Source organism: Halichoeres trimaculatus, unplaced genomic scaffold (assembly GCF_033239565.1).
Source record: "Halichoeres trimaculatus isolate MK-OKI-2021-1 unplaced genomic scaffold, fHalTri1.1 fHalTri1_scaffold_13, whole genome shotgun sequence".
Classification (NCBI taxonomy): Eukaryota; Metazoa; Chordata; class Actinopteri; order Labriformes; family Labridae; genus Halichoeres; species Halichoeres trimaculatus.
In genome coordinates this window covers 5,448,824-5,689,141 of record NW_027437191.1, presented here as the reverse complement: position 1 = coordinate 5,689,141, position 240,318 = coordinate 5,448,824, and the positions used below count along the sequence as shown (strand labels likewise).

The 240,318-nt window shown below is 41.2% G+C and overlaps 12 protein-coding genes across 16 annotated transcripts; 7 read left to right on the top strand and 5 right to left on the bottom strand.

Annotated features, from left to right (window-relative positions):
- Positions 1–9,268: 9,268 nt before the first annotated feature.
- Positions 9,269–16,094, bottom strand: LOC141802421 (uncharacterized). Its single transcript, XM_074685974.1, has 5 exons — positions 15,719–16,094; positions 14,903–14,939; positions 14,422–14,581; positions 12,870–14,093; positions 9,269–11,993 (listed from the first exon to the last, which is right to left on the bottom strand). The coding sequence occupies exons 2-5, from the start codon at positions 14,903–14,905 to the stop codon at positions 9,652–9,654; spliced, it is 3,729 nt and encodes a 1,242-aa protein (XP_074542075.1). The 5' UTR covers positions 14,906–14,939; positions 15,719–16,094; the 3' UTR covers positions 9,269–9,651.
- A 5,930-nt stretch (positions 16,095–22,024) lies between these two features.
- Positions 22,025–25,031, bottom strand: gja10b (gap junction protein alpha 10 b). The gene is made up of 2 exons (XM_074686000.1): positions 23,649–25,031; positions 22,025–22,063 (listed from the first exon to the last, which is right to left on the bottom strand). The coding sequence occupies exons 1-2, from the start codon at positions 25,029–25,031 to the stop codon at positions 22,025–22,027; spliced, it is 1,422 nt and encodes a 473-aa protein (XP_074542101.1).
- Positions 25,032–27,423: 2,392 nt separating this feature from the next.
- casp8ap2 (caspase 8 associated protein 2) lies at positions 27,424–46,228 on the bottom strand. Its single transcript, XM_074685970.1, has 10 exons — positions 45,893–46,228; positions 42,815–42,882; positions 42,604–42,678; positions 42,382–42,482; positions 39,541–39,615; positions 39,290–39,405; positions 35,052–37,435; positions 30,349–32,932; positions 28,306–28,405; positions 27,424–28,203 (listed from the first exon to the last, which is right to left on the bottom strand). The coding sequence occupies exons 2-10, from the start codon at positions 42,846–42,848 to the stop codon at positions 28,141–28,143; spliced, it is 5,532 nt and encodes a 1,843-aa protein (XP_074542071.1). The 5' UTR covers positions 42,849–42,882; positions 45,893–46,228; the 3' UTR covers positions 27,424–28,140.
- A 1,129-nt stretch (positions 46,229–47,357) lies between these two features.
- Positions 47,358–144,941, top strand: mdn1 (midasin AAA ATPase 1). The gene is made up of 102 exons (XM_074686008.1): positions 47,358–47,649; positions 49,303–49,529; positions 49,693–49,917; positions 52,122–52,229; positions 52,473–52,665; positions 52,738–52,947; positions 53,115–53,246; positions 53,364–53,467; positions 55,495–55,609; positions 55,750–55,934; positions 60,920–61,001; positions 61,387–61,482; positions 62,322–62,434; positions 63,057–63,205; positions 63,331–63,391; positions 65,687–65,898; positions 65,984–66,087; positions 66,196–66,340; positions 68,090–68,186; positions 68,313–68,426; positions 69,524–69,671; positions 69,787–69,894; positions 70,846–70,997; positions 71,497–71,675; positions 71,761–71,969; positions 72,068–72,214; positions 74,395–74,536; positions 74,620–74,754; positions 76,395–76,533; positions 76,652–76,784; positions 77,032–77,162; positions 78,299–78,437; positions 78,603–78,717; positions 78,796–79,056; positions 79,143–79,340; positions 79,481–79,689; positions 79,777–79,899; positions 79,985–80,182; positions 84,167–84,274; positions 84,355–84,543; positions 84,772–84,861; positions 84,949–85,212; positions 85,294–85,558; positions 85,801–85,960; positions 89,824–89,940; positions 90,041–90,249; positions 90,325–90,473; positions 93,946–94,145; positions 94,245–94,468; positions 94,643–94,756; positions 94,896–95,025; positions 95,163–95,269; positions 95,353–95,486; positions 96,745–96,911; positions 97,006–97,126; positions 99,574–99,787; positions 100,352–100,592; positions 100,685–100,808; positions 100,938–101,102; positions 101,184–101,398; positions 101,477–101,864; positions 104,093–104,205; positions 106,105–106,783; positions 107,422–107,583; positions 108,882–109,179; positions 109,259–109,497; positions 109,584–109,679; positions 109,844–109,938; positions 110,833–110,957; positions 111,182–111,334; positions 113,217–113,326; positions 115,765–115,838; positions 116,256–116,442; positions 116,529–116,676; positions 116,949–117,095; positions 117,178–117,304; positions 118,165–118,270; positions 118,389–118,504; positions 119,237–119,644; positions 119,725–119,948; positions 120,166–120,315; positions 121,567–121,763; positions 121,986–122,147; positions 122,230–122,367; positions 124,593–124,728; positions 127,271–127,452; positions 127,537–127,668; positions 127,789–127,927; positions 128,038–128,345; positions 128,442–128,597; positions 131,332–131,433; positions 131,517–131,715; positions 132,229–132,402; positions 132,490–132,650; positions 134,444–134,533; positions 134,694–134,809; positions 134,893–135,067; positions 138,231–138,304; positions 138,460–138,574; positions 140,691–140,757; positions 141,636–141,778; positions 144,006–144,941. Exons 1-102 carry the CDS (start codon positions 47,554–47,556, stop codon positions 144,189–144,191), a joined length of 16,638 nt encoding a protein of 5,545 aa, XP_074542109.1. The 5' UTR covers positions 47,358–47,553; the 3' UTR covers positions 144,192–144,941.
- A 2,225-nt stretch (positions 144,942–147,166) lies between these two features.
- Positions 147,167–157,273, top strand: LOC141802425 (uncharacterized). Its single transcript, XM_074685980.1, has 2 exons — positions 147,167–147,492; positions 152,721–157,273. The coding sequence occupies exons 1-2, from the start codon at positions 147,324–147,326 to the stop codon at positions 155,147–155,149; spliced, it is 2,598 nt and encodes an 865-aa protein (XP_074542081.1). The 5' UTR covers positions 147,167–147,323; the 3' UTR covers positions 155,150–157,273.
- Positions 157,274–160,919: 3,646 nt separating this feature from the next.
- LOC141802430 (uncharacterized) lies at positions 160,920–169,597 on the top strand. The gene is made up of 2 exons (XM_074685989.1): positions 160,920–161,199; positions 167,406–169,597. The coding sequence occupies exons 1-2, from the start codon at positions 161,034–161,036 to the stop codon at positions 169,580–169,582; spliced, it is 2,343 nt and encodes a 780-aa protein (XP_074542090.1). The 5' UTR covers positions 160,920–161,033; the 3' UTR covers positions 169,583–169,597.
- Positions 169,598–175,195: 5,598 nt separating this feature from the next.
- Positions 175,196–181,072, top strand: LOC141802424 (uncharacterized). Of its 2 annotated transcripts, XM_074685979.1 has the most exons (3): positions 175,393–175,493; positions 175,947–176,106; positions 178,366–181,072. In XM_074685979.1, exon 3 carries the CDS (start codon positions 178,380–178,382, stop codon positions 180,792–180,794), a length of 2,415 nt encoding a protein of 804 aa, XP_074542080.1. In that variant the 5' UTR covers positions 175,393–175,493; positions 175,947–176,106; positions 178,366–178,379; the 3' UTR covers positions 180,795–181,072. The 2 variants fall into 2 exon arrangements, with proteins under 2 accessions (XP_074542079.1, XP_074542080.1); XM_074685978.1 differs by lacking the exon at positions 175,947–176,106 and having other exon boundaries at positions 175,196–175,493; positions 178,366–181,069.
- Positions 181,073–186,588: 5,516 nt separating this feature from the next.
- LOC141802429 (uncharacterized) lies at positions 186,589–193,212 on the top strand. Of its 3 annotated transcripts, XM_074685987.1 has the most exons (3): positions 186,785–186,885; positions 187,339–187,385; positions 189,864–193,212. In XM_074685987.1, the coding sequence occupies exon 3, from the start codon at positions 189,878–189,880 to the stop codon at positions 192,038–192,040; it is 2,163 nt and encodes a 720-aa protein (XP_074542088.1). In that variant the 5' UTR covers positions 186,785–186,885; positions 187,339–187,385; positions 189,864–189,877; the 3' UTR covers positions 192,041–193,212. The 3 variants fall into 3 exon arrangements, with proteins under 3 accessions (XP_074542087.1, XP_074542088.1, XP_074542089.1); XM_074685986.1 differs by lacking the exon at positions 187,339–187,385 and having other exon boundaries at positions 186,589–186,885; positions 189,864–193,210; XM_074685988.1 differs by lacking the exons at positions 186,785–186,885; positions 187,339–187,385 and adding an exon at positions 187,441–187,498.
- A 7,111-nt stretch (positions 193,213–200,323) lies between these two features.
- LOC141802440 (uncharacterized) lies at positions 200,324–202,727 on the top strand. Its single transcript, XM_074686002.1, has 2 exons — positions 200,324–200,616; positions 201,360–202,727. Exon 2 carries the CDS (start codon positions 201,360–201,362, stop codon positions 202,410–202,412), a length of 1,053 nt encoding a protein of 350 aa, XP_074542103.1. The 5' UTR covers positions 200,324–200,616; the 3' UTR covers positions 202,413–202,727.
- Positions 202,728–206,368: 3,641 nt separating this feature from the next.
- On the bottom strand, positions 206,369–216,637 carry LOC141802423 (uncharacterized). The gene is made up of 2 exons (XM_074685976.1): positions 216,093–216,637; positions 206,369–210,430 (listed from the first exon to the last, which is right to left on the bottom strand). Exons 1-2 carry the CDS (start codon positions 216,259–216,261, stop codon positions 207,258–207,260), a joined length of 3,342 nt encoding a protein of 1,113 aa, XP_074542077.1. The 5' UTR covers positions 216,262–216,637; the 3' UTR covers positions 206,369–207,257.
- A 4,025-nt stretch (positions 216,638–220,662) lies between these two features.
- On the bottom strand, positions 220,663–226,697 carry LOC141802442 (fibroblast growth factor receptor 1-A-like). Its single transcript, XM_074686004.1, has 5 exons — positions 226,548–226,697; positions 226,066–226,238; positions 224,493–224,616; positions 221,101–221,291; positions 220,663–221,009 (listed from the first exon to the last, which is right to left on the bottom strand). Exons 1-5 carry the CDS (start codon positions 226,645–226,647, stop codon positions 220,860–220,862), a joined length of 738 nt encoding a protein of 245 aa, XP_074542105.1. The 5' UTR covers positions 226,648–226,697; the 3' UTR covers positions 220,663–220,859.
- A 3,384-nt stretch (positions 226,698–230,081) lies between these two features.
- On the top strand, positions 230,082–237,969 carry LOC141802427 (uncharacterized). Of its 2 annotated transcripts, none has more exons than XM_074685982.1 (3): positions 230,082–230,160; positions 230,280–230,577; positions 235,328–237,969. In XM_074685982.1, the coding sequence occupies exons 2-3, from the start codon at positions 230,427–230,429 to the stop codon at positions 237,664–237,666; spliced, it is 2,490 nt and encodes an 829-aa protein (XP_074542083.1). In that variant the 5' UTR covers positions 230,082–230,160; positions 230,280–230,426; the 3' UTR covers positions 237,667–237,969. The 2 variants fall into 2 exon arrangements, with proteins under 2 accessions (XP_074542083.1, XP_074542084.1); XM_074685983.1 differs by having other exon boundaries at positions 230,094–230,160; positions 230,351–230,577.
- Positions 237,970–240,318: the final 2,349 nt, after the last annotated feature.

The following is a 240,318-nucleotide window of genomic DNA, read 5'->3' as shown; positions in this document are numbered from 1 at the left end:
ACCCAAGTTTAAAAAAAACGGGTTTGTGATGCTTGAGAGTTAATGTTTTCTTATAATTATTTGAGGTCTAAAAACACTTAATATTTTTGCATTTTGACTATTTCTTATTTTAGCAGATAAATGCCTGAAATCAAAATATTCGATTTGAAATTTGGGAGAAATGTTGTCAGCAGTTAATATAATAAAACAAAAATGTTCATTTTACTTCAACAGAGACCTATAAATAGTATTCAAGTTTGTTTGATCACATTGAGCAAAGAAAACAATGAGATCAAGGTACAGTATGTACCTTGCCAGAGTACCCCTGCCAGAGGTGAAGGCTGTTTTAAATCAGATGTCTTTAGCCCTTTATCATCTGAGCTCCATTGGAATGGTGCACGTAGACATCAAACCAGAAAATATCATGGTTGTCGACCACTACGAGAAGCCGATCAGAGTCCGGCTGGTCAACTTTGGCCTGTCACTCCTGGTGTCAGCCTGTGTTCGTGCGGGGGCCATGAGCTACATGGCACCAGAAATGAACCTCTGTTTCCCCTTTAATGAGGCCATCAACATGTGGTCTCATCAGAGATCATAATGGGAGCTCTAGTGAGACTGAGTATGATTTACTGAATTTCATTGTGGAGACTCAGGGCCAGCCAGAAGACCATGTGCTGGTTCAAGGACTGGCCACAGAGGATTTCTTCAGTCCACAGAGTGTTGGTCCACAGCGGTGGAGATTTAAAACACCAGAAGAATATGGTTAAGTACCTGTGGACGACAGGGTGAATGCTTTAAGGAGCTTTGATGACCAGGGGGACATGATGGCTTATCAAAGAGGACCCCACACAGATCACTGTCTGTTGGTGGACCTCATCAAGAAGATCCTGTCTCTTGACCAACAACGGATAAAACCCCGAGAGGTCCTGCAGCATCCCTTTTTATCTGAGAGCCTCCCTTAGAGCTCTTGTGCCAACGTTGGTAATGATACTAACAACATTAGAGAAATCATTTCTGAAGATCAGCAGCCCCCTCAGCCCTCTGAAACATCAGGTCCAGAGGAGAAAGACTTCAAGATCCAGACAAGAAACACTGAGGAACCTGAGGAACCAGAGGAAAATAACAACAGGATCAACACAGTAACCACCTCACAGCCAGAAGAACCTTTAAATCAAGACCTTATGATCCAGTCAGGAAACGTCCCCCTGGCTGAAGGAACTGAGAACCAAGAAGAGGTCCAGCCTGACATCAGAGAGGAGAGGGTCTTCTTGTTATGGAGAGTCTTAAAACTTTTTAGAAACACCTTAAAGTTTTAAGTCATGGTTTTGGGTTTACTCCGGGTTCTCTCAGGATAGTTGTTGTGATTTTAAATGTGTGCATTTTGTCCCTAAATTCCCCAAATAGCAAAGGAAGGATGTTTGTTTTTTCCCAGTTAAAGAAACCAAAGTAAAACTAATGAGAAAGGCCTAACCAATCCAATGAATAACACCAGAGATCTACAGCATAGCCCCTGATATGATGGACTTCACAGCGTGAGCACGTCCCACGCCTGTTGCTGAAGCCATGCAATCCGGTGCCATTTGAGTCCCCATCACATTAAACCTTTTATTTTGTTTAAAACCATAAAGCATTAAAATATGAAAGAAAAAAAATATTATTTTATAATAATGTATCTTTTTTTTTTTTTTGCAAACAGGCCAAACTCATGTGTCCCAACTCATGTTTGCATGACTACAGTTATAAATGTAAGTCATAAAAATCAAACAGTTTCTACATTTTTTGGTATTGTTATGTAATGTGAGTTGTCAGCTTTCTGAACAAATGTAATATTTCTGTATTGATAAACTTTTAGTACTTTAAAACTTGAAAATATGCTGTGTCTCTGTGTTGACTGTCCCCCCTGTTACTGTGATGAATATCCCTTCAAATACACCCAATGACCATTCCTCTAGTCACATGATATTCAGGAAGTAGCACAGATTTTTGGAAGGAAATGTTCTGCAAGAAGCAGAGTAAGTATCACTCTTCACTCTACTTCTTTTTAACCTTTAATTATGGCTCTCTGATGTGGTGAAGCATAACTCGTCCACTCTGTTACACTGTTTGATTGTTGAATTTGACCATTTTTTGCAAATTTTAAAACCTGGTTAATAAATAAGATGTAAATCTTCCTTTGTGGTCACCAGGTACTAGCATGCTACTCATGCCATGAGGAGAAGGGCTAACTTCAGCCAGAGATGTCCCCCCTGTTACTATTTTCCAAAGTAACAGGGGGACTCATAATAACAGGGCGGGGTTCATAGGGAGATGATCAACTATTTCCAGCATTTATTTCTAGTTTTTCTTCCACTCTGTAATTTTTCTTTACATATTGGGTTCTTTTTAAAGGAGTGATTTAAACGACATGCATGTATTTGTCAGGGAATGGCACCACTATCTGCAGCAGAAAAGCAGCGGCGCTACAGGGAACGACGTGATGCAGACCCTGAAAAACGGGCAGAATACCTCAATAAAGAGAAAGAAAGAAAGGTGGAGAAGAGACAGAAAAGAAGGAAGAAAAAGGAAAGTGTCAGACCTCAGTGAAAGAGAGAAGAGAGCACAGAGGAAGAAATGGTGAGAAAAGAAGAGAGAGCAGAGGGAAAGTGCAAAAGCCAGGACAGCCTGTCAGTTAACTCCTCCTTCAAGTCCTCAATGTCCCCCAGAGCCAGGAAACGCCCCTCATTCAGAGCCCTCAAGGTTAGAAGAAAGATGACAGCTTGATAATTAGAGAAGTAAAATACAAAGTTGAATTATCTGTTTTTACCCTGATGTGTGTGCTTGTCTGTGTGTGCATGTGTTCATGTGTGTGTGTGGCCTAACAAATGGATGCTAAGAATAACTTACTTTAATATGACTTATAACCTTCTATTCTAATATTGTTGTATACAGAATATTTAACCACTATAGTAATTATGAATGATGAAAATATTCTTGTGTTATAGGCAATACATTGTTGGGCAGAGAAATGCCAGACAGGGCAGAAGGAAGCTACAGAATGAAATGGAACAACTAAGCGCTCTGTTGAAGAGGGAAAAGAGAAAAAAAAAGAAAAATACAAGAAAAGGTGCCAGCGCTTGGTAGGGGAGAAGAAATCACCAGGCTCCACGGTGAATGCATTGCTCAGCCATCAAACAGTTAACAATACCATCAGAAGAAAGCTGTTGTTGCAAGAAACGATAATTGAAGACATCAGAAACAAATACAAAAACACAGAATGGGAGAGACAAATTACTGCAAGAATAACAAGTGGAAAATGTTTAAAGAAATACAGGATGCAGAGGGTTGCACATGCAACTCTAGACTTTTCTAAGAAGCGGAGTCAAAAACCAGCTGCAGGGCTCACGACCTTTGAACGAAAGAAAAGTAACAGATTACCTGCTGAATCCAAACAAAAAGTAAAGGGTTTCTTTTTAAGAGACGATGTAAGTCGTATGACAACAGGGCGCAAGCAAACTGTAGCTCAAAAACAAGATTAAAAAACAGAAACGTCTGCTAACTGACACAATGAAGAACCTGCACCAGAGGTTCCTCTCTGAACATGAAGATCAGATCTCATACTCTTGTTTCTGCACTTTGAGACCGTTTTGGGTTGTGGTTCCCACTGAGGCTGACCGTGAAACCTGTCAGTGTAGAACTCATGAAAACCTACAGTTCATGGCCAGCACCCTACACAGCCAAGGCATGACAGGAACAAAAAACATTGAGGACATGGTCAATGCAACTATGTGCAATCCAAATTCAAAACTCTGTGCATGTGGTGACTGCAAAAAGTGTGCCACCACAACACATATATGCTGAGACCTCCTACAAACAGAGAGATATCCTTAACCCAGTGGTCTGTGGAAGACAGTGGCAAAGTTAAAGATGAAGATGAGTCTGGGAAAAGGTCAGCAATCCCTGGCTGTTTCCCAAAGCCCAGGTACCTTGCCTTGCCTTGGAAGGCAGTGCCTCCAAAGCCACTTCTTTCCAATCCAAGGCAAGTGTCCTGCCTCTGCTCTAAAGGAGATGCTAATGAAACGGCCTACAAAGGCATATTTTTTACCATCAGATTCCTGTCACAAATGTTTATGTAATTGGAGTTACACTGTCTCACATAACATGTGTTGCACTGTGGACAGTGCTTGGAAAATTTATTGTGGGAAGAGACCGTATGCTCAAGCGGCAACAAATATTGTCATGGCCTTCCACTTTTGTACGCTTTTTGCTTTTTTATTGTCACATCATTGACACTCTGCAGGTGCAGCTTCTCAGTAATTATAGTTACGTGAGTGACACACAAAAGAGTTAAGTGGTGGACATGGTATAAGTTATTTTTTTAGAGGTGTATTTTGTTACTTACATTTGAATTGGAATTTACCGCGCGCCTCCGCTGGAGCGTCTTTCCCTGGTGCGTCTTTGCCTTCCATTTTTTCCCTTTTTTGTAGATTCACGCTTTGCATGTTGGGTATTTATAGCCATAGCAAGGCAATGAAGGATACACCTGTGTATCCTTGGTGAGTTAGCCACATGCTAACCAAACGGAGGACATATGCCTCCGGGGACATGAACATTGGAACAGCACTTGGGCAGCGACTGATGATGTGGATGCCCACCCTACGCCCACATCAGACCAAGGCAAAGCAAGGTACCTGGGCTTTGGGAAACAGCCACTGTGAAGAAAACTGTGTATATGACAGAAGATGCACTTGCAAGTGAATTCCATGATAGGCTGTTTAGATTTAGGCAACACATCTTCAATGTAAAATGGCAGTATGGGGCCTACCGACAGCTGAGGGAAAACTTAAAGACATATGAATGTCTTTTACATGTAGATTTCAGTGAGAACTACTCCTGTAAGTATTCCCAAGAAAATCAATCAGTCCATTTTGGAGGGTCACACCAACAAGCAACTTTACATATTGGAGTGCTGTACACTGCAGCTGAAGAGGCACCAGTGACTTTCTGCTCCATTTCACCCTCAAGGCGGCACGATCCTCCAGCTATTTGGGCCCACCTGGATCCTGTGTTGAATATGGTGAGAGAGAGATATCCAGAGATTGATCGTCTCCATGTATTCAACGATGGCCCAGCAACACAGCTGAAAAAATCAGGGACTTCAGTGGAACTTTTTTTTGTGAAGAAAGAAGATGTGGAGAGGAAAGTCCAAGAAATGAGAAATGTCCCCCCACTTGTGCCAGTCAAAGGAACAATGAAAATCCACCAGGTCATCTGTCTCTCTCCAGGGACAATTAAGTATCGAGACATAACTTGTCTTTTGCCAGGCAGACAAAGGTGTCCTTGACTGTAGGTGTTTTGAACTGAAGGAGGTGGGTCTAGGAGAAGAGACGAACCCGCACTGTGAAGACGAACCCTTACGGCCTGAGGTTATCAAGCGAGAAATATTGGGCAATGGTGCATTCTTAACTATGATGATGAAGCTTACCCTGGAATCATCTTAGATGTTGACACTGATGTCAAAGTGAAATGTATGCATAAGAATGGAGTCAATAAGTTCCACTGGCCAAGTCCAAGAGAGGACATTGGCAGGTACAGGGATGATCAAGTTGTGTGCCTAATGAGAGCACCACAACCTGTAAACAAAAGATCTGTCCAGTTAGACAAAAAAGTGTGGAAGTTAGTAGAAAATCAAATGGGTTAACCGTTCAAATATAAAACTGGGAACTGTTCCTAATGTGGATGTGGGGTGTGCATTATTTTGAGACAATGTGTGACAATGAAAATGACTTCACATTCTCTTTCTTTCTTTCTTTTTTTCTTTCTTTTTCTTTCTATAATTGAAATGAAATGTTATACAATGTTATACAATGTTATATGTCCACCCTGTTACATGTTGTCCACCCTATTATCTTTGTATTTTTTACATTAATTCAAGAATGTTCAATAATTGTCTTTGTAATTAACATGGCAAATGAATTGAGAAACTAAAAATAGTTAAAAACAGGGCACATGTCCCATGAACTTCCTTTTTATTGCAATGTTGAATGAATGTTGAGTGTTGGATGTATAATAATAAAACATGTTTTTTTCAAGATAATGGGTATATATGGATATTTTTTAAAAATACTTTTACTTATAAAATAGGGGACATTGAGGTCTTCTGAAAATGTAAAAAGCACAATGACTATACATTCAGAACACTTATCAATAAAGATGAAAATGTCCCATAACGGGGTGGACATTTGGACTGTCAAGAATTTGGTCAAAATTATTAGAGTTCGATATCCTGAGCTTGACAGATATCATTTTCTTGTAGTTTAATAAGCCCTCTTTCAGAGTATATCAAAGAAAGTCACAATGCTGAAACGGCACCGAATCGTGGAATGACCCGCATAAGTCCAAGTTAGACAAAAAAAAAAAAAAAACTGAACTAAAGTAGTTGAACCTGTTTTAACTTTGCATTTCAGCTTTTTGAGCAGTATTGTTGTTAAGGAATGACAGTTTAAGACCACATCCAGTATGAAGAGACAGAAGATTTTTTTTTGCCACTTTTCTTTGTCTTGCTTTCTGTCACTCTCTGTCTACAGATATTGTTAATAAAAACTATAATTGCCGCTCTCTTCATGCTGTCCTCCCATCTCAGTCTCTCAACAGCTGTTTTTGCACCTGAATGTAAAATAAAGGACTCTTTTCCAATGTGAGCCATAACTCTAAAATCCTAAACCCTAAATCACCACTGTAAGGGTACACTAAACTGACCCCCCCCCCCCCCCCCCCCCCCCCCCCCCCTTTGTCTGCATTATCTTTATAGCTGAGCACTATGTCCGGTGACAGCTTTGGAAAGATCAATGCTTTTTTTTTTTCTAGCAGTGAGAGATATGTGAATATGATTCACTGCTATAGTGACCATCACCAGCCCTCCCTGTAGGCTACTCCATCATTCTAAACTTTATTTAACCCCTGATGTGAGCTGAAGGGGAGAGTCGTGCAAGGCAAGGTAAGTTTTTTTATATAGCACATTTCATCATGGCAATTCAAAGTGCTTTACAGGCAGAACAAATTATAGAAAACAATTAAAATTCAATTAAAAAGGAGATTAATTAAAAGGTAAAATAAAGCAAAAAAAAAAAAGATTTTAAAACAGATTTTAAGATAAAAAAAATTGCAGTGCAGAATTAAAGACAAGATATTAAAATGAATTGTTAAAATGCTCTAATAAAAGGCAGCTGTAAAAAGGTGGGTCTTCAACCTGGATTTAAATGAACTAAGAGTTTCAGCAGACCTGATGTTTTCTGGCAGCTTGTTCCAGATATTTGGAGCATAGAAGCTGAATGCTGCCACTCCATGTTTGGTTCTGACTCTGGGGACTGAAAGCAGACCTGATCCAGAGGACCTAAGTGGTCTTTGTGGTTCATACAGGATCAAAAGATCATTGATGTATTTTGGCCCTAGTCCATTCAGAGCTTTGTAAACCAGCAGTAGTGTTTTAAACTCTATCCTCTTACAAACAGGAAGCCTGTGTAAAGACCTCAGAACTGGACTGATGTGACCCACTTTCTTGGTCTTCGTGAGGACTCGAGCAGCAGCGTTCTTAACCAGCTGCAGCTGTCTGACTGTTTTTTTAGGGAGACCTGTAAAGACGCTGCCACAGTAATCAAGCCTACTGAAGATAAAAGCATGGACCAGTTTTTCCAAGTCCTGCTGACACATCAGTCCTTTAATCCTGGACACATTCTTTAAGTGATAGAAGGCTGACTTTGTAACTGTCTTAGTTTGCTTGTGAAAATTCAATTGAGTCCATGATCACACCCAGGTTTCTGGCATGGTCAGTGGTTTTTAACTGTAACATCTGGAGCTGCTCACTGACTTTGACTCTCTCTGATTTGGCTCCTAAAACAACAACCTCAGTTTTATCTTTGTTTAGGAGGAAGTTTAGGCTCATCCAATCATTATTCTGTTCAATACATTTACCCAGAGCCTGTATGCTGCCATGATCACCTGGTGACACTGAAATGTATAACTGTGTGTCGTCAGCACAGTTATGGTAACTGACTTTGTTGTTTTTTATAATCTGAGCCAGTGGGAGCAAATAAATGTTAAACAGCAGGGGCCCCAGGATGGATCCTTGGGGGACTCCACATGTTATTTTTGTCCGCTCAGATGTACAGTTACCTATAAACACAAAATAGTCTCTGTCCTTCAGGTAAGATTTAAACCAATTGAGTGCTGTGCCAGAAAGTCCCATCCAGTTCTCTAGTTGGTTTAACAGTATGTCATGGTCTACTGTATCGAAAGCAGCACTGAGATCGAGCAGCACAACTACTGAAACTGTGCCACTGTCTGTGTTCAGGTGGATGGCATTACACACCTTAACCAGAGCAGTCTCAGTGCTGTGATGAGGCCGGAAACCTGACTGGAAGACATCAAAGCAGTCATTCAGAGTCATAAAGTTATGTAATTGCTGAAAAACTGCTCTCTCAATAATTTTACTTAAAAATGGTAAATTGGAATTGGAATATTGGAATATGGGCCTGTAGTTGTTTTTCACTGTCTTGCCTTAATTGTTCTTTTTTAACAGAGGACTGTGCCACACCACAGTGTGGAAGGAAGAGGAAACAGTGATAGACAGGACAAGACAAGACAAGACAACTGGGAGAAGGACAAACAGGAATTATAGTTAGTTAAAGATAGAGGTCCAAGTGCTGTGCTGATCGAAGTTCATACAGGAAGTCAAGGCTGTAAGAAACCAGGGACACCAGAGATGTGGCGCCTTGATAAAAGGGGGAGGGGGAGCCAAGTCAAACTAAGGCCCCGTTTACACGGAGACTCCCGCAACGATTCTTCCTTTGCGTTTTCAAAAGCCACCCGCGTTTACATGAGGACGGCGTGAAAACGATCCGCGTTCATACGACTCCAGGAGGAGAAGTCTCCTCTTCTGTTCTTTCTTTTTCTGCTGTTTTGTTGTGTGAGACGGTCGGCAATCCAACCATAACGTGCATTACCGCCACCTACTGGCTCAACTGGAAATGTGGCTGAACGCGGAGCCTTCACCTGAAACTGCGAGTGCGCATGCGGTGACGTCAGCGTTTCACCCTGAGACGCTCCGCTCTGTGTTTACACGAAGCTGGATGGAGGAGCGGATTCAGATCTTTCCACTCTGGGGAGCGTTTTTCAAAAGTTTGCGTTTTCACTGCAAACGCAACGTCTCGTCTAAACGGAAGGCCAAAACGCAACGAAATGTTTGCGGAATCGACCGTTTTCGGCGTCATGTAAACGGGGCCTAAACTGACTTATAAATGAAGACACTCATATGTATCGTACTGGCAGCCACACAAGTTTATTGAAATATCATATACACTTTTTACAAACTGTCAGTAACATGTACTTTATGACTCAGAACACAAGCATGAAACAGCGAGAGGAGAACCATGCACGAATGACATCCCGTCACGTAAATTAGATGAATAACATAAGGCTGTTTAGTCTGCTAAATAAAAAAAAACAAGGTAAAGACCTGATTTATGAGAGAGGGAACTCTCGATTACTTCTGCTGTGATCTGGCACTATATACAGCGATATGAAAATTGAAATTACCTCAACGCTCTGCCTCCATTTGGGGGGCAGGCTGCCCTTCCCATATATGTAATGGACGGGGAAACACTGCTACACTCAGAGCAGCGGAGTAGAGTCCTTCATTTATGAACAAACATGTGTTGTCAGACTTTTTTGGTGCTTAAATTCTTTCCCACATTCTGAGCAGCTGTAAGGTTTTTCGTTTGTGTGAACAAACTTGTGTCTGATCAGATTTGCTTTATGGTTAAATCCTTTACCACATATAGAGCAGTTATAAGGTTTTGCTTTTGAGTGAACTAACATATGCGAAGTCAGATTTGGTTTTTGGGTAAATTCTTTTCCACACACCGAGCATCTGAAGTGTTTTTTTTTCGAGTGAATCAACATATGTTCAGCCTGAGTTGATTTGCGGCGAAATTTTTTCCCACATTCAGGGCAGCTGAAAGGTTTTTCTTTTGAGTGAATCAACATATGTGGAGTCAGATTTCGTTTCTGTTTAAAACTTTGACCGCATATGGAACAGCAGAAAAGTTTTTCCTCACTGTGTACAAACTTGTGTTTGCCCAAATCTGATTTACGAGAAAATGCTTTTCCACACTGTGAGCAGCAGAAAGGTTTTTCTCCCGAGTGAAGAACCATATGTGTAGTCAGAGTTGATTTTAGATTAAAGCTTTTACTACATTCAGAGCAGCTGAATGGTTTTTCTTTGCTATGTACAAACATGTGATTACCCAAATCATATTCACGAGCAAATCCTTTACCACACTCTGAACAGCTGAACGGTGATTCTTTTGAATGAACAAACATATGCGTAGTAAGACCTAGTTTATAGTAAAATCCCTCTCCACATTCAGAGCAGCTGAAAGGTTTTTCTTTGCTGTGTAATAACATGTGTTTGGCCAAATCTGATTTTCGAGTATATCCTTTTCCGCAGTCTGCACAGCTGAAAGGTCGTTCTTTTGAGTGAAGGAACATATGTGCAGTCAGGCTTATTTTGTAGTAAAATCCTTTTCCACATTCAGAGCAGTTGAAAGGTTTCTCTTTGTTGTGGACAAACATGTGCTTGGTCAAATCTGCATTACGAATAAATCCTTTTCCACATTTAGAACAAGTGTACGGTTTTTTGTCTGAGTGAAGAAACATATGTCTAGTCAGAGTTGATTTTATGTTAAAACTTTTTCCACAATCAGAACAGCTAAAAGGTCTCTCTTTGCTGTGGACAAACATGTGTTTGTCTAAATCTGATTTATGAGGATATCCCTTTCCACACTCTGAGCAGTTGTAAGGTTTTACTCCTGAGTGAACAAACATATGTCTGATCAGAGAGGATTTTTGGCGATATTTTTCCCCACATTTTGAACAGCTAAAAGGTTTCTCTTTGTTGTGGACAAGCATGTGTCTGATTAACCCAGATTCACGAGTAAATCCTTTCCCACATTCTAAGCAGGTGTACGGTTTTTTGTCTGAGTGAAGAAACATATGTCTAGTCAGAGTTGATTTTATGTTAAAACTTTTTCCACAATCAGAACAGCTAAAGGGTCTCTCTTTGCTGTGGACAAACATGTGTTTGTCTAAATCTGATTTATGAGGATATCCCTTTCCACACTCTGAGCAGTTGTAAGGTTTTACTCCTGAGTGAACAAACATATGTCTAATCAGAGAGGATTTTTGGCGGTATTTTTCCCCACATTTTGAACAGCTAAAAGGTTTCTCTTTGCTATGGACAGACATGTGTTTGCTTAAACTCGATTTACGAGTAAATCCTTTTCCACATTCTGAGCAGATGTGAGGTCTCTCACTTGTTAGAGGAACCACATGATTGGTTTTACCAGGCTCAGGACAATTAAGGGACTTTACAGTCTCTGCTCTTTTGTTTGTGGCAGATTTTAATCTTTTAGGACAGTCTCTGGTCTCCTTCCAGTCGTCTGCCTCATCTTCAGTCCCTGATCCAGTATCTGAGGAGACTTCAGTCTCTGATTCAGAATCTGAGGAGGCTTCGATCTTAACCTCAATCTCTGGTTGTGAATTTCTTTCTGGATCTGAGCTCTTTGCTGGTTCTGGTCTTCCACAGTCCTCTCCACCAGCTGCTGTTTCCATATGGTCAGTGAGTCTCTGATGAAGCAGTGAGGACTGAGGTTCCTCTTCATCATTTTCACTCTTCATATGGACTGAAGGAAACAGGACCTTGGTATCAGCCTCCTCCAGTTCTTGAAGCTGCTCTCTGCCCTGACCGATCCACAGTTCCTCCTGTTCCTCTTTAATGAGTGGAGACTCATTATCCTCCTCTTCCTCTTTAATGAGTGGGGACTCATTATCCTCCTCTTCCTCTTTAATGAGTGGGGACTCATTATCCTCCTCTTCCTCTTTAATGAGTGGGGACTCATTCTCCTCCTGGTCTGGATAGGGGCTCCACTCCTGCTGCTCAGGGGGAAGCTCCTCTTTCTTCACCATTAGTAGCTGAACATCTGCAGGACACAGTGAACAGATATTAATGAGATATCAGATCATTTTCCTGATGGAAAAGAAAATCTGAAAGAAAAAACTCAGGATCTTTATTTTTAGCACTGCTGCTGAACTGTTATGACAATCTCATATACTGGACAAACGATTACAGGAGCCTCCTGCTTGTTGAGACATTGATCTGAAAGAAGAACTAAAGGTAGTGTTCACCTGTTTAAACACACCTGTTAATCAAAGATTATATGATCTGGTACAGTACTGTAAGTTTAGTCACCAAAGAGGAACAGACCAGAGACAGTCTGCAGTGCAGTGTTTGTTTCTCCCACAGCAGCTCAATTAGAGCAAGTTTATTAGATTCTGTGAGTCACATTTCTCCTTAGTTTGTTCGTCGGCTCCAGCTAATTACAGACGTTAAGAGCCTATCTGCCCACCATCTGCAGAGACTGGGCTCCGCCATATTGGCAGCGCATTCCGGAAAAGGCAAACCAGAAAGTGGTCTTTTTCGTGTTCTTTTTTATTTTTTCGGCGCTACAACGCCCTTACCAAACCGTAAGTTGGACTGAAACAAGATTTTTTTTCGCCGCTCCATAACAAAGTATCCATTTTTTATATAACTATGGTTAATAATGGATTCCTTGACTGCCACTTTACCCCTGGTTGTGTTTCTTAACTAATAATCTATTGTTGTACTTCTGGTTTAAATTTATGTTTTCTGGTTTGTTCCTTACATAAATAACTGTTTGTTCTTTGCACTGTATCAAACTGTAATCAGTATATATATATATATATATATATATATATATATATATATATTTACACACACACACATTAGTGCATCATTTTTTCTATACATGGTACAGTTAAAGATGTACTGAACTTACTTTGCAATACGCCTTCCATGCCAACTATTCTGGCCTTGTCAGTGATTTGCACAGCCTCCTCCAGTTTTGGACTTTGGGATTTGGTCTCTTCAGGGAGACTTGCAGGTATTTTTTCACACTCATTCTCATATCTCACAGTTCTTTCCATCTCTGCAGTAGGGAGACTGATAGGGTGAGTTATCACTTGTGGTGTTTTGGTTGGTGGTGCAGTTATGAAAAGGTTTTTATGAGTCTGGAAAAGGTGCCACTTTGCAATGTACTTGTGAGGGCAAGATATACGGCCTTTAATACAGGGACAATGCCAGGTGTTTTTTTTTAGGTCGTATGTCACCATGACTCTTCCTAATGTGCTGTAATGGTATAAATGGGGCTCAAAAATAGAAAGACAAAGATGATTTTTGGAGCCACCAAGGTCCACTAACACGGACAAGGGGACATGTGCTTCCACTGCATCCTGTTGCCTCTTCTTGCAGAGATCCACCTTAGAGTCACCAAAGACAAGGTTGTCAACCATTTCCTGGAGGACCTCATATTGCAGTGGCACCTCAGTGGCCGCAGTGCTACAATAGTCCAGTGAACGTAAATGGCTGCACATACTGTGACACAGCCCATTCCTTTTTGCAAGCAAGTGATACCGCTGGCATGCTTTCATTTCACATTTTGTGACATGTTGCTGGCCATGTGTTTTACGCTGCACATGTACTGGCACACTAAAACCCCGCTCTGTCTTTCTGACTACATACAGGCCATTATTCTGATCGACACATGTGCTTTTCAAGTGAGACTGGGTTGTTACATCTTTTGGCTGACCATGTTTTCTTTGTATGTGTAAAAGCAAATTCTGACGGTATAACACCATGGAGCAGTGAGGGCACTTCACATGGGAGGATGGCAAACTAAAATCTGTGGGGGTCTTGGGCGATGCTGCGAGAGAGTAGGGGTGGTCTGTAACCAGTGCAGACTCAGAAGGTGGAGTTGAATTTGATGTCGAAGGTGTTGGTGATAATGTTGGTGAAGCAGTAAAATCCTCCTGAAGGTCTCTCAATGTTGGGTTGGTCTCTGATGAGGACGGCTTTGATGTGCTTTGGTCCACATCAAATTTTTTTTTGCACTCAGTCAGATGTGCTACCATGTTGAGTTTCTGAACAATTGTCCCCGCACAAAATGGACAGTGGAAATGGCCATGATCTCTGCAGGACAGATTGCATCTGCATAGCAATTTTTCTGCAAAAAGGAGAGTAGAAAAAATACTCACCATGTTATAAAGACTGTACTTATAAAGAATAAACAATTGCATTCTTCCTTAACCAAAACAGTGTGTGTGGTTGTATGTGTGTGTATGTGTGTGTGTGTGTGTGTGTGTGTGTGTGTGTGTGTGTGTGTGTGTGTGTGTGTGTGTGTGTGTGTGTGTGTGTGTGTGTGTGTGTGTGTGTGTGTGTGTGTGTGTTTGTTTGCTGAGGGTTAGGTTTAGCACTGTTGCTGTTACTTGTGATATATATGTAACATAGAAGTATGTAATGTATAAGATCTTGGATTCTTTTCATCAACATACCTTGGAAATGCACTGCATTTTCGGTGTGGTTTGCCAGGTGCCTCTGGATTACGGTTTGGCTTCTTGATATAAATTTTGGACAGAGAGGACACCCAAACTCAGACGATGATACATCCGTCCACTCCAGACTGCCATCTTTTGTCAAAATAGACAGGTGTGTCTGGAAAATCAGAAGTCACAACACTGATATCAAGAAAACTTTACAGATCACTTATTAGTAACATGGTCCTCTCTTAAAAATGAACATAAAATAGATCATTCATAATAAACCTGGCTGGGTTTCAATCATACTAGTTTGCCATGATACGAAAGAAAAAACGTTGCCCCACTTTTCAGAGAGAGGGTGAAGGAGATGTCTCGTACCATTCAGTCTTCAACAATTCAATCTCCATATGTCAAATGCAGCATTAAAGCACTTGATAAGTAATCATGTACATGAAAAAGACCAGATAGTGGGTAACCAAAAGACTCTTTGTCTTACCATTCTTGCTTGATTCCTTGATGTGATGTTGTGGAGCCTAAAAAGTGATAAAATTTTAATTAAAACTCATTCTTTTTAGAAAATTTGGGGCCCCTTTATAGAACAGAACAGAAAAAATAGACGAAGAAGAACTTCCGGTTTGCCTTTTCCGGTATGCGTTGCCGATATGGCGACGCTCCGCCCCTTCGTTTGGGTGCCTTTCACCAAAAGAGGGAAAGACAAGCCGCCATCTTTTAGCATGTTAGCATGGAGGGTGTTCACCCTGTGCTGGTTTAAATCGTGATTTTTTTGCACTACAGGTGCATTTGTTGACCCTTGAGAGGAGACACACATGAGTGGCAAAGTCTTCACCGGTTGAAGCCGTTTCAAAAAGTCTAAGACCACTTCGACCGGAGAAACACTCGACCACGGTGCAGTCTAAAACAGAAAGACCACACGTGTCGGCCTTTGTTTAGGGCTTTTCATACACGCACACAACACGCATGGTGTAAAACTTAACTAGGTCGCATTCCTGAAGACTAATTCTGTATTTCAAAACACATAATTCTCAGGAAATAGTGTCGTCATCATTAATTGCCAATGGTTTGCATCTTATGTTAATACTCGACGCAAAACGGACAGTTATTTGTTGTTTTCAGTCCATTTTTCAATCAGAAAACTAGCATAAACCTGTTTCCCGCACGGAAAATCCACATTAGACTCTGCGTTCCCAGAAGTATAGTATTTTTTGCACGAATGAAATAGTATTACGTCAGAGTTTACGTTTTGAGCCGTACTGCCCCGAAAACATTATCACACACATGTTGAGAAACCAACCTGCTCCGTGCAGCTTTATCTCATTAGAGTTACAGCCAATAGTCTTCTTTGGCAATGGAGCTCCTCTTCGTATCCAGATGTTGTTCTATCCTCTCCCATGTCTCTGATAACCGCCGAGAGCAGCTGCCGCTCGGTGAAATCTTAAAAATCCTGAAATCTGGACATCTCCTCACATTCATGAGACAGGGGATGCGTCTCGAAGCGACAAGCTGCAGTCTCCACTCCCCTCTCTCCTCCGCCCGAAACACCGAGGTGAACTTGGTTTCACGTTGGATATTTAACAGACATTCAACTCCCAGACAAGGACTGATAGGCAATCCGAGCCTGGGAAGGGGTGCTCATACAGCGGAAGGTTTCCCACCGAACGACCGCTGAATACACGGTCTAGGGACCGTCGCAAAAGTTCAAGCTTTGTTTTAGCAGAAGACAACTAACCATTACATCATCAAGAGCTTTTTTACCCTGTGAGGAATAATCTTCCAAAAGATGGTATATTGTCAGAATGAAATTACTGTACTTGGCTCAAGCACTGGTTTATCTATTTGTGTCTCAATCAATTTAATATTAATTTTTAAATAACTTGATCGTCAATAACTTTTTGGTCATGTGACCTGGAGGCACCAAATCACTTTTATAATGTCCATCTCTTATTACTGTTCTTGGCTCAAGCACTGGTTTGTCTATTTGTGTCTTTTTAATATTAATTTTTAAATAACTTGATCATCAATAACTTTTTGGTCATGTGACCTAGAGGCAACAAATCACTTTTATAATGTCCATCTCAAGAAACAAATCGACAAACCAGTGCTTTTTCCAAGAACAGCAATAAGAGATGGACATTATAAAAGTGATTTGGTGCCTCTGGGTCACATGACTAGAAAGTTATTGATGATCAAGTTATTTAAACATTAATATAAAATGGATTAAGACACAAATTGACAAACCAGTGCTTGAGCGAAGTACAGCAATATCTTCTTGCAAAATTAACAGAGTTTTGGAATTTCAACCTTAAATTAAAAATCTATTTACAACGTGATGGTTATTTTTCCTCTGCTTTTACGCAGCATGTTCTTTTGCAACGGTCCCTAAACCGGGCTGCAATGGCCACACTGGGTCGCGACATCAACCAGCGACAGTTCTTGGGAAACTATCCGCTGTACGAGCGACACATGTCGGGCAGGAATTGCCAAACTGTCGTTGTGAATGTCTGTCGAATATCCAACGCGAAACTAAGTTCACCTCGGTGCCGGAAACTCTTTCTGAGTCTCAAAATGCGATCATTGTGCTCGGAGCATGGGAGGAGACTGCTCTGACGGAGGAGCTTTTGTTATTATTAAAATTTATTTATTTATTTATTTATCTATATTTATTTATTTTTTTCCAACACAAGGAGGTACAGAGTCTCTGAAAGTGATCATAAGAAATAACACAAAATGCAAACATCAACTTATTCAGATTACAGTGTAAACACAAAGAGTAACAAACCATTTTCATCCATATTGTGAGCAGAGGAGAATGAAATGACACAATAATAAATAGTTGTAAGTTTTAAATTTAATCAGGGGATTTTAAGTTTTTAATAAAGAAGTCTGATATTTTTATGGCTTCATTGCTCGATGATGTTGTTAACGTATTGAAGTATTGTTTGAGTTCATTTTCAAACTGTCTCTTAAGGTTGACGGAATTGACATAATGGATAGAAAATGTACAAACAAACATCTTAGGAAAGTTTTACAGAAAAGTAAAAAAAAATTCGCCCAGAGGTAAATTCATGTGGGACTCACAGTTGGTTGATATTAGATGGTGCAATGCCTGGTTATGTCCCTTTCAATTCTGTCTTTCAAATAAAATATAAGATGTTCATTTTTAAATTTCACATTGTATTTGTAACAAATCTATTTCCAGATTTACTGATGTGAATGACGTGTACTTTTTGCAAGCATGAGCCAGAGACAATTTTGCATTTATTTTGTATTTGCCCATCATCATCTGTGTTTTGGGGGGACCTAGAGAAATGTCTCTATAATAAAACTAAACAATACATAACAATCAGTCATGAAAGGTGCTGTAAGATATTTTTTTCAAAATTTGAATGCAATGACAAATCAATTTGCTTCATAGTAAATTTGATGATTCTCATGGGTAAGTTTCATATCCATAAAATGAAGTTCTCCAAGGCCCTACTTAATTTTTGTATTTTCATAAATAAATTCTATTTTTATGTAGACACCTTAAGAGTAATGACAAACAAGAAAAGTGAACACACACTGCTTTGCCTAAACAATTCATTTTCACTTACCCCAAATCAAGAGGTGCCTTAATTAATACATTAATTATGTTAAGTACATGTGCTTATTTATTTTATTTCAGTGTGTATATTTTATTTTTCTTAATTTATTTTCCTTTTATATCCCCCATTACGTCTTCTTTAATAGTCTGATTGTCTGTAATTTGTTATCTGTTAAATAAACACTGATATTAAAAAAAAGAGTTAATTCTAAAGTATTTTCCATTTGATTTTATCTTTGTCCATTTTGTTTTGTGAATGTGAAATATGTCCAGCATTATGATAGTCTGTAACAAAAGAGAGAGGTTGTGAGGTATGGAGGGGTTTTCAAAGTAATGTAAAAAAAAAAAAAAGAGGATGTGGAAACACATAAGCTTTTCACTGACAGACATGCCCACATTTGGGATATCACTCTCTGATTGGACATGAAACTTCACAAACACAATGGAGTTTAAAGACCGAAAATATGAGCTGAAAACAGCCACTAAGGATCCTTCAGAAACAGATATAAAGCTGGGATTGAAAAAAGGTTTGATGGGGGTTTGAAGCACAAAATACTGTGCACAACTGTCATCAAATCAATATAACGGAGGATCAACACCCAGTTTACAGAACAATTCAGGTTAGATTAATCACCCTTTAAAAATCATTAACATGTCGGTTCACAGCAAAGAAAAATATTTTACTGTTCTCAATGTGGGAACTAATTTAAACAGAAATCAATTCTGGCAAGACATGTGTTTGTTCAGTCAAAAGAAAAACCTTTTAGCTGCTCTGAATGTTGTAAAAGAAAAAAAAAACAAATTTGACAGCATGTATGGTTGTTCACTTTAGACTTGCAGCCCCAGGGGCAGACTGTACTACCTCTCAGGTCTGGAAACAGAGACCATGAGGGAGTGCATTACAGCACCTTTCATGACTGGTTTGATCCCTTCTTCATCTTCACCAGAGGGGGGCAGGATTCTTCTTTGTAAGAAAGGCAGATGCGCCTTGATCACAGCAATAGTTGACCTGTTTTTATTTCTTGCTGTTTCAGAGGTTTTTGGAGGTTAAATCTCAGACTGTTTCACTGCTCAGGTATGCCTCAGAGCTTTCTGCCTCCCGTTAGGGTCACCATGAAGTGTCCGAGGTCTTCTTTTTTTCTCCTTCTGTAGTCATGTTAAAAACTGATCCCTGTGCCATGTCTCTGAACCTTCATGTTAACTCCTCACAGCTCACATTGAGCTGTAGTTTTGATTTTATATGAAAAATAAAACATTACAGTTGTGTCTCTGTGAAGACTGGATTTCATGATTGACTGTATTTTATAGTGTGCGTGTTGTTTCTGTGATGATGCGGTTTGAGGCCCACTGACAATGAGGACCTTTTTGGAAATGTTAAACTCAGCTTAGCTTTGAGTTAGGATGAGTTAAAGAGGCGGGACTCTTCACAAACAGCTACAGGGTGTCCACTTGTCAGTCAAGACAGCCTTGCCCTTCTATGGGCTAAACCCAAGTTTAAAGGGGGCATATCATGCTTGTTTCTCCTTTTCACCATGCCAGACTAGGATGCCTCTAATACGTGGAAATATAGGCAGACTTCACCAATAAATTATTTCTATAATAGGGCTCCATCCTGCTCCTTCACTTTTCTCTGTCCGTTTTATCCGTCATGCTGAAAGTGTAGTCTAAAGATCGCCTCCACCGTCAGTTTGTCACTATGTTATTAGTGACATTATTATTGTGGTCCAGGTTCACAGTGCATGTCAGAACAAGCATGCAAATATCACAGTCTCACAAGTATTACGACGGCTGCTAAAACTACAGTGTTTTAACTGCTAATTCACCATGTAAAGCCGAGCTGCTCAGCAGAGCAGAGTCCCTGCATCCAGCACTCAGTCAAGTTAGCCAGAGCTAGTAGGGAGCTTTATTTATACTCGGCTCTTGGTGGGTGTATCCCTCGGTGGCGGTTGTGTGACTAACTGACATCACAGAGGAGGAGCTGCTTTATCAGATTACTCCAATAAAAAGAAAGGATCCTCGTGTCGTCACGACGGTCGAAATCTCGCGGCCAAACGGCAATGACCTATTTTCAGAGGCATCAAATCTTGTTCCAGGATATCTGAAAAAATACAATATCTCATTTTTTAAAAATTCAGGGGGTGCAAGGTCTTGTTTTCAAATTTATTATATTATATGTAAGAATTAAATCAGGGATCAGCATGATATGTCCCCTTTAATAAAGTTCAGGAGTTCAGGCTTAACAGTAGGGGTTAACAATTTTGGAAAATAATGTAATTGCAATTTTTTGGGACCAATATTGCGTTTGCAATTTAGCATGCAATTTTTTTATTTTTTATTTTATTTATTTATTTATTTATGTATTTATTTATTTATTTATTTATTTATTTTATTTTATTTTATTTTATTTTTTTTGGGGGGGGGGGTATCTTCTGCACTGTTCACTGAAAACAAGCTATAAGTCGTTTCATAGTGTGACCAACACGACAAAGGATACTGTCAACATTCAAACACGTCCTGCACTTTCTTTCAAAAAAAAAGTGGGACACTGAAATTTTACCGATCTCCGGTTGTTGGTAAGAGTAACAAACCTTACAGAGTAAAGTATACAAGGGGCACAGCTCTGCCAGCCACAATCACTCTACTGTATGGATCTCTGTAGCTCACAGGGTTTTTGACAGAAAACCAGCATATTGACTTTTGCTGGTTTTAAAGAAGAATAAGTACAAAATACTGTATTCCCTCCAGGTCTGTGTACATGAAACTTTTTTTTTTCTAATTGCAGCCTTTGTGATTTGGAAATTGCATTCAGTGAAATTGCAATGCCGGTTTCAAATCGATTAATTGTTTAGCCCTACTAAACAGGAGAGAGATAGAGCACGAACTAAAGGCTAAAACACAGGCTAAACTGTTTCTGCTAATGTTCATTCCAAAACACAGTCAATCAACAAAATGAAGAGTGAGGATGCGTTAGCTCTGATTGGTAGATGACTGACACGACATAACCAGGATTCACTAATGTTACACATTACAGACACGTCTTGGAGCACTGAGCTGTCAGCAGCACTAAACATAGCCAACTACTAAACTATGGCACAAACTGACAGCGTTTGCTTGTTGTCACATTGTCTACAATAACTGTTGATAAGCACCTTATCTTGTTGCATTTTATCCAAGAAAAAGTTGTCTTGAACAAACAGGAAAACAAGACCCCATCTTCATTCAATTCCAAAACAAACACACGCCTTGTTAAGAGTCACATCTTTACAACAGTGTGCTTGAGACTCAAGGCCAAAAGGTGGTGCTGTATTATAACGAAAACATATCCTCCTCACAGCATCTTTAAATCAACAGCTAAAGTATTTGTGAATTAAATGTTGAGGTTCTCCTGCTGGTGAATCTTAGTTTGAGCTGTTATATATTTTGAAACAGACTACTCAGGTAGATAGGTCAGTCCTGCTGAAGAGGGAATGAGTTTATTAAAAAAAAACACCAGTACATGTTGTTCATCTTCCACAGATATTTCTGAAACAAAAATTCCAAGCTTTATTCCCAGTCAAATGTTAAATTACAGAGCCCTTTACTCATTTTTCCAGCTTTTTCTGTGTAAAAAAAAAAAAAAAAAGAAAGACAGACAGACAGAAAAGAAAGGTTTACAGATCTCATATTTGTGTGCCAATCATCCTGGGATTGTTTAGTCCGATCTTCTTTGCTCTCATTAAATGAGTAGTCACATGTGCTTTTAGCCAAATTTGATTGAATTTCTGATTTCTGAAAACACCATCAAACCTCATTCGTGTGGAGCTCACAAGCTGTCTGGATGAAAGATTTAAAAAGCTGGAGATATCTTTATGAATTATCTTAGTTTTTTCCATGCAATGTCATGTTTACACAACTGAAGTTAATATATGTCAAAGTATAAACATAAATACAATATGTTAAAAACCACGAGAAACAGGATGAGATCTCTTTAGAAATCCAACACACCTCAGGCTCAGCTCTAAATCATCGTCATAGGGTTTACTTTTTCATGATTGAAGACAGCTCCAGGATCATGCTCTGAAGAAAAAAAAACATTCAACAATGAATGGTTATTGATCTCAACACAGAAAAGAGTGTGACTGAATATTTGTGCTGACTCTTTTTTTGCTTATTTTCGTTCATTTTCAAAGATGATAAAAGTGTTTAACAAATCTGATCATACTAATGCACTAATGCTCTACAACCCAGATATAAACAAGCACAGACACGCCCAGACAGATAATGTCTAATTACTCTTATCACCTAGCTTTCTTACCCATCTTCCCTTCTCTACAGTCACTAACATGAGCATCACCAGAAGCAGAGTGATCAGAAAAGAGTTCAGAGGGTTTAGCCTCTGCTTGTTGACACCAAGCATCTTAAAGTGGGGCTTTGTTGGCAACATATTGTTGAAGAATGTGGCTAGAAATTTAGTTTGGTTAGCATGCTCATTGTGGCAGCCTAAACAACAAGGGTATTTTCATTCTGGATCCTGTGCAGCAATCCAAGCAAAGGCAGCAGCGCAACAGACAGGTCAGCCATGCCCTTATATGGGCAAAACTTATTTAACAACTTCAAAACTAACAGGTTTTGACAGAAATTCATCCACTGTTAATTGTGCGTTATGTTTTATTTTGTTTCGTTTTTTTGTACCAGACTGTAAAAATGCTGGATGGAGCATATAGGAGTAATAAATTGACTTGATAAAGTGGAACCAGACAGGATTTTTTTTTTTCCTTTTTTTATACATATATTTGGAATCAATACAAAATATTAGAGTGCTGCAACTCATACAGTTCCACTCTTACATGCATTTATCAAACCAGAAATCTTCCTTTTCCATCAAAACAGGAAGGAAAGGTGTTTTTCAAAATTGCTGTTTCACTACTGCCCAGTAGATGGCAGCAAAGACATTCAGACATTCAGTCCACTGTTTTTATTGATTAATTATTTAATCTAGACGTCCTTTCCAAAACCGAAAGAATGAAGCTCTGATAGCAGAAAAAACACTTGATAATGTGTAATCCTATCTCTGTTACTTCTTCGTTTAAGTTGTTTGAGTATTATTGAGACACAGTGCCACTGTGCAGTATGAGAAATGAGAAATTAGTAAACAAATGGAATAATCTGCAGAGAATAAACAAGGATTATCTAAAAAAAAAAAGAACAGACAAAATGAAAATGGATAGCTTATATATTGTTGTGAAACAAATTCATATTTATCCAACAGAAGTTATCTAAGGTAAGAATATTTTAAATATTAATATTTTTCTTTAAAAAAATAAAAATTAATTAATTAATTAATTAATAAAAACCACCAAAAAAATGAAAATTTATGGGCACAAATTTTGAAATTAATGCAGGTTAAAAAAAATGCCAGAAAGGCACAATTTTCAAGTTACTCAGTAAACTTATCATCAAAAATGAAATATATAAAAACCTAAACTTAAAAAAAATAATAATGATTTGATTTTTTTATTCCTACACGTAACTTTTTAAAAGTTTTGATGTAATTAGAATTTTTTTTTTTTTGCCTAGTGATTAATTTGTTTTTCTATTTACTACTCTGTGAGTGAAGTGGTCTCCAGATAAAACATGAACACTGATCATTTTCAGCTCTCACCATGGACATCCTCCTCCCACTGGCTGGAGGTGGCGTCACCATGGGACTCTCCCCCTGGGTGAGGTGCTGGGCCTCCACGTCGGTCCCGCTCTGAGAGCCGGCGCTGTCAGACGGCGTGGCCAGCTTCCCTTCAGACAGCCCTCGAGACATGAAACTGCACTTCCTGGCGGTGGGGTAGTGGTCGCTCTCCGGAGAATCGCTCACGTCACTGAACTCCTTACAAACACTGACTCTGCTCTGCTTCCTCTGAGGGATCTTCAGGGACGCGGGGATTTCTATGTGGCCCCCCATGAGCGTGGGTCGAGGTCCTGCGTACTGTGGCTGCACCGAGCCATGAGGTCCGTTTGACTCTTCACTGCTGCATGACGGCTTCCTGTTCTCCAGAGTGAGGCGGCGGTCCAAAGCCCCCTGCTGCTGCTGCTGCTGCTGACCCTGGACGTCGGCTTGGCTGGGCTGCTGGTTGGGTGGCTGATTCTGAAGCACCACAGGAACAACACTCAGAGGCTCCACATGAGCATCAGGGACAGCAGAGTAGGCCCCCTGTGTGAGCAGCATCAGCCTCTGCGGTGAGGAGTTAGTGAGAGCTAAGACCTGCTGCACGGAGGAGTTCTTCTTGGACCTGTACACGCTGTCATCGTCCCCATATTTATACCCGTACAAGCTTTGTTTGATTTTCTTCACCCCCAGGTGGAAAATCTCCAACAGGTTGAGGAATAAAGACACTCCTGCGATGACCAACATGAAGACCATGAAAATGTTCTTCTCTGTCGGCCTTGAAACAAAGCAGTCAACACTGTTAGGGCAAGGCAGCCGCTCACATTTGTAAAGAGGAGACAGTCCGATCCCGTACAGTGCACACTGACCTATGATGAAGCCCACCTCCACCGCGGACCGCGTTAAGATATGAAAGACATATGTGCGCAACAAGGAGCCCCTCAACGGAGCTTTCCTCACTTTCTTCTGCTCGTCTAGTTTCCTGAGCTCTCGCTCGATTCTCTTATGATCCTCCTGGACTGGGTCTGTCCCCTCCAGCTCAGCTTTCAGGCAGGCTTTCTTTCTGTGCCTCTCCTTCTCCAGGGTCCTCAGTCGGTACAGTGCGTGGCCCATGTAGACCAGAGACGGAGAGGACACAAAGATGATCTGCAGGACCCAGTAGCGGATGAGTGAGATGGGGAAGGCCTGGTCGTAACAGACGTTCTTGCAGCCAGGCTGCTCTGTGTTACAAACAAACTCGCTCTGTTCATCGTCCCACACATCCTCAGCTGCAACACCCAGAACCAGCATCCGGAAAATGAAGAGGATGGTGAGCCAGATCTTCCCAACGATGGTTGAATGAATGTGGACCTCTTCTAGTATACTCCCCAGTAAGTTCCAATCCCCCATCTTCTGTCACATTATTATGATCTGCTGGAGGATAAAACAAGGAGTTTCTGAGTTTTTCATCTAATACAAAGCCGTGCAGTGAAGAAATTGCTTATCTTACGTGTTTCCTAGGATCCTCGTCTTGTTTTCTTCAGCAGGAGTCCGTCATAGAAGAGCAGATAGATTTGAGGAGACATGAGGGCTCATGAGTCGTCCCTCTGGAGACGGATGAGACCTACTGCCAGTGTAGCTGACACTGCTGTGATGCTGCTGCTAACTGGGACTCCAGTTTGAGGCCATTGATCCACCACATGGTCCTATAATGGCCTGAGGTCAGTTTCATCCTGACACTTTTAAGAGGACACTACACTGGAAATAGCACCGACTGTCAATAGTCCAACATGTACAGTGTGTACCAACTCCTTCTGTAAAAACAGTTTATAAAACAACCCCCGATCTCTGTTATTCTAGTTGTTCTTTCCCTTGTCCTGGTCGTCATACATCTAAAGAACCGACCCATGAAAGATCTGATTCCTCAGTTTGACCTGGAAACTGGAAAAGGGCCTGACCTCAATTCCATCAACACCTTTTGGGAACAACTTTCATCTCATTGGGAGCTCGGCCTTATCACCTCACTTTAGTACCAGATGTCCCTATTGGTAGACAGAAGGCGAGCCTCTCCAGCTGAACATTGATGTCCATTGTACTAAAATCAGCGATCAAGCGAGGGCAAAACAGATGTAGAAACAGATATAGTGCATTTACTGTAAGTGATATAATAAACAGTGGGAAACTGAAGTGTTATGCAGACGATTCCCAGTTCTCCGACCCCAATTTCAAAGAAGTTTGTATGTTGTGTGAAATGTGGTTAAAAAAAAACCCAGAATACATTGATTTCCAAATCTACTAGACCCAAATTGTGTCCTCAATTGAACAGTTCATGATTTAAGTGATTCTTAGCCCATGTTTAATTTGATAGAAGCAATATTTCTCTAAAAAAGAAAGAAAAGGAGCAGCAAAAGGCTGAAAAAGTTGTTGGTTCTGATAATCAATAGCTAGAGGAGCCGTTTGATACCAGTTGTGTAAAGTGGTAACTGGTCAGCAGGATGACTGGAGATAAAACAAGCGTCTTAGAGAGGCTGAGTCTCCCAGGAGTAAAGATGGGCAGATGTTTACCAGTCTGTGAATGTGTATGTTCTTCCATGGAAATCAACAATTCATGATATCGTCAAAAGATTTCAGCAATCTGGAGAAACCTCTGTGCACAGGGGACAAGGATGAATGTCAACAGATGGTCATGGTCTTCAGGCCCTCAGGCAGCACTGCATCAAAAACAGACATGACTGTCATGGAGCTCAGAGTTCACCATCCCGTCCACAAATGTAAATCAAAGCTATCAGGGAAAGAAGGAACCACTTGTGAACACGATCCTCAAACATAACCGTTACCTCTGTACCATAGCTCATCTGAAATGAACTGAGGCGAAGAAGAAAACAGTTCTGACGTCAGAGGTATCAACTTCTAAAATTCCTTTTTCTGAAACCGTGGATGCTGTGTCCTCGGCTCTAAAGAAGAGAGGAAGCACCTGGCCTGTAAGGCGTTTAAGCCATAGTCCTTAAAATAATGTACGTCATCTAGCTCGCCACGAAACTGCTCCCCCTAGTGACTGGCTTGAGTATAGGCCAAAAACTCTGTCTTCCCAGTCATTCTAAATGGGCTGTGGTCAAACTTCAAAAGTAAAAACACCTCATGGAAATGTTCCTCAAAGTGGTGAGCACAAAGGACCAATTTTTGAAAACTGTGGGCTTAAGTGCCCTCTTTAGAACCAAACTGGGCTAAATTTCTCCCTTAGGGCCAAAAATGTGGGCTAAACTGCCCTCTGAGGTGGCAAAAATGCTTGCCGTATGCACCCTTATCTTTTACTTTTTACCCTGGTCTGTGCACGCCACTGGTTTCTCTTCATATGCTGTGGTGAAATGAAGATATAATTGGGCTGAATTGTGTGGGTTTTTTTTTTTACTAGAGCTTAAGAAAAGGGGATAAGAAGAAATAGAGCGGACATATTGTCCATGATTTCCAAAAAGAGTGTCAGACTTAGATTTTGGACCACATTTTTCCTCTTCCCCTCAGTCCATCTTTTATCTTTTTTAAAAATTGGTTTTCATTTTCCCTCGTTTCATTCTCATCTGCTATTTCTGTTTCCATCCTGTCCTCCTCACATTTCTTTTCTTTCATCAGGTAGAGCACTTTGTAATCCTGTTATGAAAAATACAAATAAAGGTTATCATCTCAAACCTGGCACACAGGAGCGTGCATCTCCAATGAGTATTTTATACAAACTGCATCATTTTGTTGATAAAAACAAAAAAATAAGACACCAACATAAATAAATAAAACTTTATTTGCACAATATTCACATTACTTGTGATCCATGCTACTCAGAGCATTGGGAAGAGTCAAACCAAAGACCAGTGAGGCCAACAGATAAAATGTTTGATCATATTAACACATAAAGATTAATCCCTTACATGAATCAGTCATGTAAACATTATAACAACCTTCAGGAATATTAAGCACTGCGCCCGTTCACCAATACGTCCATTAAAACATCATCTCAGAGAATTATTCCAACTCTGTCACACTCGAGCTTTGACAAGAGATTCTCTGAACGTCTCCTCATTTCAGAAACTCATTTTTTAATCTGGATTTATTCAAGTCTGAGGGAGTTTTTCTCAAATGTGTCGAGAAAAACAAAAAATGGACCAAATCGCATGAAATCTGCAGCAGAGGATAAAACATATTTAGTGTATGCAGCATGAGAACAATGTTTCTATGAGGACCAGACATCAGCACAATCAGGCGCTGATGCTACAGTAGTGAGTGCAGAGTGGAATCCAGGAACATGGATGTGGATGAGGAACAATAATACTGATGTGTTACTGTGCAGATGATTCGTGTGTGTTAAGAAGAAACTGAATATCAAGCCTCCAGATCTTTGAGTGAAGACTCAGAGTGGATCCTGGATTCACCACCTCAGGACCACAAACACCATGTTAGTACCACAGTACAGGCGTGAAATGTCCCACAGAGAGGGTTACATTCATGAAACACAGCCCAGCTGTCTGAGTCGTCATGTGTCCATCTTCTCCTTCTTCTTAAAAAGCTTCAGGAGCTGGTTAAACCTCTGAGCAATCTGAGGGAAGAAGATAAATCTGTTATTTTTTCACAGCCTCAACACGCAGACATCACAAACGCTGCAGGTAAGACGATCATATGACAGTCAGGATTCACCCACCTGCCCAGACGGCTTCTGCAGTTTCTCTGACAGAGCAGAGAACGTCTCACGTGAAGCTCCTTTAGTCTTCACACCGACCAGAATGTCTCGATCTTCATCTCTGGAGGAAGCAGAATACAGAGTTCATTCAGGGTCTTCCTACATGACTTAAAGTGGACATATCATGCTTGTTTCTCTTTTTCACTATGCCAGACTAGGATGCCTGTAAAGCATTTCTGCCCTCAGTACAAGTCATTTAGTTCCTTCATTGCCCCACAATAACGTTCTCAATATCCTCATTTTAGGCGATTCTGAAGATCTTGTTGAAATGCTCCGTTTCCAGAATGACCTCAAGTAACCTCGCCACGTCACAGCCCTTTGTGCTCTGATTGGTCAGTTCTGTCAGAGGGGCAGAGGGGGTAGAGCCAGGGGGTGGTTTTTGCAGCATGGCAGTATTTACAAAATCGCCACATTGAATGGAGCAGACTGAGCCAGTTTGCTGTTTGCCAAAACTTCACCGTAAGGCATTGATAGCACTAATAAAATGGCAGAGTGGACCCCGGGTCAGACCCGGACGGTTCTGCAGCTCAGGAGGAAGAAAATCCACCTGGACACAGATCATCTCAGGACGCTTCAGTGTGGTGAGTCAAAGCGGTACTGTAACATGTATAGTTTATACGTGGAAATATAGGCAGACTTCACCAATAAACTCTTTCTATAACAGGGCTCCATCCTGCTCCTTCACTTTTCTCTGTCTGTTTTATCCATCATGCTGAAAGTGTAGTCTAAAGATCGCCTCTACCATCAGTTCCTCACTATGTTATTACCGCAGCATTATTGTGGTCCAGGTTCACAGTGCATGTCAGAACAAGCATGCAAATATCACAGTCTCACAAGTATTACGACGTCTGCTAAAACTACAGTGTTTTAACTGCTAATTCACCATGTAAAGCCGAGCTGCTCAGCAGAGCAGAGTCCCTGCATCCAGCACTCAGTCAAGTTAGCCAGAGCTAGTAGGGAGCTTAATTTATACTCGGCTCTTGGTGGGTGTATCCCTCGGTGGCGGTTGTGTGACTAACTGACATCACAGAGGAGGAGCTGCTTTATCAGATACTCCAATAAAAAGAAAGGATCCTCGTGTCGTCACGACGGTCGAAATCTCGCGGCAAACGGCAATGACCTATTTTCAGAGGCATCAAATCTTGTTCCAGGATATCAGAAAAAATACAATATCTCATTTTTTGAAAATTCAGGGGGTGAAAGGTCTTGTTTTCAAATTTATTATATTATATGTAAGTATTAAATCAGGGATCGGCATGATATGTCCCTTTTAATGCTGGATTCTGATGGATAAATCAACCGAATCAGGAAAGATATAAAACACCTAACAGGTGTTTTTTGTCAAGAACCAACCTAAGACCGTCCAGATACATGAAAGCAGGTGAAAATGATGAATGAGTAAAACTACTGAAGCAATGGAGGAGATGTAATTCCTAATTTTGAACAGAACAGATTCTTGAGATCTGTCTGTAAACTGTAAAAATTGGTTCTTTCTAAAAATAGCACATAAAACAAACAGTGAATAACAAACCTGGATGTCCAGACTAAGCATGTACAGATTTTCAACCTTCTACATGTTAGTTGTGGGAACCCCTGAATCTGTCTATGAACTGATCCAAACGGTCAGTTATTAAAACAGGACAACGATGTCATCATCACATTAGGATCTCCTGACTGGTTCATGACATGTTGGAGGAGTGGGCCTCAAACACCAAGGTCCGTCTACAGCTCTGCCCCTGACAGCCCTCCAAAGGGCTGGCCAATCAGGAGGAAGGGGGTTTGTGGAACAGGGAGCGTTAAAGAGACAGCAGCTAAAACAGTTTCAAACAGAGGCTGAAAGAAGAGTTTTCTAAAGCACCATGTCTACTACGGGAGTACCAGAGAGACAATATGAAGCCCTAAATTGAATCACACCACCCCCTCTAGAGAGGTGCTACCTTTTTTCAAGGATTGTGCGTTCCATCATTTTAAAACACCTCAAATATAGAGTTTGATAGGACTGACCTGGTCCAGGACATCACCACCTCGCCCTTCTTCCTGACCACGTTCTTGGCGCTGAGGCTGCTGGGGGACAGACACCCAGGGGAAGTTTTGGGTTCAGTCTCGTCTTTCTTGCTGTCAGACTCTTCCTCCTCACTCCTCATCTTCCTCTTCTTCCTGGGCTGCTTGTTTTTTGATTTCTCTTGCTGCTTCTTCCGCTTCCCATTCTTCCCTCGTTTCTCTGGCGAGCTGCTCATGTCCTCTGCGATGGTGAGGCTCCTGTCTGACCCTGACACCTCCACATCATCTCTGTCTGAGTCAGACACATGTGAGGCTGCCGACTGGCTGCTCTGGGTGGTCTCGGAGCTCTCTGTGAGGTGACGTGGACTGGTTTCGGATGAGGACGCTTTAGCTGGGCTTTGTTGAGTTGTCTCGTGCGTCTGCTTTGTGCCTGTTTCACTATCAGAGCTTTCTTTAACACACTTCAAACTGTCTTCTGGAGGAGGCAGGACTTTGTGAGGCCCTGAGTCTTCAGGGGAACAAACACTTGAGGTATTTTGTTGTGGTGATGAACTGTCTTTTTTAAGGGGTGGCTGCTCTGTCTCTTTGTGATCTGGAAGGATCTTCTCTGCAGCAGGAGCCTGACAGTTCTCTGAGCTTTCAGGAGGGTCTGATGCTTTGGTCTCTGATGGTTCAGGGATCAAAGGATCTCTCTGGGATTTATCCGTTGTCACAGGCTCAGTAAATGCCTCCATGTGATCGTCCTCTGTTAGTGTTCGACTCAGACTGTCATCAGCAGTGAGCGTGATGTCCGCCCCTGCTGCTGTCTGACGGATCTTCACGATGAAATGATCGTTGGACCGCTCCATCACCAGCGCCTGCATGGGCTGGTTGGGTTTGAACACGAAAGGGACGGCGAGGGGTTCGGAGACCGTGCTGCTGCCGGAGTCACAGCTGGAGATGTCGGTGTCCAGTGCGAGGTGAATGTCCTGCTCACTGGCATCTTCTCCGTCCATCAGAGCGTCCTCGCTGATGTGAGCGCTGATGACGCTGTCAGGTGTGGACATGACGTTCATGCTGGACGGCTGCAGGAAGCTGAGGTGGCTGTCTGATTTGAGAGGGGAGGGGATGGTGAGTGAGACGGCCAGATCTTCAGCCAGGATGGAAAACGACCTCTGTGAAGATGATCCAGCGTGCTGCGCCGCTCTGTTGGGGACTTCTAACAAGCAGCTTTCATCGAACAAAGCTGGATTCAGCTGATCTTTACATCGAGGGGACGCCAACTTGCGAGGGGAGATGCTGGACCACGGTGCGACAAGTTTGGAAGGAGAGTCAAACTTCAGCGGGGACAGCAGCTTAGACGGAGAGTCGAACTTGGTGGGAGTCGTGATGCTGAAGAGTCTCTCCCCGTCTTTCCGTGGAGTGCTAAGAGACCAGGTGGTGTTGTCACCAGGGATGCCGCTCGTCTCCAACAAGTCTGACCCTTGCAGGAGACACTTGAAGATCTCTCCCATCTGGGAGTCTCTGACCAGGTTGAAGGTTAAACTGGACGCCTGTTGCTCTGTGAGCAGCTCAAAGTCGGTTTTGTCGAGCACAGAGGCGTTCTGAGACGCGTAGTTGTTCTTTTCTGGGGTTGAGAAAATGATTTTTGGAGGAGGGAGCTGGGGAGCGGGTTGGGTTGGATGTGAATCTGCATTTTCTGCAGGTGGGATTCTGATGTCTTTGCCTCTGCTCCCAAGGCCGGTTCTGTACGGCACCACAGCGCTGAGCTTGCTTTGACTCAGGCTGGTTGGGGCAGGCGGCGCCTCCTTCAGTTCAGACTGGGTGGATACTTTCTCGTGTCCGCTGGGCTTTTTGTCCACACTCTTTACTCTGGTAGGTTTGCAGAAACTCTTCAGCGTCTCGTAGATGTCTTTGAACATGTAATCCACCTGTCCGTCCACAAAGTCCCACAACTTCTGCTTCAGATCGACGGCCTGTTGTTCAAAGATTCGCTTCACGATGCCATTGTTTGACACTTTGCTGAACACACACGTGATCAGTTTCTTCAGTTTGGATTTCAGCTCTTTCTCCTGGCTGCACACTTCACCAAACTGAGCTCCGTCCACAAACTCCAAAAAAGACACCTGGAAGTTGTCCATCACTCCGTAGAAGCTCTTCCTGGGAAAGGTTTTATGAAGCTTCATGTACTTTTTCCTGATCTCAGAGCGAACCAGCCTGAAGGTCCCCATCACATCCTCCACCGAGGCAAAAGCAGCTTTAGTTGCCGCAGGACACACCGTCTTAAACCGACTCTTAGGACTTCGTGCAGACCCACCAGCTGTCTCGATGATTTCCTTTGACCGTCTCTCTTCAGGCGGCCGGAGTTTATTCCTGACTGGTCGAGTTATCTTCGCCCTCTTGGTTGGAGGAGCGGGAGAATCTGTGGCGGTCTCATCTGTCTCACTTAAGATCTCTCCTTCCTCTAAGTCGGTGTCAGAGAGGCTGGAGGACGGGTCAGAGACCTTCTCCACGGGTGTGTCACGGTTTGCAGGAGAGCCTGGATATTTGTTTTCTTTGTTTACATCCAACTTCTTTGAGTTTGCATCAACAGGGGGGCTGGAAAACTCTGCAGGAGACAAAAAAAGAAGTTTATGTTGAGATCAATGTATTGTTTTGTAACTGATAGAAGATAGGCTGTCTAGTATCTAGTGTTCATGGCAATAACCATGAGCCGACTCACAACTTGTCTTTGCTCTTCCAGTTGAAAAACATTTAGTTAATATTTTAACATTGAGAGTTAGCAGTATTGTTCACAAAGAGTAACTGTGATGTTTTTATGATAAAAGCTGAAATTCTGGTTTAAAAATGTAGTTATACCAATGGATGCTAACTGCTAGCATATAAATGCAAATTCCCTTATGCGTTAGCTTCAAGCTAGCACTATTTTTCTATTTTGGTTTTGGTACATAAGGTGATGTATAACATGTTAAGTGGGAATATTGTATGAGAGAGCAACATTCTTCAAAACCTGAATCAGAATTTTCTTGGGAAATTGTTATCTATATGCTAAGCTAAGATAGCATGGGCAAAATATTCAATCTAAGGTCCAGCTGCTTCAGCTTAATGTAAATAATAGACCATGGAATCATTCAGCATAAAGGCTAATGGTGTCAATGGATTGAACCATTTCTAATCAATCCTCACCAGGACCCAGCTCTTGACACCCATCCCTGCGCAATCTCAGCACTTGTTAAAGTAGACTCCAATGAATTTAATCACTGCTATATATCATGAGTACAATATTGAAACAGTTAAAGGATAAGTTTGGTTTATACAACTTTTACATTGTTTATAGAATGAAGTAGAACAAAATACTCACCCAGAAGGTTTTCCTGATCCAAGCAGTGCTTCAGGAGATATTTAGATCAAAAATTGTGCAGCGGACGTCCGTATAATGGGATCCATCAGGGCACAGACAACGCCGCTCCTAAAACTGCATTAATCGTCCAAAAACTCGTGTTTTTCACCAATATTCCATCATGGTCCGCTCCGGGTTAGTGCTCTGCTGCAGTCTGTGTCACTCCAGACAGCGCTGTGTGGCTGTACTGACCTCTGAACTGACGAAGACTTTGTTTACGTTTGCCCCTTCGCATATGCACAGTACTCTCTGGAGAGCTGACTCCTTTCTTTGAGGGGCAAATGTAAACAAAGTCTTCATCAGTTCAGGGGTCAGTACACCCACACAGCGCTGTCTAGAGGGACACAGACTGCAGCAGAGGCTTAACCCTGAGCGGACCAGGATGGACGATTGGTGCAGTTTTAGGAGCGGCGCTGTCTATGCCCTGATGGATCCCATTGTACGGACGTCCGCTGCACGATTTTGGATCTAAATATTTCCTAAAGCACTGCTTGGATCAGGAAAGCCTTCTGGGTGAGTATTTTGTTCTACTTCATTCTATAAACAATGTAAAAGCTGTGGAAACCAAACTTATCCTTTAAGGAAAGAAAATGGTCGTGTTTCATACATTTCCTTTTTCAATGTAACACCAAATGCAGAAAAACTGGGAACTGAAACTTAACTTTAAGGCAACTTTTAATTTGAATATTTTACTTGATACCCTGACATCACTTCCTTCTGACAGTGTAGAAGTGGAGCCTCCAAGAGAGTCTGCAGTTCGTTTGTCTTGGGGGCAAGTTTTTTAGACTCACTGTGTCATATTCTCACAAAATATTTGTTTCTGATGTGCAGAATGTGAAAGTTTATTAACAAGTTACAAAAGAATCACTTCATATCATGGTGTGAATGTGGTTTCTGGTTTTTCTGCAGCTCCCCTCAAGTGGATGCTTGAAGGACTGCAGTGTTTGCATTTAACTGTAAAGACAAATCTAGTGGTAACAGTAATGTGTCTGTTCAGTTCAGGGAGTTAGTCCAATACCGTCTTATTCTATCCTCTCGTTTTTAACACCATAACACCTTGACGAGTTATTCTGGTGCTGTCAGGTGATGGTGACGATCATTTGTTTGGTTAGATAAAATCTCACATCATCAGCATATCGTTTAACTTTGAGCCCTGAGAATCTGGATTCCTCTTTAAAAAGTGAATCTGAATCAGTTTCAAAGTGAACAAAAGGACAACGTTTACCTGAAGGTTAATTTCCAAATCTAAATTATTTTCATCCAGACTGAACTTTTCAAGCAGCCTGACCCAGGATATTAACCAATGATGATTAGAAGCCATCTTTACCTTTCTGGAGGCTCTTGACGTGACCCGGCTTGCTGTGCACATGGAGGTGGCTTCTCTTGGCAATTCGTATCGGGCTCCTCAGAGGACTGATGGCGTCAGGGATCCTCTTTAGACTGCTCAGAGTGCGTATCATGGAGTCCTCGTCGTGGAGGAACGGCATCGAGCTGGAGGGCTCCGCGTTGTTCTCGCGGCTCTTCCCAGGACTGAAGCTCTTCTTAGGGGTGAAAGCCAGCTCCCGGTGCTTCTCCAGCTTCTCCTTCTGGACCACGTCCTCCGTCGTGCTGCTGACTTTGGACACGGCGATGCAACCTATGGATGAACTAGGCTCTGCTGGGGTTTTGTCTGTGTTGTCGTGGTCTTCGTTTGATTGCGTCAGCATGTAGATGGCTTCAGGAAGACTCAGACCTTCTTGTGGGAGGGACTCCAGGGTAATGGTGCTGGAAACAGAGTCTGCATCTTTAGGAGTGTCTTTCGTTATCTGGACATGTTTCTCCGCTCTGGGACTGCAGGTTGGAGGAGACACTTCTTGCTGAGGTTTGACAGATGGTGAAACTGTTGGACTTTTAGGACCAGGCTTGTCTGGAGCACCTACAGGAACAGAGCTGTCTCTTGAGGGGGCAGGAGTTTCTTTGGCTGAAGCTCCAGTTTTCTGGGTCTTACTGGGTTTTTCTACGTTGGAATCAAACAGATTGGGTTCTTTAGGACTACTTCTTTCTGCTTCATGTGTGGATTTGTTCCTGACTTCATCTTCAGCTGCCAAACGTCTTTCATTTCTTGCACTCTCTGATGCTACCTTGGTTGTGTCTACTCTTGAAACACCTTCTGTTTCCTCCAGAGTCACACTGCTTTGTGTATTTGTTGTGGGATGCTCGTCCGTCTTCTTCTCTACAGACTCAGGTTGTTCACCATAAGCTGAGGCAGTCTGACCGGAGCTCTTTGGGACTTGTTTGTCACTTCCTCCTCTAATTTCATTCCTGTCCTGCTCGTCTCTTGCATCCTCCGGCCTCTTTTCTGGACTCGCCTGTGTTTTGGGGTCGTCTGTTGGTATCTCTGCTTCTAACTCGCTGCTGTTGACTTCATCAATCACACACATGTCCTCAGCGTTGGGCTGGGAGTCCTCCTCCACCTCCTCCACCTCCTCCTCCTCCTCTAAGGTATTTATAAACGCTTGATCCACAGGTGTGAGGTCTTCGATGCGTAACACTGGCTTTTTGATTGGTGACAGGGTTAGATTCAGTGTTTCCATGAAACACAGTTTCCTGTTTGGGCTGTTTTCATCCACGGAGCCCTTCACGGTCTTATTCGGCTCCTCTGGGGGTCTTTTTAAGGCTTCTTGTGTCTTCCACTTACCGCAGACAGCAGGTTTACGTTGCTCTGGTTCTTTGGATGTGTCGTGTTTTCTGCTCGTCTCCAGTAGCGTCCTCCTCTTGTGCGTTCTGTTTACGTCTTCTTCATGTCGTTTCTTCTCCTCCTTCCTCTGGTAATCCTTCAACGTCCTTTCTTTTGAGGTATCTCTGTTTTGCTCAGAATGCCGGTTCGAGGAGGACTTTTTGCGATCTGGACTTTTGTTGTGTCTGTGATTGCTCTTGTTTTTCCTGTGATCTCTGCCATGCTCAGAGTCCGATGCCGCCGTTTTGGCTTTAGTTTGCTTCTGCTCTCTATTTCTTGACTGCTCGCTGCGTGAGGTCTCTGGTGCAGGGCTTCTGGTCCTCTCTGATCTGTGGTGCCCCTCACTGTCGAGGTGGTTTCTGCCTTTCCCTGACCTGGAGTCGTACCTTCGCTCTGTGTCTTTGTGAGATCTGCTGGGATCTGAACTACTTCTGTGTCTCCTGGTGGAGTCAGATTTCTCCTCTCTGTGCTTGGACTTGTGTTTGTCGGATGCTCCATGCTGGGGTGGAGGACAGGCGCTTGGTTTGTCGGGCGCTTCACCTTCTCCTCTTGAGGAAGCTTTCGAGTGAGATGAAGCTTTTGAAGCTCTTGTCTCGATGCTCGGCCCGCTGGGCTGAGAGCTGGAGCTGTCCTTCCTTGAGGGGTGAGGAGGATCTCTCCTGGGAGCAGGATTGTTCTCCCTCAGAGGCGAAGGCGGCCGAGGAGGTGGTGGTGGAGGGGGAGGGGGAGGGGGAGGCGGGGGGCAAGAGGGTGGAGGAGGTGGAGGTGGAGGATGACTGCAGGATGGCGGTGGAGGTTTGGAAGGTGGAGGAGGCGGCGGTGGAGGATGACCGTAGGATGGCGGTGGAGGTTTAGAAGGTGGAGGAGGCATGTTTCTACAGGAGCTCTCTGTGGAGATCTGACTGGATGCTTTCTCTTCCTGAAGACTGCTGATGTAAGGCTGATGATGATGATGGGGTCGGTGATGATGATGATGGTTAAAACCTTTCTGCGACCTGCAGAAAACAAAGTTTGAACAGGGGTCAGGTCATCTGAAACCATCATGCCAGCTCTTCCAACAAATTTAGAAATCATGTTCAAATTTTAACCTGTTTTTTTTTTTCATCATCGTATCATTGGGGTCCTCGGGCTTAGGGAGAGGGCACCTTGTAGCAGAGCTAATGCTATTGTTCCTGCTGTGTTCCTTTCTTATTATTCTGTACGTGCTTTGAGCTCTAATTAGACCCCCTTAACATGCTCAAAAACTTACCAAAATTGGCACACACTCCACAATTGTGAAAAATTTTACTATGACACCAAACATAATCCCCAACATCCCATAATAAGCTCCCTAGCGCCAGAAGGGCACTCAATAAAACACTATAAAATGGCTCTAACTGGGGCTAGGAACGTCATAGAGACATGAAACTAACGCCAAAATGTTCGTCTCATTGAGACGCACTAAACGGGTGTAGGTGTTTTGCACCAATTTTGCACAGGAAGCCAACGATTTGCCTTTCAAAATAAGACTCCGCTGTAGTTTTACCCTTTCTGCCAAAATTATCTCGTCCGAAACCACAAGTGGTATCAGCTTGAAATTTGCTCACACGACAGACTAGACCCTGCTCTACAAAAATGGTGTAGGACTTTGACGTTTCAAGCTCTGTTTTCAAATGGCGAGCCCTCAAAGTCGGTGAATGCTCTTAGCTCCCTCAATGTAAACAGATGGAAAAACACTTTTCAGGTTGGGCAAGCTGCCGCATTTGGGCCTCTACACAAAAAAGCAAAAGTCCTACAGCTTTAAAAATGACTTCGTTAGATTTCAGGCAAAATTTCCTACACAAATATCATATTTTTACAGGGATTAGGTCAAGATTCTGGCCTATATGACGAGTTGTTTGTAAACTTTCATGAATTTGATACTCCCTCTGCAGTTCTGTGATGATGTCACATGCTAATTAGGAGTTTAGTGCAGCTGGTCATGTGACTCAGCAGAGGAATTAATACCTGGTCTCAACTGTTATAGCACTAAGGGGCCAGAAAGAGATGAAACCCTGACCGTGGAGGGGAAACAGGTATGACACACCGGTGAGGGCATCAAGACTCATCCAACACTGCTTTCACCTTTTTGTAGACACACTTGGTGGATATTGTGCCTATCAGCACCTCTTTTTTAAAACTTTTCTTTGAATCTTTCAAGCTCTGCAGCAGTTGTGTGATCATATCACAAATTAATTTGGAGTTCAGTGCAGCTGCTCATGTGACTAACTTAAAGTGATACTCTGGGATGGAACAAGTTGGGTCCTATCACAAGGTTTAGGGCAGAAATTACCCCTACAGCAGTGTTTTTGTGCAGCAGAAGCCCAGGGTGCTCGCATCAAACACCCCCTCCCTGCTCCTCTGCCGGTTTCCTCTGCACTCAGACGGGGCCATTTTTACTTGACCAAAAACACAAATAAACGAACTCCCACCGAAAAAATCTGATATGGGTCTGCATTCACACTTTATTTAGAGAATTTTCAGTGTGTTACTTTCACACAAAAACACCGCTAAATAAGGCTCTAGTTCTCATCGTGTCATAAAACGGCGCTACCTCCGCTGCAGAGCCACAGCTGGCTACGAGGCGCTCGCCGCTTAGTGTATCAGTCCACATGCCGCGGACTGATATAAACAAACACAGGTAGTCTGCCAGGACGAATTATGCAATAACATTGTAAAGAAGAGTGACTATGAGCGAGGACGACCTGCCGTTCACTTTGAATAAAGTGAACCTTTTTTTTCATCTGGATTACTGGAATACCAGTAACTCAGAGCTTTTTAAAACAGAAGATTGAGCTCTGAGCTCCCAGTAAAAAAAAACACACACTTACATCAGATTGAGTCTCTGGATCTCAGCGTCCTTTCTCTTCACTTCCTGTTTGGCCGTGAGTAACAGAGCAGAGATGTTCTTCTTCAGACGGAAGTTCTCCGTGTTCAGGCCTGTGTTCTGTGCAAAGACAGAGAACGTGTGTGAATCATGCTTCTGATGCTGCTCAAACAAGAGACACTAACAAACAGATAAAAGGGGCTCTGGTAAGACTTAGAAACTTCATGACAAGGTGAAACGTTTCATTGAACCGACCTGCAGCTCCATCTGCTCCAGTCTTCTGCGCAGCTCTTTGATTTGATTCTGAGCTGCTTGGAATCTGGACTTCAACTGCAAACAAACAAACAAACAAATGGTAAGGGGTCATGAGACGGTTTTGAGCTGGCAGAAACATTTTGGGTTATATTTCTATTTCCTTTTATATCAAAATGTTTATTACGCTGAAATGGTTAAACACCCACTCTTCAGTTCACACCTTTTAGTAAAAGACAGTTTCACATTTAATTTACGAACATGTCTCTGGCAGACGTAACAATCCCACCCCACACAATGACCTTCATATTCAGGAAGCAGCCCTGATGGGTTCTTACACAGTCTGTGCTGATAGAGTTTTTATGACGACCATGTTGGCTCATAGATCGTCAGGACGTTACCTGACTGTTTCTGATACAGAGTAATGAGGCCGATCATCAACAGGGGTAGTGTTGGTATTGATGACTCAAGAGGCGGGCTTTTAAGCTGCGTTTCCCCCAAGCAGTCGGTTCGGATTAGAATGGTTTGGTACAGTTAAGCCTGATCCCGACTGCGTTTCCACAGCAGAGCGGATCGGTTCAGTCTGGCACCCATACAAAAGGGTTCCAAAAAGTGGGACGGCTCGTTTCAGTTATTTGGGGATCTGTCCTGGGATAAGTCAGTGGAAACGCCACAAAATGCGCTCCATACCAAGATGAACCGAACCGGTCTACTTGGTGGAAACACGGCTTTTGACTCCTCCCTGACCTATACAGGGTTCCAGACTAGGTAAGGGTACCAAATTAGGTACTTTTATAGGTTCTGACCCTGATTTGTGACAGCAGTACCTAGAACCAATTCATATAAAATCAAACAATACCATGTTTCGTTACATCCACACATCCCTGTGACTGTGAGGGTGTGGAAGAATAGGCCATTTCCCATACTGGACATGAACACAGCATTGCAAGTTTATAAATTGAAGAATAAATATGTTAAACTGAAAAACTATGAGAACTTATTGTTTAACAAATGAATATGTATTACCACAGAAACACACTAAAGTACCGAAAATTAGTACCGTTGAGTACCGATACCGACCACAAGGTACCAGTCATTAGTTTCAAATGTGAAAGGTACCCATCCCGAGTACAAGTACTCGGGTATTTTGTACTCAGCGTTGACCCCAGTATTCAAGTAACATTCTGTTGCTCAAGCAGCTGTGCAAGCACTGGCTTTGACTACAAAACTCAAACACATGCAGTGTAAAATGTGTGATCCAGCTTTTTGTTAAAGGTCCCATATTGTGCAAAAAATCACTTTATTAAGTCTTTTAGTGAAATTTGTGGGTCTTTAGTTTTCCTCCCAGTCCACAAAATGTGAAATTTAATGACAAAACCTGTACATAGTAGTGCTTGTGAATGTAAAATCCTGACCTAAAACGAGCTGTTTGGAATTTCTGGGGTTTGCCAATGTCAGTGAGTCTCTTTTTTGACCAATCAGGAGCGAGTCTGACCTGATTGGTCCACCGGAGCAGAAACCCCCCAACCCCCTTCCCACCCACTCCCCTCCCCGCATCTAGGGAGAAATCAATGGGCAGAGGAGTGTGGCTGTTTTTGGCTGTAAACAACCACAAAGTTCCATGCACAAGCTTCTCATCTCGGAAGAAGACAAGACTAAATGGCTAGAGTTCATTTATCAAGAAAATGTGCCAGCTACACTCAGTAAAACTGTGCATGTGTGTGCAAGTCACTACACGGCTGACTACATTTCCAACTTTGGACAGTACAACAGAGGGCTAGCGAATAGACTGGTCCTGAATCCAGGCGCATTACCGACCATCCAACAACAAACCTCGGACCCTGGAAATGGGAGTATTTTAAATGCTGTGTGCTGTGGAGCAGATGGAAGAGCTTTTCCTCAGTGTCCCCCCTGTCTCTGTGTTAGCTTCAGGATGCTAACTTTAGCTGCGGTTAGCCTGTTGTTTTAGCCTCTAATGTTAGGGTAAACGAGCTTTGCTGTTTTCTAAACATTGTGCACTCTGAGCTCATGGCGCCACTCTCAGTGATGCTGAGGAGCAGGGCGGTATCAGCGATGGCTCATTTACATATGAAGGTCACGCCCACTAAATCAGAGCGTTCTGAACAATGGGGCTACGAGAGCCTGGAAACAATGCTGCTGTGCTTGATTTATTGGCTTTTTGGACCAAAACATGTTACTACCATTTCATGAAGACATCAATGTTCCATATTAAACTGCAAAAAAGGAGCAGAATATGGGACCTTTAATGAACTGGGCCATATTTCAGCAAAAAAAACTGTTTTATGACAGCTACGGCAACTCTCTAGGAACATATTATTACACTGAAAGCAGAAACACAACAAATACACCTGAGACCTTTCGGTCAAGAAAAGTGTGTACTTTGACAAAAACAAGGAAGTTAAGGTGCAGTCAAAGAAATGTGGTGTTAAACTTTCATGCCATAGGATAACTAGTTCAGTGCTTAACCACATGTGCTAAAAGAAAATGGAAAAAGGAAAAAGACAGAAAACAGGCAGTCTTGCACCACGTCAGTTGCTAGCCCTGTTCACACATCATTTTGACTAAACCAGAGAGGAGAGGATTAGCTAATAACCACGATAGTAACTGGAGATACGCTCCCATTAAGGGTTGTGGAAGCTTCTTAAAAAGACAGCAGCTAGAACAAACTGTTTTAGACAGAGGCAAACACCAGAAAGAGAAAAATACGGATTTTTTAGCTGTAAATCATGTAAAGATACTAACAGGGAGAGTAAATGGACAGAAGTAAGCTCTCTTTGATTACGATGACAGAGAAGGGAAAGCATTAAGCTAAAGGCTCCTCACCTCAGTGTACGTCGACTCCTTGCTTTCCTGCTCCTCTGTCACGATTTCTTCGTACAGATCCATCGACTCTTTCAGCTTCAATGAATCAGTGGGGGACTTCGCTGCAATAAAGACAATATCAGACTGATATACTCCACTTTGACAGCACAACAGTTCAGTTCAGAAGTTTATGGTAGCATCACCAGTGAAGAGGACCAGGGGGACATCAAAGCTGACTTTTACCTGCAGAGCTGATGGCATTCATATCCAGACCGTCGTAGATATCCACAGAATCTTCACTGACCCCCGGGACAAAAACTGTGAACACAGAACTTGGGTTAGAAAGATGCGCCATCGAACATGTATGACACACAGCTTTTTGAAAAAAAACTGTGACAGAGACCATGACCTGAAAACCACACAGTCTATGCTCACAGGAAGAGCTGAAACGTACCATCGGAAACTCTGCTGGTGTCCATGTCCTCCATTGTTGATGCTGTTGCTCTGTATCTGCTGGAGTTCCTGTACAGAAAAACAACAGTTATAAGAAATTAACACAAACAGAACACAGCTGACAGTGTGAAGAACGACCTGACAGGTGGACACACTAAGTGTGACCCATTTTGTGGATCTGGATATACTGGTCTACATTATGGTTAGTTTTAATGTGAGTTCTTGGGTAACTAAAAAAAATCTGGGTAGTCTGATTTTTAGCTAAATTCATGATTGTAGTCCTTTTTTTTGTTTGTTTGAGGATTGGTGTGTTAGTGTATAGTCACGGCTGGAGGTCGTGGTCACCGGCACTGAGGGATGAAAAGTTTAGGAACTCCCGCTCTTGATGCTAAAGGTCTTGACATCTAAATTTGCAATTCGGAATGGAAAAGCTAGGATGCTCAGTTAGCATCTTAAAAGTTCAAATAAAAATCTTGAATATTAGCACGCTATTAGGGGATAGGTTCCAAATTAGATACTTTCATAGATGCCAACCAAATTCCGTCTGTAGTGTCAAGTACTGATTCACGTAAAATCAAACGGTACCATGTTTCAGTAAATACACTGAAAAAAGAAAACAGTTGGACCAACTTAAATTATTGCTTCAATTGGTCACACCTAAATAAATTAAGTTATTTGAAATGAAGTTAATAACTTCAATCAACACCATTGATGAAGTCAAATGAATTTCAAAATTTGATTCTTCTCAAATCAACATTTTGCATCAGTCCAACTTAAGGTTTTCAGTTGTTTCAACTCAATAATTTTCAAAACCTCCAAGTAAAATCTGATGAGGTGTTTATTGCATTATTGCACTGAAAAAATGTGACAGGTCGAGTTTACTTAAAAGAATCTTGGGAAACAATTGCACTAAAAAGGTAAGTAAAAATGACTAATAGTCTTAAGTTGAGTTTACTTTATGTCTACTTGTAAAGTTTACTTTACAGCCTGTTGAATTGACTAATTTCAAACCATGAGTGAGGAGGTCATGCAGTGGATATTAGACCCTGCTGTACATTAAGATGTTAACCTGCCAAGAGCACAGGCTTTCTGTGCTCCACATGGCATGGACCTGCTGTCCGTGCCCTGACGCATGGAGCATGTACGCTTACGTATGTGTAATGTTTAATGTGTTAATAAATGAGATGTGTTGATGGGCTAAAAATATGATCAGAAATGACAAACAGGGTTTTATCTTCAGTTATATTCAAATTACCATTACTGAGAGAGTATTTTAATTGGAGCCCTCACTGCCGTGGAGCACAGGCAGCTAGCCAGACAGACAGCTAGCCAGCGCAGTGGACCACAGACAGCCAGCTGGTCCATGCCATGGAGCACAGACACACTGTCCCCACATGGTATCTTAATGTGCATCAGGGTCTCATATGTACAGCGTTCCCTCCTCACCCATGGTTTTTCCTTTTGGGTTTTGCAGATTATTGAGTTGAAATAACTTAAAACTTTAAGTTGGATTGACGCAAAATGTTGATTTGAGAAGAATTAAAATATTTAGTTTATTTGACCTATTGAGTTGTGTTAATTAAACTTGTTAATTTCATTTCAAAGAACTTAGTTTATTTAGGTGTTACCAATTGAACCAATAATTTAAGTTGGTCCAACTACTTTCTTTTAGTTGTAGCAACACAGAATTTCAAGTTGATATGATCCACAAAACACATTGGAAACCTTGACTTCAAAATACTGAGTTGGATTGATTAAAAATATGACATCACTTCAACTGATTGAAGATTCACTTTTTACAGTGTAAACACATCCTTGCGACTGTGAGAGCACATTGCAAGTTTCTATATTTGTTTTCTATATTGAAAACATAAGTGTTGAAAAACTTTGTGAATTTGTTGTTGAACAAATTGATATTTATTACCCAATAAAGACACAAAAATACAAAAAAATTAGTATTGCTTACTGAGGTACCAGCATCTGTGCTGTATCATTTCAAATACAACAGGTACCCATCCATACATGCTAAAATGGGAATAATTATATTTATTTCCCCACTGTTTACTTTTAATTCAGATTTAGCTTTCAATATTTTTGCTAAAAAAAGACAAATTCAAGCTCCTGTGAGGAACTTTCGGTTTGTGTCAATTTTGACGCCCCTCTGTTTTACAAAGTGGTACTGCCTATTGTTTTACAGGTTTTATCCTGTACTTTTGTTGGCCATGTTTCATTCATTCTGCTTTTGTTTCAATGTCAAATGTACCACATTTTTTTTGTTGATTTGGTTTTATTTATTTGCTACAGACACAAAATAATAAAATACTTGTTTATTTTATTTTCTATCTAAAAAGAAAATCGCTGTAGACACTTGGTGGAAAAGCCAGATTCAGATTACCAAAGGGGCGACTGAGAGGGTCTGCTGGAGGTGTTACAAGTTGAGGCTCATCCTGTTGTTAGCATGAAAATAGAGGGGTACTTTGACCTATATTGTTAACATATGGTCCACAAAGACTGAGCACAGAACAAAGCCTGAGCAGGACACAGACACCCTTTAAATAAGAGATAGTCTGGCCCTTATGTGAACTACTTAGGAGGAATATTTCCCAGACATTGAATAAAAAGTACATTTGACAACCCAAGTTTGGGCTTTAGCTGAAAATAACCTTTTTAAAGCTTCCAGGGTATTCGTTTTAGATCTCTTCAGCTCTAAATGAGTTAGTTATCCTTAGTTCAATGCGTCTTTAATAGCATCTTAATGTAAGAGATGAAAAGTAGGTCATCAGTTATTTCTAATCATTTGGATAAAAAATTCTAAAAAGACGACTTATTGTCAACATAATCACACCTATTCCCTAACAACTTCCCCAAAACGTTAACAATCGATCTGTGGTTAGTGTGAAAGCCGTTTTCGGGATTTAAATAAACGCTTTATGCTACTACATGATAATATATGACCTAATGTAACGTTAACCTGAACAGGAGAGAAGTATACAGCCGGTAAGTTGGGGATACTGATGTTAAAACTAGAAGACATTCACAGAAATGTTGATAACAATAAGTTATTGATCTTTTCTTTTACCTTATTCGTTTTCTTGTTGTATCCTTCTGTTGTTTACAACTGTAATGTCGCGCCAAGACTTATTTCCACAGGAAGTAACGACATTTTCCCGCGGTCTGTCACTGCCCAGGGTGGATTGTTTTACCTCCTCGGTTTCGAAAATTACTCCTTTATCAACAGCGAAACACTACAGGAGAAAAACTATACCTCCTCTAACGCTCTTTAGCAGTTGCTTACATCATACGACGGATAACCGACTTAAATGCAGGCGTTAAATCGCAGTAAACTGCTCAGTTTGTTCGAGAGAAAGTTCTTTTACTCGCCGAGGAGGTTGCTTCTACTGACTGTGCCGGTGTTCTGACCAATCGTGTTTCCTGTCCCGATGTGTCAGTAAGCTGCTCTGCGCATGCGTATAGATGCAAGTCTGTGACGCTTTGATTCAGTAATGCTTTTGTGATCGTGTTACCACTCAAACGGAAAGGTTATCCGATGTAAGGAGTATTTGATTGTGATTTCCGCTCGTGAAAATACCTTGTCGTAAAATTAAATCAAAGGATTTAACTTATTTTTCTCTTCATGCGTTACCCCTGTGGTACCTCCTCCTAAATACTGGGATGAGATCGGTACACTGCATTTTCACGAGATTTTTAAGAAAGACGAATACATGCTGTTTTAGAAAGAATCAAGTGCAAGGGCTATCAATCCCTCATTTTGATTTTTACTTTCAGGCTACTTCACGTTATAAATTGGTTAAATTAAAAAAATGTCCATGCCATCGATTAAGGGACCTGGTAGATACAGCTTTATTAGCAGACACAACAGACGTTTTGTTTACTTAGCCATTGAATAGTAAATGCAGAACGAAGTATGATGAAATAAGTTGAAAAATCGTGAAAGTTAAAAAGTGATTTTCCCAATTTTTTATAATAATAATAATAATAATAGATACATAAATAAATAAATACATAATAATTATTATTATTATTATGTATTTATTTATTTCCAAATTGGTGGTATAAGACAGAAATACATTTCTGGGTGACACCATGGCCATTTTATTTATCAAACCCTTTAAAACGTATGGTTTACCAGAATGCATATTGATAGTTCCCAGGAACCACTGTATTGTTCTTTTCAAAAACTGCTCAAGCAGCCTATACCCTAACCCTTGTGTTATTTACGTCGTTATAACCACAATGAAATAGCCGTAGCTGAATTGTTACTAAATGAAGGTAAGGGCACCTGTAAAGGCTGCCAAGCTAAATAAATAGTTGCTCAAAAAATATATCTATGACAGGTGCAAAACATGCTCGCCTTCAAGCCACACAAGAACGGCGCCGATTGGTTAAATTTGCCTATGATTCTGGCGCTGCAGCGACATTTACGACACGGTAGCACAACTCGTCAAAACACCGAACCTGCGTCGCTGAACGAGCACGTTATCACTATGCGACAGGAGAGTCGAACCCCGACCCGGAAGGAAACTCGCTTCACTCACATGTGGGTTTTTAACAGCAGTGACGGGAACGTGCTGCCTGTGTGTTGTCATACAACACCAGCTACACACGCGCGTAATGAACCGAGCAGTTTGCTTTAAGAACAGTAAACTAGTGTATCTATCTGTATACAGCCCGAGCCTGTATCTGTTATAGAGCGATCATCCCGGGGAGACAAATGATACGATGGAAAATTTAGAACTGAGCCTGTCCTCTCTGGGCACCATATCCAGACATGTTGACAAAAGTCACAACCAACTCAGCCAATATCTGTCCAAACAGGTAAGAGATCCTGAGTCCTGCTTTGTATCTTTTATACTTTTGTCTTTTTAAGTGTTTTATTTTTACATTTTGAGCTTAAACGTGACCTCTCAGCATGGAATCTGTAACATGGCAGAAGTTGGAGTCCAAACGACAGGATGTAGTCTCATTAAGGTTGTTCAGCTTCTTTTTAAAACCTGAAGACATGAACATGTTGGAAAAAACATATCAGTTACTTGTGAGTCTCCTGTGAACCAGACAATCTATGGGGTAAAGTTTCATGAACTTACAGTCTTATAATGACTGAAACATAGTGACTCATTTCAGTGAAGGTTAGGAAACACAGGGTAATTCACGATACCTGATGTTTGATGTCTTCTTTCAGTGTGTGTTAACCTGTGTGATGTGTCTTATGATGTCTTGTGTGAAGCATTTTGAATCCCCTCGTTGCCCAAATTTGCTGCATAAATGCCTTCCATGATCACAACATGATACAATACATGAAACAGTATAATATCATGGGATATAAAACAATACACTATGATAGGATATTGTAGGGTCAGCCATAGTGCAGTGGTAGATTTGCTGGGTTTGATCTCAGCTCCTGCAGTCCCATAAAAACAGTACATCAAAGCGTCCCTGAGCGAGCCACCGAGCCCCAAATTGCTCTGGCTACCCAGCCACTGAGGGGGTCCCAAGTCAGTGTTCTCATTAGTGCTGGGCTGGAAAAATGGGGAGGGTTGTGTTTAGATCTGAAACGATTCCTCGAACGATTCGAGGTACTCGATTACAAAAAATACTCCAGTAATTTTCTTCGCCTCGAGGAATCGTTTAATTTTAAGATGAAGATCAAAGAGTGGTATTTCAAATGGAGCTGAGGCCATATTAAGAGAGTTTTCAGACCCCTCAAGCTACTTCTTATACAAAATAGCAACTAGCAACAAATGTAGCTTCTTTTCTGGAGTTTGGAGACTAATGGGTCATTCTACGAAACAGGTGCCATTTGGGTCCGCAACATTTGATGAGATGTACAAGGCACAAAAAATGTGTCAAAGTGTGTTTGCAGATTTTGGAGCTACCAAAGCAAGTGCTCTTATTGACATGCTGTATCAGAAAATTCTATTTCTTAAAGAGAAAAATTTTCATTTGAAAAAAAAAGATCTTTAACTAAACAAAAATGTATTTTATCCGATTACTCGATTAATCGATGGGATTTTCAGTAGAATACTCGAATACTAAAATAGTCGATAGCTGCAGCCCTAGTTGTGTTGTGCAGGCCATCGGATGTGAAGCTGTGTTGGAAAATATGTTATGATGCTATACAATACACTGCAGTATGTTATGATGTCAAAGATAGGGTACAAAATGCTATGAAGTTGTAGAAACAGTAGCATAAGTCGTGGTTGTATTAACTATTTTAGTAATGATACAGTTACCTGAGAACTGATCAACTGTAAGACAGTAAAATGATGATACATAACAACAAAATAGAAACACAGATGCATAACAATGTTTTTATTACTAAACTACGACAGATCTGACCTCATAAGTAGGAATGCACGATACCGATTCTGGTGTCAGGTTGTATCAGTGCCCCTTCATCCCAGAAAACACCCTAACATCAGTCAGTGTGTATGAATGGTATCATCTCACTCCCGTCTGATGTGTCCTCAGATTTGGAACCAGCAGGACCGGCAGTGTATTCTGGAGTGTTTGGCTCAGCTGCTGCTGGAGAAGGACTACACGCTGCTGATCGCTCGACACCTGCGCCCACTGGTTCTGGATCTGCTGGAGAGAAACGCAGAGAGGGTCAAAGCTGGAGGAAGGATTAACCATGACCTCCACGAGCGGCTGTGTGTGGCCCTCAGCAAAGTCCTTGCCATCAGTCCTGATGCTCAGGCGTAAGTAGAGTCTGTAGGGACTTGTCAAGAAACATGATGAAAGTTAGGCTGAAACCACCTGAATGTTAGTTCCTGTTGAACTCGTGAAATGGAACAAGCTTTAAGAGATAAGATTCAGCCGCCTCAACCAGCCTCACCTCTTTCTACTTCGTCTCCTTTTTAGTTTTGCAGCAAGGTATTTCAACGATGCCCCCCCAGTGTTCCAGAGACTCTTCTTTACCAGCGAGGAAGCTTCAGCCGTTCAGTATGGACCCCGAAGGATGAAGCTACGGGACCTTATGGGAGCAACGCTACGCTTCCTTCAGAGTGACTGCGCCAAGTTCAGGATGCTGTGGGACTGGAGCCCCTGCGTGTCCCAGCTGCTCACCAGTGATGTCATGGTTCGAGGGTATGTACCTACGTCTTCAGTCGACTCATGCTTTAGAAAAAGTAACAAGTCTTTCACCAGAGGTAGTTTTAAAAGGTTCCATATTCTGCTCCTTTTCTGCAGTTTAATATGGATCATTGATGTCTTCATGAAATGGTAGTAACATGTTTTGGTCCAAAAAGCCAATAAATCAAGCACAGCAGCATTGTTTCCAGGCTCTCATAGCCCCTCTGTTCAGAATGCTCTGATTTAGTGGGCGTGACCTTCATATGTAAATGAGCCACCGCTGATACCGCCCCGCTCTTAAGCGTCACTGAGAGCGGCGCCATGACTACTGAGCTCCGAGTGCACAATGTTTAGAAAACAGCGAAGCTTGTTTGCCGTAACATTACAGGCTAAAACAACAGGCTAACCGCAGCCACAGTTAGCATCCTGAAGCACTACTATGTACAGGTTTTGTCATTAAACATCACATTTTGTGGGCTGGGAGGAAAGCCAAAGACCCAAAAATTTAACTAAAAGACTTAATAAAGTGATTTTGGCATAATATGGGGCCTTTAACAACAGAGATCCTAAAATAGAACCGTAACATTTCCAGGTTCTCGTTTGTTCTTAAATGGAAGACTAGGTCAGCGTTTTAGCCCAGTGAATGCAGATTAGCATTCATGATGCTGTTCCTAACTTATTCACAACCCACTTTAACCTGTTTATGTCAAACACCTCTTCACTTTTCTTTATGTCATATGTTATTTTTAAAAAAAGGGTAGTTAAAGAAATTCATACATGCTTTATGTTTCAGAGTAATTGTTAAAGCTCTGTAAGGAACTTTTGGAAAAATAATTCATCTTTCTATCAGTTGTTCCTCTAAAACTGGAACAATTTTGAATCTCCTTTGTGGAGATTGGCTGGTTGTAAAACTGACTTTAATTAATACGGATGCTTTGACATGATCAAACAAGACCATAAGCATACAGATCATTTCCTTTTTTTTAGTATCCCAAAAAATGCAACAAAGGGTGTATGTGTTGGGGTAAAGGTGATATACTGTAAACTGCCAAAAAAAGCCTGATTTAAAGACATCACTCACTGCAAAGATTCTCAATATCAGGTTCATTACACTATTTAAGAAAGCAAAGACTTCCAGAGGTTTAGGAAAAATTATTGAGGGATGAGTCAACAGGGGGCGCCACAACTGACGCAAATTTAGAGTTTTTCACAGGAGCTTGAAATTTTAGCCTTGAAAATGACTATTTTTTATTCATCTTTGATCTGATAGTATATCTTAATATAAAGAGCAAGCAATCATTAACAGCTTGTTTTTAATGATAAACATGACTTTAGTTTTTATTTAAGTCAGATTTGTTAATATTTTACAGCTTGTTGCCTCTGTAAAGTAAACTTTCTTGGTGCTGTTTGTTTTTATGTTTAGGTTTATAGAATTAGACACTTTCTCACTGTTTTCTGTTATTTCTACAAATGTTACAGCCCTCTGCATTAAGCCTAGATGCCTGATTGTAATCCACATTTTGCAGCAATACAGGCTATACCTAAATACTACTTCTTAGCTTCCAGATCGGGTTGAGGACCAGACTGACTTACGGCACATCTTAGTCTCTATGACAACACCACTGTGATTAAATTTGTATTGATGGTAGCCTAACTGTCAGACAGAAAAAAGACAGAAGAGCAGAAGAAGGATAAACAGGAGAGAGATAGAGCGCAAGCTAAAGGCTAGCACAGGGGCTAAGCTGTTTGTGCTAATGTTTATCCCAACCCACAGTCAGCAGTTATTCTGCAGTGGTCTGTTCAAACTTGAGAGTCTATCAATAAAATGAAGAGTGAGGTTATGTTAGCTCTGATTGGTAGATGACTGGCAGGACGTAACCAGGATTTACTAACGTTACACATTACAGACATGTCTTAGAGCATAGGACTGTGAGTGGCGCTAAAATATCGCAAACTTATGTTTGCTTGTTGTCACGATTCAAACAACAATGCTATATCACTGTTAATTGTATCCAGTAAAAAGTTGTCTTAAACATATAAAGTAGAGTTAAAGATCTGAGCACTACTTATTTCCAAAACTAACATGCCTTTTTAAAAGTGACATCTTCAGGACAGTGTAAGTGAGACTCAAGGCCAAAAGGTGGCGCTGTAGTCTGATTAAAACAGATCCTCCTCACAGCATCTCTAAATATCTTTCATTTTCTCATTATTTTCCACAGACACACGGCCCACTGTCTGGCTCTGGTCTCTCACATGACTGATAATCAGAAAACCATCTTTCTAAGAAAGGTGCTCACTGGGGATGAGATCCTGCACATGAAAATCAGGTTAGTAGCTGTATTTTTGTTAAATCTCTTGTGTATTGATATTTGGGTTGTTATTTAGGTTGGGTTGTTATCTGTGATGGCGCTTAAAGCAACACATTGTTTACATTTTCTCAGGAGGACAGGATTACAAAGTGAATATGTTTTGTGAACCACACAAAAAGTTTTCTGATCCATTTCTGCAGGTTTGTGACCTTTAAGACTGAAAAAAGCTTTTATTGTGGCAAAAATGTGTTTTTTGTTTAGAGCTTTGGAGGAAACTCAGCAGCTGGAAGTAGAAAAGGCTCTAGTGTTAGCCAATCAGGGCTCTGTGATGTGGCGCCAGGAGAAGGCGAATAAGTTCACCAGAGGTCAGGTGGTGTCAGAGGACCTGTCCCAGAACGTTGTGGCTGTCTGCGGTGTCGTGCTCCCCCGGATATCTCCCAGAATCCCCGATCAGGTGTGTACGCTTCTGTCCTCTGTCATTAGTGACTCTACAGATCAGAAGGTGCTGATGTTGTTCTGTTTGCAGGTGAACCCAAAGGATCTGGTCCTGGTGGACTCTACCTGTCGTAATCTGAGGAGACTGGCGCTGGCTGTGGCGTCCCAGAAGCCCGTGCTGCTGGAGGGTCCGATCGGATGTGGTAAAACTGGTCTGGTGGAGTTCCTGGCTGCTGTCACAGGACACACAAAAGCTTCAGAGATCCTCAAGGTCCAGCTGGGTGATCAGACTGACAGCAAGGTGAGCGTGAGGGTTTGAACCATGAGGAGGATTAAGGCTCAGCCTGAAAACATGGCTGTTTAAGAAACTTCACAACTTTTTTAAACCTGTTGAAATTTCAACCATAAATCTTTTTTGACAGTTAATTGAGGCTGAAAATTAGAAACTGTTTTCTGATTGTGTCTCAGATGCTGCTGGGGATGTACCGCTGCACTGACATACCTGGAAAGTTCGTTTGGCAGCCAGGAACTTTAACACAAGCTGTAACTACGGGCCAGTGGATCCTTCTGGAGGACATCGACCACGCTCCTCTGGATGTGGTCAGTTCAAACTTAACATGCTCTGAACAGATTCTCCATTATCTGATGATTCTTCCTGTTGCCCAGGTTTGTAGTAAACAGATCTTCAGAGTTGGACTGAGATGTTGTTTGTTTCAGATATCTGTGCTGCTGCCTCTGATGGAAAATAAAAAGCTGATGATTCCAGGAAGAGAGGACTGCATCGATGTTGCTCCGGGATTTCAGTTCTTTGCAACAAGAAGGTGAGAACATTTTTGCACCGAAGGTTTTACTAATTTTAGTCTCTGGATTTATTATATTTTCCTTTTCATAAATACACAAGAGTAGACAGCAGCCATTGGCCGGGTGCAGTTATGTCATCTCATTAAATTGGGAGGTAAAGCAAGTATAAAAAAAGGTGCTCAAACATATCAAAGGGAAAAATGTTTCTTTGATGTTGGTATGAAACTATGACTCCATGTATCCTAAATGTATGTGTGGGTGCAAAGAAAGAAATAATGTTGTGGACCAAAGGTCATATAAGACAGGGTGTGGCGTGGGGGAAAGGAAAGTGACCAGAAGGAAAGGCTGCAGGTGAATTGTGGACGTGGGACAGAAGCTTCGGTGGGGATGGATATTGAAAACCGGTTCCCTTTGAGAATCAATAAAAAAAAAAAATAATAAAATAATAATAATGATTTTATTTATATAGCACCTTTCAAGAACAGCAAAGTCACAAAGTGCTTCACAAAGCAAATAAAAACAAATAAGAACAATACAAGCAATTATAAAAACAATACAAGCAATTATAAAAACAATACAAGCAATGTAGAATCCATCCATATCATTAGCCTTTATGCTTAGTGGTTTTGTTATAAGTTCTTTATGCTATGTCAGAGCTGATGGACCTTACGTTGAGTAGTCTGCGGCAGCTACCTCAGCTTAGCAGTTTCCAAAAAAAGTTTCCCAAGAAATCTCTGATTCTGGATTTTCAGCAAGAAGTTTTGTTAAGAAATGAACTCACTCACAAGATTCCTATTCACTACATTCAACATGGTATAAATCTCCTTATTTACCAAAAATGATGTAAACAAAAAAGCACTAGCTTGATGCTAATGTATATGGGAAATTGCATTGATATGCTAGCAGTTAGCATACATCGGTTTAACTTCTGCTTCAAAATAGAATTTCAAATTTTATCAAAGTTTTTCTTTACTGAAAACTCCAAAAGTCAAAATACTCCCAGGCAAATGAAAGTTAAGTTAGGTGCAGGCTCGTGGCCGACTTCAGAACTATGGTAAGGTCCCAAACAACTCAGAGTAGTGCTATAACCACCTCAAGACACTAGATGGCCTACTTTAGTCAATAAGGTATAACAAAACAGTGCATCAACGTCATGTGATTTGCAATATTCACTTGTTTTTATTTATTTCCACCCAGAGATATCCAGATCCAGTGACCAATTTTATATTTATTCTCTTATAAACTCAATAAAATGTTGTTGACCCAGAACACATGCAAAGCTACTTTTGTAAGGAGAAAATTCAGAGGAGGAATTGATAAAGATAAAAGATTTGATTTTGATAAAATCTTATCAATGCCTATCTCTAACCCTAATTGAAGTAAGAAAAACATTAATAAAGACAGAATGATACACCAAGGTTTCATTGTGGGACTGCTGTAATCCCTCTGTGGTTCGATATTATCCTGTTGCTGGGGGAGGACAAAAGAGCTGCATTCCCATTCCTAACCTTTTCCTTGGACCCTAGTGACATCACTTCAGTTTGCTTCTTGCTTTTTTGGGTAATTTTTGTTTTCCTTCAGAACTTTTTTCCCTCTCTTCCTTGTGGATTATTGGGACTTCTGTGCATGACTTTTCATAGCTGGAAGATTTCAAGTGCACCTCAGGACTTTGATTTAGTTTTAAAAGACTCTTTACCTTGGACTCTCATGGTTTATATTTGGTATTTCATTAAAGGGGCAATTTTAGTTTATTCAAAGATGATAAAAGTGCATTTTTGGTGAGAATTTGTTTTCATCCTTCAGCATCATATTAAATGACCCTTTTGATGGTTTTGTTTGAATTCTGTTTCCCTACAGTTGATCTGTAAATTATCATTCTTTTTATCTAACCTGAAGTTTTTTTTTTAAGTTTGGTTTCTTCCCTCAAAGAACCCCCCTCGAATGTTAACACATTTGAGAAAGTCTGAGTGTTACAAGAGTTAGAACTAAAGGAGATTGGTTTTATGTGAATGTAGATGAGTCGTCAGACGTTGATTGTGTGTTGCAGGATGTTCTACAGCGGCGGCAGCTGGCACAGACCACAGAACTCTCACGCAGCGCTGCTCGACAAATACTGGACCAAACTCCAGATGGGAAACATGACTCGAGATGAGCTGAAGAAGGTGACACCAACAGATTCAACCCCCATTACCCAGTTTCCCTGATGTTAAACTGCCCTTGACTGGTGGACCCTTTCAGATAGAGCTGGTTCAGTGGATTTGTTTCATGGGCAGACTTTAACACTATTAATGTGTTTTTGTAGGTTCTCATCAGCAAGTATCCTCGGCTGACTGTGGTGTCAGACCGTCTCCTGGACATCTTCTGTCAGCTGACCGGAGAGAGACACTCTGACGTGGACATGAGCAGCCTTCAGCACTCTGAAGACAGCCAGCAGCATAGGTCTGAGGACAAAACCACACTGCTGGAGGGGAGAGCTCTGTCCCTGAGGTGAGGCGCAGACTGTTATTGTCCTTACTCTGCCTTTACTTTCCACTGATCCCTGGATAGTAGCTTTAAATAATTTACAGCTAAAAAAAAACTTTTTTTCCTCTCACTGGTGTTTTAGAAAATTTTTATGAGTTTTCACAGCCAACTGTGCACCCTCTTGGTAGGGGGTGTGTGATCCAGATGCTGATAGCTGCATCAGCTATGTTCTACAATTCTACAGTTTCATTTAGCAGATGCTTTGGTCCAAAGCTATGTACAACACAAGCAAGAATTGAGACAGAAGCTATGTAATAGTGTGATGGCATAGGAACACGACACAGTGTATCCCGTTAATAAATCCAACGAAGAAGAAAAATGCAACAAGCATAAAAAAACAAAGAGCAGAAATGGAAGACATCCAACAATTCGTCTTCTCCATGATTAGCATGTGGCTCTTTGTTACAAAGAACAATCAGGCTTTACTTCAGAGAAGGTTGTGTCAGGAGGAGAAATACAGCTGCTGTCGCGCAGTAAGTGACAATTCTTTAAACCAGTCAACAGTCTGCAGTGTTTCTAGCTCCACCTTCTGGGGTTTGATTGATATGTCTGGTACCTCAACAGAAGGCCCCCAAAAATTGTGATAACTCGTCTTGGTTATTTGGGAATCTGTCCCAGGATAAGTCAATGAGAACACCACAAATTGCATGCCGTACCGAGATATACTGTTTTTATTCTACCAGGCTGTATTGGAAAGTGTGCTCAGATACGGCATGTCTGCATCATGGTTTGGGAACCTCACTGTGCAGTTGAAAACTAACGCTGGCCCATCTGGTTCACAGAGCAATAAAAGGTGATAGGGAGAAATGAAATACCAGCCCCTCCAGTCAGTCTATAAGCTGTCGGTTCTTCAGTAAGCTCAGAGAATTGTGACTGACCCATCACACATCCTGCACATGGAGTATGAGCTTTTGCCCTCTGGCAGATAAGTTCCCCATTGCAAACTAAACAGATTTAAAAACTCAGTTGTTCCTACTTCCATTAAGTTTTTAAATAGTGCTTTTTATGGCTATTGACTTGGTTTTCTTTCATTTATAGCTGGGTATGTGCAATATGTGTCTGTATGTGCAATACAGGCAAAGTGCAATTGTTTGTTGTTTGTTTTATCAGAATGTGGAGATTTGTAGGCAGCAGGGGAGTCCAGAACAAAGGTCCCTAGGGGGACAGTTAAGTATTACTTATCGTATCGTATCGTATCGTATCATACTGTATCGTACATATCAAACCGTACTGTACCGTATCGTGTCGTATTGTATCGTACCGCACTGTACCGTACTGTACCGTATCGTACCATATTGTAGCGTATCGTACCGTACAAATCGTGTCGTATTGTATTGTACCGCACTATACCGTACTGTACCATATTATATCCTCTCATATCGTAGCGTATCATACCATACCGTATCATATTGGTATGGTACCATACGTACCGTACCGTATCGTATCATATCATATCGTATCATACCGTAGCGTATCATACCGTAGCGTATCATACCGTAGGGTATCATACCATAGCGTATCATACCGTAGCGTATCATACCGTAGCGTATCATACCATATCATATTGTGTCATATTGTATCATACCGCACTATAGCGTACTGTACCGTATTGTACCGTATCATAGCGTATCGTACCGTACCGTATCATATCATGTCATATTATATTGTACCGTACTGTACCGTACCGTGCTGTACAGTACTGTATAGTATCATATCATATCGTAAACTGAACTGAACTGCTTGGTGGAAACAGGGCTTAAGGTCCCCCGCTCAACAGGCCTCCCTTCCCTCTGATTGGCCAGCCCTCTGGAGACCTGTCAGGGGAGGAGCTATGAGCATACCTTAGCGTTTGAGGGCCGTCTCTACGGCGTCTCATGAAACAGTCAGGAGATCTTTATGTGATGACATCATCATTTCAGCAAGTCTCGTGAAAATCACGTACTATTTGTTAAACGGACAGTTTTGATTGGTTTAGATAGATTTAGGGATTTCTAAAACATATGGATTAGTAGAAGTTTAAAAATCTGCACAGTCCATTAGATGTTGTATTTTGAAATATTAAAGTTAAAAATGACAGAATATTTTTTCTTTGCAAATTCTTTCTGTAGAAGACAATCAGGTGACATTTTTGTCTCTTTAATATCTTGAAATCAAACATTTCTTCCGGACTTGTATGTGGCTCATGTTAAACTTATGAAGATAATTTTTCACACTAAAAAGACATGAACTCTTGTTCAGAGTTCAGTTTTTGCAGTGAAATTTGTCAGCATCTCTGTCTTGCTTTCGTTTTTATATATTTATATGAGACAGTCATCTTTGAGATTCCTACAAACCAAAGCCACCCTCCCGTCTGCAACGACAGCCTTCATGATTTTAACGAGCTTTCCACTCACTGCCGCTGTGTTCGATAGGTTATTGATCACTGTCCTCTGCATAGGAAGCTGCAGTAACAGATGGTACTGGTCAGACTGGGACATCCCCATCAGATAACTGGTTACTAAACACCTCCTCATGTAGAGGCTTGTGTGCTGCAGCTTTTGAACTTTTGGGATGCTCTGTGTAGGATCGATAAGAGCAGAGTGTGATTCTTCTATAAAATCAATGTGTTATAGTTTCCATGCTGGTTTCATGGATCAATGTCATTAACTTTATAGCTCGGCCTGCGATGCTCATGTGCATTGATCAGGTTCACTGGGGTTCATCCTATAGGAAGGATACATTAACTTTTGGCTCATATACAGCAGGGTTCACTTTTTGAAACTACACAAGTTTCATAGCGTCGCTGATGAAACTGAGATTTCCATTTTAGAATCACTACATCTGCATGAAATTCAACTCTTTATTTGACGAGGTTTTGCATTAGTATTCATAGCCCCTGAACTCAAAAACCTCAAGTGTGGCATCCATGCACACCTGTTCGAAACTTTAAGACCAGCTGAAAAATTGCATCATTCAAACAACATTCAAACTGAAATAGTCTGTTCATCAGCTGTTCGAAAGTCTAAGAACACAGCTCCAAAAGAAAATGAGTGAGTGAGTGTTTCCAGGAGGCTGTGTGAACGTTGCTCCAAGTGTTGAAGATGTCTTCATGGAGGATCATCCACTGTCTGAACTGATTAATTTCTGTAAATGTCCCTCTCCATCCATCCCCAAATGTTCTCAGAGTGATTTAGGTCAGGGGAACATCAGGATGGTCCCAAATTTCAGTGGACAGCCAAGTGGTTCCTCCAGGTCGGCACTGGTGAAATTTTCTTGGGTCTACCTCTTGATGTTTTTGTATCATAACCCTCAGGATCTTTGAAGAAATTCAAAATGTCTGTCTGACTGCGTCCAACCTCAGCAGCGATGGTGCGTTCTGAGAGGCCTTGCTCATGCAGATCAACATAAATCAATCTTTATTTATAAGGCGCCAAATCATAAGAAACGTTATCTCAGGAAACTTTCTAAAACATCAACAGGTCTCGTTAATGTTAATAAAATGTTATTTGCAGAAACCAAACATCAAGACAAGATAAGGAGTCTGATCTCATTTTAACCCACCATGATGACAGACTTTTGCAGCATTTAACAAGTCAAAATAAAGTGGAACAACTTCCCTTTAACAGGCAGAAACCTTGGATGGAACCAGACTCATGTTAGACAGACATCTGAGGAGGCTGATCAATCAATCAATCAATCAAAATGTATTTATATAGCACTTTTCATACTAATAAAATGTAGCACAAAGTGCTTTACAAACAGACATGTGAATTAAATAAAAGATTTATACCCCAAACCCACTCCACCCAAACAGCAATCCATTCACAATGTTAATAAAAAGCAACATAGATAAAAGATAATAATAAAGCACACTGCTGTGCCCAGTACGTACTGAGGAAACGCTGTCTTAAAGGTTTAAAAATGAGAAAACACTGGAGGTTAGGTAAAAAGTATAAAATTATACATATCATAGTATGAAATAAGAAAATGATTTTTAACAATAAAGAATAAAAAATACTTGAAATTAAGTTAAAATATACATAAATATAAAATGATAAATAAATGAAGAATAAAACAGGAAAACTAGAGAATAAAATACGGAAAATATAACAGATTTTTGAAAAAAAAAAGATAAAATAAATAAATAAATAAATAAGACAAGATAAAATAATAAAAAGTGGTCTGTACTTAAAATAAATAAAACACTAAAAGGTAATTCAGGTAATAGCTCAGCTGAGCTTGTTTTTAAAGACATTAACATTAGATGCTGTCCTCAGGTCTTCAGGTAGGCTGTTCCATAAGTGGGGGCCATAGTGTTAAAAAGATGCCTCTCCATAAGTTTTTGTTTTAACTTTGGGAACTGTTCACAGAGAGCTTCCTGAGGGGGCTCATACGGTAAAAGCAAATCTGATAAATATGAAGGACTAAGACCATTAAGAGCTTTAAAAACCAGTAAGAGAATCTTAAAATCTATCCTAAAAGAAACGGGCAGCCAATGCAGAGACCTTAAAACCGCTGTAATATGGGCTCTCTTTCTGGTTCCCGTCAGCATCCGTGCAGCTGAGTTTTGCAGGAGCTGAAGAGGGTAATTTTTTTTTTTGTGGAAGACCAGATGGGGTTACAGAGAAATTAAAAGGAAATCTGACCATGTTTAAAGAGAAAAAAAACTTTTCAGCTTTTGCCATCAGGTGATGGAGTGAATACCTAACAGAAAATGATGTTTAATCAACATTTTCAGAAACAGTTTAATTATAAAATCAGACGTATTTCCGAAACCTCACAAGCCTAATCTTAACACAGTTCTTCCTGAGGGCCCTTCAGCCATAAATACCAGAGTTGATCTCTAGTATATGGAATTTGATGAACTCAAATGTCTCTTTTTCAGAGCAGACTTTGTTTAAATGCTGAGTGTAAGCCAGTCTAATCCAGATTTTTTCCTCCTTTGTGTCGCTGTTGTTGTGTTCCCACAGAGACTTATTGAAATGGTGTGAGCGGATCAGCGTTAACTTTGACAGCACGTCACCGGCCACAGCTCAGCGAGTCTTCCAGGAGGTCAGTGGGTTTGATCATTTTTCAGACAGCAGATCCACAGAAGTGTTTGATCCTCACACAGCTGTCAGAAACTTTAAGCTGCTGCCTCATATTTGACTCAAATGTTTTTTCTGGGTTTAAAGCTCCTGTAAGGATTTTTAAATTGATAGATGTCTTTTGAGACATGTATGACCTGCACAGCTAAACAGGACCATCAGAATCACAGTTTATAACTTAAAGATAAATACTAGATGAAAAGTTTGTTTGTCAACAGGGGGCGCCAAAATCAAAACCACCAGAATGTGCCTCACAGGAGCTTTAAAAGTCATTTTGTTTTTTTAAATCTCAGTCCATTTTATTTAAATTTGAGGTGGACATCCTGTGGTGTTTTTTTTCTTTCTATCAGGCTCTGGACTGCTTCACAGCCATGCTGTCTCGTCCTGAGAGTCGGCTTCGGATGGCAGAAATCATTGGAAGCAAGCTCAACATCTCTAAAGAAAAGGTTTGTAACATGCCTTTCATTTTTTACACCAGGGGTGTGAAGTTTAAAGCTTCCCCAGGCAGCGCTGAATGATTTGAAACAGTAAGTAAAATATGGGTTTTTACTGTTCTAAACCTTCACAGGGCTTCTGGTATTTTAAACTCAGCCTGAAAGGGGCCTGTTGTGTCCAGCACTCCATGAGATGATTATTTTTATTCTCTAAAAATTCTTTATCTTTGAATTAACGTACCAGCTAACCAGTGTTGATTTCGTTGACAAAGACTGACAAAAAATATTTGTCAACAAAGCTTTTTCACAGGCAAAAAAAATAAATAAATAAAAAAACTAAATAAAGAGTCTGTTATTACACTGTCTATGGTAAAAATACAATAATATACACAGTAAGAAGAGCAATAGTCTCTCTGAAAGGAGAGATATAACAAAACAAAAGCACCTGGTGGCACCATGTGCCAAAACTTTTTCATGAAGACGTGAAAATGAAAATGAGTAAAAATAAATATCCAAGCTCCTAAACAAACCTTAAAACACTGTTAGAAAGCTCTTCCCTCCCTTCACACTGGACCACTGGTACCTGGAGCTCTGGCTTTATTCCCACCACAAGCTAAAACTCTGAACTCTGAACTCTGTTCAGTGTCAGAGTTACATACACAGTAAAGAGGGGGTATTGTAATCATTTTTAGGCTTCATTCTGTCCCTGTGGTGTCCCAAAGTAGATTTTCATGACTTAAAGTTCAAAAAGGGAATCCCTTTTTTTCTTTCTCTCTCTGGCATTTTAGAAAACACTTATAGCAGCCTCTGCCTGGAACACCAAGTTTTAGTTCTTTTGTTTTCCTCTCCAGGCGCAGCATTTCTGTCAGCTGTACCAGCCGGGCATCGCACTGAGCGAGCTGGAGGCCTCGGTGGGCAGAGTGGTCCTGAGTCGAAAACAGACCGAAGCGGTGCAGCTGAGCGTGTAAGTGGGACACCCTGCCCATCCACCCGCACCCTTTGACCTCTGTCCAAACCATATACCATACATCAACTGTGCCATTACTGCTGTGCCAATTTTCACCCACTGATAGACGCAAACAGAGCCCTGCTGGGAAACAGCATCTACATAAATCTATGTTATACACACGCCACAGAAAACAAAATGCTCTCATGGTGAATGTGTGTGTGTGTGTGTGGGTAAGTTTACATCCTGATGAATAAACAGCTTCTTCAGAGAGTCTGTGTGACTGTGTTTGGCATGTCGTCTAAAACACTCTGTGTGGTCTAGACTCCTACAGAAGCTGTGTTAGTCAGTACGTTTGTTGTTTAAAGGCTCAGCCACCAGCTGAAATATCCACCTTGATTCTTTCTAAAGCTCACTATGAGTAAGTGACACAGACTAGGTCAGAAGAGGTCATATCTCATGACAGCAGCTAAACGTGTCAATAGATATCAAGTTAACAACAAGTGTTAACCAGCCCACAGAAATGCCTCCTAGTTTAGTTTTTCTATTTGCATGTTAAAATCTCCTTGTCAGTCTACAGGATCACTCTCGATCTCTGCCGTCTTCGTGCTTGATTGTGATCATGTTTTCCTGTGAACAGAGAAAACCAGACGTTTGCTGCCACTCGTCCCTCTGCGGTGCTGCTGGAGCAGCTGGCGGTCTGTGTGGCTAAAGGAGAGCCGGTTCTCCTGGTGGGAGAGACCGGGACTGGAAAAACCTCCACCGTCCAACACCTGGCTCGAGTCACAGGTGAGTTCAGAAACCTGTACCCTGTTGGATTTACTGGATGTAGTGCTTTATAACAAACAAAAATGATGACACCAGATTCAAGCCAGTGATGACTGAAGTGTTCTCTGTCATGTGTGTGAATCCAGGACACAGGCTGCGGGTTGTGAACATGAATCAGCAGAGTGACACGGCTGACCTGCTCGGAGGGTAAGTGACACACATTTAACTGTTAAAATCAACATAATGTTTTCCATTACTTACACATCTGTGTCTGTGTAATGTCAAACATCTAAAATCATGTGCACGTGATCAGCTGGTAGACCCTCAAACATTTTTCCCTCTGAAGTGGTCCTAGTGGTGGTTCAGAGTTGGTTCAACTTGAGAACTGTCTATGGACCAGTTTGTTTTTCCACAGAATAGAGCTGCATCTTTTGATGTCTCCACAACTCCAAAAACTCTCACCACATGTCACATTACATCTGAACCAGTATTTTCTGGTTTAGGTTCAGTTCTTTGGAGGTCGAAACACATAAAAAACTGGAGCTTGATTTGACACTGGTTCTGAACTAGTACTGGAACTGGTTTTGGTGAAAAAGGTCTATGGGTTTAGACCACAGGCTGTGTATAGAGTGGACAACATGGCTTCACCATTTACCATTGTGCGATTTTGAAGCCAAAATTCCCCTGTCATAGGCATCACCATTGGCAGCCGTTGTGCAGCCAGAGCCTGAACAGTAGAGACTGTAAGGGACTCAGAGAGAATCTTTCGAGAGTCTAATCACTTCTTGGCTCTCCCTCCATTTTACAAAAATACACAAGAACGTCAGCTGTCAATCATCATTAAACGTGATGCAAAACCTTGTTTTTAACCTTTTATAACTAATGAAAACAAACATTTTCAGAAAAAAAAGACTTAAATACAAGACAGCCATATAATATCTCGAAATCACTGCAAAAATCAGACGTGAGAAACATTTTTACGAGGTGTATTAATTTTTTAAAGTTTGATCACAGCCCATCTGGAATGACTGGAGAGATGGAGTTTTTGACTGATACTGCGGCCAGTCACTGGGGGAGCAGTTTTTGTGGCGACCTCTGTAAAAGCATTATTTTAAAAGGTTCACACCTTTGTACCAATGATATGAAATTACAACATTACTACCGAAAAAAGAATAAAAATTGCCAAACAAAATGAGCCGTCTGAGAGGAGGAGGTGAAAATGTCTGATGAATATCGCTTAATTGCATGCTTTCTCCTTTCTTGTCCACGACAATAAAGTTGCCCTCTAATCGTAAAACTCAGAAGCAAACCTCAGATCGGCCCTACGCACAGCTCTTCAAGTTGTTGCTGTTGGTAACACAAGGTCAACAATAATATGATAATGGGGGTGACAGTTTCATTCATTGCTGACAACATTGAAGACCCTCGTTATTAGACACGTCGACGTCAGATGGTTGCTGGCTGAATGACCAATCAGTGTTAACCACAGGGGTACGCAAAACACACAGTTGATGAAGATATCACGTGGGTCTTTTAGTCCGATTGAGACTGTAACAGACCGAACCAAATGTGTATACAAAAACACAAACCTTGGTCCAGACCATCAACAGTACTTTCAGGTGTGATAATGCCCTAAAGAGCCTAGAAGAACTACCAAACTACACATGTGTGTGTGACTTAACTGAGTCAGGAATTGTCTTTGTGTCAAGAGGACAGTCACTAGAGCCTTGATGTCCCAGAAATGGACTGTTGTGGAGGATGCAGACCAAGAAAAACTTCACCTCTACAGAAGAGAGATGGAGAGACTTCAAGCCAGCAGACTGCTGAGGACCATCTGGAGGTGGACTGCAGACTGGGAGCAGCTGTGGAAAGCTTCATTGCCCAGTCTGGAACTGGGGATCTCCTCAAGGTTGGGGGTTGAATCATGAAGAAAAAAGGACATTTGAAGATTTAGAAAGAAAACCTCAAACAGCTATTAGCAAAACTGGGTCTGGGTCTGGATCGGGACTGCGTTGTCTCTTTGTCTTCCAACATGACAACAAACCAAAACATACGTGTCTCCTGATGAAGAATGAGCAGCAGAAAACAAAATGAACCTTAGTGACTGGCTGCACGAAGCCCTGACTTGAATCCCACAAAAAACCTATTAAGGGGGGCTGAACTGAAGACCAGGGTCCAGGCCGGAAGAACACCAAACCTGGAGGAGCTTGAAGGATTAGCCAAAGGAAAATGGGCTGTGATTCCTCAGAAGATTTATCAGAGGCTACAAGGCTAATAATTCTGACCCCTGTAGTTTTTTTTGTGAAATAAATGTGTTTTTGTGTGAAAATAAAACTAGGATGTTTGGAAAAGCTTTGCTAAATATTCATTAGATAGTCCAGTGATTTAGGGGCCATGAGGTTTGCTCTGGAGTGACCTGGGTGTAATTCCAGCCTGTGGCCTGTTTCGCTCATGTCGTTCTAGACTCTCACTCTGTTTCCCACTCTGTCCACTGCCTCTCAGGTATAAGCCAGTGGACCATAAACAGATACTCCTCCCTCTTCGAGAGGCCTTTGAGGACCTTTTCTCCCAGACCTACTCCAGGAAGCAGAACCTGACCTTCCTGGGCCATGTGCAGACCTGTTTCCGGGGGAAGCGCTGGCAGGATCTGCTCAAACTCATGGACCACGTCTGCAAGTCTGCCCTCACCAAAGAGCTGCAGGACAAATCTGACGGTGAGTTTTTTTAAAAGAGAAAACCTTTAAACAGTTACGTGAAGTACGGGAGCAATGAAAGACTTGTGTCTGTGTGTCCGAGCAGCCGACCTGCTGCAGGAGAAGTGGGAGGCGCTGGCTCTCAGGCTGAGTCAGACCCAGCAGCAGATCCGAGTCTGTGAGACGGCCATGGTCTTCGCCTTTGTGGAGGTAATGCTTCCTGTAGACTTTAGTATCAGGTGTTTCTCCTCATGTTTGAGCTGAGCTTTCCTCCTGCCTCGGTGGATCAGCTCTGACCTCTGTGTGGCTCCTCTGTAGGGCACTCTGGCTCAGGCGGTGAAGAAGGGTCAGTGGATCCTGCTGGATGAGATCAACCTGGCAGCAGCAGAGACTCTGGAATGTCTGAGCGGGCTGTTGGAGGGGAGCGCTGGATCTCTGGTGCTCCTGGACCGTGGAGACACTGGTGAGGGCTGGTTTCACCTGTTCTAGATAACGTGTACCTTTAGTCACAACATTGTCAGAATCCTATTAAAAAACTATTGGGGAGTCCTTGCGTAGGCTCTTAGTGAGCACGATGGGTTAACCCTGTTGTCAGGCATTGCACTTTCCTCCAAAAGCTGAGATCATATCATCCTAAAAAGGATTGAAAATGCCCTTTTACTTCTTAGTTCCTCTGACTGCTTGTTTTCTGTCAACCCAACGCAGTTCACACCAGGGGCGGAGCCAGAATTTCAGTTTCGGGTGGGCTAGACAAATTTTGACTGGGCCTTAAGTTAAAAAAGATTTTAGATCATTAATTTAATAAATAAAAATGACTGACAATCTACTGATGTTACTACGTGTGGTTTTAAAAATAGAATTGGTTGCCTTTCTTTACCTTTAATTGCATTTTTATAACCCTTTTGTACATCAGACAAGTCTAGCTGTGATCGCTGTCCATGGTGAGTGGTGCCTTAATGCACCAGCAGGCTGCACTGCTATGGTGTTCTGTTTATTATAAGCTGTGAGAGTGGGACATTAACCACAGGAAAATAAAATAAATTAAAATCTACGGTCTTTCCAAAAATAATAATCTGATTCCACCCACATAAAGCTAAATGTTTTGTAACTTAGATATTTTTTTTTCAACAGGCTAAAAAACATGGCTTATTTTACAAAGACAGAGCATCTAACAAACACTAACAATCACTAATCACTAACAAAATGAACATGAAGTAACAAAATTTTACAATCATAAAACAAACAAATAAATAAGAATTTAAAAAAAGTTTAGGGTGGGCCTGGGACCTTTGGGCCAACCCAGAACGCTGCCCCTGGTTCACACCCTTTCTGTGAATCGGTAGTAGTTACTGATAACAGGCAGAGAGAGGATTTGACTTGAAATCAGGCACCAAATAAGCTGACTCATTAGCCTGATTTCATGTCAAAATCATCTCAGTATGTCCACTTTTATGAGAATAAAGTTGTAAATTTACAAGAATATACTTATTTTAGTCAATAGCTGGGGTGTCAGCAGAGCATCAGTCTTCTCTACAAAAATGAGGAACGTGGAGCACCTAGTGAAGTTAAACAAGATATGCCATATGGAATAGGAATAGGAATTACTTCATGTTTTGCCACACCAGCATGATATTTTTATAACTATAGTGACTCTGAAAAGTTTGCTAAGAAACTGTGGCGCTGTTAAAACCTCTGTAAGAGTCAGAAAGGTATTCACAGATTTGATCAGAGATCAAAAACTCATCAGAGGAACATTGCTTTAAAAAAAATTGACACCTCTCTATAATCACAGCAAAGTAGACTGAGAGCTACAGATGTATTTTCTTGGAAGCCATCCTCTCCTCAGCGCTGGGGAACTTGCATTGTCCTCTGAGCAGAGCCGGCTCTTGTTCCAATGAAACGTCTGCAAACTGCAAAACAGATAAAATATGTTTCAGAAATATCAAACAACTTCACCCAGGAGAGGTGTTGCTTCATCAAAGTTATTTTACACATATGATCTCATGGTCTTCATACTACATTCCTTAGATCTTCTGATAGCCTGTTTTTTATTGGCTAAAATAACTACTTAACTCGTAAATTAACAAGGTTTATCTTGTAACTTAACTTTTTTTATCTTTAAGATGGCAACAATCCTTGGTCATAGTTTTTTGCATTAGTGTATGAAATATTTATGCTAATCTATCTGGTATTTGTGGTTAATTGGACGCAGAGCCCCTGGTACGACACCCAGACTTCCGGCTCTTTGCCTGCATGAACCCAGCGACTGACGTGGGGAAGAGGAACCTTCCTCTGGGCCTCAGGAACAGGTGAGAGCTGAACTTTATCTCAGGGCTCTGTCAGTGCACTGAGCTGCTTCAGCATTTTCTGAATGTAAACACAACTTCATTTTCTTACTCTGTGTGTGTGTGTGTGTGTGTGTGTGTGTGCCTCAGGTTCACAGAGCTGTACATGGAGGAGCTTGAGAACGAGGGGGACCTGAGGATTCTGGTCTCAGACTACCTGAAAAGTTTGAACTCACCCAGGAACATAGTCAGCGGAATCATAAGGTCAGTCTCTTTGCAGCAGCCCAGGTCAAGTTACTGCTATGAAGCAGAGATGCTTATGTCTGTACACAGAAAAAAAAATGTTTATAAACTTAAAGCAGGAGAGTCCAAACTTATTCAGGAGGAAACCTTCAACTTTTAGAAAGTTACTGAGGGCTGGCAGCTCTTACTGTCAAATTTATTAATGGTGAGTGTAATATATAAATGCTCTATTAACTCTTACTTACAGTGAATTCTGTAAAAATCAGTCCCTCAGTGCTCAAACATTCTTGTTCCATCATCACAGACTGACAAAATCAAAGCTCACCTGTCCCTCAGGTGTGTCTTGATCCCTGATGATTAGTGGTCAGTTTTCTGCAGTGTTACGTGCTGCATAAACATCAGCAACCTCTGCTTCAGACCAAGGAACATGTTCTCCATTAGGGGGCGATACGGACAAAATATGTCAGGATGCTTTTATGGCGGGATCAGGATCTGGATTTTATCAGGATTATTTTTCTTATTCAGACTATTTTGACCTGAGAACAACATTCTTAGACTCAATTTTTTCTTATTTTAAGCACATTTTTGTCTTTTCTGCACCATTTCTTAACTTTAATCTAGTTTTGTGTGCTCTGATGTGTTTTTTTTAACTCTCACATTTTCACATCATAATAAATCCTTTGGTTTAAAGATGTCAGCTGTAAGAGTTGTTGAGTTTTGCAGAATGGACAGAGCTTTACCTTTAGACGGTTCAAAAGTAGTTTAGTGAGAAATTACTAGATAAACTTTGGTTTATTTAAGACCTTGACAAAAAAGTAAATGTAGACATAATTTAGAGCATGATTCATTTTGGTGTTACTATTAAAGGATTACAAGATAAAAGCTGGGCGCTGTATGAAAATAGACCTTAGGACACAATCAGCTCCCAGTGCTGACTTCGAATGTGTCTGGTCTAAAGCACGTTACTAAAGCCAGGTCAGTTTGTCAGCACAAACTACAAACATAGCAACAATAAGCAAAAACCTTGGCTCCATTTATATTTCAAAGCTTATAGTTAGTTATAAGACACAATTTTTTGGTTTTTCTGTTTTTGGCAACATGTGTGTGTGTCTTTGCAGTTTTTACCTGGCTGTACGAAAGGAAGCAAACTCCCACCTGGTGGACGGGACGGGCCACAGACCTCACTACAGTCTGCGCACTCTGTGCCGGGCTCTGAAGTATGTGGCAGCAAATCCCTGCAGCAGTGTGCAGCGCTCGCTCTATGAGGTACGGGGATAATTAGAAATCATGTACTCTTTTAAAGGGTCAGTTCACTAAAAACAAAGTCCCCTTTTTTTCTTTGAATGTGTTTTGAATGAAACGCTCTGATTGGTGGTTTCAGGGTTTCTGCCTGAGCTTCCTCACTCAGCTGGACAGAAGCTCCCATCCTCTGGTCCAGAAACTGGTGTGTCAGCACATCCTGATGGGGAACACAAAGTGTCTCAAACAAGTAAGAGTTTGTTTCTTTCTAAAATGTAGAGTCTGCAGGACTTTCCTAAGAATGAAAATGTCAACTTTTACACTTTTTATCCTGCTAAATCATCTCCTACGAGCCTCTATACATGTGTGTCATTGTCTGTGTCAGTCTCAACCCCCTCCTCAGCCTGTATGTTGATGTTTTTGTTTCTTTGGGATGTTTCTGGGCGGAGAGTATGCATGGTTACATCAGCCAAGCACAAGTGTGCGCCCAGTGTGCGTGTTGATTATCACAAGTGGAAGCTAATCAGAGCAGCTAAGATAGTGGACGTAGCATAGAGAAAGAAAAACACAACCAAAGTGAAACGAAATGTCAAACAGATAAAACTTTTTACCAAACGAGGGTGAAGCTTGGATCAACTTTTACTTGCATTCGAACACTTTGAGAGCAGCACAGGACAAAGAGCAACACAAGTTAGCTTTCTGCTAACCAGGTATGTGTCAAATACCCGTGGTTAGCTTGTGCTAACATGCCAAGTCAGGCGCACGGCTCTTGAGTCCCTGCCATGTAGAACCGTGATGCTACAGGTGGTTGCTGGGTTAGTGAGTGTGTTCACATAGCTCAGGTTTGAGGCAGTGGGTGTGGGCTGCTGCTGGCACTGATCCAAGGAGGAGGAGCCCAGTTTAAATGTTGTGTTTACTAACAAGTGTAGATCCTGCCTTAAAAGCACAGTCACTAACCCTAATCCTGAAGTAATCTGAGTTTATTGACGGTTTGAGCAGAAACAGCCAGTGGTAACATTTGCTTATGGAGTCTATAACTCTGGGTTTGTCTCTTTAAACTTCACAGAGCAGAATTGTTTGTATGTAAATTTACAAATGGGCTTAAAAGAGCTTAGGAAAGTGTCATTCAAGTAACAAAAAAACCTGTTGCATCTTAAAAACAGTGTTATTAGTAACATCACCCTCTGTCTGTCTCCTGCAGCCCATCCCGGCGCCCTCAGGCCAGCCGTGTGTGGACGTGGAGGGATACTGGGTCTCTCAGGGCGAGATGGAGCCAGCTCTGGACCCCAGCTACATTCTGACCGCCTCGGTCAAACTGAACCTCCGCGACCTCGCCAGGGTGGTGTCTGCAGGGTAGGAACAGAGCCTGACCCCCTGCCCGTGATTTCCAATCAATGGGTTCATCGATTCATGTCCAGACAAACATTTTGGCAGGGCCCGATCTGGCACTTTAGGAAAGTTGCATCAGAGTGCATGGGGACAAAAGCTTGGCGGGAGTGAGTGACCTGGCAGGCTGGTATCGATTCTTCAAACAGAGCATTAGTGAGGACTGGCTCTGGGGTCGGCTGGTCAGGTCTGGCTCACTGTCAAAGTTACATTTCATCCAAAAGGTATCGATAGAGCTCAGGTCTCTGCAGGTCAGTTAACTTCTTCAGCACCAGACTGGAGGATTTTTTTCTTCAGGGCTGCTGGGAGTTTGTGTAACTCAGTGCAGCATCAATACAGCTCCAGTCTTAAAGGGATATTCAGTATATTTTTACGTATAGAAACCTCAAAGTCCTGGGATAGTATCCAGTTTGCTTTTTTCCCTTAAGGAAACTTTCTTCCCCCTACTGATGTTTCTCCTCCACAGGACTCACCCTGTGCTGATCCAGGGAGAGACGTCTGTGGGAAAAACCAGTCTGATCCGCTGGCTGGCTGCAGCCACAGGAAACCAGTGTGTGAGGATCAACAACCACGAACACACCGACATCCAGGAGTACATCGGCTGCTACTCGTCTGACGACCGGGGAAAGCTGGTGTTCAAAGAAGGTATGAGCTCTGTCTTACTCTCCTCACTGTCAAACTGTGGATTCCCTCCAGGCTAACTTGTTTCTTGTTTGTGTTTCTGCCTCAGGAGTCCTGATCGATGCCATGAGGAAAGGCTACTGGATCATCCTGGACGAGCTGAACCTGGCCCCCACTGACGTCCTGGAGGCTCTGAACAGACTCCTGGATGATAACAGGGAGCTGTTTGTGGCAGAGACACAGGAAGTTATCAAAGCTCACCCCAGATTCATGTTGTTCGCTACCCAGAATCCCCCTGGTCTCTACGGTGGCAGAAAGGTAAACCAGTCAGAGGGATTTCATTTGATCTTTGCTGAAAAACAAACACAGTATCTAAAACTGCAGCCTGTAACTAACCTTCTCCACTTTTCCTCCAGGTTCTCTCTCGGGCTTTCAGGAACCGCTTCGTGGAGCTTCACTTTGACGAGCTGCCGAGCACAGAGCTGGAGACCATCCTCCACCAGAGGTGCAGCCTGCCCCCGTCCTACTGCACCAAGCTGGTCAAAGTCATGCAAGACCTGCAGGTAACCAATGTTCTCTACTGTGGGGGTGGAGCAGGTCAGTGACAAAGGAGGTGGCCAGGTTTTGAAGAGCAGGGATGATAGGAGTAAAGTGAATTCTGTGGGGGAATTCATGCAGAATGAACCTGCCGTGCTGTGACTGTAGTCAGTGTGAGATGTGATGAAGGCATGGATCAGGGTTTCAGCTGCAGGGAATGAGATTGAAAGGTGTAGATGAGGTGGAAGAAGGCTCTGATGATGTAAATGACTTGCTGTTCAAAGGTGAGGTTAGTGTCTTCAGTTATGCTGAGGTTGAGGATATGGGTTGATGAAGAGTGGTATCAGCAACAGTGTGGGAGAGCTTTTGGTTTCAGTGATTTGGGGCTTATTTGTTGCAGTTAAGCCGGAGAAAGTTCATTTGCTTCCAAGTTTTCATAGAGACAGTCGGGCAGTTCGTGAGGGTTGAAGGTAGGGCTTAACGATTTTGGAAAATAATTCTTTTTGGACCAATATTGCGATTTAGCATGCGACATTTTGGGGGGATGTTTATCTTCTACAATATTTATTTAACACAAGCAATAAATCGTTCTGATATGACCAACACCACAAAGAATGCTGTTAACATGTAAACAATTCTTTCCTGTAGGCCAGGTCTACATGTTATGATGAAATGAGATGAATTAATGCATGAATTGATACAAATAACATATCTTTAATTAGCTATTATAATCACAGCAGAATATTGACTGATTGATTTAACTTTGAGCCTTGTAGACGTGTAATAATATTATCATTAATTTCTTCAAATAAAATCAGAGAAAGGGACAAAGCACTGCAGAACAACGGGTCTGTTATGAACAATAATCTAAAAAATAAATATAAATCCTCTCATCTGTGAATCTCACACAAATAAAGAACAGAAATGTGAATAAGACTAAATCTCTGGCTCAACCACTAAAATATGTCAAGATGTGGAGTGCACTTTTTAATAAAATAAAAAAGAAACACTGCGTGAACATAAATATCAAATGTAGAAAATCTTACTGATCTCCTGTCAGTAACAAAACACAAATTAAAGTGCAGAAATGTAAATAAAAAAGTTTTGACTCAACCACTTAAATATGTAAATGTGGGGATTGCACTTTTTAAGTGCACCTTAAAACTTTTTTTTTAGATTGCATTGTATAACATTGTGATGCCGGTTTGAATTTGATTAATTGTTCAGCCCCAGTTGATGTCGTGATGGATTGGGTGAAAATGTAGATTCTGTTAAGCCGACATTATCGGCATAACCTCCAATTCACACATACAGCCTGAGCTACACGCAGCGCCACGTTTTTTTGGGCACGCACCAATTCATACTGGATGTGTCCCTGGAGTGTTGCACAGCACAGGGCAGAGCCCAGAGCAGCTGGACACCCAAGATCACAAGATCACAGGAGAACAACATGTTCCTGCAGGAATCGCACCCATGACAACATACTTACATGGTAATTAGTTAGCATGTCAAACTCACCTGGCCCTCCAAAACTTCAGCTCCTTCAGTCCATGTCTTCTCCTTTCTGTTGGTTCTTCATAGAAAAGGATATGTTGTGTCGTATAGAATTGTGAACTTTTTCACCTCCAAGATTAACTTTCTTTTGTCCAAAACATCAGATTTCCTCTGGATCTGATCTGCTGATGACTTCTGGCCATGTGTCAGTGATGTAGTTTTGATAAACAGGGAAGAGATTTACAATCAGGAGCCAGAGCATGGAGCTTTACTTTGGAAAGACTGGATACTCTGATCATTTTTGTGTCTGATTTCCTGTTTGGTACGATCTGCTCTGCCATGATTGATGCTTTTTTGCAGCACACTCTGGCAAAAATAGACTCGCAGCGTAACAGCGGCGAGCAGCCGTTGGTGATTGCAGCAGAGGCAGACCGCAGCACTTGCTGTGTGAATGCAATGATTGGCTCTAGTGGTTTCTAAGTATGGTGTAGTGCGTGGCGCTGCGCTCATGCTTTGTGTGTGAATTAGAGGTAACAGTGCAAGTGAAAACCCAGGGGGACCAAGTGAAGAATAAATAGGAGAGGACCAAGCATTGAACCCTGGGGGACGCCTTGTGACAGAGGAGCATGTAGTGTCATCTCACTTCTGTTCATTTCTATAATCCCAGATTTAGCTGATCCTAACCTCCTGTGTGGATGTGTTTCCCCTTCAGTCTCTGCGTAGGGGGTCATCTGTATTTGCAGGGAAACACGGCTTCATCACCCTCAGAGATCTGTTCCGCTGGGCAGACAGGTACCGGCTGGAGCAGCAGACAGAGGAAACTCAGGACTGGCTGCAGCACTTAGCCGATGACGGTGAGACCTCACAGATGTTTAAACCTTCAGCTGACTCCTCCTTTGTTCCCTGAGTCTTCGGATAAAGCTGCCTTCTTCTTCAGGGTACATGCTGCTGGCCGGACGCGTGAGGAAACCTGAGGAAGAATCCATCATCCTCTCTATCCTGGGAAAACACTTCAAACGGACGGTCAACCCTGAAAACCTGTTCTCTAAGAAGCAGGTCAACAGCCAGTTCAGTGAGTCCAACAACAAGACTTCAATCTACCACCCCCTAAACATGGCTGACGAAAGCTGGATGATGACAGAGAGCTTGTTAAGTGTAGAAACAGTCAAAGAACTTAAGGTAATTCAAAGCGAGCAGCTTAAAAATCTAAACCTGAAGACAAAAACTCTCTGCCATCGTCCAGTTTGACTCTGAAGCTGCTATCCTCTGTAAATGAAGAGGAGCCGTATGTCAGGAAGACAATAAGAGACAACATCAACGTGGGGAAACTTTCATTCTGATTGTTCAATGTGAAAATCTGAACTTTTATTAATGATTTTAGTATTATGCTTGAATTTAGTGCAGTAACTGTTTTTCATTAACACCTGCAGTATAATCTTCTACTTTTTTTTTTAACCATACACTAAAAACTGCAGATAGACCAAGCAGCAACCTCCAGTCTAAAACCATGAGGCAATGTAGAAGTACTTAAAGCTGCAGTTTTCAAATGTTTGCTTGTGGCTGGTTTAGAGTTACCTGAAACCACATCCACACAGAGCTCATTAAACAAAAAAAACACACACAGAGCAAAAATAATCATATTTACAGCCTGGTACAAAAAATGACATCAGTCTGAATATCTCATTTCTTTAACGGCAAGGATTAAAACAAAGTCAGCCAAAATGTCCGTGGCTGGCTAACCTGCTGGTTCAGAACAAAGTTTAAAGGATATGAAGATCCCAACAAGTTTATTCAGTCAGGCGGGCGCCGTGTAGCAGTTAGTGAGGAGGCGCAAAGCCCGCCCCATTACCAATATGGGTCTGCCAATGAGTTGCTGCAAAACTCAGTCACAGAAACAGATGGATGATGTCACAGAGACTACATTCATTTATTGTACAGTCTATGAGACAGACACACACCATCACACACTTCTTAATGATGATTTCTTCTGTTCCAGCTCTGTGTGATGGTCGTAAGACAAATCATAGTTTTAGTATTAGAATTCTACTTTGGGCTCTCAGGAGTTCATTTTATTGACTTTGAGTCAAAACAGGCATCATTACATGATTTTTACTGGAATTGAATCAAAGTAAAAAAACAAAAAAACTGGTGTCATCATGATGACTCTACAAATCTGTCTGTCTGTCTGTTATCAGCAGCCAAGTTAATCCTGTTTCTGATGGTACATCTGAGTCTATAAAGTAGCCGTCAAAGACATGAAGTATAAATCTCGCAAGTCTAAGGATGGGTACCTTTCACTTTTGAAACAGGTACCAATGCCAGGTACCTGGCAATCTGTGCTCAACGGTTCCAGTTTTCAGTATTTTTATGTGAGTTAATGAGGTCATGAATAATAATTTGTTTAATAATAAATTCTCAAAGTTTTCAATTTAACATATTTATTTCTCAATATATAAACTTCCAATGATGTGTTCATGTCCAGCATGAAAAATCACCTGCTCTTCCTCTTCCTCACAGTCACAGGGATGTGTTTAGGTACCTAAACATGCTACCACTTAATTTTACATGAATTGGTACTCAGTACTACAGACAGAATTTAGTTGGTAGCTATGAAAGTACCTAATTCAGTACCCATCCCTACACACATCAGAGTGGAAGAAATTTTCTTAAAACAAGCACAGACTCATGTCTGAATTTGACTTTGGTCGGCAGGTCCTTTCATCGACAGCATCGCCGGAGTGCCGGAGGAGTTTCGACATGTGGTGTGGACACACGGCATGAGGAGGCTCGCTGTGCTGGTGGGTCGAGCACTTCGGTTTGGAGAGTCTGTGCTGCTCGTAGGAGATACAGGGTGAGATTCAGTTTCACTGTTAGATCTTTGATCTTTATTTTTGATTTTTAAAAAGAGGAGTGTCTGCTCTGGGCTCAAATGTTGTTTTAACTAAACTAAACTTTTTTTCAATCACCAGATGTGGGAAAACAACGATTTGCCAGCTGTTTGCAGCTTTAGCAGGACAGAAGTTCTTCTCAGTGAACTGTCACCTCCACATGGAGACGTCTGACTTCCTGGGAGGTCTGCGACCAGTCAGACACACACATCAGGTACGAACTTATCTGTACTGAAATCATCAAAGAGGAAAGAAATCATTAAGATTCAGAGGTGGACTTCATGGAATACTTAAAATACTTCTCTCTCTGTGTGTGCGTGTGCGTGTGCGTGTGCGTGTGCGTGTGTGTGTGCGTGTGTGTGTGTGTGTGTGTGTGTGTGTGTTTGTGTGTGTGTGTGTGTGTGTGTGTGTGTGTGTGTGTGTGTGTGTGTGTGTGTGTGTGTGTGTGTGTGTGTGTGTAGACGAGTGCTGAGGACAGCAGGCTGTTTCAGTGGCATGATGGTCCCCTGGTTCTGGCCATGAAGGAGGGCGGAGTGTTTCTCATGGATGAGATCTCCCTCGCAGACGACTCAGTGCTGGAGAGACTCAACAGGTAAACACAGCAGAGATAAACCAGGTCACACCTGAGAGTCCGTCTAGAGCAGGGGTCTGCAACCTTTGCCTGAATAAAGGCTATTTTACCCTGTCTCACCTTTCATTTAGATAAATAATTATCTAAATGAAAGGTTTTTTGGAATTTATGAATTAATTCATGTGATGTGATGTACGTGTGATTTTAAAAAGATTTGCAAAAAAATCATTTTTTCATTCAATAGTTTGCTTAAGTTTTTTTTACAAAGGAAATTCAGAGAATTTGTAAAAAAATAAAAAATAAAAAAAAATAGCAATTTCAAAATATTTATGCATTTTTGAAATTGAAAAAATCAAGATATTAAGAAAATGCAAAAAGTTCCAAACATTGGAACTAAATAAATTTGTTTATTTTTAATGAACAATTTGCAAAAAAAAAATCAAAATTAAAATTAGTTAAAAAATATGCAGTAATTTAAAAAAAAGCAATTTGCAAAATAATCAAGAAATTAAGAAATTGCAAAAAAATTCCAAAACATTGAAACTAAAGAAATTTGTTTTTTGTTTTCTTAACAATTTGCAAAAAAATTGCAAAATAAAAAAGTAGTAATTTAAAAAAGCAATTTAAAAAGAATTAAGAAAAAATTACAAACATTTTAGAAATTATAAAAATTTGCATCAATTTCAAATTTTCATAAAAAGTAATTGAATTTGATAACATATATTGATAACTCATCATGTTAATTACGTACCATATCAAGCTGGCACTTTGAAAGTTGAATAAATGTATCCACACGGACTTAAAATCTGTATTTTCTTCCAGATTTGTCTTTTTGTAGATTTATTTTCTTACCAGTGCTATAAAACATGAGGAGGGGAAGTGGAGCTGTTGCAGGCTTTCTTGACAGATGTGGTGCATATTCAGTTAAAAAAAAATCATGCATTATTTTATTTAGAGACAATGTCTTTGATCATCAGCACCCTCTGTAAGAAAAACACATTTTTATTTCAATAATAATTTTTTAAAGCTACAAGGAGCCACAGCAAAGGAGTCAAAGAGCTGCATGAGGCTCCACTGCTGCAGGTTGAAGACTCTTGTTCTAGAGTCTATCAACAAACCTGGAGCAGCTCCTGACATTATGTTGCTTTTGTTTTCAGTGTTTTAGAAACAGAGAAGTCCCTCGTGCTGGCAGAAAAAGGCAGCGGTGACAATGACGATGTGGAGCTAATCAGAGCGGCTGAAGGTTTCCGTCTGGTGGCCACCATGAACCCCGGAGGAGACTTTGGCAAGAAGGAGGTAGAAATGACAAGATGTTTGAAATGCGTTGGATAAAATGACAAAAAGACTGAACATCTACCCTCAGAGACGCAGAGTTTATCTGCACAGATTGATTCTGGTTTATCTGGAGGAAGATCGCTGAAATGATACGTTTAACTTCTGCACCATTGTCTTTCATGACAGCTGTCCCCAGCCCTCAGGAACCGTTTCACAGAGATCTGGTGTCCTCAGAGTAACAGCCGCAGTGACCTGGTTCAGATCATCCAACATAACCTGCGTTCAGGCCTCTCATTAGACGGTAAGTTCTCCCACATGACAAGATTAAAATCCACTCTCTTGGCTCAGACTGATGTCGTGTGTTTGGTGTGAACCTCAGGCGGCGACATCGCTGAGCTGATGCTGGACTTCATCGAGTGGCTGACCCGGCAGGACTTTGGTCGCCGCTGCATTCTGAGCGTCAGGGACATCCTGTCCTGGGTGTACTTCATGAACGTGGTGTGTGAGCGGGATGAGGACGGCTTCATGACCATGGGAGCTCTGGAGGAGGAAGAGGAAGCAGAGTGGGACCTCAGATTGGACACAGTTACCGCCTTCATCCACGCTGCGTGTTTGGTGTACATAGACGGGCTGGGATCAGGTGAGCTGACGGATTGTTTTCAATCTGGAGACGGTTTCTGTCAAAGGAGGCTTAAAGGGTTCAAATAAGACTGTTTTATCCCTCAGGAACCACGGTGTCATGTGCAGACAGCGCCCTCCTGGCACGCCGGCTGTGTCTGGGCTTCCTGCAGCAGCGTCTGAGCAAAATGACCAAACTGGATCAGGAGGTGCTGGACGCCCTGAGAGTGTACGACTGCAGCCTGCAGAGGGAGCCGCAGTGGGGGGAAGACTTCTTTGGCATCGACCCGTTTTACATCGCTTTAGGTTTGAACTTACAGCTCCATTAGCTCTGAATGCTCAAATGTTCATCAGGTGCTTTTTGACAGAAGGAACTTTCCCCAGGAACTAGCCAAGCCCTGCGTGCTTGGACTAAACAGCTCATTGTCATCTCTCTGTCCTTCCAGGGCCTCAAACTGAGTCTCGTAACCTGTCAGACTACGCCATCGCAGCCGGCACCACCGCAGTGAACGCTCAGAGGCTGCTGCGAGCGCTGAAGCTGCAGAGGCCAGTCCTGCTGGAGGGATCACCTGGCGTGGGGAAGACCAGCCTGGTGTCAGCGCTGGCCAAAGCTTCAGGGAACCAGCTGGTCAGAATCAACCTGTCCGAGCAGACGGTAAGACTCAGAAGCTCTCTGCTGTGGTCCTAAATCAGCCTCAGATGCGTCGAAGCAGCTCTGATTCTGATGTTTCTTTTCAAACAGGATGTGACGGATCTGTTTGGGACAGATCTACCTGTGGAAGGAGGGAAGGGAGGAGAGTTTGCGTGGAGGGATGGCCCCCTGTTGGCTGCCTTGAAGGCGGGTCACTGGGTGGTCCTGGACGAGGTAATGACCCTGTGTTTCCAAACAGTGATCTGATGATGAACCTCCAATCAGCTGATTCTAAACCGACTGTTTCTCCTGCTGACAGCTGAACCTGGCCTCCCAGTCAGTGCTGGAGGGTCTGAACGCTTGTTTTGATCACCGAGCACAGATCTACATCCCTGAGCTGGGGATGAGCTTCCAGGTTCAGCATGAGAAGACAAAAATCTTCGGCTGTCAGAACCCTTTTACTCAAGGCGGGGGGCGGAAGGGGCTGCCCAAGTCCTTCCTCAACAGATTCACTCAGGTAAGACTCGATCCAGGTGTTTTTACACAAACTCTCATAATCAGAAGTCTGACTTAAGTTGTTCTCTGTACACCTGATGGAGATAGTGTGACCTCCTCAGAGTGAGTCACGGTGTTAAAAAATGGTCATGCATCCAGCATGCTTTGCACATTGCTTCTTTTACCGGGTAAAGTACACAATCTGCTACTTCTTTCTTTGAGTTCTGGTGTGTTGGTCTCACTGGTGTTTGGGTAGGGATGAGTATTGATCAAATTTTATTGATACCAATACCCTTATCGATTCTGCTTATCCATCCGATTCTTTTTTGATTCCCTCATCCATCTCTCCTCTGAATTTCCTCCGTACAAACTGTAGCTTCAAAGTTTTACTGTGTCAACAACATTTTATTGAGTTTAAAAGTGAATAAATATGAAACTGGTCGCTAGATCTGGATATCTCTGGGCATGAAAAAATAAAAACAAGTGAAAATCGCACGTCGCATGAAGTTGATGTACTGTTTTGTTATACATTATTGGCTGAAGTAGGCCATCTAGTGTCTTGAAGTGGTTATAGCAATATTTTAAGTTGTTTGGAACCTTACCATAGTTATGAACTCAGCCATGAGCCTGCACCTAACTTTTCTTTCACTTGCCTGTGAGTGTTTTGACGATTGGAGTTGTCAGTATCATTTACAAAGAGTAACTGTGATATGTTTCTGTGATGACAGTTAAAACTCTGAAATTATACTGTTGTATGATAACGACTAGCATATTCCAATTTCCAAGCAATTTCCCATATACATTAGCATCAAGCTAGCACTATTTTGTTTATATGGTTTGAGTTCTTTGTTGAATGTATTGGACAGGAATCTCCTGTGAGAGAGGAATTTACATTTCTTTGTAAGTTCAGTTCTTACGTAAAACTTCAAGTTAAAAATCTGAATCAGAGTTTTCTTGGGAAATGTTTTCTAACTACTAAGCTAAGATAGCAGTGGCAGACTAGTCAATGTAAGGTCCAGCTGCTCCGGCATAATGTTAAGAATAGGGATAGACCGATATGGATTTTTGGGGGGCCGATACTGGTTATTAGTAGGCAAGAAGATCGATAACAGTTATTTGAAGCCGATATTCATTTGCAGTCAAAGTGAAAATATTGGCGTAAAAAATGTTGAACTACCATATTTTCCACGCTATAAGGCGCTTCGGAGTATAAGGCACACCTTCAACGATTGGCCTATTTGAAAACTGTTTTCATATATGGGGCGCACCGCATTATCAGGCGCATAGAATAGAAGCTATAGTAGTGGCTGGGGTTGCGTTATGCATCCGCTAGATAGAGCTGCGCTAAAGGGAATGTCAACAAAACAGTCAGATAAGTCAGTCAAACTCAGGCTACATCCACAAGGAGCCGCACATTTTTCTATCCTACTGTTTTCTGTGCCATTTTCAAAAAAAGTGCGCTGTAAAGACGAAGCCGTTTCTGCCATCCACAAAAACAGTTTCCAGGGATCAGTTCAAATGCCAGACCTTTGGGGGGCGCTGTATTGCTCTAACAATAAACAAGAGAAGAAGTATATATATATATATATATATATATATATATATATATATATATATATATATATATATATATATATATATGTAGTGCAGAAAATACGGTATACAAACTCCAACACTTAACTGCATTCAAATGCTTTCAAGCATATGTTTATTAAACAGCTCCCAGGCTTAGCAGCATGTTTTTTAAAGTTGAATAAAAACTTCAAAAATAAATAGCTAAAGTTTTCTTCAGTAAATAAAGTTTTCCAAAATTTCCATGAAACTCCAATAAAACTGGACAGATTTGAGTTTGAGCTGCCTTTTACAGGCATGCAATGCAGTTGAAATAATTTTCTGTTTGGTTTTACATGACTGATTTTAAATGACCATTTAGGGCTTCCATAGTGTAGACAAATAGAAACTGTGCAGAGAAGCATCAGGGCCAAAACAACACCGTTTTGAAGTGGTTTTATTTCAGCTGTCGGATTAAATGCCTATATATATGCCCCAAAATGCCAAATATCTGCCTCGATAATCGGCCCGGCCGATAATCGGTCTATCCCTAATAAAGAATTAACAAGGGAATTGTGAACAGGGTGTCCGCGGGGTCTTAAAAAGTTTAAAGAGTTGATAAATCAATTTTGGGAAAATTAAGGGCCTTAAAAAGTATTAAAAAGTCTTAATTGTGGTTTTATGAGGTATTAAGTTTCATAGGTATTTAAGCTTTGACCCAAAAATTATCCATGAATATTTATTTTCCTTCTTGCAACTGTCCCTTGATTAAACATTCAGCCGATAAAGTTCTAAAATAGAATAGAAAAGAATAGAGTTACTTTATTGATCCCAAACTGGAAAATTGTTATGTTAACAGCAGAAATCGATGGAGTCAGTAGAAAAATACAAAATAAAAAAGAATAAAATAAAAAAATACAAAAAGACTGTAGTTACAATAAAATACAACAATCAGGATTGTGAGTGGTATAAACACCAGCTATAAATTAATGTCATTTCTGGTTTCATACAGTGAAATTGAATACAACATTAAAGCAAATCACACAATCTCCGGCACATGTCCTAAATTTTAAAAATGATTAAATAATTTCTCATTTTCTTCAGCAAGTTGGCCTTGAATAACTGCTGTTTCTTGTTGGGGGAGTGTCGATAAACCTGCCTTTAGTTTCATTTGTTCTTTCAAGCTTTATTCCTCCTGAGCTTATATCATTTCTGTAAAAATGTAAACTATAACTGTTAAAAAGTGGATGCCAACAACAACTGAAAGTTGCGATAAAGTCTTAAAACTTTTTTAAAGGTTTTTGAAAAAAGTCTTAAAAAGGTATTGAAATCAACCTCAGGATTTCAGCATATACCCTGGTTAAGCATAAAGGCTGATGGCATTGATGGATTTAAACTTTTCTTATCGATTCTCAACAGGAACCGGTTTTCAATACTCCCCCCATGTTTGGGTGACATGATTAAATGTATCACTGTATGGTTCATTGTTTACATCTCGTCTTTGTGCTTGGTTGTTCCGAAAAGAAGTGGGTCCTTTTGTTTCACAGACTCTAAAGCAGAATTATTCAAACTTTTTCTGAAGAGGGCCATATTTGATTTTGAGAGAGTGACCAAGCACCAGCAGCTCTTACTGAAATAGTATTAACCCTGACAGGAACACATTAACTCATTCGCTAAAGAAGACCAAAAGAAGAGTAGACTCTCCTCTGTCATGTCTCTCTTCCTGTTTTTTATCCAAAAAACAGGGAAAACACACTTTTTCAGATCGCGCTCCATCCTTTGATCCTCTCCATCATCGGTTACTCAGTTGAGTGTGAGCTACCTGAACGTTTATGACTTGTAACTTCTCACTATGACTGTCATCTTGCATCTTCTCCTCGTATTGATGCAGATCTCTTATTCAAAGAGAGCACCACTACCACCTGACCATCAGTGGTCAGTTTTCTGCAGTGTTACGTGCTGCATTAACTCCAAACTCTATCCACAGGGGGGCGGTATGGGCAAAATATGTCAGGATATTTATATGTCAGGAACAGGATCTGGATTTTACCAGGATTGCTTTTCACATTCAGATTATTTTGACCTGCGAACAACATTTTAGACCCAAATATTTCTGATCCTGTATTCTGATCTATTTTATGCACCACTTTTTGTCTTTTCTGCCCTTGTTTATGATTTTGATCTCATCTTGTGTCCTAATGTGGTTTTTGAACCATCACATTTTCACATCAAATTCATTAATTTAAAGAAGCTTAAAAAATTTTTGAATTTCTGAAGAATGTACAGAGCCTTAGCTTTATACAAGGAGCCAATGCACGGTCCAAATGTGGTTTACTTTAGTTAAGATGTTGTAAGATAAAAGCTGGGGGCAGAAACTGAACTTTGTTTGGTGACAGTCTCATCTCTTTAACGCCCATCTGTCCCTGCTCTCCTTGACTCTCTCCTGTGTCTCCAGGTCTTCGTCGACCAGCTCACAAGTAAAGACATGGAGTTCATCGGAGATTCAATTTTCCCCTCCATCGATGACAAAATCGTTGCTAAGATGGTGGAGTTCAGTAACAGGGTGAGTTCATCTTCCTGAACCAGTTTCTTTGAGATGGTCTGATGAACAAGTCAAGTTAAAGTCTCTCATTTCTCCACCAGCTCGTCCAGGACGTGTGTGTGGAGCGGCGCTGGGGTCAGAGAGGGAGCCCCTGGGAGTTCAACCTGCGTGACATGTTCCGCTGGTGTCAGCTGATGCAGGCCGACCAATCCCCAGGGTTCTACAACCCGGGTCAGCATGTGGCTTTAGTGTACGCCGACAGGATGAGGACGGAGGCTGACAAGGCTCAGGTTCACATTTTATTGCTCTTATTAAAAGGAAAATGTATTAAATAACTGATTTTATAAGCAGGCTTCGAGGGATGTGATTAAAATGTGCTGATGGTAATTCCTGGTCTTTTAAACTTTGGTTTCCTTTTACATTTTGATGTTTTCTTCTAGCAGTTTTAGTTTGAAGGTAATTAAAAATATAAAAAGAGGCACCAGCTGAGTCGTTGGCTCTGCTCCTCGTCCCTGCAGGTGCTGTCTGTGTTCAGGAAAGTGTTCGGGGAGGACTTTGAGCCTTACAGCGGCTCCAGAGAGTTCCACATCACCCCACTCAACCTGCAGGTTCGTAGAGATCCTGATGCTTTCCTTCTTTTCTAACTAATGTTTGAACTCGAGCATGAGAAGATAAGAGTCTCTTCTTTCCTTCAGGTGGGTTTCTCCGTCCTGCAGCGCAGCGGAGGAGCACCCGTGGCCCTCGACCCCCCTCTGTCCATCACCCACCAGTCCCTTCGGCCCCTGGAGTCCCTGATGAAGTGTGTGGAGATGGGCTGGATGAGCATACTGGTCGGCCCCACAGCCAGCGGGAAGACCAGCCTGGTGAGGCTGCTGGCTCTGCTGACGGGACACCGACTCCGTGTGATGGCGATGAACAGCGCCATGGACACCACCGAGCTGCTGGGCGGCTTCGAACAGGTAACAGGAGCTCGATCAGATTCCCTCACCATCTGCAGACGTCTTAGTGCGTCACTCAGCTCTTTGTCCCCCTCACTGCAGCTGGACATCATGCGGCCGTGGCAGCAGGTGCTGGAGAGTGTGGACTACATCGTCGCCATGGTGATAAGGCGTGGCTTGATGTCTCTGGATGTTGGCGTGCAGGACACAGAGTTCCTGCTGCAGACGTGGGGTCTGTTCTGCCGCTGGCTGAAAGAGGAGAGTCTGCAGAGGACTGGAGGAGCCGTGAACTCTGAGGCTCTGAACAAACTGGAGGTCATCATCCTGCTGCTGCAGAAACTCAACACCAAACTCAAAGTCTTCACTGGTGAGAAGATGTTCAAACTCCTTCATGGAGATCAACTGAGGGGCTCCCTCTAGGAAGTCTAATGATCTTTAAAAAGTTACTGTAACTAGACCGGTGGGATTTCTGTTTGATACTGACATGTTTCTACTACAACCTCCCTGCAGTCTTCCTAAGGAGTCACGTGATAAACACCTGTTGCCTCTTGCTCTAGTTTGTTTTGAAGAATACGTCCTGACTGTTTGATTGTGTCTCCTCTCCTGCAGACATGTCCAAACTACAGATGGACTTCACGCTGCTGAAGGAGCGTGTGGCTCAGCTTGAGGATGGCTGGACAAACGGCGGCTTCGAATGGTTGGATGGGATGCTGGTCCAGGCTCTGCAGGCTGGAGATTGGCTGCTCATGGACAACGTCAACTTCTGCAGGTCAGTGAGAGCATTTTCATCAGTGTGTTTTCAAAAAGCACACAGAACACAAAAACTGGAGGTGAGAGTGAAACTCTTTAACATTAGAAGAGAAATCTTTGGAGGACCTTTTTTTTTTTTAGCAATATCTATCTTGAAATGTGAATTGACCTATGGTTAAGCCACACCCCCTCCACTCGCTTAGACAGACAATGAATATTCAGTGACAGGAGCTTTAGCAGGTGTCACTGTAGGAGACATTTCACAGGATGCTGTTGATGATTTTTGGAGACAGAAAGATCACAAATCATCTTGAAGTCTCCAAAAGTCCCTAAAGTCCACATTGTAGGGACAAATGAATCATTTTATTGTTGAGAAGGTCGATAAAAAGCTTCAGTTACAGACTAAATTTACAGTCCCCAGTGCAAACCTGAACGCCAACACCACTATAGTTAATCCTTTAAACCCAGATGTCCTCCAATCAGGGGACTTAGGGGTCGTTCTGCAACAAAAAGGTTAAAAAAAAAAGCTCTTATCAGGTATAAATATAGTCATGTTGCACATTAAATCAAACAGGAAAAATTCAGCTACAAGCGCCTTCAAGTCATACTTCAACTGAACTTTATGGTCGACATGAAAAAGAGGCCGAGGCTTAGTGGGATTAAAGATTTTTGGCTCAGAATATGAAAACAATATAACCTCCTTTACCAAGAGTGTGTCTCTGTTAGTTTGGAGCTACAGTATTTACACTGAATCATTCGGCACAATGTTTTCCAACCTTTGTTATTTCAGCTATTACAGATTAGCTAATACAGCTAGCCCCAGAAGCTAACGTTAGTTTAACCGGAGCCCTTTGTTTTAAAACTAGAATAAAACAGGCCACTGAACTCATATCAAACAAAGAGACATGATGAACAACACAGCTAGGAGCCAACGTTAGGCTAACGTTAGGCTAACTTTAGCTAACGTTAGAGAAAATCCCAAAGCATCTGTCAGACTGCAGTGGTGGTTTTACTGTCAAAGATAAATATATATTTGCTTAGTTGTTTCCAATGGAATAGTTAACTGGGTAGAATATCGCAATGCACCACAATATTAAGATATCGTAATATTTTGTGACCCAAGTACTGTGATGCGCATTGTATCTTTAAGTTCTTGCCAATACTTACCACTAACTCATTATAGCAAAAACAGGAAGGTTTTGGGCAGAGCCTGTCAAAACCATCCCGGAACTTACAGAAAAAAGTGATTCTATTATTTACACAATGAAAATACTAAGGACAAAGAAGACAAGGCTAAAATACTTAGTAATTGCACTCTCTCATCCCCTGTCTTCCCCCAATCCTCTTCTCACTCTGCTGCAAATCCATAGGCTGTATAAAACATGGACGTCGTCCCCCTGATGTCACCAGTCTGGTTCTGACACAGAAAATAAAGCACCCTGGCTATCACAGCCATATTGGTAGTGGCAAGGGCTTTGCATACAGCTATAGGGTGCCTGTCGGTCACGTGACCCTGAGCTGCACCTCTGATTGGGCAAACTTGCAACCTTATTATCCTCTGGAGGGCTAAGTTAGAAGAAAAATTACCCTTTGTGCAGTGTGTGCAGATAATAAAATTAGTGACTCAGAGCATTTGTGAACCAGGCTGTTAATATGTTCATTTCTGCGTTGAAAATGGCTTTTTTTGGCTTGGTGTAAATGTGACTAAGCTACAAGCGCCTTCAAGTCATACTTCAGCTGAACTTTAGGTCCGTTTGAGTAATACATAAGATACTATTTCAAGGCAGTGACATTGATATTGATTCTGACATCTTTAATCATGTTTCACAAGTGTTTCCCTTATTACGATACTGGACTGATTCAGATAGACCCACTAGATGCAGTGATATTCTCAATTTGAGTATGTCATTTTTCATGTAGAGACACAAAAAAAGAGGCCAGGACTTAGGGGCTTTACCAAGAGTGTGTCTCTGTTAGTTTGGAGCTACAGTATTTACACTGAATCATTCAGTACAACGTATGAAAACCTTTGTTATCTCAGCTATTACAGATAAGCTAATGAAGCTAAGCTCCAGAAGCTAACGTTAGTGTAACTGGAGCCCTTTGGACAACAGCTAACAATGATGTAAGATCACCAAAGAACAAAAACTAGAATAAAACAGGCCAATGAACAACAAACAAAGAGACATGATGAACAATGCAGCTAGGCGCTAACATTAGGCTAACTTAAGCTAACGTTAGAGATGTTAAAGGTAACTCAATATTCCTTTCCAGCAAAATCACAATATGTTGCCTCTAATATAATATCAGCTGACATCCTCAGGGCTCTACACTACCTTTTTCACTGGTAGCACTGGTGCGACCAACTTTCTCAGTTGGTCACACCAGCACATGATTTGGTCGCACCATTTATTTATTTATTTTTTTTTTGTGTGTGTAGTTAGTCTAGCTATGATTTTGCTAAATATTTTACTGTAAATATGAAGTTTGTTTGCAACAAGCTCTGGCTGACAAAACAGGTTATTTCTTTTATGTAACTTAAAAAAAGACAATAAAACTGCTTCTTAAATAAAAGCAAATAATAACAAAAGACATGCATGTATGTACATATCAGGGTAATAATAGTTAGCAAAAACATTTTCATTGAAAAAATAAAATGTGAAATAAAAATTAGGCTTTAAATTAAGCAATGACTAAAATTCCTATGTGAGTTTAAAAAACTTACTTAAAATAACCTAAAATGATAGAGAAAATGTCTTTAGTTTTTATCTTTGTCAATCTGTGTCATACATAAACTTTTACCATTGGAGAGTGCTGGCAGACTGCTAACACTCCTGAATATGGAGGGAGTCTCCCATATGTTAAACCCCTTATTCTGGCTGTTCTCCTGGCTTGTGATTTCTCCTGATTGTCCCCCAATTTTAAGTTTGCTCCTGTGATCTCTAATATTTATCAAAGTCAATCAAGTCCCGTACTTGGGCGTCATATTGAAAACCCAAAAACCATCCACCCCCTCTCTCTTAGTTGGTTTGATCCAAAGACGCTGCAGGAGACCTCTCAGAGATGGAGGCGGGTAACTTTGCAGCACTTGTTGACGAAGAGATGATCAGAGCCTTAGCTGTTTTCTTTTTTTCTTTTTTGGTGTTGACATGACGTGTCGTGAGTTAAAATAACATGGCTCTGCTCTAACGCAGCATCCTCTTCAATCAGGAGAGTTTAGAGCAGCATGAATTTTATAGTGAGAAGGCTGACTCTAAAATAGTAAAACGCGTGCAAGTCCTGCCTGTGTGTGATGCACATACGCACTGCACGTGTACGCGACGGCACTCTCTCTTCAGAACAGGGAAGAGTTCAGGTGGAGGAGACTGACTGAGCCAGTGAAAGAGAGGGCGAACTCAATCCACACGTCTTGTTCTGTGTCCGTGATAGATGGAGTACTAAAACATATGCACTTGCACGAGCGTGACCGACTGTTTTTTTACTCGCACACGCTGAAAAAATGGTCGCAGTCTCGAGCCCTGAGATCCTTGTCTACCATTTATTCTTGTTGAATTGATGTGGTCTTTTGCACAACTTTATCTAAAGAAGACACTTTTCACAGTTGAGATGTATCTTAGGAAAGGGTAAAAATACATCCCGTCACTCAGCCTCTCAGGATATTTTGTGTAGGAGTTGTTTGTACCCTATGAACAGTGTTTGACCACTTTTAAACTTAAAATCTCAGAAAAAAAACCCTCATAAAACCAAATAAAAACTGACTTTCTTCAATGTATTTCAATGGACTCGTATTTGAGGTCAGGGCGTAGCCAGCCATCAATTGAATTGCAGAAATGTTTATCCAGTCTGAGCCGTAACCAGCCTGATATCACGTTTTGTTCTCAGTGCTTCTGTTCTGGATCGACTCAACGCTCTGCTGGAGCCCGGTGGATCTCTGACCATCAACGAACGCGGCGTCATAGACGGGAAGACTCCTAAAATCACTCCCCATCCTAACTTCAGGTAAAATAAGATCTGAATCCAGACAGGTTCTTCTTCACGCTGTGTTTGAGTCATTAAAGATGACAAAGCTCACCTGGTGTGTGTGTGTGTGTTTGTGCAGGTTGTTTCTGACCATGGACCCTGTGCACGGGGAGCTCTCCAGAGCCATGAGGAACCGAGGGGTGGAGGTCTACATCCCAGGAGAGCATGAGGGCGTCTGCTGGGACCCTCTGGACCTGAAGACACTGCTGCACACTGCAGGGGTGACGGGAGACTGTGTGTGTGACCTACTGATAGAGATACACAAGAGCATCAAATCTGCCATCTGGGGTGAGCAGCGATTAAAAAGCGCACAGTTGGTCTGTTAGTCAGACAGCAGAGTCACCAAACCTGTTTTCTTCCCAGATTCTCCGGCCTCGTCGATGTCCTCCCTCCTCCATGTTGCCACCCTGCTGTCCTGTCAGCTGCAGAGGGGTGTGGATTTACCCAGCGCCCTTCAGCACGCCTGTGGAGAGGCATACTCACTGTGTCAGCGTACTCCTGCCAGCCAAAAGGTACGACATCCCAAATACACCCAAGAACTGCCTCTCAGAACAAAATAACATCATTGTTTCACCCTTTAACCCCTATAATTCTAACAGTTAGCCTGGTCCTGTCCTTTTTTTAACCAATGAATGTGCCAAAAAATGTTTTTTTCCGGATAAACTTAACTTTCAAAAACTCTTAAGAATTTGTCATTTTTATATAGGGATGGAAATAGTAAATTTCTACGAGCAAACAAACCATCAGCATCACATTTTGTGCAATTTTTACCTGTTTCTGTATAATTATGCCCAGAAATCAGGGACCAATTACATTTTATTCACTTGCAGTATAAACTCAGTTAAATGTTATTGACACAGAAAACATGTAAAGCTACTTTTTGAACCAAGAATATTCACAACAGGAATTGATAAGGAATCCATAAGGAATCAGATGGATTAGCAGAACCGATATGGGCATCGGTATTGACAAAATCTCGATTCCCATCCCATTTTTATATGTTACAGATGCTTTAAACTGTGTGAAATAACAAAAAGAAATGGAAAACATATTTGAATTCTCTGTAAATTTTCTCTTTATAAAAACTGTAGATGTACAGGTTTAAAGGTTTTGAGTTGACAAAATTAAATACAGTTATAATGCAACAACACAAGCAGTTTTGCTTTAATATCATGGTTGGTTATGTAAAAAAAAATGATTTCACAAAACAGTAAAGTAATAAGCAATAACACATAAATATGAGGCAAATTAAATGAGAAAAAAATGCACTAGATATTAATTTTATAAACTCAAACACATATTAAAATTTAAATATCAATATTTCAACTCTTAATATCAATACTTTTGTTGAAAAATAAATCACATTTTAGCAGTCAGAAGTGCAATACATCTTCTGCACCTCCACTGTGGTAGATGGCGCTGAAGAGCTTCTCCGCTGTATGTTGCCCATAAACCACATAACGAATATGGTCTCTAAACATATTCAAAATATTTTATTTCTAAACTTGATGATGTGGGTTTTAATGCCATAAACATTAATGTTTCCTCTCTTTTCTTGAGTCTATCAAGAACCATTTTAGGTTTGATTTTTGCAGTGTAGTAGACTGATAAAACAAAATTCTGTCATGTTTGAGCAATTTTGGATTTTTTATGAGTAACATTGGTTACGCCAGTTACGACATTTATCAGTTTCACCAACTGACCACATCTTTAACCTCATCATTTCTTTGCAACATTAGGAAACATACTTGACACACTTTATGTATTTAAGGTAAGTGTTTTCGAACACTGTATCTGACTTTCATCATTTCTGTGAAGGAGCGTCTATGAGCGCTCCTCTTCCCCGCTCAGCGCGTGACTCTCTCTCTCTCTCCTGGCCGGAGAGCATGGGGACGGGAGCGCGCGGAGCATGATTCATCGCCCCAGTAAAGAACAAACAGAGCTCATAACTCTCAGCAGGACCGCATTTATGACCCGCGGTCCTGCTTCCACGCACAACTATCCTGTGGTAGGCTGCCGGGGGTGCACACTCGGCTCCTACATAACCCAGAAATGCACACACACACACACACACGAACGCTCACCTGTTGATGAGGATGCGTTCATTCCTGTTCAAGGGGTCAAACCGGGGCACTTCCTAGTAACCCCGTAAATAGTGCGTGTTGGCGCGCTTAACAGGATCAGGTGACCACGGACGATACCATTATGGGTTGATTTTTGTCGTTTTGTTAATTTATTTCAATTATATGAACACAGTAAACGCCATATGGAGGGCATTTTGGTTCCTTATTCTGTTGGGATAAAATTGTTTCTGATAAATTTATTTTGAAATTGTGAAATACTAAGTTATGTTTAAAAACTATCTAGATTGTTGTTTGGTTTGCCAGGGGAGGGGCTAAGGGGGGTATAAAAGGGGAGCTCTGCTCATTCAGGAGGGGGTGCTGCTTGACCTAGAAGCATGGTGGAAGGCCACCTGAGTAAGTGCTGGAGAGCCGTTGTAAATATTTGTACATACTGTAAATATTTTTTGTTTTGTTTTGTTTTTTTTTTTGTTTGGTTTTGGAAACACGGTGCGAATAAATTTCACTAGAACTGGAATATTCCGACTGAGCCATCATCTTTCCACAAATTTTTAAAACGAACCCGTGACAATTTCAAACACAATAAAATAGAAAAGTTGTTTTCAATCGAATAGTTAACTGGGTAGAATATCACAATACATCACACTATTGTGATATCGTGATGTTATCGTATCGTGACCCAGTATTGTGATGCATATTGTATGCCAATACTCGCCTCTAACTGACAATGGCAAAAACAGGTGGGCTTTGGCCAGAACACGACAAAAAAATGGAACTTACAGAAAAAAGTGATACTATTATTCACACAATGAAAATACTAAGGACAATGAAGACAAGGCTAAAACACTTAGTAATTGCACGCTCTCATCCCCTGTCTTCCCCCAATCCTCTTCTCTCCCTGCTGCAAATCCATAGGCTGTATAAAACATGGATGTAGCGTTTCTTACGTCACCCGTCTGTTTCTGAAACGGAAAATGAAGCAGATTGGCTATAGCGGCCATAATGGAAGCGGCAAGAGCTTCACAAACAGCTATAGGACGCCTGTCGGTCACGTGACCCTGAGCTGTGCCTCTGATTTGGCAAGCTCGTAATCTTAATCCTCTGACTGGCTGAGTTAGAAAAAAAATCACCCCCCATACAGAGTGTGCGGGGGTAAAAAGTAAAATTAGTGATTCAGACAGGAGACGTTTTTTGAACCAGGCTGTAAATTGGTTAATTTTTGCTTTGAAAACAGCTTTTTTTTGGCTTGGTGTGTATGTGACTTCCGCTACTTCCGGAGCCAGCCTCAAGTGGACACTCGAGAAACTGCAGATTTTTGCACTCTCATATTCTCAGACTGGAGGTTGCCGCTTGTGCAAAACTCAACACAGGGCAGGCACCTCTGCCACGACTGTTGCATGCAAAGCTGGGCTTCTCAGCTCTCAGACTCTGTTGGCATTATTTATAAACAGGTGAAGAGTTATGGTATTTTGAAGAATGTAGGTCATTTTCTGCTTTCTTATAACTGATGGCTATAAAGTCACAATGCTGGTCTAAACGCATATTTACGTATTTGTATGTCATAAAAATCCCTGAATCAAAACATTTTGTTTATGAAATAGCATGAGATCTTCAGGAGATCTTTGATATCCGCACAAGACTTGCTACTGGTTCATGACATATCAGGGATGGACCTCAAACACCAAGGCCTGCCTCCAGGGGGCCGGCCAATCAGAGGGAATGGGGTTTGTGGAGCAGGAAGCCTTAAAGAGACAGCAGCCAAAGCAGACAGGGGTCATCAGAGGGACAGAATAAAGACTGAGAGAAAAGCTCAATACAGCCTCTTTAATGTTTTCTAAAATGTGTGTTTAAATAAAGCCTTTCTCTGGATGATCTAACATCAGTGGATTGTTTCTCTCATCAGCAGGCCCAGCAGATCATTGAGCAGCATTTATCCATTCTGGACACAGAGGACTGGGGCAGCGGGCTGCTGTGTGCTGGAGTCTGGCCCAACGGCTTCCCCTCAGCCCTCCTCTCCACCGAGGACTCCTGCTTCTCCTCCATCCTGAGAGACGGACAGGTGCTGTCGTTCTGCCTGAACACGCTCAGCCTGCAGGGGAAACGGTGAGGACGGGTCAAACACCACACCACACATCACATCACGGCCTTATCTCTTTTAACATTTGTGTATTAGAAAAAGATTTACTTGTCACCAACCCACAGGAGTCGTCCGCTGAGCCTGAGTGACCTGCAGAGGGCGCTGCAGAGCAGTGCTGTCCATGAAGGCCAGGTGTTCTCAGGAGGGGTGGTGGATCTGGCTGATGGAGACGCTCTGAGGCTGATCCCCACTGCAGTCAGAGTCCTGACAGAGAGAGCGTCTCATGCAGACTGGATCCTCCGCAGCAGCTGGCTCTCACACCTGGGGAGGAGCTACAAACACATCCCGGGTCAGTCCCTCCACTTCACCACGAAAAAATCTTTGACCTCAAGGTGGATGGGTTCACTAACAGGATGCTGGTGTCACCCTGAGTGCATCCCATGCTGTCAGATTTTTCAGAAATGAATCATTTTCTTTGTCCTGGACTTTGGATCACTAACGTTGTGATTCTTGACTTTTGCAGACTCAGCTCTGGTCCAGGTGGAGGCAGGAAACAGAGCTTTAAAAGCCGTGTTTGGGGGTAAACTCGCTGCTAAGGGGAAGTCACTGGCTGAGCTGCTGCAGCCTCACAGCATCGGTGAGTTTCTAAATGTAAACTTAGTATTTAGTTTCTTTTTTCAGGATAAGGATCATAGATATTTGTCGTCTTGTCCGTGTTTTTTATTCTTGCTCCTGTTGCTGACTGTCACGAGTAAAAGTGTCTGTGGCGTTGTCAGATGAATACAGGATTCTGGTGGACATGCGGTGGAACAAGCAGTACTTGGATATTTTAGCCAACAAGTGCAACTTTGAGGATGAGGAGAGATACACAGAGTTCCTGGATGCACTGAATGCCGTCGCAAACAGGTAAAAACAAATCAGCGGCTCACTTGTTCTCACTGCAGGGTGGAGAAATTAAACCATTAGTAACATCTTTCAAACACAACAGATATTGATGATACAGATTAAGTTTACATTATAAGTGTTGTTCTGTGTTTTATTAGGATCGTCCTGATGATGGACAGAGAGGAGCGATCAGTCATCTGCACCTGTGCCATCAACCTGTCTGCTCAGAACTGTGCTCTGAGAATCGCCACAGCCTTCAGTAAAGGTATGAACGGCGGCCTTCAGGTGACTTTGTCCAAACACTCAGAGTATCGAGGTAATGTGTGAGTGTTTTCTCCACCCTGACAGGCACTGTGGACGTGGGTCACCTGCCTCATCCCGTGCTGATGCACCTGAGGACTTTCTTCGACCTGTGGGACTCGTTCACGCTGCAGGCAGTTCAGAGCGGACAGCCGTACATCTCAGACCACATCATGTTCGAGGTCAGAGCTCTGAACTTTACTTTAGTGCTGTGACGTCAAGCGTCTTTTATTGAGTTGTTAAGGTTGCAGGTCACATTTACGGTGACGATTTATCTCAGTCTCATTTATTAATGCCACAGAAGCTTTGTATCCTAACAGACTTTTATAATCACTGAACATTTATAAACCTGTTAAAATGATTCCTGTACCTGCCACCTTACTCTTTCTTTTTCAGTATTAATCTTTGACTGTCTGTGCATGTAGCTTAAAAATGTATTATTATTATTATTATTATTGTTATATTACTACTACTAGTATTACTTTTTTTAGTATTATTTGATTTATTTATAAAGGGACCGTGTACAATATTTAACATTAATGCCACTATTTGATGCATTGTACCAGAGTTAGCTTAAAGCTAACTTGAGTATCTTAGCAGATTTTTCAGTTTGGTTTTGAAGCTGTGAGGGAATCACAGTTGTTGATGTCATCTGGTGTTTCACTGAGTTGTGGCTTTCACAGAAAAAGCTGACTGCCCAAAGGCAGTACAGCGTAAGTGTACATAGCAATCTTTAAAAGAAGAAATCCTTGTGGATTCAATAGAGTCCACTGACGGTAAGTTGACAAACTGAGGCAGTGGAGGCAGGGCCGAACCATTTACAGTCTTATACAGAAGACATAAATTTGAAAATCTCAAACACTCGAAACTCAAAAGATGATGTTTCTCCAGTATCTTACAGTGGTGATTTTGCACAGATTTTTTTGTACAATATTTTTAAGGTCTGTTTAAAAAGAGACTTCAGCGGTTTAATGACCATCTCCACAGCCTGACCCCAGCATGAGATACAGTATGGCATGTGGGAAAGGATCATAGCACGCGTAAAAGTCTTGGCTGCATTCACTGAAAAACATGTTCAAATGATTGATGTTTTTGTTTAATTTTCTCGACACGTTTCTTCATATTGCGGTTTGAGTCTTAAGTTTAATAGGTACAGATTTAATAAGCAGGAAGCAGATTTAATCCTCTCAGGGCATAAACCTCACTCTGTCTCTCTTGTCTAACTCTCCTGTCTGACATTCCTGTCTGTCTCTTCTGTCTGACTCTCCTGTCTGTCTCTTCTGTCTGTCTCTGATGTCTGTCTCTTCTGTCTGTCTCTGATGTCTGTCTCTTCTGTCTGACTCTCCTGTCTGTCTCTCCTGTCTGACTCTCCTGTCTGACTCTCCTGTCTGACTCTCCTGTCTGACTCTCCTGTCTGTCTCTCCATGTCCGTGTTTTCAGATCCTGCAGCAGCTGCAGTGGCTCGACCGTTTCTGGGATGCCTGCAGCACCCTGCCCGCTGACTCTCAGGGCATCTCCGTGCTGTCTCTGCACTGGCAGTGGGTGCAGAAACACCTGATCCTACGCCTGCCCCAGCTGCTGCTGGGAGACAACGACACCTCCGTCGAGTAAACCTTTTCTTCTATTTATTAGAACAGTGGGTATAATCTAGCGTCTACGGATCAGGTATTTAGTCTTTTTAACTCTCGTGTTGTTCTGCAGAGGTCTTCAGGAGCTGCAGGCGGTCTCAGCAGCCATCCAGACGGTCCTGTCCACTCCCGTGTCTGTGGCCTCAGCTCTGAAAGGAATCCAGAAAACACTGGGGAAAGCTCTGCCATTCAAGGTCAGCACACACTCAATCAGCTTCTTCTGGAAGACCTCATGTGGTCGCACCAAAACAAGAACGATAAATTCATCAAACCGTAAACAGAGAAAACATTTCTGAAACAGTGTTTGGCTTTGTAGAGACCGTGAGCTAAAGACCCCCAAGACTTCTGACAAAATTTGAAGACGGGAAACAAACAGCTTGAATCATTCACTCTTTTTTCATCAAAAGTAGTCAGAGAACCTCTTTGTTTGTGTCACAGTAGTGACCCTTCAGTGCAAAAGTAAAATCTAAATGACATTTTTTTGTCTTATTTTGTCTATTGTATTATTATTATTATTATTATTATTATTATTATTATTATTATTATTATTATTATTATTATTATTATTATTATTATTATTTTATTTTTTAATTATTATTATTATTATTATTATTTATTTTTATTTTTTTTGTAAAAAGTTATTTGACAGAGTCACATTCACCTGAAAAGTCTGGACAAATGTGTGATTTTGAGATAAAGACCAAAGTGACACCAGACTTGCTGGGAAAAAGAGAAAAGATCCACCAATGGAGAAAGAAGAGTTTTCATGTAAAGTGTCTTTAAAGGGGCTGTGAGGATGTTATTAGTGATCCTGAAAAAGTCTCTCTTCCAGATATATGCCTGATTGTAATCCACAATTTAAAATAAGATTATCGGCCCAATATAGGTTATTCCTAAACTCCTCATTTGTTTAATGATAAAATCTCAAAGTTTTTCAATTTAACATATTTATGTCTCAATATATAAACTTGCATTGCTGTGTTCATGTCCAGAATGGAAAATCAGCTGCTCTGCCACTCTCACACAGTCACAAGGCAGCATTAAGGTACCTAAACATGGTACTGTTTGATTTTACTATAGATGAAATTTGGTCAGTACCTATAAAAATACCCAATTCGGTGCCCATCTCTATGTCAAGTCGTGAGAAGAGAGATCTGTGTTTTTCTCTGCTGAAACGATTTCTGTGATTAATTTTGTTGTGATGGTGGACACTGGAGCCTAACTGTCAGACAGAAAAAGGACAGACGAAAGGAAGAAAGATAAATAGGAGAGTGATAGAGCACAAGCTAAAGGCTAACACGGGAGCTAAACTGTTTGTGCTAATGTTCATTCCAACCCACAGTCAGCAGTTATTCTGCAGTGGTCTGTTCAAACTTGAGAGTCTATCAGTAAAATGAAGAGTGAGGTTACGTTAGCTCTGATTGGTAGATGACTGACAGGACATAACCAAGATTCACTAACGTTACACATTACAGACATGTCTCAGAGAGATGGACTGCCAACTGCGCTAAATATAAACAGCTACTAAACTACGGTACAAACTGACAAAGTTTGTTTGTTGTCATGTCTCAAACCACAGCGCTATGTAACTGCTGATAAATACCTTACCTCGTCTTGTTGCATAAAGTAAAAACTTACCTTTAACAAAGAAAAGAAGTGTTAAAGTGATCTGATCTCCATTTATTTCTAAAACAAACACACACACTAGGTTTACATGGACCCAAATATTCCGCTTGCATTCGGTTTATTTGCTCAAATGGAAAAGAATTTAACCTTTGTATACACCTCATCCCAAAGAAAAGTGCCAATCCGAATGGACATTTAATCGGTTTCACAGGGGTGGAATATTACTTTCCCCAATCCAATCGAGGTATCATGTATCCACTCAGACGGAGAGTTGTCAGGGTGCGTTCTTTCAGCGCATGCTCAGATATGACGTAAGACGCAACTAGAGACATTCCTCAACTTTAAAAATGGCGGCGAGCCGTCAGCACTGGACTGCTGCGGAAAGTTAGTTTTTGATCCAAACTTTGAAAGAAATGAACATAATTTCTAGACTGGACGGACGACAAACTCGCAATACGGAGTATTGCAACACCGTGATAAACAAACTGTCGTCCTCCAGCTTTGATAAATCTTGTGATGATTACGTTTTTCTGCGTATGCCCCATTGACTATTCTGTTTGATTACAGCGGCGCATTTAGACCAGAGATTGGAATATTCCTTTCCATGTATACTAGTGTTTTCTGAAAAGTCATCCCGAAAGATTCCACTCGGAAAGACGAAAAACTCCTCATGTAACTGTGGCTATTGTTAGGAGACACATCTTCACCGTGTGCATGAGACTCCAGGCCAAAAGGTATCCCTGCAGTCCAACCAAAACAGATCCTCCTCACAGGCTCTTTAAATAAGAAAAATGTTTTAATGAAAAAAAAAACTTAACAAGTTCATTCTTGACCCCATGACCCCATTGGCAGATTTTTATTCTTTATAATAAATTAAGGGAGGCTTACAGTTATAAGACATAAACACTTTAGTTTCAGTTTCACTAAAGTCCCAGCCAAACCAAACACACGTTAGTGAACTTTATTAACCTCAGTGCTCATAACAATCTGAAACACTGTCCTCTTTCTCCCTCAGCTGGAGTCGGTGGCTGAGTGTGCCGCTCGCCTCAGGCTCCTCAGTAAAGCTCTGGACGTGAGTGACCTGAGGCTGGACGGCTCCTCGGCTCCTCTGTGGCAGGAGCTGGTCCGACTTCAGGGAGCCGGACTGGGGCTGGAAGTCAAAGAGAGTCTGCTGGAGGCCTGGGGCCTGGTTCTGCTGGCCAACAACCAGCTGGACCCTCAGACTTCAGGTGGGCTTGTGTCAGAGACCTGCAGACTGTGGACTCTGGATTTAGTGGTTTTGGTCTTTGGGTACAAATCCTTTTTAATAACTCTGGCTTTCTTTCTTACGTCACTGTAAGACTGAGCATCGGTTGATTAGAATTTTTGCTCCTTTCACACAAGCACTGCTGCTGATTTCTGGATCATTTCTGGATGCTCAGGTCCTGATGTTTTTAAAGAGCTTATTGTTCACACATCCCCTACAGCAGAAAGTTGTTAGTGTCTGTTTTGCTTTCAAAACTTTATCTATTCTGATTGTTTCAGCGTAGCGTGGGAGGAAAAAGAAGTAGAAGGCATCATCCACTCATTCATTGCACACACTCCAGTGCAGAGATTTTTCCAGAGATGTTGACTTACACATACATGCACATTCAGAAATGTTCAGTATCAATCTTACAGTGATGTCAGAACCAAGGTGAAACACTTTTTGTTGATTTTCTAGGATTAAAAACCAGAGTGAATCTCACTGTTTGCACATTCATCCAGATTAATCGACAGAATAATCTCTGACTCTGACTCTGTCGTCCTCTCAGGAGTGTTGGAGAGGTTGTTGTCCAGTGTGGAGGAGCAGCAGCGTCAGATGACCTCCAGAGGCCTCCTAGAGGCGTGCTCACTTTCTGAGGGGGAGGAGCCTGCAGACAGAATCCACCTGGACCGACCGGAGCTGCAGCAGCTCAGCCGCAGGGCTCAGCTCTGGCCTCTCATGGAGCAGCTGGCTGTCCTGAACCAGCTCAGACTCAGCACCGACCTGCTGCTCCTCGCGCTCTCTCCTGGGTAACACACGTTTCTTGTTTTATCCTAGAAAAAAAAAACTATTTAAGAAGCCAATTAAGAACCAGTTTTTATTGTTTTCTGTTTGTTTTCAGGGACCAAGAGGCCGAGGAGAGTTTACGTCGAGAGCTCTCCAGACATCTGCGTTACTGCCTCCAGTCCACACCGATCAACGTCAGTCAGCTGCAGCCGCTCTGGTTCCTGCTCAGCAGCGACAGGGTCAGTACAGAGGCTTCCTTTGTTGTGTCTCTGTCAGAAATATGATCAAAAGGTCAAAGTGTCTGATCAGCTGACACACGTTTACATTCTCAGCATCAGGCGTTCATTTCATGTCGTTTCTGTCCTCAGCCGGCTGAGGAGCTGCAGTTTGTTTGGTGTGAGCTGCTCTCAGATGCTCTCTCTGCGCTGTGGACCAGCAGCGTGACCTCTGACCCTGATCTGTGGCTGAAGTGGGACCCACTGAGACCTGAGACCCCTCCACCTCCAAAGCTGCATCACGGAGCGGATGGCAAAGTACTGAGCGTCTCTTTCTCCTCTTTCTGTTTCTGTGTTTGACTCTCAAAGTCTTATAACTCTCTTCTGTGATGCTTTCAGGGGCCAGCCTTGCTAAGTAAAGCCGTGTGGTCCCACTGCATGCTGGGAGTTCTCAGCAGCAGTGAGACTGGAGGTCGGTGGGAGCCGTCAGGGGCTGCCCTCCTCTCCCTCTCCCACGTCACCCTGGGGGAGTGGAAGGAGCGTGTCCAGCAGCTGCAGGATGTCTCTGCGGTGCTGTGGGACAACATGGCGGCCCCCGCCCTGACTGACTTCAGGTAGGTCAAAACATCAAAGACGTCGTCCTCAAACCTTCATCATGTCTGTGTTTACTCATTGCCCTCACTCCTTCACAGGGGCACGGACTTCCGGCTGCAGGGCGCCGTCCTGCGCCGTCAGCTGCAGAGCATGGCCGACCTGCTACCCCCCAGCCTGCAGGAGGGCTACATGGAGAGCTGTGAGAGCCTGGTGGAGGACGCCGACCCTTTAATAGCTGCTCAGGAGATCCAGACGGTCTTCAGAGACTTCCTGCCTCCTAACCTGCTTCCTGCGGGGCTACTGGAGGCGTGCAACACCTGCCTGCAGCAGTACGTCCAGAGCAAAGTCCAGGGCTCCAATCCAGCAGCCCGCTCCGGAGTCTTCTGGGTCAACATGGGTCTGCTGCAGATCAAAGTGTGGACCCCTCAGACCATCTTTGACCCGGCTGTGAAGAGGGCCTACAAACTGAACTACGCTCAACAGGAGGTCAGCAGCTCTCTGTTCAGATTTCAACCTTAAAGCGATACTCCGGGATGGAACAAGTTGGGTCCTATCACAAGGTTTAGGCCAGAAATTACCCCTACAGCGGTGTTTTTGTTTTTGTGCAGCAGAAGCCCAGGGCGCACGCACCAAGCACCCCCTCCCTGCTCCTCTGCCAGTTTCCTTTGCACTCAGACGGGGCCATATTTTACTTGACCAAAAACACAAATAAACGAACTCCCACTGAAAAAATCTGATATGGGTCTGCATTCACGCTTTATTCAGAGGAATTTTCAGCGCGTTACTTTCACACAAAAACACCGCTAAATAAGCCTGTAGTTCTCATCGTGTCTCTTCGTCCTGGCAGACTACCTGCGTTTGTTTACATCTGGCACGCCGCGCATGCGGACTGATACACCAAGCGGCGAGTGTCTCGTATCCAGCTGTGGCTCTGCAGCGGAGGTAGCGCCGTTTTACAACACGATGAGAACTAGAGCCTTATTTAGCAGTATTTTTGTGTGAAAGTAACGCGCTGAAAATTCTCTAAATAAAGCGTGAATGCAGACCGATATCAGATTTTTTCAGTGGGAGTCCGTCTGTTTGTGTTTATGGTCAAGTAAAATATGGCCCCGTCTGCTGAGTGCAGAGGAAACCAGCAGAGGAGCAGGGAGGGGGTGTTTGGTGTGTGCGCTCTGGGCTTCTGCTGCACAAAAACACTGCTGTAGGGGTCATTTCTGCCCTAAACCTTGTGATAGGAACCAACTTGTTCCATCCTGGAGTATCACTTTAAGATGTTTGGGATTGGAAAAGAAACATGTGATAGCTGTTTGAAAATCTAACATTTGGTCACCAAAGAGATCCTTCCTGTAAAATCATCTGACCATTTTCTCAGAGAAGATACTCAATCAAGAGATTTCAAAACATTTTGCACTCATAAATTATTTCAAATCCTTAAGATTGTTTTCTCCTGAGCTGACGTCTGTTACATATTTAAAGTTTGATGTTATTTGCTGCTGTTAACTTTAAAAGCTCTGCGTCTTCAGCTCTATCTGTCCTCATTTAGTGATCTGTCAGACACATTTATTAAGACACTTGGAGATTTTGGATCAGCTCATCATCATGAGTTCAGTACACTCTCTGTCCAGTGGGTCTGTCACTGAAGGTGCATTTTGGGGACTGATGTCAAAGTAAAACACAGTGCGTCAACTGTGTCCACAGCGCATTTGGAGAAAATTGGAGATATAGTGTTTCCCACTAAGGATCATTCTTCTATAACTCCACTTTTATCAGTGTGTAATGACCTTTATTTACTCTGTAGATTAGCAGAGATAGCACCGCAGCTTTACACTGGGAGGAGAGCCCATGATCAGTTATTACTAGAGCCCGACCTATATTTGATTTTTTGGGCCGATGCCTTTACCGATACTGGGGGCAAAAAAAAGCCGCTATCAGATATATCGACTGATATCCAATATATCGGCTGATATATATAATAAATTCATTGATTTACACAGGGTAAATACTGTATATGAACACAAATTATTACTAGCTATTGAAAGTTCCATCTCCCATTTAATACATGGGACTAAACTAGATTATAAGTAACAATGTAGCTGCTTTCAAAACATGCATTAAATACATTTACAACAAAATACACTGAAACATTTTTTAAAATTATTTCAATGAAGACAATAACTTCCGAATTTATAAGCCCAGATTAATCCTGCATGGCATTATGAAGTGAGACGCTGTGTAGTAGCCTTATATTAATGGTGGACATGGGGGGTAACAGTTGCATAATTCATATATCGTTTCACAAAGATGTAACTTAAAGGACGTTAAAACGCCATATAATACTCTTATACTAGATAACTGTGGACGTGTGAATTAACAGTTGCATTTGTTTATTTTTAAAAAATGCAACTTTCGCTGGTTAATCGATGATAGGCTACAATCGGCCCGATTAATCAGGCAGGCTGATTAATCAGGCGGGCTCCAGTTATTACACTTGGATATTAAACAGTAAAAAAAAGAGTTCAGAGAGAGAGATGTTAAAGATTTAAACACTCAGTACAGCCTTAGTATCAACGTCTGATTGGCTACATGAATGAGCTGGAACTAGACAAACAAAACTAGACTCATGCTCTAAAGGTAAAAAAAAAGACTTATACGGGGACCAGATGGACTTTGTCTCTGGTCTCTGGTTTCTGACCTGTCCCTGTGTGTCTCTGCAGCTGGCTCTCCTACAGGAGGAGTGGCGAGCACGCAGCCTGTCATCTCAGCTGATGACGGGAGCAGAACTGGAGGAGAGCAGCACCACCGACGGCTTTCAACATCCCAGAATCAGGTCAGACCTCACACCACGTTGTCCTCAATGATCATCAATTTAATCTACACATGAACCAGGAACTGAGGACAAAACTTAATCCAGATAGTACAGTCCTAGTATATAATCCAGGTAAAAAGCCTCATTGAGATTAAAACCTCTTTAACAAGAATGACCTGAGCCTGACACCAGCATACAGTCAGTTACAGACCATACATTTACACACACTCAATTTGCATTCGCCTCAAAACAAATTACATTAAAGCTGCAATAAACTACACCAACAGAGTATGCAGTGGAAGAATTAATAACATTCTCAGAATGGGACATGTAATAAAATGCAAGGGCTACTAAGAAACAGCCAGGCTGTTATTTTCACAGTCTTTTAAAATTGACTTAAACTCCCCCAAGGTGAGCAGTTGGGACAATTTCAGATCCTTCTGAAGGTTACAATTAGTAGCAGGATTTTTAAAAACCTCTTGTTTAATTAAGTCCCAACTGACCAGCGTCTGAATTATACTCTTGAGGGCACTGGCTGAAATGATTTTACACAAGTGAATACACAGATAGGGTGGAAGCAGATTAAGAGGAACTTATACAGGAAGATCAGTCAGTGCAAGGATCTGCAGACATGCAGAGATGGCCTGTATCTCAGTGGTGCATGACAACCACAGGAAGTAAGGAATCACAAGGCGCAGTGATAAACAGTGTCCAACTCCTCAAGGCATTGGTTAGATAAAATCATATACAACAGATCAGTGAAGTCCAACAAAGGTTAAAAGAATATAGATAAATCAATAAAAAAGTGTCAGAAATCAGATGTTTCCTTGCCTAAAAGAAGAAACAGGATTTCTTTTTAAAGATAATCCAAGTTTCAGTTTCAGTTTAGAGACAGGGTTATTGATGTGAAGCTGAAACAAATTCTGATCAATAATAAGACCCAAATACTTACAAGTGAAGACCATTTTGATTTCAGTCCCAGTGGGGTTTGATTTCTTTGGAAGGACTGACAGTTTTTTCTACATTTGAAAAGAAAATTAATTTTAATTTATCTGGATTTAAAACCAGCTTAAGAGGAGTGCAATTAGACTGCACAACGTCAAAAGCAGACTGTGAGGTTTTTAAGGTTTGTAGCACTGATGGTGATGAGAAATGAACAACAGTATCATCAGCATAAAAATGAACAGCAGTTATCACAAGATTGTCACAGAGGTTGTTTACGTAAATACCAAAAAAGCAGTGGTCCTTTTATAGAGCCTTGTGGAACCCCCTTTGAAAAAGAAGAGGATCCAGCACTGAAAAAACTGAAATCTAATCAAGTTTTTTTTGTCTTATTTTCAGTTTTAGACTTAATATGAGCCACATTACCCTGACTAGTCCAGAAAAATGTCTTGTTTAAAGTTATTTAAAGACAAACATGAGGTTTGAATTGCTTGTAACAGGTAAAAAAAATCTGCCAATGGAAGAAGAAAAATGTTTCTTGTGTTCAGACATTATTCTAGTTTCAAGCAAATTTTGATCAAACTTTCCTTGTTCCATTTGCAGATCTTTTACTTGTTACAAGCAATTTAGTCCTCATTTTTGTCTTTAAATATTTTAAAACATTTTTCTGGACTAATTTGTTTCCAAAATGTGTTTGAGTTGTTTATTAACAAATTTCCCAAGGATCTTAGCTAAAACATAAAGAACCAGCCTAAAAGAAGAGGAACAAAACGTCTTGTAACAACCGATCCTCATGCTCTGCCAAGTTTTCACAAGTTTGGCAGCTCTAAAATGGATTTTTGACCAGTTTAGTTTTTCACATTAGCTTCAGAGTTGAATATTCTCCTTTGGGTGAGACTGTGTGAAATAAACACCAGAAAAAGGATGAATTATGTGGTAATGTGGATAAGTTTCTCTCTTTCCCTGCGCTGGTTGTAGGTACCTGTGGATCCGCATGCAGCAGGTGAAGGAGCAGATCGCTGAGCTCTCCAGGAAGCAGGCCTGCCGCCCTCATGAGCCTCAGTACGGTCGCCTCTTCCAGGAGCTGCAGCACTACCTTTGCAGCATCGGTCAGGCCTCTGCAGTGGAAGACCTCCTGTCCCACCTCCTGAAGGCCCTGCAGACCCCCTCCTCCTCCTCTAAGTCCAGGTCTGCGGTGCAGGCTCTGCTGAAGGAGGAGTCTGTGTGGCAGACCTCCCAGCAGCGCTTCTGTCAGAGGCTGCTGGAGGATTACCCGCTGTACCCTGATGTGGTTGGACCTGTTAGGACTGGGATCTTCCTGCTCAGACACGGCATGAGGCTGGTGGCTGCTCAGGTGGCGGCTTCGCTCACTCCTGTACCTGGTCTGCCCAAACTGGTGTCCTGCCTGCTGGCCTTCCCCTCCCTGACCTCCAGCCTGCCGACCTACCTGTCCCGCGCAGACTTCCTCTGCTCCAGGTCCTGTATGGATGTTGTGCGTAGCCTGGTGAAGCTTCTACCCCAGCAGCAGGACGTGAATCACGTGGTGCCTCAGTCCTCCACGCTGCTCCTGAACGCTCTGCTCTTCGTGCAGTGTCACACTCTGACCACCGCAGAGTTCAGCCCCGAGACACGGAGACTCTTCAGACACATCTGTCAGGTCAGAGCTGCAGGGCACACAAGGAGGGGGGTCTGAGCCTTCACTAAATCTGTGGGGCCACAATACTGAAAACAGACTTCAACCATCACGACTCTTTTGTTCTTGTATTAGGGATGGAACGCCGCACGCGCGTACTGACAAAACAATATCAGATATTTACGGTGGGAGTCCGTTTGTTTGTGTTTTTGGTCAAGTAAAATATGGCCCCGTCTGAGTGCAGAGGAAACCGGCAGAGGAGCAGGGAGGGGGTGTTTGGTGCGTGTGCCCTGGGCTTCTGCTGCACAAAAACACTGCTGTAGGGGTCATTTCTGTCCTAAACCTTGAGATAGGACCCAACATGTTCCATCCTGGAGTATCACTTTAATAGTGTTTGAAACAGCCTCATTCTTTCAGGTTTTTTATGACTATACATGACAGAATTGATTAAAAATAATCTGCTAAAAGTGGATTATTAGAGTATATGGTAATCTGGGGTGTTAAAAACAACAACAAAGTACACTGAACCAAACTGAAAACTGTGGATTTTGTGAACCGTTCCATCTCTAACTAAATCCATAGTGTTCAGAAACAGCCAAGTGATGTTGTCCCAGTGAGAGACGTCCATATGTCAAACTTTAATCTCATCGTGATGTTTCCAGGCTCTGGTGAACGAGTGGGACGAGCAGGAGAGGCGGAGGAGAGAGCGAGAGCAGCAGGAGGCGAGTCTGTACCGAAACCGCAGCAGACTTCACGGCTCAGGACTGACGGAGGACGAGCAGGAGGAGAGAGACTTCAGACGCCAGTTCCCTCAATTTAACAAGGTATTCACACACAGAAGGCGATATGGCCTATAAATCAAATTCATGATTTTCTCACAAAAAATTTGATTTGCAATTTTTTGACTATTTTTCTCCAGTCTTTTTACGAAAACAATAAGTACGAATAACAGAGATAACTCAAAACCAGTTACATTTTAATTTGATTAAAAACTCAATAAAGTAACCTCTGTTTGACTCCTGGAATTGAAGTTTCAACTGTTCTTCTGTTTCAACAACTTCACTTTGTAGTGTTAAAGGAGGCAAACTTATTTGCATTTACATTGAAAGCTGCATCATTTTGTACATTTTGAAATTTAAAATCCAGCTAAAAAGCTTTTACAGTACTGTTTCAGTGCTCTACAGCTCTGTTCAGTATATTCTACTTTTAAATGTCTTTTTTTTTTTAAAAAACGCTTAGTTTCTGTCAAGTTTTATTTTTTGTTAAAGCTGTAGCCTGTTAATCCTGTAATTTTATTACAAACAAATAAGCAAAAAGAAATGCTATTCATTCTAGTGTGGACTCACAAAATTCATGCCTCTTTGCTAAGTCAGTGCCTTGGTCGGGGCACCCCAGTCTTAAAGTCTGGATCCGCCCCTGCTTGTCTGAGCGTACCTCGCTGCAGGTTTGTTATGTTGCTCTGCTCATCAGCGGATTGATTTATGCTGAACGGAGGGTTCAGTTTGTGGAATGGAGGGAATTACAGAGAAAGACAAACTCAGCTTCAGCTTCTCACTTCTCAGTCATGTCTGTTCGAGCAGCCCACCGCTCTGGTTGATTCCCCATCGCTGTCCCGTCTCCCTCCCCGCAGTCTATTTTCACAAATCATGATTTTTAAGTATCACCAAAAGAGGAGATTTTCTTTGTTAGATTACGGATGTTTTGTGAAAAACTGATGTATATTTCTTCACTGTCTAAATCTAAAAATGATCAGAGTGTTTTTTTGAAGAGCAGTAGGTTTTACAGGCGTCAATCACATCATTAATGATCTGCAGGTGAACCTAAAAGGGTCCCGGCTTTGTAAATGTTTCAGTCAAAAATCAAACTCTTGAAAAGTTGCAGATAGAAAACAGAGTATAGGAGGAAAGGGGTTTGAAGGTTTACTGATAAGAGGTCTAGTTTAGTCTAATTACCAGCCTAAGAGCCAGGACTCCAGGACTTTTTAAGAGATCTTGAAACAGTCTCAGTTTGATGTATTTGCCTGTTCTTACTCCGTGACTTAAAGTGGCACAATCAGCGACTAAATGTATTATTTCTAAACAATGTTTCTCTGCGTCTTAACCACGTGTCTGTGATCCATCAGGACTTCGCAGACATTGTGTCCCAGCCCACTCTGGAGGGTCCCACAGACTCTGAGCGTCAGGAGGAAGAGGAGGAGAAGGAGAGGATGAAGGAGGAAGAGTTCAGTGAGAGCAGCTCTCTGTCTGCAGCCGTCATGAACACGGTGGTCCAGATTCACCAGCGGCTCTGTGCGGGACACGCCCACTCACTGTGGTACCAGAGCACAAAGCCGACCAATCAAAGCAAAGAACACATCACAGCCCTGGTGTCGTCCTATCAGATCGCTTCTCCCCTGATGTCTCGCTTCTATCATCTAATCGGTCAGTGTTTAATTTATAAACTTGTTTCATCTTCCTCTGTCAGCAGACTGAGTCTCTGACCTCTGTGTCTCCTCCTCAGACTCTGAGCTGGACCAGCAGCTGACCGGCAGCGAGCTGCTGCTGTCTCTCCTCCTCCAGAACACGGTGCAGGGTTCAGGGGGTCCTGAGGGTCTGTGTGTCACCTCAGAGGGTCCGTATGATTTCTACCAGCAGCCCAACATGAGCGAGGCCCGGCTCTGTCAGCCCGTCCTGGAGCCGCTGAGCACAGCAGTGAGGCAGAGACTGGACGACTGGCCTGAACATCCGGCGCTGGTTCAGGTGAGTCAGCGTCAAAAACGGAAACTTCTCCCATGAACTGTGAAGATTTGAGAGTTTTCACTGATCTGATCTTCTGTGTGTTTCAGCTGACTGTAGTCATGGACAGGATCATGGCTTTCAGCCTGGCCAGTCCTCTAGCAAAGTTCCTCAACGGTCTGGAGATCCTGCTCAGTAAAGCACAGGTGAGCTATGTTTGTTAGATACTGTCTGAGTCATAAATGAGGACACCAGCGTTATGGTTCCTGTGTTTGTAATTCTGCTTACCTGCAGACATATAGATCCCTACAGTCTGTATGTTGTGATATCCTGAACCTTCATTCAGACCTAATCTTTCTGTGGTCCTCAGGATTGGGAGAACAACGCCAGCCGCTCTGTCTCTCTGCGAAAGGAGCTGGAACCAGTCACTCAGCTCATCATTCAGTGGAGAAAACTGGAGCTCAAGTAAGACACAAGCAGGGTTTAAATAGAGTCAGATTGCTGCTTTGAAGACAATTCAACCTGAGTTTCCAAGCAGGAACTTTATCATAGTACCAGGAACCTTGGGAAAAACCTAGTACGCTGCAGTAGTCAGAAGTGTTAATGTCCTAGTTTTAGTGTAACTTGTCTTATTAGACATAAAATGAGTCATGTTCACCTGAAAAGCCCAGAAAAGATAAATATTCAAGATAAAGAAAAAAAAATCTTGTCACCATGGTAAGAAAAAAAATGCTTGTTAAATTTCTTAAAATGAGAATATCTTCTCTATCTCTATCTTCCTGTAGCATTGCATTTTTTACATGGGAGAGACTCAAGAGCTGTGCACCTGACTTGGCATGTTAGCACAAGCTAATCACGAGTATTTGGCACGTACTTGTTGGGTAGAAAGCCAAGTTGTATCACTCTTTGTCCCGTGCAGCTCTCCAAGTGCCCAAAAGCGAGTGAAAGTAAAGCCAAGCTTCACCCTAATTTAGGAAAAAGTTATTTCTGTTTGGCGTTTCATTTTACTTTGGTAGTGTTTCCTTCCTCCGTGCTACGTCCTCTATCGTAGCTGCTCTGATTAGCTTCTTCCACTCGCTATCATCAACACGCAAAGTCACTTGTGCACTCAACATGCTGTGATTGGCTGAGGTTACCACAGCTACTCTCTGTGTGACACATCCTGACACAACCAGAGCATCAACATCCAAGCAGAGGAGTGGGCTGAGGCAGACACAGACACTGACACACATGTATAGAGGCTCAGAAGTGACAAATGAGCAGGATTATTCCAGTAAAATGTGACTTTTTTTGAGCAGGCTTTTGAGTCCGTTTCCTGTTCCTGTGTGAGGAATATAAATGTTTCCTTTTATCTTGCAGCTGCTGGTCATGCAGTCTGGACAATGCGATGAAACGGCACACAGAGAAATCCACCAAACACTGGTTCTCCATCTACCAGCTGGTGGAGAGATATCTGGAGGAGCAGAGAGTGGGAACTAACTCAGGTACATGAAAATACATAAACAACCTGGCCAACATGTTCATATCAAACTATTCTTTATTAATATTTTGTATAGCTCATTTTATTTATATATTAAGTTAAATATTAGGGTCAAATTTCAGCTGTTAAGGATTTATCTGTTGATCCACTGAAAACTACTGTCCGAAATGCTGTTCAAAAAGCTGTCACTACTGAGACTTCATGTCCTCCTGTTTCCGCTTACTCCAGATGAGGAGGTGGAGCGTCTCTCCCTGTCCTCGGTGTCCTCCACCCTGCAGGCCTTCATGGAGGGCTCCACCCTGGGAGAGTTTCACACTCGCCTGGCCATGCTGCTCAGCTTCCACTGCCATCTCCTGCTGGTCCCCGACCAGCCCGGACAAGGTCAGCCAGAAAATGCCTTTTTTAAAAACAGAGCAGACGAGCATCAACGTGTAGAGCTATTAAAGGTTTAAGTAGCTGAAGAAACAGCACATTTAAAAAGTCATGGATAACACAATAATTATGTTTAGCATTAAATATTCATTCTGTAAGCATTGGGACTAAAACGAAATAATTTTACTTCTGAATTACAAAAGGAGCAAATCCCCAAACATGACTCAAAAAGGAATGATGTGCTTTAAAATTTACTTCCAGAGTGACATTGTTTGATTTCTTGGCATCATTTTGATCAAAATGTTGTAAAAGTTCTGTTTTGTGTAGCTCCTGTAACTGGCCTAGGGGTACCAGGGAGGAGTTTCTTTTAGAAAATCTTATGGAATTAAAAAAAATGAGGTAATAAGGTACGATGTTTGCGTGTCTTCAGCTCCACTGCTCAGTTTTTATTCTCACTCACCTTTTATCAGAACCAAAAATGTTATCCTTTACGGCAGTGTTTCTCAAATTGTGGTCTGCGGACCACTGGTGGTTCGCCAGTGCCCCCTAGTGGTCCACAAAGACCATGAGGAAATTGTGTTTTATTAATGGAACATTAACGAAAAAAGAGGGGGTGGGGGGTGCGAGTTGTTCGGCTACTACCCAAATTGATAAAATCTACAAAAATTGGTTAATAAAAGCATTGAGTAATCTAATTTAATCTAAGTACTTAAGTATTTAAATACTAGAGATTTTAAGTATTTTGGAATAATGTATCAGTAATGTAGTTATACTCAGATTTAAAGGTCCATTTTCTCCCTCATTCTAAAAGAAAACAACAAACAAAACACCAAACTATGAGGAAATTAGTTCACTTTTTTTACTCAAGTCCTATCATTTTGCAAAAAACTTGTTCTGAATAAAGGGAATTAAAGAAATAAGATGTATAATTCTAATTGTAAAAATAATTGGCGTATAATCCATTGTCAAAATAATCATTAGTTGCAGCCCTAGCAAGTTGTAACATGTATGATTTGAGTTTGTAGCATGTGAGTTTGTTTTCTGGGGTGTTGTTTCTAGGGCTATTTAGCTCGTGGTGGTCCGCAAGAGTTTTCTGGGGGAATAAGTGGTCCTTGGTCTGAAAAAAATTTCAGAAACACTGTCTTACCGGGATCATGCGCCACCTAGTGACCACTTCAAAGATGGATCCTACATTTTAACAATGAACAAAAATATACTTCAATTAAAAACATTTGATAAGTACAAAAAAAAGTATTTGACAAGCTCTATTTTTGATACATTGAACGTATTATTTCAACATTGGACTTTGAAATTAACTGTTCCAGTCCCTGTAACTCCAACACATTTTTTTAAACCATATACGTTTACTCAGGTGATTATTGTGTCAGGTGACATTTCAAAGCTTTGAGTGTGAGTTAACTCATATAATCGAGACATCCTTCCACTGTTTAACTCATTGACCCTGACTTAACACCAGTGACCTCTCATGTTCCATTAGAGTCAAAGATCTAAAGTGTGGATTACAGGTTTTTAACCCCATCTTCACCTCTTTTCTGCAGAGTTAGGAAACGTTTTATTCGTTCTGTTTCTAGATCTTTGACTCCTAAAGTGAAAGCTGATTTCAGTCGAATGCTTCGTGTTTGCTCATGTTTGTATTGATGATTCATTGATCTTCTGACCAGACAGGGTCAGTCCTGTGCTCCCCTCTCTCGGGCATCTCAGACACGACTGATCGGGTTCCAATAAGATCAATACTGTGACCGAAACCGGCGTCTCATCACCCCAGTTCAAAACACATTTGACCTGTGAATTGTGTAGAACTAGGCTACAGCATAGTAAACAAACTGAGTTATGGATGTGCTGACATGTGAACCGTTGTCTGATTTCACAGAGTCTTTGTCCAGTCTTCTCTGGAACCTGCATAAATACTACAGCCAGTTCTCTGAGTGCATCCAGAGCAGGATCACTCAGCTCAGACAACCCATCGAGAAGGAGCTCAAGGTTTGTATCAGTGCCGCTTTTTACTGCACACACTCTCTTCATAAATAGTACATCATTTGAGTTCTTGAAGCAACACATTGGGATACAAATGTAGCTTAAATTTTTAACAGGAGCGTTCACATTGATTCTTCAGGTTTGTCAGAACTGATCCTCAAAACTGGCTGAGAAAAACAAGCATTTAAATGTAGTCTACTGGGCTCAAAAACACCACAGAAACTCCAAACTTAGCAAGTGTTTTAATCATATTTCTAATAATGATAACATCTGGTGTCTTGAAGTAAAGATGTTGTCTATGTTCAAGAAACTTAAAAATTATTTTTTTCCAATTCCACTTAGATTTTTTTAGTTATTACAAGCCATTCAGGTGTCATTATCATCTTGTAATATAATTAAATAAAACATTATTTGGACATTGGTTGGTTAATTTACGACATTTTTAACTCGAGACAAAAAACAGAACTTGCTTGTTTATGAATTTTTGAAGTGAAGACTTAACACATCTTAATTTCATACCTCACACATGTGCAATAATCGACTTAATGTTGAAAAAGCTAAGGGGGATTTTTTCAGAAATGACAAAACTACGTAAACTTTTTAACCTAAGCACAAAACAGTTTTCATGTATTTCTAAGCTAAGATCATACCCTTGGTGTTCTATTGAACACAGACAAATGCTTTGAGTAACCTTACAATATCTACCTGAAACTAAAGCCCTGTTTCCATCAAGCAGTCCGGTTTAGATCAGTACAGGTTGGCTCAGTTAAGCTTGGTCCTGCTTGTGTTTCCAAAGCCAACCAAGCCCGCTCGTGGTAGGCTGCGTAAAAGATGTTGATTACTACCTCTGTTAAATAATAGCATGATGCCATCGCGTCATCGCCATAGTGAGTAGTGAGACCTGCTACAAACAGTGAAACTGAGACTCAGGGGAGACAGATGGACCTGAGCTCTATGGCTCTGTAGATGACGTCCATCAGAGAAATCCTGCTTCTCAACCCAGCCTTGGACATTAAACAGCAGGGCTCTACACTAACTTTTTTACTGGTAGCACTGGTGGGACCAGCTTTCTCAGTTGGTCACACCAGCACATGATTTGGTCGCACCATTTATTTATTTATTCATTTATTTACTTATTTGTATGTAGTAACTCTAGCTATGATTTTGCTAAATATTTTACTGTAATTATGAAGTTTGTCTGCAACAAGCTCTGGCTGACAAAACAGGTTATTTCTTTTATGTAACTTTGGAAGAAGACAACAAAAATGCTTCTTAAATAAAAGCAAATAATAACAGACATGCATGTGTGTAAATATCAGGTTATTATAGGTAACAAAAACATTTTTGTTGAAAAAATAAAATGTGAAATAAAAACGAAGCTTTACATAAACCAATGACTAAAATTCCTAAGTGAGTTTAAAAAACTTACTAAAAATAACCCAATATGATAGAGAAAATGTCTTTAGTTTTTATCTTTGTCAATCTGTGTTATACATAAACTCGTTACTTTTACCCATCGAGAGTACTGGCAGGCTGCCAACACTCCTGAATATGGAGGGAGTCTCCCATTTTTTAAACCCCTTCTCTGGCTGTTCTCCTGGCTTGTGATTTCTCCTGATTGTCCCCAACGTTAAGTTTGCTCCTGTGATCTCTAATATTTATCAAAGTCAAATCGAGTCCCGTACCTGGGCATTATTTCGAAAACTCAAAAACCATCCACCCCTCTCTCTTAGTTGGTTTGATCCAAAGACGCTGCAGGAGACCTCAGAGACAGATAACTGTGCAGCACTTGTTGATGAAGAGTTTATCAGAGCCTCAGCTGTTTTCTATCTTTCTTTTTTGGTGTTGACATGACATGTCGTGAGTTAAACTAACGTAGCTCTGCTCTAACGCAGCATCCTCTTCAATCAGAAGAGTTTAGAGCAGCGGGAATTTTATAGTGAGAAGGCTGACTCTAAAATAGTGAAACGTGTGTCGTTGTGAAGTTCTGTCTGTCTTCAGTGCTGCACATACGTGCTGCGTGTGTACACAACAGCACTCTCTCTTCAGAACAGGAGAGCGTTCAGGTGGAGGAGACTGACTGAGCCAGAGAAAGAGAGGGCGATCTCAATCCACAATGTCTTGTTCAGGGCCCGTGATAGATGCAGTATTAAAACATATGCACTCGCACAAGCGCGACCAGATGAATTTTTTCTTGCACAGGCTGAAAAAATGGTCCTGTATGCAACCATTTTAGTTGCAGTCTCGAGCCCTGAACAGTGCAGTCAAGATGACTTTTTGTAATATATCTCACATCTGTGGTGGGTTTTCTGACCAATCAGGAGAGAGAATGTTTGTTATTGTTAACCAGAAACCTGATCAGACTTATAGTCCACTGTAAGACCAGTAAACATGTTTGAGTGTATCTGAATTGTAAATCTTGTGGTTTGAAATGTTTCCTTCAGGACTTTGTAAAGATCTCCAAGTGGAACGACGTCAGCTTCTGGTCCATCAAACAGTCAGTGGAGAAAACTCATCGGTAAGATTTGGTTTTGTGCTTTTGCATGTGTGTGGTTGATAAAAAGGAAGTGTTCTGCTTTCCCATGTTTTAAATTTGGATATTGAGGAACAATGCTTGTGGGGTGAGCCTCAAACACCAGGGCCTCCCTATAGCTCCACCCCTAACAGGCCTTTCTGAAGGCTGGCCAATCAGAGGGAAGGGGTTTTCTGGAGCAGGGAACCTTAAAGAGACAGAAGCTAAATGAACCATTTAGCTGCATCTAACAGTATTTCAGTCAGAGGCTGAAATCAAAGTTTTCTAAAACACCAGTGAGCAAAAATAGAGTTTTTATTGGGCTGAAAATCATGTAAAGATACAGGAGCACCAGAGGGACACCCCTCTTTAAAGACAGCAGGTCTGCCACCAACTCCTCTGACAAACATCTTCCTTTCTCAGGACTCTGTTTAAGTTTGTGAAGAAGTTCCAGGAGGCTCTGAGCGGCCCCAGTGTCCCTGCTCTGGTGGAGCAGGGGAATGACACCAGCCTGGACAGTGTGGACACAAACCCGGAGGAGGAGACCCCGATCCACCGAGTCCACCGAGCCCTGAAGAGCAACCCGCCTGGGAAAGGCAGAGATCTGGAGGTAGGAGTCTGAAAATCACAGGGAGTCAGATTGAATCATTTATAACCTGTTCACAGATTAAACTTTTCTGGGTTTTTCTTTTTCAGCTCAGCGAGGGCCCAGATGAAGGAGCCGAGGCCTCGTCTCTGCAGGCTCGTCTGCCTGTTCTGTCCAGGAAGATGAAGAAAATGTGCGTTCAGCTGTTGAAGAAGAACCCTGTGCCTGAGCTGGCTGAAGACCTGGACTGCTTCACAGGTCAGAAATACATGATCCTCTGGTGCCCCCTGCAGGATCATTTTTTGCTTCTACTGCTCTGTTGGTTCAGCCCCAAGTCTGCAGGAGGAGATGTGACCAAATGTAGCTTTCCAAACCGACAAATACTGTTTTATCAACATTTTACACAACATCCCTGCTGTTTTAAATTGTTGTCTGAGATCGCTCTAATGACTGGTTCTGATTTTATTAAAAAAAAGGAAGTTCAGACTGTAAACATGACATGACAGCGTCACTGCTCTGATTGTGTTCAGGTGAGGTGATCAGTAACCTGCGGGACCTGCAGAGTCTCAGCGTTGACACGTCGGCAGAGAAAGAGAAGCAGAAAGCGGAGGTGAAACACATCCTGCAGCAGAAACAGAGAGCGCTGTCAGACCTCTTCAAGATGCTCTCAGAAATAGGTCAGCACTCCATCCTATGGCTTACGGATGTGATTGAGATACTCAAACCTCTTGATCCTGTATTAATCACTGTCTCCCTCAGGTCTGTCGTACCGTAAAGGCCTGACGTGGAACAGGACGGCTGATCCAGAGCAGACTTTGTGTCTGCAGCCTCTGGAGCTGAGCACTGCTCTGTCTGCTGTCAGGAACCAGGACCCAGCTGAGAAAACGTAAATATAACCTGAGACTGATCACTGAACGAAGCATGAACAAACACGTAGACCAGGGGTCTGTGACCTTTACTTTCACAAGAGCCACTTTGCCTCAGCTCACCTAGGTTTAAGTCATCCAGGAGCCTTAAAATCTACTTTATCTTCACAGTAAAGACAAAAAAGTGTATGAAATTTCGAGTGTTGTATAAACCCAGTAAATAATAGTCTAAACAAGAAGTTTTTATTGTGTTTTTGAAATTGTACATGTAATGTCTTAGTTTTTTTTTAAATTTGCAAATATTAAAAAAAAAACAGCTGAAAAAATTATGTCATAAATTTAATCAATTAGCTAAATTTATGTTAGTTAAATGAGTCGCAAGGTTTTTCAAAAAATAAAAAGTTTGAAATTTACAAAATTAGAAAAAAAGAAAAAAGAAATTTCGAAAATTTGTCAAAATGTACCATATTTAACCATTTTGAAATTTAAAAAGTTTGCCAAAATTTCCCAACTTAAAAAAAAAATGTAAAAATTGAAAGAATTTGCAAAACTTTTCAAAAAGTGGAATTTAAATTGTTTGCAAAATTTGCTGAAATTCCCAAAATTTTGAAATTTGCAAAAAAATTGAAATTTGGGGGAAAAAACAGAAAAAATAAACTAAAAAAATCTGAAATAAATAAATTTAATTCAATTTAAGAAATAATTTTAAAAAATAGCAAAAAAAAAAATGGGAGCTTTTGGCAAGATGTGATGAATATCTTGTTCAACAAAATTTTTATGCAAGGTTTCATTTAGTGTCAATGTTATTAACCATCTGTTAAAAAAACATTTTTTTATAATATAGAGCATTTGAGCGTTGTCTCTGTTTGTGCTGCTGCAGGTTGTTCACAGAGTTGTTGACGACTTGGGATGGCTGTCAGAAGTACTTCTACCGCTCATGGGCGAGACGGACGGCCCTGCAGACGGCTCTACAGCAAGCTGCCAAGGTGAGATGACTACATCATTCACGGCTCTGTTATATCTCTGTCCGAATGTTCTGGGATTACCAGTGCGGAGTTAATCCAGCATAGTCTGCAGTCTGTAATCTGTTGGTCTTTGTTTCAGGAGGTTGGTCTGGGGAACATCGAGCGCTGCAGAGGTTTCTCTGCTCATCTTTTCAAGCTGCTCCTCAGACAGAGACGACGTCTCTCCAAACTCACAGAGCAGTGGGTCCAACTCAGGTCAGTCGGCCAATACGGCATTTACATGCTAAAAAAGAAACACTGTGCAGAGCAAAGTGATCTTTTTTTCTGTGTTTGTAAGATTATTCACCAGAGCAGGAAATGGGTAATATAATCTCATGCTCTTCATTACCAAAAAAACTATATCTTTGGTGTGGAATGATTCCATCTAGCTCGTTGTTAGATCATTCTACGTGTTTAATCCTTTGATTATTGCAGACAAATGTCCCACCTGGTTTTAATACAGTGAAACCTGAATTCAGACCAGTAGAGTAAAACCATATCATCCGGAAACAGAGGTCAGCATTGTAGAATTATGTGGGCTCAAGACCTACATTATAATTGAAGTCATCGTGTTTTATTTTGATCAGGCCAGGGCAAACTCACCAGGCCTGCATCTCTTTTCTTTTGCAGCTGCTTTCCTTGGAAAATAAAACCCACCGTTTGTTAATAAAGGTTACAGGTGCATCTCAATAAATAAGAATATCATGAAAAATTTTATTTTGGTAGTTTAATTTGAAAAGGGAAACTCATACATGCCAGGACTTGACACCTGCCCACAGCGTCAAAATTACCAAAAGCTGGTTCATTGACGATGCTATTGGCTGACAGATGTGTAACAGTCCTTCAAGGTGTGACGTGTCGACACTGACACATCCAGTGTTAATGGGTTAATGAGTGTTGTATACTCTGTATTTTAACGTCAGTCTCTTCTCGACTCATCACTCTCAGGACTCTAACAAACAGCGTTCAGGGTATCAAGGCCGACCTCCAGAGTCAGGATGAGGACCCAGGCTGCTCCCTCCCTCCTCAGGACTCTCTGCAGGGTTGGGTCAGCAGAGGCCAGGAGCTGGCGGCTCAGGTCTCCACCCTCCTGCAGCAGCTCTCCTGGCTCCATCAGTGCTGCCCTGAAGACCTGCAGCAGAAGGAGGAGACGGGCGGCTGCAGGCAGCACACCCTGAGGTGCCCGTCCCCGCTCGCCGCACACCGCCAACCCCCCGGCTGTCTGATGAGGAGGGGCGACCCTGCGTGGTGCCAGCTTAACCAGCGCTTTAACACCATGCTGAAACAGACTCAGAGCCTGAAGAAGGAGCTGGACAGCGTGGCAGAGCAGACGTCAGACAGAGTCCTCCTCACATGGTAAAACACCAGCCCTCAGCGGTTTGGAAATGAAGCAGCTGAGGACAGAAACACTCCTAACACCTTGTTTCCCTCCACAGGAAACACTTTGTGACCTGCTGCTCCGCCCTCGACCAGCTGGGAGCCGTCGTGGCTCAGATGCCCGGCGTGGAGCAGCTCTTTACAGCCGTGTGTGTCTGCAGCGCAGACAATCAGCCAGCCGTCACACAGAGCCTGCAGTACGTCAGAGGACAGGTAGAGGGCAGCATCACAGAATTCACCACTTGGAAGACCGAGCTGCTCTCGCTGGGACCCCAGAACTCAGGTACAAGACTAGATCAGTCAGTCCACTGTTAGAGGACCATGACGTTAGCTATGACACCAGCTGAGAGCTGCACAGACTCAAAGAGGGGAAGGTGACTGCTGGTTTTTGGTTAATTAATGTCATTTTAATAATTAGGAGCTCCTACAAGGAACTTTTTAGATTGTAGGAATTTGGCGCTCCCCAGTGGACAAAGTTGTAAGTCTGACTGTCTTCACAGATCAACAACCTGCCTTCTGCTCTGACTTCTCTGCTGAGCTGGAGACCAACATCAACACGGTGCTGTGTGCCATCCAGACGCTCGTGAAGAGACGAGAGCGAGAGCAGCAACAACGAGAACAACAAGAAAAATCTGAAGACGTCACAAGAGGTGAGAGCGACGCCTTCACGTTTCGTCTAAATTCTTGTCTTCAGGTCTCTTGCCATCCAACACTTTTCAGTGATGGATGGCAAAACTGCAGTCATCAACTAAAGTGGACCAATGGATGTGAGATTGAAAAAGATCAAAGTGTTAATCCGTAGTTGCATTCTCTTTTTGTTACTCTGATTAAACAAGATTACGTTTTCAGGGAACCAAATTAACTTCACTTCTCTCCAGTATAAACTAGTTACTGCAGATTCATTAAAAAGTGTTATAATGTCTTACTCCTTTCATATTACTAATCACAGCCTGTAATTAGACTTTTTTGTCATTGACTAACACCATAACTCTCTTAAAGTCTTAAAGTTGACTTAAATCGATACTCCGGGATGGAACAAGTTGGGTCCTATCACAAGGTTCAGGGCAGAAATTACCCCTACAGCAGTGTTTTTATGCAGCAGAAGCCCAGGGCGCTCACACCAAACACCCCCTCCCTGCTCCTCTGCCGGTTTCCTCTGCACTCAGACGGGCCCATATTTTACTTGACCATAAACACAAATAAACGGACTCCCACCAAAAAAAATCTGATATTGGTTTGCATTCACTCTTTATTCAGAGAATTTTCAGCGCGTTACTTTCACACAAAAACACCGCTAAATAAGGCTCTAGTTCTCGTCGTGTCTCTTCGTCCTGGTAGACTACCTGCGTTTGTTTATTTCTGTCACTAAGCGGCGAGCGCCTTTAAGGAGGAGCTGCTTTATCAGATTACTCCAATAGAAAGAAACGATCCTTGTGTTGTCAGGAAGGTCGAAATCTCGCGGCCAACTGGCAATGACCTATTTTCAGAGGCATCATATCTCGTTCTAGGTTATCAGAAAAAAAAAAAAATCTCATTTTTTGAAAATTCAAGGGGTGAAAGGTCTTGTTTTCAACTTTATTATATTATATGTAAGTATTAAATCAGGGATCAGCATGATATGTCCCCTTTAAAACCCTTTAAAAATGTATAATTACACTACAGAGTGACTTATAGTCCATAAAGTATGATGCTTATTTTATTAATGAAAAATTACTGCTTTTTTTCTTTGCATCTGATATTTGTTGTGCTCAGAGCAACTATCTACATGTGTAATGATCAGGGTTTGAAGGCAAACATATTCTTCGTCTCTGTCCTTCATGTCTCTGTGTGGTTTCTTGTCCATGTTATAGATTTCAGACTAGCATCAAAGGCTGTTTTCATGCTATCACTTGATGTTTCAGAGAGAGCTGCAGAGGAGAAAGAGGAGGAACAGTCTGTTGAAGACCTGCTGAAGCCTGGTCACCTGGCTCAGCTCCTGGAGGAGGACCTGGCAGCAGAGGTGGAGGCTCTGAGTGTGGGAGACGTGAACGGAGGTCTGGAGCGACTGCTGAACCGCCTCAGGACTCAGAGGGACTCGTGTCAGGGGTCACAGCTGCAGGTACGAGGAGAGTCCATGACTCCAGCATGTCTGATATTTACTGACAGATCCAACCAAAACCAAGACCAGATCTTTACGGTGATCTGAGCTCCATCAGCTGAGTCATGTTACGTGTGTGTGAAATATAAAACATAACCTTATGATGCTGTAGTGATGAGCTCTTTAACATCTTTGTTTCGTGTCCATTCATCCACCTGCCTGTTTCTGTGTGTGTGTGTTCAGGAGGTGAGCAGGGCGTGCAGGATGCTGGTGCGTCTGGAGCCTCTGCTCGGCGTTTACTGCGACGTGGTGCGATTCTACGTCTCTGTGTCAGTTGGAGCTCACAGGAGCACGGGGAAGCTGCTGTCTGTGCTCGCCAGCATCTTCACCCAGCTCGCTCAGAAGGTACAAACATCAGTCCACGCTCTGACACAGGCCTTTACAAGATAAACCAGCTGACTGATCCTCTCTGTCGTCTCCCCCTCAGGGTTTCTGCCTCCCTCAGGAGCTGATGGCAGGAGGAGACGGAGAAGGAGCCACAGAGTTTCACGACTATGAGGGCGGAGGAATGGGCGAGGGCGAGGGCAGCAAAGACGTCAGCGACAAGATCGAGAATGAAGATCAGGTGATTTAGAAGACGCTCATTTATTTCTTATCAGATCATCTCAGCTCTGTGTCCCCTCTGACATTTTCAGGAGCATTTGAATGTTTTATCCACTGATCAGCTGATTGAAGATCAGTGCAGACTGCTCTGCTCAGTCAGGTAGACGTTATCAACAGTTAGCTCACTGGAAACTTTTAGTAAAAATTGTCTTATTTGACTCAATATTAGGGCTGAAACAATTCCTTCAACAATTTGAGTACCATGATTACAAAATGATTGAAGAATTTTCCCTGCCTCGAGGGATCGTTTGATTTTAGAAACTCAGAAAATGGTATTTTCACCAACACTACTTCTACTGTGGCACAGAGATCTGATGTCACACATGCAAGCAGTGCTGCCAACTTAGCCACTTTTCAGACCTCTCTGGTGATTTTTTTTTTACAAATAAAAGTGAACAGGAACATAACTAGTGACTTTTCTGGAGTTTGGAGACTGATGTGAAAGATGAATGGTGGAGGAGGTTGATATTTTGACATTTAAAGGGGCTGTGAGGAGTTTCTAAGTGATCTTATAAAAAGTCTCCCTCCTCCATATATGCCTGATCATAATCCACACTTTAAAATGAGATTATCAGCACTAATATTACTGGTTACAAGTTATTTTGAAATGCTACTTCTTAGCTTCTTGATCTGGTCGAGCATTGATGGATTTACAGCATGTCTAGGTCTCTATGACAACACCACGCCGGCTGATTAAGTTTGGAAGAAAAAATAAGAGATCTGTGTTTTTCTGTGCTGAAAACAATTTCTGTGATTAATGTTGTAGTGATGGTGGACACTGGAGCCATGCTAAAGGCTAAAATATGGGTTAAACTGTCTGTGCTTATGTTTATTCCAACTAGGATTGCCACCCGTCCTGTAAAATACGGAATTCTCAAGTATTTCGCACTTAAACGTTGCGTCCCGATTGAAATCAATACGGGATGCAATTTGTCCCGTATTTTCAGTTTGCCTGGAACACAGCACCACTCTCCCTAAATTCAACATGCAGTTGAGCATTAATTGTGTGAGAGAAAGTCACAGGAAATCAGAAGTAAACATGCCTGTGGCTGCATCTGGTTCTCCGCCCCGTGCCCCATTGAAAAGCAAAGGATGCAGAAACACAGACGTGAGTGTGAGTGAAACGATTTCAAAGGACGCGGTAAAATCTGTTGCTGAGTGCTTTCTTCATACCTGAAGCATCTCCATCTAGTCTTACTAAAAAAATAATTAATTGGAAAAGTTTTTATATATATATATATATATATATATATATATATATATATATATATATATATATATATATATATATATATATATTTTTTTTTTTTTTTTTTTTTTTTTTTTTTTTTCACGTGACTAATCCAGTTAAAGTTTTTTTTTCCAAGATTTTAAAAGACAAAAATTACCCCTGGATTTCTTGTGAAGAGTAAAATAATCCAGAAAACTGAAACATTTTCTTTTTCAGTTTCTTGTATCAAGACATTTTTCATATTTCAAGAAAGCATGTACATTTTTCTTCCTCTGTGTCTTACATTTTTCTTGACTTGTCAGCTGAATGTGTCCCATATCAGGTCTAATAAGACTATGGTTGCTAAAAATAAAAGCTTAGATTGCCGTTTTTGCAGTGTAACAAATGTGTTTTAAGCAGCCTCTTTAAAAAAACATTCTTCAGTAGCTTTAACTGGCTTAGTTCTGGCGATCAGTTTAGCATGCTTTTAGTTGCTCGTATCTTTTTACTTGTTGCCTTTTTATGAATGAAATCCAGGTTAGAGCCAAAATATAATTCTATAATTCTAAGTTCTCTAATCTCCCCAAATGATTGGAAATCAAATCAGAGCCAGATCTTCTCAGAGGCAAAAAAAATCCTCTGGATGTTGTTGAAACAAACAGATTACACCTGGAGCTGCTGATCTCTGAGAATTGAAAATATCCTGGCTATAAAACCTTCATTTTTATTTGTTATTTAGTTACTGATGTGAGAAGGACTTAATTTGGCTTAAAAAAGCATCACCTGTTTAGAGTCTCTGGGGTTTTGTAGAATCTGATTGTGACTTTAAATATCAAAGAGAGACACTTTTGGTCCAGAGGGTTTTAGGCTCCTGATTAAAAGTTCAGTGTATCAGATGTATCACTCAGATTGTTATAGTTACGTCCATAATGGATCGTTAATGGTCCTGGTTTGGTTCTGTGCTGCTCCTCTTGCAGGTGGAGGACTCGTTCCAGGAAGGTCAGGAGAAAGAGGAGCAGCAGGAGAAAGCAAACATCAAAGCGGAGGACAACGCCATCGAGATGTCGGAGGACTTTGACGGGCAGATGCATGACGGGGATGAAAAGGAACCAGGTGACCATCAGTTCATGTTGTCTGTCTCATAGCTTTTTACCTCTCCAGTGGACAGAGTTCAGACTGGCTGTAAGGCCTGGCTCACACTACAGGATTCTCGCCCCGATTTAACCCAGATTCGGTCCTCCCCACTATCAGGGAAGAAATCTGGTCTGGGACTAAAATCAGCCCTGATGTTCGGCCAAGATTATCTTCTAGTGTGAGCTGTTGACAGATGAATCTTTAGCCCCACGATCGTCTCACAGACTTGTCGAAGCCGCCCCGATAATTTTCAAACATGTTTGATATTTATCTGGATGATTACAACATTCATTCTCACTGAGGATGACAACAGACAATTAGAAAAAGCACCAGAGACCGGACAACAAACACAGGCTCAAAGTGCAACTGAAAGGCTCCGGGTCAGCTGACTGCGTGCTCCACTGGCCCACTCGAGCCAGTTCAATAATGCCTTTAAAAATAACACATAACCACGCCATTTTCATACAGTAGCAAACTGTTGTTTTATCAGTGATTGGTGTGAGATCATGCCATTATTGGCTGATACAGCAACAGTTTCGCCTTTGTCCCTCCGCGTTCGCGTAATGAATGAAAGGCACCGCTGCAGACAGCTCTGCTTCTTTCTCCTCCTGTCCCACCAGTGCGCTAAAAACCTCAGATCAAACAACTGAGCACATGTGGTGCATCACTCTCTCTGGTCAAATAATCTTGGTGAAATCCTGTAGTGTGTGTTGGTCAGTATTTTCAAATCTTGTTGTTAAAGTGTGCTTAAGATTTAAGAGAAGATGATCTGTGAAGATTCTCCTTATGTGTTAGATACAACCCGATTTCAGAATCTTTTTAGATTAGCCAGGCTCTGGTCTTGTCTTCTTCCTAGACTGTGCATGGAATTATGTGGTTGTTTACAGCCAAAAACAGCCACACTCCCCTCCCCGCTGCTGGAGAGATTTCTCTTCAGCAGCGGGGAGAGGAGTGGGCGGGGAGGAGGTTCGGGGATATTTGTTTCGGTGGACCAATCAGGTCAGACTTGCTCCTTATTATTCAAAAAAGGGAATCGCTGACGTCGGCAAACCCTGGAAATTCCAAACAGCTCAGGATTTTATATTCACAAGCACTACTACGTACAGGTTTTGTCATTAAATATCGAATTTTGTGGGCTGGGAGAAAAGCTTAAGACCCACAGATTTAAGTAAAAGACTTAATAAAGTGATTTTTGCAAAGAAAGGACCTTCAAGATGAAACACACGGCGGAATACAACCAGGCGATGAAGACACGTGAGGAGGACGTGAAAGCTACGTTATCTTTAGTGAAGCTGTTTGCCTCTACAACGGACACATGGTCGAGCCGAACATTCTAACGCCCTTTATCTTTATTACCCCTAATTCACAAATAAAGCGTGAGTGACGCGCAGCCCAGTTCCACGGATTTTTGCCGCGTGCCAATTCATACTGGATGCGTCTCTGGAGCGCAGCACAGCACAGGGCAGCGCCCATAGCAGCTGGATACCGGAGATCACACAGAACTAGGCTACATGTTCCTGCAAGAATCCAACCCATTACAATGTACTTTCATGGTAATTAATTCGCATATTAAACTCATCTGGCCCTCACTAAACTTCAGCTCCTTCAGTCCATGCCTTCTCCTTTCTGTTGGTGTCCTTATAGAAAGAATGTGTTGTGCCGTATAGAATTATGAAGTTTTTCACCTACAAGATGAACTTTTCCTCCTCCAAAACGTCAGATTTCCCCTGGATCTGACCTAATTACTATGTTTACATTTCAAGCTCGTGCAGTAGTACATGATTTGAAAAGTGGCTTCCAAGCTGTGTGTGCAATAAAAATGTTATTCAGAAGCAGCAACCCCTAAAGTTGTTCATTTTTTTCCCTTTATTGTCATAAATACTGTTACCGCAAATGTCCTTCAAATATTGTGATATAGTTTTGAGGCTATATCGCCCATCCCTACCGTCAATTATTGAGCTGGGAAGTTGTTATCAAATATACAAAATCATCTGCCTGGTCTACAAAATTCTTCATAATACTATGAAAGCAGTCAGATCCCTAGGAGCACCACAGAAGGTGACCTCATCTCATTTAGAAAAAGCACTTTTGGTCAGCAGTCATTTTCTGTCAGAGCAATAAAAAACTGGAATTCATTGTCCAACACCATCAGAGACATACATAAATACTCCACTTGTTGTCTCAGTCTCGTCTTTAATGCATGAATTGCTTTGATGAGCTTTGTCTGCGTGTGTTTTTGTGTCAATTTTGTGCGATACGTTGTATGTCTTTTTCTTTTGTTCTAGGCCTGTTATAACCATACATTTTATGTATTTTCTTTTGTATTTTATAGCTTTTTACAACGTAATATTTATATTTTAGGCTGCCGATTTGGCAACTGGCCGTGGACTGCAGCAGGAAATTAGCCTTAAAAGGCTAAAGCTGCCTCTTTTACTGTGTAGTGAATTAAAGGGGACTGCCCATGAAACAATAAACAACTAAACTAAATTAAAATCATTTTCCTTCTTTGAATCATTCACAGGTGAAGATGATGATGATTCGTCTAAAGAAGACGAAGACGAGCTGGATAAGAAGATGGGTGACCTGGGTGAAGGACAAACAGAAACTCTGGATGAGAGGATGTGGGGGGATGATGAAGATGATGATGATGATGATGATGAGGGGAGTGACAAAGAGGAGGAGTCTGGACAGGGCATGGACCAGGTAAACACCTGAGAGCAGTTTATTCAGAGCAGTCAGACGTCAGCTGTCCTCTGTGTGCTCTGACTTCCTGTCTGTCTCTCTCAGGGGGAATCAGAGCTGGTGGCTAAAGACGATAACCTGGACGCTGCCGATCCAAACAAAGACAAGAAAAACCAGGACGGAGACGAACAGATGGACGAGGAGGAGAAGGAGAAAATCCACGAGCAGGGAGACGAGGTGAGGAGTGAAGGGATGCAGAAACCAAACAGCAGCATCTTTAATTTACCGTCAGTCACAGAACATTTCAACACTTCAAAGATCCTCCTCTGACTCTGATCTGTCTCTGATGTTTCTCAGAGGGAGTTTGATGAGAACGAGGTGGACCCTTACCACGGTCAGCAGGACAAGAGACCGGATCCTGAAGCCATGGATCTGCCTGAGGATCTGAACCTGGACCAGGAGGAGGCAGGAGATGATGGAGAGGAGGAGGGTGATGGTGAGAGCTCTTTCTGAACAACACAGTAAACTAACAACGTGAGTTATCCTGCAGGTAACAGCAGACGGTCAAAATAACATGAGACACGCCTCTGATCTGCTTTTCCTCAGAGGAGAATCCCTTCGACATCGACGAGAAGACAAAATCTCTGGATGAGAAGGAGGACGAACAGAGGGAGGGAGGTGAGGAGGAGGATGGAGCAGAGCAGATGGAGGAAGAACAGAAGGACCAACCAGGAGAGGAGAACTCCCAGGAGGAGCCAAAGACTGAAGAGGAGGAGGAGGAAGGAGGAGGAGAGAGAGTGGAGGGTGAAGAAGAGCCTGCTGAGAAAGATGAAGAGGAGGAGAAGGAGAAAGGACAGGAGGCAGGAAGGGATGAAGAACACACTCTTCCTAATGAGAAAGGAGAGAAACCAAAGGTGAGTGTGTGCCCAAAGTTCCTGTTTGATCCACACACACACACACATGCGTGCGTTTGTCTTTGGTGACACTCTGTGGGTTTGTGATGCTTACAGGAGGAAGACGATGGAGCAGGTGAGGATGAGGAGCAGCCAGAGTCAGCTGAGAGGAAGGAGCACGACGCAGACGGTCAGACTGGAGAGGAGAACGTTCAGAGTGAAACGGCCGTGGAGCTGGCAGGAGAGGCTTCAGAGAGGGACCAGGCCAAAGAGGTACACAGTCACACCTCAGCTGTGTGACGTTTGATACCTGCTTCCTGAGAGACACAGAGAGGAGCCACATGACAGGGAGTGGGCCTCCTCCTGCTCTTCTAATAAAGCAGAATAAGGTGGTTTCAGCCAGTTTGGGCTCCTCTTTGAGGAACTAAATGCTTCCTGTGGCCAGTTGTTGGTCTGGGTTTCAACCAAGTCTTGGTTAGATTATGCAAATCAGGCCAGTGACAGGAGAACAAGTCAAATTTAAAGGTGATCCAGAAAAAAATATGTGGGAAAAGTTCATGCAAATACAAACCCTTTAAAGGTAGAGTCTGCAGAATTCTAAAAAGTAGAATGCCAACTTTTACAGGAATATAAGCCTCTATACATGTGTGTGTCAGTGTCTGTGTCTGCCTAAACCCCCTCCTCTGCCTGGGGACGTTTCTGAGCTGACAGTATTGCTGCGTTCCATTTGCACTCAGAAGTTGGAATTTCTGAATTCCAAGTGGGAACGCCCCTTTAAGACCGGAATTTCCACCTTGTAAGTCAGAGTACCCACACCACCCCCGAGTTCCCAGTAGGAAAATCTGATTTCAGGGGTCAACAGTAATTAAGCTCCTGTTCTACTCTTTTTATTTTAGAATTTCTGAATTGTGTTTTTCGTAATTAATCAGCTGTATGCATAGTATTATTCAATGTTTATATACAGAAATACTTCTGTTATGATAAGTTTTTTCTGACTCGGCAACTGGAACGCTGAACTCGGAGATGACATCATTCCCACTCCCAACCTCCCTGTTCTGAGTACAAATGGGACGCACCATAAGTGAGGTTACTTCAGCCAATCACAGCAATGTGCAATAGTGGTGCCATTTCATAGATCGTATAAAACATGGACTTAGTCTCGCCGATGTCACCCGTCTGTTTCTGAAACAGAAAATGAAACACATTGGCTATAGCGGCCATATTGGTAGTGGCAAGGGCCTCGCCTACATCCATAGGGCGCCGGCCGTCACATGACCCTCAGCTGTGCCTCTTATTGAGGGAGCTCGTGATCTTAATATCCTCTGAACGGCCGAGTTAGAAAAAAATTCACCCCCCGTACCGTGGGAGCTGGTAGTAAAATTAGCGACTCAGACAGGAGATGTTTTTTGAACCAGGCTGTAAATAGGTTAATTTCTGCTTCAAAAACGGCTTTTTTGGCTTGGTGTGTATGTGATTTCCGCTACTTCCGGAGCCAGCCTCAAGGGGGCACTCGAGAAACAGCAGATTTTAGCACTTCAGCATTGTCTCATATTCTCAGACTGGAGGTTGCCACTTGTGCCATTTACACATGTATTGTTCTCCAAGGTGGAGGAGCCCGATTTGAATGTTTTGTTCACTGAAAAGTCACAAGAAAATTCCTGTAGACCCTACCTTTAAATTGTCAAAATCTGATATTTGACTCAGATTTCCAAACTTCCTGTTCAGATTTTACAGTGTTAAAAAGAAACATTTTTGTGAGTCTTGGAATGATAGTTACACCTGAAAAAATTAAAAAACAAATCAGGCATGTAGCCAGAAGCAGCTGAAGGGGCTGTGTTTTTCTCAGCTAGGGGGTGCTGTGGAGCACATATTGGAACAAAAACACTTGATCCATGGATATTTTGCCATGACTGGATTTTGTGGCTTGGTGTGTTCGCATTTATCTGAAATTAAAGGAATGCAATTAAGGGCTAAAGGTGCGGATGAAACAAATAATAACCACTTAGGTTTCAACAGAGCCTTTGTCTACCTTACAGTCGGGCTTGCGCCCTAAAAAAAGGTTAATGACACTGTGGATTCAGAGCTTAGTTCCATATTTTCCTTAAGAAGTCTGTAGTTTCGTCATGGACACAACGTATTATGACACATTCTTACCACTACCATGAGGAATCATAGACTGTATATAGAGTGGACAGCGTGGCTCTGCCATTTATCATTGTACGGTTTTGAAGCCAAAATTCCTCCGTCACAGGTGCCGCCATTGATAGCATTTGCGGCCAGAGCCTGCGCAGTAGAGACTGTGAGGGATTCTGGGAGAATCTGAGTGGAGCTGGGTGACAAAAATATATATATTTTTTTTTCTTTGGAGAGTCTAATCACTTCTTGACTCTACCTCTCAACATATTTTACAATCCTCGAAAAAAATACACAAGAATGGCAGCTGTCAATCATTGTTAAACGTTACGTAAAGCCTTGTTTTTAACCTTGTATAACTAATGAAAAAGAACATTTTCAGAAAAAAGAGGACTTGAATACAAGACAGCCAAATGATATCTTCAAATCACCACAATAATCAGACTTGAGAAACATTTCTACGAGGAGTCTTAATTTTTTTAAGTTTGACCACAGGCCATCCGGGCTGGCTGGAAAGCCGGACTTTTTAATCTATACTGCAGCCAGCCACCAGGGGGAGCAGTTTTTGTGGAGACCGCACTAAGAGCCAAGCAAGCGGACGTCCTTTTTTTTACTATTTTCTATCTGAGTAATTCATAGACATAAAAAAGTAGGAACAGTATTGGTCCCAATACAGCATGGCTTTATGACATACATACAAAAAGAATCATCTGTTTGAGGTCTTTACTTTTTATGTCAGTGGATCAGCACAGCTGCACGGAGGAAACAGGGGTTATGAATCTTTCAGGCTCACAGGTCTCATCACAACTGTCTCTGTATCGTGTCTTAACTCTTCCTCTGATGAACTCTTTGTTTCTGTTCCTGTGTTTCTCAGGAGCACGGCAGTGGAGCTGCAGATGCCAGCCAATCAGAAGGCCACCAGTCAAAGCTGACTGCGAGGATGGCCTCACAGAGACAGACTCAGGACAAAACTCAGGTCTGCAAACCCACACACTGCTGAATCTGCACGGCTGAGTGTCTGTCTCTGTTACTTCAAGTCATCTTATCAAACTGTTTCAGAGCTTCAAGAGGAAACCTGGTCAGGCTGATAACGAGCGATCCACAGGGGATTACAACGAGAGAGTGAACAAACGTCTGAGAACCGTGGAGAGCAGCAAGGATTGCTCTGAGGACAGCAGGCAGAGCGACGCTCAGCAGGAGTCAGATCTGTACGAGCACATCAAACAGGGGGAGACGACGTACGACACGCAGACATACGGTCAGTCACCTCAACCACAAACACAACACAGAGAGCCCATAACTCTAACGAATGACAAAAAAACACACAGATCCATCAAATGAAAATCCTCATGGAGAGTCAGAAACTTTGTTTGGACTATTTTACAACAATGAAATGAAAGTCGAAAGTCAAGATCTTAAAGCTCTTCTTTTCCTCTGAAACTACCAGCCATGACTTTTAATTTAATGTGTGGATTTAATTAAAGCATTTTTTCTTATTCAAAGAGCTTCTCTTCCTTTAAATTAAAATAAGTGACTTTTATTTTTTATATTTTTCTTTTTTTTAAGACTTAGAAATTTATTTGAGATCATTTTGTTTTTTGAACTCACAAATATGATTATTTTGAAGTGTTAATTATCAAAGTTACAACCGTTCTTACTTATTCTGATAAACAGTGTTTTGGGTGATCTTTGCTGGCAGCAACAGGCTTCCCAACTTTCCTACAACAGCTTTTCACTCATTTTTGTGTCACATTTACTTTTTTCTGTGCAGATGTCGCCAGCGCAGACCAACAGAAAGAAGCCGGGCCTCAGCAGAGCCAAGACGAGGACCAGAATGAAGAGGAGGATGTAGCCATGGAAACAGAGAACCAGGAGGACCTTCAGGCTGCTGAGGTCCAGGAGCTGAAGCCTGAGCAACTGGACTCTAGCAAGGCCTCCAAAACAGGTAACACACTCCTTCTTTTTCTGCCTGTTTGAGCTTTAATAAGCCTCAATAAACAGATTTTACCAATGCATGTGTTTGTGTTTGAAGGAGCAGACAGTGGGGAGATGGAGGTGCAGACTCAGGCTGAAGGAGAGGACGAGGAGAAGTGGAAGGACCGATTAAACACCAGAGAAGAAGAAAGAGAAGAGAGGAGCACAGAGTCAACGATCCACACCGTTCCTGAGCTGCTGCTGCTGGACTCCATGCAGGTCGAAAAGCTTTATGATTTAAAGAACACACCTGTTTTCCTCCAAGACTGTCTCTCTCACTCATAATCATCATACAGTCAATTTTTATTTATGTATCGCCAAATCATAAGAAACATCATTTCCAGACACTTTCGCCAAACATTAACAGGTCTAGACCCGTTAATGTTAATAAGATTTTAATAAGAAGACATTAAACAAGTTAAAATAGCAAGGAAAAACTTCCCTTTAACAGGCAGAAACCTCGGACAGAACCAGACTCATGTTAGACACACATCTGAGGAGACTGTGTAGGTTTAGAGACAGAGAGAAAGAGAAATGTAGACAGAGGCAAAAAGAGAGAGGGATGAAGCCAGAGAGAGAGACACAAGCTGCATCTCCATCACACTTTTTCACAAAATCAAAGCAATATTTCTGAAGTTTGAATTAGGTACACTTGAGCCTTTCTGGTGTTTCCATTATGACCAGAATTGTGCACAACTTAAGTAAAATCTTGTCCCGTAATTTTGCAGAAGCTTCCAGATGCTGATGACGATGCTGATTGGTGAACACATTTGTGTTTTTATTCACTGGTCACTGTCAGCCATGATCACACCAACTCAAAACAGACAGGAACGAAATACTGAATGAAAATCATCATCTCCAGCTCACATACACTCTATCTTACACACACACCTCTGCCTCTCCCTCCTGCTGCATTCTGACCCGCTCACAGCCGTCATGATGCCTTCACTGACACTCAGAAACACCAACATCTGCTCTGAACACAGAAATAACAGCAAAACTGTTACAAAATGAACGTCAGAGCCTGTTTGTGTGGACGTGGACATGTACGAGGAGGTTAGGGAGGTGTGTTGTTATGACTACGTGACATGTTTTTGTGAAAAAGGTGTTCACATTCAATATCAAAACTTCTGAAAAACCACCTCATGAGAGCATAAAGACTTTTTATTGAAATTTTAGAGGTTTTTCCATATTATTTTTTTAGCATGACATTTAGGTTAATGGTAACACAGCTACAGATGGAGATACAGACAGAGAGAGACAGACACAGTCTGCATTTTGGGGGTGTAGTGATGGTTATGGGGAAACTGTAGGTCCACAGCAGCAGGTCAAAGGAACCTTCAAGACAAACTCAGAGCCTCCCAGGGAGACATATAGTCAAAAACTATAAAGGGGACATCAAGATTAAAAGTTAGACTGACGGAGAGGGAAACAGGAGCCCTGTGTGTCAGTTCCCCCCAGCGGTCTAAACCTATAGCAGCAGAACTAAGACCTGGTTCAGACCTGATCCAGCTCTAACTGTAAGCTTAATCAAAAAGGAAAGTTTCAAGTCTACTCTTAAAGGTTGAGACCGTGTCTACCCCCAAGACCTCAACCAGTAAGTTATTCCAGAGAAGAGGAGCCTGATAACTAAAGGCTCGACCTCCCAGACTACTCTTAGAGACCCTAGGTATGAGCAGACCTGGTGCTGAGAACACAGTGACCTTGGCGGATAAGACGGATCAATGAGCTCTGTAAGGTAGGATGGCCCAATGCCATGAAGAGCTTTGTAAGTCAGAAGAAGAATTTTAAACTCTTTTCTAGATTTTATAGGTAACCGGTGTAGAGACGCTAACACTGGAGAGATGCGCTCTCTCCTCCCAGTCCAAGTCGGTACCCGAGCGGCAGCGTTCTGAACCAGCTGTAGATGCTCATCATCATCATCTCGTCCTCTCAGACTGTCAGTCTCAATGTTGCATTGAGGTGTCAAAGTCAGATCTCAGAGCTGGTTCTGTCCTTCTGTCTGTTTCTAGAAAGAAGAGAGAGACCCCGAGGAGATGAGGAGGGAGATGGAGCTGCAGCTGGAGGCCTGGCACAAACTGGCTCCAGGAACTCAGGAGGAGGTGAGGTCTACCTGAGAGGTTTCCTCTGTTCAACACTGTGGCGTTGATTCATAGTGAGCTCTGCTCAAATATGTTAAAATCTGTTGTTGTCTCTTGATGAAATTGATATTTATCCGTATGGTTTGTTTGTGTTCTGATGTGTTTTCTCTGTGTGTTCCAGGAGAGCACAGCAGCCACCATGTGGCATCAGTACCAGAGTCTGACCTCGGCTCTGTCCCAGCAGCTGTGTGAGCAGCTCCGCCTCATTCTGGAGCCCACACAGGCAGCCAAACTGAAGTCAGTTCACACACACTCTGTGTTTTTGAAGACTTGTTCAAATGGTGTATCACACACTAACACACACGACTCTTCCTCCTCAGGGGAGATTACCGCACAGGGAAGCGTCTAAACATGAGGAAGGTGATCCCCTACATCGCCAGTCAGTTTCGTAAAGACAAGATCTGGATGAGGAGGACCAAACCCAGCAAGAGGGAGTACCAGATCTGTCTGGCTGTGGACGACTCCTCCAGCATGGTGGACAACCACTCCAAACAGGTACCAGAGCCTGGTCACATGACCTCATATACAGCTGAGGCCAAACTGAGGAGCCTCCTGTGAAAGGTTTTTTTACAGGTCAATGCATTTTTGGCACAGCTTTCCCAAACATCCTACTTTTATTTTGGATGCTGAAATTATTTCACTTGGATGCAAGTGAAATAATGTCAACTTGTCAAAGAAGACAGTCAATCGAGCCCTGATGTCAGAGAAATGGTCAAGATAAACCGCCCTTCTACCCAAGGCCAGATGAGAAAGTAGTGCTCTTTGGAGGGGCAGACAGATGTTGCTTCAATTCAAAAGTTTGAGAAAAACGTTGAAGTTTTCTTTAATCTTTTGATCTTTAAAAAAAAGGAGCTGATTCTGACCTGAAAGTCAGAATGAAACAGACAATGTGAGCCTTTGAACTCCTTTTGACTTGATGGCTTCTGTTCATTTGGTGGGCCTTAAAGGGATAGTTCCGTTTTTTTGAAGTGGGGTTGTATGAGCTCTATGTGACCACTAAGGACATTAGATACAGTAGAAAGTTGTCTCCTCTCCCTCAGTAAGACACAGACTGTAATCGCTGGTGACGAGGAAATAGGCGCTAACAGGGACAGACGGTACCAGATTCAAAGGCTATTTTCTCTGCCTACAAGAACTAAAATCAAAAAGTAAAACCACAGTTTAAGAGTACGCTACATAAAATATTTTTTAAGTGCATTAAGTCTTCGGAAATATAAACATTTATCTGGACCTTAACTAACTGGTCATGTATCCTTCCGCGCAGCGCTACTGCGCTCCTTCCCCCCTCATTCTCTCAGCTGTAGGGAATGTAAACAAGCTATGCTTCGGGCGTCGGTTGTAGCCTCATGTAAGTTTGATCAAGTATTGTAATTCTTTTGTTTGTACTCTAAGGATTGTGAGGCAGCATAGGAAATTCAAAATGAGTGACTATGACAGTGACAATGAAGTTCCATTCACTTTGGAACCAAAAGGATACCTGTATGAACCGGAGCACACAGAAGAAGAGCTGCTACAGATATGACTGAAAGGAATACAGCAGTGGCGAACCGTGAGTACTACAGCTGGGCCTTCACCTCAGCCCTCACAGCCCAGAAAAGAAATCATCACGGAAAAAAGTAGTTAACAAAAATCATTTTCATTGAATAGATAAAATAAATATAAAAAAGAGGCTTTACATAAAACAATGACTAACATTATTCAGTGAGTTTACAAAACTTACTAAAATAACCTAAAATGATGAAGAAAATGTCTTTAGTTTTTATCTTTGTCAATCTGTGTCATACATAAACTCGTTACTTTTACCCATCGAGAGTACTGGCAGGCTGCCAACACTCCTGAATATGGAGGGAGTCTCCCGTTTTTTAAACCCCTTCTCTGGCTGTTTTACTGGCTTGTGATTTCTCCTGATTGTTCCCCAACTTTAAGTATGCTTCTGTGATCGCAAATATTTTTTGAAAGTGAATCAAGTCCCGTACTTGGGCGTTATATCGAAAACTCAGAAACTATCCACCCCCTCTCTCTTAGCTGGTTTGATCCAAAGACGCTGCAGGAGACCTCAGAGACAGAGACAGATAACTCTGCTGCACTTGTTGAGGAAGAGTTGACCAGCGCCTTAGCTGTTTTCTATCTCTCTGTTATAGTGTTCACATGACATGTCGTGAGTTCAACTAACCTAGCTCTGCTCTAACGTAGCATCCTCTTCAATCAGGAGAGTTTAGAGCAGCGTTAATCATATAGTGAGAAGGCTGACTCTGAAATAGTGAAACGTGTGTCATTGTTCTGTCTGTCTTCGGTGCGTGATGCGCATACACGCTGCGTGTGTACGCAACAGCGCTCTCTCTTTAGAACAGGGGAGAGTTCAGGTGGAGCTAGCTCCACCTGAACTCTACTGACTGATCCAGTGGAAGAGAGGGAGAATTCAATCCACAATGTCTTACACAGTGCCCGTGATAGATGAAGTATTTAGACATATCCACTCGCACGAGCGCGACCAGATGAATTTTTTACTCGCACGCGCTGAAAAAATGCTAACAAGCTAGCCACAACTTCGCTCTCGTCATCTGCCATATCTTTCACCGCTCTCACCACTCTGCCCACTGTTCGGACTTCACGAAGGCCTATGCTCTTCTGTTTTTGTCCCGCCCCCCAAAAAATCAAATCGTGATTGGTCAATTTTCCTGTCTCTCTCCAAACCAAAACAGCCTGGCCTTCGTGAAGTCCTAACCACTTAACAAGCCAGCAAACCGGGCTTCGATAGAGATAACATGTTTCAAGACAGTAACCCTTTCATTACTGAAGTGAACTTTGCAGTACACTTAATTTCAAAACTTACATGATTTATTAAATGTATTTTATTCAACTAAATGAGAAATTATATATATTTATATAGATATATGATACGTAACCTATATTTTTTTGGTCCAGATTTTTTAAGGCCTTCTCTGAAGGCCTAGAAGTCCCTGAAGGTTCCCCACTGGAAAACAGAGGAGACAACCACGGTCACTGAGTATTTCTGACTCTATCTTGATGTCCAGTTAGCCCTGTTAGCGCCTATTTCCTCGTCACTAGCGATTACAGTCTTACTGAGGGAGAGGAGACAACTTTCTACTGTATCTAATGTCCTTAGGGGTCACGTAGAGCTCATACAACCCCACTTCAAAAAAACTGAACTATCCCTTTAAGGCCTCTGAGACCTTTTTGTTTCTGGATTTTTCTGAAAGGCCGGATGTTTTCTTTACCTCAGGGCTTTTTGATTGGCCTCAGACTGTAGACCTTAATCTGTGTTCAGCTGGAGATGAGTAAAGATGCTGTGATTAAAGTCATTCCGAGAAAAACATGAAGAAATCTGAGCTGAAACAAACCTTGAGCTCCTTTTTTATGTGTTGTTGGCTGAACAAATAAAACTCTCTTATATCGACCAGAAGTTCCTGCTTCTTGTCACCAACAGCTTCAGATAGGCACGTTCAGAGTTGGTCTGTGTTTCAGAAAGTGTCCCATCAGAGAGAGACCTTGTTGACCTTCTTGTCACAGAAGAAGACGAGTCATTTCAGACTCAGGGTTGGTGTAAAAAGAACATCAACAGAACAGAACAACAGAAAAACCAGAACTCTTCCATCGGTATGAACAAACTAAACTGATGTTGTCTGTTTGGTTTCAGCTGGCGTTTGAATCTCTGTCAGTGATCATCAACGCTCTCACTCTGCTGGAGGTGGGACAGGTGTCTGTGTGCAGGTGAGTGTGTGCGAACGCTGTGATATACAAATACAAAGAAACACAAAGAATGGTGTTGATGAAGGTAGAAGACAAACACATAGACCTCACACTTCATCACATCCTTCTCTCTAATCTTACTGAGAGTCTAACTCTGAGTTTCTGCTCGTGTCCAGTTTTGGCGAGCAGGTTCAGCTGCTGCACCCGTTCCAGCAGCAGTTCAACGACGAGTCGGGGGCCCGGATACTTCGACTCTGTCAGTTCCAGCAGAAGAAGACGAGAATAGCTCAGGTAAGGATTTACTTTAGAGAAACTTTTGTTCTTAAGTTTGTGAAAACTTTTGTTAGTTTTTAATATTCTGAGACATCTAGATGTTCCTAGAGAAAAATGAAGCAAGGAAGGAAGACCTCGATGTTTGAGATGTTTCAGTTCTTATCTTGAAACTGTTCAATTTTTTACTTTATCAGAAGAGAATACAAGTGTGAGTAAAAAAAACGTTTATACAAATTATCCATTATTTGTACACTTGCTGAAATGATGATGTTGTCACATGAAGATCTCCTGACTGGTTCATGACATGTTGAAGGGTTGGCCTCAAACACCAAGGTCTAATCATAGCTCCACCCTCAACAGGCCTCCAGAGGGCTGGCAAATCAAAAAGAAGAGGGGGTTTGTAGAGCGGGGACCCTTAAAGAGACAGCAGCTAAACCAAAGTGTCTCTGACAGAAGCTGAAATAAGGGTTTTTTAAAACACCAGTGTGAGGAAAATAGGATTTTTTTTTGAGCTGTAAATCATGTTAAGATACTACGTGGTACCTGTAGGGACAAAATTAAATCTAAACGGCCCATTTTTAACCAACCCAGAAGAATCCGTGATCATCATAAAGGATACAGTGTGCAACCATACTCACTTTGAAGGACCCGTACTCAGTAGGGATGGGTATTGCTGACTGGTTCCTGTTAAGAATGGATTGGAAATGGTTCGATCCATCAACATCATCAGCCTTTATCCTTCATTATTCCCTTGTCGGTTCTTGATATTGCGGCAGAGTGGCAGGACCTTAAGCTGTTTGCAAAGGTTTATACCTATTTTTATCTATTTATGTCCAGAGGTATCCAGATCCATTGACTAATTTCAGATTAATTTTCCCTCAAACCCCCAAAAATGCTGTTGACACAGAAAACCTGTACAGCCTACTCCAGGAGGAATTGATGAAGAATTGGATCAAAAAGCAGAATGGATAATGGCATCAATAAAGTTTTACTAACACACCCATACTGATATTAATCAGCGGTGAGTCATGTTAGCTGACTGTGTGTATGAGCAGTTCCCTACATCCACCTGACAGGAGAGTCTGTTGTTAGCCTCTAGCTAACGAAAAGTAAAAATTTTGTTTCATTGTCTTTCTAATAAAAGCATTTTTAAACCTACTTAAAAACAGAGGCTTTATGCCTACTCAGTTTTTCATGTAACCTTAGTTTGTATTAAAAAATTTGTATCTGGGTGTCATGATTGATGACCAGCTGACCTTTAAGGTTTATGTGGCTTCAATTTCACGGTCTTGTGGATATGCCCTCTATAACATCAGAAGGATCAGACCATACCTGACACAACAGGCCACGCAGTAGTACTAGTACAGGCCCTTGTGGTATCACGCATCGACTACTGCAAGTCCCTCCTAGCAGGCCTTCCTGCGTGTACATTTAAACCTCTGCAGATGATCCAGCATGCAGCAGCACGTCTAGTCTTTAACCAGCCCAAAACAGCACACGTCATCCAGCTGTTAATCTCGCTCCACTGGCTTCCAGTAGCAGCTCGAATCAAATTCAAAGCTCTTCTTATGGCTTAAAAAACATTGACAAGAATGGCTCCTGCCTACCTGGGGTCCCTCATTCAGGCATACATTCCCTCTCAGCCACTACGCTCTGCTTGTTCACACATACTCACATGACTGCATTTCTCTCAGCCACAGTTTTAGCTGTTTCTTAAATGTTTGTTGTGTGGGACCACAGACGGATTTCTGCCAAATGGTGTAAAACTTTGAAAATTAAGCAGGATGGTTTAAAGAATTTAAAATTTGAGAAATTTAATAGATTATATTTGTCAAGTATTCGGCAATGATGGTGAGAAAAAGGTCTGTAGTCTAAAATTTTCACTGCCTTTTTGTAGCATGATTCAACAGGCTTAACGACAGAGAGGTCTGTGCTTCTGTTAAGCACTCCCAAAGAACATTGCAATCAGAAACCCTCATTTTATATATTTTTTTTGCTAATGTTTTGATCTAAGATTGATAAAATATACCTAGGTTCAGTTTTTACCTCGTAGCCTCAGTTTAACATTGAGACACTGAACACATCAGAGTCTATCTTCACCTCTCGACTCTCTCTTCATTTCTCCCCTCTGCAGTTTTTGGAAACGTCGACTAAAATGTTTGTAGCAGCTCGACAGCAGGTTCCTGGATCTCTGAACTCAGGTAAAGACTCACCTGTGTCTGGAAGAAGCAGCACAGTCAGTGGAGAGCCTGAGAGCTGATCTCATAGCAACACAAGCTGTTATGTGTCAAATTAGTCAAAGATTGTTGTTAGACTTAATGTGAGACATGCTTACCTGACCAGTCCAGAAAAATATCTTATTTCAAGACATCAAAGAGACAAAATCTAAAAAAACTAAAATTTCTTAAAAAATGCAGATTGGGTGAGAAAAATTTTCTTGGCAGGTAAATTGAAAAAATGATAACAATGTCTTGATATAGGAAACTTCACAATACATTTTTTTAACTCGCTGGTACATATATTTTACTCTTTACAAGAAATTCAGGTGCCATTTTGTCTTTCAATATCTTGAAATAAAACATCTTACACTTTCTTACATTTGTTTTACTGTGGTTTTATGTGCATTTTTTTATCCTGCACATTTGATTCATCAACATGAAGATTTATACTACCAACCTAAAGCTGTCTCTAGATGAAGATGAGATAATCCTTTATTCAGCCCATGAGAAAATTTACTAAATGAGAACATTCTAACTCATAAACATGCCCATGTTCATCATCAAGCACTGATCTCTGCTTAAGTATAATTATTAAAAAAATGAAATAAATATAGGCACAAGACTTCTAAACTTTCCTGCATGCACACGAACACATTAATTTTTCACCTGCCAGCCTGCAAGTGAAATATCTGTGGCTGCTGGTATAGCTACAAGTAAATGGGGGATGTTCACGTCATGCAAACGGTGTGGATGTGTTCATGTGCTCGTAAAACACATCTAAAACAGTTTAATTGCAGTTCTTGACTATAACACAGCTGCACGTTAATGTATAAATGCATATGCCCTGATCTCGTCCACAGAGACGGCTCAGCTGCTCCTCATCGTGTCCGACGGGAGAGGTTTGTTCCTGGAGGGAAAGGAGCGTGTGATGGCTGCTGTCCGAGCTGCACGCAGCGCTAATGTGTTCGTAATCTTTGTGGTGCTGGACAACCCCAACTCACGGGTAAGTAAACGTGAATATCAGCTCAAGAATGGGAGATATCCAGACTCAAATGAACCATGAACAAATTTGCTTCAAGGGACCTTGGGGACTTCCTAAGTAACCTTGAAAAAGTCTCCCTCCTTTAAATATACCTGATCACAAAACACACTTTAAGATGAGGTTATCAAACCAAAAAAAGGTTGTTTCTAAATGATATCTTTTAGCTTCCAGATCAGGTCAGGGAGGATCGAATGGATTTACAGCACGTCACAGTCTCTATGACAACACCACTTTGGCTGATGAAGTTTAGCAGTGAGAAGAGAGATCTGTGTTTTTCTGATCTGTTTGTGCTAATGTTGATTCCAACCCACATGCACTTGCTGGTCTGACTTTGGTGCAGAGACTCTGGTGTTGGGTCTAAACAGAATCAATGACTATGGAGCTATTAGTGTGGCAGTTAGCCTGTTAGCTTAAAGTGATACTCCGGGATGGAACAAGTTGGGTCCTATCACAAGCTTCAGGGCAGAAATTACCCCTACAGCAGTGTTTTTGTGCAGCAGAAGCCCAGAGCGCTCGCACCAAACACCCCCTCCCTGCTCGTCAGCCGGTTTCCTCTGCACTCAGACGGGGCCATATTTTACTGACCAAAAACACAAATAAACGGACTCCCACTAAAAAAGTCTGATATCTGTCTGCATTCACGCTTTATTTGGAGAATTTTCAGCGTGTTACTTTCACACAAAAACACCACTAAATAATGCTCTAGTTCTCATCCAGGAGTTTAAAAGTGATTGTGAAAAAGTCTCTCCTCAAAATGAATGATAGTAATCCACACTTTAAAATAAGATTATTGGCGCCAGTGCAGGTTATTTCAAAATGCTACTTCATAGCATCTTTGTAGCTTCCTGTTGGATGTGTCCAAGTCTCTATGACAACACCACGCAGGTTGATGAAGTTTAGTATTGAGGAGAGAGATCTGTGTTTTTCTCTACTGAAAATGATTTCTGTGATTAATTTTGTAGTGATGGTGGACACTGGAGCCTAACTGTCCGACAGAAAAAGGACAGAAGAGCAGAAGAAAGAGAAACAGGAGAGAGATAGAGCATGAGTTAAAGGCTAACACAGGAGCTAAACTGTTTGTGCTAATGTTGATTCCAACCCACAGTCAGCAGTTATTCTGCAGTGGTCTGTTCAAACTTGAGAGTCTATCAATAAAATAAAGAGTGAGGTTACGTTAGCTCTGATTGGTAGATGACTGGCAGGACATAACCAGGATTCACTAACATTACACATTACAGACACGTCTTAGAGCACAGGGCTGTGAGTAGGACAGAAGAGCCGGCTACTGAACTACAGTACAAAGTTTCCTTGTTGCCACGTTTCAAACAACAGCACTACATAACTGTTGATAAATACCTTACTTCGTTGCGTTGTGCAGGGTAAGAAGTTGTCCAGATCAAAGAAAGGTTGTTTAAAAAGATCTGATCTTGCTTCCTTCCAAAAAGGAACACACGCCTTGTTGAGAGTCACGTCTTCAGGACAGTGTGTGCGAGACTCCAGGCCAAAAGGTGGCGCTGCTGTCTAAATTAAAACAGATCCTCCTCACCACATCTTTAACAAAGTCGAAGTTTTATAGTTTACTTGCAATTTGAAAATGTGCAATTACAAGTGAAACAGGAAGTTTCCACACGATAAGAAAGTAGAGGATGGATAAATTATAAGTTAAGGTTATGTTTGAAGGCCAAATGTAAATACATTTTTTGTTTTATTGTAAGGACAATGCAGTTTGAACTTGTAATCGCCTTTTCAAGAACGTAAGCCTAGGGATGGGTACCAAAATAGGTACTTCTATAGGTACCAACCGAATTCTGTCAAAAGTACCGGGTACCGATTCACATAAAATCAAAAGGTACCATGTTTAGGTACCTAAATGCATCCTTGTTACTGTAAGGAAGTGGAAGAGTAGGAGATTTTCCATGCTGGACATGAACACAACATTGCAAGGTTAAATACCAAAGATTGAATATGTTAAACTGAAACATTTGTATATTTTATTGTAAAAAATTGATATTTCTTTAGCACATTTACACAAAAAAGTACCGAAAATTGGTACCGTTGAGTACTGGTACCGATTATCGGTACTGTATCGTTTCAAATGTGAAAGGTACCCATCCCTACTTTAGCCACCAAAATGTGTTCTGATCTCGTTTTTGTTACCTCTTGTTGACGATGTTTTTGTTCCCTCCAGGACTCCATTCTGGACATCAAGGTTCCCATTTTCAAAGGACCAGGAGAGCTCCCAGAGATACGCTCCTACATGGACGAGTTCCCCTTCCCCTTCTACGTCATCCTGCGAGACGTCAACGCCCTTCCGGAGACGCTTAGCGACGCACTCAGACAGTGGTTTGAACTGGTTACAGCAGCCGACCAATGAGAAGCCATCGTTCCCAGGCAGCACAAGAACAACTGCACAACAAATCCACTGCTGCTGGTCTCAGCCCACAGAGAAACGACAAATTGTACATGTGCCTTTACTTTCTGATTTTTACTGTAGATTTTAGTGGATCTGAGAGCAGTCTTGGCTGTTTTTGTCCTTGTTATCAGGGGATTCTGTTCTTTGTTGAGGATTGCTTTAACTTGCACGTCTGAGATGAAACGGTAGAAACATAATGTGATCCCCCTGTGTGTGAAACTCCTCAGTGAAGAGTCAGTGAATACCTCCCTTTGTATCATAGCTCTGAAATCATATTTGTGTGTGTGGATGTTAGTCGGTGTTCCACAGATCATCATCATCCATCTTCAGCGTGAACACAGGAGCAGACGTGACCAACAGTAGCATGTGGGTGAGGTCCAGACTCACTGAAGGAACTCAAAATGTGCCTTGGAGAGGAGGACAGTGTTTGATCTCACTTCACTCCTGATGAGCTCTCAGCTCTGACAGGATCTCTCATGCACTTTGAAGCACAGGGACTTCAGATCCCACTTTTGATAACTGAAATGCCGCGTACAGTATCAGACATATCTGCAGTGTTCATCCTGAGAGCTCCTCACTGTTTGTTAGGAGTAGATGTAAATGTTTCTCACCTCTGTGTCTTGTAACGTGCTGTTACATGTAAGCAGACATGTTTTAGAGGTTGTTTCTTCATTGCATCATGTGCTAAACATCCTGAAAATAAACAGTTTACTGGTTGCTCTGTTTGCTCTTGTGCACTTAGACTTGACTAGAATATAAAAACATTTTCCATCGAGTTTCAGGAACCAATACTGTTAAAAGAGCTGTCTCATAGCATGAGACGGAGTCTACAACCCACACAAGTGGCTCAGATAGAGCAGCTCATCCAGGATGGCACATCAATACCAGCTGTGGCAAGAAGGTTTGCTGTGTCTGTCAGCGTAGTGTCCAGAGCATGGAGGCGTTACCAGGAGACAGGCCAGTACATCAGGAGACTTAGAGGAGACCGTAGGAGGGCAACGACCCAGCAGCAGGACCACTTCCTACTCCTTTGTGCAAGGAGGAACAGAGGAGCACTGACAGAGCCCTCAAATGTGCATGTGTCTGCTCAAAGGGTCAGAAACAGACTCCATGAGGGTGGTATGAGGGCCCGACGTCCAGAGGTGGAGGTTGTGCTTACTGCCCAGCACCGTGCAGGATGTTTGGCATTTGCCAGAGACCACCAAGATTGGCAAATTTGCTACTTTTCTCAGATGAAAGTAGGTTCACACTGAGCTCATGGGACAGACGTGACAGAGTCTGGAGACGGCATGGAGAACGTTTTGCTGCCTGCAACATCCTCCAGCATGACCGCTTTGACAGTGGGTCAGTAATGGTGTGGGGTGGCTTTTCTTTGGAGGGCCATACAGCCCTTCATGTGCTCTCCACAGGAAGCCTGACTGCCATTAGGTACCAAGATGAGATCCTCAGACCCCTTGTGAGACCATATGCTGGTGCGGTTGGCTCTGGGTTCCTCCTAATGTAAGACAATGCTAGAGTTCATGTGGCTGGAGTGTGTCAGCAGTTCCTGTAAGACAAAGGCATTGATGGTGTGGACCGGCTCGCCCGTTTCCCAGACCTGAATCCAACTGAGCACATCTGGGACATCATGTCTCGCCCCATCCACCAACACCACGATGCACCACACACTGTCCAGGAATTGGCGGATGCTTTAGTCCAGGTCTGGGAGGACATCCCTTGGGAGACCATCCGCCACCTCATCAGGAGCATGCCCAGGCGTTGTAGGGAGGTCATACAGGAACGTGGAGGTCACACACAATACTGAGCCTCATTTTGACTTGTTTAAAGGACAGTACATCAAAGTTGGATCAGCCTGTAGTGTGTTTTTCCACTTTAATTTTGAGTGTGACTCCAAATCCAGACCTCTATGGGTTAACAAAATTTGATTTCCTTTGATAATTTTAGTGTGATTTCGTTGTCAGCACATTCAACTATGTAAAGAACAAAGTATTTAAAAGAATATTTCATTCATTCAGATCTAGGATGTCTCATTTTAGTGTTCCCTTTAATTTTTTTGAGCAGTGTATAACCAGCCAAGGGGGAAGTTTTGTGTTATTTTTCTCCCCAAGGAGGCAGTTCAGTGTGCTTTGGCTCCTTATCCTCATCATCTGCCTCTCCACTTTCTGTCCCTTTTTCTAAAAGTGATCCACTCTGATCTTCATCCCTCACACCACTGTTCTTCTTCTTCCTCTCTCTCAGTGATAAAATGTGAAAATCTCAAGGTTAAACTCCTTGTATAATATTCTACTTTAGGACCACAAGTAGCCTAACATGAAACCAGAAAAGATCAATCACATGCCCTACAAGCCCTTATGTTCTGACTCCCTGTTTACACTGTCCTTTTTTTTTCTTTTTTAACCCACTTTGACGGTAATGATGCATTCTGACGTGCAGCTTTATAATATCAGATCAACTTTTATTGATCCCATGATTTCTTTTTAAAATCTCAGAAGTAATATATAGTTGATTTATTTGTTTGAAAAAATAGTGATTTGGAATATGTATGTAGCAAAATGTGAGTTCAGTTTCTGGACTTTAAATGGCTCTCATTTTGTAATGATACATCAAAACTGGATCGTTTTCACTAACTGTCCTTCACAAGGTCTGCTATTACCCCTGTAGTGGAATGGTTGATTGACTATTTGTTTTGACCTTTCCAGGCTATTCTGAAAAAATTACCTCCGTTTTATTATTATTATTTTACTTTTAAGGGCTCTTTTTTTAAATAATACATCAGAATTGTCCAGGTTTTTCGAAAAGGTTTTATTTTGAAATCACATACAGTCATCAATTATTTAATGTTTTGTTGCTCACTGACAAACTGATTGCAAAACTTGGGCGTGAGTTTCATTCTGAAGTTCCGTCAGGCCGACCATTTTACCGCAATACCCAGGATAAACGCGCATCGAAAATCAAATGAGGGCTGGCCAGACCGTCTTTTCCGAAGTGAGATCTGCTTGACAGCTGTCAGTGACGCGTCCACACTGCCGGAAATTAACAAAGAAGAAGACATCACCGTCTCCTTTTTATTATTTGACTCTTGGATATGCAGAGATGTCCAGATTCAAGGATCTTGAAGATTTATTCGAGCGGCGGCTGCTCGCTGCTGTTATCAGAGACATGGACGAGCAAAGAACACCGTCTGGATACGAAGAGGAGCTCCAGCGCCAAAGAGAACTACTGGGTGTGATTTTAATCCCCGAGATAAAGCTGCACAGAGCAGGTTGGTTTCTGAACATGTGTGTGATAATGTTTAGGGGAATCGAGCCCGTAGCTAAGGTTCAAAGACGTAAGCTCTGATCTAACAGTTAGTCCATGTATACACCACTATAAACTCCTCTCTAATGTGGAGTCTAATGTGGATTTGATTGGTCAAAAATAAAGTTGATGCTAGTTTTCTGTGTGAAAAAAACAGATAGTATAAGGAATATCAGCAAACAGAACAAAATAAAAAACTGTTTTATCCGCTTTGCGTCTACTACCAACCCGATATGTAAACCGTTGGCAAAACTACTGAGCAGGATACTTTTTTATTGGATTATTTATTTTGTTGAAACACGGAAGAAGTCCGGAAGTGATATATCCTAGTTTAGTGTTACACAAGTATATGTGTGTTATGCGTATTTGAAACGTCGTCAAACAAAGGCCTCATTCTCATTCTACAGCTGGACCCTCTTGGCGAGAGTTTAATCACAGTCAAAACCAGCACAGGGTGAATATCCTCCATGCTAACATGCTAACTGTGGTGCTGCACACAAAGATGGCGGCTTGTCTCTTCCTCCTCTGAGCTGTGTGTCAATTCAGCTGGGACCCGGCCTTCATAGCCTGCGTAGACCTCAAAGACTGATCTGAATTGAGACGGTCTCGTTTACTTCTGTCAATGATTCAATGAAAAAAAAAAAAAAAAAAAAAAGAGACGGTCTGGTCTACGAAGCATTTCCTGTTTGTCACCCTCGACGTCACACAACGCCACCCTCACCTGTCAGGCTTACATTACTTTCAAACACACGTAAACCAAAACCTCACATTTGAAGCAGTATTTTGTTACTATAATTTTTATTACTTTGCGTTTTTATAATAATAATAATAATAATAATAATAATGATAATAATAATAATAATAGTTGTTATTATTATTATTATTATTATCATTATTATTATTATTATTATTATTACTATCTTTAATGATATAGAACCACCATTTACATGACAGTAAGGCAACAACGTACATTTTCAACATTTGATCAAGTGCTGGGGGTATGATGATTAAAAGAAGTATAAAATACAAGCTGCTGAAATTATTTAATGTCTTTTTTGAATTCCCTCTTAAAAAAAACAATAATTAAAAAAACACCAAGTAAGTTTTTTTCCCAAGTGAATTTACATTTATGAACATATTTTTATATAATAATGAGAAGATTGATAAAGAACTGTTTTTCCTCAGTATATTACTTGAAAAGAGCCCAAACAACACATTTTCACACAGAAAAACAAAAAAAAAATCTTTTATGTCTTAGAAACACAATCACATTGTTGTTGCCAGAAATCCTTCATATCTGGATAAAACAGGACTCCTTTTGGAGTTTGGCCGTGTCCATCATGTTTGGTGTTCTTGAGCAATGAATCTTGGGATATGTGAGGCTATGAAGGATTCACCGAACCCGTCCTTCACGGCCCCCAAAATGGAGGATGGATTCGTCGGCTGCATTTGGAGGAGCCTCCGTATTGGAACAGCCTCCGACGTACCGCTGTGACGTAATCGGTCTACAAATCCAGCCTCCGTAGGCTGAATTGGGACACGGCTCATTTTAACCAAGAACTAATGGCTGCGACCTGCGGGAAGGCGGGGCTAGACATCCAGCCCCACCTTTGTCACCTACGTCACCTACGTCCAGCCCCGCCCACATCCACTACGCCATTGTGGTTTGTTCAGGGACAGTTGGGATTTCAGAAACTCGATTGAAACAGGATACTATTTGACTGAAGGCTGACTTAGAAATAAAAAAAACATTCAATGAACATGAATGAACATGAAAACTATTTGTTTTTGACAGCGATACATTGTGTTTTTACAAATAAAAAGGTTTTTTACCGTTTATCACACTAACGGAAACCCACAAGGAGAATGGTCTAGCAGAATGCTAAGGAGTGGAAAAGTGAGTGACTGTCAGTTTATTAATCAGTTACTCACAATCATGTAAGCTACATCAATCAACACATTTTTATATAATCAGTCAAAGATCACATTATATAATTTACTTATCTTCCAGTGATGTATCAGACCAAAAAAAGTTTTTACCACTATTTAGCCAACATATTCATTCAAATTGTTACCAACAGAACTTACCTTTGCCAACCTCCTGACCAGACCTCTCTCTACAATTACATTTCTATAGAGAGCATCCAGTACACCACCATCTTTAGTACTATTTTATTTTTATTATATCTGACCTTATATCAGAATGTGTGAACAAGTGTTAGTGATAGCAAATAATTGAAACTAAAGGAAAAGCTGTTCTATTATTTAGCAACAATGAACAGACTCTTCTGATCAAATTATGGAAGCAATAGCAGGTCAGGCTAAACATGATACTATGAATGCAGCCTCCAAGCAGACCAAGCGATATCCCTGCAAAAAATGTACAATTATTATCTTTTCATCCTGCAATTAAGAAGGGAAAATGTCTACCACTGGCGTTTTTTTGTTTTATTTTATCCATCAAGATGTTATGAAGTGGATGATCCTGGTGGTTGTTCTGAACGGCCTCTCACACCTTCTGTGTACATGTCTCCACCACCAAGTAGCTTACCCAGCTGCCCTGCATCTTTGTGTGTGATGCAGCCTCCCCAACAGACTGCAGCATAAAACAACACACTTGCCACCACAGACTGATAAATCATCTATTACAGATGTTTCAACAATTTATTCAAACAAAATAATACAAAACATGAACAGTTGACTGAAATTCTTCTTCTTCACTGTCCACTCCTTAAAGGAAAGCATAACGTCAATAAATTTGGACACAAAAGTAGAATTTTTGTCAATGATAACTACAGTTATTGTTTAGTCATGAACACATTTACTCAGTCTGGAAGAACTAGAGGAAGGATAAGTATTAGTTGAGTATTTGTTGAATATAACTGATAACTTGTAGTCATTTTGTTTTTAAAGTAAAAAAGGTAACATTGCTAAGAGTCTTCACTCTGGAACGCCAGCACAAATTTGGCAGAACTTTGAACAAAAGCCAGGGTGAGTACATTCAGAGTAGATTCCCTGCAGCTCCCCTCTCTTCCCCCTTCCTGCATAGCCTGTGGGCAAATAAAAGATTAATTAACTAACAGTGCTTATTGGAGGCCCAACTTCATTTTTATCTATGTGCAACAGGTCTGCATTGGAGGCTGCATTTGCAGATGTGGTATTCTGCAAGACAAAATATTTATTACATTAGAGCCATTGACAGCCTCACACACAATGCACATGTACTTGTGATGGGGAGGTGAAAAGGGAGGGGTTGGGGTAAAAGTTATTATGTGATATGTTAAAGTAAAATAAATTAAATCAGTAAATTCAGACCATACCTCCATGGTTGACTGCTCCGGATAAATGATTCTGTAGATGGTAAAGACATTTATGATTTTGTTGGGTCTGGAAAGGACAACATGGACAATGGTATTCCTCTGCTGGAGGAAAAACAGTCACTCGGAAATGGGTGGGATGCTTTGGACATATCCACACACAAAAAAAGAAACAACTGACCATTAGTTTCAAGACACACAGGGCCTATTTAGTATTAGTGTTCTTTTACATTCCAGTTAAATCATTTAGTCAAATAAGTGTTAACTACAACATTAACACGTTAGGTTACTTTTTTGTAACATTACATGATGTAACTATTTCATGTAACTTCCAAGTTCATCACTTTTGACATACGCAATGAAAATGACAGACAGACACAGACATACACACGCGCATACACACACACACACCGCTAAATTGGGGTTGCAACCTTTGGTTACAACAACAATGCTAATGCTAACACTAATGCTAACAACGCTGACGCTATTATCGCGTAGGATAATGTTACCACACAAGCTAAATGTTGACCATTAACCTGCCAAAATAACCTAAAGCTATACAACAGTAATATGTAGCAACAGAATCGCCATGAGATATGAATAAAGTTTCATTCATTGCATTTATTGTAGCAATGTGATTTCACTCACCGACATGAACCATCTTGACACCGAAGCACGATGGGAAGAGGTGGAGTAATCTGGGGAGGATTTCTATATTTGGAATTGTTGGGCGGGGCTGGACCTTTGTGGGCGGGACTGGACGTCCAGCCCCGCCTTCCCGCAGGCTGCAGCCGTTACCTTCTCATTTTAACGTTTGTAAGTTGTTTTTCAAGAGCCCTTTGCCTTAAAGAATTCTGTACAGTAAGCTTTTCAAACACCTGTAAACCAAACCTTACAATTGAACACAGGGGATTTTTTTATATTATTGATAAAGTATAAAACCACGATTTGATTAAACAGAGTCTAGCAAATATATATATTTTTAACATTTAAACAAGCACTAGGGGGGATATTACATCAAACAAAACTTTTTGCATACAGTGCAATCTGTTAGCATTTTCCTGAGTTTTGAATTGAGTGAATGTATTGTTTGAATTCCATTAACTTCACAGCCTGACATCACTTCCTTCTGACGGTGGAGAAGTAGAGCTTCCTAGAGAGTCCACTGAGAGTGGAGGTCTGCAGCTGGGCCCCTCTCTCCAAAGCAGAACCTGTTGACAGGTGTTAAGAACATTAGCTTTTGACTGCTTGCGTTGGGATCTGTCAAAATCCACATGAAGTATCTTTTGAGGAGAACACTGTTGCACCAGCCAGCTTTGGAACAAGGGTCTTCCAGTGTAGGGAAATGAAACACTCACATTTCACTGCTTTGATTGAGCGCTTCACATCCACAAATACTCTCAACTCTTCTCTTTTCCTCTTTTCCTTGGGAATCATTGGGGCGCCAATCAGTGGGCTCAGTGGCCTTCTTTATTATGCCCATGTCCGTCATATACTCCTGTTAGGTCTCAACTTTGAGCAGGAGGGGGAAAGGGTTGCAGTGTGGTGTTAAACCAAAGGGCTCGGAGTCTGCTTTCAGTTCACTTTTCAAGGGATCACACTATAGTATAACCACGTAACAGTCAGACCCAAAAACTAAGGAGAAATGTGACTCCCAGAATCTAATAAACTTGCTCTAACTGAGCTGCTGAGGGAGAAACAAACACTGCACTGCAGACTGTCTCTGGTCTGTTCCTCTTTGGTGACTAAACTTACAGTACTGTACCAGATCATATAATCTTTGGTTAACAGGTGTTTGTAAACAGGTGAACACCTTCACCTTTCATCACTAAGATGATCTAATATCTCATTAATATCTGTTCACTGTGTCCTGCAGATGTTCAGCTACTAATGGTGAAGAAAGAGGACCTCCCCCCTGAGCAGCAGGAGAGGAGCCCCTATCCAGACCAGGAGGATGATGAGTCCCCACTCATTAAAGAGGAACAAGAGGAACTGTGGACTGGTCAGAGCAGAGAGCAGCTTCAAGAACTGGAGGAGGCTGATACCAAGGTCCTGTTTCCTTCAGTCCATATGAAGAGTGAAAATGATGAAGAGGAACCTCAGTCCTCACTGCTTCATCAGAGACTAACTGACCATATGGAAACAGCAGCTGGTGGAGAGGACTGTGGAAGACCAGAACCAGAGAGGAGCTCAGATCCAGAAAGAAATTCACAACCAGAGATTGAGGTTAAGACAGAAGCCTCCTCAGATTCTGAACCAGAGACTGAAGACTCCTTAGACACTGGATCAGACACTGAAGATGAGGCAGATGACTGGAAGGAGACCAGAGACAGTCTTAAAAGATTAAAATCTGCCAAGAACAAAAGAGCAGAGACTGTAAAGTCACAAAATTGTCCTGAGCCTGGTAAAACCAATCATGTGGTTCCTCTAACAAGTAAGAGACCTCACATCTGCTCAGAATGTGGAGAAGGATTTCGTTTCAAAACTGAGTTGGGAATACACAGGTTAATTCACACTGGAGGAAAACCTTTCAGCTGTTCTATATGTGGCAAAAGTTTTACCCTAAAAACAAGACTGAATCAGCATGTGGTCATTCATGCAAAAGAAAAACCGTTAAGCTGCTCTGAATGTGGAAAAGGATTTAACCACAAGTCAAATCTAAAGGTACACATGGCTGTTCATTCAAAAGAAAAACCTTTCAGCTGTGCAGAGTGTGGAAAAAGATTTTCTCTTAAGACAGGTTTAAATAATCACATGTTTGTCCACGGCAGAGAAAAACCTTTCAGCTGTTCTCAATGTGGGAAAAGATTTCCTCATAAAACATCATTGAGAAATCACATGTTAATTCACTTGCAAGAAAAACTTTTCAGCTGTTCTATATGTGGTAAAAAATTTAACTCAAAAGGAAATCTGACTGTTCATATGGTCATTCATGAAAAGGAAAAACCTTTCAGCTGTTCTGAATGTGGAAAACGATTTAACCACAAAACAGATCTGAATGCACATATGTTTTTTCATTCAAAAGAAAAACCTTTCAGCTGCTCAAAATGTGAAAAAGGATTTACTAATAAAGGAGCTCTGACTAAGCACATGTTAATACATAGTGATGAAAAACCCTTCAGCTGCTCTGTATGTGGAAAAAAATTTAACCAAAACTCAAGTCTCACTTCACATTTGTTTGTTCACTCAAAAGAAAAACCTTTCAGCTGCTCAGTGTGTGGAAGAGGATTTATCCGCAAATCAGATTTGGACACACACGTGATTGTCCACACTGAGGGAAAACCTTTCAACTGCTCTAAGTGTGGAAAAAGATTTGCCCTTAAATCAACCCTGAGGAAACATATGTTTATTCACTCAAAAGAAAAAGCCTTCCTCTGTGCAGAGTGTGGAAGAGGATATCGCAGTAAAGTAGAATTGGACAGACACATGTTGGTCCACACTAAGGAAAAATCTTTCAGCTGTGCCACATGTGGTAAAAGCTTTCACCTGGAATCATCTTTAACTACACATATGTTTGTTCACTCAAAAGAAAAACCTTTTAGCTGTTCACAGTGTGGGAAAGGATTTACTGTCAAAGGATCTCTGAACAACCACATGCTTGTGCATACAGACAGAAAACTTTTTAACTGTACTGAATGTGGGAAAGTATTTTACCACAAAAGATCTCTCGCTACACATATGTTGCTTCACACAAAGGAAAAACCTCTCAGTTGTTCAGAGTGTGGAAAAGGATTTCTCACCAGAGGACAACTGCGCAGACACATGTTTGTCCATAACAAAGAAAAATCTTTCAGCTGCTCTGAATGTGGGAAAGGATTTCGTTGCAAATCAGACTTGAACTCACACATGATTTTCCACAGTGCAGAAACAAAATTCAGTTGTCCCACATGTGGTAAAAAATTTCACATTAAAACATGGCTGACTAGACATTTGTTGACTCACACAAAAGAAAAACCTTTCAGCTGCTCTGAATGTGGGAAAAAATTCACTTGCAAATCAACTCTCACTTCACATATGTTCATTCACTCAAAAGAAAAACCTTTCAACTGCTCAGTGTGTGGAAAAGGTTTCAGCCGCAAAACAACGCTCACTTCTCATGTGTTTGTTCACTCAAAAGAAAAACCTTACAACTGCTCTGAATGTGAAAAAGGATTCTCTGGGAAATCAGGTCTGAAAAAACATATGATGGTTCACACAAACGAAAAACTGTACAGCTGCTCAGAATGTGGAAAAGGATTTCATCACAAAAAAAGGCTGACAGCACATGATTGTCCATTAAAGAGGGACACTACTCAGCTGCTCTGAGTGTGGTGTTAGATTTCTTCTCAGGCTGACTTCAGAGCTTCACACAGAGACCCACAGTTGGGGGGAAACCTCCTCAGCTGCTCTGAATGTTGAATTCAAAATTACAAAGCATATGTTATTGAAGTTCATTGAAAGTTTGTAAAAAGTGTATAAGATATTTCATTAAATTTGTGTGGCTGCCAATACAATACATATAAGTGTCTTCATTTATAAGTCTGCTTAAAGTGGTGATTTTAGGGTTTAAGATTTTAGAGTTATGGTTCACATTGGAAAAGAGTCCTTTATTTTACATTCAGGTGCAAAAACAGCTGTTGAGAGACTGAGATGGGAGGACAGCATGAAGAGAGCGGCAATTATAGTTTTTATTAACAATATCTGTAGACAGAGAGTGACAGAAAGCAAGACAAAGAAAAGTGGCAAAAAATTCTTCTTCTGTCTCTTCATACTGGATGTGGTCTTAAACTGTCATTCCTTAACAACAATACTGCTCAAAAAGCTTGAAAAGGAAAGTTAAAAAAGGTTAATCTACTTTAGGTCAGTTTTTGTTTTTGTCTAACTTGGACTTATGCCTTCAGTAACAGGCGTGCTCATGCTGTGAAGTCCATCATATCAGGGGCTATGCTGTAGATCTCTGGTGTTATTGATTGGATTGGTTATGCCTTTCCCATTAGTTTTACCTTGATTTCTTTAACTGGGCACAAACAAACATCCGTCCTGCTGAGCTTAGGCCGAACCTTTGCTGTTGGACCATGGGATGCAGGAATTCCTTTTTTTATCTTGGTGGTCAGAGCCCACAGCAATGGTCTTTGCTAGCCATCAGTGGTCATCGTATACTGCTGCTGCTAGCCAGTCTCCATTATTAAGGCTGCTAACAGTCATTACAGTTATAGTACCCCAAGGCTCCTTCTTCATTCCTCCCTCATCACATCTTCATCCCCACCTCCCCTTCCATGTCTTTTTTCATCTCTTTCGTCAACATGAAAAGAAAAGGTTTTTTCTTCTTTGCCTTGCTTTTATCACTCTGCTGTTCCCCCTAGAAGTAGAAGGCAGCTGGGCTCAAGCACTTGGCAAGCCAACACCTGCCCACAAAAGCAGGAAAGTTTGTCTGTGAGATATCTGTGATATCTACAAATCAATTTTGCCCGACCATAATGTAAACCAGTGTTTATATGGGAATCACTGAAAAAGTGTTCAGGGAGAATCTGAGTGGAGCTGGGTGACAAAGATAATTTTTTTTTTCTTTTGAGAATCGAAACACTTCTTGACTCTACCTCCTGACATATTTTACAATCCCCGAACAAAATACACGAGAAACGAGTGAAACCTTGTTTTTAACCTCAAACAACGAATGAAAATGAAACTTTTCAGAAAAAAAGAAGACTTGAATCAGTGCTGGACTTTGACTTGACCCGGCCCACAACAACGGGACATGTTGGTAGAGTGGCAGCACCGCCCCCTGGACAGCATTGGCAGTCGACAGACTGGCAGCAGTATCTATGACAAAAATGTATGGCAAAAATCATAATCACAATTATTTTTATATTGATATTGAGATCACAGTTATTTAACATGATTATTCATTGGCTTTGGTAACATCATGAATTTATTGATCATTGACAACAGCTTTTAAGCACTGCACTGCAATGCTAAGGCTTTTTAACCAGACAAAATAATAAATTGCTTTATTGCTCAATTAATATATTACTAGTGTGCACTTGAGCCTACAGTGATATTGGTAGGCTATTTACATGTTGATATATGCAGCAGAAATATTGCTAGGTGGATCATTTATTAAGTCTCAGCACGGAGTTTCACTTTCAGCTATGTTAGTATAGGCTGTAGCACTGAACCAAAAGGATGACTTACTTTAAACAACTCGCATTTAGGCAGCGATCTACCAGTCAGCAGCTTGCTCTCTCTCTCTCTCTCTCTCTCTCTCTCTCTCTCTCTCTCGCACGCGGGCGCGAACCATCACACCACCGTTACGCAGGGTTCGCACAGGCAGTACGCAGTGCCTACTACATACTACTTTCATACACAGTATGTAGGAGGTGAATTTGAAAACAGCCTGCGTTTTCCTTGTGACATCACTCGTGTCTTTGCTCCAGTGGTTTCCATGGTGATGATAAATCTCCATTCATTTAAATGGGAGCGAAATAAAGGAATCTATTCATTTCCATTGGTCTGAAACTGCAAAAGAATTCAATAAAGCCAAAAATATTGTGATATAGACCTGAAAAGTCATTTCTGCATAGTCCTTTTTAATGGGAAATGGGCAATCAACAATGGTTGTTTACACATAAACATCTACTGTATTGACTTCAGATGTTATTTCTGTGAACTTTAACTGTATATTACTCAACTCATCATGAGCAGAGCTTCCATTTTAACCTTATAGAGACTCTGTAGCAACACTGAAAAAATATGCCCCCAAAATGGCAAAAACTCCCCCAAAATACCCTAAAAAACACCAAAAGTGGCAGCCATCTTGAATTTGAAGGTTCAAATAAGGGCAAATCATTATCCAACCCTGAAATATGTATTTCTCAACAAAAATAAGGTCTGAAAACATGTATTGTTCATCATTGTAGGTCGAGCTTTTATAAAGATCATTTCCATGACAGCCATTTTGGATTTTGGCCTCTAAAAAATTTTCCCCACCATTTTAAAAAATACACCCCGGCTAAATTTGTTTTTTAGCCCTTCTAGATGACAAATCCATTGAGAAACGGACCTTCGCTCACCGCGGTCACGTTTCGCTCCAAAATGACCCAACCAGATGTATGATCGGCGCATCAGAGCGCAGCAGAAAACGCTTCATGTGTGAACAGCCAAGCGCCATGCGTGCGGCGCCTCCGTTCCGCGCGCTAGATAACATCAGGAGCTCGCCCTTGAAAACTTGAACAATGATCTCACCTTGTCTTTGCTCATCTATTATCTCAGCCTCATCTTCAGAAGAGCCGCCAGGACTGGCCACAGCTGCTCCTGCTGCTCCTGCTGCTCCAGCTGCTGTCGCTGCGCCACTGTTTGTTTCTGAAACTGATTCATGTTGACAGCTGGCCCATAACTGTCTTTATACTACAGCTGCAAGCAGCCTGGTTGCCAACAAGCTAAGCTAAAGACTTGACGTGAGCATACAGACATCAGCAGCAGCTGTCTGGAGTGGACTACGTTAACTTTTATTAGACTTAGCATCACAAGCAAACTCGGTTCACCTTTGGGAAAGAAAGCAGTCAACAGCTGCCTCCCCTCATTCTGCCTTCTTTGTTTTTCTTCTCTCTCTTTCTTTTTGCAATAGCCTGATTTCTGCTTTTTGGGCAGCGTGATACCAATTCAATGTGGGTTCACTGGCGTTACACTTGTCACCGGTCGCTGTCAGGCGGACTAAACCATTTTGCACCTCCAAGAGGGGGCCTCCAAAATGTCCAATATGTTGGGAGGACTGTGACATGAAGTTCTTTCTCTCAGCTGATGTTATCAATATATGGAATAAAGCATGAGACAAATTCAATGGAGGGCCCACTTCATTCGAGAAAAAAAAAAAAAAAAGAAAAGAAATCAGGATTTTCATGGGTCCCTCTCCCTACTCGTCCAGCAGGGACTCATATCCACTGTGTTCCCTCCTCACTCACGGTTACAAAACAGCAAAAATGTCACTACTAAAACCATTGTCTTAAAATGTAAAGGAGCAGTTTTTTTTATTTTTTTTTATTTGGTTATAGAGAATATTTAATTAAAAAGTCTTAAAATTTTGTTTATCTTGTTTTGAGTTGGATTTATATTTGAAATAAATCAAATTATTAAGCACATGAGACTTAAAGCAATGATGTTAGCCCAACATAAAACTGTTATTTGAAAAAAAAAACAGAAAAAAGAAAAAAAAAAAGAAAAAAGAAAAAACAACGAAGTGTTACCCATTGAAACATTTTTAAAAAAAATTATTTCTTATGTTGGACCAAGTTTCTTATTACAGTGCAGTGTAGTTTAAGTCAATTCTTTTAGCACTGAAGTTGAACCTACTTAAACCTTTTATTTAGCTCATCATGACTCAAATCATTTGAGTGAAATCCCTTCCTTCAATTTTAAAACAGTGCAGTTCTTGCCAAAAACTTCAGTTTGACTGAATTTTGATTGAATTAAAAGTTATAAATGGCCCACTCATAATTTTCAATGAAACTCTACTGAGAATTTTTGCTTACAAACAACTTCTGAGTCAACAGTGCAGATGGAAGGTCAGGTTATTGTAAAAACACATGATTATTGCAACCATGAGTGAGGGGTGTTTAAAGTAACACTGTGTGGTGTTGTTTTTCATCAACACTGCAAAGTAACTCCCACAGTATTATGGTTTAACACCAGCATAGAGTTAGATCCCTCAAAACAACACCAAGAATTTAACACTGAACTTTTTGCTGTGTATGACACAAAATGACGTTGTAGATATCTGTAATGAGAAACCTCATACACAGGAATGAAAAAAGTAATGTAATGGTCAAACCTGGTCAAAATTGAATTACGGATATCTGTAATTATCTGAAGAAGAAGAAGAAGAAGAAGAAGACGTTATCCTTCCTCTGAGATGCTCCCTGACAGACGACTCAGAAAATCCCTTCCATGAAAGAAATCAGCGTTCAGTTTTCGTTGTGTTCTTCAACTCTTGGATGTGATGACAAGTTCAGGATTGTTTTAATCCGAGCGGAGGATGCTCGCAGTGGTTAGCGAAGACCTGGAAGAACAAGAAACGAAGAGGAGCTCCAGCGCCAAAGTTAAAATACTGGATGTGATTTTGATACCTGAGATAGTTTGTTTATTTGGAAAATTAGTGATCCAATCCACATGTCATACCAGTTGGTGGCGGTAATGCACCAAAACGTTGTTTGAAATCTGGCAAAAAAATCACGAACAAAGAACGCATCCCGTGACGCGTTATAATGGAAACCCACATCAGTTCCAGGTAAACCCCACCCCCTCTGCTCTCCAGCCCTGGTGACGCAGTCAAACCACGCTTGCAACACGCTCACGCGCAAGCGCAACAAAACAAACTGAGATGTCAAATGCTAAATTTGTCATGCAAGACGCAACACACGGAAAATACACTAGTAAAGAGCCCTGGGGGACTCTGCTCAACCATCTGTGGTTCAAGTGGTTAAATAAATAAGCTGATATTAGTCAAAATTAACTTGATATTTGTGTTAAAATTGCCTGTTTGTCTGAATTTACTTGCATATGTAATAGTGTTGAGTCCCGCTCACTCATATTGTTGTCTTGGCTTTGCAATGGAGTGGAATAATGTACATTTATGTGATAAGCATTCTGTTGGGATGCTTGCATTAATATATTCCACTTCTCTGCCTTGAAGGTAGGCTACTCATACTAACACAGCCAAAACATTTTACACAAAACTATTCATTCAATCACACACACACACACACACACACACACACACACACACACACACACACACACACACACACACACACACACACACACACACACACACACACACATCATCTTAACTTTAACATTTTAATGAAAAATCAAAAGTCAATGTAACGTTCAGAATGGAGGTGTGTTCTGCTGCGGTCATGCAGTGAGAAAAATTTACTTTCAGGAAAGATGAACGACCTAACAAATGTATCAGATGCTGAGGTCTGTATGAGCGTTGATCAAAACACACGAGTGGAGTTTGGCTGCGTCACTCACGGCGTGGGCGGGGTTTGGCTGCGTCACTGGGCCTTTCGGAGCAGTGGGGGCGGGGTTTACCTAGAACTGATGTGGGTTCCATAATAACGCTCCCGTGACTGTCAGCCAGGTTAGAAATTCACCCCGGAGGAAAACATCAGCGTCTCCTTTTTATTATTATTTGACTCTTGGATATGCAGAGATGTCCAGATTCAAGGATCTTGAAGATTTATTCGAGCGGCGGCTGCTCGCTGCTATCAGAGACTTGGACGAACAAAGAACAACGTCTGGATACGAAGAGGAGCTCCAGCGACAAAGAGAACTGCTGGATGTGATTTTAATCCCCGAGATAAAGCTGCACAGAGCAGGTTGGTTTCTGAACATGTGTGTGATAATGTTTAGGGGAATCGAGCCCGTAGCTAAGGTTCAAAGACGTAAGCTCTGACCTAATACAATTTAGTCCATGTATACACTATAAACTCCTCTCTAATGTGGAGTCTAATGTGGATTTGATTTGTTGAAAAATAAAGTTGATGCTAGTTTTCTGTGTGAAAAATACAGATAGTATAAGGAATATCAGCAAACAGAACAAAATAAAAAACTGTTTTGTCCGCTTTGCGTCTACTACCAACCCAACAGTGACGTGCGGTGAGGTCCATGACGAGGGAGGCAGGCACCCAGCTAAAGTTGAAATTTCTATATGTGTGTGTTATATATACGGTGCACTGCTCATATTTGCTAACACAAACTGTTATTGGCCAGCCCTGCCCCTTTAACACGGTGACAGTCTGTGCTGTGTGTGTGTGTGTGTGCGCGCGCGTGTGACAGCAGAAGGAGAGACGGTCTGAGTGCAAGCATGGTGTGTGTGGGGCGGGAGTATATTATTTTGGTCTTTGTTTCCTCAATAAATGTGCGTTGTGCACAAGGTGCACATTTTTTCCTCCTCTTTAGTCTTTTCTTTCACTTTGGCCCGGACTCCTAGACACCGGTTACCAGCAACGAGCCACGTAAATAAACGTTAATCAGCTTTCCCATTTACGGTTCGGAGAAAGACGAAAGACCGAAGTCCCGGAGTTTACAAGACGAAATGCCAATTAAAACCCGAAACATACGTTCACCTGCATTTCTACAGGATTTACATCACAGGAGAAAGAGCAAAATACGAACAAAATAACCCGTATCTCAACAACACAAGAACACAGGCCAGGCACCTACGGTATACTCTACCAAACGTCTGCACTTACAAACTATCGCGAGACCTCAAAGCGGGTACGAAATTACAACCTGCGGAGGCAGAGAAGCGCTGTGCCTCATTGATACCCATGTTAATCAGTGTGAGACCTTAGTACGCATGCGCGAACTTGCAAAACGTTGTGATTTCAAGTAAACGTGGCTTTTTCCCAAAGCCCAGGTACCTTGCCTTACCTTGCCTTTGAAGGCAGTGCCTCCGAAGCCACTTCCTTCCAATCCAAGGCAAGTGTCCTGCCTCTGCTCCAAAGAAGATGCTAATGGAACAGCCTACAAAGGCATATTTTGGGAGGAGCTCAGACGGCTTCAAATATTGTCATAACTTGCCACTTTTCTACACTTTCTGCTTTTTTATTGTCACATCATTGACACTCTGCAGGTGCAGATTCTCAGTAATTATAGTTACGTGAGTGACACACAAAAGAGTTAAGTGGTGGACATGGTATATAAGTTGTTGTTTTCAGAGGTGTATTTTGTTACTTTCATTGAATTTGGAATTTACCGCGCGCCTCCGCTGGTGCGTCTTTTCCTTCCATTTTTTTTCCTTTTTTGTAGATTCACGCGTTGCATGTTGGGTATTTATTGCCATGGCAAGGCAGCGAAGGATACACCTGTGTATCCTTGGTCAATTAGCCACATGCTAACCAAACGGAGGACATATGCCTCCGGAGGACATGAACATCGGAACAGCACTTGGGCAGCGACTGATGATGTGGATGCCTGCCCACGCCCACCCCACGCCCACATCAGACCAAGGCAAGGCAAGGTACCTTGGCTTTGGGAAACGGCTGGTGTCTCTCTCTCTCGGAGTTTCTGACTCTGACGCACATTACAAGCATGAAGCAAGCGCGAAACGCTGTCCGTCCCCTCTGTTAGCCTCCCTCTTATTGACAAATCAGCAATTTCCTTTTTTATCTTTTAATTATGACAAATTGTATACGAACAACTGGAAAAAAAATATTTTTATGAAAAAAAAAAAACATATTTTTTTCTTGTTAGCCTAGGGGAGGCACTGCCTCCCCTGCCTCCCCTGACCGCACACCACTGCAACCCAATATGTAAACCGTTGGCAAAACTACTGAGCAGGATACTTTTTTTATTGGATTATTTATTTTGTTGAAACACGGAAGAAGTCCGGAAGTGATATATCCTAGTTTAGTGTTACACAAGTATATGTGTGTTATGCGTATTTGAAACGTCGTCAAACAAAGGCCTCATTCTCATTCTGCAGCCGGACCCTCTTGGCGAGAGTTTAATCACAGTAAAAACCAGCACAGGGTGAATATCCTCCATGCTAACATGCTAACTCTCTTCCTGTCTCTTCCTCTTCCTCTTCTGAGCTGCGTGTCAATTCAGCGGGGACCCGGCCTTTATAGGGTGCGTCTCAAAGCTCCAAAGTTCCATCCTTCCTTCCTCCACATGCGTTGTTCACTTGCGTCTTTGAAAAGCTTGCCGTACAGAATTCCTTAAGGCAAAGGGCTTTTAAAAAACAAATTAGAAATGTTTAAAATTGTTATGATTCGTGTGAGGGAGGCGCTGTGTGACAACGACAAACAGGAAATGCTCTATAGGCCAGGCTGTCTCAATTCAGTGGTCACATAGAGCTCATACAACCCCACTTCAAAAAAACTGAACTATCCCTTTAATTTAGATTATATTTTGCAGATTATCTTAGTTGCTGTGAATGCAGCAATGCATTCACAGCATATGTTCTTCTGTGACAAAAAAATTTCTTCTTCTTCTTCTTCTTCTTCATTCTTCCGCCCGCTTTTTTGGACCGCTAAAACTCCAGCAAACTTCAACCGATTTTCACCGTTCAAACTTCAAAACGTGTGTTTCAGTGGGGACAAGGGGGCTATGACTCTTCAGAAACTTTTCACAAATACTTTCCGAGATATTCAACGATTTACGAAATTTCGGTCCCATAGAGATGAATGCGAAATTTCAAAATTTCCTCTCTTCAGGACATTTTTTCAGCCTGCTTCAAACCCTCCTCATTCAGTCATACATTCAGCTACAAACTCCATTCAAACTTCAAAATATTCAGCTATCTTTTGGCTTCAGTCAGTGGGTTTCAAATGTTTCCTAGCATTCATAGTTTCTTCATAATGACCCTTCAAATGTCATGATGCATTTCAGCTCTTCGAGCCATTTAACATTGGTGTGTATTGGACGGAATGTTTCAGCTCAGAGTGGGAGATTCAAACGACAGAGCAGGGAGAGGGGGAAACAAAACCTGAAAAAATTCTGGGTAAACTGTTCTTTTGGTCACAATTTTCGCTCCACATAGGCATATTATATGTCAAAATGGAGGAGGGCTTGTCCTGCTTCTGACAAAGTGGTTTTTAAAGCAAAAGGATGGAGCACTTTTTCACAAAATGGCCAACTGTCATGAGAAGTTTAAAAAAAAACCCCATATACCTCCATGTTAATTCCTGAGGGGTTTTCTCAGAGATCAGTAAATTTTCCCTCATCTATCTATCGCTCTCGTGGGTTCGTTTCTTGACCTTCATGCATGAAATTTAGATCGACAGCTTCCTCTGGGTCTCAGGATTCCTACGGTGTGTTCATTTTTATTCTAGCCCTCACGGTTTTGGCAAGGTGACAGGAGATTCGGACTCTTGCTTTGCCACAAAAGATAGCCGACTTACATTTACCCTCAGTCAGGTCATTATTTCCATAAATGTTATTTAAAATTTATTTCATTCCTTTAATTTTTGAATAGACGCAACCATTTCAACTTTAAATTCATTCATCCATTCAATTTACTTGTCCATTCATTTCCTTTCATCCAAGAGTTCATGGCAGGCTAATTCAGCATTCTGCATTAGCAGTTGAGCGCAAGCTTTTCAGGAGTTCTTATAACAATTTTTAGACATATCCTCAGTCATTCATGTTCAGCATTCTACATTAGCAGTTGAGCACAAGCTTTTAAAGACTTCATTCAACCATTTTAAGACACATCTTCAGTCATTCATGTTCAGCGTTCTGCATTAGCATTTCAGTGCAAGCCCTGCATGACTTCATTCAACCACTTTCAGACACACCTTCAGTCATTCATGTTCAGCTTCTGCTGTAGCATTTCAGCGAGAGTTATTTAAGATTTCATTCAGCCATTTTCAGACGTATCTTCAGTCATCCATGTTCAGCATTCTGCATTAGCAGTTCAGCGCAAGCTGCTTCAGCATTCTGCATTCACAGCGCAATTTCTTCAGAAATTGCTTTTCTAGTTTTTTATGTTCTTTTCCTCACCTGGGGTCTAATAGAGTTGCCAAACTGTAGAGGGGTTTATCTTCAATCCCATCGAATCTCCTGGTTACAGCTCTCAGTAGCTCAGCGTTTGCAGTCCCCACACCACGATCTGATGGGGCATCTCTGCTCAGGAAGCGTTTTAAAGCCAACACAGATGGAATCACGTCTGCAGCTGATGCAGTGGATGAGCTTATTGCTCTTGTGAGTTCCTCGAATGGTTCCAGAATTGTTATGACGTGTTCTATCAGACCCCACTGGTTGGCACTGAAGGAAGCAGGAACTTCATGCTCAGCTCCATAAGCCACCAATGCGCGTTTGCTCCCGCAGGCTTTGGAGCATATAGAAGCTGCTGTTCCACCAGGTGGTAACGTCCTGCTGGAACTTTTTTATCTTCTGGCCCAGCTGTTGTTGCACATCATGAAATGCACAGTATGCTTGAGGAGAGCGTTTAAAGTGCCCGATGACGCATCTCCCCGTCGCAAGGATGTCCGTTATCATGGGCTGTGTCAATAACCCGTCGTGGATAGCTAGTTGAAGCGTGTGTGCCATGCGTGGCAAAGTCGGCAGTCCTCCTTCACGCATGGCTTTTGCCATGTTTGCGGCATTATCCCAAAGTGCGACGTGGACTCTCTCTCTAGGAATCTGCCACGTCTGGAGCATGTTCTTGATTTTGTCACCAACGCTGCAGGGTTAGGGTTAGGGTTAGGGTTAGGGTTAGGGTTATGTGACTCACGGAATTCCTGTGCGTGTAGGACCGCATCTCGGAGTTTAAAGTTTGGGTCAATCCACTGGGCCATTAAACTCAGTAGTGACATTGGGCTGACGTCTAAGGACCAAATGTCTGTAGTGAAACTGATAGAAGAATTGCCTTCCATCAGAAGGCTCTCTACACGTGAATGGACAGCCCAGTGTGCCCTGGGAGGGGGTAGCGTGGATCAAAGTAAGTTAGCAGCCATTGAAATGCAGGGTTCTCCACAATATTAAACGGCAGGTCAGACAGCACCAGCAGCCTCCTTGTGCCACCCCTTGCCCTCTCACTGTCCCGACTATACGGACGAGCAGCACTGTCCAAAGTTGTTTACTTCAGCATCCGTTTTGGAGTTTGGTCTTTTTTTTTCTTTCTCCGTGCTGCGTTTCTTGAACTTGACATGCTCCTCCGGGTGTATCTTTTCCAAGTGCCTGATTAAATTTGTCATGTTGAAATATTTTGCCGATGTTCCCCCGCGAGGTACTGTAGCGTTGCATATACCACAGATAGCTCGTGCTATGTCTGTTTCTGTCACTTTGAAAGCCTTCCACACTTCTGACATCTTTGTTTGTGTCGCCCCGGATGTTGCTGAAGATTCAAAGAAACTTTATTGTCCGTCACATAGCGACAGTACTCAAAACAGGAAGAGGCACGAAGATGAAAATGATGTTTTGTTAATCATGAATCATTTGCTCTCAGATACAAACAAACATGTTGATGCCGTGAAACTAATTTGGAGTAAATGAGACAGATTTAAAAAATTTTAACACGACCATTAACACCGTCATTAATCGATCGATGATTTATGACATGATGCCTGATCCTGATCATTACAAAAAATGCCAAATATCAGCCTATCCCATATAGCCGATATAATCGGTGTAAAGCCTACCAATCAGTGGGCTCAGTGACCTTCTTTATTATGCCCACGTCTGTCATACACTTCTGTTAGGTCTCAACTTTGAGCAGGAGGAGGAAAGGGTTGCAGTGTGGTGTTAACAGAACAAAGGACTCGGAGTCTGCTTTCAATTCAATTTTCAAGGGATTACACTATAGTATAACCACGTAACAGTCAGACCAACAAACTAAGGAGAAATGTGACTCCCAGAATCTAATAAACTTGCTCTAACTGAGCTGCTGAAGGAGAAACAAACACTGCACTGCAGACTGTCTCTGGTCTGTTCCTCTTTGGTGACTAAACTTACAGTACTGTACCAGATCATATAATCTTTGATTAACAGGTGTTTGTAAACAGGTGAACACCTTCACCTTCCATCACTAAGATGATCTAATATCTCATTAATATCTGTTCACTGTGTCCTGCAGATATTCAGCTACTAATGGTGAAGAAAGAGGAGCTTCCCCCTGAGCAGCAGGAGAGGAGCCCCTATCCAGACCAGGAGGATAATGAGTTCCCACTCATTAAAGAGGAACAGGAGGAACTGTGGACTGGTCAGAGCAGAGAGCAGCTTCAAGAACTGGAGGAGGCTGATACCAAGGTCCTGTTTCCTTCAGTCCATATGAAGAGTGAAAATGATGAAGAGGAACCTAAGTCCTCACTGCTTCATCAGAGACTAACTGACCATATGGAAACAGCAGCTGGTGGAGAGGACTGTGGAAGAACAGAACCAGAGAGGAGCTCAGATCCAGAAAGAAATTCACAACCAGAGCTTGAGGTTAAGACAGAAGCCTCTGCAGATTCTGAACCAGAGACTGAAGCCTCCTTAGATCCTGAATCAGAGACTGAAGATGAAGCAGACGACTGGAAGGAGACCAGAGACAGTCTTAAAAGATTAAAATCATCCACGAACAAAAGGGCAAAGACTGTGAAGTCACAAAATTGTCCTGAGCCTGGTAAAACCAATCATGTGGTTCCTCTAACAAGTAAGAGACCTCACATCTGCTCAGAGTGTGGAGAAGGATTTCGTTTCAAAACTGAGTTGGGAATACACAGGTTAATTCACACTGGAGGAAAACCTTTCAGCTGTTCTATATGTGGCAAAAGTTTTACCCTAAAAAAAAAACTGAATCAGCACGTGGTCATTCATGCAAAAGAAAAACCGTTTAGCTGCTCTGAATGTGGAAAAGGATTTAACCACAAATCAAATCTAAAGGTACACATGGCTGTTCATTCAAAAGAAAAACCTTTCAGCTGTGCAGAGTGTGGAAAAAGATTTTCTCTTAAGACAGGTTTAAACAATCACATGTTTGTCCACGGCAGAGAAAAACCTTTCAGCTGTTCTCAATGTGGGAAAAAATTTCCTCATAAAACATCATTGAGAAATCACATGTTAATTCACTTGCAAGAAAAACTTTTCAGCTGTTCTATATGTGGAAAAAAATTTAACCAAAAATCAACTCTCACTGCACATTTGTTTGTTCACTCAAAAGAAAAACCTTTCAGCTGCTCAGTGTGTGGAAGAGGATTTATCCGCAAATCAGATTTGGACTCGCACGTGATTGTCCACACTGAGGGAAAACCTTTCAACTGCTCTAAGTGTGGAAAAAGATTTGCCCTTAAATCAACCCTGAGGAGACATATGTTTATTCACTCAAAAGAAAAAGCCTTCCTCTGTGCAGAGTGTGGAAGAGGATATCGCAGTAAAGTAGAATTGGACAGACACATGTTGGTCCACACTAAGGAAAAATCTTTCAGCTGTGCCACATGTGGTAAAAGCTTTCACCTGGAATCATCTTTAACTTCACATATGTTCGTTCACTCCAAAGAGAAACCTTTTAGCTGTTCACAGTGTGGGAAGGGATTTACTCTCAAAGGATCTCTGAACAACCACATGCTTTTGCATACAGAAAGAAAACTTTTTAACTGTTCTGAATGTGGGAAAGTATTTTACCACAAAAGATCTCTCGCTACACATATGTTGCTTCACACAAAGGAAAAACCTTTCAGCTGTTCAGAGTGTGGAAAAGGACTTATCACCAGAGGAGAGCTGCGCAGACACATGTTTGTCCATAACAAAGAAAAACCTTTCAGCTGCTCTAAATGTGGTAAAGGATTTTATTGCAAATCAGACTTGAACTCACACATGATTTTCCACAGTGCAGAAAAAAATTTCAGTTGTCCCACATGTGGTAAAAAATTTCACATGAAATGGTGTCTGACTAAACATATATTCATTCACTCAAAACAAAAACCTTTCGGCTGCTCTGAATGTGGGAAAAAATTCAACTGCAAATCAACTCTCACTTCACATATGTTCATTCACTCAAAAGAAAAACCTTTCAGCTGCTCAGTGTGTGGAAAAGGTTTCAGCCGCAAAACAACGCTCACTTCTCATGTGTTTGTTCACTCAAAAGAAAAACCTTACAACTGCTCTGAATGTGAAAAAGGATTCTCCGGGAAATCAGCTCTGAGAAATCATATGATGGTTCACAGAAATGAAAAACGGTACAGCTGCTCAGAATGTGGAAAAGGATTTCATCACAAAAAAAGGCTGACAGCACATGATTGTCCATTAAAGAGGGACACTACTCAGCTGCTCTGAGTGTGGTGTTAGATTTCTTCTTAAGCTGACTTCAGAGCTTCACACAGAGACCCACAGTTGGGGGGAAACCTCCTCAGCTACTCTGAATGTTGAATTCAAAATTACAAAGCATATGTTATTGAAGTTCATTGAAAGTTTGTAAAAAGTGTATAAGATATTTCATTAAATTTGTGTGGCTGCCAATACGATACATATAAGTGTCTTCATTTATAAGCCAGTTTAGTGTACCCTTAAAGTGGTGATTTTAGAGTTCAGGATTTTGGAGTTATGGTTCACACTGGAAAAGAGTCCTTTATTTTACATTCAGGTGCAAAAACAGCTGTTGAGAGACTGAGATGGGAGGACAGCATGAAGAGAGCGGCAATTATAGTTTTTATTAACAATATCTGTAGACAGAGAGTGACAGAAAGCAAGACAAAGAAAAGTGGCAAAAAATTCTTCTTCTGTCTCTTCATACTGGATGTGGTTTTAAACTGTCATTCCTTAACAACAATACTGCTCAAAAAGCTTGAAAAGGAAAGTTAAAAAAGGTTAATCTACTTTAGGTCAGTTTTTGTTTTTGTCTAACTTGGACTTATGCCTTCAGTAACAGGCGTGCTCATGCTGTGAAGTCCATCATATCAGGGGCTATGCTGTAGATCTCTGGTGTTATTGATTGGATTGGTTATGCCTTTCCCATTAGTTTTACCTTGATTTCTTTAACTGGGCACAAACAAACATCCGTCCTGCTGAGCTTAGGCCGAACCTTTGCTGTTGGACCATGGGGATGCAGGAACTCCTTTTTATATCTTGATGGTCAGAGGCCACAGCAATGGTCTTTGCTAGCCATCAGTGGTCATCATATACTGCTGCTGCTAGCCAGTCTCCATTATTAAGGCTGCTAACAGTCATTACAGTTATAGTACCCCAAGGCTCCTTCTTCATTCCTCCCTCATCACATCTTCATCCCTACCTCCCCTTCCATGTCTTTTTTCATCTCTTTCATCAACATGAAAAGAAAAGGTTTTTTCTTCTTTGCCTTGCTTTTATCACTCTGCTGTTCCCCCTAGAAGTAGAAGGCAGCTGGGCTCAAGCACTTGGCAAGCCAACACCTGCCCACAAAAGCAGGAAAGTTGTCTGTGAGAAATCTGTGATATCTACAAATCAATTTTGCCCGACCATAATGTAAACCAGTGTTTATATGGGAATCACTGAAAAAGTGTTCAGGGAGAATCTGAGTGGAGCTGGGTGACAAAGATATTTTTTTTTTTCTTTCGAGAATCGAAACACTTCTTGACTCTACCTCCTGACATATTTTACAATCCCCGAACAAAATACACGAGAAACGAGTGAAACCTTGTTTTTAACCTCAAACAACGAATGAAAATGAAACTTTTCAGAAAAAAAGAAGACTTGAATCAGTGCTGGACTTTGACTTGACCCGGCCCACAACAACGGGACATGTTGGTAGAGTGGCAGCACCTCCCCCTGGACAGCATTGGCAGTCGACAGACTGGCAGCAGTATCTATGACAAAAATGTATGGCAAAAATCATAATCACAATTATTTTTATATTGATATTGAGATCACAGTTATTTAACATGATTATTCATTGGCTTTGGTAACATCATGAATTTATTGATCATTGACAATAGCTTTTAAGCACTGCACTGCAATGCTAAGGCTTTTTAACCAGACAAAATAATAAATTGCTTTATTGCTCAATTAATATATTACTAGTGTGCACTTGAGCCTACAGTGATATTGGTAGGCTATTTACATGTTGATATATGCAGCAGAAATATTGCTAGGTGGATCATTTATTAAGTCTCAGCACGGAGTTTCATTTTCAGCTATGTTAGTATAGGCTGTAGCACTGAACCAAAAGGATGACTTACTTTAAACAACTCGCATTTAGGCAGCGATCTACCAGTCAGCAGCTTGCTCTCTCTCTCTCTCTCTCTCTCTCTCTCTCTCCCTCTCTCGCACGCGGGCGCGAACTATCATACCACCGTTACGCAGGGCGCACACAGGACGCGCCGCGCACAGCAGTTTCAGATTAACCGATGTAACTGTTCACCAGTGGCGTGGCGTGGAGATTTTTTTTGAGGAAGCCAAGTGAGACAAAAGCGTCTTATCGGTATTTTTTTTAGGGAGTGGGGTACATAAAAGGCTTTGTTGCAGTTTGTATCGCTATTTCATGTAACGGAATGACCTGTTAGAGCGCCCAGAGAGCGCTCGTTTTACTTCCTTTGAACACCGACACACGCCCTTTAGCTCTCCCACTCTCACTCACTCATTCACACACGTACATTGTCCTCTTGACTTAGCTTAAACATCTTATTAATTCATTCAACCGCCCACTTAAACACACAACCGGCTGCTTCATGCACACTGCTAATGTGCTAACCTCCCTGATTTCATTCAGTGGCTCGATGATGACGATACTGTGATTTGATTGGTTTGAGGCCAAAGACGGGGTGGCTTCCCTTGACACAGTCTTGGTCAATCACAGATGAGCAGTGTCATGACCACGGCCTCATCTGATTGGTTAATCATTCTTGTTTTTTTTTTTAACACCAAGGGACGCCAACTCCGCTTGGCTTCCTTGCAGACAACAGCGTGCAGTATCGTATTTTCACCACTCATTTGCTACAGAACATTTACGAGGGCGCTGTTTTACACATTGTAAAATGCTCAATAAGTAGAGGAGAGGAATAAGGAAGAGATGATAGTGACAAAACACAGAAGTATCAAAACTGTTAAAAAGGAATATTTTCATTAAATCGCAGCTACAGTCTAAAAAAAAGAGAGGAAGCATGGCTTCCCTTGGCCTCCGGGAGAAAACGCCACTGCTGTTCACACAGCACGTGTGCGGAAGCGCTTCATGTGTGAACAGCCAAGCGCCATGCGCGCAGCGCCTCCGTTCCGCGCGCTAGATAACATCAGGAGCTCGCCCTTGAAAACTTGAACAATGATCTCACCTTGTCTTTGCTCATCTATTATCTCAGCCTCATCTTAAGAAGAGCCGCCAGGACTGGCCACTGCTGTTCCTGCTGCTCCTGCTGCTCCAGCTGCTGTCGCTGCGCCACTGTTTGTTTCTGAAACTGATTCATGTTGACAGCTGGCCCATAACTGTCTTTATACTACAGCTGCAAGCAGCCTGGTTGCCAACAAGCTAAGCTTAAGACTTGACGTGAGCATACAGACATCAGCAGCAGCTGTCTGGAGTGGACTACGATAACTTTTATTAGACTTAGCATAACAAGCAAACTCGGTTCACCTTTGGGAAAGAAAGCAGTCAACAGCTGCCTCCCCTCATTCTGCCTTCTTTGTTTTTCTTCTCTCTCTTTCTTTTTGCAATAGCCTGATTTCTGCTTTTTGGGCAGCATGATACCAATTCAATGTGGGTTCACTGGCGTTACACTTGTCGCCGGTCGCTGTCAGGCGGACTAAACCATTTTGCACCTCCAAGAGGGGGCCTCCAAAATGTCCAATATGTTGGGAGGACTGTGACATGAAGTTCATTCTCTCAGCTGATGTTATCAATATATGGAAGAAAGCATGAGACAAATTCAATGGAGGGCCCACTTCATTCGAAGAAAAAAAAAAAAAAGAAAACAAATCAGGATTTTCATGGGACCCTCTCCCTACTGGTCCAGCAGGGACTCATATCCACTGTGTTCCCTCCTCACTCACGGTTACAAAACAGCAAAAATGTCACTACTAAAACCATTGTCTTAAAATGTAAAGGAGCAGTTTTTTTTTTTTTTTAATTTGGTTATAGAGAATATTTAATTAAAAAGTCTTAAAATTTTGTTTATCTTGTTTTGAGTTGGATTTATATTTGAAATAAATCAAATTATTAAGCACATGAGACTTAAAGCAATGATGTTAGCCCAACATAAAACTGTTATTTGAAAAAAAAACAGAAAAAAGAAAAAAAAAAGAAAAAGAAAAAACAACGAAGTGTTACCCATTGAAACATTTTTTTTTTAAATTATTTCTTATGTTGGACCAAGTGTCTTTTTACAGTGCAGTGTAGTTTAAGTCAATTCTTTTAGCACTGAAGTTGAACCTCCTTAAACCTTTTATTTAGTTCATCATGACTCAGATCATTTGAGTGAAATCACTTCCTTCAATTTTAAAACAGTGCAGTTCTTGCCAAAAACTTCAGTTTGACTGAATTTTGATTGAATTAAAAGTTATAAATGGCCCACTCATAATTTTCAATGAAACTCTACTGAGAATTTTTGCTTACAAACAACTTCTGAGTCAACAGTGCAGATGGAAGGTCAGGTTATTGTAAAAACACATGATTATTGCAACCATGAGTGAGGGGTGTTTAAAGTAACACTGTGTGGTGTTGTTTTTCATCAACACTGCAAAGTAACTCCCACAGTAGTATGGTTTAACACCAGCATAGAGTTAGATCCCTCAAAACAACACCAAGAATTTAACACTGAACTAGTTTAACACTGGAATTTTAACACCAGCGGGTTTGCTGTGTATGACACAAAATGACGTTGTAGATATCTGTAATGAGAAACCTCATACACAGGAATGAAAAAAGTAATGTAATGGTCAAACCTGGTCAAAATTGAATTACGGATATCTGTAATTATCTGAAGAAGAAGACGAAGAAGAAGAAGACGTTATCCTTCCTCTGAGATGCTCCCTGTCAGACGACTCAGGAAATCCCTTCCATGAAGACATCAGCGTTTAGTTTTCATTGTGTTCTTCAACTCTTGGATGTGATGACAAGTTCAGGATTGTTTTGGAAAATTAGTGATCCGATCCACATGACATACCAGTTGGTGGCGGTAATGCACCAAAACGTTGTTCGAAACCCAGCAAAAAAAAAACATGAACAAAGAACGCATCCCGTGACGCGTTATTATGGAACCCACAGCAGTTCCAAGTAAACCCCACCCCCTCTGTTCTCCAGCCCTGGTGACGCAGTCAAACCACGCTTGCAACACGCTCACGCGCAAGGGCAACAAAACAAACTGAGATGTCAAATGCTAAATTTGTCATGCAAGACGCAACACACGGAAAATACACTAGTAAAGAGCCCTGGGGGAATCTGCTCAACCATCTGTGGTTCAAGTGGTTAAATAAATAAGCTGATATTAGTCAAAATTAACTTGAAATTTGTGTTAAAATTGCCTGTTTGTCTGAATTTACTTGCATATGTAATAGTGTTGAGTCCCGCTCACTCATATTGTTGTCTTGGCTTTGCAATGGAGTGGAATAATGTACATTTATGTGATAAGCATTCTGTTGGGATGCTTGCATTAATATATTCCACTTCTCTGCCGGCTACTCATACTAACAAAGCCAAAACATTTTACACAAAACTATTCATTCAATCACACACACACACACATCATCTTAACTTTAATTTTTAAATAAAGATACAAAAGTCAATGTAACGTTCAGAATGGAGGTGTGTTCTGCTGCGGTCATGCAGTGAGAAAAATTTACTTTCAGAAAAGATGAACGACCTAACAAATGTATCAGATGCTGAGGTCTGTATGAGCGTTGATCAAAACACACGAGTGGAGTTTGGCTGCGTCACTCACAGCGTGGGCGGGGTTTGGCTGCGTCACTGGGCCTTTCGGAGCAGTGGGGGCGGGGTTTACCTAGAACTGATGTGGGTTCCATAATAACGCTCCCGTGACTGTCAGCCAGGTTAGAAATTCACCCCGGAGGAAAACATCAGCGTCTCCTTTTTATTATTTGACTCTTGGATATGCAGAGATGTCCAGATTCAAGGATCTTGAAGATTTATTCGAGCGGCGGCTGCTCGCTGCTGTTATCAGAGACATGGACGAGCAAAGAACACCGTCTGGATACGAAGAGGAGCTCCAGCGACAAAGAGAACTACTGGATGTGATTTTAATCCCTGAGATAAAGCTGCACAGAGCAGGTTGGTTTCTGAACATGTGTGTGATAATGTTTAGGGGAATTGAGCCCGTAGCTAAGGTTCATAGACGTAAGCTCTGACCTAATACAATTTAGTCCATGTATACACCACTATAAACTCCTCTCTAATGTGGAGTCTAATGTGGATTTGATTTGTCAAAAAATAAAGTTGATGCTAGTTTTCTGTGTGAAAATAACAGATAGTATAAGGAATATCAGCAAACAGAACAAAATAAAAATCTGTTTTATCCGCTTTGCGTCTACTACCAACCCAATATGTAAACCGTTGGCAAAACTACTGAGCAGGATAGTTGTTTTTATTTTATTGGATTATTTATTTTGTTGAAACACGGAAGAAGTCCGGAAGTGATATATCCTAGTTTAGTGTTACACAAGTATGTGTGTGTTGTTCGTATTTGAAACGTCGTCAAACAAAGGCCTCATTCTCATTCTACAGCTGGACCCTCTTGGCGAGAGTTTAATCACAGTCAAAACCAGCACAGGGTGAATATCCTCCATGCTAACATGCTAACTGTGGTGCTGCACACAAAGATGGCGGCTTGTCTCTTCCTCCTCTGAGCTGCGTGTCAATTCAGCGGGGACCCGGCCTTCATAGGGTGCGTCTCAAAGCTCCAAAGTTCCATCCTTCCTTCCTCCACATGCGTCGTTCACTTGCGTCTTTGAAAAGCTTGCCGTACAGAATTCCTTAAGGCAAAGGGCTTTTAAAAAACAAATTAGAAATGTTTAAAATTGTTATGATTTGTGTGAGGGAGGCGCTGTGTGACAACGACAAACAGGAAATGCTCTATAGGCCAGGCTGTCTCAATTCAGTGGTCACATAGAGCTCATACAACCCCACTTCAAAAAACTGAACCATCCCTTTAATTTAGATTATATTTTGCAGATTATCTTAGTTTTTTATGTTTTCTTCCTCACCTTGGGTCTTATAGAGTTGCCAAACTGTAGAGGGGTTTATCTTCAATCCCATCGAATCTCCTGGTTACAGCTCTCAGTAGCTCAGCGTTTGCAGTCCCCACACCACGATCTGATGGGGCATCTCTGCTCAGGAAGCGTTTTAAAGCCAACACAGATGGAATCACGTCTGCAGCTGATGCAGTGGATGAGCTTATGGCTCTTGTGAGCTCTTCGCACTGGTTGGCATTGAAGGAAGCAGGAACTTCATGCTCAGCTCCATAAGCCACCAATGCGCGTGTTTGCTCCCGCAGGCTTTGGAGCATATAGAAGCCTCTGTTCCACCAGGTGGTAACGTCCTGCTGGAACTTTTTTATTTTTTTTTTTATCTTCTGGCCCAGCTGTTGTTGCACATCATGAAATGCACAGTATGCTTGAGGAGAGCATTTAAAGTGCCCGATGACGCGTCTCCCCGTCGCAAGGATGTCCGTTATCATGGGCTGTGTCAATAACCCGTCGTGGATCGCTAGTTGAACCGTGTGTGCCATGCGTGGCAAAGTCGGCAGTCCTCCTTCACGCATGGCTTTTGCCATGTTTGCGGCATTATCCCGAAGTGCGACGTGGACTCTCTCTCTAGGAATCTGCCACGTCTGGAGCATGTTCTTGATTTTGTCACCAACGCTGCAGCAGAATGTGACTCAAGGAATTCCTGTGCGTGTAGGACCGCAGCTGGGAGTTTAAAGTTTGGGTCAATCCACTGGGCCATTAAACTCAGTAGTGACATTGGGCTGAAGTCTAAGGACCAAATGTCTGTAGTGAAACTGATAGAAGAATTGCCTTCCATCAGAAGGCTCTCTACACGTGAATGGACAGCCCAGTGTGCCCTGGGAGGGGGTAGCGTGGATCAAAGTAAGTTAGCAGCCGTTGAAATGCAGGGGGCCTCCAAAATGTCCATAAATGTTCATAAATTGATTTTTGCATCCGTTTTGGAGTTTGGTCTTTTTTTTTCTTTCTCCGTGCTGCGTTTCTTGAACTTGACATGCTCCTCCGGGTGTATCTTTTCCAAGTGCCTGATAAATTTGTCATGTTGAAATATTTTGCCGATGTTCCCCCGCGAGGTACTGTAACGTTGCACATACCACAGATAGCTCGTGCTATGTCTGTTTCTGTCACTTTGAAAACCTTCCACACTTCTGACATCTTTGTTTGTGTCGCCCCGGATGTTGCTGAAGATTCAAAGAAACTTTATTGTCCGTCACATAGCGACAGTACTCAAAACAGGAAGAGGCACGAAGATGAAAATGATGTTTTGTTAATCATGAATCATTTGCTCTCAGATTCAAACAAACATGTTGATGCAGTGAAACTAATTTGGAGTAAATGAGACAGATTTAAAAAATTTTAACACGACCATTACCACCGTCATTAATCGATCGATGATTTATGACATGATGCCTGATCCTGATCATTACAAAAAATGCCAAATATCAGCCTATCCCATATAGCCGATATAATCGGTGTAAAGCCTACCAATCAGTGGGCTCAGTGGTCTTCTTTATTATGCCCACGTCCGTCATACACTTCTGTTAGGTCTCAACTTTGAGCAGGAGGAGGAAAGGGTTGCAGTGTGGTGTTAACAGAACAAAGGACTCGGAGTCTGCTTTCAATTCAATTTTCAAGGGATTACACTATAGTATAACCACGTAACAGTCAGACCAACAAACTAAGGAGAAATGTGACTCCCAGAATCTAATAAACTTGCTCTAACTGAGCTGCTGAGGGAGAAGCAAACACTGCACTGCAGACTGTCTCTGGTCTGTTCCTCTTTGGTGACTAAACTTACAGTACTGTACCAGATCATATAATCTTTGGTTAACAGGTGTTTGTAAACAGGTGAACACCTTCACCTTTCATCACTAAGATGATCTAATATCTCATTAATATCTGTTCGCTGTGTCCTGCAGATGTTCAGCTACTAATGGTGAAGAAAGAGGAGCTTCCCCCTGAGCAACAGGAGAGGAGCCCCTATCCAGACCAGGAGGATAATGAGTTCCCACTCATTAAAGAGGAACAAGAAGAACTGTGGACTGGTCAGAGCAGAGAGCAGCTTCAAGAACTGGAGGAGGCTGATACCAAGGTCCTGTTTCCTTCAGTCCATATGAAGAGTGAAAATGATGAAGAGAAACCTCAGTCCTCACTGCTTCATCAGAGACTAACAGACCATATGGAAACAGCAGCTGGTGGAGAGGACTGTGGAAGACCAGAACCAGAGAGGAGCTCAGTTCCAGAAAGAAATTCACAACCAGAGATTGAGGTTAAGACAGAAGCCTCCGCAGATTCTGAACCAGAGACTGAAGCCTCCTTAGATCCTGAATCAGAGACTGAAGACGAAGCAGATGACTGGACGGAGACCAGAGACAGTCTTAAAAGATTAAAATCTGCCAAGAACAAAAGGGCAAAGACTGTGAAGTCACAAAATTGTCCTGAGCCTGGTAAAACCAATCATGTGGTTCCTCTAACAAGTAAGAGACCTCACATCTGCTCAGAGTGTGGAGAAGGATTTCGTTTCAAAACTGAGTTGGGAATACACAGGTTAATTCACACTGGAGGAAAACCTTTCAGCTGTTCTATATGTGGCAAAAGTTTTACCCTAAAAACAAAACTGAATCAGCACGTGGTCATTCATGCAAAAGAAAAACCGTTTAGCTGCTCTGAATGTGGAAAAGGATTTAACCACAAATCAAATCTAAAGGTACACATGGCTGTTCATTCAAAAGAAAAACCTTTCAGCTGTGCAGAGTGTGGAAAAAGATTTTCTCTTAAGAGAGGTTTAAACAATCACATGTTTGTCCACGGCAGAGAAAAACCTTTCAGCTGTTCTCAATGTGGGAAAAAATTTCCTCACAAAACATCATTGAGAAATCACATGTTAATTCACTTGCAAGAAAAACCTTTCAGCTGTTCTATATGTGGTAAAAAATTTAACTCAAAAGGAATTCTGACTGTTCATATGGTCATTCATGAAAAGGAAAAACCTTTCAGCTGTTCTGAATGTGGAAAACGATTTAACCACAAAACAGGTCTGAATGCACATATGTTTTCTCATTCAAAAGAAAAACCTTTCAGCTGCTCAAAATGTGAAAAAGGATTTACTAATAAAAGAGCTCTGACTGAGCACATGTTAATACATAGCAATGAAAAAGCCTTCAGCTGCTCTGTATGTGGAAAAAAATTTAACCAAAAATCAACTCTCACTGCACATTTGTTTGTTCACTCAAAAGAGAAACCTTTCAGCTGCTCAGTGTGTGGAAGAGGATTTATCCGCAAATCAGATTTGGACTCGCACGTGATTGTCCACACTGAGGGAAAACCTTTCAGCTGCTCTAAGTGTGGAAAAAGATTTGCCCTTAAATCAACCCTGAGGAAACATATGTTTATTCACTCAAAAGAAAAAGCCTTCCTCTGTGCAGAGTGTGGAAGAGGATATCGCAGTAAAGTAGAATTGGACAGACACATGTTGGTCCACACTAAGGAAAAATCTTTCAGCTGTGCCACATGTGGTAAAAGCTTTCACCTGGAATCATCTTTAACTTCACATATGTTCGTTCACTCCAAAGAGAAACCTTTTAGCTGTTCACAGTGTGGGAAGGGATTTACTCTCAAAGGATCTCTGAACAACCACATGCTTGTGCATACAGAAAGAAAACTTTTTAACTGTTCTGAATGTGGGAAAGTATTTTACCACAAAAGATCTCTCGCTACACATATGTGGCTTCACACAAAGGAAAAACCTTTCAGCTGTTCAGAGTGTGGAAAAGGACTTATCACCAGAGGAGAGCTGCGCAGACACATGTTTGTCCATAACAAAGAAAAACCTTTCAGCTGCTCTAAATGTGGTAAAGGATTTTATTGCAAATCAGACTTGAACTCACACATGATTTTCCACAGTGCAGAAAAAAATTTCAGTTGTCCCACATGTGGTAAAAAATTTCACATGAAATGGTGTCTGAATAAACATATATTCATTCACTCAAAAGAAAAACCTTTCGGCTGCTCTGAATGTGGGAAAAAATTCAACTGCAAATCAACTCTCACTTCACATATGTTCATTCACTCAAAAGAAAAACCTTTCAGCTGCTCAGTGTGTGGAAAAGGTTTCAGCCGCAAAACAACGCTCACTTCTCATGTGTTTGTTCACTCAAAAGAAAAACCTTACAACTGCTCTGAATGTGAAAAAGGATTCTCCGGGAAATCAGCTCTGAGAAATCATATGATGGTTCACAGAAATGAAAAACGGTACAGCTGCTCAGAATGTGGAAAAGGATTTCATCACAAAAAAAGGCTGACAGCACATGATTGTCCATTAAAGAGGGACACTACTCAGCTGCTCTGAGTGTGGTGTTAGATTTCTTCTTAGGCTGACTTCAGAGCTTCACACAGAGACCCACAGTTGGGGGGAAACCTCCTCAGCTGCTCTGAATGTTGAATTCAAAATTACAAAGCATATGTTATTGAAGTTCATTGAAAGTTTGTAAAAAGTGTATAAGATATTTCATTAAATTTGTGTGGCTGCCAATACGATACATATAAGTGTCTTCATTTATAGGTCAGTTTAGTGTACCCTTAAAGTGGTGATTTTAGAGTTCAGGATTTTGGAGTTATGGTTCACACTGGAAAAGAGTCCTTTTTTTTACATTCAGGTGCAAAAACAGCTGTTGAGAGACTGAGATGGGAGGACAGCATGAAGAGAGCGGCAATTATAGTTTTTATTAACAATATCTGTAGACAGAGAGTGACAGAAAGCAAGACAAAGAAAAGTGGCAAAAAATTCTTCTTCTGTCTCTTCATACTGGATGTGGTTTTAAACTGTCATTCCTTAACAACAATACTGCTCAAAAAGCTTGAAAAGGAAAGTTAAAAAAGGTTAATCTACTTTAGGTCAGTTTTTGTTTTTGTCTAACTTGGACTTATGCCTTCAGTAACAGGCGTGCTCATGCTGTGAAGTCCATCATATCAGGGGCTATGCTGTAGATCTCTGGTGTTATTGATTGGATTGGTTATGCCTTTCTCATTAGTTTTACCTTGATTTCTTTAACTGGGCACAAACAAACATCCATCCTGCTGAGCTTAGGCCGAACCTTTGCTGTTGGACCATGGGGATGCAGGAACTCCTTTTTTTATCTTGGTGGTCAGAGCCCACAGCAATGGTCTTTGCTAGCCATCAGTGGTCATCATATACTGCTGCTGCTAGCCAGTCTCCATTATTAAGGCTGCTAACAGTCATTACAGTTATAGTACCCCAAGGCTCCTTCTTCATTCCTCCCTCATCACATCTTCATCCCCACCTCCCCTTCCATGTCTTTTTTCATCTCTTTCATCAACATGAAAAGAAAAGGTTTTTTCTTCTTTGCCTTGCTTTTATCACTCTGCTGTTCCCCCTAGAAGTAGAAGGCAGCTGGGCTCAAGCACTTGGCAAGCCAACACCTGCCCACAAAAGCAGGAAAGTTTGTCTGTGAGATATCTGTGATATCTACAAATCAATTTTGCCCGACCATAATGTAAACCAGTGTTCATATGGGAATCACTGAAAAAGTGTTCAGGGAGAATCTGAGTGGAGCTGGGTGACAAAGATAATTTTTCTTTTCTTTCGAGAATCTAAACACTTCTTGACTCTACCTCCTAAAATATTTTACAATCCCCGAACAAAATACACGAGAAACGAGTGAAACCTTGTTTTTAACCTCAAATAACAAATGAAAATGAAACTTTTCAGAAAAAAAGAAGACTTGAATCAGTGCTGGACTTTGACTTGACCCGGCCCACAACAACGGGACATGTTGGTAGAGTGGCAGCACCGCCCCCTGGACAGCATTGGCAGTCGACAGACTGGCAGCAGTATCTATGACAAAAATGTATGGCAAAAATCATAATCACAATTATTTTTATATTGATATTGAGATCACAGTTATTTAACATGATTATTCATTGGCTTTGGTAACATCATGAATTTATTGATCATTGACAACAGCTTTTAAGCACTGCACTGCAATGCTAAGGCTTTTTAACCAGACAAAATAATAAATTGCTTTATTGCTCAATTAATATATTACTAGTGTGCACTTGAGCCTACAGTGATATTGGTAGGCTATTTACATGTTGATATATGCAGCAGAAATATTGCTAGGTGGATCATTTATTAAGTCTCAGCACGGAGTTTCATTTTCAGCTATGTTAGTATAGGCTGTAGCACTGAACCAAAAGGATGACTTACTTTAAACAACTCGCATTTAGGCAGCGGTCTACCAGTCAGCAGCTCGCTCTCTCTCTCTCTCTCTCTCTCTCTCTCTCTCTCTCTCTCTCTCGCACGCGGGCGCGAACCATCATACCACCGTTACGCAGGGTGCACACAGGCACTACGCAGTGCTTACTACATACTACTTTCATACACAGTATGTAGGAGGTGAATTTGAAAACAGCCTGTGTTTTCCTTGTGACATCACACGTGTCTTTGCTCCAGTGGTTTCCATGGTGATGATAAATCTCCATTCATTTAAATGGGAGCGAAATAAAGGAATCTATTCATTTCCATTGGTCTGAAACTGCAAAAGAATTCAATAAAGCCAAAAATATTGTGATATAGACCTGAAAAGTCATTTCTGCATAGTCCTTTTTAATGGGAAATGGGCAATCAACAATGGTTGTTTACACATAAACATCTACTTTATTGACTTCAGATGTTATTTCTGTGAACTTTAACTGTATATTACTCAACTCATCATGAGTAGAGCTTCCATTTTAACCTTATAGAGACTCTGTAACAACACTGAAAAAATATGCCCCCAAAATGGCAAAAACTCCCCCAAAATACCCTAAAAAAACACCAAAAGTGGCAGCCATCTTGAATTTGAAGGTTCAAATAAGGGCAAATCATTATCCAACCCTGAAATATGTATTTCTCAACAAAAATAAGGTCTGAAAACATGTATTGTTCATCGTTGTAGGTCGAGCTTTTAAAAAGATCATTTCCATGACAGCCATTTTGGATTTTGGCCTCTAAAAAATTTTCCCCACCATTTTAAAAAATACACCCCGGCTAAATTTGTTTTTTAGCCCTCCTAGATGACAAATCTATTGAGAAACGGACCTTCGCTCACCGCGGTCACGTTTCGCTCCAAAATGACCCAACCAGATGTATGATCGGCGCATCAGAGCGCAGCAGAAAACGCTTCATGTGTGAACAGCCAAGCGCCATGCGTGCGGCGCCTCCCTTCCGCACGCTAGATAACATCAGGAGCTCGCCCTTGAAAACTTGAACAATGATCTCACCTTGTCTTTGCTCATCTATTATCTCAGCCTCATCTTCAGAAGAGCCGCCAGGACTGGCCACTGCTGCTCCTGCTGCTCCTGCTGCTCCAGCTGCTGTCGCTGCGCCACTGTTTGTTTCTGAAACTGATTCATGTTGACAGCTGGCCCATAACTGTCTTTATACTACAGCTGCAAGCAGCCTGGTTGCCAACAAGCTAAGCTAAAGACTTGACGTGAGCATACAGACATCAGCAGCAGCTGTCTGGAGTGGACTACGTTAACTTTTATTAGACTTAGCATCACAAGCAAACTCGGTTCACCTTTGGGAAAGAAAGCAGTCAACAGCTGCCTCCCCTCATTCTGCCTTCTTTGTTTTTCTTCTCTCTCTTTCTTTTTGCAATAGCCTGATTTCTGCTTTTTGGGCAGCGTGATACCAATTCAATGTGGGTTCACTGGCGTTACACTTGTCACCGGTCGCTGTCAGGCGGACTAAACCATTTTGCACCTCCAAGAGGGGGCCTCCAAAGTGTCCAATATGTTGGGAGGACTGTGACATGAAGTTCATTCTCTCAGCTGATGTTATCAATATATGGAATAAAGCATGAGACAAATTCAATGGAGGGCCCAATTCATTCGAAAAAAAAAAAAAAAAGAAAACAAATCAGGATTTTCTTGGGTCCCTCTCCCTACTGGTCCAGCAGGGACTCATATCCACTGTGTTCCCTCCTCACTCACGGTTACAAAACAGCAAAAATGTCACTACTAAGACCATTGTCTTAAAATGTAAAGGAGCAGTTTTTTTTATTTTTTTTTATTTGGTTATAGAGAATATTTAATTAAAAAGTCTTAAAATTTTGTTTATCTTGTTTTGAGTTGGATTTATATTTGAAATAAATCAAATTATTAAGCACATGAGACTTAAAGCAATGATGTTAGCCCAACATAAAACTGTTATTTGAAAAAAAAACAGAAAAAAGAAAATAAAAAAAAAGAAAGAAAAAACAACGAAGTGTTACCCATTGAAACATTTTTTTTTAAAATTATTTCTTATGTTGGACCAAGTTTCTTTTTACAGTGCAGTGTAGTTTAAGTCAATTCTTTTATCACTGAAGTTGAACCTCCTTAAACCTTTTATTTAGTTCATCATGACTCAAATCATTTGAGTGAAATCACTTCCTTCAGTTTTAAAACAGTGCAGTTCTTGCCAAAAACTTCAGTTTGACTGAATTTTGATTGAATTAAAAGTTATAAATGGCCCACTCATAATTTTCAATGAAACTCTACTGAGAATTTTTGCTTACAAACAACTTCTGAGTCAACAGTGCAGATGGAAGGTCAGGTTATTGTAAAAACACATGATTATTGCAACCATGAGTGAGGGGTGTTTAAAGTAACACTGTGTGGTGTTGTTTTTCATCAACACTGCAAAGTAACTCCCACAGTAGTATGGTTTAACACCAGCATAGAGTTAGATCCCTCAAAACAACACCAAGAATTTAACACTGAACTTTTTGCTGTGTATGACACAAAATGACGTTGTAGATATCTGTAATGAGCAACCTCATACACAGGAATGAAAAAAGTAATGTAATGGTCAAACCTGGTCAAAATTGAATTACGGATATCTGTAATTATCTGAAGAAGAAGAAGAAGAAGAAGAAGAAGAAGAAGAAGAAGAAGACGTTATCCTTCCTCTGAGATGCTCCCTGACAGACGACTCAGAAAATTCCTTCCATGAAAGAAATCAGCGTTTAGTTTTCGTTGTGTTCTTCAACTCTTGGATGTGATGGCAAGTTCAGGATCGTTTTAATCCGAGCAGAGGATGCTCGCGGTGGTTAGCAAAGACCTGGAAGAACAAGAAACGAAGAGGAGCTCCAGCGCCAAAGTTAAAATACTGGATGTGATTTTTATACCTGAGATAGTTTATTTATTTGGAAAATTAGTGATCTGATCCACATGTCATACCAGTTGGTGGCGGTAATGCACCAAAACGTTGTTTGAAACCCCGCAAAAAAAACAAACATGAACAAAGAACGCATCCCGTGACGCGTTATTATGGAACCCACATCAGTTCTAGGTAAACCCCACCCCCGCTGCTCTCCAGCCCTGGTGACGCAGTCAAACCACGCCTGCAACATGCTCACGCGCAAGCGCAACAAAACAAACTGAGATGTCAAATGCTAAATTTGTCATGCAAGACGCAACACACGGAAAATACACTAGTAAAGAGCCCTGGGGGACTCTGCTCAACCATCTGTGGTTCAAGTGGTTAAATAAATGAGCTGATATTAGTCAAAATTAACTTGATATTTGTGTTAAAATTGCCTGTTTGTCTGAATTTATTTGCATATGTAATAGTGTTGATTCCCGCTCACTCATATTGTTGTCTTGGCTTTGCAATGGAGTGGAATAATGTACATTTATGTGATAAGCATTCTGTTGGGATGTTTGCATTAATATATTCCACTTCTCTGCCTTGAAGGTAGGCTACTCATACTAACACAGCCAAAACATTTTACACAAAACTATTCATTCAATCACACACACACACACTCACACACACACACACACACACACACACACACACACACACACACACACACACACACACACACACACACACACACACACACACATCATCTTAACTTTAATTTTTAAATAAAGATACAAAAGTCAATGTAACGTTCAGAATGGAGGTGTGTTCTGCTGCGGTCATGCAGTGAGAAAAATTTACTTTCAGAAAAGATGAACGACCTAACAAATGTATCAGATGCTGAGGTCTGTATGAGCGTCGATCAAAACACACGAGTGGAGTTTGGCTGCGTCACTCACGGCGTGGGCGGGGTTTGGCTGCGTCACTGGGCCTTTCGGCGCAGTGGGGGCGGGGTTTACCTAGAACTGATGTGGGTTCCATAATAACGCTCCCGTGACTGTCAGCCAGGTTAGAAATTCACCCCGGAGGAAAACATCAGCGTCTCCTTTTTATTATTTGACTCTTGGATATGCAGAGATGTCCAGATTCAAGGATCTTGAAGATTTATTCGAGCGGCGGCTGCTCGCTGCTGTTATCAGAGACATGGACGAGCAAAGAACACCGTCTGGATACGAAGAGGAGCTCCAGCGACAAAGAGAACTACTGGATGTGATTTTAATCCCTGAGATAAAGCTGCACAGAGCAGGTTGGTTTCTGAACATGTGTGTGGTAATGTTTAGGGGAATTGAGCCCGTAGCTAAGGTTCAAAGACGTAAGCTCTGACCTAATACAATTTAGTCCATGTATACACCACTATAAACTCCTCTCTAATGTGGAGTCTAATGTGGATTTGATTTGTCAAAAAATAAAGTTGATGCTAGTTTTCTGTGTGAAAATAACAGATAGTATAAGGAATATCAGCAAACAGAACAAAATAAAAAACTGTTTTATCCGCTTTGCGTCTACTACCAACCCAATATGTAAATCGTTGGCAAAACTACTGAGCAGGATAGTTGTTTTTATTTTATTGGATTATTTATTTTGTTGAAACACGGAAGAAGTCCGGAAGTGATATATCCTAGTTTAGTGTTACACAAGTATATGTGTGTTGTTCGTATTTGAAACGTCGTCAAACAAAGGCCTCATTCTCATTCTACAGCTGGACCCTCTTGGCGAGAGTTTAATCACAGTCAAAACCAGCACAGGGTGAATATCCTCCATGCTAACATGCTAACTGTGGTGCTGCACACAAAGATGGCGGCTTGTCTCTTCCTCTTCTGAGCTGCGTGTCAATTCAGCGGGGACCCGGCCTTCATAGGGTGCGTCTCAAAGCTCCAAAGTTCCATCCTTCCTTCCTCCACATGCGTCGTTCACTTGCGTCTTTGAAAAGCTTGCCGTACAGAATTCCTTAAGGCAAAGGGCTTTTAAAAAACAAATTAGAAATGTTTAAAACGGTTATGAATCATGTAAGGGAGGTGCTGTGTGACAACGACAAACAGGAAATGCTCTATAGGCCAGACTGTCTCAATTCAGTGGTCACATAGAGCTCATACAACCCCACTTCAAAAAACTGAACTATCCCTTTAATTTAGATTATATTTTGCAGATTATCTTAGTTTTTTATGTTTTCTTCCTCACCTTGGGTCTTATAGAGTTGCCAAACTGTAGAGGGGTTTATCTTCAATCCCATCGAATCTCCTGGTTACAGCTCTCAGTAGCTCAGCGTTTGCAGTCCCCACACCACGATCTGATGGGGCATCTCTGCTCAGGAAGCGTTTTAAAGCCAACACAGATGGAATCACGTCTGCAGCTGATGCAGTGGATGAGCTTATTGCTCTTGTGAGTTCCTCGAATGGTTCCAGAATTGTTATGACGTGTTCTATCAGACCCCACTGGTTGGCATTGAAGGAAGCAGGAACTTCATGCTCAGCTCCATAAGCCACCAATGCGCGTGTTTGCTCCCGCAGGCTTTGGAGCATATAGAAGCTGCTGTTCCACCAGGTGGTAACGTCCTGCTGGAACTTTTTTATCTTCTGGCCCAGCTGTTGTTGCACATCATGAAATGCACAGTATGCTTGAGGAGAGCGTTTAAAATGCCCGATGACGCGTCTCCTCGTCGCAAGGATGTCCGTTATCATGGGCTGTGTCAATAACCCGTCGTGGATCGCAAGTTGAACCGCGTGTGCCATGCGTGGCAAAGTCGGCAGTCCTCCTTCACGCATGGCTTTTGCCATGTTTGCGGCATTATCCCGAAGTACGACGTGGACTCTCTCTCTAGGAATCTGCCACGTCTGGAGCATGTTCTTGATTTTGTCACCAACGCTGCAGCAGAATGTGACTCAAGGAATTCCTGTGCGTGTAGGACCGCAGCTCGGAGTTTAAAGTTTGGGTCAATCCACTGGGCCATTAAACTCAGTAGTGACATTGGGCTGACGTCTAAGGACCAAATGTCTGTAGTGAAACTGATAGAAGAATTGCCTTCCATCAGAAGGCTCTCTACACGTGAATGGACAGCCCAGTGTGCCCTGGGAGGGGGTAGCGTGGATCAAAGTAAGTTAGCAGCCGTTGAAATGCAGGGTTCTCCACAATATTAAACGGCAGGTCAGACAGCACCAGCAGCCTCCTTGTGCCACCCCTTGCCTTCTCACTGTCCCGACTATACGGACGAGCAGCACTGTCCAAAGTTGTTTACTTCAGCATCCGTTTTGGAGTTTGGTCTTTTTTTTTCTTTCTCCGTGCTGCGTTTCTTGAACTTGACATGCTCCTCCGGGTGTATCTTTTCCAAGTGCCTGATTAAATTTGTCATGTTGAAATATTTTGCCGATGTTCCCCCGCGAGGTACTGTAACGTTGCACATACCACAGATAGCTCGTGCTATGTCTGTTTCTGTCACTTTGAAAGCCTTCCACACTTCTGACATCTTTGTTTGTGTCGCCCCGGATGTTGCTGAAGATTCAAAGAAACTTTATTGTCCCTCACATAGCGACAGTACTCAAAACAGGAAGAGGCACGAAGATGAAAATGATGTTTTGTTAATCATGAATCATTTGCTCTCAGATTCAAACAAACATGTTGATGCCGTGAAACTAATTTGGAGTAAATGAGACAGATTTAAAAAACGTTAACACGACCATTACCACCGTCATTAATCGATCGATGATTTATGACATGATGCCTGATCCTGATCATTACAAAAAATGCCAAATATCAGCCTATCCCATATAGCCGATATAATCGGTGTAAAGCCTACCAATCAGTGGGCTCAGTGGTCTTCTTTATTATGCCCACGTCCGTCATACACTTCTGGTAGGTCCCAACTTTGAGCAGGAGGAGGAAAGGGTTGCAGTGTGGTGTTAACAGAACAAAGGACTCGGAGTCTGCTTTCAATTCAATTTTCAAGGGATTACACTATAGTATAACCACGTAACAGTCAGACCAACAAACTAAGGAGAAATGTGACTCCCAGAATCTAATAAACTTGCTCTAACTGAGCTGCTGAGGGAGAAGCAAACACTACACTGCAGACTGTCTCTGGTCTGTTCCTCTTTGGTGACTAAACTTACAGTACTGTACCAGATCATATAATCTTTGGTTAACAGGTGTTTGTAAACAGGTGAACACCTTCACCTTCCATCACTAAGATGATCTAATATCTCATTAATATCTGTTCACTGTGTCCTGCAGATATTCAGCTACTAATGGTGAAGAAAGAGGAGCTTCCCCCTGAGCAGCAGGAGAGGAGCCCCTATCCAGACCAGGAGGATAATGAGTCTCCACTCATTAAAGCGGAACAGGAGGAACTGTGGACTGGTCAGAGCAGAGAGCAGCTTCAAGAACTGGAGGAGGCTGATACCAAGGTCCTGTTTCCTTCAGTCCATATGAAGAGTGAAAATGATGAAGAGGAACCTCAGTCCTCACTGCTTCATCAGAGACTAACTGACTATATGGAAACAGCAGCTGGTGGAGAGGACTGTGGAAGACCAGAACCAGAGAGGAGCTCAGATCCAGAAAGAAATTCACAACCAGAGCTTGAGGTTAAGACAGAAGCCTCCGCAGATTCTGAACCAGAGACTGAAGCCTCCTTAGATCCTGAATCAGAGACTGAAGATGAAGCAGATGACTGGAAGGAGACCAGAGACAGTCTTAAAAGATTAAAATCTGCCAAGAACAAAAGGGCAGAGACTGTGAAGTCACAAAATTGTCCTGAGCCTGGTAAAACCAATCATGTGGTTCCTCTAACAAGTAAGAGACCTCACATCTGCTCAGAGTGTGGAGAAGGATTTCGTTTCAAAACTGAGTTGGGAATACACAGGTTAATTCACACTGGAGGAAAACCTTTCAGCTGTTCTATATGTGGCAAAAGTTTTACCCTAAAAACAAAACTGAATCAGCACGTGGTCATTCATGCAAAAGAAAAACCGTTTAGCTGCTCTGAATGTGGAAAAGGATTTAACCACAAATCAAATCTAAAGGTACACATGGCTGTTCATTCAAATGAAAAACCTTTCAGCTGTGCAGAGTGTGGAAAAAGATTTTCTCTTAAGACAGGTTTAAACAATCACATGTTTGTCCACGGCAGAGAAAAACCTTTCAGCTGTTCTCAATGTGGGAAAAAATTTCCTCATAAAACATCATTGAGAAATCACATGTTAATTTACTTGCAAGAAAAACTTTTCAGCTGTTCTATATGTGGAAAAAAATTTAACCAAAAATCAACTCTCACTGCACATTTGTTTGTTCACTCAAAAGAAAAACCTTTCAGCTGCTCAGTGTGTGGAAGAGGATTTATCCGCAAATCAGATTTGGACTCGCACGTGATTGTCCACACTGAGGGAAAACCTTTCAACTGCTCTAAGTGTGGAAAAAGATTTGCCCTTAAATCAACCCTGAGGAGACATATGTTTATTCACTCAAAAGAAAAAGCCTTCCTCTGTGCAGAGTGTGGAAGAGGATATCGCAGTAAAGTAGAATTGGACAGACACATGTTGGTCCACACTAAGGAAAAATCTTTCAGCTGTGCCACATGTGGTAAAAGCTTTCACCTGGAATCATCTTTAACTTCACATATGTTTGTTCACTCCAAAGAGAAACCTTTTAGCTGTTCACAGTGTGGGAAAGGATTTACTGTCAAAGGATCTCTGAACAACCACATGCTTTTGCATACAGAAAGAAAACTTTTTAACTGTTCTGAATGTGGGAAAGTATTTTACCACAAAAGATCTCTCGCTACACATATGTTGCTTCACACAAAGGAAAAACCTTTCAGCTGTTCAGAGTGTGGAAAAGGACTTATCACCAGAGGAGAGCTGCGCAGACACATGTTTGTCCATAACAAAGAAAAACCTTTCAGCTGCTCTAAATGTGGTAAAGGGTTTTATTGCAAATCAGACTTGAACTCACACATGATTTTCCACAGTGCAGAAAAAAATTTCAGTTGTCCCACATGTGGTAAAAAATTTCACATGAAATGGTGTCTGACTAAACATATATTCATTCACTCAAAAGAAAAACCTTTCGGCTGCTCTGAATGTGGGAAAAAATTCAACTGCAAATCAACTCTCACTTCACATATGTTCATTCACTCAAAAGAAAAACCTTTCAGCTGCTCAGTGTGTGGAAAAGGTTTCAGCCGCAAAACAACGCTCACTTCTCATGTGTTTGTTCACTCAAAAAAAAAACCTTACAACTGCTCTGAATGTGAAAAAGGATTCTCCGGGAAATCAGCTCTGAGAAATCATATGATGGTTCACAGAAATGAAAAACGGTACAGCTGCTCAGAATGTGGAAAAGGATTTCATCACAAAAAAAGGCTGACAGCACATGATTGTCCATTAAAGAGGGACACTACTCAGCTGCTCTGAGTGTGGTGTTAGATTTCTTCTTAGGCTGACTTCAGAGCTTCACACAGAGACCCACAGTTGGGGGGAAACCTCCTCAGCTGCTCTGAATGTTGAATTCAAAATTACAAAGCATATGTTATTGAAGTTCATTGAAAGTTTGTAAAAAGTGTATAAGATATTTCATTAAATTTGTGTGGCTGCCAATACGATACATATAAGTGTCTTCATTTATAAGCCAGTTTAGTGTACCCTTAAAGTGGTGATTTTAGAGTTCAGGATTTTGGAGTTATGGTTCACACTGGAAAAGAGTCCTTTATTTTACATTCAGGTGCAAAAACAGCTGTTGAGAGACTGAGATGGGAGGACAGCATGAAGAGAGCGGCAATTATAGTTTTTATTAACAATATCTGTAGACAGAGAGTGACAGAAAGCAAGACAAAGAAAAATGGCAAAAAATTCTTCTTCTGTCTCTTCATACTGGATGTGGTTTTAAACTGTCATTCCTTAACAACAATACTGCTCAAAAAGCTTGAAAAGGAAAGTTAAAAAAGGTTCATCTACTTTAGTTCAGTTTGTGTTTTTGTCTAACTTGGACTTATGATATGGCTTACTTGAGGGAAATACATAGAGACCCGGAATTTAGGGCAAATAAAACGGACAACATTTTCAGTAAGTGGGCAGAAAAGGGACTTGTAAGATTCCATCAAATTTTTCGAAATAATGAATTGCAATCTTTTGAAAATTTGTCTAAACAATACAATTTATCAAGAAATCATTTCTACAAATATCTACAAATAAGAAGCTACTTACATAGCAAACTGGGAAAGAATGACAACAACTTGCATCCTCTGGTGATTCATATGGCCAATAATTGTAATAAGAAACCTAAGAATGTCATGAGCCACATATACAAAATTTTGGTAAATCAAAAAGGGAAAATAGCAACCAATATTAAGGTAAAATGGGAAGAAGATCTGCGAATCCAAATAACAGAAAAGGATGTATTACTAGGGAAGGTACCAGTAACATTAAGTCCAGATAAAAAATATTTATTTCAAATTTTGAGAGTAATGGCAATAAAAATGATTCCTCAGAACTGGAAAAAAAAATATTCACTAGATATCAAAAAATGGATAACTACAATACAAGAAGTACAGATGAATGAAAAGATTACACACAAAATAAGGAATATGGAAAATGTTTTTCATAAACGGTGGTATGTAAAAGAAATTGGCTGCAAACTAATTTAACATAAAAATCAAATAAAAGGGAAAGAAAAAAAGGCAGAGGAAGAAAGAAAAAGGAAAGGAAGAAGGAAAAAACAAACAAACATAAAAGAACAGTTTTAGTCATAGTCCTTGCTAACAAAACTTCAGATTTAAATAAATACACTTTTTGTGATTTCTCTTTTTCTTTAATAAAGAAATAACCAATTAACGAAAACAATGAACAACTAAAGGATTAAGACTAAAACAGATGAATACAGTAATTAGGCTGATCTATCAAATGCATTTATGTATGTATATGTTTGTATATGTATAATTCCTCCTCAGTGTTTTTTATTTTGTTTTGCTTTTGTTTTTTGTGTTTTTTTTTTTTGTTTTGGTTGTTTGTGCTGTTTTCATTACTATTATTATTTGAGACAATTTAATTTGATTAATGATGAGTTTTGACTGATTGAAAAAATAAAGTAATAAAAAAAGAAAAGGAAAGTCAAAAATGGTTTGACTACTTATGTTCAGTTTTCATTTTTGTCTAACTTGGACTTCAGTAACAGGCGTGGGACCTGCGCACGCTGTGAAGTCCATCATATCAGGGGCTATGCTGTAGATCTCTGGTGTTATTGATTGGACTGGTTATGCCTTTCCAAGTAGTTTTACTTTGGTTTCTTTAACTGGGCAAAAATTAACATCCTTCCTGCTGAGCTTAGGCTGAACCTTTGCTGTTGGACCATGGGGATGCAGGAACTCCTTTTTTATATCTTGATGGTCAGAGGCCACAGCAATGGTCTTTGCTAGCCATCAGTGGTCATCGTATACTGCTGCTGCTAGCCAGTCTCCATTATTAAGGCTGCTAACAGTCATTACAGTTATAGTACACCAAGGCTCCTTCTTCATTCCTCCCTCATCACATCTTCATCCCCACCTCCCCTTCCATGTCTTTTTTCATCTCTTTCATCAACATGAAAAGAAAAGTTTTTTTCTTCTTTGCCTTGCTTTTATCACTTTGCTGTTTCCCCTAGAAAGAAGGCAGCTGGGCTCAAGCAAAAGCAGGAAAGTTGTCTGTGAGATATCTGTGATATCTACAAATCAATTTTGCCCGACCATAATGTATTTTAAGACATGGGAAAAGGGATGTGTAGATATCTTGAATTAAGGTGAATTAAGCATACCTATAAATTAATTTTGACTATGCAAAATATACAGACATCTTGAATTGAAATTACAGATATGCACAGTTCAATTGCAGTTATCCAAAAGCACCATAGACTGTAAAAAATGGACGTCATCTTGCTGAGCTTGAAGTGAGGTCACCACGGAAACTGCTCCCCCTTGTGACTGGCTGCAGTATAGGTAAAAAATCAGACTCTCCAGTCATTCCAGATGGGCTGTGGTCAAACTTTAAGAAAATTAATACACTTTGTAGAAATCTTTCTCACGTCTGATTGTTGAGGTGATTTCGAGATAATATTTGGCTGCCTTACATTCAAGTCCTCTTTTTTCTGTAGAGTTTCGTTTTCATTAGTTATAAGAGGTTAAAAGCAAGGTTTTACTAGTTTAACTATGATTGACAGCTGATGTTCTGTCGGGAGGTAGAGTCAAGATAAGATAAGACTCTCGAAGAAAAAAAAAAAATATTATTTTTGTCACCCGCCTCCATTAAGATTCTCCCAGAATCCCTCACAGTCTCTACTGAGCAGACTCTGGCTGCAATTGCTACCAATGGCTGCGCCTGTGGCGGGGGTATTTTGGCTTCAATACCGTACAATGATGAATGGTGGAACCACGCTGTCCACTCTATATACAGTCTATGGGTGTTTTCCAAACCACCTACTACACACTACCTACTGCTTTTGCATGTAGTATGTAGTATCACTGATCTGCTGGGTCTGTTTTGTCGTATACTACTCTAGTTTTAAGTTTCGGAAGGTGGAGCTACAGCTGCTGATTTTTTTTTTTTTTTTTTACCTCTATTAGAAATGTACTAAACAAACTATGGGTGTGTATGAGTGTAGTAGGGGGTATAAAGCCCACAGCCTCATTGCACTCATTGTTTACACACACACTGATGAACTCTCATGTGGACAATATATGTTAATATACACTCAACAAAAATATAAACGCAACACTTTAGTTTTTGCTCCCATTTTTCAAGAGATGGACTCAAAGAACTAAAATTTGTCCCAGATAAACAATATTACCATTCCTTTCAAATGTTGTTCACAAATCTGTCTAAATGTTTGATAGTGAGCACTTCTGCTTTGCTGAGATAATCCATCCCACCTCACAGGTGTGCCACATCAAGATGCTGATCTTACATCATGATTAGTGTACAGGTGTACCTTATTCTGTCCACAATAAAAGGCCACCCTGAAATGTGCAGTTTTGTCTAACAGCAAAATGCCACAGATGTCGCAAGCATTGAGGGAGCGTGCATGTGGCATGCTGACAGCAGGAATGACAACCATCCCTTACAAAAAAGAAGTTTAATAAAGTATGCTATTTGTATACTTATTTTCAAGACAGTACACTTTCAGTTTACTTTCAATGTACTTATCCCAGGTAAACTTAACAAAGTAATGCGTAAGCATACTTAGATTATACTTAAAAGTATAAAGAAAGTCTAAGTATACTTGGCTTTAACTGAGAAGTATAAGGAAAAGTCTGTGCATTTGGTATATCCTTAACCTTTTGATCAAGACATACAAAGGAAAAGTATAGTAAGTACTCAAACTTACATGCCAAATGTTCAAGTGAATTTGGGTTGTAGCTGTGCCTATTCTAATCTGTGCTTAGCTATTCTATTCTTTTATTTCTAGGTTCGAAAACAACAAATAAAAACTCAAATATAAGTATGATGTTAAGTTCACTTAAGATAGGGTGACCATATTTTGGTTTCCAAAAAAGAGGACAACGGCACTGGCCTCGAGGCACAAATTCAGACAGGCTTCTTATATTCTTAATATTTTCACTGCCCTGTGGTTACTCCCGTCTGTGGAAACACCACAGTACTGGATTTTTTTGAGTGCTTCATGAGTGACTCTAACAGAACGGGGGGCTTTTACACCTAGAGATGGGTACCGAATCAGGTACTTCAAAAGGTACCGACCGAATTCTGTCAAAAGTACCAAGTACCGATTCATGTAAAATCAAAAGGTACCACGTTTGGGTACCTGAACACATCCTTGTGACTGTGAGGAAGTGAAAGAATAGTTGATTTTCCATGATGGACATGAACACAGCATTGCAAGGGTATATACTGAAGGATATATATGTTAAATTGAAATATATATATATATAATATTGTCAAAGAAATCGAAATTTTTACCACATAACTACAAAAGAGTACCGAAAATTTGTACCGTTGAGCACTGGTACCGATTGCCAGGTACCAGGCATTGGTGCCAGCACTCCTAAACTTTTTAGCAACGTCAGAGTCAGGAAATGTCTTTTTTTAGCAAGGCACTGGTGCAATCCATGGACCTGTAGCTGTTGTGGTGTTTTACAGTGTGAAATGCTATTGTCATGTCATGTTTTCCTGTGTCCATGTGAGCTTTGAGATCTCCAGCACCTTTATTGGACACTGAGACATATGTGCCAGCTTTGCACACGGTTCACTCCGCCTCCCACTTGTCCCGATCGGGACGGTATGTCGGAATTTTTCTTTTGCAGTTCATCTGTGAAGCTGCACTTACGCTTAGGCATCTTCCGTGCAATACAGCTCCGCTGTCTAAACAGCCCTGTCTTCTCGGCTCTCCGTCTATGTCTCTCTCTCTCGCCTTCTCTCTGATCCTCTCACTCTCTATGCGTGTGTGTGCACGCGCAGAGCAGACCTGCCCACAAGTCAGCCTCTCGGTAAGTGATGCGCATGATAGTATTGTTTGCAAGCGCCGGTCAATTTACGGACGTAATGGTCCTATGAAAATCAGTGAACACCGGATATTTTTGTGAATTTATTAAACCCGCCCGGACACCCCGGACAGGACGTAAAAAGTGGACATGTCCGGGCAAAAGAGGACGCTTGGTCACCCTACTTAAGAAGAACTTCAGAGTATACTTGTGGTGATCCTGGCTGCAGTGTGGCTGCTCTCTCCTCTCCCCCTCCCCTCCCTGAGCAGCTGCGCTGATTCCCCGGTGGCAGCACCTCACACACCTGCAGCGCAGTGGCGTGACGTGGGGATTTTTTTTTGAGGAAGCCAAATGAGACAAAGCCTCTAGTCTGTCTTTTTTTTAGGGCGTGGGGTTCATAAAAGACTATGTTGCAGCTTGTATATCGCTATTTCATGTAATGGAATGACCTGTAAGAGCGCCCAGAGAGCGCTCATTTTACTTACTCTGAACACCGACACACTCCCTTCACTCTCCCACCCTCAGTCACTCATTCACACACGTACATTGTCCTCTTGACTTATCTTAAACATCTTATTAATTCATTCAACCGCCCACTCAAACGCACGACCGGCCGCTTCGTGCACACTGCTAACATGCTAATCTCCCTGATTTCATTCAGTGGCTTGACGATGATGAGGATACTGTGATTTGATTGGTCTGAGGCCAAAGACGGGGTGGCTTCCCTTGACACAGTCTTGGCCAATCACAGGTGAGCAGTGTCATGACCCCCAGCCTCATCTGATTGGTTAATCATTTTTGTTTTTGTTTTTTTCACCAAGGGACGCCAACTCGGCTTGGCTTCCTCGCGGACAACAGCGTGCAGTATCGTATTTTCACCACGCATTCGCCACAGAACATTTACGAGGGCGCTGTTTTACACATTGTAAAATGCTCAATAATTAGAGGAGAGAAATAAGGAAGAGATGATAGTGATGAAACACAGAAGAATTATCGAAACTGTTAATAAGGAGGGTTTTCATTAAAACACAGCTGCAGTCTGGAAAAAGAGAGACTTGAAGCTATACTGAGACTTGAAGTATACTTAAGAGTGCACTTTCATAGACTACAAAGTAGTTTGGAAGTTTATAAGTTGTATACTTGCAGAATACTTGTAGTATTGTAGCAGTACCTAATAAAAACTTTAATATGACCTAGCTGTGTACTCAAAGTTTACTACTCTTAACTTGACAACATACTTTTAGTATTCTCTTGGTATACTTTTATGAACTAAAAGTAGACTACTATCATATAATTAGTGGACTTAAAGTGTACCAGCAGTACACTTCACAGTATACTTTCATAAACTGAAAAGTGTGCTAAAAATATAGAACTAGTAAATTTAAAGTATACGTGTAAGTTTCGTTGTAGTATACTTGCAGTACAAAATAAAACTTGAATACAAACTAGTAGTTTACACAAAGTTTGCTTCTTTTAACCTAAAAAAAATACTTAGAGTATACTTTTTTAAACTATAATGGGCCAATTTAGTCCCAATAAGTATTGAAAAAGTACACTGGTAAGTAAACTACTAGTATATTATTATTAGTACACTTGCTGTAAAAAGTGTACTTGAAAAATACACTTTACCTTTACTTCAGTATACTTAATAAAATGAACTTGAAGTATGCTTCTTTTTTGTAAGGGACACCACAACCCAGGGTGCAAGAGTGGCCTTTTGAGCCTTTTATGAAAGAGTTTGTTTGAAACTTTTCATTGCCCCTTTTTTTTGTGGAAAAACGGTCACAACAAATTAGACTTTGAGCTGTCATAAAAGATAAAACCTGGACTGAAGTGGTAAAATTTGCTTTAATCAATCATGGATTTTCCTCTGCTGCTTTCCTCCAAAACATCTGAAGGTTCTTGTTGATAAGACTTGATATCTTTTCTCTCAATCACAGTGATGATACCATCATTTTTGTTTTTAGAAAAGTTAAACTGATACTTTGCCTCAGTGGCTGTTGGGTGGAATTAAAAAAAAGACTTTTGTATACAGAGTATATTTTTCATGTAGAAGTTACAGACTTTCACCAGCAGAGGGAGCTCAAACCCTCCCCAAACAAATGTACATGACAATCATGAGAGCTGTGGTTGTCAGTACCCAGAAAGTGTCACATTTCACAATTTGTGTGTGGGGTTAAAAAAAAGCAAACAAAAAAGCAGTGCTGTTTTCTGAAACACCTTAAACCAGGGGTCTCCAACTCCTACCCTAGGGGACCGAGAGACTTCAGGTTTTCTTTCCAACCAAAAACTCCACCAGATGATTTCACTGGTTAGTCCCTGCTCTCTGCTTGAAGGTGAGGAAATCAGTGGAATCATGTGGTGAAGCTTTTGGTTGGAAAGAAGACCTGCAGCCTCTCGGCCCTCCAGGGTAGGAGTTGGAGAACCCTGCCTTAAACAGACCCAGTAACACATATGAGCTGAATGCTGCTTTTTGACCAAGCTGGGCTACCATAACATCTCAGGAAAGCTTCAGGCCAATCTCCTGTATTCTGCCTGTATTTATCTAAACAGTTTACAAAGGGAAAGAAACTACTGTAAACACGGCATACAGAGAGAGATAAAAAAAACACTGAGTAGGAAAAAGATATAGAAAAAAAAGGAAAAATAAAGGAAAAAAACTATAAAAAATACAATGTACACAAAGAAATGTAGTACTCCAAAAAAAAAGGAAAAAACAAATACACAAAAAAACACAAAACCATTTAACAGTAAACTATTACTCTGAATTATGCATGGTGAGCGATGGTCATGGTATATTGGTGAGGATATTAGAAAATACACAGAAAACAGTACTAAGAACATATAAATCCCTATCCTTACTTTAATTTTTGGGCATCATTATCCCTAATACATCAAACCAGAATTACAGAGGAGCCAAAGTTTAAAGCTGAGTTGAAGACTGGAGGAAGTCACTATAATCCACTGATTGTTTACATCTGTGTTCCCAAGTGGGGTACATTATTACAATAAGATAAAATAAATTAAAAGAAATAAATGTAAAAATAAAAATAAACAAGCATGCAAACATGAAAAACGTTAAGGCCTGTTTCTACATTTCTTTGTTTTTCTGCAATAAAATTTAAGACATTTCCAAATAAAGTTATGAATAGGAGCACGTGGTAAACAGCACATACATCTTGGTGCTCATGACTAATATCATCCAGTAGGTGGCGGCAATTCAATTATCGGGTGCCGACCATGTTAAAACCCCACAGAAGAAGAAGACGTTAACCTTCCTCGGAGATGCTCCCTGTCAGACGACTCAGTATATCCCTTTCTTGAAAGACATCAGCGTTTAGTTTTCTTTTTGTTCTCCGAGTCTTGGATGTGATGGTAAGTTCAGGATCTTGAAGTATCAATCCGAGCGGAGGATGCTTTCGGCGATCTGCAGGGACCTGGAAGAACAAAGAAACGAAGAGGAGCCCCAGCGCCAAAGACAACTACTGGATGTCATTTTCATACCTAAGATAAAGCTGCACATGACAGGTTGGTTTCTGACAATGTGTGTGATAATGTTTTGGGGAACCGAGCCAGAAGCTTAGGTTTACAGGCGTAAGCTCTGACCTAAAACTAAATATGATTTAATGTGGTCCAGTGTTTCTCTGGTTGAAGCTGTTTCAGACTTTTTGAAATGGCGTCAACCGATGAAGGCTTTGCCACTCGCGCTTCTCTCCTCTCAAGTGTCAACAAATCCATCTGCAGAGCAATAAAGCACGATCAAAACCAGCACGGACTGAATGTCCTCCATGCTAACAGGCTAACTGCAGTACGACATTAGTGATGTGTTGTTTGTGAACGATTCGTTCATAACGAACGAATCATGTGGGTAAATTAACTGAACCGAATCACTGACTGAAAAGAGTCGTTCATTTATGAAGTTTAGTTGTGCTCTCTTCTTTTTATTGGCCAATTTACAGTTTACATCAATTTACATTTCCAAGTGTTGCATCTTCACAGAGAAGACGCTGGCTGATGTTTCTTGTGGTGGTTGTACTGGAATGAGCTTGTCTTTGTGTGAAAATGTGCGCACGTGGTTGTGTGTTTGTCAACGCGTTGGGGTGGAAATCAACAACCAGGAGGCTCCTGTAATCAACTTCTCCAGTATATGAGATAGTCATTACAGTTCAATAGCAGTCTGAAAATAAAGATCCCAAGTTTTTTTTCTTTCAGATTCTCCATCAGGAAGATGATCTAATATCTCATTAAAATTTGTTCACTGTGTCCTGCAGATGTTAGTGATGGTGAAGAAAGAGGAGCTTCCCCCTGAGCAGCAGGAGAGGAGCCCCTATCCAGACCAGGAGGGTAATGAGTCTCCACTTATTAAAGAGGAACAGGAGGAAGTGTGGATCGGTCATAGCAGAGAGCAGCTTCAAGAACTGGAGGAGGCTGATACCAAGGTCCTGTTTCCTTCAGTCCATATGAAGAGTGAAAATGATGAAGAGGAACCTCAGTCCTCACTGCTTCATCAGAGACTAACTGACCATATGGAAACAGCAGCTGGTGGAGAGGACTGTGGAAGACCAGAACCAGAGAGGAGCTCAGATCCAGAAAGAAATTCTCAACCAGAGATTGAAGTTAAACTTGAAGCCTCCTCAGAGACTGGATCAGAGACTGAAGTCTTCTCAGACACTGGATCAGAGACTGAAGATGGGGCAGACAACTGGAAGGAGACCAGGGAGCGTCCTAAAAAGATAAAGTCTGCTTCAAACAAAAGAGCAAAGACTGTTAAGTTACAAAATTGTCCTGAGCCTAATAAAACTAATCATGTGGTTTCTCCTTCTGATAAGAAACCTTACATCTGCTCAGAATGTGGAAAAGGATTTCCTCGGAAAACAGATTTAAACAGACACATTTTTGTTCACTCAGAAAACAAACCTTTCATTTGCTCTGTATGTGGTAAAGGATTTAGCCAGAAAGTAAGTCTGAGTACACACATGTTTATTCACTCAAAAGAAAAACCATTCAGCTGCTCTGAGTGTGGAAAAGGATTTCCTCGCAAAGCAGCTTTGGGCAGACACAAGTTTTTCCACACAAAAGAAAAACCTTTCAGCTGCTCTGAATGTGGGAAAAAGTTTAACCGCAAATCAACTCTGACTACACATATGATGGTTCACTCAGAAGAAAAACCCTACAGCTGCTCAGAGTGTGGGAAAGGATTTAACCAAAAATCAAATCTGACTACACATATGCTTGTTCACTCAAAAGAAAAACCTTTCAACTGCTCTGAATGTGGAAGAGGGTTTAGACAAAAAAGAAGTCTGATGACACATGATTGTCATTAATAAAGGACACTGCTCAGCTGCTCTGAGTGTGGTGTTGTATTACCCCTTAAGTTGACTCTGGAGCTCCACACAGCATCCCACAGTTTGGGGGTGGGGGGGTTTACAGCATTGGTCCTTGTGTTTAGTTATACAAAAGTCATTATTTAAAAGTCATTCAAAGTGTGTAAGAGTGTATAACATATTCAAATAAATGTGACAGTAAACATTTTACATATATACATACATCTTCATCTATAAGGCAGTTAAGTGTACTTTTGCAGAGGTGGTTTTAGGGGTCAAGTTTTTAAGAGTCTTATTTTACATAGAAAACAGTGCCATACTACACATAGCCCACTTTGACAGGACAGATTATATATATATATATATATATATATATATATATATATATATATATATATATATATATATATATATATATATTGGGAGAGGGGCAGGGTACACCCTGGGCTGGTCACCAGTCAATCACAGGGCTGACACAGAGACGGATAACTAGTGATGGGTCCGGCAACACCGATGCGTCGGCGCATGCGTCGAGCTCATAGAGCAAAACCCGTGTCAGTGCGCGTATCGCTTTAAGAAGGTCACGTGACCGATACTGGAACTGTTTCGAAGTGAAACTGACGCGCCAAACCGTCTTTAAGCGCATCTGTCAACTAGATGTGTCGGCCAAACAAATCTCAGATCCGATCTGACGTGATCACCGTGAAATCCGTCAATAATTATGGCACAGAAAAGAAAGGTTTCCGCCGTGTGGGACCATTTTGATGTCATGACCGAAAATAAGATATTTGTTGTAACATCCTTGTTTCATCCTGTTCCTCTCAGAGTTTCCACTTGATCTATCTGAATTTAAAAAAAATTCAAAGGGACTCTTAGTTTACTATTAATATTATTTTCTGCAGGTTAAATGTCGCATTTGTTCGACAGAACTATCTTATTTAAATAAAAGCACATCTTCAATGCTGAGGCATTAGGGCCAGGCATGAGAGTGAAGTCCCTGATACACCCGGGTTAAAGTCAGGTGTACAGCCACTCTAAAACGTACACACAGTTGCTTTATTGATAAGTAATTATTATTAATTTATTCTTGACTTCTTTTTTAACCATCAAGCCTCCAGAAAGCAGATGCTTGATGAGGCTGTTTTGAACTTCATCCTGAAGGACTGCCAGCCCCTCAGCATTGTAGAGTGTGAAGGGTTCGGGGAACTGGTTCAGGTCCTTGAGCCCTCAAATGACTGAATTTCAAGACTTTGGAAGAAAATATTTTTTTTCATAAAAATTTGTAAATGAAAAACTTCCAGTCCACAAGCATCCTCATTCACAACATGTTTACTGAGATTTTCACGTTATGACACATGTTCACATTATTTATTGACTGTATCTGCAAATATCAGAGATAATTCAAACTTAAATGAAGAAAGGAAATAATACAATATTAAATACAATGACTTAAATGATATTATTGTATATATTAGGTCATCATATCAGTGTCAGTTGAGTATGTTTACTAGGTTGCCTGTAGGGATTTTTAAAGTCCAGCAGGTGTCAGTATTCAGTGACACAGTATCAACACAGTGTCAATACAGTTTGGCAATGTGTCGAAACGCTTCATGACGCCTCATCTACCCATCACTACTGATAACCATTCATGCACACACTCACACCTACAGACAATTAAGAGAGACCAATTAACCTGGTGAGCATGTTTTTGGACTGTGGGAGGAAGCCAGAGTACCCAGAGAGAACCCACACATGCACAGGGAGAACATGCAAGCTCCACACAGAAAGGCCCACCGGCCAAGGTGGGGATTTGAACAGGTAACCTTCTTGCAGTGAGGCTGCAGTGCCAACCATTGCGCCATTTTTCCCCTCCTTTGCCCTCTCCCTTTTTCTGTAAACCTCTCAACCTGTCTAAAAAGACAATAAGGCTGATATATTTCTCAAACTCAGAATGAATTAAGTAAGTGCAATAAAGCTGGCACAATGCCCTGTGTGTGTGTGGGTGAAACTGAATTAAACTTGGGAGCTGTTTTCTTTAAAAGACTTTCAGAAACAGAAAGACAGTTTGACATCAGCTCCTTTAGGTTCTGCTGGATCTAGGTCTTTAAAGTGACAGGAGACAGTCAGCTGTCCATAGACTGTGTTCTCCCCCTCTGACTCTTCTCCCTTAAAAAACTCAACCCGATCAGCAAACACAAAGAACTGGGGGTGAAAGCAGAGAGACAGCTTTTCACATACACAGCAAATTCCCCTTAAACTTCCAGTGTTAGGCCATTTTGGAGTAAAGTGTTAAATTCTTGGTTTTGTTTTACAGTTTCTAACTCTAAGCTGGTGTTAAATCATAGTACTGTGGAGTGACTTTGCAGTGATGATAAAAAATAACACCACACAGTCTTACTTTAAACACTCCTCAATCATGGTTGCAAGAATTATGTGTTTTACAATAAACTGTCCTTTGATCAGCACTGTTAACCCAGAAGTTGTTTGTTAGCAAACCTTCTCAGGAGAGTTTCATTAAAAATTATGATCGAGCCCTTTGTAACTTTTAATTCAATCAAAATGAAACTGGAGTCTTTGGCAAGAACTGCACTGTTTTAAAATTGAAACAAGTGATTTCACTCAAATGATTTGAGTTATGACGAAATAAATAAAAGCTTTAAGGAGGTTTGACTTTAATGCTAAAAGTAACAGACTTTAACTTCACTGCACTGTAAAAATAAACTATTGGTCAGACTTAGTAAAACTGTTTCCATTGGTGATCCAAACAGATTTTTCAAAAACTGTTTAATGCTGGACTAACATCAGGGGTTTAAGTCTCATGTGCTTAGTAATTTGATTCATTTTGAATCATCACCTTGTATTAATCCAACTCAAAATTTAGACAAGCTAGCCTAAAATTTCCAACTTTTTATCAAATATTCTCTGTAACCAAACTTCATAAAAACTGCTTCTTTACATTTCAGGAAAATGGTTTCAGCAAAGTAATTTTTTGTTGTTTGGTAACAGTGAGTGAGGAGGGAACCCAGTGGATATGAGACCCTGCTGTACATGAAGGCACAGGCTGTATGTGCTTGATGAATTAAGACTGATTGTCTGTGCTTCACGGCACCAGTTAGCTACCCTTGCTCAATGGTACAGACCAGCATCTGTGTACCTCATGATACAGAATTGCTGTCTGTGTGCCACATGCCACAGATCACCTGTCTGTGCTTAATGCCATAGACTGTCTGTACACGAGCTACAGATGGACTTCCTGTGTTTCACAGCATGAATCCCTGCACCCCAATCAAAATGCTGTCCCAGTAGTGTTATTTCAAAGTTAACTAAAAAAGATTCACTGTGACATATAGAGCACAGACAGTCAGTCCGTGTCATGAAGCATAGCTATCTAGTACGTGCTATGTACAGAGCACAGACAGTCTGTACTGTTGAGGACTGACAGGCAGTCAGTGCCATGTGGAGCACAGACAGCATATGTCCCCATCCCAATGTACAGCAGAGTCTCATATCCACTGCATTCCCTCCTCACTCATGGTTACAAAACACCATCACAACAAAAATTACTTCCTTCAACCTTTTATTGTGTTAATCATTACTCTGTATATCTAATGGTGACATGCACTTGAATAGTTTAAGTAATCCAACAAAACTTTTTCTTTTTTTTAATTAAAGCTGGGGAGGTCTCTTTTTATCCTAGTTACACTTCAACTGTGAGACAGAATCTAAATAAATTAAGAAAATCACATTGTACTTTTAAAAAATTTATTTGCATTTTTATTTCATGAAAGAAGTATTTGATCACCTGTCAACCTGCAAGAATTCTGGCTCTCACAGACCTGTTAGCTTATCTTCCCCATCAAGTACTATATTATTCAGCTATGTGTTAACTCTGGGCTAGAGGTTTGACTTTGGAGCTGGATGGAAAAACTAGTAAGTACAAACAAGAAAATTTGATTCAACCAGTTGTATTACTCTCAAAAATACATACACCGTTTGAGCAGTAAGTTATATCAAAAAGAGTCTGAATTTTTGCCACCATGTTTATCATTAACAGCCCTGTCCTTGCTCAAAGATGACAAGTTCATGACCAAACTGGGGTTTCCAGATAACCCTCACCGGTTTCCAGCATCTCTAGGAGACAGGATGTAAATCAGGCGTCATCCCTCCAGAACGGAGCAACAACTCAGTGAGATAAGTGAGCGAAACAATACTTCCACTTGTGGATACTTATTAATACATAATGAAATACTTATGCACATTTGATGTCGTAGTATTTTTTATTTACAATAAACAAACAAGGTTTCAAACAAATAGATTAAAAAAATAAATCAAAGTACCTTTGTGGAGTGTTGTGTGTAGAATTTCTAAGAAAAAAAAAGATTTATTCCATTTTGGAATAAGGCTGTAACATAACAAAATGTGGAAAAAGTGAAGAACTGGCAGTACTTTCAGGATGCAACGGTTATAGTGTCTCATAAAATCAATGCTGTAGATGCGTGTATAAAAACAAGAGACAAACATTGGATTGGAAAAAAAAGTGTAGAACAGCACTGTACTATTAGTGCCTATTAGATAAAGTACTCAGTTTAAGAACTTAATTCATTCATTAATTTATTACTTCTTAACTCAATTCATTCAGAGCAGCTGAGGTTTACCCCCCAACTGTGTGTTGGAGTGAGAAGAAAAGAAGTGTTCTTACTTTATGAACAAACATGTCAAACTTTCTGGCACTTAAATCTTTTTCCACATTCAGAGCAGCTCTACTGTTTTCCTACCGAGTGAGCACGCATGATGTGTAGTCAGATATAGTTTGTGTTTAACTTTTTTCCCACATCCAGAGCACTCCTAACGTTTGGTGTGAACAAGCCTATGGGCAGTCAAATCTTTTTTGTAAAAAAATTTTTTGGGACATTTAGTGCAGCTGAAACATTTTTCTTCGTGGTGGACAACCATATGTGCAGACAGGGTTGAGTTGTGACGAAATTCTTTACCACAGTCAGTGCATCTGAAACGCTTTTTTTTGGTGTGGACAACCATATGTGCAGTCAGGTCTTTTTTGTGATGAAATTTTTTCCCACATTTAGCGCAGCTGAAATGTTTTTCTTTGGTGTGGACAACCATATGTGTAGTCAGGTCTGATTTGCGACCAAATTTTTTACCACAGTCAATGCAGGTGAAATGTTTTTTTTTGTGTACAACCATATGTGCAACCAGGGTTAAGTTGCGACAAAATCTTTTACCACAGTCAGTGCAGCTGAAGGGTTTCTCTTTAAAGTGAACAAACCTATGCATAGTAAGGTCAGCGTTGCGACTAAATTTTTTTCCACAGTCAGAGCAGCTGAAGGTTTTTTCTTTTAAGTGAAGTAACTTATGTTTAGTCATATTTGATTTGCGTTTAAATATTTTCCCACATTCAGAGCAGCTGTAAGTTTTTTCTTTTGAGTGAACCAACATATGCGGGGCCAGATGACGTTTCAGGTTAAATACTTCCCCACATTCAGGACAGCTGTAAGTTTTTCTTTTAAAGTGATCTAACATGTGTCCTCTCAAATCGAGGTCTTTCTCAAATCCTTCTCCACACTCCGAGCAGATGTAAGGTCTCTTTTCTGGGAGAGAAACCACGTGATTGGTTTTAAGAGATTCAGGACGATTGTGTAACTCTACAGTCTCTGTTTTATTGTTTGCAGCAGACTTTAATCTTTTAGGACTGTCTCTGGTCTCCTCCCAGTCACCTGCCCTATCTTCAATCTCTGATCCAGTATCCAGGGAGGCTTCGATCTTAACCTCAATCTCTGGTTGTAAATTTCTTTCTGGATCTGAGCTCCTCTCTGGTTCTGGTCCTCCACAGTCCTCTCCACCAGCTGCTGTTTCCATTTGGTCAGTTAGTCTCTGATGAAGCAGTGAGGACTCAGGTTCCTCTTCATCATTTTCACTCTTCATATGGACTGAAGGAAACAGGACCTTGGTATCAGCCTCCTCCAGTTCTTGAAGCTGCTCTCTGCCCTGACCAGTCCACAGTTCCTCCTGTTCCTCTGTAATGAGTGGGGACTCATTAACATCGCTGTGGACATCAGGTTCTTCTTCTAAGTGATCACCTAAGATGTCTAGTTGACTTTCCATAAGTGCAGTCCGATTTCTTTCATCACATTCATTACAGCGACAAGGTTTCAAAACTGGGTGTGTCAATCTATGTTCCCTCAGATATTGTCTGCAGCTAAATTTTATACCACATACACGACAGAGGAATGTTTTTTTTTTGAGATTTTCGTGACGCTTCATGTGGCATGAAACATCACGCTCACGCTTAAATCTGTCGCCACATTCAGGGCAGCGGTAAGGTTTTTTGTTCGAGTGAACCAACCTATGTAAAACCAGACCTGATTTTTTAAAAAACCCACGACCACATTTATCACAGGTGAAAGGTCTACTAGCTAAGTGTTTCAATACATGTTTTTTCAGGAAAGATTGATGGTTATATCCTTTACCACATTCAGGACAGGTGTAAGGTTTATTACCTGTGTGAATGCTGGAATGTACATTCAGGTTACGTTTTTTGTTAAATCCTTTTCCACACTTTAAGCAGATGTAAGGTTTTTCTTTGGTGTGACGAAGTATGTGTTGTTGCAGATTTTTTTTAAGGGTAAATGTTTTACCACATTCAGAACATCTGAACAGCTTTTGAGTCTGAACTTCATTCTCTGGTTGTAAATTTCTTTCTGGATCTGAGCTCCTCTCTGGTTCTGGTCTTCCACAGTCCTCTCCACCAGCTGCTGTTTCCATGTGGTCAGTTAGTCTCTGATGAAGCAGTGAGGACTGAGGTTTCTCTTCATCATTTTCACTCTTCATATGAACTGAAGGGAACAGGACCTTGGTATCAGCCTCCTCCAGTTCTTGAAGCTGCTCTCTTCTCTGACCAGTCCATAGTTCCTCCTGTTCCTCTTTAATGAGTGGGGACTCATTAACACCATTGTGGACATCAGGTTCTTCTTCTAAGTGATTGCTCACCATGTCTGAGTGACTTTCCATTAGTGTAGTCAGATTTCTTTCATCACATTCATCACAGCGACAAGGTTTTAAATTTGAGTGACTCGATCCATGTTCCTTCAGATCTTCTTTGCAGCTAAATCTTATATCACATACATGACAGAGGAATGGTTTTTCTTGTTTTTCTGTGAGTTTTTCTCGTTTCTTAATTAATTTTTCTCGTCTTTTTGTGAGATTTTCTTGTTTTTTTGTGGGTTTTTTGTGACGGATAACGTGAATTGAAAGATCGCATTGACTCTTAAACCCGTCACCACATTCACGGCAGCGGTAAGGTTTTTTAATCGAGTGAGCAGTCCTATGTTTAACCAGACTGATTTTACTGAGAAATCCACGCCCACATTTACAACAGATGAAAGGTCTTTGGTCTGAGTGTATAACTATATGTTTTTCCAGGGAAGCTAGATAGTGATATCCCTCACCACATTCAGGACAGGTGTAAGGTTTTTTCCCTGTGTGAACACTGAAATGTACATCCAGGAGATGTACACTGCAAAATCCTTCTCCACAAACTGAGCAGATGTACGGTTTTACTCTGGTGTGACGAAGTATGTGTTGTTTCAGATATCTTTGAAGGGTAAATGTTTCACCACATTCAGAACAGCTGTACAGCTTTTGAGTCTGAACTTCAATCTCTGGTTGTAAATTTCTTTCTGGATCTGAGCTCCTCTCTGGTTCTGGTCTTCCACAGTCCTCTCCACCAGCTGCTGTTTCCATATGGTCAGTTAGTCTCTGATGAAGCAGTGAGGACTGAGGTTCCTCTTCATCATTTTCACTCTTCATATGGACTGAAGGAAACAGGACCTTGGTATCAGCCTCCTCCAGTTCTTGAAGCTGCTCTCTGCCCTGACCAGTCCACAGTTCCTCCTGTTCCTCTTTAATGAATGGGGACTCATTATCCTCCTGGTCTGGATAGGGGCTCCTCTCCTGCTGCTCAGGGGGAAGCTCCTCTTTCTTCACCATTAGTAGCTGAACATCTGCAGGACACAGTGAACAAATAATAGATATTAGATCATCTTCCTGATGGAAAATCTGATAGAAAAAGACTCAGGTATTTATTTTCAGCACTGCTGCTGAACTGTTATGACAATCTCATATACTGGACAAATGATTACAGGAGCCTCCTGCTTGTTGAGACATTGATCTGAAAGAACTGAAGGTGGAGTTCACCTGTTCACACACATCTATTAACCAAAGATATAGTTAATTTAATTTCAAAGTAGCATTAGAGAAATTAGATCATTCTTTAGGAGGAGCATGTGCGGTGATGAACACATGGGGCAAGAGCAGCACTGAGGGAAGCTGTGTCCCAACAGCCTCTAAATATAAATGTAAAGTGCCATTTGTACTCAAGAAAGACAAAAAACCTAAAGTGAGTTTGAGTCAGTCAGAGTGAAAAATGGGTAGGGAAGATAACTGCATCATGCTACTCAACCAGTAAAGGGCAGTAAGTCAACAACGAAAAAATGACACCACTCGTGGTGGGAAAAACAGCTCTTTACAGTGCAGAATCAATTTAATACTTTGTTTAAAGTTCAAAAGATTTGTTCATAGAATTATTCTGTCTTTCTTTACAGCTCTGCCTGGGAATCAGAAATCACTAAGGTGAAACATGGCTGAACATTTAGTTCTGCTTGCCATCATACTGAGAATGGTCAGTCCCAAATCATAAGCCAATGAGCTGTGAACTTAGTGCACTAAAAGCTGCAAAATGAAAGCTGCTAAAACAGAAACATACACACCTTGTCCAAATGTCAAGACCAGTTCAAAAATTGAAATATTAAAAAAGGGAAACAGGAGTGAGACAAAAAAAACCTAGTGGGGGGACTTAATTAAAACAATTAATCCAATTAATTATGCCATTTGTAATTAATTAATCGTAATTAATCACATTTTAATCACATCAATATTCAACATCAGAAGCAACACTTCAATTCAAACAGATTTTGGTAGATGACTAAATCATTGAATAATCTCATGCACACCTTTAAATAACAAAATCCTGTTTGTTTTGTTCAGAAGATGTTTTTTAGGACACTACTTTCAAGTACATTCATCAGCCTTAATGTGGTATATAGTGCTGTCAGGAGATTGAAGAAATAATCTTATTAATTACAGGATTTGTAATTAATTGATCTAATTAATCACATTTTAATCTTATATCTGCTTATGGTCCCCACATAAAGAATTTGAATTCTAAGGCATTACAAAATAATAGTGCATGACTAATGAGTGAATAAATGTATTTGAATGAATACACGAAAAAGTGAAGATTTGTATATTCTTTTTTCAACTGGACAATATTAATTAAAATGTCCGTGTACCCTGCCATTGACATTCGATTACTGTTTACTGCGTTTATAGAAGTAAATTATATTTTTCAGCGGAGGGGGGCGGGGTCTGGTGGAGCTTGTCAATAAAAATCCTGCTTTTAAACTACTGTGGGTGACAGCGGTGCGCTCTTTGGATGAGAGCTCAGCATGGATATGAGGAGAAATGTGAGATGACAGAGACACAGAGAGACGCTGCAAGTCAGGAAAATTCAGGCAGCTCACGCTCCAACTGAGGATGTGTCGTTGTAGTTCAGAGAGAAAGAGCGGCGGAGATCATGGAGAGGAGGATCAAAGGATGGAACGCCCGAGATGAACACGATCAAAAAAGTTTGATTTGTCTGTTTTTTGGACCAAAAACAGGAAGAGAGACATAAAAGAAAAGAGTCCACTCTTCTTAAGTAGCTTTGGTGTTTACATGGTCATAGAAAACATTATTATTTGGGTCTTAAAAGATCATTCAAGATGCGCTGAAAATGGCCGGTAGCTAATGAGTTAATCTTGCGTTGATTTTTTATAACACGTTAATGTGCGGTGTAATTAATTAATCTAATTAACGTGTTAAAGTCACAGCCCTGAAAAACAAAAAAAACAAAAACAAAAGTTAACAAGCAATTTATTGTAATGACCAATTCAAATAAAATTGTACTGAATTCCAAGCACTTTCTGAGCAATTTTTGCTTCAGTCATAGTTTTACTCACTGTGGTGTGATTTTTCTCTGTAAAGTGAAGTGCAGCACCTCCATAGATTCAGAACAACCATGGCTGTAGGCTGATGTAACTCAGTTATGTCTTTATGCAGTGTGACAAAATTTAAAAGCTGTTATTTTTTAGAAAAAAAGAGAAAAAACAATTATTTTTTTCTGATTTTAAAACATTCCCAGAATAAGGTGGGAGTATAAACAACACACTTTCAGGTACCCTGAGGCATAAGGAACACAGGAACAAAGTGGTGTGGTTCCATCTTTATAGAATCTACATATTGTAGCACCCCAGATAAGCTGATTGGCATTCAGGCTAATTTTTGCTTCTGTCACATTTTATCTCACTGTGGACTCATTTTTCACTGTAATATGAAGTTCTACATTTCTATGAGGTCATTCAAAAAAGAAAAGCAGACATTGAAATTTTCTGAATATTTACTGTAAAACAACAAAAACTGTGAAAAACTATATACAAAACACCTAATGCAAGTTTAGGATCAAAGAAAAATGAAGTATTTTTTGTTTTACAAGCTCTGAACACACAAACTGTTGCTGATTGGTGCAGAGCAGCCACAAGATGAAATCCAGAGTGCTGACAGGCTGCCAACACTCCTGAATATGGAGGGAGTCTCCCATTTTTTAACTCTTTCTCCGGCTGTTCTCCTGGCTTGTGATTTCTCCTGATTCTCCCCCAACTTTAAGTTTGCTCCTGTGATGTCTAATATTTTTATAAGTCAGGGCAAGTCCAGTACTCCTGCGTTGTATCGAAACTCAAAAACTATCCAGCCCCCTCTCTCTTAGTTGGTCTGATCCAAAAACGCTCGAGACACCTCAGAGACAGAGACAGGTAATGATGCAGCACTCGTTAAGAAAGAGTCTATCAGAGCCTCAGCTGTTTTCTTTTTTTCCGTGTTGACACGACATGTCACGAGTCACTCTTGTACTGGTTAAAAATTTGATCCATCCCTGATCTATCTAACATAAGCTCTGACATGCTCTAACATAGCATCTTCTTCAATAAGGAAAGTTTAAAGCAGAGTGAATCTTATTGTGAGAAGGCTGACTCTAAAATAGTGAAACGCATGTCATTGTAAAGATCCGTCTGTCTTCGGTGTGTGATGTGCATACGCACTGCACGTGTACGAGACAGCTCTCTTCAGAACAGGAGAGTTCAGGTGGAGGAGACTGACTGAGCCAGTGAAAGAGAGGGAGAATTCAATCCACAATGTCTTATACAATATACAATTATACAGTGACTGTGAAAGAGGAAGCATTAAGATACAGTTGCATGAACGTGACCATGTGAAACTTTTACTGGCACACGCTGAAAAAATGGTCGCATGTGGTAATGGAATTACAGAGTAATTGAGTTGGTGTCTGAGCTCTTTGTGAAAATAGCTCATGGGTCTGCAGATACTAAGAACATGCTGTTGAGCCAGCACAGCACCAGCACCCTCATGGCAAGCATCCACGAACAGCTGGAAAGATTTTTCAGGGCGCGGAGCGGCCAGAACTGGAGCAGCGCATAGGAGGCTTTTCACCCACTCAAATGCCTTCTGTAAACTAGGGCTGGGCAATTATGGTAAAGATAAGAATCCTGATTATTTTAAGTGATATTGAAATCACAATTAATATTCACAATTATTCATTTATTCAAAAACTTCAGTATTGATTTAAGCACAACTTTAAACAACCAGCAAGTGGCACATACAGTATTATTGATCCACATAAGTCACACACACTCGCTGTGGCTGCACAAGGAACACAGAAGAGCTATGAAGTACAGGAACTAGCATACATCTACACTGTGTGGCATATTAATTGTTTTTCTTCAATTATATTGTTTTTATGATTGTCAGATGGCAAAATTGAAATCACGATTAAAATCCAATTAATTGTCCAGCCCTACTGTAAACCATGTGTTATGAAATATGAATGAAAAGGGAAGTGGAGACTGGAAGCTGTCACAGCTATGTCTGAGAGCGCGGTCACACTGGCCATCCAAACCGTGCCGTGCTTAAAGGGCAACTCTAGTTTTTTGACACCTGGACCTCATTTATAGGTGTGTGCATGCTCATATACTCACTCAGACAAACATTGTGCAGCTCAGAGTCCTTCAGAAGTTATTTAGATCCAGCTGATTTTAGCCGCACTTAGTGGGGGCCATGGCAAGAGAGCTTCAGCGCGGAACATAATCTCTGCAAAATCACTCATTTCTGCTATATTTTTTCATCATAACCTTGAGAGTAATAGAAGCACTTGTCACATCTGTCACACTTAAATGGTTTCTCTCCAGTGTGAACTCGCAGGTGGACTTTCAGAGGAAACGATCTGGAGTAACTTTTACCACTTCCCTGGCATCTTTCATCAGCTTATCTCAATATGGTTTCAGCTCGTTTGGCTTTTGTTTTTTTAGTTTTAACATTGTATATAATCGTAGAGCTCCTCACTGCCTCTCTGTTTACCTCTATTGTTTACATCCGTTTACCCACCAAAATGGCGGGAGGGGCTTGTAGATGACGTCACTGACAAAGACCAATATATAAATCGAAGTGGAATGGTCCAGATATAACTACAGATTTTTAAATATTTATAATCTAATTATCGACAAAATACAGTGAGATTTGAAAGTTTAGAAGGCTTTTATTGCGAAATTCCACATCAGAATTAGCTGATTTTTATCTGAGTTTAATCCTCACATTTGGTTCTATCAGTCTGATTGCTTTTACTTTGAAATGAGGCGTTTGCCGCCATTACCATAATGTACCATATATTCGCTCACCACAAAACAACGTGTGGGCTTGCATGACCGAGTGTTTCTACTTGTGTGCTGGCTTGACCTCGGTCCAAACCTGCACGCACGATTTTGATGACGTCGGCTATAAATCGATATATAAAACAAAGAAAAGCGTAACTCAACTTCATAAAAGAGTTGCCATGTTCAGTCAGTAATTCATTTCGGTTAATATCGCCCATGTGCTTCGTTTTTTCCCGAACGACTCATTCACAAACACATCACTGATGTAGCACTGCAGTTAGCCTGTTAGCATGGAGGATATATCATCCGTGCTAACTTATTAGCAGTCTTTGATGTTTTTGATCGTACTTTATTGCACTGTAGATGGATTTTTTGACTCCTGGGGGATGACAAGCACGAGTGGCAAAGCCTTCATCGGTGGAAATCGTTTCAGAAAGTCTGAAACAACTTCCACCGGAGACGTTACATTAGTGTTAGCAGAGATCAACTGGAGTTTCTGCTTAAAAATGAGAATGAAGTCTTTGACTGACGACTCTCCGCGGATGCATCTTCCCAAAATGGTTTCAGATAATCATGAAAAACTTATCTGATGATGATATTTTGACACACACTCACCAATATATGTTCGTTAATAGAACCAAACTAGGATGAAAACCTGAATAAACCTATTTTTCGACACAGCAGATTATCATTCGACTCCGCATTTCTAGAGGAATCTGTAGTGGCTTTTATCACGACTTAAATCACATTAACGCATATATAGTTTTACGTCAGAGCTTCCGCCTTTAAACACTGATTTCTCGCTCGATTCCCTAAGACATTATCACACACATGTTCAGAAACCAACCTGCTCTGTGCAGCTTTATCTCAGGTATTAAAATCACATCCAGTAGTTCACTTTGTCGCTGGAGCTCCTCTTCGTATCCAGACGGTGTTCTTTGTTCGTCCATGTCACTGATAACTGCAGCGAGCAGCCGCCGCTCGAATAAATCTTCAAGATCCTTGAATCTGGACATCTTTTCATCCAAGAGTCGAGTACAAAATAGAAAACTAAAAGCTAGTGTCTTTCTCTAAGGGGATTTTCTGTGTTGTCTGACGGGAGCATTTCAGAAAAAGGTTGACTTTGGGGGGGAGCGTGCCAACATGGCCGAGTGTGTGAACACTTTCTGCCGAGCTCTACCACAAAAAAAAAAAAAAAAAAAACTTATGAAAAGCGGTAAAAAACAAACAAACTCGTATTTCCTTAGTCGTCAAACGTCTACTCCGATTTTCAACAAAATTCAGCAATTCTCAAGACAAATGTGACTCAATGTCGATCCAAAAAGAAAGAAAACGCCTTCTTAATGCCAAGCAGAAGTAGCCGTTAGCATGTCCTGTTGTTGCAAACGTGGGAACTTCTTCTTCTTCTTCTTTGAGGTTTATTGGCGGTTAGCAAACCAACTATAGGTGCATTGCCGCCATCAACTGGACTGGAGTGTGAACGAGCGATTAAGCAGGAACAAAACGAACAAAATAAAACCAAAACACATCAAAATAAAATAAATAAATAAAACTGAACACCTAACTAAATTCGCCTGTCTAACTCAGTTTCTTTAATATATTTAACAATGTCATTCTGTATTCTGTCTGCAGTTTTACCCAGAAGCCCTACTCATGTGAAATCATGATGTTTGGCCTTTTTTTAAAGACTGGATGAGATTCTTTCTCTGGGTATCATATTTCTTACAGTATATCAAAACATGTTCCACTGTTTCTAATTGATTGCAGTGAGTGCAGTTTCCATATGGGTGCTTGCCTATTCTGTGCAGACTATAATTGAGACCTGTGTGCCCTATTCTCAGCCGTGTTAAAATGATTTCTTCCCTGCGCTTGAATCGTACTTTCCTCCCACCACCCACATATCTTTGAATCTGATGCAAATTTCTTCCCTTTATCACTAATATCCCAATATTCCTGCCATGTGTCCTGTGCGTACTTTTTAACAAATGATTTAATTTCAGCCTTACTTAGTGAAACCTCCATGTCTACTTGTGTTGTTCCAAGTGATTGTTTTGCCAAAATATCTGCCTGCTCATTCCCCTCCACGCCCACATGAGCAGGTATCCAGATAAACTGTGTAATTATGCACTTGCTATATATTCTATTCATAATTGTGTATAATTCAGTAATTACGTCAATTCTGTCTGCTGACTTTCCTGACTTAATGCTTGATATTGCTGAGAAACTGTCTGAAGCAATGACTGGATTTTGAACATCCTTTTCCTCTACCCACTGTAATGCCAACGTTATTGCTAATAGTTCTGTAGTATATACTGCTAGGTGATCTGTAACCCTTTTCCTGATATATGTGTCACTTACTGGAATATACACTGCTGTCCCTGCACGTCCTGTCTCTGGGTCTTTCAATCCGTCTGTAAAAATATTACTGAGTTTGAAAATTCTTGATCAAGAAAGTTTTGAACTATATACCATACTGAATGTTTAACTGAGTTTCCCTTCAGAATTTGATGAATACTGAGGTCTACTTTTGGCAGAGGGAAAAGCCACGGAGGAGTGGACAAAACTGGAACTGTTGGACCACACTGTAGTTCAGTCAATCCTATTGACTGTCCTTTATCATTACTAATCCACCAAAAACTTTTAAAACTGGTTTCATTATGCTCCCAACAATCCATTAAAATATTTTTGGCAGGATGATCCTCGTCATGTCCCCAGAGACTGACCCAGTATGACATCATCAATTTCACCCTCCTAATCAGCAAAGGCAACTCTCCCATCTCCACCTGCATTGCTGATACTGGCGATGTTTTAAATGCTCCACAGCAAATGCAAATTCTCAGAGCCTGGGCTTGTATTACATCCAGTTTCTTCAGATGTGACTCTGCTGCTGACATATATGCTATGCACCCATAATCAAATGTTGGCCTCATGAGTGCCCAGTATATTCTCTGCAGGGAAGATCTGCTTGCTCCCCACTCCTGCCCTGCCAAACACCGCAGCACATTCAGGATCCTCTTACCTTTACTGACCACTTTATCTATGTGTACATTCCATCATAACTTTTCATCAAACCAGACACCGAGAAATTTAAATTCTTTGACCTGTTCCAGCTGTTGCCCATATAGTTTTAACGAAAGTGGTTGTATTTTATGCCATTTTGAAAAACACATCACCTGAGTCTTTGCTATTGACATTCTAAATCCCCATTTCTTGCCCACTTCTCCACCTCTAATATTGCAGTTTGGATTTTCCCATTTACATGAGCTACGTTGCGACCCCTTGCCCACAATGCCCCATGATCTGCATACAGTGATTTCCCTATATTTCCTTTTATCTTGGCAAAAATATCATTAATCATTATATTAAATAATAATGGACTGCACACTCTACCTTGTGGAGTACCATTCTCTACTTCATATATACTGGAGTACTCTGCCCCTACTCTTACCTATATTACCTGTTCATTACAAAACTTTGTACCCAGTTGTATGCCCTTCCACCAATTCCCAGTGATTTCAGTTTAATAAGCAGACCGTCTTTCCAGAGCATGTCATATGCCTTTTCGATATCAAAGAAAACTGCTATGACTACCTCCCTATTGGTCTGTGCTTTCTTAATATCAGACTCTAGACACAGTACAGAGTCCATTGTGTTTCGGCCTCGAAGAAATCCGCTTTGGTATGGTGACATAAGTGCTTTACTTTCTAGGAAGTATGTTAATCTTCCTGTTACCATACGTTCCATAGTTTTGCCAAGCTGTGATGTTAATGCGATAGGTCGGTAACTTGATGGATCTGATAAGTCCTTCCCGGGCTTCCCTATCATTAATTCTTTCCATTCTTCAGGAAGCTGACCACACTCCCAAACCCTGTCAAACAATTTCAGTACTAAGGCTTGATCTGTCATATGTTCCAGCATTTTATAACACACACCATCTTTCCCAGGGGTAGTTTGACGGGCCCCACTAATGGCTCTCCTCAACTCAAATAGAGTAAAAGGCAAATCTACTGAACTTTCTGATATCTCCATTTTCTCTGGTAAGTTGGGATTCCTTATTAATGTTTCACCTCTACTTTGCCTGGCCTCCTCTGTAAGATTTTCGGAGCTGTGAACTTTCCTAAATGTTTGTGCTAAGAGTTCTGCCTTTTTCAAATTATTGACTGCTGTTTTGTTCCCACTGTTTAATACTGGTAATTCATGATTTCTTTTGACCCCCCATTCTTCTAATCATATTCCAGATATCTGACAGCTGTGTCTCATTACCAATGCTGCAATATTGCCTCCAAAAAAAATGTGTTGTTGTATTCTTATTGTTCTCCTTATAATTGCCTGGGCCCTTTTATACTGAATCCATGTATCCAGTGAGTGGTATTTTTTGAGTTGCCTAAATACTTTATTTCTGGCCTTTATGGCTTTGCCACACTTGCTGTTCCACCAGGGTACGTTCTTGGTATGTCTAGTTCCGGACTTTTTAGGGATTGTTTCATTAGCAGATTGAATTATTGCCTGAACTATATCATCATTAAGCATGTTTACATCCATCTGGTTTTCCTCTTGTAGTTTTTTTTTAAATCTGCTATCACTAATCTTTTGGAAAGCATCCCAATTAGCACTAAACAGCTTCCATCTAGGAACTCTCCCTTCCTTTTCAAAACAAGTTGTCATGCCCACTGTAGTCATTATAGGATCAAACGTGGGAACGTGAACGACTTATTTGTTTTCTGAAAAATATGGAGTTCATTACACCAAAGCTAATTTTTGGGTTGTTTATAGAGAATTACTTTTTTTTCAAAATGTACTGCTGTTTTTTTGCACTTAAGGGAGGTAACTGTTGATCTGTTGTCAATAGGGGCAGCCTTTTGTTGTATTGGCTCTTTAGGCCACAGCTACAGGCACAAAGTTTATGCCATGGTTGCTGATGGACCACTTGACATCAATAAAAAAAACTTTTTTGGGGATTTGAATTTGTTTGATTACTTTGATTTATGTGTACTGAGAAATAGCTGTACATTGTTTAAAAGTATGAAATGGGCACCAAGTGAGGGGAAAAAAAGATGCACAAAAATCACGATAGTCGTTTTTATCATTAATATCGTGATAATCGTTGAATCATCGAATTGTAGCACCCTGAATCGTAATTGAATCGAATCGTGAGGTGCCTTAGATGGCACACCCCTAATATCAAGCATGTATATTTATCCGACATGATGACAGAAGGAGGTGAAGTGGCAGGCTTTATTGCAAGATGTGATGCATAGTTAGTTCAACAAAATGTTATCCCATGATTTTATTTACTGTCAATGTCTTTAATCATCAATACCCTCTGTAAGAAAAATTGCAAATTCTTTATTTCAATTGTATTTTTTAAAGCTACAAGGAGCCACTTGTAAAACTGTGTTTTGTTTTAGTGCCTGAAAATTAAACATTAGATATTCCTGAGGAAATTTTGCATTCACGCTTGTGATTATTTACTATTTTCACAGCTGTAAAATGAAGTTATAGTTGTTTATGTCTCTTAATGGGTCATTGGGGAATGCAAGTGTGGTTACAACAGTTTTTCAGCATTGGCTGAAGTGAAGGGGCCCACCGAGATATCTTTTCAGGGGGCCTAACTTCACCCCTGCGTACCATTGATAACTGTGAGCCATGCTGTATTAAAAGAGGCTCCCTTAGAGTTTTTGGCCAGGCAGATGTATTTTCCTGCATCCTCTGTGGTGATGTTCCTCAGAGTCAACACGTTTAGGCCTCCGATTATGGACTGAAACTGGAAAACAGCAAAACTAGTCAACTCTATTATGTAAATACCAAAAATGTGCTGAAGTATGCAACAAACCCATTAGATCTGGATCACACACCTTAAGGACATTAACATATGGAGATCCATCAGATGCAGTGCTTCTGTTGTTGAATTTGGCTTGTTTGAGCCAATGCAGCTCGGTCGGGAAGTTACCCTTCACTTCACACTCAAAAGACACCTCACTACCAACATCTGCAGTCTGGTTAGCCGGCAGACCTTCCTCTAGGATCAGACTGTCGTGAGGAAATTCTGAAACAAGAAATAAACCAGCAACACATTAATTCACCAACCTCTTGGGTTTGTCCTTGGCCTGTCAAAGCTGCATCTTGAAGTCTTCTCTTCACAGTTACTGAAACTGAGACTGTGACACTATGACCTCTTTGAAGCTGTGAAGCTTGAAGCTGTTGACTCTCAGAAACTGGTCTTCTGGTTCAGGTTTGGCTCTGGGCCCTGCCAGACCTCTTCCTGTCAGAGTTTCCAGTCCCAGTTTGAGAGTATTTTTGGATGCTGAAGGAAACTCTCCTCACTGAGCTCACCTTGACTTTCTTTGACTTCATTTCTCTGGAGCAAAGACCTGTTTCTGTAAATGTTCTACTGCTCTGTCTCTCTTTCTGCATGGACTGTCTTTTCCTGCTCATTTCTAGACTTTAGACAGACAACTTTCTGCACAACAGTACTGTTCAGTAACGTTCACCACACTGAAAAAAAGAAAACAGTTGGACCAACTTAAATTATTGCTTCAATTGGTCACACCTAAATAAATTAAGTTATTTGAAATGAAGTTAATAAGTTACATCAACACAATTGATTCGGTCAAATGAACTTAAAAATTTGATTGTTCTCAAATCAACATTTTGCATCAGACCAACTTAAGGTTTTCAGTTGTTTCAACTCAATAATTTGCAAAACCTCAAAGTCAAATCTGACGAGGTGTTTTTTATACTTAATTGCACTGTAAAAATGTGACAAGTTGAGTTTACATAAAAGAATCTTGGAAAAAATGCACTAAAAGGGTTAGTAAATATAACAAATAGTCTCATGTTGAGTTTACTTTATGTCTACTTGTAAAGTTTACTTTACAGCCTATTGAATTGACTTTTTTCAAATCGTGAGTGAGGAGGGAATGCAGTGGATATTAGACCCGGCTTTAGTTAAGGTGTTAACCTGCCAAGGGCACAGGCTTTCTGTGCTTCACATGGCATGGACCTGCTGTCTGTGCCCTGTGGCATGGACTGTGTACCTTTAAGTGTGTTAAATGTTTTATTTAAATGAGCTGTGTTGATGGGCTAAAATTATGATTAGAAATGACAAACTGGGTTTTGGCTCTAGTTATATTTAAATTACCATTACTGAGAGAGTATTTTAATTGGAGCCCTTACTGCCATGAAGGCAGCCAAGACAAGCATCCCACGCTGTGGAGCACAGGCAGGCAGCCAGCCAAGTGGACGACAGACAGCCAGCTGGTCCATGCCATGGAGCACAGACACACTGTCCCTGTGTGGTATCTTCATGTGCTTCAGGATCTCATATCCACAGCATTCCCTCCTCACCCATGGTTTGTCCTTTTGGGTTTTGCAAATTGAAACAACTGAAAACTTTAAGTTGTATTGATGCAAAATGTTGATTTGAGGAGACTTAAAACATTTAGTTTATTTGACCTATTAAGTTGTGTTAAATTAGGGTGACCAAGCGTCCTCTTTTGCCCGGACATGTCCACTTTTTACGTCCTGTCCGGGGTGTCCGGGCGGGTTTAATAAATTCACGAAAATGTCCGGTGTTCACTGATTTTAATAGGACCATTACGCGCGTCCGTAAATTGACCGCCGCTTGCAAACAATACTATGATGCGCGTCACTTACCGAGAGGCTGCCTTGTGGGCAGGTCTGCTCTGCGCGTGCACACACACATAGAGAGTGAGAGGATCAGAGAGAAGGCGAGAGAGAGAGAGAGAGAGAGAGAGAGAGAGAGAGAGAGACATAGACGGAGAGCGGAGAAGACAGGGATGTTTAGACAGCGGAGCTGTATTGCACGGAAGATGTCTAAGCGTAGGTGCAGCTTCACAGATGAACTGCAAAAAAAAAATTTCCGACATACCATCCCGGTCGGGACAAGTGGGAGGCGGAGTGTACCATGTGCAAAGCTGGCACATATGTCTCAATGTCCAATAAAGGTGCTGGAGATCTCAAAGCTTACATGGACACCGAAAAACATAAAAAAAGCTGTGCGAGGTGAGAGTTCTTTTGCAAAGTTGACTGAGTTCTTTGTTAGACCTGGGCAAACAGAGGTTGCTGTAAATGCAGCTGAGGGTGCAATGGCATTCCATATTGTAAAACACCACAACAGCTACAGGTCCATGGATTGCACCAGTGCCTTGCTAAAAGAAGACATTTCCTGACTCTGACATTGCTAAAAAGTTTAGTAGTGTTCGCACCAAGACTGAAGCCATTGTCAATGGTGTTATTAGGGATGGGTACCTTTCACATTTGAAACGATATGGTACCAATGCCTGGTACCTGGCAATCGGTACCAGTACTCAACGGTACAAATTTTCGGTATTTTTTTGTAGTTATGTGGTAAAAAATATCAATTTCTTTAACAATATTATTATTATTTTTTTTTCAATTTAACATATATATCCTTCAGTATATACCCTTGCAATGCTGTGTTCATGTCCATCATGGAAAATCGACTATTCTTTCACTTCTTCACAGTCACAAGGATGTGTTCAGGTACCTAAACGTGGTACCTTTTGATTTTACATGAATCGGTACTCGGTACTTTTGACAGAATTCGGCCAGTACCTTTTGAAGTACCTGATTCGGTACCCATCCCTAGGTGTTATAGCCCCCCATTCTGTTGAAGTCACTCATGAAGCACTCAAAAAAATCCAGTACTGTGGTGTTTCCACAGACGGGAGTAGCCACGGGGCAGTGAAAATATTAAGAATATAAGAAGCCTGTCTGAATTTGTGCCTCGAAGCCAGTGCCGTTGTCCTCTTTTTTGGAAATCAAAATATGGTCACCCTAGTTAAATGAACTTGTTCATTTCATTTCAAAGAACTTTATTTGTTTAGGTGTTACCAGTTGAAGCGATCAAGTTAGGTTGGTCCAACTACTTCTTTTCATTAGTTGTAGCAATGCAGAATTTGACGTTGATTTGATCCACAAAAGTACATTGGAAACCTTAACTTAAAAATATTGAGTTGGATAGATTTAAAAAATTACATCACTTCAACTGATTGAAGATTCTCTTTTTGCAATGCGTGAGGGTCTGGTCCCACAGTTTGTTCAGCTCTACTTTCAAACACATAGAGAAGGTTGGAAGGTACTGCTTGATTTTAAATGAAAAACTGGATAAGTTGGGCTGTTGGTAAACTTTTTCACAGGTAGTGTATTTGTTGATGAGAATGCAAGTCTGCCCAGTTGTAGATATCGGCATAGATTTTCTCACCAACCACATCCAGATGGTAGGTGTGTTCAAGACGCCCATGTTTGTTCTCCAATACACAGGTGTAGTTTCCTCTGTCAGATGGAACCACAAAGTCCATGATGAGCATCCATGAGCTGTCTCCCATCTAATGTTGGAGGACATAAAGTCAGTCTTAACATCACAGAGGTTGCTTCTCTTGGTACACATAGACATAGACCTAAACAGTCCTGGAAAAAACATTTAACTGCGGTGATTCACGTTTTCTGTGTGGAGGTCGCCTGGTCTTTGGGTGCTAGCTCCAACTACTAGTTCCAAACTGTAACATTAAAAGCCTAATGAGTAAATCCTCAAGGGATTCCAGTCCTCATCTCAGAATTAACAACCATCCATCATCCCCATCAGCACATATTGACTCAGTTATCTAGAAAATAAATTGCAACCTGGGTATTTTGTATCACTCAAGTAAAACTGGTTCACTCTACAGATTAGGAGAAAGATTATCACAAAGCTTGTTCTTCTCATACTTGATTGTACAGATATTGTTTATCAGAATACTCCAGAAAGCAATCTGTCGACTATTGAAGTCACAAATGACAACCTTTGTAGATTTATTTTAAAATGTCCTTATAGAGCTCATCACTGCACTATGTGTCAATCTCTAAACTGATAAAACACCCGAGGCCAGAAGGCATTTCCATCGGCTACAGTTCATTTTCAAATGCATTCATTATGATTACCCTCCATACTTAAAGGGGGAGTCTGCAGGATTTTCCGGAAAAAAAAGTCAGCTTTGACTGGAATAATCCTGCTCAATTGTCTCCTGCACTTATAAAACAACAAAATGCTAGAAAATTTACAGATATTTTCAGCAATTTTACACAGTCAAAAAACAAAACAAAACAAAACAAAACAAAACAAAACAAAAAACAAAATTCTGCAGTTATTAATCCTTAATTGTTTTGTTTTTTTTCTGTTTTTCAAAAACATTATACAAAACTATAAAATTATCTGTAAAATGACTTCCTGGAAGTTTTTTTTAAGGTATTATGTCAGTTGAACCCTGTACCCTCCTCACTCGTGGTTGCAATTCACTGTTGAAAGAAAAATGCAAACTGTAAAAAAATGGTAAAAGCACTTGCAGCAAAGTTTCCAGACAGATACCATAAAATTACAGTCAAACACTGTAAAAACATGGAACTTAATGAAATAACTGTAAAAACACAGGACTTTACCGTAAAAAATAAAAATCTGTAGAAAAAAAAAAAAAAAAAAGTAAAAGCACTTGCAGCAAAGTTTCCAGACAAATACATTAAAATTACAGTCAAATGTTGTAACATAGCCCGTCATCAAGCTCTGCTTGAGCCTGATAACGAGCCATTCATTTGAATCAGGTGTGCTGGAGTAGGGTAACATCTAAAACATGCAGGGCAGGGGTCTTCCAGGACCAGGATTGGGTATCACTGCTGTAAAGAAATGTTGCTCTGTTGTAATGTCTGGTTTTGTTTCTGCATATAAGTTAAAGACTTCCTTGAAAACAAGATGATTCACCTTAAGGGACTGTCCGTCAAACAATTCAATAAATACAGACACTTACCTTGAATTCTCCTGGTCTCTGGTCCATCATGATCTTTTCCCCATTTTTGAACCAGTGCAGGGTGGGGATAGGATTTCCAGTTGCTTGGCATGTAAACTTTACACTTAGACTCACACGAACAGTTAGGAGACCTGTCTCCATCTGCTGTGGATTCACCCACTGTGGCGCAAAAACTGATGAGGAGAAAGAAGAAGTGCATTTAAACATTGTGAATTCTAATATCAGACCTCCTCGTTCACTTTTCAGTCAAAGCAGAGAACATATTCAACACATTTACTGTTCATTCAGACAAAGCCTGTTTGCTGTTTACTCTTGCACACCAGGAAAACAGCCAGGATGCACTTTGCTCCTCTGACTCATTTCCCATCACTGGATCACAAACACAGTCCAGCTGTTTAGAGCTAAACTTTCTGATCAATCTCAAAAACACATCAAGATACCATCCTCCAGCACTTCATCACCAAAGAAACCAGGATTCTGACCTGAATCTGTCTCTTCTGTGGACTGAGTCCCAGTGGCCTTGACCAGCAGAACCAGCAGGACATAGGACAGCACCAGGAGGACATGATGTTGAGAAGACATTGTGAATCTGTAACTCAGACAGGAAACACTTCAGACTCCCAGAGACAGAGAGGTTTCTCCTCTATGCTAGGGTGAAAGAACTACATGGCAGAAAACCCTGGACGCAAACTTTTATACCACAAGAATGGGCCGATCATGTTTCTGTTGCTGTGACCAATCAGAGCATAGGAGGCAGGTTCAGCAGAGGACACAGGAGCTCATCTGTGGGAGTGAAAGGAGACATATTAACCCCTTTAAGACCATTTAACACTGTTGAAATGTTATCTGTCAAAATATAACACTTGGACATCTTTCTCTACTGCCACCTCTTGGCTGGGGTTGGGTAGTGCATTTGGGGTGCATTTTTCTTGTGCCTGAAGAAGCTCCTGTCTTTAACAAAAGAGGAGTGACTGTGAGTGTACAACCAATCAGTCAGTTTAGACATTTTAAAGCTACGTTCTTATCATAAAATATATGTGTGTAACAGCAACAACAACACCAACAGTCGTGGCAACAGTAACACTCAGCATCTTGATGTCCAGTGTCCGTGGATGTTTCCTCTGTATTCCTTTCAGTCTCCATCTGTAGCAGCTCTTCTTCTGTGTAGCTACTCCGGTTCATGCAGGTATCCTTTAGGTTCCAAAGTGAATGGAACTTCATCGTCGCTGTCATAGTCACTCATTTTCAATTTCCTACGCTGCCTCACAATCCTTAGAGTACAAACAAAAGAATTATGATACTTGATCAAACTTACACGAGGCTACAACCGGCGCCCGAAGCATAGCTTGTTTACATTCCCTACAGCTGAAAGGAGGAGGGGGGACGGAGCGCACTAGCGCTGCGCGGAAGGATACATGACCAGTTAGTTAGGTCCAGATAAATGTTTATACTTCCGAAGACTTAATGCACTTAAAAAATATTTTATGTAGCGTACTCTTAAACTGTGGTATTACTTTATGATTTTAGTTCTTGTAGGCAGAGAAAATAGCCTTTGAATTTGGTACGGTCTCTCCCTGTTAGCGCCTATTTCCTCGTCACCATCAATTACAGTCTGTGTCTTACTGAGGGAGAGGAGACAACTTTCTACTGTATCTAATGTCTTTAGTGGTCACATAGAGCTCATACAACCCCACTTCAAAAAAACTGAACTATCCCTTTAATAGAAACAAACGAGATTCCAAAAGACGAGAAAAGCTTGCACTTGCTTACTGGACCAAGCTTGAGGGAAGTGGGGAGGAAAATCCTGCTATAGGTATGCTGCAAGACTGTTGGGAGTATGCCAGGTTCCAGAGGAGAGGGTTTGGATAGTCAGTGAGTAAATTTGCTAAAAACTATGGAATGGATGACTTGGAGTTCACCCAGCCCACCCCAGTTAATGGATTTTTTTTCTGAGGTCAAGGTTGATACAAAAGTTCTTAAAATGAAAAAGGAGTGGAGTATGAATAAGGTAGGAGTCAAGACTAACATCTGCATAAGAACAAACTTTTCTGGTGACCTTAAAATCTATACTAATAGATCCATGAACACAGTAGGGTGCGTGGGAATAGGGCTGCACATACCAGGGTTTAATATCCACATTTCCAGGAGGTTATCAGACCAGCTGTCAGTGTCCACTGCAGAAATGGTTGCTGGCATTATTGGCTTGCAGTGGGTGGAGGCGGTCAGGCAAGACAGGGCGGTTGTGTGTTCAGACTCACTTTCATTACTGGAAAGTCTACAGTCTTCAGATTCTGTCAGAGAAGACTTGATCATAGAACTTTAACACAGCTTATTTAGACTACACAGGGGTGGCATAGATGTACAGTTCTGCTGGGTGCCAGCACATGAAGGGGTTAAATGCAACAAAGTCGCAGACAAGTTGGTAAAACTTGCACCGGAGAGTAAAATAATAATCCCAATTCCTCTGGGAAAGGGAGAAGCAAAAGCAACAATAAAGAAGAGAGGGGTGGAAATATGGCAGAGGGGATGGGCTGTGGACCAAAAAGGAAGAGGGTTCTTTAGAAAACAAAAATCAATTTCAACAACAATTCTCAAAGGAAGAAATAGAAGGGAGGAAGTCATTATGGTAAGACTCCGAGTTGGTCATACAGGACTTAATGACACGCTGCATAAAGTGGGTAGAAGAGATAGTAATCGCTGTGACAGGCGTGGTAGTATAGAAAACGTAGAGAATGTGCTTGCTTGTTCTACATATACAGCTGAAAGAGAGGTACTGCAGGAAGCAGTGAGAGCAGCAGAGCCTGAGTGGAGTCTAGCAGGATCATTGGGAACAGAGGGAGAAGGTGATGGAGTGAGGGCGGTCAGGGAGGTTTTTTTTTTAATTTTCTCAATAACAGAAGAAGAAGAAGAAGAAGAAGAAGAAGAAGAAGAAGAAGATTTTTTTTTTTTGATTTTTAACAAAACACTTTATTCACAATAAAATTGAACAAACATCTACTTTATGTTTATCATCTACTCAGCACGGACAATTTTTCAGATTTAGTTTTCCATCATGTACTTCACACAAAATGTTTTTAAAGCCCCACAACAGTAAAAATTCATCCACTTTTCCCATGGCCTTGTGGAATTGAAACTCAAGCCTCAGCCTGGCTTTAATGTTGCACTTCCACAAGGCCACAGGATCTAGCCCTGATCCACCTTGCAGCCTGTCTCTCCGAGTGAGGTAGATAGCCATTTTGGCTTGACCAATTAAGAAGTTTAAAATTTGGCACTTAAATGTATTCTTCCTGTTGTACTCAATGCAACAGACAAAAACAGGGCCAGAGAATACAACATCAAAAAGATTAAAAACTCCAGTTAAAAAGGTAAAAAAAAAAGGATTAAGAAGAAGAAGAATAAGAAGAAGAAGAAGAACAAAAACAACAACAGGAAATGCTAACGTCAGTTTCCATTTGGTAGTGATACAGGAAGACATTTGCATCAGATTCAAAGATATGTGGGTGGTGGGAGGAAAGTACGATTCAAGCGCAGGGAAGAAAACGTTTTAACACGTCTGAGAATAGGGCACACAGGTCTCAATTATAGTCTGCACAGAATAGGCAAGCACCCATATGAAAACTGCACTCACTGCAATCAATTAGAAACAGTGGAACATGTTTTGATATACTGTAAGAAATATGATACCCAGAGAAAGAATCTCATCCAGTCTTTAAAAAAAGGCCAAACATCATGATTTCACATTAGTAGGGCTTCTGGGTAAAACTGCAGACAGAATACAGAATGACATTGTTAAATATATTAAAGAAACTGAGTTAGACAGGCGAATTTAGTTAGGTGTTCAATTTTATTTATTTCTTTTATTTTGATGTGTTTTGGTTTTATTTTGTTCGTTTTGTTCCTGCTTATTCTCTCGTTCACACTCCAGTCCAGTTGATGGCGGTAATGCACCTATAGTTGGTTTGCCAACCGCCAATAAACCCCAGAGAAAAAGGAGAAGAAGAAGAAGAAGAAGAAGAAGAAGAAGAAGAAGAAGAAGAAGAAGAAGTTTCCGTTTGGCATTAACTGGAGGGCTCTTTCTTTCTTTCTGTATCGATAGTAAGTCATATCAGTCTTGAGAATTGCTGAATATTGTTGAAAACTGAGTAGGCGTTTGACGTCTTAGAAAATATGCGTTTTAACTGGTTTTCATGATATTTTTTTTTTTTTTTTTTTAGAGCTCATACACTCGGCCATGTTGGCACGCTCCCCCCCTGAAGTTAACCTTTCTCAGAAATTCTTCCGTCAGACGACACAGAAAATCCCCTCAGAGAAAGACACTAGCTTCTAGTTTTCTATTTTGTACTCGACTCTTGGATGAGGAGATGTCCAGATTCAAGGATCTCGAAGATTTGTTCGAGCGGCGGCTGCTCGCTGCGGAACAAAGAACACCGTCTGGATACGAAGAGGAGCTCCAGCGACAAAGTGAACTACTGGATGTGATTTTAATACCTGAGATAAAGCTGCACAGAGCAGGTTGGTTTCTGAACATGTGTGTGATAATGTTTTTGGGAATCGAGCGAGAAATTAGTGTTTAAAGGCGGGAGCTCTGACCTCAAACTATATATATGCGTTAATGTGATTTCAGTCATGTGATAAAAACCACTACAAATTCCTCTAGAAATGTGGAGTCCAGAGTTGGGGTCCGTTTATCAAAAAAAGTAAAGAGTTACCCGTTACTCGTTACTATTGAAAAAAATAGTGCCTTACACTACTTGATTACTCCATGGAAATAGAAAAGAAGTTACACTAGTCGTTACACTACTTTATCCCCCTGATACATCTTGATATGCTTCAAGAGATTCGGGGTTGTGTTCCATGCAGTATTCAGCCTCTTATTTCCTGGGCATAACTTGCATTTTACGGTCATGCTTTTCTCCTTCTGCTCTACAAAATCCAAATAATGTGCACATGAACTGTCACAGTAAAATTGGTTGCCTTATATGAATTTGTGCCCCACTGACAATACTGCACTCCCTCCTACTGTAAATGCCCATTATAAAAGATAATTTCGTTTTATACAGCTTTTACATTGTTTATAGAATGAAGTAGAACAAAATACTCACCCAGAAAGCTTTCCTGATCCAAGCAGTGCTTCGGGAGATATTTAGATCCAAAATCGTGCTAAGTAGTTGCTCGTATGGCCCCCGTTCAATCTACTGGTGGTAATAAAAAGAACTCTGCTTTAAGGATAAGTTCGGTTTATACAGTTTTTATAATTGTATAAATAATAATTGTATAATTATAATTGTATAATGGGATCCATCGGGGCATAGACAGCGCCGCTCCTAAAACTGCATTAATCGTCCAATAACCCGTGTTTTTCACCAATATTCCCTCATAGTCCGCTCAGGGTTAGTCCTCTGCTGCAGTCAGACAGCGCTGTGTTGCTGTAATGACCTCTGAACTGACGAAGACTTTGTTTACGTTTGTCCCTTACAGAAAGCAATCAGCTCTCCAGAGAGTACTGCGCATGCGCAGTACTCTCTGGAGAGCTGACTGCGCAAATATCTAAATATCTCCCGAAGCACTGCTTGGATCAGGAAAGCCTTCTTGGTGAGTATTTTGTAAACCAAACTTATCCTTTAAATAGTAATATTTTGGTTGCTCTATTTGCAGTCATTGTAAAAGTAACGATCGTGGCGTTTCATTTATAACTCTAGTTAAACTACTAATCTAGGAGGAGTAGTGCCTTTACACTACTCGTTCCTATCAAAAGTAATTTAACTACTTGTAACGTTTGTTACTTGTAGTTTTATACCCAACTCTGGTGGCGTCTAATGATGATCTACTGTGTCGAAAAATAGGTTTATTCGTGTTTTCATCCTAGTTTGGTTCTATTTACGATTATATAGCTGTGTGCGTGTGTGTGTCAAAATATCATAAACAGACACGTTTTTCATGATTAGCTGAAACCGTTTAGGGAAGGTGCATCCGTGGAAAGTCGTCAGTCAGAGGCTTCATTTTCATTCTTAAGCAGAAACTCAAGTCGATCTCTGCCGACACCAATAAACAATACGTGATGCAGGATACCTCAGGTTGAACTTATCATTTCAGTGAGTGACGAAAAAAAACAGCAGCTTGGAGATGGAGTTTTCTGTCTGCGTCTTTTCTCTCACCAGCACACAGGGCGAGCCCCCAAAGACGCCGACCGTTTTGGGGTATTTAGGTCAATTACTTACACGTACATCGGCTGCACTTTTAAGTGACATTACTGTCAGACAACAATAACAGCCACACTTAAAATGGAAGATATTGCCTATAGTCCACAGAGCGGATCGTGGCGGCATCAGATGTACCAATGTGCACGCATCATATCAATGATGCGCCATAGCTCGTCAGATACTTCCTATCCTCCGGTCAGCCACGGAGCAGCCATTGCTCTTGCTTTAATGTATCTACATGCACCTCAACCCCATACATACCTTACGAAAGAAAAATATATTGCAGCATATTGAAAAATATCATGTTATATATTAGGTAATACATTACCATGTATGAGATTTTGTATTTGTATTTTCCAATATATTGCAATATATGGAAAGCGGCAATTATTTGTATATTTTGCAATATATTGCAATATATTTCATGAATATATAGTATATTGTATATGTGCCCCATATATTATTCCATGTATATCATAATATACAATAATATATTACAATACATTTCAAAAAATATATAGGTACATATATTTTTCTTTCGTAAGGGATCTCACTACACCTGGTTTCTTACTGATTCTCACTCACACACACATGCACCAACAGCATACAACCCTGCATGCGACGGCAGAAATACAACAGTTTATATTATTTTTTTAATAGACGCCCCATGAAAGGGCTAAAACGATGCCATCCGTGTGTTCCCCTTTTTTGTTGCTGCCTCATGAGCCGGGCTGTAACAAACAAATTACTTTAGGTCAGTAAGTGTTGGAAACTGGAATCAAGGTTGACAGGTTGTATCAACTGATGAGATGTTTAAAACTGCTGTTCTTCTAATGATTTTACATTAAAACCAGATTCCCCACCATACTGTCAGCTCTGGCCTAGACTTTTCCATTGATGGAGATGCAGCACTGCCGTGCTGTACTTCATTGATGTTGGGCAGAAACCATTTATTCCCATTTTAAACTTATCTTTTCTGGTCATGAATTGATATATCAAATATATCAGAATATTAATGGTTTGGTACTTTACCAATAAGCTTCATTATTAGTTTGGTAATAAATTGTAGTTTTATGTTGAACTCAAAATCTGTTTTGGTTACTCATAATTTATAGTTTCACTTACTGTGAATAATAATTATACATTTGATTTATGGAGCCCCTTTCATCCAGAGATCTCAAAGTGCTACATCTTCATAAAAACAGAGAATACCCTATAGTGAGTCTGTATTTGGTCATAACCTCACCCCCCTAAAAATCCTTTTTCATTACATACATACATATATGGTGGCAACATAGAGTTGGGTGTCGTCCGCATAGCACTGAAAATTAACCTTGTAACTGTGGAGAATGTGACCAAGGGGGAGGAGATTGATTATAAAAAGGATGGGACCGAGAACAGATCCCTGGGGAACACCAGAGGTGAGGGGGGAAGGCAGAGATTTGAATGATTTTAGCTGGATGAACTGGGTGCGGTTGGAGAGGTAAGGAGAAAACCAGTTGAGGGGAGTGCCTGATAAACTAATGGATGCCAGTCTATGGAAGAGGATGGAATGGGAGATGGTGTCAAAAGCTGCCCTTAGGTCAAGGAGGATGAGGATGGATAAGAGCCCAGCATCAGTTGTCATCAGGAGGTTGTTGGTTATTTTTAGAAGGGCTGTTTCTGTGCTGTGATGGGGATGGAAACAAGACTGGAACTGTTCATAAAGGTTGTTATTGGAGAGGTGGGAGTAAAGCTGAGATGCGACATACTTAGTGGAGAAGCCTTTGTTTGCAATGACAGCTTCCAGATGCTTCTTGTATGTTTTAACTAATGGCCCACACTGCTCAGGTGTGATTTTGGCCCATTCCTCTGCACAGATTGTTAAGCTTTAAATCTTTAATATTCTATGGTGCCCTCTGGTGAACCCTTTTCTTTAGTTCTTTACACAAATGTTCAGTTGGATTTAAGTCAGGTGATTGACTAGGCCATTTTAACAGATTGATTTTTATTCTTTGAAACCATTTGAGAGTCAACTTTGCCGTGTGCTTTGGATCGTTGTCCTGGTAGAAGGTCCAGCTACGTCTCATCTTCATCATCCTGGTGGATGGCAGCAGGTTCATATCAAGAATTTCCCCATACATGGCTCCATTCATTGCTCCGTCAATTATATGAAGTTTGCTGATACTATGAGATGAGAAACAACCCCATGCCATGATGCTTCCACCTCCAAACTTCACTGTTGGTGTAGTGTTTTTTTGGGTGATCTGCAGTGCCGTTTCTCCTCCAAACATGGTATGTAGTATGTCAGCCCAAAGTTCAGTTTTGGTCTCGTCTGACCAGACAACAATCTCCCAGTATTCTACAGGCTTGTCAAGATGCTATTTAGAAAACTTTAAACCAGCTTCAACATGCCTTCTTTTGAGGAATGGAGTCTTGCGGGCTGAGCGTCCACAGAGGCCTTGGCGGTGAAGTGCATTGCCTATTGTTTTCTCTGTAACAATTGTACCTGCTGCCTTCAAGTCTTTCTGGAGCACTTTCAGGGTGGTCCTTGGCTTGTTGAGTACTCTTCTGACTATCTTTCTGACCCCCAGAAAGAAATTTCCATTTGAAAAATAACTGCTGTTTAAGTACACAAAAATGTTTTTTTTTTTTTTTTTTATCCGATTACTCGATTCATCGATGGAATTTTCAGTAGAATACAAAGCTGTAGAGAAGGACAGAATAATTCTATGAACAAATCTTTTGAACTTTAAACTAACTACTAAACTGATTCTGCACTGAAAAGAGCTGTTTTTCCCACCACGAGTGGTGTCATTTTTTTCCGTTGTTGACTTGCTGCCCTTTACTGGTTGAGTAGCATGATGCAGTTATCTTCCCTACCCATTTTTCACACTGTCTGATTCAAACTCACTTTAGGTTTTTTGTCTTGCTTGAGTACAAATGGCACTTTTCATTTTTATTTAGAGGCTGTTAGGACACAGAGCGGCAGTACTGAAAATAAAGATCCTGAGTTTTTTTCTATCAGATTTTCCATCAGGAAAATGATCTAATATCTATTATTTGTTCACTGTGTCCTGCAGATGTTCGGATAGTAATGGTGAAGAAAGAGGAGCTTCCCCCTGAGCAGCAGGAGAGGAGCCCCTATCCAGACCAGGAGGATAATGAGTCCCCATTCATTAAAGAGGAACAGGAGGAACTGTGGATCGGTCAGAGCAGAGAGCAGCTTCAAGAACTGGAGGAGGCTGATACCAAGGTCCTGTTTCCTTCAGTCCATATGAAGAGTGAAAATGATGAAGAGGAACCTGAGTCCTCACTGCTTCATCAGAGACTGACTGACCATATGGAAACAGCAGCTGGTGGAGAGGACTGTGGAAGACCAGAACCAGAGAGGAGCTCAGATCCAGAAAGAAATTTACAACCAGAGATTGAGGTTAAGATCGAAGCCTCCCTAGATACTGGATCAGAGACTGAAGACTCCTTGGATGCTGGATCAGGAACTGAAGATAGGGCAGGTGACTGGAAGGAGACCAGAGACTGTCCTAAAAGATTTAAGTCTGCTGCAAACAATAAAACAGAGACTGTAGAGTTACACAATCATCCTGAATCTGTTAAAACCAATCACGTGGTTTCTCTCCCAGAAAAAGGACCTTACATCTGCTCAAAGTGTGGAGAAGGATTTGAGAACGACCTAGATTGGAGTGGACATATGTTAGATCACTTCAAAAGAAAAACTTACAGCTGTTCTGAATGTGGGGAAGTATTTAACCTGAAACGTCATCTGGCCTCGCATATGTTGGGTCACTCAAAAGAAAAAACTTACAGTTGCTCTGAATGTGGGGAAATTTTTAAACGCAACTCAAATATGATTCAACATAAGTTATTTCACTCAAAAGAAAAACCCTTCAGCTGCACTGACTGTGGAAAAAAATTTGGTCGCAAAGCAGACATGACTACACATATGGTTGTCCACCATGAAGAAAAACGTTTTAGCTGCACTGACTGTGGTAAAAAATTTGGTCGCAAAGCAGACATGACCTCACACATGGTTGTCCACACCGAAGAAAAACGTTTTATCTGCACTGAATGTGGCAAAGAATTTGGTCGCAAATCAGACATGACTACACACATGGTGCTCCACCATGAAGAAAAACGTTTCATCTGCGCTAAATGCCCCAAAAAATTTTATTATAAAAAACGCCTGACTACACATATGGTTGTCCACCACGGAGAAAAACCTTTCAGCTGCACTGACTGTGGTAAAATATTTGGTCACAAATCAGACATGGCTTCACATATGGTTGTCCACCATGAAGAAAAACGTTTTAGCTGCACTGACTGTGGTAAAAAATTTGGTCGCAAAGCAGACATGACCTCACACATGGTTGTCCACACAGAAGAAAAACGTTTTATCTGCACTGAATGTGGCAAAGAATTTGGTCGCAAATCAGACATGACTACACATATGGTTGTCCACCATGAAGAAAAACATTTCAGCTGCGCTAAATGCCCCAAAAAATTTTATTACAAAAAATGTCTGACTGCACATATGGTTGTCCACCACGGAGAAAAACCTCTCAGCTGCTCTAAATGTCCGAGAAAATTTATTCTCAAAAAAAACCTGACTGCACATATGGTTGTCCACACCAAAGAAAAACATTTCAGCTGCACTGAATGTGGTAAGATATTTGGTCGCAAATCAGACATGACCTCACACATGGTTGTCCACACCGAAGAAAAACCTTTCAGCTGCACTGAATGTGGCAAAGAATTTGCTCGCAAATCAGACATGACTAAACATATGGTGCTCCACCATGAAGAAAAACGTTTCATCTGCACTAAATGCCCAAAAGAATTTTGTCACAAAAAACGCCTGACTACACATATGGTTTCCTACCATGGCGAAAAACCTTTTAGCTGCTCTAAATGTCTGAAAACATATCGTCACAAACATAACTTGACTGCTCATATGGTTGTCCACAATGCAGAAAAGCCTTTCAGCTGCACTAAATGTCCGAAAAAATTTAGTCACAGAAAATACCTGAATGCACACATGGTTGTCCACCATGCAGAAAAACCTTTCAGCTGCACTAAATGTCCGAAAAAATTTATTCTAAAAAAAAACCTGACTGCACATATGGTTGTCCACAACAAAGAAAAATGTTTCAGCTGCACTAAATGTCCGAAAAAATTTAGTCGCAAAAGAAACCTGACTGCACATATGGTTGTCCACCACGAAGAAAAATGCTTCAGCTGCACTAAATGTCCGAAAAAGTTTAGTCGCAACTCAGCCCTGACTGCACATATGCTTGATCACGCTAAACGTTACGAGTGCTTTGTATGTGGAAAAAGGTTTCGACGTAAATCATATCTGACAACACATCAGCTTTCTCACAGTAGGAAAACCTTACAGCTGCCCTGAATGTGCAAAAAAATCTAAGCTCCAAAAAAGTTTGACACGTTTGTTCATAAATTAAGGACACTTCTTTTCTTCTTCACACCAACACACAGCAGGGAGGTAAACCTCCTCAGCTGCTCTGAATGAAGCAGGTTGACTTTGTGTTGATTTTATGAGACACTATAAACAGTGCATCCTGAAAATACTGCCCATTCTTCACTTTTTCCACATTTTGTTATGTTACAGCCTTATTCCAACATGGAATAAATCTTTTTTTTTCTTAGAAATTCTACACACAACACCCCACAATTGTAACTTTGATTTATTTTTGTATCTATTTGTTTGAAACCTTGTTTGTTTATTGTAAATAAAAAAACTAAGAGATCAAATGTACATATGTATTTCATTAAACATTTTACTCAATATCCACAAGTGTAAGTATTGTTTCGCTCATTTATTTCACTGAGTTGTTGCTCTGCTCTGGGGAGATGACGCCTGATTTACATCCTGCACTAACTAGTTTTTCCATCCAGCTCGAGAGTCAAACCTATGCCCAGAGTTAACACGTAGCTGAATAATATAACATATGATGGGGAAGATAAGCTAACAGGTCTGTGAGAGCCAGAATTCTTGCAGGTTGATAGCTGATCAAATACTTCTTTCATGAAATAAAAATGCAAATCAGTTTTTTAAAAGTACAATTTTTCTGTCTCACAGTTGAAGTGTAACTAGGATAAAAAAAAGATCCCCAGCATTAGATAATAAAAGACAAAGTTTTGTTGGATTACTTAATTTTAATTAAGTTTAATTAATTTTTAGATTATTATTATTATTATTTTTTTTTCTGTTGCTAGGGCTGCCCAAGTAGCTGCCTGTTGCAGCAGCTCTCTCTTCTTTGTCCGTTTCTTGTAATTTTTTTCGTCTCTTTTTTGTAATCTTTGTATTTGGAGTGGATCATCACTTTGTATGGTTCATTGTCGGTCACAAACACCAAACTTTTTGTGGCTTCAGTGATATTTTTACTACTTTTCTCCTGTGTTTGTCTGGAGATCCTACATGTATCCATGCCAATTTCCAAACCAGCGAAATTAGCTGTTAGCAGCCTGTAGCATGTCAATGCTAACTAGTGTAGGGCTTGATGATTTCCCTTGAGCTGAGGAGGAGGAGGTTGAGGATGACGTGCTGGTTCTCGGGTGTGAGCTGGGAGGTGACGACGTGGACCTGTCCTTCCATCCATCGTTGTTGGGAACGTGGGATCTAGCGGACATCGGACGCTGGTGCCACATTGGAGGAGCTTCGCATACTGTGGTCAGACAGGATCCAGGAGACAGAGATTGAACAGACTGCTGGGGAGGCTCAGTCCTGGACCCTGTGGAGGTGGAGACTGGCTGGGCTGGAGAGTGGTGGACGGGATGTCGTCATCTATTTTCTTATGGACCTTTTTGCACTTTCTATACACTTTCTTACTTTTGTTTTCTTAAATGCTGCGGTGACTCCTGAATTTCCCCTCGGGGATAAATAAAGTATTTTCTATTCTATTCTATTCTATTCTATTCTATTCTATTCTATTCTATTCTATTCTGTTCTATTCTGTTCTATTCTATTCTACTTAAACTGTTCAAGTGCATGTCACCATTAGATATGCAAAGTAATGATTAACACAATAAAAGGTTGAAGGAAGTAATTTTTGTTGTGATGGTGTTTTGTAACCATGAGTGAGGAGGGAATGCAGTGGATATGAGACTCTGCTGTACATTGGTGTGATGCATGGGGACATATGCTGTCTGTGCTCCACATGGCACTGACTGCCTGTCAGTCCTCAACAGCAGAGATTGTCTGTGCTCTGCACACAGCACGGACGAGATAGCTTTGCTTCATGACACAGACTGTCTGTGCTCTATATGTCACAGTGAATCTTTTTTTGTTTACTTTGAAATAACACCACTGGGACAGCATTTTGATTGGGGTGCAGTGATGCATTCTGTGGGACACAGGAAGCCCATCTGTAGCTAGTGTACAGACCAGTGGCGGCTGCTGGTCAGTCAAGGAGGGGAAGCTAATTTTTTTCCGACCTACATCATAAATTTGTTAAATTATTTAAACGTAAATTCTACCCTCTGTCCCTTTTCAAGAAAATGATCTGTGACCCTGTCGTACCAACCAGGTGTTTTTCCAGTGTGCCATATTACCTCCTGTATAAAAGTCTGTCTCCCTTTGACCTGTGCCAGACTGATGTGTATCATCTGCCAGTTTTGAGCTAAGATATGTGTCTCCTGAGTTTCTCTTTCACAGTCTTTTAAAAACCAGCAGATACTGTGCGTTTTACCAGTGTTCTCTCAATGGCCAGCAGAGCTAGACTGCTTAAACGGCCTTTGCCCATTGTGTTGTAGGTGTAAGACTTGAGCCGCTTTAAACAGGAGAAGCTTCTCTCTACAGAAGATGCTTCGGTGGAGGGTTATACTTCAAGATCGCTGACTGGCTCATTTCACTGTCAATCAAAAAGGGATTCGGCCTCTGACAGATCATCCAATCATCATGCAGAAGCCCAGCGTCCAGGCCAGCCCACTGCCTCATAGATTCCCAGAGAAGCTGAGCGTCCGTGGACGGAACGACGCCCAGTGTTTATCCAATGACAGTCCAGTTTCCACAGTGGAATAACCCACTCTACGCTTCCCC

Bases quoted from the DNA above. Each gene is read 5' to 3' on its own strand.
- casp8ap2 (XM_074685970.1), bottom strand. From the start codon at position 42,848: ATGGAGGACATGGACACCAGCAGAGTTTCCGATG. The intron at 37,436-39,289 runs GTAAGTGTGTGT...TGTTTTCTGCAG, and splicing joins ATCCAGAGACTCAATCTGAT to GTCGCAGAAAGGTTTTAACC. The intron at 28,406-30,348 runs GTCAGTCCTATC...TGCTTCCTCCAG, and splicing joins GTGGTGATGTCCTGGACCAG to AGATGAAGATCGAGACATTC.
- LOC141802430 (XM_074685989.1), top strand. From the start codon at position 161,034: ATGTCCAGATTCAAGGATCTTGAAGATTTATTCGAGCGGCGGCTGCTC. The intron at 161,200-167,405 runs GTTGGTTTCTGA...TGTGTCCTGCAG, and splicing joins GATAAAGCTGCACAGAGCAG to ATATTCAGCTACTAATGGTG.
- LOC141802440 (XM_074686002.1), top strand. From the start codon at position 201,360: ATGTTAGTGATGGTGAAGAAAGAGGAGCTTCCCCCTGAGCAGCAGGAG.
- LOC141802429 (XM_074685986.1), top strand. From the start codon at position 186,717: ATGTCCAGATTCAAGGATCTTGAAGATTTATTCGAGCGGCGGCTGCTC. The intron at 186,886-189,863 runs GTTGGTTTCTGA...TGTGTCCTGCAG, and splicing joins GATAAAGCTGCACAGAGCAG to ATATTCAGCTACTAATGGTG.
- LOC141802442 (XM_074686004.1), bottom strand. From the start codon at position 226,647: ATGTCTTCTCAACATCATGTCCTCCTGGTGCTGTCCTATGTCCTGCTG. The intron at 226,239-226,547 runs GTCAGAATCCTG...TCTCCTCATCAG, and splicing joins CACAGAAGAGACAGATTCAG to TTTTTGCGCCACAGTGGGTG. The intron at 221,010-221,100 runs GTGTGTGATCCA...GCTGTTTTCCAG, and splicing joins CATATGTTAATGTCCTTAAG to TTTCAGTCCATAATCGGAGG.
- LOC141802421 (XM_074685974.1), bottom strand. The intron at 14,094-14,421 runs GTATGTTGATGA...TCCTTTTTGCAG, and splicing joins AAATGCAGTGCATTTCCAAG to AAAAATTGCTATGCAGATGC. The intron at 11,994-12,869 runs GTAAGTTCAGTA...TGTGTCCTGCAG, and splicing joins CATGGAAGGCGTATTGCAAA to ATGTTCAGCTACTAATGGTG.
- LOC141802424 (XM_074685978.1), top strand. From the start codon at position 175,325: ATGTCCAGATTCAAGGATCTTGAAGATTTATTCGAGCGGCGGCTGCTC. The intron at 175,494-178,365 runs GTTGGTTTCTGA...TGTGTCCTGCAG, and splicing joins GATAAAGCTGCACAGAGCAG to ATGTTCAGCTACTAATGGTG.
- LOC141802423 (XM_074685976.1), bottom strand. From the start codon at position 216,261: ATGTCCAGATTCAAGGATCTTGAAGATTTATTCGAGCGGCGGCTGCTC. The intron at 210,431-216,092 runs GTTGGTTTCTGA...TGTGTCCTGCAG, and splicing joins GATAAAGCTGCACAGAGCAG to ATGTTCAGCTACTAATGGTG.
- gja10b (XM_074686000.1), bottom strand. From the start codon at position 25,031: ATGGGGGATTGGAACTTACTGGGGAGTATACTAGAAGAGGTCCACATT. The intron at 22,064-23,648 runs GTGAGAGCTGAA...TTTTTTCTTCAG, and splicing joins GTGGGAGGAGGATGTCCATG to AGCATGATCCTGGAGCTGTC.
- LOC141802425 (XM_074685980.1), top strand. From the start codon at position 147,324: ATGTCCAGATTCAAGGATCTTGAAGATTTATTCGAGCGGCGGCTGCTC. The intron at 147,493-152,720 runs GTTGGTTTCTGA...TGTGTCCTGCAG, and splicing joins GATAAAGCTGCACAGAGCAG to ATGTTCAGCTACTAATGGTG.
- mdn1 (XM_074686008.1), top strand. From the start codon at position 47,554: ATGGAAAATTTAGAACTGAGCCTGTCCTCTCTGGGCACCATATCCAGA. The intron at 120,316-121,566 runs GTGAGAGCGACG...TTGATGTTTCAG, and splicing joins ATCTGAAGACGTCACAAGAG to AGAGAGCTGCAGAGGAGAAA. The intron at 141,779-144,005 runs GTAAGTAAACGT...TGTTCCCTCCAG, and splicing joins TGGACAACCCCAACTCACGG to GACTCCATTCTGGACATCAA.
- LOC141802427 (XM_074685982.1), top strand. From the start codon at position 230,427: ATGTCCAGATTCAAGGATCTCGAAGATTTGTTCGAGCGGCGGCTGCTC. The intron at 230,578-235,327 runs GTTGGTTTCTGA...TGTGTCCTGCAG, and splicing joins GATAAAGCTGCACAGAGCAG to ATGTTCGGATAGTAATGGTG.